The sequence below is a fragment of the Schistocerca piceifrons genome, chromosome 3, assembly GCF_021461385.2.
Source record: "Schistocerca piceifrons isolate TAMUIC-IGC-003096 chromosome 3, iqSchPice1.1, whole genome shotgun sequence".
Taxonomy (NCBI): domain Eukaryota; kingdom Metazoa; phylum Arthropoda; class Insecta; order Orthoptera; family Acrididae; genus Schistocerca; species Schistocerca piceifrons.
This window is the reverse complement of record NC_060140.1, coordinates 742,780,408-743,068,765: the sequence shown is the minus strand read 5'-3', so window position 1 is coordinate 743,068,765 and position 288,358 is coordinate 742,780,408. Positions and strand designations below refer to the sequence as shown.

The window sequence follows — 288,358 nt, the reverse complement described above, 5'->3', positions numbered from 1 at the left end:
GGCTGTTCGAGCTATATGTGGTGTAAGTTTGAGAACCTCTTGTCGACCCCTATTCAAAAATCTGGAAATTCTGACATTGCCCTCACAGTATATATTTTCTTTAATGTCATTTGTTGTTAGCAATATTAGCCTATTCTCAAGAGTTAGCAGCTTTCACTCAGTTAATACTAGGCAGAAATCAAATCTGCATGTAGAATTCCTTGACACTTGTGCAGAAAGGAGTGCAGTATTCTGCTGCATCCATTTTCAATAAGCTATCACAAGAACTCAAAAATCTTAGCAGTAGCCCAAACTCTTTTAAGTCTAAACTGAAGAGTTTCCTCATGGCTCACTCCTTCTATTCTGTCGAGGAGCTCCTGGAAGAGCTAAAAAATTAAGCAAATTCCAGTGTTACATTGTTGATTTTCTTCATTTAAACTTACGACTTGTCACCTGAATATGTTTTTTTATATTTCATTTTATCTGTTTCTAATATCGTGTTATAATTTCATGTATTGACTCGTTCCATGACCATGGAGATTTCTCCTTAATTTGGTCCCACGGAACAATAAATAAATAAATTAAATAAAAATAAATCGATAATCTGCCGTATTTTCGCCCATGCTTGTAAGAGATGATCCCTACAGTCTTGAACAGTGCATGGTTATTTATTTACGTGACCATTATGGCACTCCAACCCCAGTTCTCGATACCAGTAATATCGTACTACTTTTCTACGAAGTAACAGACATATTTTTGTGACAATATTCACATTTAGTTTTATTAATGTATAGGTACTCCGATGTATCGATATATTACAGTGATATGGTTCTTGTGTGTATTCATTTCTGTGAGACTGTCATAATCTTTGACTTACTTGTAACCGTTTTGGCGCGAATGCGCACAGAGCAGTCTGTTTCACTTTGCAGAAGTTAAGTTGTTATTTCGCTTTGTAAAAGAACAGTCAAGTCTTGTGTTTAGTTAAAGTGGAAATTAAATATATGAAGATTGATACAAAACTGTTTTCTTGATGATGTGACAATTAAGAAGTATATGTGAATTTACAAGAAGTTTAATAAAAATTTGGATCGTGAACCCCAAGTCAAAAATTATTCCTACCATACCATTGTTCTGATCAGCGATTGTTTGATCATTAAGAATTTCCTGAAAAACGCATTTGTTAGGTCTTCAAATATTGCTAAAATACAGATCTGGAACTTCTAGCAGTCAAATTGGAATCACCCTAGCATCAACAAGATGAGCCATAACAACTTCGACGAAATCTACGTGGGAATCCATTCAAGATAAGTCCCAAAATTAATGACTTTTTTAGAGTGAGTTCATTGTTTCCATTCTGACGATACCATCCACAGTCAATAACTGCGTGAGCAACATTATTAATCTGATTTCTAACCTACTTTGCAAGTGGTGGTATTGTTAGAACAGCTTCCCACTTCTTGATGTATTCACAATATACATAAATGACCTTGTGGATGACATCGGAAGTTCACTGAGGCTTTTTCCAGATGATGCTGTGGTGTATCGAGAGGTTGTAACAATGGAAAATTGTACTGAAATGCAGGAGGATCTGCAGCGAATTGACGCATGGTGCAGGGAATGGCAATTGAATCTCAATGTAGACAAGTGTAATGTGCTGCGAATACATAGAAAGATAGATCCCTTATCATTTAGCTACAAAATAGCAGGTCAGCAACTGGAAAAAGTTAATTCCATAAATTATCTGGGAGTACACATTAGGAGTGATTTAAAATGGAATGATCATAAAAAGTTGATCGTTGGTAAAGCAGATGCCAGACTGAGTTTCATTGGGAGAATCCTAAGGAAATGCAATCCGAAAACAAAGGAAGTAGGTTACAGTACGCTTGTTCGCCCACTGCTTGAATACTGCTCAGCAGTGTGGGATCCGTACCAGATAGGGTTGATAGAGGAGAAAGAGAAGATCCAACGGAGAGCAGCGCGCTTCGTTACAGGATCATGTAGTAATCGCGAGAGCGTTACGGAGACGATAGATAAACTCCAGTAGAAGACTCTTCAGCAGAGACGCTCAGTAGCTCGGTACGGGTTTTTGTTAATGTTTCGAGAACATACCTTCACCGAAGAGTCAAGCAGTATATTGCTCCCTCCTACGTATATCTCGCGAAGAGCCCATGAGGATAAAATCAGAGAGATTAGAGCCCACACAGAAGCATACCGACAATCCTCCTTTCCACGAACAATACGAGACTGGAATAGAAGGGAAAACCGATAGAGGTACTCAAGGTACCCTCCGCCACACACAGTCAGGTGGCTTGCGGAGTATGGATGTAGATGTAAACCTGGTACAGACAGCTAGAATAGTCGTTGCCTCTCACACCCTTCAAATCTTTAGGGCAAATGGCGTTTTCATTCCGGGCATGGTTGCCTCACTTCTCGCCTACGGCGTGACACGGGTTTGGTCTCTCACTAACCTATATATTTCGTTGTGAATGCAACGTAGTCGCGCTTGGTTCAACCGTAACAGACAGCGTTAGCTGCTGTCACGGTTGGGCTACAAAGGCGATACTTCGGTGATTAACCAGCGATTCGCCACGTGACGCCTTCGGGAGACTGGCCCGCGATGGAGCCGTTTGAAAGGATGGGCAGCGTGCAGCGGAACGCCTGGTTTTCCGCGGAGTGGACAGACAGGTCGCTCGTGAGTCACGGGGCCGCATGCCGTCTGCGCCGGAATGGCCTGCAGGCAGTGGCGGCGACGGCGCATGCGCCAGCGTCCCGCGCGGCCACAACGGCGTGCTAGTGGACCAGCGACCAAAACTACGAACCAGAGGCGCGCTTCTTGCCGGCTTTGTGTGCCGTTCCGTTGCTAATCAGATCATTCTCCCCACTTCTTTGTCTTGCTAGCGCCGAAGATGCGCCGCAGTCCACTCCAATACTAGTCACCTCCGAAAAGGTTCCACTAGTTCTCTCGCTACTTGTGACGTACAGTCCTTCAAACGTCCCTTCGTAGCGGCAACGTTCGTGTATACGGTTTGCCTCTCACGATTATTCTGCGGTACCTGTTAGCATTACTGACAATACGGAATTAAGAGCTTTCGTATCTCAAGCGATCTCTCAAATTCCAAAATGAACCAAGCGAAACAAATTACAGCTCAGCCATCGATATTAATAGTTTGCAAAATTCTGTACGCCCATAATACCTAAACCTCCGAATATACGAAACACTCCAAGGATTCTGAATAAACACCTCAAACATTTGGACGAAATACAAAGCGCTGTAACCTGGCTCCTCACGGCATAAAACATGCTGCTCAGTCAAGATGTTGTAACTGACGACTATGGACCGATAATGATTAGGTGTCATCTAAAACACTTTTATTCTGTTAAATGACAGCGTACTGTGAGGTTTCCTAGTACAGGAACAAAATAAGTAACCCCAATAAAAGATTAATGACGCTAACAGGTCACTAACTTTGCAAGGAAAGGCTTTTATTAGCAGCTAGTAATCAACGCTAACTAAATATGGCGGTTTACCCGTCACCGCAAGCTCGACAGAGGGCGTGTAGTAAGAAAATGGTGGGAATTATGATCTTGGAATGGTAATTTATTTTAACCTATACGGTAAATGCCGATAATGTAACCGCTAAACACTATTTCACCTTAGACTAAGCCTTCTCTCTATACTTCAACAGCCGGCCGGTGTGGCCGAGCGGTTCTAGGCGCTACAGTCTCGCGCGACCGCTACGGTCGCAGGTTCGAATCCTGCCTCGGGCATGGATGTGTGTGGTGTCCTTCGGTTAGTTAGGTTTAAGTAGTCCTAAGTTCTAGAGAACTGATGACCTCGGCAGTTAAGTCCCATAGTGCTCAGAGCCATTTTATACGTCAACATTATAAACATGAGCGTTGCATGTTTGTCGACACAAAGCTACGTAACGCGCAAAACAATAATTAGAAGCCTATACACGGTGTTGCAAAACACAGTCTGTTTTATGCGTCAAGGGAGGGCACACTTCAGTTTTAGTACTGCTTAGTAACCGCTTAAGGGCTGCATGTCTGAACACTCACCACTTCGTCTATATTGGTGAAGTCTACGTAAACTTTTCAAGTACACTTTTTACTAGGTTGTGCGTCAAGTCTTCATCGCATGCTGTTCACGGATGGACTGTAAGAAGAATAACTGCAGACATTATTCTCCCCGATCTCACCGACGCCGTCGAAGAATATTTTCACTGAACAATATCTTTAGTTCCGTCCCGAAAACTTGATGTTCGTATTTTATTAGCAGCTTTGTGCGATATATTGGTGACTTACAGTTTAAATTATTCAAACGAGTGCAAAAATTCCAAATAAAATAGCCAAAAGTTACATAATGATGCCCCCCCCCTTGCATTTTTTCTTGTTTACATACGATGTGTGTACATACTATACACCAAAATATTCGCGAGGTACTTGTTTATTAATATAGGCTTTCCAAATATATGTGATTTTTTGTTGTTATAACGAATAGAGAGCTAAACATTTCGTATAAACATAGACGTCTGGCTAAGCTACAGCTCAGTTTCTTACCATGGCCATTGTTTCGCATTCAAATTCGTTGTTTTCACCAAGCGTCATCCAGATTTTCACTTTTCAATCTAACCTAGACGTCACGCTGCGTTACTAATCAGTCTTGGCACCACAACGAAGATGATAAAAAAAGGAGGCAGAGGGCATTATCACTCTCTAGACGATAAAATAATGGAGCAGCTCAAAGTAGGCTCACGGATTAAAGGGTTTTCAGAGTCATCAATGTCAATCGCTCTTAGCCACCATTGTATAAAACAAAACCTGCTTCGGTTCCAAATCGAGTGAAGAACGATTTAAGCAAGCCGCAAAATATTGTACAGTTTGTTGGAGCATAGTGCTGTTAATGGTAATCGTGATCTGCAGTGTTAAAGACAGCAGTTGTTGAAACCTCTTACATTAACTATTGTGTGACTACTTCTGGAATGTGAATATATATACACCAGGCGTTGGGTGAACAGTACGGCAAGAGTGCCGATACGGAACTGTAAACAAGGCGAAGTTGCACGGCCTTTGCTAGATGTTTTGCCGCTCCAAGCGAGAATTCAAATGACGCCTCCTCTTTTGCACTACAACCGGTCTCATGATATCACCCCCCCCCCCTCCATTTAATTGTTTAATTGTTCGACGAAGGGCTGCGGGCACACGCAGGAAATAATTCTTACTCATTCTGATGTTATTTTAACACAGGTAACAGTTCGACTAAAATTATAGTGCAAACTGTAACGGAATGATTAAAATATACGCAGAATTCGATTCTACGGTATTATCGCACCCGGTTACTTTTTTGAAATTTGACTAATCAATCAAAAACTTTGTCAGATTTTTGGATGAACTCATTTTTAACTTTATCATGAAACAGAAGATCAGTGTTATTAATAACATCCGTTTCATTGTTCTAGAGTACGGATTCTGCTAAGAGTTTTTGTTCTAACAGCGCACGATGCCTAGTCCCTATACGCTTTAAAGCTGAAAATATCCTTTCGCACCGTCAGCCAAGAGCAATAAGCAGCAAGGAGATTTCAGCGAGCAGCTGTCGTTAATTATACCGAGAAAATATCTTGCAAGCACAAGGCACACAATTTCTACACTATGTCCCGGCGGTAAACAAGTCGTTACTCTCTCTTCCTGGTTGTTGTTTGCGTACACCTCAAATTTTAAGAAAACTACGACTAATTTGTTTGAGAAAAGAGTTCTTTTCTCGTACAGAGGGTACAGCCTCCCAGACACACATATACACACACACACACACACACACACACACACACACACACACACACACACCCCCCAACTGATATTTATGTATGTTTATGATAAACTGTACTTAATCTTTTACTCATTTGATTTATTTTGAAAGGTAATTACAAGAGCTAGCTTGTAAATACGTAATCGATTGGCCACAGGAAATAATAGTAGAGCTCAAAATGTTCAAATGTGTGTGAAATCTTATGGTACCAAACTGCTAAGGTCATCAGTCCCTAAGCTTACACACTACTTAACCTAAATTATCCTAAGGACAAACACACACACACATGCCCGAGAGAGGACTCGAACCTCCGCCGGGACCAGCCGCAGAGACTATGACTGCAGCGCCTGAGACCGCTCGGCTAAGCCCGCGCGGCATAGTAGAACTGAAAATATCAACAGAACCACTGAGGACAACTATCGCTTGACAAATGGTCTGCAGAGGCGAAAACAAAAAGGGGGACTGAACGTGGTATGGCATCAACACGCAAACACGATCACAAACCAGCGCTCGACAGACATGAATTAAGGTCATGTTTGTTTCTGTTTCGCACCCAGTTCTGAGACATCGTGGGATCACAAATTTAGTATTGGAGGGCAGCTTGGAGGGTAAAAATCGAAGAGGGAAACCAAGAGATGAATACACGAAGCAGATTCAGAAGGATGCAGGTTGCAGTAGGTACTGGGAGATGAAGAAGCTTGCACGGGATAGAGTAGCATGCTGAGCTGCATCAAACCAGTCTCAGGACTGAAGACCACAACACAACCCAGTAGTGGCTGCTTTAGTTTTGAGATTGATAAAGACGATGTGTGTCGTTTCGTCAAAGTAAATTCCACCTGCTTTTGAAAACAATTAGCTGTTTTAAGTTTTCTCCTCATTTGCTCATTTTTCGCTGCTCCATTTGAAATTAATTTTTTCCGCCCTTTGCCGCGCCTAAAATTGTTGTCCTAGGCGCTATCTAGTCTTGCCTAGAGGTAGAAGCGGCCCCGCGCAGCATTTGTTGCAGACGGCAGGTAAGAAGCAGCTGGCGTGGGCAGCCGGAGAGCGGCTCGCCTTGGCCTCCGCGCGGCGCACTCACCTTGCCGGTGGCCTTCTTGTAGCGCAGCGTCGCCTGCCGGATGAGATCCCTGACGAGCATGTCGCCGTCCCCGCAGGGCACCACCACCCGCACAGGCCCGAAGATCACAGTCACCTTCATGCCACCACACACTGCGTTTTACTCCAGCACAGAATCACACAGCACACGCGTCGCGTCGCGCACGAGCAGAACGGGCCGCACGAGCACACGGGTTGGCTGGCCGCATGACGGCGGCGTCGCCGAGCGCTCACTGCTGGAAGACCGGAGAGGAGCGCTGGAGGCTCCTGGACTGCCGTCGCTCCGCCCTCAGCCGCGCCGCCGACAAAAGCCGGAAAAACCTGTTTTCCAGCGGCCCCAAGGTGCGGCGCTGGCGCCCGCCGCGGCGCGCCCTGCCACCTGGCGGTGGCCGGCCGAGCTAGTGGCGCGTTATCTGGCGGCGCACCTCCGAAGTACTGGGAGCACAGGCCGGGCGGGTTGCGTGAACACGCCAAAATCAAAATTCGCTCGCACGCTAGTTTACTTTTTACTTATCTGCGTGTTCTACAGATCATAATTGCAATCTCCGCTATGATACGGCACGAGTCATTTAGTTTACAGCTTTTCTTTTTCTGATTTTGCGGCCTCATTGGACCAATTCAGTCAAACATTTTCTGCTCTTCTTCTACAATAGGTCTTTTTTTACCGAATTGCCCAGTATCTTTTCAGTCGTTCTAACCTTTTTTGTCGTTCCTCAGCTGTAAATACCCTTTTTATTTTTTGTCGTTTGTCTGCTTTTCATATAAATCTTATTTCTATGTTTTTTAGTTTCATTAAATTCTGTGCTTTATTTTGCAAATCGTCCAGGGTTCATTCTAGGTCTTTCATATCCTGCTGATTTCTTATTTAACCATTCTACTTCTTGCTTCATGTTCCAAAGTTTCTCTATAATTTTTGATAATCTGGATTCTGGTTTCCCCATAATGTGACCACACGAAGACAGCCTTTTCCCGTATATACCACTTCATTTGCCACAATACCAAAAGAAACTTAAAACTGGAGTAGTGTTCATTGACCTGTCAGCAGCTTACGACACAGTGTGGCGCGAGGGCGTATTATTGAAATTTTTGAGAGCTATACCTTGCAGAACTCTAGGCAACCTCTAAAGTAACATGTTAAGCAATAGGCGGTTTAAAGTACATCAAGGAGAAGAGAAAAGCAGATGGCATGTACTCAATAACAGATTACCTCAGGGTTCTGTTCTTGATCCAGTGTTATTCAACCTCTACACAGCTGCCTGCCGAATTTGACCCGCCGAAAATTTCAATATGCAGATGACCTGGCAATTTCATATCAGAGTGAAGACCTTTGCGAATGTGAAGAACACCTAAGGGAGCAGCCTTCCTAAACTTTATGAGTATTTTGAGACTAAGACCAAATGTTTCTACAACCGAGGTAAGCCTGTTCCACCTCTCTAATCGCCTTTCATCAGCAAAGATCAGTCCACAGTTCGGCTCTCTTGGCACAGTCAGATACAACGAAAGCCCAAAATACCTGGGAGTCACTCTGGACAGAACTTCAACATACAAAAAACACCTTTCCAACTTGGTCCAGAAGATACAAACACGAGTTTACCTTGTGAGAAAGCTGGCTGGCAGTACATGGGTAGCAACCACATCAGTCCTCCGAGGAGTATCCCTTGCACTGGTATACTCTGCAGCAGTATACTGTGCACCAGTTTGGCTCCGAAGCACCCACGTAGCGAAAGTAGACGTCCAATTGAACTCAGTTATGAGAGTAATTAGTGGTGCAGTCCGGTCTACACCTACTTGCTGGCTACCAGTGCTTTCAAACATCTGTCCACCAGACCTCCGTCGAAAGGCTGCTCTTTACAACCTCTGTCAGCAAGTTTCTGAAAACAACTCGATCCCTCTTCATGACGATTTGCTATCACTGCCCAGGAAACGCCTCGAATCTAGAAGACCAGCATATGAAATGGGAGTCCATATTATATCCACAGGATTCGACCAGGATTCAGAGTGAAAAAACGTGAGTAACAAGCTACAAGAACCCGAAACCACGAACTTGTAGACAATCCAACAGTTCCAGTTCCAGGCTTCCACCAACCAAGGGAGGTGTGGGTGCAGTTATACAGATATCAGACTGAAGAGGGTAGGTGCAAATACAACGTGCACAAGTGGGGCTTTGCAAGTGACAGTGTGTGTGGTTGTAGTGACACACAATGAGCCATATTGTGAATGACTGTCCAATCAGACGCTTCCCTGGTGGCACTGAGAAGCTCCATCAAGCATCCCACGAGGCACTCCGCTGGATCGAGTCCATCAACATCCGAGTGTAGTCCGAGCCGTTTTAAAACTTGTGTACTATATATAATTTCACATGTTCGTTTTTATATATATTTCTTTGTTTTGCTAAATGTGTATTACTGTTCTGATGCAGACGATAATAATAATAATTTGCCACAATCCGCCATTGTCCATCTTTATGATATTTCTTATGTATGCATGTTCTAGCAATCTTCTGTGGGGTTGCTAGTCCCCCATCGGGCGCCTCCCTAGGTGGCGGATAGGGGAACACTCAACAGATATGGCGGGTACCGGGGAAATAAAATACCTGGGGTGGATGACCAAAACTAGCGTGGCTAGGACAAGTCACTGAGACATAGAGAAGACAATGTTCTTAGAGCTAGACCCCCAAATACAAGGTCTCTGGTCCCCCAGGCTGGGGGTTGTGCAGACGGCTACCTCCCCTCTCATGGAAAACAAGATCTGATCACGATACTCTGCACGTGCCTCGGAAACAGGACTGTCTTAATTGGAACAGAACTCGGAAACGAAAACCAGACTTAAGATTTGGAACATGCAATATAAGAAGTTTGTTCAGGCCGGGAAGCATGCAAACTCTAGTCAGCCAACTAGAAAAATACACGCTACAAATTGTAGCACTGCAGGAAATCAGATGGTCAGGAACAGGGTCTGTAAGGACAAGTACAGGAAGTATTCTATGTGGAGATTGTGGTGACCATTGAGAATGTGGAACAGGCTGTTAAGATAGTAGTACAGCGCTAAACTCCCTAAAAGAATTCAAATCCATAAATAACAGAATTTCATACATAACAACTGTTGGGCAAAGCATAGATGTGAGCTTTCTTAATGCGTATGCTCCTTGTGAAGACAAAGATGAACTCATCAAAGAAGAATTCTATAGTTAACTGAATCTCAGATGTGGCTCACTGCCAAACCATAGTATCAAAATAATGCTTGGGGACTTCAGTGCTAAGGTAGGAAGAGGGACAACTTCCAGGCCTGCCATTGGAAATGCCAGTTTACATAAAAAAGTAATGACAATGGTAGCGATTTTGATGATATTCGCTACAGATCACAACTTATACATATCTGGTACCATGTTCCCCCATAAAAATATTCATAAGGGGACATGGATATCACCTGTGAACCAGATAGATCGTGTATGAATCCAAAAACGTTTTGCAAATTGCATCAAGGACACCAGGTCATACAGAGGAGGATACTGTGACACTGATCATTTCCTAGTAATAGCTAAAATGACAGTAAAATTTAAGAAAGCCACAAAGACAATGACCAAAAGGGTAATCTATAGTGTAAATATGTTAAAGGAGCCAGAAAGAAAGGAGCAGTTTGTGACAGAACTAGCTGAGAAGATAACAAGGATGGAGCAAATGGAGTCTGGTCACCATAACATGAATGAAGACTGGACCAAAATCAAAACCACCCTGAATGAAGCAGCGCAAAAGTTTTGGGAAAACGGGAAAGACCTAACCGGGTATGGTTCAGAAGGAGATCTAGAAAGGAGTGGTTAGAAAACATGAACAATATACAACTAAAAGAGAACTTTACTCGAATAAGGAAAGAAACATCAACAGTTCTTAGACAGGAAAAAAGGAAATATTACAATGACATACTTAACGAGGCGGAGGAGGATCTTACTCACCACAGGACTAGACAAATGTGTCAAAACGTGAAGAAATATACCAGAATGTATGTAAAGAAAGAACAGTTGATTAAAGATGAAAAAGGAAGAATACTAGTGAATAGAAAATAGACAGCGTAAAAATGGGCAGAATATTTCTCCCAGCTCAGAATACAGTTCAGATACCAAGTTATTTTCTTTAGACATTAAAAATCTTTATACTAATGTCCCTTTACAGGTAAAGAAACATATGCTGATGCGTCTTCCCTGCATCCACAGTCTCACAAAAACGCCTTTTTTCACTCTGACATTCACCGAGCTACTTCCATTCCACTTTCAAAAGAAAAGTTCAACGACCAAATCAATTTACTCAAAACGATAGCAGTTAATAATGAGTATAAACATAGCATAGTAGATGACATCCTCAGAAAGAAAACTGTTAAAAGAGTTATTTTCTGTTCCTTTCTTGGGGTCCATCTCCTGTCAGATCCGACGTCTTCTGAGTAATAAATATAATTGCAACGTTGCCTTTCTACCAACAATAACTTGAAAAAAACTTCATTCATAATGTAAAATCGACTCGTTCCCCTTTAGAAAGTTCTGGCGTCCATAAAATTTTCTGCGATACCTGCTCTTCCAGTCAGTGCTCTTCCAGTGTCAGGAAGCGTCAGGAAGTCGTTTCTGAAAGTATTTGTATGGAGTGTAGCCATGTATGGAAGTGAAACATGGACGATAACTAGTTTGGACAAGAAGAGAATAGAAGCTTTCGAAATGTGGTGCTACAGAAGAATGCTGAAGATAAGGTGGGTAGATCACGTAACTAATGAGGAGGTATTGAATAGGATTGGGGAGAAGAGAAGTTTGTGGCACAACTTGACTAGAAGAAGGGATCGGTTGGTAGGACATGTTTTGAGGCATCCAGGGGTCACAAATTTAGCATTGGAGGGCAGCGTGGAGGGTAAAAATCGTAGAGGGAGACCAAGAGATGAATACACTAAGCAGATTCAGAAGGATGTAGGTTGCAGTAGGTACTGGGAGATGAAGAAGCTCGCACAGGATAGAGTAGCATGGAGAGCTGCATCAAACCAGTCTCAGGACGGAAGACCACAACAACAACAACAACCTGCTCTTCCTACTACTTAGGACAAACAGGACGTGCCTTTACAACCAGATATAAAGAACACCTTTTAAGAAAAAAATGGCTCTAGCCCTCAAACTTCATCTTTTACCGACCATCTTCTGATTACAGGTCACGCGCCTAAAGCTATTTCCGATAGCAACATCTTGCACACCGAAAAGAAGGGGCGTAAATTAGATATTCTTGAAGAATTAGAGATTTTTAAACGTATTTCTCGAAATGATGGCCTCATTCTCAATGAGCAGCTGCAGTTGCGTAACAAAAATTTCTGTAGCGGTATAAAGCCGTTACTTGACATTTAATTTCGGGTCTCCTCGTGCAGTTCACCGAAATGTTCTTTTCCATCTAAGCCATCGCATTATTTTTCATTTATTAAAAGATTTATTGGCTCTACTTCATGTTATATCTTATTTTACAAGCTGTGTTATTCAGCCCTTTCTCTTTTGTCTGTTCTATAATGACGTTTTTATGCTTCAAATTGTACCTCTAAGACCTGTTGTAGACAAAATGTTACTGTATCGTTCGCTGTTAAACAAAACATTGGCCTTTATATTATGTACTGAACAATAATTATTATAATTTTCGCCTGTCTCCATTTGAATATTAAGTAGCCAAGTTGTACCTGCGGCTGCGATGTCATGTTCACTTGCCGCACTTAACGCGGGCGACTCAGTACGTCGCAACCTGTGCCTGTACAGATATGAGCAGTCATTAAGACTGGCTCGCCTTCACACATTCTTTTTGAATTTTTGTGACTAAAGCCCTTCTGCCTTGTTATTTATGTTATACTTGACATGTGAGTACTGTCTCTGTCTAGTATTGTTAGTCAGTATTTACAATTTTTTTATATGTCAAAAAATTTTCTTCAATAAATTTGTAATTGTGTAATAAAACACTTTGTATGTCTAAAATCTGATGAAGGCACTCTTAGAAGTGTTGAAACTTGGTCAATAAGACTATAAAAAGTGTGACCGAGGGCTCATTTGTTTCATTTTCTGCCAGCTCCTAAATTGCGAAGACCCCATAGAACTTCTTCCTTTTGAGTCCCCACAAACTGTGGACACAGAAGTGACTACTCCCACTGAATATGAAATCATACAAATACTCAAAAAATTAAAAAACAACAAAGCGGCCGGGGAAGAGCAAATTCTTGCAGAGCTCATAAAAATGGAGGACCTGACCTTGTAAGAGCCAAGACAAACCTCATACGGAAGGTCTGGGAGCAAGAAAGTCTCCCATAAGATAGGAAAGTGGCCATCATCTGTCCATTACTGAAAACGAATGATCCCCTGGTATGTGACAATTATAGGGGAATATCTCTGCTAGATGTCAGCTATAAAGTACTACCTCTATGCCTCCTAAATAGGATACTACCACTTGCTGATGAAGCTGTAGGAGACTGCCAATGTAGGTTTAGACGCAACAGATCAAGAGTGGACCACCTATTTACCCTACGTCAAACAACGGAGAAATGCTGGGAATATAATACAGATGTGCACATGCTCTTTACTGACTTCAAAAAAGTCTATGACACGTACGCAGGGGGACTATAATCAGAGCGCTAAAGGAATTTCAGTTTCCATCTAAAATAATCCGCTTGGTGGCAATGTGTCTAGAACAAACACTCTGTAAAGTGCAGACAAGTACCGGTCTATCAGAACAGTTCGAAGTTCGAACCGGCCTCAGACAGGGAGACGCCCTCTCCCCTATATTATTCAACTTTGTGCTAGAAAAAATAGACGGGGAATTTATGAAAACTGACCCCATTGGAATACCCCTAGACAACATGTTAATGACGCGACTGGCATACGCGGATGATATAATCCTAATCAGTGGTAGTAGAGAAGAGCTCAGAAGAATGGCAGGCTCGTACTGCAAGATTGCCACTAGGGCAGGCTTGCAAGTCAGTGAATATAAGACAGAATACATGGTCCTGAGCAAGTCAGCGAGAGATGGGGACCCGCTCACGGTGGACAGTCTCCGATTCAAGAGGTCAAAAACTTCCAAATACCTTGGTAGTCTCTGCAGTGATCAGAACTGCTGTGCAACTGAAATAAATGCAAGAATTGTCGGAGGCAACAGAGCATACTTTAGCCTTCAAGATGTGCTGAAGAAAAGATCCCTGTCAAGAAGTTTTAAGATCAGGTTGTAACAAAGTAAGATTATGCCAGTGGTTATGTACGGTTGTGAAAGCCTCAGTTTTAGGAGAACAGATGAAGGGAAACTACTTGTCTTCGAACGAAAAATCCTCCGAAAAATGTATGGTCCTGCGATTGATTCACAAACAGGGGATTGGAGAATTATAAAAAACCAAGAATTAAAAAGAGTTTTACGCACAGCCTGACATTATAAAAAGAAAAGAAGAAGAAGGTTGACCTGGGCTGCACCTGTAGCAAGGATAAATGAAGGGAGGATACCCCATGATGTGTTTCTGGGAGCTGTAGCTGGAAGGAGGTACCGGGGACGACAGTGAACAAGATGGAAGGACAATATTGACAAGGACACCGAAGACGTGGGGCTAGGAGCGGGCGAATGGTGGCAGGAGGCTCGTAACCGGGAACGATGGAGGAGGAGTATGGAGCAGGCATATGGTCACTAAGGCCCAAGACACGGATAAGTAAGTAAGCAATTTTTATCTCTACTCATAGGATTTTGTCGATTTTGTACTCCTGGGTGACATAGAAAAGAGTTTCACTTCAATATGTCATCTCTGGTTGAACCACCGTCTTGCAATGTTTTAATTTAGTGTTGATTCATAGAAGTTTTTAGTGTTGTAGATCATGTTAATTTTTGAGCTTTTAACATTTTGTTACTTCTTTCTTCTCACGCAGTTTTCTCGTCCAAGTTGTATATAATAACGTCTGCTACGTATTTAAACTGTTTCACTGTTTTTGATTTCCTGTTATTTACTGTTATGTGATTGATTATTAGTGGATTTGCTACGATTATCCCAGTCTTTTCGAATGATATCTGGAGTCCAATTTTTTGTACTGTATTGTGGGTTTGTTATTTGATCTCCGGCTTCTTGAATGTTATCAGCTAGTAACGCTAAGTCAGCTGCACATCCCAAGCAATTTAAGTTTATTTGAACTTTGTCGATTCCAGTTATTTTGTTTTTAGGATTTTCCTTCTACTATTCCATAATTACGTACTCGAGTGCACAGTTTACAATTGTAATATATTTTCTGTTAGGCACCACGACCTGCAGGGTGTCACAGGGCTCCGTACTGGATCCCTTTCTTTCCCTTATTTTTGCAAACGACCTTATTATCTGTACAAAATATACTTGAGTCTGTTTAATGATAACACAACCATTCTGACTGAAACTTCCCTCCACCCCCCAATAACAGAATGAAAAACGTTTACTCACTACTTTAAGAGAGGTTCTATGACGGTCTCAATCAAATGGCCTCTCTCTCTCTTAACGTGAAGAAGACAACTTTGCACAATACAAAAAATACTAGATTATCTCACTATAAAATGCAAAGATCCAATAATAAGGGTACATTCTACCCGATTCCTTGGACAAACTCATCTTGACAGTACTCACACTAGAACTATGAACATAACTAAACTCAGCAGCATTCGCTATTCGTATGATTTCTTTTATTTGTGAAAAACAGACAATTAAAGTAGCTTGCTATCGTTATTTCTGCTCTGTTACAATGTATGTGGTTACATTGTGGGGGGTATCAACTTCAAGGAAAGTGTATTTTTCCTGTTCAAAAGAGGCTCACAAACATGAAAAGAGTTCATCTCAGACACTCCCGCAGCTATTTATTCCAACAGTTAGGGATCCTCAGCTGCCATGCTAGTGCATTCTCTCCCTGATGAATTATACAAGACATTGAACCGTACATACGGGTTGGGTTGTTTGGGGGAAGAGACCAAACAGCGAGGTCATCGGTCTCATCGGATTAGGGAAGGACGGGGAAGGAAGTCGGCCGTGACCTTTCAAAGCAACCATCCCGGCATTTGCCCGGAGCGATTTAGGGAAATCACGGAAAACCTAAATCAGGATGGCCGGACGCGGGATTTGACCGTCGTCCTCCCGAATGCGAGTCCAGTGTGCCAACCACTGCGCCACCTCGCTCGGTGAACCATGCATATCACGGACGTGACACACGAAATGAAAAAGATTTATTGGGTCGGTGCATACGTTCGTAGCGTTTTTTCATGAGTTTAATAAACACGAGAGATACAGAAAACAGAGACTTTAGTCGTCAATAACATATTATCCATCGCTATTTACAGGGTGTTTCAAAAATGACCGGTATATTTGAAACGGCAATAAAAACGAAACGAGCAGCGATAGAAATACACCGTTTGTTGCAATATGCTTGGGACAACAGTACATTTTCAGGCGGACAAACTTTCGAAATTACAGTAGTTACAATTTTCAACAACAGATGGCGCTGCAAATGATGTGAAAGATATAGAAGACAACGCAGTCTGTGGGTGCGCCATTCTGTACGTCGTCTTTCTGCTGTAAGCGTGTGCTGTTCACAACGTGCAAGTGTGCTGTAGACAACATGGTTTATTCCTTAGAACAGAGGATTTTTCTGGTGTTGGAATTCCACCGCCTAGAACACAGTGTTGTTGCAACAAGTCGAAGTTTTCAACGGAGGTTTAATGCAACCAAAGGACCGAAAAGCGATACAATAAAGGATCTGTTTGAAAAATTTCAACGGACTGGGAACGTGGCGGATGAACGTGCTGGAAAGGTAGGGCGACTGCGTACGGCAACCACAGAGGGCAACGCGCAGCTAGTGCAGCAGGTGATCCAACAGCGGCCTCGGGTTTCCGTTCGCCGTGTTGCAGCTGCGGTCCAAATGACGCCAACGTCCACGTATCGTCTCATGCGCCAGAGTTTACACCTCTATCCATACAAAATTCAAACGTGGCAACCCCTCAGCGCCGCTACCATTGCTGCACGAGAGACATTCGCTAACGATATAGTGCACAGGATTGATGACGGCGATATGCATGTGGGCAGCATTTGGTTTACTGACGAAGCTTATTTTTACCTGGACGGCTTCGTCAATAAACAGAACTGGCGCATATGGGGAACCGAAAAGCCCCACGTTGCAGTCCCATCGTCCCTGCATCCTCAAAAAGTACTGGTCTGGGCCGCCATTTCTTCCAAAGGAATCATTGGCCCATTTTTCAGATCCGAAACGATTACTGCATCACGCTATCTGGACATTCTTCGTGAATTTGTGGCGGTACAAACTGCCTTAGACGACACTGCGAACACCTCGTGGTTTATGCAAGATGGTGCCCGGACACATCGCACGGCCGACGTCTTTAATTTCCTGAATGAATATTTCGATGATCGTGTGATTGCTTTGGGCTTTCCGAAACATACAGGAGGCGGCGTGGATTGGCCTCCCTATTCGCCAGACATGAACCCCTGTGACTTCTTTCTGTGGGGACACTTGAAAGACCAGGTGTACCGCCAGAATCCAGAAACAATTGAACAGCTGAAGCAGTACATCTCATCTGCATGTGAAGCCATTCCGCCAGACACGTTGTCAAAGGTTTCGGGTAATTTCATTCAGAGACTACGCCATATTATTGCTACGCATGGTTGATATGTGGAAAATATCGTACTATAGAGTTTCCCAGACCGCAGCGCCATCTGTTGTTGAAAATTGTAACTACTGTAATTTCGAAAGTTTGTCTGCCTGAAAATGTACTGTTGTCTCAAGCATACTGCAACAAACGGTGTATTTCTATCGCTGCTCGTTTAGTTTTTATTGCCGTTTCAAATATACCGGTCATTTTTTAAACACCCTGTACAACGGGCTGCGAATGCTGTGGTAACTTTATGGCTCCCCGACTGTAGACATCACGTGATTTTGAGGCGAAGAACTCGTCGGGTCAATTTTGGAACGCATTTTGATGCGGAAAGCAAGTTCCTTGAAGATTTTGGACAGCGTAATGGGCGTAAATTTGAGGGCGCAACATCAGCTGATTGAGGTGGGTGCGGAATGACTTCCCAGCAAAATTCCTGTATGGTGTTTTTGTCGGTCTAGCAGAATGGGGGCAAGCGTTATCGTGGAGTAGCATCACGTCACGCACTCTTCCTGGTCGTTGTTCTTGTCTGCAAGACGTCTCGTTTGTGACAATATATGTCAGCAGTGATGGTTACACCTCGGGGAAGCGATTCGTAGTACACCTGCCTGTCGCTGTCCCACCAGCTGCAGAACATTACCTTTTGTGGATGAGCGCAGGTCTTTGAACGGGGAGATGCTGCTTTTTTTTTTGGGCTCAACCATTTCTTTCTTTTCCTTATGTTAGCGTAAAGACATCATTTCTCGTCACCAATAACGATACAATATGGGAATTGTCGATGTTTTTCACGAGCCAATTAATGAGAGCAAGCAGAGATGCACATATGGCCACCCATTGATTTTTGTGATTTTGGTTTAGAGAATGCGATACCCAAATACACGATTTTTGAACCTTCCTCAATGCATGCAAATGCATCATTGCACGTTGGTGGAATGACCCCATTTCATCCCATTTACCATTTCTCGAATACACTGACTTGACCATTGTGGATTAATGCGTTTAAACGATCTTCGTCAAATCATACAATGTAGGCTTTCACGACCGGTGTTGTCTTCAGTTGAAACTTCCGGGCTGAGAGGCCGTGGTCAATGTATAAAATTTCCACCTAACGTTTCGTCTCCATCTGCGGGAGACATCTTCTGAGGTCGTCCGGCTACTGCCATTGAGGCTCCAGGTACTCTCGCATTTATAAAGCGCATAGAGGGCACCACCATTCGTCACGTGATGCCGACGGTATGGCTATCTTTGGAAGGCGTCATCATTCTCGATTAAGAGTAATCAATTGTCATTCTGCTGGCGCAACGTAGACATCCATATTTTGTCTAACTTTAAAACTTCCTTTTTCTATTAAAATCGTTATGGAGTTTGTGAATCTCTATTGCTTCTCTACACATGCGCGCATGATTATGGGATGTTCGTGCTAGAACGCTTGTCTCATTAAATTTAATTCCGTGATTCTCATCTCGAAAAACATGCTCAGCTACGGCCGATTTTTCGATGTGATCTAAGCGACAGTTTCTTTTATGTTCGGCTAAGCGGGTGTTTACACTTCTTTTCGTTGTTTCAATATATACTTGTCCAAAACTGCATGGAATTTTGTATACCCCAGGTGTTGCTAGGGGGTGTCGAGCGTCTTTTGCAGTTCTTAAATATTCCTTAATCTGCTTGGTGGGTCTGAAGATTGATTCAATCCCATACTTGGCCAGAACTTTCCCGATACGGTCCGTGACTTTATTAATGAACGGTAGGAAAACTTTTCCAGTAGGTGACCGTTGTTGCTCTGGACTTCTGACTTCTTTTCTTCTTTGATGGAGGGCTCGATCAATTTCCTTGCTGGTATATCCGTTTTCATGAAGACTGACCTTAAGTGATTTAGTTCATCTTGTAAGTAAGCCGGCTCGCAGATTTTGTTGGCTCTGTCCACTAAGGTTTTCATGACACCTCTTTTTTGCGTACGATGGTGGTTAGATTCCTTGTGGAGGTATCGATCCGTGTGAGTGTTCTTTCTATATACCTTGTGGCCCAGCGTCCCATCCACCCGTTTAATTACCGACACATCCAGGAAACTGAGTCGACCGTTGCTCTCTTTCTCCTTCGTAAACTGTATCTTCGGATTAATGCTGTTCACATGCGCCAAGAAGACATCCAACTCTTCTCCACCATGAGTCCATACTACAAATGTGTCATCAACATAGCGGTACCATTTAGCAGGCTTTTTACTGGCAGTCTGCAGCGCTCGCTGTTCGAAGATCTCCATAAATAAATTGGCAACAGCTGGGCTGAGAGGGCTTCCCATCGCCACCCCGTCGATCTGTTCGTAAAACTCGTTGTTATACTGGAAATAAGTTGTCGTCAGTCAGTGTTTAAATAAAGCCACTATGTTAGTCGTAAATATATCTGCTATATATGAAATAGCTTCGTTTACAGGCACCATGGTAAACAATGACACTACATCGAAGCTCACAAGAATATCACTTGGGCTGACGTTAATCTCCCTCGGTTTTTCAATCAAATGCGCCGAGTTTTTAATGTAACTGTCCGTTCTGCCAATATGTGGTTGCAGCAAGCAGGCGAGATATCTGGCCACCTCTTGTGTTGGAGATCCTATGGCACTCACAATCGGTCTCAACGGGACCTGTGGTTTATGTACCTTTGGGAGTCCATAAAGTCTGGGTGGATATGCTTCCGTTTAGCAGAGTTGTTTTTTATCATCCGACGAAAGAAAAGATTGTTTCACCAGTTGATTGGTATTTCTCAAAATTTTGGTTGCAGGATCCTTCTGAAGCTTTTTGTACGTAGTGGGATCCAAAAGGTCACTAATCTTCTTATGATAATCTTCGGTGTTCAACAAAGCCGTAGCACTTCCTTTATCAGCTGCAAGTACAATAATGCTCTTATCCGCATTGATCTCCCTCAGTGCTCTCCTTTCCGCTTGAGACAAATTGCTGGTAGGTGGTTTCGTTTGACGTAATATTCTGGCTGTTTCGGTCCTGATTTCATCCGCAGAATGCGGTGATAACAAACGGATTCCTGCTTCCACATTCGCTGTAATGTCCTCCGTAGTAACCTTTAGTGGCGTGATTGCAAAGTTGCCTCCTTTCGATAGAACTGAATGTTCCTCTTTTGTTAATTCTCTCCCAGACATGTTAATCACAGTTCGAGAGTTGCCAGCGACTGATGTTTCACTCCTGACTTTCTGTAGGCCATCGAATCTAAGTTCAGGACCATGGAGCTCAGTGCAGAAATGGAAACTAATAGGCAGAAGAGGAAATTCGATTCACTGCTCTGTAATAGTCTATAAGCATGATTATTACTGTAAATTAAATTAGCTTTTTACGAAAATACCGTGCGTGTTTATGTTTTGTTTCTTTTTTCAAAGCCAAAAATGTGTCAGGCTTGTCGAGTTTCGCGGAGTGTCGAGTTACCGAGAGTCCAGTTTTCGGGGTTCTAATGTTGATCATATGACTCTAAAATTCTTAAAAAACTTTAAAACTCACTATTTTTCATCTAAAATTTAGAAAATTTTCCGGGCAAGACCCCCAGTATGCCTCCTCCCCCCGCCCCCCAATATTTTTTATAAATCGGCGCCCCTGGCCATATGTACAAGTTTTTTAGTCTTTACCTTCTTCAAGCCAGTGTATATTCAAAATATTAGGTAACATGTCACTTTCAGAACAAACGCAACGCCATGGCGGACGCAGATACTACAATTTACGACTTGATTCCGGATCCCTTCTTACACTCTCCTACCATAAGATCGTGGACTGTTGTTTGTTGCTGTGGCTTTCAGTCCAGAGACTGGTTCGACGTTGATCTACACGCTGCTCTATCCTGTGCAAGCCTCATCATCTCCGAATAACTACTGCAGCGCACATCCATTTGAACCTGCTTACCGTATTCACGCATTGATTACCCTTCAAAATTGTTACCTCCCATATAGCCCTCTATTACAGAACTGACGATCCCCTCATGCCTCAAGATGTGCCAAATGGTTCAAATGGCTCTGAGCATTATGGGACTTAACATCTGAGGTCATCAGTCCCCTAGGCTTAGAACTACTTAAACCTGACTAACCTAAGGACATCACACACATCCATGCCCGAGGCAGGATTCGAACCTGCGACCGTAGCAGCAGCACGGTTCCGGACTGAAGCGCCTAGAACCGCTCGGCCACAACGACCGGCGAAGATGTGTCAAGGCTCCCTTCGTTTAGTCAAGTTGTAACTAAAGTTTCTTTCCTTCTCAATTCGATTCAGTACGTCTTTACGTATTATCCGAGCTACCCATCTAGTCTCAAACATTGTTCCGTAATTTCTGGAAATTATTCTGTAAAATACCTCATTTCAAAAGCTTCAGTGCTTTTCTTCTCTAAACTGCTTATAGCCCACATCTTACTTGCGTACAAGGCTAAACTCCAGTCACATACGTCCAGGAAAGGCTGCCAAACACATTTGTAATCGATAATAAAATATGTTTCTTTTTTAGGAGCGCTTTTCTTGCGATTGCCAGTCTACATTTTACATCTTCTGTGTTTCGGTCATCAGCAGTTATTTTGTTGCCCAAATAACAAAAATTATCTCTCGCTTTAAATGTCTCATTTCCTAAAATAATTCCCTCATCCTCGCCTGATTTAATTCGACTACATTCCATTATCCTTGTCTTGCTTTTGTCGATGTTCATCTCATAACCTCTTTTCAAGTAAGTATCCATTCCATTCAACTGCTCTTCCGAGTTCTTTGCTGCCTCTGACACATTTACATTGCGTACACTAACCTCAATTTTGTTATTTCTTCTTCCTGAACTTTAATTACCTTTCCAAATTTCTCCTTCGTTACTTTTATTTCTTGCCCAATGTACAGATTGAATAACACCAGGGAAGGACTAAACCCTGCCTCCCTTTCATCTCCCTCGGCTTTTATAACTGCAGTCTGGTTTCTGTATTTTATCTCTGTTACGTTCAGAATTTCAAAGACTGTATTTCAGTCATATTTGTCAATTTCTCTAAATCTACAAATTCTATAAACGTCGGTATGTGTTCCCTAACCTGTCTTCTAAGATAAGTCACAGGTTCAGTATTGCCTCGCGTGTTCCTACCTTTTCTCAGAACCCAAAATGATCTTCCCTGAGGTAGGGTTCTACCAGTATTTTCATTCTTCCGTAAATACTTGATGTTAGTATTCTGCAACTACACTTTTTGAATTGATAATTCAGTATTATTCACACTCGTCAGCATCTGTTCTCTCTGTATTTGGAATTGTTAAATCCTTCTTGAAGCCCGAGGGTATTTCGCCTATTACGTATACTCGTATCTTGCACACCAGGTGCAATCGTTTCTCAAGGACCTCAATAATTCTCTATGGGAATGATGTCTAGTCCAACAGCCTTGCTTCGACTCACATCTTTCAGTGCTTTGGCTGTATCATACCTCCCATCTTGTCATCATTTGCTTCCTCTTCTTCTTCTATAATATTGGCTTCAAGTTCTTGGTTGGCAGATCCAAAAAGCGGTAGACAGAATGTAACATCCAGCATAAGGATGCCTTCTCATCATGATAACTTTCCCAGGCCCTCCGCCGGTAGAGGTCTGCGCCCATGACGGAAATACCATTGGCATCCGCAAGTCTTTTGTCGGCTTTCGGATAATTCTATTTAACCGATTCGGTACGTTGGAACTCTGACGGTAGGATTCCGCGAGGCCAGATGTTTTACGTAAGTGACAGGTATGATTCAGGCGTAAGGAAGCTGCCAGTACGACGGTTGCAGGATGTATGTGTAGTGGTGCATAAAAACATGGCGTCATCTGTAGCTCTTGCAGATGCCAACAGCGCATCTCCAGGATATTGCACATTCGAACAAGTACTGCAGAGGTCTGTACAGAGTAGGTAATAATACTGACGTAAACAATAATAATCTTTCTTATCGAGCGCTTATAATGCAAAAATGGATGAAAATAGTAACACTGAACTTTAACTTTTAGCCAGAAGGTAATTATTATTGCAGTTATCCGCAGATTCACCTGCGGATATTAGGAACGGTGCGTCTTTTATCCATAAAATCGATGTTAGTGCCAATATCCACTTCCATGTAGACATCTGTCCCTAGGATAGGCGTTGCAGACAGCTCATCCTGCTCGTGAAAGATAACACCTGAAGGAGAATTAATTCAGCAATTCATTATGTTGTGGTGAACGGGGTCGATCTGCTATTCTGTTATTCTGCGCACCGGATTAATCTGAGATGTACCCTTTACACTGTGGCTCCTGCAAGATGCAATTTCCACCCCCACACTACTACAGAAGTCAGACAGACGCTCCTAACGTTCTAAAGAGAAATGCCTGAAAAACTTTCAGCAATAAATATCTTCTGGAGTCGTCCGCTGTAAGGAAGTGACACAAAAATTCACAAAATTTCTTACGTAACTAGTGGGGTACTTGGGTACTGGAGTAGTACTAGTTAGTGTAAGAAAAACATGAAACTAACGAAAATTATTATTTATTTTTTTAATTTATGAGAAATCACGGTGGTTCATGGTATGGGTTCCTGTAGTCATGTCCTAGTTCATGAACCACGGGCAACGTATGAGTGGCCAAGTAAGTGGTCCCGACAGTCGGGATACCAGTTACTTTGGAATAAGGCTGGGCATCTCGGATATATTCTGAGTCGTGGTCACCTTTGTGCTCATACGGCAAAGACTACCAAATCCACCGGTTAGTCCCTCAACCGTTAGGGGTAAAACCCAATGGGACTCGGGGCAAGTAAGGCTAGCAACCTGCTTCCCTGGTACTTTAAATATGATGCTGGCAACAATCAGAGCAAAATGCCTCGGACCTTTGGAGGTGACGGAGTCCCCCCTCTAACTGACAAACCAGGGACTCCTAAGATACCACTTGGCAAACAAATGGTAATGACATGGGGAGCTATTAATATCAATGGGGGCTACTCTGGGAAGAAGGTAGAGCTGGCAGAGGCTGCAAATAAGATTGGGCTGGACGTTTTAGCTGTCAGTGAGATTCGGGTAAGGGGTGAGAAAGGAGAGGAAGTGGGAGAATACGAGGTCTACTTGTCAGGAGTCAAAGCAGGAATAGCACAATGGGGTGTAGGGCTTTACATCAGGAAAGAAATGGAACCCAGCGTAGTTGCAATAAGGTATGTAAACGAACGCCTGATGTGGATAGATTTGACAGTGTCTAGCAAGAAAATTAGGATTGTGTCAGTATATTCGCATTGTGAAGGGACAGATCAAGATAAGATGGATAGTTTTTATGAGGCACTCAGTGATGTAGTTGTTAGAGTAAAGGACAAGGACAGTGTTCTGCTCATGGGTGATTTTAATGCCAGGATTGGAAATCGAACAGAAGAGTATGAAAAGGTTATGGGTAAATTTGGAGAGGATATGGAGGCCAACAGGAACGGGAAACAACTCTTGGATTTCTGTGCCAGTATGGGCTTAGTAACCACAAACTCCTTTTTTAAACATAAGAACATTCACCGATATACTTGGGAAGGCAGGGGAACCAGATCTGTCATTGACTATATAATAACAGATCAGGAATTCAGGAAGGCTGTGAGGGACACACATGTATTCAGGGGATTCTTTGATGACACTGATCATTATTTAATCTGCAGTGAAATTGGGATTGCGAGGCCGAAAGTGCAGGAGGTCAGGTCCATATGTAGGAGGATAAGAGTGGAGAAACTTCAGGATAAGGTAATCAGGCACAAGTACATAACAGCGATCTCAGAAAGGTACCAGTTAGTTGAATGTAGTCAATTACAGTCATTGGAAAAGGAATGGACAAGGTACAGGGACATAGTATTAGAAGTGGCTAAAGAATGTCTTTGAACAGTAGTGTGTAAAAGCAGGATGAAGCAAACAGCTTGGCGGAATGACACAGTCAAGGCAGCCTGTAAAAGGAAATAGAAGGCGTATCAAAAATGGCTACATACTAGAACTCAGGTGAACAGAGAAAGTTATGTTGAAGAAAGAAACAAAGCCAAACAGATAATTGTAGCATCCAAGATGAAATCTTGGGAAGACTTTGGAAACAGGTTGGAGACTATGGGTGAAGCTGCAGGAAAACCATTCTGGAGTGTAATTAGCAGTCTTCGAAAGGGAGGTAAGAAGGAAATGACAAGTATTTTGGACAGGTCAGGAAAACTGCTGGTGAATCCTGTGGATGCCTTGGGCAGATGGAGGGAATATTTTGAAGACTTGCTCATTGTAGGTGAAAATACAATCAATAATGTTTCAGATTTCGAGGTAGAATGGGATAGGAATGATGATGGAAGTAGGATCACATTTGAGGAAGTGGAGAAAATGGTCAATAGATTGCAGTGCAATAAAGCAGCTGGGGTGGATGAAATTAAGTCGGAACTCATCAAATACAGTGGAATGTCAGGTCTTAAATGGCTACACAGGATAATTGAAATGGCCTGGGAGTCGGGACAGGTTCCATCAGACTGGACAAAAGCAGTAATCACACCAATCTTTAAACATGGAAACAGAAAAGATTGTAACAACTACAGAGGTATCTCTTTAATCAGCGTTGTGGGTAAAATCTTCTCAGGTATTGTTGAAAGGAAAGTGCGAGTGCTAGTTGAGGACAAATTGGATGAAAATCAGAGTGGGTTTAGGCCTATTAGAGGTTGTCAGGACCAGATCTTTAGCTTACGGCAAATAATGGAGAAGTGTTACGAGTGGAACAGGGAATTGTATCTATGCTTTATAGATCTAGAAAAGGAATATGACCGGGTTCCTAGGAGGAAGTTATTGTCTGTTCTACGAGATTATGGAATAGTAGGCAAACTTTTGCAAGCAATTAAAGGTCTTTACATGGATAGTCAGGCAGCAGTTAGAGTTGACGGTAAATTGAGTTCATGGTTCAGAGTAGTTTCAGGACTAAGACAAGGCTGCAACCTGTCTCCACTGTTGTTCATATTATTTATGGATCATATGTTGAAAACAATAGACTGGCTGGGTGAGATTAAGATATGTGAACACAAAATAAGTAGTCTTGCATATGTGGATGACTTAGTTGTGATGGCAGATTCGATTGAAAGTTCGCAAAGTAATATTTCAGAGCTAGATCAGAAATGTAAGGACTATGGTATGAAGATTAGCATCTCCAAAACGAAAGTAATGTCACTGGGAAAGAAATATAAACGGATTGAGTGCCAAATAGGAAGAACAAAGTTAGAACAGGTGGACGGTTTCAAGTACTTAGGATGCATATTCTCACAGGGTGGCAACATAGTGAAAGAACTGGAAGCGAGGTGTAGCAAAGCTAATGCAGTGAGCGCTCAGCTACGATCTACTCTCTTTTGCAAGAAGGAAGTCAGTACCAAGACTAAGTTATCTGTGCACCGTTCAATCTTTCGACCAACTTTGTTGTATGGGAGCGAAAGCTGGGTGGAGTCAGGTTACCTTATCAACAAGGTTGAGGTTACGGATATGAAAGTAGCTAGAATGATTGCAGGTACTAGTAGATGGGAACAATGGCAGGAGGGTGTCCACAATGAGGAAATCAAAGAAAAACTGGGAATGAACTCTATAGATGTAGCAGTCAGGGCGAACAGGCTTAGATGGTGGGGTCATGTTACACGCATGGGAGAAGCAAGGTTACCCAAGAGACTCATGGGTTCAGCAGTAGAGGGTAGGAGGAGTCGGGGCAGACCAAGGAGAAGGTACCTGGATTCGTTTAAGAACGATTTTGAAGTAATAGGCTTAACATCAGAAGAGGCACCAATGTTAGCACTGAATAGGGGATCGTGGAGGGATTTTATGAGGGGACTATGCTCCAGACTGAACGCTGAAAGGCATAATCGGTCTTAAATGATGATGATGAGAAATCACAATGGCACTTTTAGTTATGAATTGAACAAGTTATATACTGGTTCTTTTTGGAATGTGAAGTTACCTCTCAAGGATAGGACTCGCTAATGAAATTTCTGTACAAAGTTTAAGAGTGTTATAGACTTGGCAGAATGGCTGAGAGGCGCGCCTACTCAACTGGAATAATTATCCTTTAGAATGTTGCTAGGTACGGTCGAGGCTGTCGCGTGTGAAATGCAGTGAATTGTACTGTTGTGGAGGAAAAATGGGGCTCACAATAGCTGTAGCGCACAATACCGTAAGCTGCGATGACTGCTGTCTGCGCCGCTCGCTGCTGACAAATAAGATAACTTTTGTTCTATCTGGATTGACCTTCACCAATCAAACTCTCCCTACGCCTAGATGAAGTCAAGGATTCCTATTCGCCCCTAGTCTAACTATTGGCGTGGGACACTGGTCAGATAACCAATTCACCGTGATGCCATTCAAAAATTCGCTCGCAGGCGTTTAACTATAACTCTGTCCGTTCACACCACACAATAAGTGTGTCGGCCAACACAGTGAACAATGCTTAATCGCAAGGACTCAATATAGAGTCGCACTTCGATTCACTCTCGACAGAGGTGCTCTCCCAGTGAAGTACTGAGGAGAGACTTGTTCCTCGCTCCAAGAGCGAGAACGGAACGGCGCCTCTCCACATCAGAGTATATCTTTCGGTCTCTTCCATTACTCCTTCAGCTCAAGGCGTCAGAAATATCGTCTACCAATCAGCATTGCTCTTCTAAAATGGGAGAATGACGTTTCATTTAAGATGACCAATCCAGAAATATGTAGTATCAGCGTTTGGGGTTTGCTGACTCCCTGAGAAAATCTCTGAAACTGCATGCTATGTGCAAAGAATGCGTAGGTTGGATGCTCCCACACAATGTAGTGGAATTTGCTTTTAAGCCAAACACGGGGTCGTTCCCCCTTTTACTCGGGCACACGCTGTGTGCTCCATGGGCGGCCGAGGTTGACTTGTCCTCTGAAGGGACCGGCCTCCCGGTGTGTGGTCCGCCTCTCTCGAACTGAAAGCTCCCGTGACTGTTGTGTCTGGAATGTATGTGTGTACTCCAGCCTCGAGTATTTCAACCCCGTTGCGCACTTGTTATTTGCATATCGTTTACATGAATTCATACAACATTGACTTTATCTTATCGACTTCGGGTTCGAATGAAGCGTCTTGATGTGCGGAATACGATTGTGAGGGTGGAATATGTAAGCAATGAAAGTCAAGAGACCATGATGTCTTACAATGTGTGAACGGTATTGCCATTGGCAAGTCGCTTGTATGAGAGGCGAAATAGGTGAATTACCAGTCTCCCTCTAGTGACGTCACTGTTCTAGAACCAGAAAACGTAGCGACTTATAGAATCAAAATGGACTTAATAAGACACTTAATGAGCGTACATGACTTTCGATTCTGCAGGAGACCTACGCTAATACCCCTTGTTTTTCTATTGTTTTTCTTTAGCCTGTGGCAACCATCGTATAACCAAAGGATTCCACAGCAATTTCACTTCAGAAAAAAATAGTATATTTGTATAAATTTTTGCCTCCCCTCCTCCTCCATCCAACAATTCAAATTAGTTGTACTACGTATCTTATTCACACAATGCACCACTGCCATAAATACGTTGAATGAAGGTGGTATTTTTCTTCTTAGGCTGTAATATGTATTAGGCTTCTTCTTAATTATATGATTTGTCTCGGCCTATATAGACATGTTGGAGTGTTTACTTGTAAAAAGCATGGGAAATACACTCTCTGATCAAAAGTAACAGGACACCTCAATGTAATGTCGAGTTGGGCATCAGATATCACGCCAGGTGTATCCACCGGTATAAAACGAGGCAGGGAATGATGTGTTGTCAGTAGATAAACAGTAACAACAGAATGGGTCGGTCAGGAGATAGCTCAGTCAGTGAGAAATAAATCCATCAGGGACACTTCACTCCTTCTAAAGCTGCCCATCTCAATCATTTATGATGTGACTGTGAAGTGGAAATGGAAAGGAACAACCACTGGTAAACTAAGAAGACAGATGGATTTCAGTAGTAGAACAAAGACATTTCTGGAACAAATAATTTATTCAAAATGGCGGCTGGGTCTTCCCTAACCCCTATGACATCACCCATCCCCTCCATCTAATTTCCCCCTCCCCTCCTATCCTCCTATGATGTCAACCCTGGAGATGGCAGGAAAAGATCAGTTGGGCTGCCCTAAGTTGTGGAAATGGTGGGAAACGATAATTCTTTGATAGAAGGGGACTCAGGGTATTTTATGTATTTATGTATTTATTTATAGCTCAATTGGGCTACTTCCAGTAACCTAACACAGAGACACGTATCCTCCCCTTGATGTGGAGGGACTGACTGAGCTAGTTCACACTACAATCACCAGAGGGCGCTGTTGACCTCACCCCTCCTCCCCCATTCGCCATTCGCCCTGCTCCTATGATATCACTCACTTCCACCACCACTTTTACCCTGGAAATGGCAGGAAAAGGTCAGCCTCTGTCCAGCTGCCAGAGAGGAAGGTTAGGTTAGTGCACTTTATTTTTGGTGGGAAACTGATGTAAAGATCGTTCCTAATTACACATCCATATGCATAGTGCTACACAACAAGTGTTTAAAATCGCAATACGGCTGAGAAACGATGATGTCGCGCAACTGGTGTTGTCCTGCTGGAAAAAGAAATTCACAATACCACTCGAAACTAGATGGAGGGGATTCTAAATAAACAGCAACTCCACACTGGATGCTTACTTCACCTACAAATTGGAATAAACCTCTCTATTCCACCTGTGAACTGGCGGCAAAAAGACTCAGTCTAGAACGATAACTGAAACAACTCCATAAACTGGTATATGTATAGGACCTGGGGAGAAACTAGGAATAGAGTGATATAAAAAAAAATTGGCTGCAGATACCTGCTACTGATAATACCACTGTTCTAAAAACGACTGCACGAAGAGTAACAGCACTTTGTCTGTAAATTACAGCCACATGCTGGATGATATATAAAAATAAATACGAAAAAGCTTTGTAAATTAATGGATGGTAACGTAGCGGATTTTAAAAGCGACTGCACACTATGCTGGTCATAGTGTGTTTAACGCACAGTGTGGCACTGCGCAAGGTACTAAGTTGTTGGGTGGGGACACATCATGTGGGGATGGCGGTGGGCCTTGTTCGATGCTCTGCCGCAGACTGCAGCCTGTAGCAGAGATGCCACGCACGCCGCCAACCATCGCGATACCTGACAACCGCCAGAGGACACATCTACGTGATTACTCTGCTATTCACAATAAAGTGCCTGGCAGAGGGTTCAATGCACCACCTTCAAGCTGTCTCTCTACCGTTCCACTCTCGAACGGCACGCGGGAAAAGCGAGCACTTAAATTTTCCTGTGCGAGCAATGATTTCTCTTACTTTATCGTGATGATCATTTTTCCCTATGTTGGTGGGTGCCAACAGAATGTTTTCGCAATCAGAGGAGAAAACTGGTGATTGAAATTTCATGAGAAGATCCCGTCGCAACGAAAAACGCCTTTGTTTAAAAGATTGCCACTCCAATTCACGTATCATGTCTGTGGTACTATCTCCCCTATTTCGCGATAATACAGAACGAGCAGCCATTTTTTGAACTTTTTCAATATCATTCGTCAGTCCTACCTGATACGGATCCGACACCACACAGAAATACTCCAGAATAGGGCGGACAGGTGTGGTGTAAGCAGTCTCTTTAGTAGATCTGTTGCACCTTCTAAGTGTTCTGCCAATGAATCGCAGTCTTTAGTTTGCTCTACCCACATTATCTATGTGATCGTTCCAATTTAGGTTATTTGTAATTGTAACCCCTAAGTATTTAATTGAATTTACAGCCTTCAGATTTGTGTGACTTATCGTGTAATCGAAATTTAGCGAACTTCTTTTGGTATTCATATGAATAACTTCACACTTTTCTTTATTCAGGGTCAATTGCAACTTTTCGCACCACACAGATATCTCAATCATTATAAATCATTTTGCAACTGGTTTTGGTCATCTGATGACTTTACAAGATGGTAAACGACAGCATCATTTGCAAATAATCTAAGAGGGCTACTCAGATTATCTCCTATGTCGTTAATATAGATGAGGAACAATAGAGGGCCTATAACACTTCCTTGGGGAACCCTGGATATTACTTCCGTTTTACTCGATGAAAAAAAAAAAAGGTTCAAATGGCTCTGAGCACTACGGGACTTAACATCTGTGGTCATCAGTCCCCTAGAACCTAGAACTACTTAAACCTAACTAACCTATGGACATCACACACATCCCTGCCCGAGGCAGGATTCGAACCTGCGACCGTAGCGGTCACACGGTTCCAGACTGAAGCGCCTAGAACCGCGCGGCCACACCGGCCGGCTTACTCGATGACTTCCCGTCAATTACTACGAACTGTGATCTTTCTGACAGGAAATCACGAATCCAGTCGCACAACTGAGGCGATATTCCATAGCCACGCAGTTTGGTTAGAAGACGCTTGTGAGGAACGGTGTCGAAAGCCTTCTGGAAATCTAAAAATATGGAATCAATTTGACATCCCCTGTCGATAGCATTTATTACTTCATGAGTATAAAGAGCTACTTGTGTTTCACAAGGAACCATAGTGTGGCACTCCAAGCAGATGCCATGTGAGACGGCATGCGGAGTCCTGTTTTGATTTCACAAGAGTGACTTGTCCTGTTCTCTGAGATTCAAACACAAATATGCACTCAGCCTCACTTGTAAAGATGGACGGAGCTAACATGAGCTGTCGCCGGTCTATAACAATAGCATACTTCCTCAACACCTGTTTGTCTATTGTATGTGGCGAGCGGTCCTCTCCATTCATAAATAATGGACGCTGTCGATCAGTTTCATAGACAAAGTCATTCCTGAGATACAGCTCTTTAATCTCCCCAATTTCAATACTTTCAACAGCAATCTCCAAAAATATGGCTATTTCGAGAGTATTTTGCCATTAATGCAAAAGGCTTTCTAAGCACCTGCAGCAGAGAGAGAGAGAGAGAGAGAGAGAGAGAGAGAGAGAGAGTGAGAGAGAGAGAGAGAGAGAGAGAGTGGTGATACCTATCAAAACCAAACAGTTCTTCGTAACAAAAATTCCTCTCTAGAATATCTCATGGGCCGTTCTGGCCTCAGGAGACATTTCTGAATGCTGAGGGAAACGCTTTCTGCGAACCAACACATGCCGGTCTTGTCAAAAATAGCAAAATACCTGTCTACTATCCACTCCTTAATAAATGCATATCCTGCCCTGTATTCATAATGACTGAGGAAACACATGCTTTCAAATCGTGGAAATATCGCGAAAATCCTGTACAGCAGTATGTCATAGACTATATTTCCTCTAAGTATCGTCTCACTGGGTACAAAAAATCTATTTTTATCTGTTACATCCTGCAACGAAAAACGCCTGGTTACCGCTCGAACTCGCGAATCAAAACCATGGCCGCTGCCATCCTCCGTCACTGTGCATAGCCGCCTCCCACTCTGCCGGCACCAACAGGCAGCAGCCCTGACTTATTTCCCTAAGTTAAAGCCCGAAATGTACATTGTGTCCGGCCGCTGTGGCCGAGCAGTTCTAGGCGCTTCAGTCCGGTGCCACGCTGCTGCTACGGTCGCAGGTTCGAATCTTGCCTCGGGCAGGGATGTGTGTGATATCCTTAGGTTAGTTAGGCTTAAGTAGTTCTAAATCTAGGGGACTGATGACCTCAGATGTTAAGTCCCACAGTGCTTAGAGCCATTTGAACCATTGTTTTGGTACATTGTGTAATAGGAACACTCGTATATTTATTTAAACGAATACCTTGCAGGGGGAGAGCTTCCTATTCTGTGGCTGCAAGATTTACAATAATCACTATCAGGCCACGTGTTTCAAATGACAATGGAATTTGCGTGGCAGTCAAACTGATGAGAAAAATACGAAAGAAAACGAAGTCTAATAACAACAATAGACCGTCCTAATCGAGAGGGGAAGAAAAAGAAAATACCCTCGTGGTAATAATAATCACGAAGCATACCTCACTATCCAGGAGAAGGTGCGTCCAGCTGCGTGTGTGCTTCTATGAAATGGAACGGGACTGTCGTACACTGCGCGAGTGGTTTTCGGCGCTGCCCGCTGCTGAATGGGGTGCCTTATAATGGACCACGAGTCCAGTAGAAAGACCTGATGGATGGTGAGAGAGGACAGAGAGAGAGAGAGAGAGAGAGAGAGACAGAGAGAGAGAGACAGAGAGAGAGAGAAAGAGACAGAGAGAGATATTTGTCTCACTCTGACGTCAAAGATCACACCACCTTGCAATCGAACAACGGATTTCTGGAATTTTCGCTCACAGTCTGAATCTCGTTGATGCCTGAAAATACTCCTTCAGGACTTCCCATCAACTGCCCTACCTGACGCAGAGGCTACTGCGGGATAGTGCTACTACACGTAACCAAAGTCTTCGCCTCAGTATGGCACAGGGGGTTACTCTACAAGTTACACACACAGGGGTTCCCCGGGAGCATACTTAAGGAAATTAAAAGCTATCTCACGGACAGAACTTTCTCCGTTAAAGTAGAAACAGCCACCTCCACCAAAAGGCGCATTCGTGCTGTGGTGCGGCAGCGATCGGTTCTGGGGCCCGTATTGTACAGTCTGTACACTGCGGACACATCAATGACCCCCCTGGTGCACACCGCACAATATGCAGACGACACAGCCTTCTGCACACGTAATGCAATCAAGGACCTAGTCATCCGTAGGCTACAAAGGGTTTTAGATGACACAGAAACTTGGGCCCGTCGCTGGCGCATCACCATCAACTCCGAAAAGACGCAGGCTATGCTGATCACCCGGAGGCTCGGAAGGCGTGGACCCCCTCAACGCCCCCCCTCCCCCTCCACCTTCACCTAAACGAAACCCAACTCCCCTGGCGCAGAACCGCCATGTATCTTGGCGTAAACTTGGACTCTCGTCATACGTGGAAGCCCCACATAGATGAGGTCCACAGGAAGGTCTGTGCCAGAATGTCCAGCCTATACTCAATCCTTAACGCAACCGAGCTTCCTTCCCTGCTCTGTAGGATTGAAAGTATATCAGGCCCTCATACGGCCAGTAATGGAGTATGCATACCCTGTCTGCAGATATGCGGCGAAGCAGCATCTGGACAGGCTCCAGAAGCTGCAGAACCGCGCCCTCAGGAGGTCACTGCATCTACCTCTGGGATTGCCCAGTGACGATCTGCACGCCGCAGTTGAAATCCCCTTGCTGAAAGAGCGTTTCCAAGAACTGGCAAGAGCCTCCTATGTGAGCTCCTCCAGATCTGAAAAAATACCTCATCCACTCCCTAGGTCGGTATGACATGTCCCGCGCGCGACAAGTACGAAAGCCAAAAGACGATTTTCGATGACTAACAAGTGAGTCGAAGGGAAAATCCCTATCTCCAATTCCTAATCCTGATCCCCCCTAAAATCAATAACCTCGCCAACCTCAGTCAAGTACTAGGCACATACAGAACATTCATCACATTACACAGACATCAAAAAAACATAGAAAAGAATCACACACAAGCAAACACGCGGAGTAAAAGCCAAACTTCCTTAAAGGGGGGAAAGTAACAGATGAGAGCGACGACCTGACTGGATGTCCATTCAAAAGAAGGCCCTGTGACTGGCTGCCTGCGGAATGTGGTGAGGCTCTATAAGCCCCCATCCTCACTCTGCTCCCGTCCGCTGTGGTGTGCGTGTGTGTCTTTAATGAAACAAAGCAGCAACAACTCCAAGTAGCCTAGATTTGTACAAGACAAGATATCATGTAAGTAAATACTTTTTTACGTAGACATCTGGTTATAGTATGGAAAGCGGAAAAATTCCACGTATTAAATTCTGTAGCGAATTTCTCCTCAGTAGCTCCGTAGCATTTTGCTCGTTGCAGCACAGCTCCACGACTTTACTCTGGAGTGTGAGGAGACACAGGAAGAAGAGGAGCCTCGATGATGGCAGACTCTTTGGCCTATTCCTGTTGAGGTGTAGCCTCCTGTGGAAAACTCACAGCCAGGACTGCCTTATAAGTACAAAAGATTCTGTAATTTGTTCTTGTAGTAATAGCAGCAGCAGTAGCGATACTTTGACGCTCAAAATTTTATTTCATGGTTGTCCTTGTTACAGTGCACATGCCAGGAATGCAGGCTGAGCTACAGGTAATGCTGAAGGCTGTAAAACAACAACAGCAACAGCATCAGCAACATGCTGTGGAACACCCCCCCCCCTCCCCCGCAGAGAATTATCAGTGGCAACAGTCGCGTAAGCGTAGGGAAAAAAAAGTCTCTGCAGCAGCTGTGTAATATTTCTGTCTCTCTTTCTCTCTCTGCGTATGTGTAATTTAACATAAGAAATTATGTTTCGTCTTGTTACAGAAACCATTCTACAGGCGCTTAACTTTATCGACAGGCAGCTGGAGACTGTTCACCAGCAGCAACAGGTGCTGGAACAGCCTACAGCAGACAATGAGACATCGGAGCAACCTTGCAAGCAGAAATTTAAAAAAAATCTATAGTGCTAAAATACATTTCGTTTGTCTCCGCAGTGTAGGAGAGAGGAGGTCTTTCTCTAATATATCGGTATATTATTACAGCCCCCGATCTCGGTATAGTTGACCAGTGGCTGTAGGGTAGCTCAGACATTGAGATGTCGAGATTAGAGACGTGGTGAATCCGAGTTCGAGCTGCCGCTACCTGGGCCCATGCAGTGCCTGATGATTCGGTGTAGATGATCACCTCCTGCTCCCAGAATGACAACATTAGCGGCGCTGCTGGCTCATGTAAATTGTTATGTTCACACGTTTTCTCTCCGTGTGGCATCTGTGTTTTTTTAGTCAGTGTATCTTTCTTCCTTCCTCTACAACCGACACGTCTACATGTTTAATTAATGTAGTTGTTCATTCTACAGCTAGTCAGCGGGCAGTATCCGGCGGCGGGCTGTCTCGGCACTCGGACCCTGTGCGGGTGCCAGGTGCAAGGCCTGCCTACACGCCGCCGGCCAGAGAAACAGCGGCGCCGCAACCTGCATCCGCAAGGGGCAACATATCCGCAGAATGGCTGTTCATTCTGGCCAAGCGAGGGCGCTGGAGTTCCGCACCGGCGTCCTACGTCACCACGCCGCCACCACCACTGCCACCACCACCACCATCGCCTTCGGTTAGTTGTAGTAGTCTGAGGTGTGAGGTTGATCTATTATTCTGTTATTCTGCGCAACGGATTAATTTGAGATGTACCCTTTACCCTGTGGCTCCTGAAAGATGCAATTTCCACCTCCACACTACTACAGAAGTCAGGCAGACGCTCCTAACGTTCTAAAGAGAAATGCCTGAAAAACTTTCAGCAATAAATATCTTCTGGAGTCGTCCGCTGTAAGGAAATAACACAAAAATTCATAAAATTTCTAACGTAACTAGTGGGATTCTTGGGTACTGGAGTAGTGCTAGTTAGTGTAAGAAAAACATGAAACTAACGAAAATTATTATTTATTTTGCAAAAATTCTGAGAAATCACAATGACACTTTTAGTTATGAATTGAACAAGTTATATCCTGGTTCTTTTCGGAATGTGAAGTTACCTTTCAAGGATAGGATTCGCTAATGAAATTTCTATACAAAGTTTAAGATGCTTGTTGCCTTGGTCGAATGGCTGAGAGGCGCGCCTACTCAACTTGAATAATTATCCTTTAGAATGTTGCTAGGTATGGTCGAGGTTGTCGCGTGTGAAATGCAGTGAAGTGTACTGTTGTGGAGGAAATATGGGGCTTGCAATAGCTGTAGCGCACAATACCGTAAGCTGCGATGACTGCTGTCTGCGCCGCTCGCTGCTGACAAATAAGATAACTTTCGTTCTATCTGGATTGACCTTCACCAATCAAACTCTCCCTACGCCTAGACGAAGTCAAGGATTCCTATTCGCCCCTAGTCTAACTATTGGCGTGGGACACTGGTCAGATAACCAATTCACCGTGATGCCATTCAAAAATTCGCTCACAGGCGTTTAACTATAACTCTGTCCATTCACATCGCACAATAATTGTGTCGGCCAACACAGTGGACAACGCTTAATCGCAAGGACTCAATATAGAGTCGCCCTTTGATTCGATCTCGACAGAGGTGCTCTCCCAGTGAAGTACTGAGGAGAGACTTGTTCCCCGCTCTTTCGAATATACGTACGAGCGCGCACGCTCTCGTTACGTGTTCTCGCTCCAAGAGCGACAACGGAACGGCGCCTCTCCACGCCAGACGTGAAGGGGTATATCTTTCGGTCTCTTCCATTATTCCTTCAGCTCAAGGCGTCAGAAATATCGTCTGCCAATCAGCATTGCTCTTCTAAAACGGGAGAATGACGTTTCGTTTAAGGCGACCAATCTGGAAACCTATAGCTTTGGCGTTTGGCGTTTGCTGTCTCCCTGTGAAAATCTCTGAAACTGCGTGCTAGGTGTAAAAAATGCGTAGGCTGGCTGCTCCCACACAATGTAGTGGAATTTGCTTTGAAGCTGAACACGGGGTTGTTCCCCCCCTTTCAATCAGGCCCACGCTGTCCGCTATGGGCGGTCACCGGCCGACATGGGCTGGGTCGTCCTCTGAAGGGCCTGGCGTCCCATTGTGCGGTTTCTCTCCTGCACTAAAACCCTCTGTGACCGTCATGTCTGGAATGTATGTGTGCACGCCAGCCTCGAGTATTTCAACCACGGCACGCTCACTTGTCAACTGCATATCGTTTACATGAATTCATACAATGTTGACTTTATGTTATCGAGTTTGGGTTCGAATCACACGTCTTGATGTGCGGAACGTGATTGTGAGGGCGGAACATGTAAGCAATGAAGGTCAGGAGACTGTGACGTCTTACAGTAGTAGTAGTAGTGGTAGTTGTAATAGTAATAGTGATAGTGATATGGCTAGTAGCAGACCCCTCCCCCATCCTACTACAGGATATCAGATCACATACATCATGCCAGAACTAGAATATGCAGTGATCGAGGATGCGTTTGATGGGGTATCTTGTTTACAAGGATCGAGAATCCGGCAGAGTGGTACAGCGACGTTACAAGTTTCCTGTCGGTGTGCCATCCTGTCATGCAGAGAGAGTTCACCAAATTCGTAAATGATCCGCGAAATCACTCTGTGAAATGCAGCGCACTACTGCGCTGCGGGCTATCTCATCCCCCTCCCCCTCCCCAAAGAGAAGGCTCTGCAGAAGCGAAAATTACTGTCCATCTTCGGGGGAAAGACGATGTGATTGATACGTGGGGGAGGCGCTGGCGCCAGTCGCTTTCTCCGTTCGATTCACCCGGATTGATTGTTTCCCTCTGGCGTTGCTTATCTTTGCCTCGTTGGCCGGTGGTGATCGATTGTTTCCCTCTGGCGTTGCTTGTCTTTGGTTCGTTGGCCGGTGGTGGTGCTGGTGGGCTGGGTTTTGGCTTCGGAACGGCTGGTACGTGTCGCTGCTCAGAGAGTGAAACTTGTGTTTGCGTGGAGTTAGCTGGATTTGACCGGTGTATGTGGCTCGGAGTGCAGTAGCGGGCCTGTTACTGCAAATTCTTGAGGCGTGACTGGGCCATGGTCTTCTACACAGGACGCTGAGCAACGTGGTATTCATTTTGGTTAGTGGAGTTAAACTATGTACCATGCAGCTGTCTATTGAAGAAGTAGACATTCAAGCTTTCTAGTTTTGCCGTAGGGCCTACCCGTGTTATCACTAGCTTCTACCTTTTCTTATGAGTGTCAATATTGTAATGGAACTGCAAGGTACTGGTGTAATAATATTATGCTTTGTCTTATCGTTGACCTTTTAAAACTAGTCTGTTTGTGCTGGGGCAATATTACATATTTTGAAATTTGAGGTCTACAGTTAATTCTTTTAGCCATTTTTAATTTGCCTTTGTCTTGATGTGATCTATCTTTGCAGAACTTTATCTTACTATATTCTGGGGCTGTTAACATTGTTTCTTTTGGCTGTGGCTCTGTGTTTGTGCTTTTCTGTTGCTGCACTGCAGCGGGCACCTAGTCCATGTCTAAATTGATGTCCGGAGTACGACGCCTTGGCCGACCAGTACCAGAGGGCACGGGAGGTTCTTTTGGCCACGGGGAAAATTGCAACCGATACGGCGGCCACTGAGTTATTCGGGTTGCAGTGAGTGGGGATCTTGCATTAAGTTAAGTTTCCTCTGCATTGGGACGCCAAGGCGTCTGTTCCGTATGCTATATTGCTTGTATATTTACCTTCAAAACCATAAAGGAAGGAGACTAGTGTTCTGAATTATACCTTACGTGCAACGGGAGTTAAACTTACGTACATGTTAAAGAGAACTACTTGATGGGTAGCGGAAATTGGAAATTATGTGAATTGTTCTATTGCGCTTGCCCAGATGACCTATTTAAAAGAAACTTATTTCACCTGTATTATTCAAGGGCCCTTTCTTAAATGAAACTGATTTTACCTTTTATTATTGAAGTGCTTTCAGTCAGTATAGAAGTTATAAAAAGTTCTTGTTTGCACCTAATTCAATTAGAAAGGTATTGTGTAATGTATTTTTCTGACTTGTGAATAAGAGACACTTGTAGAAAATTTTTGGTAAATACTGTGCCCTTTGGGTTAAACTGTTGATCAGTAATAAATTAGTTGTATCTTGCAAGTCCTCTGTACTTGTTATTATTTCACTTGTCAGCGGTCAACTCATAAACACCACGTTGCAGTGATATTGTGGAACACCTCGATCACTGAGTGGTTCCACGACCCTCCTTGAGTGGTATTTTGTCTGGGATTTGGAGATGGCTGGTAGAGGATCCGGCAACGGCCTTGCCACAGTGGGTACACCTGTTCGCGTCAGATCACAGAAGTTAAGCGCTGTCAAGTGGCTGACCATCTGGGCCGCCAAGCGCTGTTGCCATTTTTCGGGGTGCGGTCAGATTGTCCCGATGGGCCACTTGTGGCTCCAAGACAGAATGCTGCTAATGGTAGAGGATCCAGTAAAGCATGCAGTCGTGTTCTACATGTCGACATCCATTCACATCTCCACGACCCAATAAATGGAGGGTCCAGCTATATCGAGCACTGAAGGATATAGCAGGCATACATGAGTGTATTAATGTCAAGAATAAAACAGACGACGCCTGCTTCGCTTGGTCAATACTCGCTTGTGAAAGAAATTATAATGTTCATCTGGAGCGTCCAGGGGGATACTGTGTTCGTGATATTAATAGATGTTACAACTTTGTGTTGAGTTCCTCGTTAAACTTTAGGACATATCCAAATTCTAGAGGGAGAATGAGGGTATTTCTATTAACATTTTTGGCTTGAAAAAAGACAAGCCAGATGACAATTGTAAAATCACCCACAAAGTCGTTTGGCCGCCTAGATCGGCAAAAGTTGCATGTTAAAATGCTGCTACTCTCAGTGAGGATGAAAATCAGCACCACGTGTGGGTCAACGACATCTCCCGACTCCTTTCCTTCCAGTTGAGTAAATATGAAAATGAACAGCATGTTTGCTACATGTGCCTCAATGTCTTTTCCTCAAGTGAGCATTTAGCATAACAACAAGTTGGTTGCTCGGCCAATAAACCGGTACATGTTGAGATGCCAGCAGAGGAAAACAAATTCTTAAAGCTTAAGAATCACCACCACCACGATTGAAGTCCCTTTGTAGTGTACGCTGACTTTGAGCGCTTCCTCGCTCCTGTCACACAGTGTGAAGGTGATCCCTATACCTCACATACAACCTTCACCGAGAAACACAAACCGTATGTATCATGCCAGGTGCTACATTACTTTAATTCCAGTTTCAATCATCACAAATCATTCATCAGCCAGATGATGCTTGCTCACTGAGCTCGAGAAACTTTCGTGAGAGATCGATAAGCTTTACAGCAACATCTCCCCATAGCCCACGCAGTGGTTAGATACTGGACTCGCATTCGAGAGGACGACGGTTCAATCCCGCGTCCGGCCATCCTGATTTAGGTTTTCCGTGATTTCCCTAAATCGTTCCAGGCAAATGCCGGGATGGTTCCTATCAAAGGGCACGGCCGTCTTCCTTCACCGTCCTTCCCTAATCCTATAAGACCGATAACCTCGCTGTCTGTTCTCCTTCCCCAAAACAACCAACCAACCAACCCATAGCCCAGCCAAAGGAGAATGATGGTTTGCACAAGAAGGCTGTTGACTGTTATATTCGTGGGTTGCCGTTAGATTGCAAAGTGGAAACTCCCTGTAAGGTTCATTGTCACCTAACGTAGAAATTCCACAGTGTGGCTCACAATGCATGTAACCTGAAGTATCAATTACCGCGACATGTACCTGTTTTCTTCCATAATCTGAGTGAGTATGATGCTAACTTTCTTGTTGAGCACTTTGCTGATTTCGGTGAAAAGAATGATCAGGTCATTGTCGTACCTGAGAGCCTCGAGAAATATATGTTATTTTACAAACAAGTAATGCCTCAAATAATGTCTCTTCCTCAACTTGCTACGCTTTATACAGACACCATTCCAGAAACTTGTTGAAACTATGTGTCAAGGCGACATGAACGTCACCTGAGCTGCATTTCCCGATGACGCAAAATTTCATCTTGTGATTAGAAATGGCGTTTTCCCATCTGGACAGTATGGCAAAAGTCGACGAAACAAGAGCACCCGACATATATGTATTCTCCAGTAATTTCATGGGCGAAACCGCAACGGATGCAGAGTATGGGTATGTTGTGAATGCCTCGCAGGAATTTAATATCCCAACTTTGGGCGAATATGCTAAACTGTGCATGGACACAGACAGACTTGCTTGCAGATGTTTCTCAAAACTTCTGGAAACTTCTGGAAATTAATGAACAATTCAATTTTTGGCAAAACTATGGGGAATTTATGAATTCACCACAATATTTCAATTAGAGCTGCGTAGGAAGGGCGTTATGGGTCAAGGGAATGCACCGCCAGACCATATTTCAAACGCGTCACCATATACAATAAGAACTTTTTCGCTGTGGATATATGAAGGATGCAGGAGAGTTCGCGAAACCTAACTATGTAGGGATCTGCATATTAGACCTGTACAAACTTCACATGTACCATTTCCATTATGAGTTTGCAAAAACTCATTTCGCTAGTCCGAAATTACTTTAAACAAATACAGATAGCTTTACCTACTGGATGAAGAACTGCGATCCATATGAAGTAATTAGGTACCACGGCAATGAATTCTACACGTCCTCATACAACGCCATAATCCTTACGGTACCGTTCCACGGAACAAGAAGGTTATTGGGCAAATGAATGAGGAGGTGAATGGATTGCTGATCGTGTAGTTTGTAGGTCTGCGAGCAAAAATGTATGTGTATCGCACGTTGGGAGGTGCCACCCAGAGATGGACTAAGGATGTACATTGTGATGGGTCAGGGGCCCTCACAGTTGAAGATTACTTGTCGTGCCTATATGATTGTGTTCATGGTGCCCCACCATAACCACAGAATATCGTGCAGCAAACTAGTATTCAATCACCAGGACATGAGGTGCACACTGTGCTGCAATGTAAAATCGGGTTGTTGCCTTATTACGATTAATGGATCATTTGTGAGGACGGGACTGAAATCCTCCAATTACATGGGTGGAGATAACTATAGGGAGTGAATCGGTGTGTGTACGATGAATGAATGTAAGTGGAATAGTGTGACATGCTTATCATAGTGTAAATAGTAGAAGTAGATTGCACACAGTGTGTGCTGTAGAGTAAACAGTTTTTTCAGGCACATCGCACATATAAATATGTCACGTGGAACACATTGCCTGCACGCCGTGTGTGCCTTGTATACAGTTTTGGTGTTTTTACATAGAAAAAATGATCAGACAATAAAAATTATAAAAAATTATGAAAATACTGTATAAAAAAGCTAACTTTCGTAAACTGTCTGACAGTATGTCATACATAAATGTGTACCAGATACACATGTAAATAGTCTAGTTTTGAAGTTTCGCCTGCTACTAGCCATCGCAGCCCTATTAGTTTTTAGTATTTCTTCTTCCCAGTCCAATGCGACTTGTAGATATTTCGGATACATCCAGTGCTACTACTTTAAGACTGTCCCTCGATAAATAGTCCATTGCAAAAAAAAAAAAAAATCCCATGTTGCTCAAAACTGCTAGGACTGTAGGCTATAGGTATTATTAGTAATAGTACTAGCTTAAGGAAAAAAAGTACCCCTGCTTGAATGTAAAATATGAATGTATCTGTTTTCTAAAAGAACCAAATTTTAACTGTTTTGAAAGGTATAAATATGTATTTTCCTAAAAAAAGAACTAAATTGTACCTCATGAAACAAATTCTGCCTGTGGATTGTGTAAGTAGGCTGTTTAGGTTTTTTTTATTGGTAACGCCACCTCTGTATAAAAATCACTGGCTGTGCTGTGTGCAGTCTGTGTCTAGTTTGCATTGTTGTCTGCCATTGTAGTGTTGGGCAGCGGCAGCTGGATGTGAACAGCGCATAGCGTTGCGCAGTTGGAGGTGAGCCGCCAGCAGTGGTGGATGTGGGGAGAGAGATGGCGGAGTTTTGAAAAAATATATATATATATATATATATATATATATATATATATATATATATATGATATTAAGGTAAATACATTGTTTGTTCTCTATTAATATCTTTCATTTGCTAACTATCCCTATCAGTAGTTAGTGCCTTCCGTAGTTTGAATCTTTTATTTAGCTGGCAGTAGTGGCGCTCGCTGTTTTGCAGTAGTTCGAGTAACGAAGATTTTTGGTGAGGTAAGTGATTTGTGAAAAGGTATAGGTTAATGTTAGTCAGGGCCATTCTTTTGTAGGGATTTTTGAAAGCCAGATTGCGTTGCGCTAAAAATATTGTGTGTCAGGTTAAGCACAGTCCTGTATAATTTTTCTAAGGGGACGTTTCATATGTCGACCCTTAGCCGAGGATATCTCACTGGAATCTTCTGATTTTTTTCTTGTAGTTTGTGTAATTAGTGTAGCTATTGTTTATTGCTAGTGCGTAATTGTAGAGAGAATCTCCTTTGTAGTTGCAGTCTTTCATTGTTGTACAGTAAAACAGTTGTGGCATGCATGTAGATTTGCACCAAGTATTTCGCAGCTGCGCTTGCAATTAACTAGATATTATTTTCAGTGCTATGTTAATGTGTTCCCCTATTTTTCCTCTTCAAATTGTGTTTTTCTGTGTCGTCGTGTGAAATATTGTGACAATAATGGCGTGTGAAAAACGTAATACTAGGCTCCAAAGTAAACTGAGAAATGACAGTGAAGACGAAAGCAGTGTGTTAGCGCCACAGTGTAATGAATTAACTAATGTTCAAAGTAGTAATTTGGTAATTGTGCATAGGGTCATGGAGCGGGCGCCAAATAATGGCGTAGACAGTGAAACAATTAGGGAACAGGGAAGCATTATCGATCGATCGGTCGGCAACAGCCCGCCTCAGGAATTGGGAATGACAGGACACAATCTTGCAAATACTGCAGATTCAGGTTTTGGGTCCTCACCGTTTTCTCAAATAAGTCAATACACATTTTCTGCTTGTCATAATGTGAATGTTGCCGGTGCAAATTCACTGCCAAAAAGCACTGAGGAACATGTTTCAGACACCAGTGCATTGTTATTACAGTTAATGCAACAAATGGGACAAAGGCTACAAAAATTAGACACAATGGAACAAAATCTTCAAAAGTTAGACACAATGGAACAAAATCAGAGACAAACACAGCAAAAGTTAGACACAATGGAACAAAATCTTCAAAAGTTAGACACGATGGAACAGAATCAGAGACAAACACAGCATAAGCTTCTAAAGTTAGACACAGTGGAACAAAATCTTAAAAAGTTAGACACAGTGGAACAAAATCTTAAAAAGTTAGACACAATGGAACAAAATCTTCAAAAGTTAGACACCACGCTTGAACAAACATGTGAAGATTTAACTACTGAGTTACATAACATCGAATCGAAATGTCAAAAAGTCTGTAATGACGTAAAGACACAAATTTGTGAGCATTTCCAACCTATTTTTTTGCGTCATGAAAATGCATTACAGAATCACGAAGCAGCCATAAAAGAACTGCAAACTATTGTTCATGAAAATCACGACACCTTGCAAGCTAAAATTGACTCAGTTGCATCTACCGATTCGGTTACGCAACTTGCAAAAACTCAAGAAAACTTAAAGGACACAGTAGATACGATTTCAACACAAATGGACACTCTGAAACTTGGTTCAGAGAAACACACTGAGGAAATAAGTACACTATCGGAGAAAGTAGCCGAACTTTCGGATCAGTTCACTAACTTATCTGCAAAAGTAGATGATGATCTGAATGACACAAGACCTGTAGCCATCACTGACACAGAAGAGTATGAACAAATTAAGAAATTCAAACAAAATCAGAATCAAATTAATACGCAATACAAAAGAGAAATCCGGGAAGTACAAGATCAGTTGCCACAAGTAATACAAAAATTTCATATTTCAGAGGACACTCGCACTCCAACACGGGAAGAGGAACTTAGAAATACGGATAAGCCACAAAATAATAACACAGGGCATTTCGGAAATTATGAAAGAAATTGGCAAGGTACACCGAATTTTGAGATGGAACCGCCGACACGACGTAACAATGACCGATATGCTACTCGCCGACACGATGATTTTGACTATAAGCTGTTCATTACTACACGTAAATTCAAAACGTTTAAGAATTCTGCCAACGACATTCATCCACAAGCGTGGCTCCATCAATTCTCTCATTGTTTTCCTCCCAACTGGTCATTGGAGCAGAGGTTGGAATTTATGTGTGGCTACTTCGAGAATGAACCAGCTATAAGAATGCGATCGGTCATTCACGATTGTCACAGTGAAGGAGATTTTTATCATGCCTTCCTCTCAGCATATTGGTCTCAAGCTACACAAGACCGAGTAAAACATAGCATCATAATGATGAAACATTTCGAACAATCTGAATTTTCCAGTCTTGTGAAATATTTTGAAGACATGTTGCATAAGAATCAGTACCTGTCAAACCCATACAGCCCCTCAGAACTCATCCGCATTTGCTTAATGAAATTGCCTGAACATTTAAGAAATATTATTTTGGCAGGACGTTGCAAAGACGACATTGAAGCTTTTCAGGGTCTCCTACAAGAATTAGAAATTGACACAGACAGTCGCCGGATGCGAAAACAAGTAAACAATCACTACAGGTCACATACGTCACAATTCCGTGACGACAGAAACAATAACTGGACACGACAAGGCTATTCTTACAACGCAAATCGTGACCAAAACAGACACCACCCATATGACAACCACTGGCAGAGTAATAATAGTTACAGAGAAAGATCGCATTTCCGTAGTTATGAATATGACAGAGATTACCTTAGAAACAGACAATATGGGAACCAAAACAATTATTATCAAGGGAGACAGAATAACTTCAGACGCAACAGTTCAGCGCGCAGGTACGATTCAGGAAGAAATTCTCCACCACATGACCGACAAGAAAGAAATTATGAAATCTACCGACATGACGACAGACGAGATAATCATAACGACAGACCTGAATTTCATCAGAACTGGCGGGATTCAAACAGAGCAGGGCACTTTCGACAACGTGAATTTGTAGAAGCTAGGTCTCCTAATCCCAATAACGATGCGCGCCAACAAAGGAACAGACAATGACTCGCACCGCAGGCAGTCGCGTGCGCCGGCTGACTCAGAGAAAAATAACATAGACACTAACCTTGAAAAAAAAATTCCAGTATTCTTTACCGACGTATACCATATGACAATTGCATTCAAGTTCAAACTCTGAGTACTATGAAGAGTGAAGGATTTCACCACACTTCACATATAAAACCGCTTATTGAGAGATAATCTACTTTTTAACTTAGTCTTTGCCATAAAATTTTTCACTTCGCATTTCTAGTATGCTTTATCAGACTTAGAATCTGTTAACATGCAACAATGTTTGAAGTTAAATATCCAGTCAAGAACCAAGAGAACTTATTTAAACAGAAATTACGAATGCATTGTTATAGTGAACAGACGTCACAGTGTTATTGTGTGTGTACATTCTTGCTTGTTAGTTGCACGATTATGGAACGACTATAAGGCTTACATACTTAGAACATTTACCAGTGCTGCTAATGAGATTTTAATGCAACATTTTGGTTTACTTGAAAATATATTCTGGATTTAAAGTACTTTCAGTGAGATACCAGATGACACAGTGGTTAGTTTATGTGACAGCTACACGATTTTATCACGACGCTACTAATGAGTGACAATTTACAATGTTGCTTTTGCAGTGTTTCTGTTTTGTATCTGCTCAGTTTTCTGTTTTATTCTGGAGAGTAAAACATGTTTTAGTAGTAACTTTTGTTGTATAGCTACAAGGAGACTGCCTTTTCCATAGCACAACAATACGTTACTGCACAGTACTTTCTTCATCATGGCAATAAGCGTAATAACTAAGATATCTATACGCAAAGCATTTCACTTTTGTTTATCATGAGGTAAGTACATTGACTTCTGCAGAACTTAGCTTTCGGAGGACAATAACTACGACACTTCCACAGAGATTATCTTACAGCAAGACGCACATTTAGCGCTACAGGACACGTATTTGAGTGATTAATTTTGCACTTAAATCATTTATTTTTAAAGATATTTGAAGTACAATGATACAAAGGTTTTCCGTGACACATTTCATTCCGTTGCTGTAATCTGTAACACCTGAGGGTATTATTCATTAATCCTCAGGGGGGCACACGCCTACTTTGTGTACCATGTGTTTGGCAAGCACAAGGAGCCCTAGCTAATATGGTATTTGCTTATACAACTTTACACATCGGTACCATATTTCTCTAACACACAAATTACACAGCTATCTGACCATTTAACTGAGAGATAAACTTTTTTTTACTACGTCAGTGACACATGTTTACGCAATTACAGAGTTGGATTCCTTCACACTTACGAAATTGTATTTTTGTCTGTATTTCGTGAATTGTTCATATTTTTTCGGAACGATTGTGATCTATAAGAGCTTTGAATGATGTATTTGGTAAGGGAGCATGATTTTAAAGTACATTTGAGGTAGATGACACTCTTGAAATGAGCAGAGAATTTTTTTTAGGTTTTGACATTATTGCAAAACGCTACGACATTTTTGAGATTTGACTGAGGTGTTATGATGTTATTATTATGACGATGATGTGTATTATGCTGTTGAGGTATGTTTATGATCAATGAGATGATGCTATATGAGGAATTTGATTATGCTACGTATTTATTATAATGAAATATTGAAGAATGTCTACGAATACGTATATGTGTACTAAGGTAAGAAATAATGAGTAGTGGTTAGGGACGCTGATTTGTGAAAAAGGTTGTCGGAAACCAAAAATCGTACTTTAAGAGTTATGAAATGTGTGTAAATGCATGAATGTATCACAATGCCGACGGAAACGTTTTGAACACTGTTATATTCATAGGATTTTGTTTCTACACATTTGCAACGCAAATTCTCGACCGGTGAAATTTTTTATATGAGACTGTCACTGTAATCCAGACTGGTGTCGTAAATATTTCGGTAAGAAAGTTAAGTGACCACCTGCACGTAATGCGTCGTGGGCACCCAGCTGGGCGACAGTGCCTGAAAAAAAAAAAAAAAAAAGCCATTAGCGTGTGCCAATTCTGCCTGTGGATTGTATCTCAGTAACCAATGCGCAGAAACAACCAAATTACATTACTGAACATTTACATGCATCTGTGTCTGTGTCTAGACGAACAGAATTGTATCTCAAGAACCGAATTGTATCTCGAGAATCAAATTGTATCTGTAAGAAATGAATAAACGAAAAAATTCGTTACCACGTGTCTTTGTTGTTGTTATTTATAGAAAAACTATTCCACATATATACATAAAGGATGTGTAGGGGACAAGTAACATTACTTTTTAACATAAGCCCTATTATGGAGGTGAAGTTTAAGATAGAGGACAACGAAATATATGCAATGGTTTTATTGGACTATGTCTATCATGCTTCACATGTTTCGTTGTGGGAGTAGGTGGCGTGTGACTTTCTCTGCCTCCAAAGATGTCAAGCAAACATGTCTAAAATTATATCTCCTGCGCTGGAGGAGACACACAGATGTGGTATCTGGGTAAAGTTACATACTGGCAAAAAATGAAAAAAGTACACACAGATTATGAGATAAAAATTAATTTATTTCTCATCCAGCTTAATGGTAATTTTACATTTTCATAAGGAGACCCAACACTATTTTCACACAGAGTCTTCTTCTTGAGTCGACAGAGAGCAGGGCATTTGTAGAATTCCAGGTCTCGAACAGCAGCAAACCTGAAGATTCGACGGATCCATGTGACCTTCTCCGCGCGTTTGACGTAGGTCGTAGTATCTGCGTGGTCAAATAATAGAAGTGATGTCACCATATCTGTTTGGGGTATACCAGGAACATCCCAGTGAATTTCGTGGCAGAAATGTGTTAGCCACCTTGTACTTCTCCACATCTTAAAACACTTCACATCCTTTAAAAACCTTGTTGATGCAAGGCGGCTAAGAATACCTCTATTATACCAGCACGTTCTGTGTACGCTACAAGTGCAAAATCTTTAAATATGAACTGTCCATACTTCTCATCATGGACTTCATGAAGGTCCACAATGATGTTCACACCTTGAGATCCCATTGTGAAATGCTTCAGGTATGGCACAACACTTGTTCATTTGTACAGCTCGACGAGCAACACCAGTGAGCGGACAGTAGTTATCACACCGTCATGTAGAGCTAGAGCACATGATGCAGTGTGCTCATGGAAATTTGCCAAAGATTCAAATTGAATTCTCCCATCTATAGGCCTCGAGTTCAGACTTCTTGTTCTGTTTTGAGCAGTCTGTTACGATTATTGGTGCCAGCTCTTTAATTTCCGTGGGTTGAGAAGACTTATTTCCTCTTCATAGTAAGAAGCATGGAACCGAGCATACATGTCAAATGCTAGACCATCTCCATTTTCATTCCACTGCAAACGCAAATTATCATATGGGTAGAATTCAGAGTTCAAGTACAGTCTGACATTAGTTTTCAATTTTAATGGAATCATTTACTATATTCCCTCTTCTGTTGGTCTGGAACACAAGTAGGATGAATCTAGATGACTGGAGTTGAGCAGAGGTTTTACTAGCCCACGTTTGCCTGCCTGCAGACGGTAAAACTGGGTATTCAGAAAGCTCCCATGAACAGAAATATAATGGTACAAATATATCTGAAATCAGAACTTTTAAAAGTTTCAAACGCTGCTTATCCAATACAGTGATGTGTGGCATTTTCCATATTATTTTATTGATGATGATCTCGTTCTCCTCTTATGCTCCCCGAATGTATGAGTTACTATCCGTTGCATTCCGTGCCAGAATATGTTCCTGTTTAGCATTCAAAATAAAGCGTTGCTTGTCTTCATAGTCTCCCATAAGCAGGTTTAGAGATATACACTATTGGCCATTAAAAGTGCTACACCAAGGAGAAATGCAGATGATAAACGGGTATTCATTGGACAAATATATTATACTAGAAATGACAAGTGATTACATTTTCACGCAATTTGGGTGCATAGATCCTGAGAAATCAGTACCTAGAAAAACCACCTCTGGCCGTAATAACGGCCATGATTCGCCCGTCCATTGAGTCAAACAGAGCTTGGATGGCGTGTACAGGTACAGCTGCCCATTCAGGTTCAACACGGTGTCACAGTTCATCATGAGTAGTGACTGGCGTATTGTGATGAGCCAGTTGCTCGGCCACCATTGACCAGACATTTTCAATTGGTGAGAGATCTGGAGAATGTGCTGGCCAGGCCAGTAGTCGACAATTTCTGTATCCAGAAAGGCCAGTACAGGACCTGCAACATGCAGTCGTACATTATCCTGCTGAAATGTAGGGTTTCGCCGGGATCAAATGAAGGGTAGAGCCACGGGTCATAACACATCTGAAATGTAACGTCCACTGTTCAAAGTGCCGTCAATACGAACAAGAGGTGACCGAAACTTGTAACCAATGGCACCCCATACCAACACGCCGGGTGATACGCCAGTATGGCGATGACGAATACACGCTTCCAATGTGCGTTCACCGCGATGTCGCCAAATACGGATGCGACCATCATGATGCTGTAAACGGAACCTGGATTAATCCGAAAAAATGACTTTTTGCCATTCGTGTGCCCAGGTTCTTCGGTGAGTACACCATCGCAGGCGCTTCTGTCTGTGATGCAGCGTCAAGGGTAACCGCAGCCACGGTCTTCGAGCTGATAGTCCATGCTGCTGCAAACGTCGTCGAACTGCTCGTGCAGATGGTTGTCGTCTTGCAAACGTCCCCATCTATTGACTCAGGGATCGATACGTGGCTGCACGATCCGTTACGGCCATACGGATAAGATGACTGTCATCTCGACTGCTAGTGATACGAGGCCATTGGGATCCAGTACGGCGTTCCGTATTACCCCCCTGAACCCACCGATTCCATATGGTGCTAACAGTCATTGGATCTCTACCAACGCGAACAGCAAAGTCGCGATATGATAAACCGCAATCGCGATAGGCTACAATCCGACCTTTATTAAAGTCGGAAACGTGATGGTACGCATTTCTCCTCCTTACACGAGGCATCACAACAACGTTCCACCAGGCAACGCCGGTCAACTGCTGTTTGTGTATGAGAAATAGGTTGGAAACTTTCCTCGTGTCAGCACGTTGTAGGTGTCGCCACCGGCGACAACCTAGTGTGAATGGTCTGAAAAGCTAATCATTTGCATATCACAGCATCTTCTTCCTGTCGGTTAAATTTCGCGTCTGTAGCACGTCATCTTCGTGGTGTAGCAATTTTACTGCCCAGTAGTGTAAATGCAGCAAATCTCCTGTACTCTTCAGCTGTTCTACCGACTGGCTCGTCTATGAACCAGATCCGAGAAAGAAGCAGAGACATACATTTTAAGAGTTGATGCTATCCCTACATTGCGTGTACGGTCAATCTTGGCCCCATTAAGTTCATACCGTATCTCATGAAACAGGAATGCTGAGGCATTATGCGAAAGCTTCGATCCCACAGTAGCTTTACCAACCCTTTTCGTGAATGATCCATTAAGATATATTAAACTCCTCTATGGGAGGGTTTAAGCGTCTTGGTGTTGGATGACAATCCTAATCTCATATTTCTTGTTAAATGTGGTTGAAGCATAAGGTTTATGTGAGAAGTATTCTTGATGTATGGTACACTCGTCATATACCACTGGGCTAGTTATATCGAACGACGTCATTGCATGGTTTCACACTTACTGATTTAAGAAACTCGTAGTTTGCACGTGTGACCTTGCGGTTCTGTTGTAACGTGTCACGCTGAGTGTCGTGCACATCAGTTTTATATCTTATCCCCATAATTGCTTTATGACAGCTGGCACACCTCAAGTCTCAGCTGGTTGAAGATCGCTGCCACTTCCAGTCTCACGGTAATGTGAGAGGTTGGGGGAGAGTCTACTGCAAGTCCAGACCAGTTGAAGCTCACTGCTGGTCTCTGCATGTTCAAGATCACTGGTGGTTCTGCTATGGATGTAGTCATTCAAAGATTTCCTCACTACAAAAGTCGACAGTTTGATTATCCTGGTCCACAATATGTAGCTCCAGATAGTCGAATGTCTGGACTGTTGCTGGAAGGTGTACAGTGTTGGTAGGAGTCTCAGTAATTTTATACCCAGTTCCAACTAATGGGAAGAATCCATAATTATATGAATCAATCTATGGTTGAGATAGGAGTTTGTTACAATGTTACACAGGAAATATATCTACCGACTGATCAGATCTGTAAAATTTACTACGATCCTTCCTCCAAACCTGTCCTTTTGTGACACCCAGTAGTCATCCTACTGAACCTTCCTGGTTAAATACAATCATTGCATTCGCAGTCTCATTTCAGATCTACTTGTTTTGATGTTTGCACATAGCACAATTTCTTTTCTAGACAGTTTTCTGAATTTCGTTTAAATGATCAGTCTCATATACAGCACACAATTTCTTTTCTACCGTTAATTTCCAAATGAACTTTACTGTTAGCCTCTGTGATATTCGGATTGCTGTTGTGTATCAACAGCCCAATCAATGCAATACTCCACTCTCCATTGCTTAAATCAGTCGTTGGAAAGTAATTTGCGCGTTATTCAGATGATCGTTCTTTTAAAGTCAAAATATACGACATTGCATCTGAACATCAACTGATGAATAGATGCTTAATGCAAATATCGTTGTAGCTCTTCTGGTGGTTGCAAGTCTCTAAATGATTCGAAATAGTAGACGTTATTTGTATTTTTCTTAATATACGCCACCCAGTGGGTTCCAAGTCCTCCAGCATCATCTAAATTCACAATTCTACATTCTCTGGATTTCCACATAGTCTTCGGCAATATGCTCCCCACAGACACACCACTGAATCCTGGGATACCTTTTTCGCAATAAATTTGTATTCGGAGTAGGTATTAAAATCGATGGAGAAGAAATAAAAACTTTAAGGTTCGCCGATGACATTGTAATTCTGTCAGAGACTGCATAGGACTTGGAAGAGCAGTTGAACGGAATGGACAGTGTCTTGAAAGGAGGATATAAGATGAACATCAACAAAAGCAAAACGAGGATAATGGAATGTAGTCGAGTTAACTCGGGTGATGCTGAGGGAATTAGATTAGCAAATGAGACACTTAAAGTAGTAAACGAGTTTTGGTGTTTGGAGAGCAAAATAATTGATGATGGTCGAAGTAGACAGGATATAAAATGTAGACTCGCAATGGCAAGGAAAGCGTTTCTGAAGAAGAGAAATTTGTTAACATCGAGTATAGATTTAAGTGCAAGGAAGTCGTTTCTGAAAGTATTTGTGTGGAAGTGAAAATGGACGATAAATAGTTTGGACAAGAAGAGAATAGAAGTTTTCGAAATGTGGTGCTACAGAAGACTGCTGAAGATTAGATGGGTAGATGACATTACTAATGAGGAGGTATGGAACAGAATTGGGGAGAAGAGGAATTTGTGCCACAACTTGACTAGAAGAAGGGATCGGTTGGTAGGACATGTTCTGAGACATCGAGGGATCACCAATTTAGTATTGGAGGGCAGCGTGGAGGGTAAAAATGGTAGAGGGAGACCAAGAGATGAATACACTAAGCAGATTCAGAAGGATGTAGGTTGCAGAAGGTACTGGGAGATGAAGAAGCTTGCGCAGGATAGAGTAGCATGGAGAGCTCCCCAATTCTATTCAATACCTCCTCATTAGTTATGTGATCTACCCACCTAATCTTCAGCATTCTTCTGTAGCACCACATTTCGAAAGCTTCTATTCTCTTTTTGTCTAAACTATTAATCGTACACGTTACACTTCCATACATGGCTACACTCCATACAAATACTTTCAGAAACGAATTCCTGACATTTAAATCTATACTAGATGTTAACAAATTTCTCTTCTTCAGAAATGCTTTCCTTGCCATTGCCAGTCTACATTTTATATCCTCTCTACTTCGACCATCATCAGTTATTTTGCTCCCCAAATAGCAAAACTCCTTTACCACTTTAAGTGTCTCATTTCCTAATCTAATTCCCTCAGCATCACCTGACTTAATTCGACTACATTCAATTACCCTCGTTTTGCTTTTGTTGATGTTCATTTTATACCCTCCTTTCAAGACATTGTCCATTCCGTTCAACTGCTCTTCCAAGTCCTTTGCTGTCTCTGACAGAATTACAATGTCATCGGCGAACCTCAAAGTTTTTATTTCTTCTCCACGGATTTTAATACCTACTCCGAATTTTTCTTTTGTTTCCTTTATTGCTTGCTCAATATAAAGATTGAATAACATCGGGGATAGGCTACAACCCTGTCTCACTCCCTTCCCAACCACTGCTTCCCTTTCATACCCCTCGACTCTTATAACTGCCATCTGCTTTCTGTACAAATTGTAAATAGCCTTTCGCTCCCTGTATTTTACCCCTGCCACTTTCAGAATTTGAAAGAGAGTTTGAGAGGTATGACTTCTCAAATGCTGTCTTGTGTTTTGTGATATGTGCCAAATCATCCAAATTAAATTTCTGTTTATGTGGATCCAGCATTTTAATACGATAGTACACTGTATCCATGAGTCCATTGTCATGAACACTCATTAGTCTAATTTTTATTAGAAGTTACGCCTATACCTACCGTTATTCATTTTTCGTGTTTTATCAATAACGAGAAACCTGCACTGTGATTCTGGCAATCTCCACATATCTTTACAGTTTCATTGATTGACACATCAATTCCTGCATGCGGTTGCTCAGTGTGCTTTAAATTCAGATTGTCTTGTCCGAATGGTATAATGAGGTTTTGCATTATGCTCTAACAATTGTTTCAGGATTATGGAATATGTGTGAGTCAAATACAATACGTCAACACTTGTATGACGACCAAAACAGAAATACTGTAGAATTTGATCCTGGTATTCCACAACAACATCATCGAATATGAAACAGTGTTTGATTTTACTTTTTCTGGTGCAGGGATTTCACTGCTTTGACTGAGTTTCGTGTGTGTTACACCGTAGACATCTTTTAGTATCTTTTGCAGCAGCTGGTACTTGGTCTAAAACAAAGTTTTTGAAAATACACATACACGCTCAAACTGGACTCCATCCCGGTGTGTTAACAGAAACATCAGAACATTTGTCTTGCGGCAACTGGATGGACGTACAATTATCACTTGTATATTATTAGGGAGGAGTATCCAATTTTTCTTATTCTTCTGGTCTTCTTCCGCACAGAACCAGTCGCTTACAAAAAAAATTATGATGCTCCACCCACTTTGTTATGATGCCAACTATGATAGGCATTGGCGTGCAACGGATTTTTGTAGAAAAAACATATTTAATAAAAAATGTAGCTACTATAACGCAATAAGCACGTTACTGACTGAGCTAAAGTAGCTACATTATAACGAGAAGGTTATGAAGTAAGAAAAATAAAACGTTTATAATAATATATGTTATTTACTCTTCAGTAACCATACATAGGGTGCAGTACATCAGCAAAATCCAGTGATTCTGTTTTCACACTAGTACAGTATGCAGCCTATAACAGTCTCTTGTATGCACAAAATTCAGCGTGTATTTCCCTCAAACTGATGGGTATTCCTTTAGCTTCTTCTTTTGGTTTCGTGTTGATACAATGTTCTAAATCGTCTACATGCATGCTGTATGTATGGAGATAGTTCACGACGTCTTTATATGCACTTTGAATATAAGGCAACCACCTATTCAGTCTTTCCAACACAGTGGATAGCACCATCTGTAGGTCGAACTAGTTTGTGTGGTCGAGTGCTGTAAATAAATGGACTGTCCATCCGATCCCAGCATGAGCGCAGCGCTTTTGCACGGTGATGTGGATAGCATCGGGCAGGCACAGAAAATCTCTGGGGGAGAGCGAAACGGATCAAATACTGTGGTCATCTGCTGACTGATGTAGGGTTCTGCATTACACAGTTTATCCAACTCCGACTCCATAAACCTCAATTCAACACCACTCAGCGCATTTTCAACATGCCAGTCACTGTCCACTGATGTTTCTATACCAATATTTAAGCTAAATCACCTCTCCATTACTTTGCAAGTACCGTACACTAGATTGAGAATGCAGACAGATGACAGTGCAGTACGTCCATTCTGTCATATACACCAAAGTACACCAGACAGCGCCCTATTCCGACACTATTAGATTAGCTACATATTTCCAGCACATCGATCATAATGCAGAATTTACAATTACGAACGACCATCTTTCCCTGCGTGGATGGGCGTCACAGAGTATTCTCGCATCCGTTGGATGAAGTAGGAGATTGACAGATCCCTCCCACATTATCCTTCACCAATCCTTCCTACAACACGGTTGGCAATTTCATCTGCACCTGACCAGAAGTATGAGGGTCCTGCGCCTACTACATTCCACGTCTCGTGAAGGAACAGGGCGAGCTGTATCCGTAACTGCTGTTCAGGAAAGACTGTTCTGCACAAGTCTTACACAAGGCGCTCATCTAGGTTCACAAGATCTCTCCTATGTCGAGGAGGGTAGCACTCCTTATCTGTGTAATGTAGACATGAGAATATTGCAGTGATATAGCAGACGGTTAGGGAGAAACGTGTATACATGATGGAGCTCCAGGCAGATAGATTTTGAAACATTTCACGTAAATCAAAAGTGCTATTAATTATGTAGCATTATTCCACTGCCTGGGGTCAGTATCAGGAAGGTACCGGCATGAGAGAAATGATCATGGAGCATAAACACACACTCCTATGGCTACAAGGTTCTGAACCTAAAAACGCTATATTGTTAAAGCCGTATGGTTTCCAAAGTATTAGTCGTGCGGAATGCGATGCTCTTAATACTCTAACGCAGGATATATTTGTCTAACATCAGACATACAGCTACCTGCAAGTTTCCTACTCCAATCATTACGGTGACAAACTTTAAAATGATAAAACTACTTCCTTGTGCACTATTCTAGGAAGACATCGTCAGTGTATATCCGCCTCTCGATTTGCTTATAGACCAACTAGAACGAAGTCAGGAGACTGCTGTTCTGTCTCTTAGGAGGGAATTAATGGATTTTATAGTCTTTTAAAGTAGAAAACGTATATTCCTTCATTCACACTTTTCGCGTCAGTCGTACTTATCATTAGTAGTAGTAGCGATTTTCACGGATGCGGCTGTCTCGCCAAGAAATAGAGCGAGGAGAAAACGACATAAATACATTGAGTTGGCACCCATGCACTGCTGCACGAAAATGCACATGAAGAAGCAGCTTCTTACGAAGGAGTAAGCACCACAATCAGTAGCCAAAGGAGATGTAACAGTCTTATTGCTGTTTACAGTAGCATCACCACGGCTCTGGTAACATTCATCTTGCACAAACAAGTCCTGGTCTGATGTTAGGTCGTTTTGCTCACTTGTAGGATACACAAGTCTCTCGAGTACACCCTCCTCATAGGTAAAAAAGTGGGTTACTATACTTTCAAATACCTAATTTCAACTACTTTTCAAGGTCAAACAACTACCCACTTTCCCCATACGAAATAAAGGCACATGGATTATTGTATATAGGAAATATATTAGGATTTTTGGTAGGTCAGCGAATAAGACAAGCAAATATTCTAGTACAAAAATTTATTAACTTTTGCATCAACATTTGCATACAGAAAACAACTCTTTCCGTATTCTTTTTAGGTGTAGTTTTAATAATGTCCAATTTAACTTTTAACTTATGACTTAAATCCACATCTGAATCATCTATTTCTTTCTTCAGGCAGTAATTTGACAAGTACAGAGAAGGTGTGTTCTCGAATTCCAGTATGTATCTAATTTTTTACCTGTAAACCACCACTTTTCTGGCTTTAACAATTAGTTCTGTCCCTTCCGGCAGTTCTTCTAGACGAGAGCATTCGGAGATTTTAATTTTTCTTCTTATTTCCTGCGTAACACTGTTATTCTAACACCCCACATCTTCCCAGGTGTAGGCTGCCAGTTCTTCTGCTGCGCCGTCTTGTGGAATTTCGGTATAGAGCTTTAAGTTACAACTGCAAACGTGTTGCCATTAAAGCTTGTTATGCCGTTGGTTTTAAGCTCTGCAGACGGTTATTATGTTGCTAAGTATTTGACATCAAACTCACCATATTTCGATATATTGTAAGCATTTTTTTTAAGCAGATCCAAGGAGGAGTGTAGTTTGATAAACAGAATTTTCGTCTGTCCCTTATCATAGTAACCGTGCTCCAACACGCAGTTTTCCGCCAGTACTCCAACATATAGCTACTTACCACTGCTCTTTACAGTATTATTCCCCAGTCGTAGCCAGATTTTTCCACGCATTGTGCTTAAAGTCATATGAAAACCTGGCCTGCACATCCACAATTTTCCATTTGCACCTTGTTTTCTTCCTTTTTAGCAGTTGCTTTCTCCGTGTACTCCAGTTTTCTTTTCTTTACTTCGATGTCCTGCATATCCAGTTTTCTTTTCAGTGCTTTTAACACATTAACTGCACCTAAAGGTGTAATTTCTTTAATGGGGAATGGTTTAAGTCTGTTCGACACATTGGTTCTTTTTCTTACGACTTGTGGTGTAACGCTGCCTGTGTCAACCAATACTAATTCTGCAATATCTATATCGGATGTTCTACACTGAGAAAAATACGTTTCTTTTGCTTTAACACAACAATTCTGTATAATACTTATATAGTCTTTATTGGCGTCAGTGTTAAGGATAGACAGTTAAAACAGTACGTAGACAGAACATATCTGATGAGTATTTCCTGGTCTTGAGTATCTGGAAGACTTACTTGTACATCTGTCAATTTTCGGGTATTCTTACTACCCCAGTACACAAACTGCAGAACGTTATTAATCACAACAGCTGTTCTGTAACTTATCTGTTAATTGGCGCTACATGGACGCAACTGGCACAGAGTAAAGAGGAGCACTGTGTAAATACGGTCTGTTGGTGTCTAATACACGTGAACATTCTTGCTCAGGATCGAATACACGATCCATTCTGTAGGTGTACACGGTAGCCTCCAGCCTGGAAATGCCATGCTACTTAGCGAAGAAATACCTAAACGTTTCTCGTAGTCGCATGTCAGGACACTTTATAAAATCTATAATGTGGTTACCAACATCTTTGTTTACTCCAAGACTTGTTGTCCGATATATAAATTTATTATTTCTCTCCATTCTACAGTTGGAGATTAACCAAGCTAGACAGTCTATTCCAACCGTCTCATCGTTGTCAACAATGACATTGCTGTTTCCCTGCGCTTCCTTACCGATTTTTTCTCGCGTCCCCCTGTCACACTGTCGTTCCCGTGTAGGAGAAAAGACAGCTTCTCCTTGACACCATGTCTTGCAGTGACGAAATTGGAGAATTTACTACTTAGATCATAGTTAAATGAGCCACACATCTCGTTGTTAACTTTAGAGACCGTCCTCTTTCCAATTGTCTTTGACAGTTCACTTGATCACAGGTTTTAACCAGCATAGTGTTATCGTAAAACGGTTCTGATCAGTTGCGGCTGTCAAGCTTCTTTTATACTCTAAAGATCCAAAATGGTGGCACTTCAGGTTACGTGATTATCGGTCACGCACTCTACATTACTCCTAGCCGATTTGCGCTATTTTATTTGCAAGATGTGCTTACACCTATTACAGGTTCTCACGATTTGTTTTGTAAACGTCAATGCAATATAGCATTATACTGGTAAAATGGGTTTTACCATAATGCACCAAATAGCAACGTCCTCTTGAATTATAGCTTGCTGTTGTCAAACATAAAATGCTTGTGTTTTTTTCCGACATGTGAGCAAATGGCGTGAAGGGCTGCATTCTTTAATGATATTTCACTTGTCTGAAATGTTTGTAATACACACGTCCATGACGGTTTGCTTACAGACACTGATTTGGACGTGAGGGACGCTCTGAAACCATGTAATTTGTCCATCAAGCTGAAACAAATCGCTTAACATAGATGTTTTTTCTTCGGAGTTTAAATCCTCGGTTTTTTTTGTTTTTTGTTTACCATGATGGCGGTTTCGAAATAAAGAGGATATTCTTCAGTGACTGGCGTTTTTTGCAGCAAAATACTGGAAGTTATTTTTTTTATGTTACGCAGGGTAGACATGTATAGGGGGTATGAAGCCTAACCTCTGCTGTTTGGTCATCTGTAATCGACGACGGTGGTCTATTTTTTTTTTTCACTTCCTTGGATTCCGCAAAATAACGAGAATTAGTTGGGAGAGAGAGAGAGAGAGAGAGGCGAACAATATCCTGCAGTCGAACACAAAAACGATACCTACTTTGGTCAAAAAACTAAAGGAAAATGGACTGCACCTATTTTCGTGGAAAGAGGACATTTATTATCATCGCGATTGTGTTTCCTTTCTAATAGATGCTCGCTAATAAGAGATGCATTGACGTTAAATAAAAGTGTTCTCCACAGGAGAACAGTTGGCTGGCCGAAGCACTGTGGCGGACCTACTGTGGGTTGTCACCCGTCGCAGTTGTGCTCTGACCAGGCAGTGGCGTGGGGGTGTTGTCGGGAGGGGATGATGCGGTGGCTGCATTTTAGACAAACAAGCATGTTACACTTGGGGTGGCCGTCTTTTATCTCACATTGTTTAGTTGGTGTTACATCCTTTTGTCTGGGTAAAAGACCAATGCGTGGACCATCACCTCTGGGCAGGCTGGGTGCAGCCAGCGACCACGGGGGGCAGGCGGTTTGTCGCTGTGAAATGCATTGCATACAGCAGCTGCTTGAAAAAGCGTGTGTCCCTACTGTAGCTGGAGGGCGGGACGAAGGGAGGGGGAGGCAAGAGTGGGGGTAGGAGTGCCTACAATTTCGTTAGTTTCTGGTCGTACATAAAGGAGAATGCACATTCAACTGCCGTGCCTCTCTCCTGTTGCAATCCTTAGGGATGACGATGTTCCACAGTACGTATGTTGCATTACGATCCCTTGACACAAGTGCCGTTTTCCTTTATGGCAAATTCTATGTGTAAATTTAACAATGAAACATTTTCCATTAGTTGTGGCAGTTTGTATTGGCTTCGATTACCTGGGCTGCAGGGCGGTTGTCGAGCAATGCAGGGGGAGGCGTCTGTAGCGAACTCTGACGTCAAACAGCAGTAGATACAGTCCTCAGCTGTATGCTGACAGGTAATACACTTATTAAACTCCTCTTTGTCTAACACCAGTATCTCGTAAGTTGAACACAATTGCCGCCAAAAATATAGTGCATTCCACTACTTCATTTTTCACACCCACCTGTAGATGGAGGGTAGAGTCTGAATACAACTGCCACTATTTTCAAGTGGTATTGTGAATTTTTTTCCCCTAACACGATAACGCCAGCTCTATGGTATCAACAATTTTTGAGCTGTATTGCGACTTTAGGCACTCCTTGTGTAGCGGTATGCATGTAGTTGTGTAATTATTTTTAATTATGTAATTAGGACCGATCTTTACTTCAGTTTCCCAATCCAAATAAATAAAATACACTAAATATATACTAAGATGGTATCTGTTCTTACGGACATGTTCGAAAGAACAGATACCACGCTGACCGTGCAGCTTGTTAGAATGAAATTACAATGAAATGAACGGGGACAGATGAAAATGTGTACCCCGACCGGGACTCGAAACCGGTATGGATAGAGCGTCTGCCATGTAAGCAAGAGATCCCAGGTTCGAGTCCCGGCCGGGGCACACATTTTCCTCTGTCCCCGTTGACGTGTCAACGCCTGTAAGCAGCTAAGGATGTTCATTTCATTGTAATTTCAAACTACACTAACCTAACGTTCCTCTCCTGTATCTGGACAGTTTTTATGTCCTTGTGAGGTGCATTTGGGCTGGCTGTCCAGAAGGAACAGGGTTTGAGTCTCAGAAAGGGCGCCACCATTTTGAATTTCTCGCAAATTCCCGGGTAGGAGATGGGTCGGGACGACAGCACAGCCCTGGGACAATGCATTTCCCACCAAAATTCGAAATCCCACCAAAATTCAGAATTCCCACCAAAATTCGAAATTCCTGCCAACAAGCTAGGTAGTGTGGTGGACGGGGGGTGCCATGTGCCGGCTGAGGAAAACACATAACATCATCTTGGGGTGGGGGTGGGCTTGGAGTTGGGTGGGGGTGTAGGCTGGGGTGAGGGATGTTTAATTGATCAATTTAATTAATTTGCATACAATTTGATATCAGTTTCGCTGTGAGGAGTCTCCTATGAGTTATGAGTTTTATCCATCAATGCATTGTTGATGAGAGTTGCACCGCGCGGAGTGGCCTCGCGGTTTGAGGCACCGTATCACGGACCGCGCGGGCCCTCCCGCCGGAGGTTCGAGTCCTCCCTCTTGTTGTTAGCATAAGTAGTTTAAGTTAGTTTAAGTAGTGTGTAAGACTAGGGACCGATGACCTCAGCAGTTTTGTCCCATAGGACTTCACACACATTTGAACATTTTTGATGAGAGTTGCAAAAATGGCTGACGCCATCCGATGACAATTGTGTGACGTATACTTCCCAAAAAACACTCTACAACTGACCACCGAATAATTTAGAGACTCGAAAGGTTGTGTCGCGGGCAAATAAGTGAACACACAATATTTACTGGCCAAAAGCCAAAACTGTCATATTTAAATATCTGAAGGAAGTCGTAACTACAGGTACTATCTGAAGAATACGAACATATGCTAATTCGGATAGCTCCACCAACCGACTTTCACTACTTTCCAACAACAATATTCGCAGGAGCACGGCAGTTAGCAAAAAGCTGTGTTACTGACAATTTCCCAGAGAATTTGCAGACTTATAAGGGCGGCTCCAAAACAGCAGGTAATGGCAGCACGGATAGCTCATTCCAGTGTCCAAGCTCTGCTGACAAAAGAAACTGATTTCGCTTCATAATGAGACTTCTAGTTTTTCTGCAGATGCTACAGGCGTACTTGCAGCTTTTCATTACTTATAGAAGCACGCACTGAAAATTATTTTGTTTACAAGAGACTCCAAAAGTTTGCTCCGAGATATGCCGAACCTAGTCCATAGCAATAAAACTAATCCGCTGGTATTGACTACTACGAAAGCCACGGAGTGAACCAACAGTTGCCGGGAGAAGAATAAACTAACGTGGATAATGGGAGCCGCTAATATTAAATATAATGAAGTAGTCGATGATTTAGGGTAAACTGTAGACTTGAACATTTTCAGATGCTCCCATCACACCTAAAGACTACATTCACTAGAAAAGCAAGGCGCTAATGGGAAGACTAACATTAAGTACCTAAGTGAGGCTCATTTACACATACACCCCACAAGTCACCTTCCAGGTGTGCTGCTGGGGACATTCCATGTTCCACTTGCGAGTGGTACGTGGGAAGAATGACTGTCGAAAAACCTGCAGATAAGCTCTGATTTCTCCAATTTTTCGTCGTGGTCAGTTCAAAAGACATTTGAGAAGAAAGAATACGTTGGAGCACTCTGCTTCGAAACTACGCTCTCGAAATTTCAACAGTAAATCTCCTTGAGATGCACAAAGCCTCTCCTGTAGCGCTGCAACTTTTTTGTAAGCAACTTTTTTCGTGGATGAATTACATTGTCTTTTCTTGCAACGAATCTCAGCTTGGCATATGCTTTTACTACAATTAGTTTTATATGGTCATTTCTCCTTAGATCGCTCCAAATTGTTACACCTAGTAGTTTGTGGTTTGCCAGCAGCGACAGCGAACAGTAATGAATCTCTTCGCCTATTTATGCGCAAAATGCTATACTTATTTACATCAATGGCCAGTGCCAGTCCCTACTACACAGATCCTCTGCAGATCTTCCTGCATTTTGCTACCCTTCAGGCTTTGCAACTATCCTGTAGACAACAACGCAGTTTGCCAACAGCCTCATGCCGCATCCCACATTACTCACTTGGACAATAATATTAAAAACTAAAACAGTTCCTAATGTTCTACAAAATAATGTTTATTTACTCACGAGTAAGCTTTCGGCTTTTTATGACATCTTCGGATGACAACTGAATGTCGCAAACACAGATAAACAAGATGTGTGGCTTACACAGATATCATTTGTTGCGAATATACAAAAATGACATTCGTTGTATTTACATGAGACTCCCAAAACTGGATTTCACAATACCGTTTCTGGATGCTCCACATTTGGTGCTGGAAATTCGTTTCTAGCTGCCGGTTTTCGATTTCTACAATCGATTTTTCACTCCCATGTAAACGCACAACGGATTATAAAACTTGCTTGGGTCGTCAGGTTACGTCTCGAGTTCAAAATCTTCAGCTAATATGCACAGAGTGACTTATTACGCAGTGAAGGAGAAGCAGTATATTAGGCTGGACATGAACCTGTCAATCACTAATATCTACCTGAAGAAAGGTAGGGATGACTCGATCAGAAGCTGGAACAGCTGTTTTCCAGACGCCGTTTTAACTGTGCTAGCAAATTCGCTTCAGAACTTAACATATAAACACGACTACGAAAATCGGTTTCCGAAATTAGGTTTTCGGGTTTTGGAAGGGCATGTCGCGTGTAAACGCAGTGATAGTGTCTTTACATACGAAAACTCACATTTTTGTCACATAGTTATAATTATATTAACTAAAAATTGAGGAGATATATTTAACAACTGATGAGAAATAACATAACTTTGGAGTTCGAGTCTAGTATTTGTAACGAAAGATTAATTTAACTAAGGAGAAAAAGGAAACTGAGTGTGTCTACTTCACGCTAAGCTGGCTTTCTTTATCATGGTTTTGTTGATTTCCAGTAGGATCATCTTTCTGCTTTTCTTAACAGAATGTAAAGCTTTGTATTCTACATCATATGAATGGATTCAGGCTAAAAAATAGATAGTTAAGGTTGATAAGTGACACATATCTGTAGACTATGAATTCAACTAAATACTTAGGGATTATAGTTACAAATAATTTAAATTGTAACGATCACATAGATAATATTGTAGGGAAAGCGAATAAAAGACTGCGATTTGATCGGAAGAACATTTATAAAATGCAATAGATCTACTAAAGAGGCTTCCTACACTACGCTTGCCCGTCTTCGTCTGGAGTATAGCTGCGTGAAAAGGGATCCACATCAGATAGGATTGACGGAGGATAACGAAAAAATTAATAAAGGAGGGCAGCTTGTTTTTTATTATCGCGCAATTCGGGTGAAAGTCACTGAAACAAACACCTTTTTCGTTAAGGCAGGATCTTCTCATAAAATTTCAATCACCAGCTTTCTTCTCCGACCGCGAAAATACTCTTATTTTGTTGGCGCCCACATGCACAGCGAAAAATTATCATCATAATAAAACAAGATACATCAGATCTTGCACGGAAAGATTTAAGTGTAAGTTTTTCTTGCGTTCTAGAGTGGAACTGTAAAGAAATAGCTTGAAGGTGGTTCGATGAACGCTCTGCCAGGCACTTGATTGTGAATTGCAGAGTAATCATATGAATGTAGATGTAATCTCCAACTTCGTTTACGTTCAAATAGCCCACGTAGCTGCCAGAGCTCTGCCTGACTATCCAATAGGTACTTTCTCACACTTCGTGTATGTGATTTTACACACACCACTCCATGGCAAGGGTTTCAATTAATCTTTACTACTGAATAAAAATTGTGCTATGCTATTGATATTACAAAATGCAAGGTTGTCTGAAATATTGCCAATATATCGAATTTTGCGCCAGACTTCGGTAAGTACAGACTGTTTGTTGTTGTCCAGCGTACTGAAGTTGTGAAATTTCACGCATTTTCGTTTTTCGTAGTATTTTTTATGTAAATGCAAAATAAGTGTCTTCACTTGCGGGAATTAAGGTCCAAGAAATATATAGAGGAGGCTCTCACCTCGACTGTAAACTGAATTTTCTTGTCACAAGTTTAAATGTTGTAGGAATGTGTTTAATTACCTAGTGGTATCGATCCACAAACGCAGTACATCATACCATACACATATATGAACCATTACTTAATTTTGCAGTTCAGGGATTCTTTCTGTAAGTAAATTTGTTCTAAATTCTCCATGAAAATTTCAGATAATGTAGGAGTGAGAGGTGAACCCATAGATAGGCAGGCCATCTGACTGACTATAATACTTGTTTTGAAACTGGAAGTAATTCTGATTTACACACATTTGAGTAGCATCGATTGTGTCATGTAATTCTACAGGATTTACTTCGGATTTGTGTAAAAGATCTGTTAGTATGTTTGTAAATGCATAAGTAGCGTTTTCCTATGTAAACACTCTACGTCATTTTTGTATCTCCTGCATAAATAATATCTGTGTAAGTTGCACATCATGTTTATATGTGTTTATGATATTCAGTTGTCACCTAAAGAAGGCCTAAGACGCCGAAAGCAGGTTCGTGACCAAACAAACATAATTCTGCAGAACATTAGAAGTGTTGTCGTTATTAATATTTATGTATACTGTAAACAGTAATGGACCTAAAACACTTCCTCAGGCTATCCCGAAATAACCCTTACAACTGCCGATTTGGTGCCGTAAAGTAAGAGATTAAGGACAAATGCAAATGAATATTCCGTCGGAGCCCTGGTTGTGAATAGTTAAACCGTCTGAGATTTAATCATGAACAATTAGAACTCATCTTCACCGAATACACATTGGAAATGGTCCTTGCTAAAAGCGCCATGCAATAACAACTGAAAATACATTAGGGTTTGCTGAAAAGTAATTCCTACGAATTATTTATTCTGTTCTCAGTATCGGTTAAGATATTACTACATGCCATGTATATTATTCGCTCGACTTCCCCCTCTGGTATCAACAAACTGGTTGTCTCGTAGTAAAGTGTTCGTCGCCAGGGTGACTATGTTGAGTATTAAATATGTAGATATGAAAAATAGAGATGTACAATGGTAATAAAGTTTATTTTATTTAAACTCTCCCAGAGTTTTCACATGAAAATTTCGGAAGCATTATTTTTCAGCACACCCTCAGAAATAATTTTCTTCGCTTGTAAGTGGTACGCAAAGAAGCTATCGGGATTCTTGCAACAGTTGATCAGACTCTGTAAATCATTACCCATTAATATGGTATCTCTCCATCATCAAAGCATATATTAATTTTAAAACACTGTAACGAAGTGTGTAGTACAGTCCTTGCAGGCGCATGAACAGACTTCCTCTCATTCACGACATTCAGGTAACCAATGGGATGTGCACCGATCATCCTCACTCTGTTTCATTTTCCGTTCTTTATTCTCCACCGTAGCTAGCTGTTAGGCTATGTAACTGGATTTGTTTCTTTACACTGTATAATTAAAAAAGTAAGTTATGACTATAATCTTTAACTCTGTTGTGCAGTATTGATAAAACACATCCTGTATAATCCATTTAGATCTTTAGAGCCTTGATTTATGTAGCAGGAGCAAAATAAATAAGTAAAACGGAAGCTGAACATGTGCATCCCATCTTCTTGCAAGCACATAAATTCCGTGGACAAACAAGAATACACTACTCTCCGCTCTCTTCAGCAGCGTTGAAGGTCTAACACGGACATTCTGGTGGTATTGTTAAGCCCACGAACTTGCTAATTCTACTCCCTTACAAGTCGTATTACTGCATAGTAACATAGACTCCAAGCAAGTTTAATTACTTTGTCGCCAAGACGGATTTTGAACAATTACATCGTCATCTTCGTAACTTGCTTATATAGATTAACGCCGGGGGGGGGGGGGGGGGGGAGGGAGGAAAAACAGATCTGGTTCATCCTCACTCCAGTTCAATGACCTTTGTTGTGATATACCGGAAGGGCTAAATGTGGTTTTCAGGTTGTTTTGAATTTGCCAGTCTACCTCCCATTTATGTCTCTGAAATACAAAAAAAAAAAAGAAAAAAAATGGTTTAAATGGCTCTGAGCACTATGGGACTTAACTTCTGAGGTCATCATTCCCCTAGAACTTAGAACTACTTAAACCTAACTATCCTAAGGTCATCACACACATCCAAGCCTGAGGCAGGATTCGAACCTGCGACCGTAGCGGTCGCGCGGTTTCAGACTGTAGCGCCTAGAACCGCTCGGCCATCTCGGCTGGCTCTGAAATACAGCACACAAACAGTAACTCAAAACAGAGTTTACAGGTTTCCTGAGCAGTTGGCACACGTTACTCGCTGCCAGTCACAGGGTAAATACGACGAGTCGACAGTAATGATATCTCTCCACAGGAAAAAATATAGTAATAGATATATAAAGGTGTCCATCACATACTGACATTGGAAATGGAATTAACTGCAGTTAAGGAGGTAAATGTTATCTGCGGACTGTTATCCTACTCAAAAACTAAAATCCGTCCGAACAGGCCTTGCAAACCCCAACGGTACAGACCGACCGCCGTGTCATCCTTATCCCACGGGCGTCGCTGGATGCGAATATGAAGGGACATGTGGTCAGCACACCGCTCTCCCAGCCGTTGTCAGTTTTCGTGATCGCAGGCCCTAGTTCACCATCAAATAGCTCCTCAATTGGCCTCACAAGTGCAGAGTTCACGCCGCTTGCCAACATTGCTCGGTTGACGGACGGTCACCATTCCAACGCCAGCCAAGTCTGACAATGCTTAACTTCAGTGATCTGATGGGAACGGTGTTACCGCTGCGGCAAGGCTGTTGGCCAGTTATTCCTACTAAGTGTGACTGAATACAAAGCTTTTGTGCCCGAATATCTTTATCTTGGGGTATCATACTAAATCAGATAGAAATAAGTGTCCTGTAGCGATGGTTTAGAAACATGTATCTAATTAAAATGTACAAGATGTACTTATCATTTTGAGCTTGACAGTAAGCGAAATATTAGCAAATACATCATTTGACTGATTTGTTTGTCAAAACACACACAAAACTTTAGTTGCATTGTTAGTTTCAGAGACCATGCATTTGCTACCAAAGATTATATTGTCAGTTGATTTGAACCTGTGTCACAACAAACAGAAATTATTTGGTTACTAAATTCTCGTCGTCTTCTTTTTTCTTTTTTCCCATTACACGTGTTTGAGAACGTTTAAGAAGTTTATAAGAGATGTACTGATTTACTTCCATTTTCCCACGTAAATATTTGTTGCTTTTTTTCCGGAGTTGTAAATAACTTTCTGATTTTTCGTCGCCGAGTTCTCATTTTCGCCTGTGAATTTACTCCCTGTTTCAGGTAGACGGCTTGCAACAGCTGAACGCCTGTTCCTGTGGCATGATCTTATGTTTTCGTGATTACTTTTGTAGCATTCCCTACCAAGTGTCCTTTATAATAAACAGACGTTAAGAAAATGTGAAACGATATTTCCGAATTGTGTACCTCCGCTCCTATTGTAGCTTCTAACTGGTCAAAAAAACTAACTTTACTTTGTGTTGCCTTTTGAAAAATGTTTCCCAGGAAGAATATGGAAGCTGCTTCGGTGTAATGTTCTTTCATTTTCTTGTTAGGTATTTTTTAATATTTGGCTTTCATGCAGATGTCATTTTATACTGTATTATGTCCGTGTTAGAATAATAATTATAGCCATTTGCGCATTGTCATAATAACACCAATTTCTCTCTTTGGTTCTTACATGTGTATATATACCCATGGTTTTGGTCACAGAGTAGGGCTACATATGGATAGAATGTTCAGATGCACAAAAAAGAACTATTGTAGCCTATATACATTACCTCCAATGTCGCGCTATGGTCAGGGGTAAGGTAGATTTCGCCTTTTAGGATTCGAATGTCATTATATTGCTAGTACAGACAGATCATGTATCATGAATTCTGTCCACATGATACGTAGGCATGTTATAAGTGCTATTCGATATCAAGAGTGAATTTGGCATCAAGCTTTGAGAAGGAAAAAGGAAGGGCATTCACTTGTTTGCCAAAATATAACAGCTCAGATGATTCTTTTTATTGTTACAGCAAAAGAAGTAACACCCACTCAATTTTTTGTTTTGCACTGTACTCGATCTTATTGTGTAGTCTCTCTTGTAATACATTACTAGCTGACAAACCCGGCGTTGCTCGGCTAGTAGTTTTGCCGAAAAATAAACTGCGTCTGTAGTGCAATATCGAAAAAAAATTCATTTCTGTGTATTCGTGAACACACTATTGAAATTATGAAACAGTTGTACAGAGAAATGTGCAAAATGCAGGAATGTATAAGTACAGTATCCATATTAAGAACCATATTACGCAAAATACGAATTCATTGTAATGTTTATTTAACTGAGAATTTGATTATAAACAATATTTCTAGTACACTTTGAGCAACTGCTTATCGCACCTAGAACGTGTTTTTGTAAACATTTCTATGGCTACGCATCTTCATGGTTCTATAGACTACCATTGTTTTCGCCTACAGCCGCTTGCGCTTTGCAGTTGAAAACTGTCAAAAGCGCTGTCAGCTGTCGGGGACGGATTTCCTTAAGCTGACTCGGCTATAAGAGTGTCTTAGTAATAAAAAATAAGTGCATGAAAACTCTGTGCATTTTTTCACGCATCTCAGTGTTTCTGACGTCATATATCATGAACTATCTGTTGTAATAATGATATATTTGTGTAGGTACATTCAGGGGCGTGTGTGAAAACTCTCTGCCAAATATTTTGTGAGTATATTTGGTAGCAAAGAAGTAGTAAATTTAAATGTCATGCATGATCCGGCAGATTTTCACGCATCTCAGTGTTTACGAAGTTATGTCTCCTAATGTATGTATCATACAATGACATAATTTTGTAGATACAGTCAGTGGCATATGCGAATACTGTCTGCAAAATGTGTTGCGAAAAGATTTAGTAGTAAAAAAGCAGTAAATTTAAACGTCAAGCATATTGCTGTCAGTTTTTCACGCACCTCCGTGTTTATAACATCATATCTACTGAATTATGTGTGGTATCACTACATAATTTTTTTAGGTGCATTTAGCGGCATATGTGAATACCATCTGAGAAACTTATTGCGAATAGTGTTAGTATCAAAGAAGTAATAAGTTTAAACGTCATGCACGATGCGCCAGTTTTCCACGCATCTCACTGAAAATCATTTCTCCCGAACTGTGGCACGTAGGTGGTTCTTACTCCCGCAGTGATCGTTGCCCGACAGTAATTGATATGTGCACCATGCTTCGTTGATATCGTCCCATTCGTAGAGGATATGTGGAACGTGCATATATATATATATATATATATATATATATATATATATATATATATATATATATATATATATTTTTTCCACGGTGGAATTGTGGGATGGCTTGTTGTCACGCCATCGTGAAAGTGTCCCGAAAAACTTGCAAATTGGAGCTACGATATGTAGCGAATTAGAGATTTATCACATTGTGAAATTTGTTGAGGAAAGAAAACCTTCCATTTTTACCTTGTGGCACAATAGTTTTAATCATAGTCAATCCTTAGGAAAACTAAAATACTAATCGCACTTTGGCACTAACTGTACAGTTTTCAAGAGTGGATACTTAAAATAAACTTAATGATTTAGTGAGATCTATATAATCTGGAGGTGATGACTCAAACTGTTATGTATAAATCGTATCTGCTAGTGATTATTGATCGAAATGTGTATACATTCTACAGATAGACTGACAGCACACGTTCACACTACTGAATTTACCTGCCACTTGTCTCATAGATATGTGAACGTGCAGCAACATAATTTTACTCTCTGATATTATTCGTTTATTACACTGTGTCCCGATGTATTTGAAAACATAAAGCATCTCTTGCTAGTATGATAACCAAACAGCGTAAAACGATACGCAGTTCTAAGATCTGTATGGATTTATCTTCTTATTATTTTATTGTACAGCTTACTCTTTTATCAAAAACCGTCTAACCTTTTACTTTCTTCATGTCTTCATGAAGTGTGACGTGAAGGTGCAGAATCAAGTAAAGCGAAGAGTGAATTATTATGACACTGCGCAATCAAATGAAGCGAAGTTGAAGAATTGATTCATCAGACAATTAATTGAGGTGAAGGATGAAGTATTAACCTGTTACATAAACAATTACAGCGAAGAATGAAATATTATACCAAGGCACAAACTATTAAATCGAAGAGTTTCGTATTATTTGCGATAAAATTCCGGTATCAATAATGCACATTCTTTCTGTCTATTGCTATGCGCTTAGTGGTATACAATTATCCGAAACTTTGATGTCTGTGACACAAGATCTGTGTTGTACCTCACATGTTGTAGTGACCAACAGCATTGCTCAAATAAAGAATGCTGCTGATTTGATTGACTCCACTGTGTACAGTTGTTCCTCTTCATGACTTAAGCTGTGGAGTGCAACCGCATACAGTATTTAATTTTTTATTTTGGTCAAGTAAATCGCAAATGTGAAATGCTGTGTAAAATAGGGACTCAAAATAAGTAAATAAAACATCTCTAAAAATGATGAGAAACTCAGGACAATTACTACTGTATTATGTTGTTAGAGATACAGATTACTTTAACGTAGAATTGAGCGACAAAATGGGCGCTATAGACGTAAATTAAATTTGAAGTTGTTATTGCTGTAACGATTCTTGTCTGGTACTTTCTCAGGATTTTTAATGCATTTCATAGAAACAATAAAAAGTGATTTCTGGAGGTACGTTCCGTCTACACAACTAATTGCAGGCAGTTTGTTTATTGCCACACGCGTTTCGCTTCTTTTATTTGGGAAGATTCTTCAGTGGCCTGCAATACACGTTTCTTCTTATACATACAATAAACGTATTATGTGGTAGATACAGTATGCAGCTATGTTACATTTTGTCGTGTTTTTTGTAAGTAACACCGAACGATAAGCCCACGTTACGAAATTTGTGCTACAAAAGTTGATTCTAACCTAAAAAAACAAGAGCAAAACACGACAAAATGTAACATAAAAGCATATTGTATCTACCACAAAGTACATTTATTGTATGTATAAAACGAAACATATTACAGGCTACTGAAAATGCTTCCCAAATAAAAGAAGCAAAACGCATATGGCAATAAACAAACTGCCTACAATTAGTTGCATAGATGGAACATACCTCCACGAATTTAATGCAGCTAAGGAAAGCCAGAAAACAGAAAAAATGTCAATAAAAGAGTATGTTACGCTGTGACCTTCCCTTCTCTCTTTGCTCCGTTTCTTTCGCTGATCTTTCCTCTTGTTTCCTCCTTCTTCGTACCGCGGCTGTATCTCAGGATTTTCAATGCAGAAATGTAGTGAGAACGGGGCACACATGTGTCGTGGTTCACGATATCGTAGAGCTGTGAGGGAGCGTCACCCGTGCCTCTGGTTTGAGAAGACTGACGACTCAAGCACGAACATTTCTCGAAAGAAAAACAGGTATGTGTTCTCTTTTCTTTTAAAACTATAAATAGCAGCGTAGCTAGTACTATCTATCGTTCTACTAAACTGAACGAGAGCGGCACCGTTTATAAAGTCTCAACCTCGAAAGAAGTTTATTAATACCAATTAGCTAAAATAATAAAAAAACTCATCCAATCCAGAAGTCACTCACAGAGTAATTAGTTTCTGATGTGTGTGTAGCAGTCATTAGTACTTAAGTAACGTATCAACAAGCTGACTATACAATGATTAATATTTGTCGTATTCCGACAGTAAATTGCTTCTCGCTGCTTTAAGCATCAAGACGATTGCTATGCCACTCATATAAGTCTTGATAGTTATTGTCAAGCTAATGTCCGTAAATTGCGGTTAATGTTACTGAATTACACACGCGACGATAACGCCCGATATCCAGCAGCGTATCTTAAACCCCGCGACGATATTTGAGAATTCGCGCGCGATTTGTTTGCACCAAAGTCGGGCCGTGGTTCCCTAGAATAATTTTTAAATCGACTGCGGGTTGTAAATTAACAATTCTATGCCCATTCATGAAAGTTACAGCAGATCCGCACTCGACGACTACTTGATCGCGCCCACGAGCAACACGGAAGTTTTTTTGCTCTTAAAAAGAGAAAACATATCATGCATAATGCAACAAGGTTATTTGCTATGTCAAAACATATTTATATCTATCTCGTTAAAACTCATTACCTATTAAATATTGTACATAATTAAATTCTTTACTCTGTAAATAATCAATAAAGTTTAGAAATGAATGACATGTATAAAAAAACATTCATGTTGATATGACGTCATTGGTCACTACTGGTTTGGGCTCCCCTACACTCACGTGACGAAAAGTAGATCCGACTATATAGGACATATTCATGTAATGTTACAACGCTTGGTTTTGGTTCTACAAACATGCTAAAGAGAATCATTTCTGCCTTCAATTTAATTAATATACTACATGTTTCTTCGAGTTTTGGCATGTGATCCTTCTTTACAATGAATCAACAATACAACGTAATAGCAGCCTCCATCAAACACAGTGCATTACATTCTGAATAATCTTGTCTGAATCTTCCGTAAATATGGATTATGGTGCAATATATTCAGATGACCGTTTTCTGCAAACATTTGGGCGTTTGAAGATTTATAGCTGTTTCACTCTTTGGCAGCCGAGCCTCAGTGAAGGAACAGGATTTGTTCCATCATCCTAACGTCACGTATGCCCACAACGATTGGTGCTACTACCGCATTTGCAACAAGCAGTTACTTCCCATGTCAAACATGCAACTGCTAACGGCCGCACTTAGTGACTCACGCACATGTGTCACATGTACGGCGCGTTTCCCAGTCCTCATGCCGCACACGTCCCCTGCTTCCGGTAGCGTCATAGATGTACTGTGCCAGTTGGCGGCACACGTGACGCGTTGTTTTCTTCTCTTTGTTGTTTTTAGTCTCTGAACTGCCTCATTGAAAACGGACATACCAGTGGAGAAGACTTGTAGTCAAGTCTGCACACGTGGAAATGTAGGATGGCTTATCTTCAGTGCCAGCAAATGACTTGATTATGGTTATGAAAACTATGTTATATGAGAGTCAAACAATTCTTTCTTGATATTTTACAACGCTATACTTCACTCTGGAACATTTTTTTCAATTTAAGCATCCATCTAAATGATAATGTATCGTCGCATCCACAGACTATGTAAGAAATCTGGAATAAAGGTATAAGAGAAACGAAAATTATTGCATCTTGAAGCTATGTTGTGTTACTACGGTATTTTTTTCGTGTTCTAAACATGAAGAAATATTTTTTGCCGAAAATGTTCAGTTAATACAAATATTGAATCTGGTATAGGGGAGAGTGTTGCACACTTTGGCACACTTTTTAGACTCAAGCCCAGTAACAGAAGTTTAATATATTTTCTTATTCAATTTCGAAACGATAATATACAGTTCATGTGTGCTGCAGTCTTTTATTGACATTTCAAAAATTATTCTGTAAATGTAAGGTTTTTCCAAATTTGGAAAACTACTTCAAGCTACAGAATGGTCATGTACCTAGGAACCAATATTCTGTCCACATTTAAAAGTGTTACAGTTGTGAAAACCTTGTCATTACTGCATTTAATGGTCCATGAGTTACATTATTGCTATACTACGCGCAAAAATCAGTACGTGAAATCAAATTAAGAACAAACGTTATCAAGAACCAGTTACGAGTTAAAAGCATTTTGAAGTGAAAGCTACTGGCAACTAACATAAATTTCCATTTTCGAGGCAAGAGAAATCGCTGAGACATTAAAGAAACTCAGTTCATTTGCAAATATCACGTGTTCCATGATAAAAGGCCTTCTTTAGCAAGCAATATGATGATGCAAAGTGCAAGATGGCCTAACCGTCCACACATTATGCAACTAGATTTATAAATATACAGAATTTTAGCCACCATAGAACTGAAGAATTAACAATATCCTCAAATAGCTATAATATACTATATGGCACTGTATACAATTCGTAATTTTTACAAACGTTGCATAACCTCATGTCTCACAACAACAAAAACGGTAGAAAATGCCGGAAACAGTTTATGGTAGTGTTCAGGCAGCGTTCCCTTATTTGACGCTAAAAACTGTGACTGGATTGAAACACTGACCGGGAAACATAATATGCTCCTGGCTACATTGGCCTCCAAGCACAACACTCTATCCTGCTAAGTAAACGAAAAGCAGTTGACTTACGATACCATACAGAAAATATCTGATCTGTCTTGAGAGATCGGTAAGTGATACCGGCTTATTATTAAACAGTAATGAGTGCGCTACTGAACTGCTTTGATTTCGGTGAAAGAACAATAAACTAACACAGTGTTCTCGGTACGTGTACATAACCTGCAAGTTTCGTTCTCATCCATCTCTCAAACGTTGGACATTCAGTTCGCAAGAGCCACGAAACTAAAACTGAACATAACAAAAAGTGACTGATCATTTACTGTTTCCTAGATAGATCTGCGCGTTCATGAAGATTCTCAATCAAGTTCAGAACAGAAAAAACCTGTTTGTTACACATGTATTTGCGAAAATGGCTTATTATAAACCAATTCATGACCCGACTGACCAATTTTGTAAAGTTACGTGACTTCGATAATGAAAAACGAAGTTAAATGAGTGGCTCACACGTAAATAGTTCAGCTTAATGAATGGCTGACACTGTATGAGTAACTGAACAGCAACGAATCTGAAAATTACTCTTAAGCTCCTATCAAAATTTCTGAGTGATTAGTGATCAACTTATAGTCGACCCTCTGTGCAATGATGATCGAGGGCCCTTTCAGTAATTGCAGTAGTCAAATATGAATAGAGAGTACCTGATTGCGATACGTCTCATAATCGTTGGAATCATGTGCAGTTCGCCGGCCGGTGTGGTCGAGCGGTTCTAGGCGCTTCAGTCTGGAACCGCACGACCGCTACGGTCGCAGGTTCGAATCCTGCCTCGGGCATGGAGGTGTGTGATGTCCTTAGGTTAGTTAGGTTTAACTAGTTCTAAGTTCTAGCGGACTGATGACCTCAGCTGTCAAGTCCCATAGTGCTCAGAGCCATTTGAACCATTTTATGTGCAGTTCTAAGGACCTGTTAAGTAACATTGGACGTATCGAGGTAACGCCATTTGTGTTTTAGTTTGTTAGACATGAATATATACACTTTATAGAATCAGCCACAGCATTTCTTTATTCAGCGACCGTCGTTAACACCTACCCTCACAACTGGAATTAAGTCTAAAGAACGTGGTATTTATTAATATAAACAGTGCGGAACTATCCGGGAACTGAAATACTTCATGGATTTTGTCAAGTGCATCGACTATACAGATAAAAGGTAATACCTTGCAACACGTTAACACGAAATGGCAGGAGACAAAGCACACGCCAAAATGTACGTAATTATCAAATAAATGACTTAGGGGAGTGAAAATGAGAAACGGTATACGCAATTAGATTGTACATTCGTTTCCAGCATCAAGTAAGCTACTTGGCTTTCGAAAAACACGTGCACATGAAATTAAAGTACTTCCAATTGCGAAGACTAGTATGTAAGCACAACTTCAAGAAAAATGCATCATGAGCTGAATTGATGGGGAGAGTGATTGAGTTAATTCCATAACGTGTCACACACACGTTTCTGTAACCATCTCCAAGTCTAATGAATTCACGACGACACAGAAGTTTTGTGAGACCACGCACATGGATATCAGTTCACCTTCGTAAATCAAACAGAGTTTGGCAAGCGAAATTAGTGAAAAGTTAACCGAAGGATATGAACACCACACGGGATGATATGCCTGTAAAATCTTCGCTGTCAGCAGCCGCTCGAATAATCGCGAACAAGTGTTTCAAAAGCTATCCGCAAGCATGGACTCTTAACCGCCGGTGTGCTAATTAGCTGAACGCGCCTGCAAACGTCAGAAGAGACGACACTTCCGCCACAACTACTCAAACAGACAATAAAAGAATCTATACTACTGGCCATTAAAATTGCTACACCACGAAGATGACGTGATACAGACGCGAAATTTAACCGACAGGAAGGAGATACTGTGATATGCAAATTATCAGATTTTTAGAACATTCACACAAGGTTGGCGCCGGTGGCGACACCTATAACGTGGTGACAGAGAAAAGTTTCCAACCGATTTCTGATACACAAACAGCAGTTGACCGGCGTTGCCTGGTGAAACGTTGTTGTGATGCCTCGTGTAAGGAGGAGAAATCCGTACCATCACGTTTCCGACTTTGATAAAGGTCGGATTGCAGTCTATCGCGATTGCGGTTTACCATATCGCGACATTGCTGCTCGCGTTGGTCGAGATCCAATGACTATTAGCAGAATAGGGAATCGGTGGGTTCGGGAGGGTAATACGGAACGCCGTGCTGGATCCCAGCGGCTTCATGTCACTAGCAGTCGAGATGACAGGCATATTATCCGCATGGCTGTAAAGGATCGTGCAGCCACGTCTCGATCCCTGAGTCAACAGATGGGGACGATTGCAAGACAACAACCATCTGCACGAACAGTTCGACGTTTGCAGCAGCATGGACTATCAGCTCGGAGACCATGGCTGCGGTTACCCTTGACGCTGCATCACAGACAGGAGCGGCTGCGATGGTGTACTCAACGACGAACCTGGGTGCACGAATGGCAATACGTCATTTTTTCGGTGAATGTAGGTTCTGTTTACAGCATCACGATGGTCGCATCCGTGTTTGGCGACATCGCGGTGAACGCATGTTGGAAGCGTGTATTCGTCATCGCCATACTGGCGTATCACCCGGTGTGCCATTGGTTACACGTCTCGGTCACCTCTCGTTCGCAATGACGACACTTTGAACAGTGGACGTTACATTTCGGATTTGTTACGACCCGTGGCTCTACCTTTCATTCGATCCCTGCGAAACCCTACATTTCAGCAGGATAATGCACTGCTCTTGATGAACTGTGGTATCGTGTTGAAGCTGCATGGGCAGCTGTACCTGTACACGGCATCCAAGCTCTGTATGACTCAATGCCTAGGCGTATCAAGGCCGTTATTACGACCACAGGTGGTTGTTCTGGGTGCTGATATCTCAGGATATATGCACCCAAATTGCAGTGAAAATGTAATCACATGTCAGTTCTAGTATAATATATTTGCCCAATGAATACCCGTGTATCATCTGTATTTCTTCTTGGTATAGCAATTTTAATGGCCAGTAGTGTATACTGTATAAAGGAATGCTGGTTATAGAGCATCTTTAAAGAGTACCACGAAAGGTAAGTTCGAGATATACTGAAAGAAAGGTCCTGAAAACTGAAAGTAGTCGTTTAACAGGCAACTTTGATTGTTGACAATGTATTGAAACCATTGACAGAAATTTTGAAATTTATTCGTTGACTGTGTTAGAATGGTTTTAATCAATCAGTGTACGAAAATGACATTCTATTTTGTCTGTATCAGTATTGTGTGCGAGGTCCAAGAGGTATACAATAAAAGCCATGAGATGCCGCCGAGGCGTGGACCACTCGCCGGCCGCCTCTAACTTTCAAGACGATGGCTCTCGCAAATCCGACCTCTTCCTGCTTCCGCGCCTCGTCCGTCAGTGCATCGTATTCGTCTGCCGATAGTTATGCCCGCCACCAAAGACAACGATGTCAACCAAGGACTACGTTGTTCCCGCCTGGTGCTGGCGGACATGGAAGTCCTTCCGCCAGCAGGCAGAAGAGGTGATGTGCCGTGGACACTCTCGCAGTTCCGATTTTGTCATCAGACGATACAGTTTAGTGCCTGCAGACAGCTCAGTGCAGCACGGTACCCGCAGTTACACTATACGACGAGTTCTGTTCTGAGAACAACAGTTCTGGCTTGCCAAGGGGGGGAAGAAAGCGAGTGTGTTCTCCGTGAGCAAACTAGACGGAGTCATTCCAGACGTGAAACGGGTCCTTCCGGATGCCACGAAGAGCACAGGGTGCAGCCAGCTGCAAGTGGTGGCTCATGTCGGTTAGAATGACGTGTGTCACTTTGGATCAGAAGAGATGCTCTCTGGTTTCGAGCGGCTATCAGAAGTAGTAAAGGCTGCCTGCGAGATGAAAGCAGAGCACACCATTTGCAGTATAGTCGGCAGGACCGATTGCAGACCTCTGGTACAGAGCCGAGTGGAGGGTCTTAATCAAAGGCTCAGGCGGTTCTGCGACCGTGTAGGCTGCAGATGCCTCTACTTGCGCCATAGGGTGGTGGGGTTTCGGGTTCTGCTAAATAGTTCAGGAGTCATTCTTCAGGCTTTCCCGGCGAGGTGTCGTCATGTTGAACAATCGGGTTTCTGCCGGCTATTCGCGTCTTTCTTGCACGATATTCCGAAAACCTCGCGCGTACTTCGTGGTTATTATCCGTTGTCAATCATGCTGTAAGAAGTTCTGAATAAATATCAAGTCATACTAGACTTTTAGAATTTTATCTTCCGATTGCAGTCATTTAAGCCCTCCTGTGATGTAGGACGTTCTGTTATCGTGGCGTGCCGTGTCAGGCTTTCCGTTCGAGGTTATACCGGCCAGGAGCCGTTGCAATGTTATTTTCAGACCGCTGGCGTTCAAATTGCGGCTCGAGACCCGATAAAACATTCTTAGGTACTAGGTCTGTTGTCTGAGGTACCATTTCACGTGCATCCATGGTTACATATGTTGGGGTGTTTTCTCTAACTGCATCTTCATACGTGTGTCCCTTGGGGTCTTGACGTTCGCTTCATTGTGTCTTCAGAAGATCGAGTATCGGGTTCATGAGATTCTCTGTGATCTTTGATGACGCTATACCAGTACCTCGATGTTTGTGTTAGAATGTTGGCATCATTATAGTTCACAGAATGACTGAGTTCTAAACAATGCTCGGCAATCAGTGACTTGGTGTCTGTCTCACTTTGGTGTCCCTTTGGTGCTCATTGCATCTAATGTCAACGGCCCTGGTCATCTAGTCGATGTATGCCATATCTCATTCACAAGGTATGTGGTAAACGTCCAGTTTCTGTAGACCCAGTTGATCCTTCACACTCCTTAGAAGAACCTTCAGCTTGGAGGGTGGATGGAACACGCTCTTGATGTTATATTGGGGAGAATTCTGCTGATTTTGGCATATATCGGCCCGATATGTGGCAATATGCAACCTTCTTCGTTTCTTCTTGTACCTTTTCAGGAACCTCTGCGACCGGGGGAAACAGGATGTAATGCCTTTTGAACATCTTGAGAAGAGTATCCATTTTTGTAGAACGCATGTTGTAAGTGTTCTGTCTCCATTGTCAGATTATGAGGATCTGCCTAAGTTAGTGCCCGGTGAACCAAAGTTCACGTTTAATTAGACTACATTCCCTTATCATTGTTTTGATTTTGTTGATGTTAACCTTATACCCTCCTTTCAAGACACTATCCTTTGCTGTCTCTGACAGTATTACAAACCTCAAAGTTTTTATTTCTTCTCCATGGATTTTAATTCCTACTCCAAATTTTTCTCTTGTTTCCTTTACAGATTTAATAACATCGGAGATAGGTTACAACCCTGTCTCACTCCTTTCTCAACCACTGCTTCCCTTTCGTGCCAATCGGTTCTTACAACTGCCATCTGGTTTCTCTACAAATTGTAAATAGCCTTTCGCTCCCTGTATTTTACCCCTGCCACTTTCAGATTTTGAAACAGGGTATTCCAGACAACTTTGTCAAAAGCTTTCTCTAAGTCTACAAATGCGAGAAACGTAGATTTGGCTTTCATAACCTATATTCTAAGATAAGTCGTAGGCTCAGTATTGCCTCACGTGTTCCAACATTTCTACGGAATCAAAACTGATCTTCCATTCCTCTGTAAAGAATTCGTGTTAGTATCTTGCAACAGTGACTTATTAAAATGGTAATTCGGTAGTTTTCACATATGTCAATACCTGCTTTCTTTGGGATTGGAATAATTCCATTCTTCTTGAAGTCTGAAGGTATTTCACCTGTCTCGTACATTTTGCTTACCAAATGGAAGAGTTCTGCCATGGCTGGCTCAAACAAGGCTATCAGTAATTCTAATGGAATGTTGTCTGATGTCAGGGCCTTGTTTCGACTTAGCTCTTTCAGTGATCTGTCAAATTCTTCAAGCAGTATCATATCTCCCATTTCATCTTCATTTACATCCTCTTCCATTTGTATTATACTGCACTCACGTACATCGCACTTATATAAGCCCTCTATATACTCCTTCCGCCTTTCTGCTTTCCCTTCTCTGCTTAGACTGATTTTCCATCTGAGTTCTTGATATTCATACAGGTGGTTCTCTTTTCTCCAAAGGTCTCTTTAATTTTCCTGTAGGCAGTATCTATCTTATCCCTAGTGATATATGCCTCTACGTCCTTACATTTGTCCTCTAGCCATCCCTGCTTGGCCATTTTGCACTTTCTGTCGATTTCATTTTTGAGACGTTTGTATTCCGTTTCGCCTGCTTCATTTACTGCATTTTTATATTCTCTCCTTTCATCAATTAAATTCTATATATCTTCTGATACCCAAGTATTTCTACTAGCCCTCGTCTGTTTATCTACTTGATCCTCTGCTGCCTTCACTATTTCATTTCTCAAAGCTACCCATTCTTCTTCTACTGTATTCCTTTCCCCTGTTCTTGTCACCCGTTCCATGATGCCCTCACTGAAACTCTCTACAACCTCTGTTTCTTTCAATGTATCCAGATCTCATCTTCTTAAATTTCTACCTTTTTGCAGTTTCTTCAGTTTTAATCTAAAGATCATAACCATTAAATTGCGGCGAAAGTCCACATTTGTCCCTGGAAATGTCTTACAGTTTAAAACCTGGTTCCTAAAGCTCTATCTTACCATTATATAATCTATCTGAAACCCTCCAGTGTCTCCCGACCTCTTCTAAGTGTGTAACCTTCTTTCATGATTCTTAAACCAAGTGTTAGCTATTATTAAGTTATGCTCTGTGCAAAATTCTACCAGGCGGCCTCCTCTTTCATTACCTACCGCCAGTCCATGTCCATCTACTACTTTTCCTTCTTTTCCTTTACCTACTATCGAATTCCGTTCCCCCTGACTATTAAATTCTCGTCCATCTTAATTATCTGAATAATTTCTTTTATCGCATCGTATATTTCTTCACTCTCGTCATCATCTGTGGAACTAGTTGGTATATAAACTTTTACTACTGCGGTAGGCGTGGGCTCGTGTCTATCTAGGCTACAACAATGCTTTCACTATGTTGTTCGTAGTAGCTTATCCGTGGTCCTATTTTTTATTCGTTATTAAACCTACTCCTGGATTACAAATATTTGATTTTGTATTTATAGCCCCGTATTCACCTGACCAGAAGTCTTGTTCCTCCTCTCACTAATCTTCACTAAATCTCACTATATCTAACTTTAACTTATCCATTTCTCTATTTAAATTTTCTAACCTGCCTGCTCGATTAAGGGATCTGACATTCCACGCCACGATCTGTAGCACGCCAGTTTTGTTTCTCCTCATAACAACGTCCTCCTGTAGTCCCAGCCAGAGATCCGAAAAGACTATTTTACCTCAAGAAAATTTTACCCAAGAGGACACCACCATCATTTAACCATTAGCAAAGCAGCATGCCCTCGGTAGAAATTATGGCTGTAATTTCCCCTTGCTTTCAGCAGTTCGTAGTACCAGCACAATAAGGACGTTTTGGTTGACGTTATATGGCCAGATCAGCCACCATCCAGATTACTGCCCCTGTAACTATTGAAAAGGCTGCTGCCCCTATTCAGGAACCACACTTTTGTGTCACTGTCAACAGACATCAATCTGTTGTGGTAGCACCTACAGTACGGCTAACTGTATCACTGTGGAATGCAAGCCTCCCTATCAACGGCAAGGTCCATGGTTCATGGTTCATGTACCAATTCAAAATTTAATTATTTATACAATACCAGTTTCTTGCTAACTGTTTATTACAGCCTCAAGATTAACCTAAGTGACGCTTTCTGCGCAAGGGACAATAACTATAGGAAACAGGAGGTTGGTGAACATTTTTCAGATCTTATGCATTCCAGTCAGACGGTTGGAAGCAACTAGGCACCTCATGTTTACTGCAACCTTAGTACAAATGACATCAGTGACACATCATCTGTGGTAAAACAGAAGAGGTACAAAGGTGCGAAATTTTCGAGGGAAGGGATTTATCATACACAACGTAAATCCCTCTCGCTGTTTGTCTCTCTCTATCTCTCGTTCTCTGTCTTTTTCACTTTCGATGTTAAAATTCTTCTTGGAAAGAACAGAAATGTAAGAATATTGTAAGCAAACATTCAGCACGCATAAGAAGAAACAGAAGTGGTGAAAAATGATTAGTATGTGTAAATGTTCCAGTTAAAACTGATTCCCACACATTTACACAGACTAACAAAAAAAATCTCTAAACCCAAATAAATCCCATTTCAGTTTTAGGAGAATTTCAACTCGATTATCTATTTATAGCCAAAAGGAACATGAAGGAAATTATAAATTTTAAAGTGATCAGATTATTATATCTCTAAGTTTCGTAAGACAATCTAAAGTGTTGATTAGGATTAATTACAGCTATAATTTGCTGAAGTGGCAGAGTCAACTCTAGGATTGGCCAAGGATAAAAAGAAGACATGGTGGATAAAAAAGTGTGAAGAAAAATGGAGATAATTAAGCAGAGAAGAACACATAGAGCAATTCAGAAAACAAAGAAAAGATATATCCAAAGTAACCACATAAGTGAAAAATAACCTTTGGATATCTCAGCTTCTAGAAAAACAAGAAAATTTCACCCACAGCAAATTTTTTTCGAACTTTTAAATACATATCAAGCACCATGTATTTGTTTGAAAAATGAAAATAGCAAAATAAAATTTAATAACAAGGTAAATGATGAAATATTGACTAAAATTTTTGACAGGCTATTTAATAAACAGTTCAGTTTCAATATTTAAATTAGAATTTCCAGCAGTGCCATAAAGTCATGAGGATGACTTTCTATCAATAGAGTTGGAAATTCATGAACCCATCTAAAGACGAATAAAAAACAAAAACATAACTGGTTAAGGTATTGTTACAGCAGAATTATTTTCATGTTCACAACCAAAAATTGTAAGTGACGTGCAGTTACCATTTACAAACGTTTAGGAAGCGGAAGAGATTGGAGTAGAGTGAGAAAGACCAGTAATCCAATTGCTACATAAAAAGGCAGACAAAAATTTTAAAAAATTATAAAGTAGTGTCATTTCTGCCAGTGGAATACATAATACTGTCAGTGAGATTCTCACAAGGAGAGGATTTTTAAAGTGAAGTCGATAGTTCAAGACATAATGTTAACCATCAAACATATAATTGTACAACTACTGACTAAAAGAGGGTATTTGATTCTATAGACAGAAAAACCAAAGATAAAACCATTAGACAATCTGATGTTAGAGTAAAATTGGCAAGCATAATTCATGAAACTCTAACAAGTACAATTTCTAAAATTAAATTTATTGTAGAATTATTTCATCCATTTGAAATAAAAAATGATGTTAGGCAAAGGAACAACTTATAACTTTTACTGTTGAATTGCAGTTTAGAAAAATTGCAAGGTTCTGGAATTTAGAGGTAAAAGATGTCAAAACTTAAACAATAATTCTGTAAAGAAGTCAAGTGGAATTAAGATAACCAATCTGGATTTTGCACACACTTTTGCAATACTTTCAGAAAATGTGACAGAAGCAGTGACGCAAACAAATCTTCTAGAAAAAATGGCAAATAGAAATGTTCTGAAAATTTCAGTTGAAAAAAATTCATGACAACTTTAAAAATGTTCCAAAATATATAGAAAAACAATCAGGTAAAATGCAGTCAGTTACAAAATATAAATATCTTGGAAGACCACACAGCAGACTACATATGTAGAAAAATTTGCAATAGATGTAAAATTTAATAAATTGGAAGAGGTTATAGTCTGACAAAAGAATGTGCAACGGAAATGCATATCTAGAAAAACAAGATTTAACATTATACCCCCAGTGGTGAGATCAGAATGTTTGTATGCATATGAAAGCTTAATGATTAGCTATAGCTGTATAGAACAGAGGTATTTGAAGACAGATTATTAGAATTATAATGGGTGTGATAAAAACTGCAGATAGTTGAAAAACGAAATTTCAAAAAAAAAAAAAATAAAGAAAATGGAACATATCAGAAGTAATGACAAAGTGAGTGAAGATTCTTCTTCTTTGGACAAAGTGCACTGAAATAAAATTACGATTGTGACTGAAGGCAGTTGCTATTTATTGTATGGAAGTATTACAATCAAAGAAGAAACACTGAATGCAATGGATAAAATTAAGTTCCTTGGACAACTACAGTGAATGAAAGAGAAGAAGCCAACAAGACAAATACTCCTGTATTTCTGGAAAAAAAAATCGACAGTTATATGGATCACAGAAATAAGAAAAGAACTGAAAAGAAACGTCAAAGAATAAGAAATGACATGAAGAAAATACAAAAATTTCTTTCAGTCATAATTTGCATAGATGGAACACATCTCCAAGACCATATTAATAATAATGTAGAAGTTTTCCATATCAAATCACCCACGAAATCACAAACTTTAAACCCTCAAACACACGACACAAAGACTGAGGAAAATCCCACTTTGCAGATAAAACTGTGAAAAATAATTGCAAATAATACAGCTTGTAGCCAAAAGCAGTGGGTGTGATAACCCATAAAACATAGAGTCTAATAACAAATTCGAAACACAGCTAAAGTAAAATTAAAACATATGGAGAACACAAGCATGATAAAACTCCACTGCCAAACAGACATTACACTACACACAAACACACAGAACATAAACACTTATGACATAATAACAAAAATAAGTGGTACACATTAACATACACATGCAAAAAATTCATACAATAATAACTATATTGAAGAAACAAAGATTACACATAACATGCAGAACAAGAAACACATTCCAGTCACGTTTTCTGACACCAATACAGAAATCAGACAGATACTAAGGGTCTGGTCTATATCAGTTAGAATGTCAAGACTGTAAATCAGTGTACCTGGGGCCGAAAGGCAGAAATTTAAAACCTTTATATCAGGAACACATAAGAAACTGGATGTTGTTAATGCAGTAACTAAATTCCACTCTTAATTTAGCCCAAACATCCATGGTAACAGATAAATATTTCGCTGCTGCAGTTCCTTCATACTGTTCATTGCACACCACAACTGTTAAGTAAACACTTGCTGCGGCAGGGTGCACTATAACAAATATGTGGCAACATAATATGAAATAAAAAATAACATTAATTAGGAGTATCTTACATATGGTACCTAATACAGTGAAATCTAAATAACTTTTCTGTCTCTTGGTAGTTTATAATATTGCTACTATAACTGACAGTAACAATGCAGCCACTTTTGGTTGTGCTGTTACTTCGTAAACAGCGACTGCCAAGTCGGAATGTAGTCTTCAGAGGCTGCACTAAGTTGGCTGCAGGCACTGAATTTAACTGTTTATTGCTAGGTGGGAACTGTCCGATTTTCCGCGGCACATCGTGTTCTGCACATGTGGGCGGAAGAATTGCCATGTCAGCCAGTACAAGGCTGTATAAGTGGGGCCCACTGCTGACAACACTCTCTTTGGCAAGTGTCCTGATTATCAGCGAAGTACACCGCGCTGTCGGAAGTGGCACAGAAGTAGGAAGAGATCTACATTTGCGAGCGAAATCTGGAGGCTGCTGCACACAGTTTAAAGGCGCCAGGCGAGTTGGCATGGCTGTATGGTGGCGGTCTCTCATGGTATTACTTGTTTATCTATCGCTTGGTTCACAACACAGGGGGTATAAAACTAGCCATTTTATCTTTGCTGAACACCTGCTAAAGCATAGCCCTAAATGACCTAACAAAGTGCAGGATAGGGAAATTATTAGAATGAACAATCAGAACAGGAATCTTTTAACATTACAAGACAATTTTCATTTGCAATGAGCCCTAGTAATGAACAAGAAAGATTTAAATAACTATATTAATACAAGTAAACTCATTGATCACGTTAGCCACGAAAACAATAACAAAACAATTTGTAGAATGTAACCAGATTAAATAATAACCAACTCAGTCTCCCCACCACTGACACTTCCATTGAAAAATTGTGCTTTTTTCACTCAGTGTTCACCCTTTGAATATAGCATCCTGGACCATAGAGATTAACAAATGCATCTACACAAACGAATACCACAGTACATACAGGCACCAAAGGAAACAAAAGACGACCGAAAACATGCAGTGACAATTGGCAAAACTATGAACAGTAAACACATACAACAAACAACAAACGTTCTAAAAAAATACACACTGTGAATGTGAAATGTTTAGATGCAATGTACCTGATAACGCCGAAAATCGGTCATCTTGGTGTCTGCAGGACAATGAGATAAAATCCCAAGATTCCTAAAGAATTGCATGTAGAATCAAATAGAAATTTAACCTTATGAACCTTACACTCCGAGAAGACATCTTTCACCTGACGATACGAGAGTAACGAAAAAACTGTGGTATATCTGGAAACATGTTTAGTATATACATAAAACGAACATCTTTCCTCAAAAACCTTAAAAAAGTTTCGGTAATTGAAGTTTGATTCCTGTACCACAAACAGAACACAACATTAACCAGATCTAAAATCGAAGTTAATGAAAGTGGAATAATAACCTATATTAACTGGAAGACAATATCGCCGAACACTGTGATTGCTGGAGAGCATCTTCCCTGAAAAACCATTTTAAAAATCCGTCACGTGATTAAATTTCGATTAATGTAGCACAAGTGGAACATGTCGTCAACTAAGCCTAAAATAAAATGCAATAAAAGTACAATAATAAAACCAGCATTAACTAGACAACAAAGCCTATTATATTTTTCTATTGTTTAAGTGTACTGGATAATTAATGTACTATTTTTATTATTATTGTTATCATTGGTGATATATGCAGAGATTACGAAGTCACTTAATAAGAATCATTGTCACAGAAGAGAGGTGGAGCACAGGTGAAGTATGATAATGTCATACATTTGCACTGGCCTGCTCCTACATGTAGGCAACCTGATAGTCAAAGATACAATTTTATGTGAAGTCGTTGTTACCCTCATATTCATATTCCCTGGTGTTGGTACATAACAATCTGCCCCTTGTTAAGTAGAGGACACATTGAATGCAGACAGGCACAACAAAAAGTCTCATATACATTTGAGCTTTTTGTCAGAAGGTCTACTTCTAATGTAAAAAATACACACACATTCAAACAAGCACAGCACACACGCAAACGCACACACACACACACACACACACACACACACACACACACACACACAGAGGGAGAGAGAGAGAGAGAGAGAGAGAGAGAGAGAACGACCACTGTGTATAGGTTTTTTGATCGTCTTTTGTTTACTTTGTATTGACTGTAAGTGTTCTGTTATTTGTTTGTTACGTAGATGCATGGGTTATTCTCTGTGGTCCAGGACGCGCTTCTCAAATGTAACCAAGAGGGTATTTTGGAACATTCCATTTAAGAAAATGTTTCATTTCATGCTGTTGTGTTCTGTTGTGTGTATTTCCTATGACTAATGTGATTAATAACAGGAGTAAATAATGTGCTGTTTCATGGAAATAAAGCATTTCCTGACCCAAGTTAATATAACGCATCTTGTTCTTCTATTTGTAAGGAATGTTCCTGAAAGTCTGTCCATTTCCTTTTTTTACTCGCTCTGTAACAGACATACATAACGGCACTACTGCCCAGTTGCAGATAAATAGTCAACAGTGACGAATTCTGAAATTCAAAACAAAGGCGAGTATTATAGCTTTTTTAACCATGCTTCGTACCTATTAATATTTACCATTTCTGTTGTATTCTAATTTGCTTAAAAAACGTCTTATTCATCAGCAAGAGATTTTATGTTATCACACTTGTGATTAAAGCAGCATATGTAACACACTTATGAATTGGATATAGAGTTAGTGAAAATTAATAAAATTCACCCTCTTTGAACAATTATATTTATAAATACCTTATTTATATTAAAGTGGGTGACTTATTTTAGATAATGTCTAGAAGGAAAGTGTACCATCAGTTCCTGAGAGATGCTGGAAACATTACTGTCAATAATTGATGTAATGCATGTTATTATTCTACAAGAATGATTTTTTAGTTAAAGAATTTCTTTATAATCTATCAAATGTCTTAGGGTGCGTATATTAATAGCTTAATACCTCACTGAATTGCTATTCTCACTAGTTCACTAGTGTTTATATAAAATATAAGTAATACTAATGTCGTAAGTAACTGTTACATGCTACATTTATCATCCATTCCATAGTACCTTTGTTTTGCAGAATATTGTCAGCTCTTTAACATTGAAACAGACTGCTCATTATTAATAGTTATTTCAGCAATGAGTTTCTATATTCTGTAATTAAGTGCAATACTCAGCTTTTGTAAAAACATATAATTTTTTAATTTTGTGTATAGAAAAGAATACCTACATATACCCGAAGTGAAGCCAAGATTTAACATTGTATGACATTATCATTGACCTCTTCTCAGTATATAAAAATACTTTCATCATACCTGTTTTTTATTTGTGAATATTTTGTTGGATATGAAGTCAATTAGTAAAATATTAAGTCATTAATAACATTGGTTGTCAAAGCTCTTAAAAGAAATGTGGTGAGACCTATTAAATTCTGATATTTGTTATTTAGTATAAGCAATGTTGCTTCTTAAGTAGCTGTTCAGAAAAATAGAGTTATTTGCTAATTGGATTAATGATGCTGAGACTGATGACTCACTGGACTCACATTCAGGAGGACGATGTTTCAATCCTGCGTCCAGCCATTCTGATTCAGGATTTCTGTGATTTCCCTAAATCGCTCCAGGCAAATGCCAGGATGGTTCCTTTGAAAGCGCATGGCCAACTTCCTTCCCTATCCTTCCCTAATCCGATGAGACCGATGGCCTTGCTGTTTGGTCTCTTCCCCCAAAACAACCCAACCCAACCCAGACTGATTACTGATATTGCATATCATAACAAAAATATGGAAAGAGAAGGAATAGTAAAACATAGCAGTCTTTGCAGCCACCTGTTATTCTTCTTGTAAAGAATCTGGATGGTGGCACATGTTTAAAAAATATGTAGTAAGTTCTGAACTGGTGTGTATCACACTTGTGGGTAAGGGTTTTTCTATTATGAAGCAAGAACATACCTTAGATGTTCACAAATTTATTTTTTAAAGCTTATAATTTTTGGAGGTCAAGTGGAATTAGGTTTCACCCCAATTACATATATAAAAGCCTATTTAATAAAATGCTTCTAGATTGTGGATCTCATCATATTTTTGAATATTGAACCAACACTTCAAGGTTTAACCATATTATGTGGCTCACAATCCAGAGGTGTTTTATGGTATATGACTACAGCCATGTGGCACATCAAGAAGTGATCTGACATAATGCATTGATTTGTAAGAATTTATAAACTTTTGTTGATGTACCATAGCAATCTTTTTGGTATGCTGGTATGTGGTATTTACTAGTTATTTTGAAATAATTTTTATTTCACTTCTGTTGACAAGTACTATGTAAATTGACACATGCAAAGTAAGAGATATGATAAGTGAAATGTCAATAAGAGATATCTTGTGAAATCAGCTGTTTGCACTTCTATGACCCAGCTGATGATTGAAGATGGTACTCCAAAACAAATTATGTGGTGAAAAACCCTGATGACAATGTTTCTTGGAAGGCAGTTGGTATGCAGTTCTTGTTCAGATCTGCTACAGTCCATTGTCATATATGAACTCCTACTCACACCTGACCAATTTTGTTTGTGTACTTAAATCTTTGCAACTACATATTACATTTTAACCACATCCATCCAAATAATTTAACTGATGATAAATGAAAAAGTTAGGAACACTTTACAGTCAATAAAGAGAAACGCATCTGGTGAAAAAAACGCATTTTTGTAGTTGCAATGTTAGAAGAAAAATACCCTCAAGAATTGTAAAGCAACTACAGACACCATGGCAACACAAATATAGAAGTCAATGACAGCTTGTCAAACATTTCCAGTTGGGCTCTATTACCAGTTTAAGAAGATTCGTTTCAATCTGTATAAAACAGTTTAAACTATCAGATTCAATAACCATTGTAAACGTAATGATCTTATGCCAAAATACATTAATGTAAAGATCAAAAACAGTTCGAAAATAGCAAAAGTTGCCAGACAGTTCACTAAAAATGCCTGGATGAAACACGAAATTAAGACTCTACAGACAAAGAAACAGACACAAAACCAAGAATTATATGACCATAAGTACAAACCAACATATTCTTAACAAACTGTTTCGGATCTTAAAGCATATCAAAATGTAAATAACTTAATTACAGATCACTGATGATGCTTTACCTCAATAAAGTGACACGTGTCTGGAGAAAAAAAGAACACGAATTTGCAAAGACAGAACACAGATACCCTCAAGAACAGTAGAATCAGAAAGACAGAACGACAGATTAAAGAATTATTTGAATAAATACAGATTCCAAATGAACCACTGTCTACTTTCTGAAGTGAAGCAGAATTCACGAAAGTGGTGCTCGTTGCTCTTGACAAAGATGACAATGTCACAGGTATATTTTTAGGTCTTTCTAAGGCTTTTGGTGTTGTTGATTATAACATTCTATTCAATAATCTTGAAGCATTAGAAATAAGAGATCTAGCTAATGATTGTTCTGATTATAGCTGATTATAGAAGATTCCAAATGAACCACTGTCTACTTTCTGAAGTGAAGCAGAATTCACGAAAGTGGTGCTCGTTGCTCTTGACAAAGATGACAATGTCACAGGTATATTTTTAGGTCTTTCTAAGGCTTTTGGTGTTGTTGATTATAACATTCTATTCAATAATCTTGAAGCATTAGAAATAAGAGATCTAGCTAATGATTGTTCTGATTATAGCTTGCAGGTAGGGTACAAAGAGTAGAATTAACACAGACTTCGAATAAATTCAAACTTCAGAACCAAAATGCTTGACACTTGAGGGTAGCATTTTAGGGCCAGTGCTGTTCCCGATCTACAACAATGACTTCCCTGTAGTGTCAGTCATAGGGAGAAATTTTCCTTGCTGATGGCACCAATATTATAATCACTGAGGAAAAATGGGAACTCCTGGCTTAGGAAGCAAATGAAAACCTCAAGGAAGTATACAACTGGTCAATATGCAGTCATATTAAAAATAAATAAAACAAAGTCCATGAATTTCAGTTCAAAGAGACGAAAATACAATATTAGGTTAAATGTAGATGGCACCTCTACAGACTGTCTCACAATCACATAATTTCTGTGAATGAATACTGATTCTCAGTTGAAATGGTGTGAACACAAAAATACACTTGCAAACAAAATGTCATCAGTATCTTGTACTCCTAAAGTCCTGTCATCAATGTTTAACAGCCACTGTCTTTTAGTTATGTACTATTCATGTGTACACTCAGTTATTAGGTATAGGACTCTTTCGTACAGAACAAGTGCACAAAATATGAACACATTTTCCAAAATACAGAAAAGAGTAATAAGCAAAAATAATAGTGGAGCTCAAATAAACACTGAGGATTTTAACTACACCATGTGAGTACATTTGTCAATCAGTTGCACACATCAAAAATAACATTGGTAATAATTATTGAACAGCTCTGTCTGTGGCCATGGTAAAAAATCTATACTGAATTTACATTTACCAAGAAAGAATAAACATAAAACTCAAAACATGGTTTCTACCAAGAAATAAAACTGTACAATATATTGCACAAGGAGATTAAAGAAATTACTAAAACAAACTTACTTACATTGGATATATTACTTAGATAACACCGACTAGTGGTTAGGTAAAATATGTAATACAGGTAAGTATTAACAACGTTAATGAAACACCTGCCGTTTCACATAAAAGTTTCACACTCTTTTGCTTCTTTTTTTTTCTTGAAAATCTTGCTCCGAAAGTAATGCAGTGTATAATATTAACACCTTATGCTGTTTCTGTGCTGAAAACTTATTCATTATAGAGCGATACTGACTCAGTTTTCCAGGTTAACAAATTGGAAACCAAAAATCCTCTCTATGTTCCCTGCGTCATCCCGTAGTTTATGTAGCGTTGCATTATGAAACAATGTATACATAGTGTGTGTACTGTGAGTAGTTGCTGGGAGTGAGACATCTTCATCCAGTCATCCCGTTTAATGTTTTCCATGGTTTCTCAAAATTTCTTCAGGCAGATACTGGTGTGGTTATTGCTATAAGTCCACAGTTGACTACCTGTCTCATTCTTGTCAAACTAAAACTGTAATAAGTATGTACTGCCTGTATATATCAATTATATTACCTTCGTCGTTATTGAATTGTAGGATCAAGCCATATCCAATATATTTGTAAAAATTACTTTTTTTTTTTTTTTTTTTAGTCATCGATCTTGTGACTGGTTTGATGTGGCCTGCCACGAATTCCTCTCCTGTACCAAACTTTTCATCTCAGAGTAACACTTGCAACTTACATCCTCAATTATTTGCTGCATGTATTCTAATCTCTGTTTTCCTCCACAGTTTTTAATCTCTGTAGCTCCTTCTAGCACCATGGAAGTTACTGTATGATGTCTTAACAGGTGTCCTTCCATCTTGTCGCTTATTCTTATCGGTGTTTTCTGTATACTCTCATCTGCGTCGATTCTCTGGAGAACCCCTTCTTTGCCTACCTTATCAGTCTACTTAATTTTCGACAATATTCTGTTACACCACATCTCAAATGCTTCGATTCTCATCTTTGCTGGTACTTCCTACAGTCAATGTTTCATTACCACACAACGCTGTGCTCCAAACGTAGTCTCAGAAATTTCTTTCTCAAATTAAGGTCTATGATTGATACTAGTAGATTTCTCCTGGCCAGGAATGTCCTTTTTGCAAGTGCTAGACGGCTTTTCATTTCCTCCTTGCTCTGGCTGTCAAGAGTTGTTTTGCTGTCTAGGTAGCAGAATTCCTTAACTTCATCTACTTCATGGTAACCAATCCTGACGTTAAGTTTCTCGCTGTTCTCATTTCTGGTACTTCTCATTACTTTCGTCTTTCTTCGATTTACTCTCAATCCATATTCTATACTCATTAGAGTATTCATTCTATTCAGCAGATCCTGTAATTCTTCTTCAATTTCACTGAGGATAGAATGATAGATTATTGATGCTCTTTCACCTTGAATTTTAATTCCACTCTTGAACTTTCCTTTTATTTTTGTAATTGCTTCTTCGATCGAACAGAAGGGGCAAAAGACTACATCGTTGTCATACACTCTCTTTAATCCAAGTACTTCATTCTCCATCTATCACTCTGACTGTTCCTTCTTGGTTCTTGCGCCTACCCTATAACTTAACGCCATTTTTCTCAGAATTTCGAACATCTTTCACAATTTTATGTTGACAAACGCTTTTTCCAGGTTGACAGATCCTAGGAACATGTCTTGATTTTTCTTCAGTCTTGGTTCCATTGTTAACTGCATTGTCAGATTGCCCCTGAGGTGCCTTTAACTTTCCTAAAGCCAAACTGATCGTTATGTAACATTTCCTCCCTTTTCTTAACCACCCGTGGTCTAGGGTAGCATCCTTGATTACCAGCCAAAACGTCCTCGGTCCAGTGTTCTAACCCCACCATCACATAAACTTTGAATAAAAATCATCAGTAGTAGCGACCAAATACTTCTGTGAAAAGAAGTCATACTCATTGTGCCAACGGCTCATCAAAGAGGGCGGAGGAGCGATAAGAGGTTCAGGGCCCTCTCGTGATCTTGGGGTGGGAAACTGCCCTAAAGACGTAAGAATCAGCAATGATCAAGGCATGACGATGGAGAAAGCAATGGAAGCCATTGCATAAAAGACATATATGGTGTATTCATAGGACATGTGGCCTGTAAAAGAAATTACCTACTGATGAACAAAGCTACTACTGCTAGTTCTACTACCACCTTGAGTACCACCACAAAGCTTTTCCGTTACCAGCAGACACAATGTTAGATGTGTGTTTCGTCCGACAGAGAAACTAAGCAATTTCGTAGGTCTCCACGAAGACTTTCCTCGGTCTCAGGAAATAATGTGTCTAAGAGATTCCTTGTTAGGGTGGAGTGGAGTATATTGGCCAGACTTATCATACAATGCCGTACTGATGTGATGAACGCCAATCTTCATACACTTCTGGGCTGACCAGATAAATCTGCAATAACAGAGCATTGCCTTAGTACAGGGCACCACGTGATATTAGGAAAGACAAAGATTATACTCTCAGTTTTATCTTTCTGGATCTATGTGCTAAAGTAGCCAATAGACACTTTCGTGCATGATAACCTAATACTGAGGCACTCAAGATTCCATTTAAGTACAACTCGGAACTTGCCGCCATTGGATATAGAGAGAATATGAGTTTCTGACAACAGTTAGACGGCAGTATAGAGGATGTTCCATCTGACAACAATTCTCGTTGGACTTCCTTCCACACCGACAGTTGATGGCAGCACATATGACCTGGAGCGTGTGCAGAAGGCCACAGGTCGGATTCCGGTAGGGGGCGCTGAAGACGCTACTGTCATCCATCTGCGAGTACATGTGCGACTTTCAAACGAGGTCTCTACAGAGAACACTGGCAGCTGCTACCTACTGGTAGTAAAGCCACCACCTGACAATGTTGAGCAGTTTTCATGTGAAGGTCTTCGTAGATGGGATAAGTTTCTAGTTACTCAATGGCTCACAATGATTTCTTAGTCAGGGGAAAATTGTGTGATCTGGGTGGAGGAAGCTATGCATGGAATGCACTGACACAAGTCCCGAAAAAACCAAAAGGTTTCGTAGAAGTGGTGAAATCGATAAACCGAAAAGACTCTAGGCCTTTTTTAAATTGTAATTACATCCTTTGTTCATTGAGAAATACGTAATGGCAGGAGGCTTTTTTCAGTGAAAAAACGACACCCAGCTGGTGCAAATCAGAGATGTTAAGCTGCTGCTTGAAGGTAAAGGTACTATGGATTATGTTCCAACATACACTTATGGGAAGTAATCAAACTACTATTCACATAAAAACAAAAAAATTATGTATGTCTAGTCGTAATGGAAGGACAGATTGGACGTAGTCAATTGTGATTTCAACACACTGAGGAGTATATCCAAGCGTAAGTGGTGATAGATTCATTTCGTAAACAGCTGCACAATATAGCAATGCAAATGTTCAACTGGACGGCTATAGTGTACAAACAGGATGGGAAATACGGCTCTAACAATACGTCCCCTCATTGGCACCCCTAAGCATAGCCTTGCATTTTCGTTGTTGTTCTATCGATAGTGATGTTGATTACAGCGCAGCAACCAGCATCGGTGATGTCTTTCCAAGAATTATGTACACGGGTGTGACATTCATTATCACATAGTGCGGGACGCCTGTCCTTCATAACACTTGTTTGAGAGAATCTTGGCAGGATGCAGCACCTTCCAGAAGCGCTGATTCGAAGACTTTGTCAGGTAATTTCCCAAGACTGAGGAGAATCGAGACATATAGCCTTTAGTGAGTGTAGGCATATCATAATTTTTTCAGGCGCTGTACAGATATAAGATAACTGCACTGTAGCTGTAAAATGTGTATATATTGTAGTGTAATGTTACTGTGGCTTATGTTATGACATGACCAGAGAAAATGAGTGTGTGTCTTATCGTGAGGGATGTATAAATTCAATGCATTGATAATCGCAACGGTATGAGAGAGATTTTTATGTGGAAAATTATGTGTGCCATAGATGCTGAGATTCGTTCCAGAACCACGCCCATCAAAAGGAGACATTACCCATACATCGATTGGTGCCACACTGCAGCAGCAATCGCAATATTTAATTATAGTTACACTGGTTAATATATTCCTGGTTCCTAATATTCTTGTGAGTCTTGTATGTATTTGATGATCTGTAGACAACTTTTGTGGGGTTTATCTACGGAAAGCTATGGTGATGTATTCTTTATTCACGTGTTCAAAGACAAGTTGAAGCAGACTATCCATCCCTGGCGTAATGCTGTCCCTCATCCGACGTAGTGGTATTAGGAGCTCTCTAGACCAGTAGCTGTAGGACACCGAAAATTACAGCCACGCTACACACACATCTCCTGGCGATACGTCAGCATCACTGGGCAGGTAAACACACGAGCGCAGCTGACGCATCGCGTGTCCTGTAAGAATCACTAGGAACAATGCACCCTGAGTTATTCTGGGAAGCATTGGAACAGATTTCAATACCACTGCACCTGCAGATCTGCGTCATTGTGCCAGCAACAGTGCCTAGGTGAACATGTATTTCGATAGGAATTTCTTAGGTGTCAGGTATGAAAGGGATGCCACCACCTCATGCTTGCGGGACCCAAACAGACACCTGTGCGTGGCTCAACAACTGATGTCCACGTCGTCACTTTGTGGGGCCGCCAGTGCACCCCAACTACTGGGCGCGCATGCAGAGTTGGTGGAGTCAGTGTTGGATGTCAGGATGTGTTTTTTACTAGCGATCTTTTGTTTAAACTATATTCCATCGATTTCACAGAGCAATAGGATGCTGATAATTTAAAAAATCTACCCCATACATGTGAAGAATATCGATTTAATTAATTCGCATAATTTCTTTTTATTTTAACATGGTGTTAGTGGTACAATAGTTAAGAGGAGGGTGTACATGAGTTGGTGACATGGAGCAGAACAACAAGTTAAGTGCAGAACACTAGGATAATTTGCACAATTTTTATGTAAAACGCGATACAATAGTTTAAGGGGGTGGGTGACAAAGAAGAATGCGCCAGAAATGGCGTTCAAAAGCATGTGAAATTTGAAAAGTGTACCATAAAATGGTGGGAGGACATAACTAATTACAATAGTTTAACATGTTTCCAAACAGCAGAGAATGATGAGAAAGAGAAATCCAACCCCATAAACTGAATTTTTTATAAATAAACAATATACCCTTAAATTTCCTGTTATGAGATCCTTACTCTCGACCAATTTCCATATATTCTGAACACTGCCTTGAATCCCCTAAATTGTTTAAATAAACAATATTCCACATATTTTCTAAATTGTTTAAACGATATTCCATATACTACGATCGCATTCCCTCCAAATGACCGATCAACTGAGTTTTTTTCCTGCCAATTTCCAGGGGGGAGGGTGGGAGGAGAGGGGGTTAACCACAAGGGGAGAGGTTAATTAATTGATCAATTTAATTAAGTAGTCAGTCAAACTGATAAGAGTGAGAGGGGCTATTCCAATAACCCAGACCTGAAAGTGTACCTGTAGCAGTGAGGGAGGAGGTTTCCTGAGGCAGGAGGAGAGTGGGGGGAGGTGGAATAATGGGTAAGTGCCTGTCAATCAAAAGGAAGGATCCTTTTAGCAGAACAATAGGTTAAGGACCTGTCAGTCAAAGGAGAACAATAGGTTAACGACCTGTCAATCAAAGGAGAACAATAGGTTTGCCCCTGAGTGCATACCTGCCCCTGATGTAGGCAACTCGCACTAACAAAATGTGCTTACTCTCCCTTTGGTCGACTACTGCCACCATCCACACGAAAAATGGAATTTTTGCCTTTAAGAGACACAGTGGCTAGTTCTTCCTTGATACTTAAGAAGCTATGTATGTCTGGTGAAATGGAGGATTGTTTGTACTGTAGAATTCGCTAATATAAGTACATGATTTTTCCTATTCATCCTGTTCGTTGTACAGTGTACGTTGAAAGGATTCCCTTTACTTTTCTCTATGCAGCGTTTTTGACTAGTGCCCACAGATTGAAATGTTTCTGGAAAACACCACAATTAAAGTAATCTCCATCTGCATATCAATGAAAATATTTATTTAACACACCATTTAAAAAAGCAGCATCTTTATCTCTAAGAAGGTCTTCAAAAGATCCAGTATTTGTGATGAAACTTTGTAAGTTTTGTTTCACGTTTCTAGTGTAAACTTAGTATTCTGTACATAAAACGAACTGAAACAAATCCAACACCAAATTCATAAATAGTAGCTTAATCTGCATGCACAATATCACAGAGATTAGATAATCTAAGTATATATTCAGTATATTTAACTTATAACCCCCAACAGTAATTAGGACGTTTCTGAATAGAAGTTTATATTTATTTCTGACTAGAGTTTTATATTTTTAAACTTTTCAGATGCAGTGCTTTTAAAGACTGTAGTTACACCTGAATGCATACCTAAAAAATGAAATGTTTTCCACTTATCATTTGAAATTCCATATACTTGATATGATTAAATGACATTTGGATATTTTCAAACGCTCTCTCTCTTCCTATTTCTCTTTCTCGCTTTCTCCCTCCCCCCTCTCTCTCTCCATCCCTCTCTCTCTCTCTCTCTCTCCCTCCCTCCCTCCCTCCCTCTCTCTCTCTCTCTCTCTCTCTCTCTCTCTCTCTCCCCCTCCCTCCCTCTCTCTCTCTGGTACTGGCCTCCATAATAAATACAACCTTCTCCTATTGCGTTTGAAACATACCACCCTGCACAGTAAAACACAGATACACACAAAATTTTAAGTTTTGTCTGGAACTATGAGTGACATTTTCTTAGAAACAGGTTAAAATTTCTCCAGTCCTCCAATTCCCTCGATTGGCATAGAGCTACCGGAACTGGTAAGCCCCTCCGTTTAATTTTCAACTGGGAAACCCCTATGTCTCACTACCAGCTCGTGCAGTACTGACTGGAAAGAACCGAGACTCCACAATCGGCCGCATCTAAAATAGCCCGCTCTAATCCTTGGAATGAAGATTAGTGCCAAAAGAAAGTGTGTTCGGTGGCGTAATTCAGGTTTGAGTATCTTCAAATTCTCTGATTGTAGATTTACTCAGTTATTCGATGTTAAGTCGCCAGTATAAGGAAACACTGTGAATTCTACATAATTTCGTGAAAAATCACTCCTGTAGCGTTATTAATCACAGCTAACACGTTACAAACAAAAAACATTAAGAAAAATTATCTACAAATGGCGATACCAGATAAAAATTTCCTTCATTCGAGGACTCAGTAACGACTGCCATTCTCATTGAAAAACTATTATTTAAAGATAGCATTGCCCACAGTAACATTCATGAGTCAAATTATTCTGATTAAGAGACCAATTTAAAAAAGTGTGCCTCACACAATGCCAGTTCTTTTTATCGGTAATTATTATTCATAATTATTTTATTGAACTGGATTTGGAAGAAGACTCTTAAAAATTACAGCTTTTCCACTGAAATATAGAATAGCAGTAATAATTTTCTGATGCATGACATTAATTTATATTTTGTCTGTAGACATCCTGTGTGGTTGAAATCTTCTCGTGAATTGTTTATGAGACTGTTAAAGAGTTAATCTTTCATTATCAACTAAGATATCACCGTTGACTTGAAACAGATTGCCTTTCCTGAGCCAGTTTAACAACCTCTATCGTTTGCACAAGAATAATCATTCAGATATATGATGTAAAGAAAATAATGCAATTCGACCTATGCAAATCACTACATATCTGCTGTGGTATCTCAGCGAAATGGATCAGACCACTACAAAGTTATGAAACATTTGAATTGTTTTGTCTTTAAATAAATGTTGATAGGAGGTGAAATCACAAATCTGAGAACTAGACCTGTCTGTTGTTAAAGAGGAGTGGGAGTTTTATTCAACTGTGGATTGCTTTAACAGGGCTAGTGGCAGTTTGAGAACAAAAATCGTAATTCATCTATGCAGAGGCACTTACATACCTAATGGCTCGGAGCACTATGGGACTTAACATCTATGGTCATCAGTCCCCTAGAACTTAGAACTACTTAAACCTAACTAACCTAAGGACATCACACAACAGCCAGTCATCACGAGGCAGAGAAAATCCCTGACCCGGGAATCGAACCCGGGAACCCCGGCGCGTGAAGCGAGAACGCTACCGCACGACCACGAGCTGCGGACTTACGTACCTATCTTTGTAGTTCGACATGAATGGTACAGGTAGCCATAGTTATAACTGGAACAATTTTACCATTTCCTGAAGTCTTTTAGGAAAATCGGGATGGAGAGTAAAGTCACCTTCCACCTAAATTCCAAGCCAGTCTGTTTTAAACTGCGTAACTTCATTTGCATTATAGCTAGTGTACAGCACTGTTTAATCCATACATTCTAGCAAAGAAATTATTTAGTAACTCATATACAAAAAGGAAAGGATATTAGTAACTTTTCATGGCAGAGATCTGGTGTAAAGTTTTCCATAAAAAATTAACATTATACAGCAAACAGGTATTGTGAAGTGACAGAGATATTTTATTATTAATTAACTGTGTTCCATTTTCTGTTTTTTTTTAATAAAATCCCTACTCATGTTATCTAAGGAACCCTTCACTGCACGGCATTTATTGCTTAACAAGAACTTGACTCAATTTTTAAATAAGTTTGTTTTACATCTCTTTAATTTCTGTAAGCAATTCATTGTATAATTTCTTACATTGGGAAAAAATACTGATTTGAGTTTTATGTACATTCTTTTTACGTAATGTAAGTTTACTCAAGGCTTCTTTCCGTGATCATGATCAGAACTGTTTGTCCAGTTATTATCAAAGTTATTCTTTATTTACGTAGGTGATTGGTAAATTGACTCATACAGTGTGGTTAAAATTCCCAAGATGTTGAACAGATCTTTACAATGAGTCTGATCACAATTTTTTTGTTATTGAACTATCTACGTTTTCTGTAGTTTGAAAAACTACAAATTTTTTGCATTTATTCCCGAGAAAGAGTTCCACAACTAAGAAGTGAGAGTAGATGTGAATTATACGTAATTGAAGGTGTAGGGTAGATCTAGATGGGGATTTTCCAGGTAGAACATTGGAGGGCATAAATACCAATGATCTACATTTTATTGCAAGACATAGACACATCCAAACGCATGTGTACACAACTGTAGTCAGTGATGAACAGACTCAAAGAATTTCACTGAGGCGGAACCGTAGTGCTGGCTAAAGAATTTCTTTGCTGGACTGCACGACTGCTGCTAGGTGAGCACAAAGGCCTTTAAGGGGGTGACACACTGATGACACGCAGTTTGCAAATGTCAGTATGCGTTCACACGACTTTAACAGAGAATTAGTATTCATTCCTAGAAATTTTGTGATTGGTAATTAGGGTGTCTGATATCAAATAAATAAAAAAAATTATGATCAAGATTGAACTGTTATCTCTATGTTGCACGCAAATGAAATGTTACAGAAACATTAAATAAATTTAAATTATGAGCCAAAAATGTTCACGTTTGTAGGTCTCAGTCTGTTATTGATCTTGTAGATGCAGTCGGTCTATTGATCATTAGATACACCGAATAACAGGATGCAGCCAGAAAGCTTAAATCCAGGAACGTAAAAACATCATTTTATGTGCACAACACAATTGGAAACGTTTTTCCCAATGGCAAAGACAGTACCCCAACTTGGTGAAAGAGTGGAATATATATAATTACTTGTAATTGTGGCAGATTCTATATACGAGGGTCAGTCTGGGAGGACCATATGTACCCGCTTGAAGGAGCATCGCACAAGTTGGAAATTTACGAAAGGAGACTCTACTTTTGCAGACCAATTGCTTAAAGAACGCCATAGTTACAAGTTGAAACATGAATTATTACATCACATTCATAGAGGAAGAAAGATGAACTGTCTTGAAATGAGAATGAAATGAAGTGTTATGTGGCTGGGGCCTCCCATCGGGTAGACCGGTCGCCTGGTGCAAGTCTTCTTAGTTGTTTTTAGTTGACGGCACTTCGGCGTGTCGAGGGGGATGAAGACAACACAACACCTAGTTCCTGAGTGCAGAAAATCTCCGACCCAGGCGGGAATCGAACCCGGGCCCCTTTGCATGGCGTCCCATCTCGCTGACCACTCAGCTATCGAGGTAGACTATCTTGAAGTAATGGAAGCTAATAAAGACATGTCCATCAACCCAAGCTTAGTACTGAAATATCAGCATTAGTCAGAATAATTTCCTAGTTAATTTGAACCATTTCAAGTTACTAGTTTTACTGAAGCTCAGTTCATTTAGCTACCAACAATTATTTCCTATTTCAGTCACATTTTTGACATCTAAACAGATGTAATTACTAAAATAACCTACAGAAATCCCTAAAGTAGTCTGGTAGCTGACGTCCAGAAACTGGTAGGAACATTAGCACTTAATTAGTTTTCAGGTAGTTAACGCTTTTATGTATGTTACTGTTTATTTAGCTATTTTTGCAGTTTCGTCATCAAGAAGGCTTATTTCAGTCTAAACTCTTATTGTAACATGAAGTTCAGACTAAAACCAGTATTTCTGCATCACTCAATTAATTTGAGATGTAAAACTATCATTGCAAATGATCGAAATTACGTATTTACCAAAGTGAAACTTTAGTAGTTATTTTCGAAAAATTATATGTGCACTGGGCCTGGAGCCATTCTTACCTCAGTCTGTTTCCAGATTTTGAGCGTGGAACCCTTGTCAGTCAAAACAGTAATAATGTAACGGTACAATTAGATGTTGTTGTGAATAAGAACACGGTCAGTGAAGAAGGGCAGTTGATAACGATTGCTGCTTAACTGTAAAATAAAAGTGCCACACGTATAGTTCATCGGAGTGAGACTGTTGTAGGTTAGTTAAGGTGTACTGCACAGTCACTGTTGTCGTATAATTAGAAGGTGCAGTATGTGCATTCCTGGTAAATGAGGCTTAAGTACGTAATTAAGATACACATACTGAAAGATACAGACAAGTCATACCTGATTCAGTGAGGGGCGTCTGACGTTTATGGAAGAAAAATCAAATGTGGTATGCGTGGACCACATTATTGGATGTAAATAGTGCTGTACCCACCCATGTTTACAGCTAATTGTTCCCACTGATCGCTGCGACCCAGGAACTACAAGCTTATGTATGACTAGGTACGTTACCAGGTGCTTCACTCGCCTGCTTAATATCACTATTATATATGTCTGTAGTTTAGGACCTATTAAAGAGAAGATTAATTTGTTCAGCCACAATTTTGGAATATGTCACGAAAGTTTATAGTTCAATAATTTTCTTGTGTACAAATGTTGCAATTTATCTATAGTACATTAGTTAATGTATCACATATTTTACCTTAGTTAAATAAGCTTAAATCGCATTGGCAGTGAATTAATTCGTCTTGTTTTATTCCTAATTCTAACATTAACATTATTCATCTCCGGAAATGGAGATGCTCTGTAGACGCACTAGTTCGAAATCTATGATTCAACAAAGTTTCACTGCACCGCATACTTATCTTTGTATCTGATGATGACATAACAGCTGAAAACCTGTTCGTGCAACAATTAATAAATATTGTAGACTATTACACCAGCGTTGTGTGAGTTTAATTCATAATATATAAAACATCTACTAAGAATTGACGGAACAGTCAATATAATAACACAATGAATGACGGCAGTGCATACGAAAGTGTATCCAAAACAAATTAGAATTTCTTTTCTACAGATAGAGGAACAGTGTCAGGTTTTAATTCTGCGGTGAAATCGGCGGAAAAAGGTCCCTGACAGGTGGCAGCGTTGCTGCCAGCTTTCATCTGTAGAGAGCAGACAGCTGCAGGCGAAAGCAAGTCATCTACAGGGTGTTCGAGAACTCCTGTCACAAACTTCTAGGTCTTGTAGAGGGGAGTGAGTGCATAATATTTCGAATAGGAAACTGTGTCTGGAAACGTATCATTTCTTTGCTACAGCCGTTTAAAAACATGTTTGCTAGGTAGGTCTGCAACAGGGTAGAAATGGTAGGGGGATGCTTACGTCGGATCGGCTGACGTCATTTGAAGCCTGTCCTACCTCTGTGGCCTGCTTCAAGCCTTCTTCACGTGTCTCTGAGTGTTAGAGGAACATGGCTGAGTACACGTTTGCCAAATACACCGCCATGATAGTTCTGAATGACGAAGCTCACAGGAATGGATGAGCTGCTCGTCGCCTTTATCAAGATCGTTCTCCATAGCGGCCGACTCCATCTCACACCCGTTTCGCCACAACCACCCAACGGCTTCGAGAAAGGATACCTTCACCGTCATCAGGCGTGACTATGGTGCTCCAAGGAGACGCCGCACACCCGAGTTGGAAGAGGCCGTACTGCATCACTCTGGAGAGAACCCGTTAGTAAGTACGCAAGCAGTTTTTTCGCTATTAATGAGTGGAACTGTAACACAAGAGATGTAATTGGTCACTCTTAATCAATTACTTATAAAATTGGTTGCGTTATCAATGAGTTTTCAGATGGTTGTAGCACGGAAACGGTACGTTTCCTGACATGGGTTCCAGTTCAGAATATTATCTGTTTACTCTCCGCTCCTGTAACGGGAATTTCCGAACACACTATATAGGGCTGCAGAAACAAGGAGTCGTCGGCAAAGAGACGTACGCAAAATCGCATTACTTGATTGGTTGAGGCAGATGCTTCGAAGCAACTGTGCCACGCCCAGTGCAATGTCGTCTTCTTTCACTGACCATCCTGTAGGTGCTTCTCCTACACACTGTTCTGAATCAGCTGGTCAGCTTTCATCCAAACGGAATCGACATGCAGGTACAAATGCTTCTTTTCGTAAATGCTTTTTCACGCGTTCAGCGATTTTGTAGATCCAGATGTGAATGACTGGCATGCTGACATCACGTTCCTGTTAATAGTTGATACGGTGGTGTTAAAGGTGTGATTCGTAGATAAAGCGACAACTCTGCCAAGGGAAGCAACAGACAAGTGCCATTGTGAAAACAACGTTTGTTTGTTTTTCGACATGAAGCCAATTAAGTGAAACAGCGTATCCATAAACAGTTACTCCAGTCTGATTGATTCTTCTGATGGGTGACCACCTGATGAAAAACAGTGTCTGGCAGAGAAACACCTAGCAGAAGAATGCATCACCAGCGCCCTCCATATGCAGTAAAGGAATTACCATAACTTTTGTGGCCCCCTCGTACATATTCTGACGGCCAAATGGATTGGTCCAGCATCATCAGAAAAGGATTTAAATGCTGAAAAGTGAAGTTCTTTTGTAAACTGGATCTGTGGTCACTCATTATTAAGACTTTTGTATACTTCCAACGACACGAGAAAAGTACACGAATATTTTTGCACTGGAATACTTTTATACAGCTCTGAAAAACGAGTTACATTTCCGATGAAAAAGAGTATGTTCAAGTAAGTTTCTGAGTTCCATTAATGAATCTGAACTTACAAACAGTAACAATTCTCATTCTCCTAAAATCTCGAATTAATCTATAAAAAAGTTACTTACGAGGGGCGTTTGAAAAGTCCGTGCAAAGTCCGAGAGATGTTACCACCGGCGCGTATCGAGGTCATGATTAGTTAACAGCATCTTTGGAAAGAACGCACACAAAGTTTCAGCGATATTGGTCTATTTATTTGTGTCTGGCATTCATGTGAATCAAAGAAGTCGAGTGATTGTCAAAAAATGGACGAAAAGGAATTTCGTGTGGTGGTTAAACTTTACTTTATGAAAGGCAAACCGCCTCAGAAGACTAAAGAGAAGCTTGATAAACATTACGATGACTCTGCACCTTCGATTAGAACAGTTTATAAATGGTTTCAAAATTTTCGGAGTGGCCATATGGACACAAGTGATGTTGAACGTTCTGGGCGCCCTGTGGAGGTTACGACTCCAGAAATGATTGATAAAATTCATGATATGGTGATGGATGACAGAAGAGTTAAAGTGCGTGAGATTGCTAGTGCTGTGGGCATCTCGAATGAATGGGTACATAATATTTTGCATAAACATTTGGACATGATAAAGCTATCAGCAAGATGGGTTTTACGATTGCTCACGTTTGACCAAAAACGGAATCGTGTGAAGTGTTGCGTGGATGGTTTGCAGCTGTTCAGGAAGAATCCGCAGGACTTTAAGCGTATTTTCGTCACTATGGATGAAACATTACATTACTATACTCCTGAGAGCAAACAAAAATCTAAACAATGCGTTGTCAAGGGAGAATCTGCACCAAAAAAGGCGAAGACCATTCCTTCGGCCGGAAGGTTAAGGCGACTGTCTTTTGGGATTCGCAAGGGATAACCCTCATCGACTATCTGGAAAAGGCTAAAACTACTAGAGGTGCATATTAATCATTATTGGACCGTTTGAAAACCGAGCTCCAAGAAAAGTGTCGGCGATTGGACCGCAAAAAAGTCCTTTTACATCACGACAGTGCACCAGCACACACCTCAACAGTTGTGGTCGCAAAATTATTGGAAATAGAATTCCAACTAGTTTCACATCCCCCCTATTCTCCAGACTTGGCTCCCTCGGACTACTATTTGTTCCCCAATTTGAAGAAATGGCTGGAGAGACAAAGATTTCATTCAAACGAGGAGGTGATTGCAGCAACTAATAACTATTTTGCAGACTTGGACAATTCCTGTTATTCGGAGGGGATCAAAAAATTAGACAGCGTTGAACGAAGTGTATAAGTCTAAAAGGAGACTTAGTAGAAAAATAAACAGAAGTTTGCCCCAAACACGTCGTAGTTTTTATTATTGTACGGACTTTTCAAACGTCCCTCGCATGTCTACTTATTGCGACAAAGGATGGTACATAGTTTTGGCTCTGAGCACTATGGGACTTAACATCTTAGGTCATCAGTCCCCTAGAACTTAGCACTACTTAAACCTAATTAACCTAAGGACATCACACACATCCATGCCCGAGGCAGGATTCGAACCTGCGACCATAGCAGTCCCGCGGTTCCGGACTGTAGCGCCTAGAACCGCACGGCCACCACGGCCGGCGGTACATAGTTTAATTTCCTATAATTCATATTTTAATATTATGCATGGCAGTTATGGGTATCCTTTGGGGTTGACTCATATAACATAGTCTGCTGCTTACAAGCGCAGGATCTTCAGGTACTGGTAAGATGGCTCCCCCGTCTTCTCCCCAAGGAAGAAGGTATACGATATACGCTATCCGTACCTACAGTCTGACTGAACTGCAACCGGGCACACACCAGTACCCCGCGGGTGGCGCAGCTGCAGGTGTCGTCCGCAATGGGCACAGGCGTCTGGAAGCCAGCTACAAGGGTTGGAAGCAAACAGCGACAACAACAACAACAACAACTCGACTTGTTACCGCTGAGTATTCAGGACGTCACTTCTGCAGGCACTACTCTCTCCGTCACAATAGAAGGTGCAGCCAGTGTGGCACTATTTCCTTCTGCAAGTCACGTCCCTGAGAATAGTCCATGCTGTATACATCCGCCTCCGCAATACTTCGGGCAGTGCACGGCCTCCAAGAAGCTAGTCATTGTCGGAAATTACGCAGGGCAATTGCGCCAACCACTTCGCAGTTCCTCGTTCGGAGTACCTCCCGACCAACGCCGGCCGCCCTCCACCAACTTGAGGAATCCTCTCGGCAGACACCTTGTCGCAGACCTCACTGATAGTTCTCCATCACGCATTTTCAGGGAAGTTACTAGCCCGATGATATCTCCCTCAGTAACTCCCTACTTGCTAAGTGCCAGGCCTACCTTTAACCCACGTAGACAATACAGTTGCTTCATAGTGTTATTTCTTCCTATATCTGTACCTTGAATAAACGTGTTATTATTAGCAACCACACTATGGGAGTAAGGGAGCTCCGGTCAGCTTATCGCGAGTTTTTATTGTGATATTTCACGAGGACACGCTGAAACACTTGATAGTATATGCACACTCTCCACTGATATCATTCACAGTGCGATGTATTTTCCTTAGACACCGTTGCACTTGTTCCGTGTCAAGGCATCGCGTTCTACATCTACACCCACACTCCGCAAGCCACCTGACGGTGTGTGGCGGAGGGTACCTTGAGTACCTCTATCGGTTCTCCCTTCTATTCCAGTCTCGTATTGTTCGTGGAAAGAAGGATTGTCGGTATGCTTCTGTGTGGGCTTAATCTCTCTGATTTTACCCTCATGGTCTCTTCGCGAGATATACGTAGGAGGGAGCAATATACTGCTTGACTCCTCGGTGAAGGTATCTTCTCGAAACTTCAACAAAAGCCCGTACCGAGCTACTGAGCGTCTCTCCTGCAGAGTCTTCCACTGAAGTTTATCTATCATCTCCGTAACGCTTTCGCGATTACTAAATGATCCTGTAACGAAGCGCGCTGCTCTCCGTTGGATCTTCTCTATCTCTTCTATCAACCCTATCTTGTATGGATCCCACACTGCTGAGCAGTATTCAAGCAGTGGGCGAACACGCGTACTATATTCTACTTCCTTTGTTTTCGGATTGCATTTCCTTAGGATTCTTCCAATGAATCTCAGTCTGGCGTCTGCTTTACCGACGATCAACTTTATATGATCATTCCATTTTAAATCACTCCTAACGCCTACTCCCAGATAATGTATGGCATTAACTGCTTCCAGTTGCTGACCTCGTATATTGTAGCTAAATGATAAGGGATCTTTCTTTCTATGTATTCGCAGCACATTACACTTGTCTACATTGAGATTCAATTGCCATTCCCTGCACCATGCGTCAATTCGCTGCAGATCCTCCTGCATTTCAGTACAATTTTCCATTGTTACAACCTCTCGATATACCACAGCATCATCGGCAAAAAGCCTCAGTGAACTTCCGGTGTTATCCACAATGTCATTTATGTATATTGTGAATAGCAACGGTCCTACGACACTCCCCTGCGGCACACCTGAAATTACTCTTACTTCGGAAGACTTCTCTCCATTGAGAATGACATGCTGCGTTATGTTATATAGGAACTCTTCAATCCAATCACACAATTTTTCTGGTAACAGCTACGCGTGGCCAACAGCAGTAGTGTCGTGGTCAAGTACTTCATGACTGCTGTATTATCTGTATGTACCGAACCACAGCACACAATAACAAATAACAATTTTTCACTAGCAGTCCAAAACATATCTGTATCATCTGCTGTATTCGTTGTATAGAGGGCGAACATTAATAAAACCGATAAACTGCAGGGACGGATTCCTGAGTGGGAATGGAGGACCAAAGGTCCTACGAACATGGGTCTGGAAACGGACGATGGGTGTGCAACGACCACAAATCGTCCCTGAATACAGTACCGAGCTGCATCGCATTCACGTCATAACAAATGTCCCAAGTGGCCTCCGTGGAATGCGGTTGTCATCCAGGATACACGTAATCGTACTTTAGGTTACACCATGTCACCTCCTTGAAGTAATTCTTATAGATTTAACAGAATATTCATGAATGTCAGTGTAATCCCATAGCTATAAATCTCCACCAAAAATGAGCAGGTAATACGTCTGTTACATACAAGTGTGCGCACAAATTGTTTCGTCATGTTGCATACATTCAGTTATCATCTCACATGCACACTGTAAGCGGAACTAATTTACATTACCTTGGCTAACATTTTTGAGACAATATGTGAAGCAACATTATCTGAGAATGAGATTTTCACTCTGCGTTGATATGAAACTTCCTGGCAGATTAAAACTGTGTGCCGGACCGAGACTCGAACTCGGGACGTTTGCCTTTCGCGGGCAAGTGCTCTACAATCTGAGCTACCCATGCACGACTCACGCCCCGCCCTCACAGCTTTACTTCTGCCATTACCTCGTCTCCTACCTTCGAAACATTATCTGAAATGTTCATTCTTCATTAGAAGAATCAGTAAAGCTGGATGTAACTAGGAACTAAATTCTCGATAATCTGTTTCCAAATGCAGTACGGAAGAAAACTGCTTAGTAACAACTCCCACATTTTATACTTCATAACAAATGCTACAATAAATTGAACTTAACGTCCTTCATATAAGAAGAGTAAATCGAGTGTGAAAACTACTTGCTGTACACAAAACCAGCTCTGAAAACGAGTGCCTCAAAGACATAAGTAAATATTCATATCATTACTCACTTCTCCGCTAACATCTCAAGCCCACCGACTTAGATATATAAAACTGGTATTAATAGGCGCCAGAGAAACTGTTCCGAATGTATTAATACCAATCAAATCAATTGTTTGCAGTAAATAAAAGAATAAACGGCATGTAAGACCAGTTGTATATGTATTTAGCAATGTCACTTAAAGGGTTAAATGACGGAACAATTACAAACTAGTCAATGAAACACAAACTCATACTGGTAATCACCCACATCGAGTGAATTAGGATCCAGAGAGCATCAGAGGAAACAAATAAGATGGTGTTAGAGTTCTGTGTCCCGTCAACAAACTAGTATTTAGGAATGTAGCACCAGTTCAGATGGACTAAGAAAGGAGTCATCCCCTTGTAAAAGGTCCATGATTAAAGAATTTGTTGCTAGCGCACTCGGGCAGATGTAATTTCTATGGACTGCTCACGCGCTGCCTGCGGTATGTAAGCTATAAGAGAATCTTAGAGCAGAGAGCAATGTTTTCAGCAGTAGGAACTGTGTAGCAGTAGGAGTAAGTAGTAGCTAGCAGTCTGGTGTATCGTGTTGGCTTGTCCGGTCGTGGTGGAGCGATGGCGGAAGTTGGTTGGTTGGTTGTTTGGGGAAGGAGACCAGACAGCGTGGTCATCGGTCTCATCGGATTAGGGAAGGAAGTCGGCCGTGCCCTTTCAGAGGAACCATCCCGGCATTTGCCTGGAATGATTTAGGGAAATCACGGAAAACCTAAATCAGGATGGCCGGACGCGGGATCGATGGCGGAGCCTGAGCGTTGTAGTATAAGGTAAAAGCAGCGTCGCGCATATATAGTATTGTTATATCCCATGTAAATGTTTTAAAAAAATCTCTTGATAATAATCCTTCTCATAAAAAGTAGCTTTTGACAATTATTCATTTCAATTTAAAGAATTTACTAATTTCTCCAATCCTTGGTCATCCCGATTACTGAAAAGAAAAATCGGTTGTTTCTTTTTATACATGACAAATCTATCGGCCAGCATTGCACTCGGCTGTGCCAGAAAAATTTCTTATAGGAGCAGATATATATGCGTTATCCGGCGACCTTATTGAGGTAAGAATTTTTAATTTATTCGGTATGATCTTTCAGGGCCATGACGCAGCACTGCTGACGTCCAAAATTTACCAGTTTAAATTCACAGTCAATTATTGGAAGGTTATAAGTGAGTCACAATTTTTTATTGAGAGATTAGTCACATTTTATTACTGATAGGTTATGCAATTTATTTATTGGGAGGTTACGCTAAATGTCAATGTTATAGTTATATTTTTTACTGTTGGGAGGTTTCGGAACTTTTCTGTTGGGAGGTTACACTAAATGTGAATGCTTTACTTATTTTAACTGTTGGGAGGTTATCATATAATTTATCTGTTGAGAGGTTATAACCTTGTTGTAGGAACTGTCTCAGATCTAGCTTGGAGTTACAGTATTTTAGAAATTCACGAGAAACCTAAATCTTAATGGTCAATTGGACTTTCGAATCCTCTCCCTCATATTAGTCCAGGATCCTAATCTCTGTATCATCTAACCTGGTAGGCAAAGCTAAACACACACACACACACACACACACACACACACACACACACACACACACACACTCCCACACACATTGTGAAGTTTTTAAATGGATAGAAAATGTTTTATGCACAATGCTGTTAAGAAGGAGAGGGCAACGTGAAAAATGAATAACGTACTTGATGGAAAGAAATGTTGGGAATATGACCATGTGGTTAAAAGGTGTCTACATGAGTCTGATACATAATGAAGGAATGCTGAGACAGTAGTTTGTACAGGAGAATCCAAGTAACAATGACAGTGTTGCACGCATTATTTTGATTCTTGATGTGGGGGGGGGGGTATGTTCTGCTATAGGACACTTTTACTTCTCTGGAGATAGTGTCTACCTACGGTCACTACATAGTACAGAAAGTGGAACCGGGGTCCTTTCAGGATGTGTGTGACGGTGGTGTCTTCAGCATAATACGAGGAAATATATAATTACATTGACTTACCTCACGTAGCGGTTAACAGCACCTCCCGACGGTTCGTCAGTGAGACACTGCTTACATGAACTTCACAAATCTGTTCCGGCAGGAACAGGATCGGCTAAACAGTAAGATGTAAATAATATACAAAAGGGCCATTCCGAACCTAAAGCCTTCCATTTTTTTTATGGGAACTTAACCGATACAGAAAGCACAATAACATAGTTGAAGATAGTAAGATTTCAGCTACATCCTGTCATTTTTCGACATAGTCGCCACCATTCGTTGCACTCGTACACTTTTGCCAAAGACGAACAAGGCCTGCGTGCTGCGGTCGTAAAAACCTGAACCAGCTGAGGTTAGCCACTGTCTTACAGCTACACCGACAGTATCTGCGTCTGGGAAATACTGGCTGCGTAGTCGTTCATAGACCTAAAGAGATGGAAGATTGAGATTCTGAATCAGGACTGTAAAATGGATGTAATGGGTAGGACAATGCAGTTAAATTCGGCAATTAGTTCCACGGTAGCAAAACTGTTGTGGGGCCTGGAGTTATAGTGCTGAAAGCGGAAGTTCGTGAGCGGGATCGCCTGGGTGTTGACTTGTCGTGCACAGCCTTTCCACCACTAGCGAAACGCAGTGCCCACCGCCCCACACTCTTTGTGTCTAGTGTATCATCTCAGTGTACCTCTGGCAATCGTCAAAGGATTTCGGCTCGAGCAATTTGTTCAACAGTGAGGTATTCAATGACACAAATCTGTTTTGTATGCATCTCGGTGTCAGACTTCATTCTGAAACATTCTCCTGCAGCTGCCACCTGTCACAGGACGACGAAACAACCAGGGCTTTACGGGAAGGATCCAAAACTCAGTACTGCACCAACATAATGTGGCCCAGACATACAGTCGACAGAAAAGAAATAGAGGGCATTAGTTTCGGAATGACCTTCGCAGCTTTTCCAAACACTGTAGACTTCAGACAATACAACAAACAACAGTTTCTGATAAACACATTCAGCACAATTTAATATACACTCAATTTACAAAACATCGAATAAAATATATCTAATTGACTCAATTGTCTGAAAGTGTAACTCTCATAAACTCTTTGAAGTGAATCGCAACTTACGATACTGCGTATAGTAGGAGGTGTTAAGTGGAGTGTGGCAGAAAATGCGTGTTTGCGCACGTGAGGGGGCCTGCCTGTGCCGAAAACACGTGCGTCGCTCTGTCTTCACCGTGACGTACCTTCTCTGACTAGCATTTACAATAAACACTTTGTACACCTGAGGTTCGTATGCGTCCGGAGCCTCCGACCGCTCTGACCAATAACGCAGTCCGCGTTCTGGATTTCTTCGTGTGCGTGTCTTCGTCATTGAAAAGGAACTAATGGGATAGACAGTCCATAATGAGATGTGCTAGGATTGCATCAGATAACTTCTACCCTCGTTTGATTTTGAATTTTTACAGAATACGATAATTTTCATCTCTCCTCTGTTATTCAGTCGGGTAGCGTCGCCCAGATGGTGCGTCCCAAGGACTGTCGTTGTGCCTCGAGCACCCTCACAGCGGGGTCCGAAGTATTACATGATGGCAAACTTCTGTCTTCATCTACAAGTCCATTGAATAATCGGATCTGTACGGATTCTTTTGATACGCAGTCCTAAAACACCTGAGAAGTTCAAGAAAACCAATATCCGCAATCTACTCATTCTTCAAATTCTTTCCTAACATGACAATAACTGATTCACCTACCACGACGTCCATTCTTTCCATCTTAATTCCTTCCGATCCATCCTCCTCGCATCGTGATTTACCCCTTTCGCTCCCCTTTCCATGTCTATCATTTTCATAGACGTGACCCAATCTCTAATCAGACATACTTACTTCAAATTCTCGTATGTTCCTAACGACAACGCTCGACAATAGGGTAAATCTTTGAAGTTGCCGTAGTCATCTTGAAAATTTGTTAATATTTACATCCTGTTTACTTACTCTTGAAATATAGATTGAATACGTTCGTAGGGAACGATCTGTCGTTGGCGAATAGGAAATTTTCTGCATTTAAGATCGCTTGGTATTTCAGTTTTATTTAACAATAACCGGTTTCGACAGCATCCTACTGTCATCACTGAATCTTCGGAAAATTCTTAGTAACATGCATACAGGCCACCAGTACAATGAGAACACTTTCCATTCATAGGAAGCGACACCAAGCTGACTTGTCAAATACATAAAAGCGAACGTATAAAACATCCATTGCACCAACTGTATGACCATGAGTGAAGGTGAACAAATAGAAACTGCAGTCGTAGGACGAGCACATCACAGTAAAAACTCAAAGGAAACTCTGGTGTTTCACAAGTTCAACATGGTCACGCATTGAAACAATAATCCAGGAAGTGTAGAATGAATTTCCTTTATTTCCGCTGATGATCACAAAACTTTTGGTCTTTAGACAGCCGGTTTCAGTCAGCAATGAGCATCTTCGAATCTGCACAAACTATGGGAAATGAAATACAACTAGTGATCAGATTATGCCATAATGAAAAATTATTACTTTCATAGATAATAATAATGTCGTGCGACGAGGGCCTCCCGTCGGGTAGACCGCTCGCCTGGTGCAAGTCTTTCAATGTGACGCCACTTCGGCTACTTGCGCGTCGATGGGGATGAAATGATGATGATTAGGACAACACAACACCCAGTCCCTGAGCGGAGAAAATCTCCGCCCCAGCCGGGAATCGAACCCGGGCCCTTAGGATTGACAGTCTGTCGCGCTGACCACTTACTTTTTTAAAATTCTTTGTTGATCTCATTTTGTTCGTTGTACATGATCGGGGCGGACGTCTCGTGACACCCGTTCAGGTTGTTCGTTGATCCGTTTACTCAGTTTTTTTTTTATTACAGAGGGTAACTAAAGCCTCTGACCGAACACGCTGAGCTACCGTGCCGGCTAACCACTCAGCTACCGGGGGTGGACACTTTCATATATGTGAAAACATGTGGTTAAAATATGACGAGGCATGCCTGTTTTATAACATGTCCTAATATAATAAAGCCAAAGTGACATCGTCACAATTAGCTTAACATCGTCGGCCATATTTAAAATGTGGTGTAAACTAGACCACTGTTCTAGCAGTTATATTGTCTCTATCGCTACTGTTGAAACAAACTCCAGTACAGTGACCACAACATATGTTTGTGCTGTAAGCTTACTAGGTATCTCTACTGTAAGTTGGTTCGTTGGTTTAAGGATGGGGGTGGTGGCGGGGGGGGGGGGGGGGGGGAAGAGACCAAACTCCTAGGCCGTTGGTCCCTACTGTAAGTCTACACACATTTGTCAATTATAAAATTGTACACTACGCAGTAAATGAAGGGTATAATAGGTAAAGCTACAGTGGGCTTGCCAGATGTATACGTTATTACAGTGATAAAGAGTAATAATTAAAAACGAGAATAAAGTTACATTTAAAATTGTTAAAAGGAAATAGTTAAGTGATAATATATGCTTCTCAGACGTTCTTTTGGTTATTTTAGATAAAAATACACAAGAATAAGCTGAAGCTAATAAAATAACATAAAGGTGATAGTATAACTAGGGATAGAAGCAGAAAGGATGAAAACAAAAGACTATAGTGAGCAATCAGCGACATCTGTTGGTGTAGCCGCCAGAATGTAGTATAAGCGAGAAATTTTGTGATCATTGGCAGAAATAAAAGAAATTCATTCTAAACTGCGATGTTCGTGAGCCACGACTCTATTTCTATTTGCTGACTTCCACTCCTGGGCAGACAATTGGTACAATGGATATTTTATATGTTCTTTTTTATATTTCTGACAAGCCAACGTGGTGTCGTTTCCTATGAATGGAAAGTGTTCACCTTGTATTGGTGACATGTATGCGTGTTAATAAGAATTTTCCGAAGATACGATGAAGACACAAAGATTCTGTCGAAAGCAGTCATGGCGAAATAAAATAAATAAACCAAACACTCTTGGCTGCAGACGATTTTCTATTTACAAAACATAATTTTTTGGGAATTCCGCCTCGAACGAAACAAAACTGCTTCCTTTTCAGTTTCCTCGTACATGTGTCGATCCTGTTACATCAGAATCTGAGTATTTATTTTTATTTTACTATGAAAGCTAAATTGCATTGAATACACTTCACTGCCATTTTCCATAAAGAACACGTACTATAACAGCACATTTGGTTCCTCATGTTCCTGTCTGACTGACATAGGGCCGGGTGTACTTTTATACAGTTTGTCATCTACGAGTAATAATTCTTTTCCTTTGAAGCTGCATGTGAACGGGAAACTCAGGGCTCAGTGATATTAAGAAACCGTCAACAACCAGAAGGTTTGCTTGATCAATGCTGCACTTTTTTAGACGTGATCCTATTGAGATATTTTTCCGACTTAAGAACTTAGCCGGCCAGTTACCGGCAGACGTACATTATAACGCAGACTCTGAACCCCTGTGCAAAATGACATTTTTTACACTAATAAATTACTAGAGGTAAAACAAGAGATACGTGACAAAAATATTCTTACCACAGACTCGTATGGAACCACAAATACTTGGATTTGTTGTCTTGCACTTAACCACAGATACACCAAGCTACACAGCTAATAAATCTATTAAGTACTCTATCACTAGTATTTGCGTTTTTAATTACATTGTTCCTGATTGTTAAATGGACTACTCTTTCACACTTCATGTTACTGTTATTTACTTGCAATTTCTGCACGACTGATGTGACAATGAAATCTATTTTAAGACTCGCGTTTTTGCTGTCTGTGAGCTAAAAACACGCATTATTTAGTATGAAATTCTGTCGTAATTACTGAGATTATGGTTAAAACTAGCTAACTGAAGAGTTGTCGTTTGGTAACTGAGCTCATATTCGTTCTTCCTTTTCAGTCATTGTTCAGCTCTCCATCTGAGTCTTACAAGTGAACTCCTTCATTTCTGCATAACAATTTACTCCTGCATATTTCTAGCTTGTTTTAAACATGCTGATCAGGGCTTTCTTCGACCCATCTTTCGTTGTAATGTCAGTTCTGTGATATTTTGAGACAGTCGATTATGGCGAATTATATGACTTATGCAGTGAAGTCGTTTTCATTGGATAGTTCTGATGAATGGTCGATCATCACTAATTCTTTGAGAAGCCCCTGCTTGGTCGTTAAGCGTGTTTCAAATGGTTTAAAAGATTTTATTTCAGTTTCGCCTATCGCTCACATTTTAAAGCTCTAAAGAGTTGAGCTACAGTTGAAGCATTTAACAAGGCTTGTGAGCATCTCAGTGCTTATGCAGGTTCAGCAATGCAGTCTTCTTTTATTAATTAATATTACTTTTGTTACTCTAAGAATTATTTTATGTATTTTTTGCTTCGTCTGTTACCTTACTGCCCAAATCTTCGTATATTCTTGCATGTTCTGTTTTATTTCCTCCAATTTTAAAATTTACTTTTTAAGATTCCTTGAAGCACATTACTATATCTGCCTTCTTTCTATTAATTTCGGCTATTAGCTAGTTTTTCATTTCGGTTTTGTATCTAAATACAGCAGCCAAATCTTTTAAAACTGTTTGGAGGTTTCTTTCGTCTGGGACACTTGGTCACCCAGTTACATTTCGAACGTACCTGTCCCATCTCCTTTATCGTCGGTATATAACAGATATCTAACAGGCATCGCACTCACGAGCACCAACAGGTAGGTATTTTTCTAGTCTGGTGGCGACATAACGCTAGCACGCACAGAGCTGCACTCATCATGGTCAAGAGAAGGAGGTGTCAGGTGTTGCTTCGCGCTTGCAACAGTGGCAAGTGGGAGAACTCCCGGGTTGGTATTCCTGCTGTGCCGGTTACCTCAGAAAACTCGCGTTGCACACATGACATAGATTTTTAGACAAAAATCCAACAGCGTTACCACTGTGGTAGTCACCGGCTGCAGTTCTGTTCCAGTTTATGTGGGATTGCTGCTTATCTTGCAGATAAGAATGACTATCGCTGGTCTTTTGCAAATGGATTTTATTTTGTTCCTTAACCAGACGTGTTTCGCCTAATTCTTTCAGGCATCTACTCGTGCTTTTGGTCTCCCCTATCTACTATATAACATGTATAGCTAGTTATTCTAGCTTTAAATGCGAACAGTTTAGGTTAAGTTATACCATGACAAACAGATAACAATTAAAACTAGAAGTTGACTATTACCGGTCGCCTTTTGACAATAGTGTCACTAACTAACGAATTATTGGTATATAGGGAAGGAAAGGCAATCTGTAGTGTGCATATACATATTTAAGAATGTAGGTTGCTCTTAAAAACAGAGATGATACTGTTGTAAATATTGTCATTTTTGTCATTTACGATCGACTCATGTCATTTTCTTTGGCGTTGTATGGTGCTGATACTTATGTTATTAACATTTTGTATCCCACTTTTTTTAGTGCCATGTTACCCTTGAATCTAATCTCAAATGCCTGCTAGTCTGACCTATGTAGAAACAGTCGCAACACAATATACAATTTTGTATTCAGCCATATGCTGCAGTGGGTTTCTAGTGTTGCTGAGAGATATTTTCTGCCCAGTCTTCATGATATGAGACAAGAGGTCTATTATAAGGTGAGAAGAAATATCTTCAGGTGCCCTGTAGTTAAGAAGTCTTTGTTTTTTCTCCATTTTTCTTGTTAATCTGAGACGAATGCCTCCTGAAATATATTACGCACACAATTCTTTCAATAATACCTTGAAAACGATGCATTCTGAACTTCCATACACATTAGATTTACTCTCTGTTTTGATGGGAGGTACTTGGGCCCAAAGCTTGTCCAGACATTTTTCACACATATTTCGTGTGCTCTTTAGCAAAGCAGGGCGATCGGTTCTGACCTTCATCAGATATCGCAGTACACAGGTAAACCTTCTGTTACTTCGTAAGATTACCATAATTTTTAATTGTCCTTTATTGTCCAGGATTATTAGACGGCGAATATGATTATAATTTACAGTTCTCCTGTGAGCTTGTAAGGAGAACAAGAGGAATTGTATTTAATGCATCCGAAGATGCTCTGCTGTAGCAACAAGCTACGCTTGTGTCTGTATTTCAGTACTGTGACTGCGCCAATGTGCCTGAAGATGAAGCAATAAAATGCTCGAAAACTGTTGAAAATAAAGCAAACAAGCGTACCTGAATGGAAGGCAGCTATGAAAAGAGCATTTGTGCTTCAAACCATAATTTTAGCACTAGTAAATAACATACTACGTAATTTGAACTCCTGTGTTTAGATACTTTTCAAATGTTGTTACGTGCGTTAATATCACGACCGAATAGGCACTTTCCTCGTCTAAGAATGTCATCAAGATAAACGTAAAGCTGCACAAGGCAGTAGCTTATACCCTCATCAGGCGCTGAGTTTGTTAACGAGATAAACGTTTTACGAAACGTCAGAAGTACATGTTGATCTTAACATTTATTTGTATCACACATTATAGTGTCTGGTTACTATCGGTAGGCGATTTATAAAGTATTCTTAGTTTGTTGGCTGAGTGAGTTTAAGCGCCTGCAGCAAATGTAACTTTGGGTTATCGATGTAGTATTTAATAAAGACAGTTTTGAGCGACATCTTGCAGCGACAATGAGAGAAATCGATGTGGTATGACACCTGGACTGCATAGCCATTGGCTGACTGGTTTGTTTACACGGTGAAACCCCCGTGTTCGGAGCGTGCTGGTCAAGAAGTTCACGCGACAGCCGCTCGATGGCGCTAGCGGTTGCTGAGCGCCTATGAGGACGCAAACCTTTCCTCTACAAGACAGGAATTAGCAGATAAATGCGGTGATGGTACATATGAAGACTTTTCCTGCACTCTTTACTGACACCATGTTATCTGTGTGATAACTGGTGGGAGATGGGAAAGTAGGCGAATCAGAAGAAACATGTACTTTGTCAAAGATGTGGGAAACACGCTCTCAGTGATCAAAATAGCACACAGCATGAGAAATTACAAATTTTCAGATTTGATTAAAATTATTACGAGGATTACGCTTCGTCATCATAAAACACTAGATCAGCTAAAATAGTGATGTCGTCCTGAAGAGAAAAATTGCAAAGTGGGTCGAAATGTCAGCATTTTAGTTATTTTAGTTTTTTATAATGATGTGACCTAATACACAAAATGATTTTATTCAAATTGACACTGGCCGTGGATGCTACAATCTAATATTTTTAAAGATTATAATCGTGTCCTCAATCTAGAGACAAACTAACTGACTAGGAAACGTGAGGTTTACACCAGTGGATCGTTGGTTTCTACTTGCGAGGAATAGCATCTACTGTGTCACGAAGGAGCGAGAAGGGCAATTTTGATGGGGTAACTGTAACATGATGGTGTTCCTAGAGCATCACTTAAAATTTGGTTTTTCGCTGGCGTGACGAAAACCAAGTGACATGAGCAAGAGAAACGCATAGAAAATTCTTACAGCAGGAAGTTTCAGGTACGTAGGAACGCGCACTTTCATAGTGTTCATACATTCTGCTTACTGATATTACAGTAGATGCAATCCATTTCCAAATAAGTTATGTACATTTCGTGAATTGGTATGCTATATAGACTATATGCTTTTCCACGACATAATCAGCAGTCGTAAAATAAAATTTAATTTTGACGGTACTTAGACATTTCATCTTCATGAAGTACATGTCCAAGAACTGTATCCTCTCCTTCCGTTTCAGTTTCCATCGCTCAAATTTTTTTTTTTTTTTTCTGATAACACGAAACTTGGTGTCAAAACTGAAGCTGGTGTACAAAATATATATGCCTTACATTGCACAAAAGTGATGGAAAGCTCTCCCTAATTTAAACAACAAAAAATAAAAGAATTTTTGTATGTAGCATTATTCTATCTAAGCATCATCCAGTTCAGCACGTCGACACGCATACGAAGAATATCCAGAGCGACATAAATTCTAGTCTTCAGAGCACCAGACCCACTTCGACCCACAAAGTTCATCACATTGTATCACATTTCATAACATCATATCACATTACATCACATAACACCACATTACCAAGTCCACTATCACCTCTCTTTACAGCTTCATGACTAGCTCGGACAGTATCTGTGAGTAGTTGTGCTCGACGCTCAGAGATGGCAGCACTACCGACCGTTCGCCAGCTCCTAGGGAGACGGTGGCCAAGACCTGCGGACAAAATAAAATTTCCCCACTCAGTTTATACATTGCTACTGTAAGGCACATACTCTAATTAGCACACTGTCTCATAGCAGATACCTCCACGCACCAACCAAATTATCGACCACGGGTAAGATGGGGTAAAGTGGCCACTCTAAAAGAAACAACTTTTACAAAATAATTGTTACTTACAGAAGCTTACACATTTTGAATCTTCATGTTGTAAGGTATCAAACGAAATATGTTTCAGTGAAGAAGATGATAACAATAATACTAACTACATGCATTTTACCGACGGCTTACATAGCGTCCATTTTTCCCTATGAAGGGGAAAACGTGGCAGTGCCATCGCAACGACATCCCATGTGTGTCGTTTGATTTCCGAACAAATTTTGTGGGCATTTTGATGTAGTAGCATCTTAAACAATACCAAGCGGCTGCAGCAGACCTATTTCAATCGCATTTTTTTGTATTAGGCCAAATACATTGGAGCAGAGACGATTTTACGAATACAAATTAATTCGAAACCACCACAAAGGGACAGAATGACGAATTATAGCTTTCTATATAAAAAGGTTCAGAAGTTAGCCTGACCTGCAGTATTAGACGTGATGTATGGCAGTAACTAACTGTTACGCGACACTCGTCTCTGACAGTGTTCCAGCAGTAGTGGACACCAAAAGATCCTGAGGAAGACCCCAGCAGAGGGGTCGAAACTTCAAACATTTTAGAAGAAACATGACGCGGCCTAATAACCCAGAAGATTTTAACTTCAGTGACAACGGCCACGAAAGCCTGCAGACTTACATAACTAACTGTTGTTGGGGTGAACACCTTGGCCACTTTTCCCGATCCGTCATCACATCGGCATCAGTCATTCAGAGAGGAAACTACCAAGCCGAAAGAAACAACACGAACTGTATTTCTAGGCCAGAAGACGTTGTTCAATCATTGATATGGCAAAGATAACACTCTTTGTATAAATGAGGTGGCAAAAATAATACAAATGAGTTACTTAACATCAGACAACTGAAAGTCAGAAAACGTTTACTAAAACTAACAGAACAAGCTTCTTTGTAAAATTCACTGATAACAGTGATAGTGTAGCTGTATTACAACTAGTGAGACTACTTCTCTTTAGGCAGCAGCTGATTAGAGGGTAAAAAAAAAATAATGGGCACTTCTTCCGCCCAGCTTCCCATATCAACATACAGAATACCCACTGTGAACACTTCCCATATTCCACTATCCCACACATCTTTCAAACCTGAAGCCAATAACCACATCGTTTCCCCTGCGCTTATCGATCCTGATTTATTGTTGTGACTATACCATCCCTAAACCCACAATCTCCATGTCCTCTCCCGCCAAAACAGGCCCCCAGTCCCAGACAATGAAATTCACCCTTTCATTTCTCCCTCCTGTCAAATCTAATTCATTCCTCCCAATACCTCCCCATGTCTGGCATAGACATGACGTCAATTAAACCATGTAAGAACTAGACATGCAGAAATTAAATCCGTGATGCACAATTGGGGTACCACTGATAACTTAATGTGTGACTGTGAAACTGCTGAACAAACATTGCTACATATAGTACAAGATTGCTCTTGCGTAGATTCTGTGGAAAATGGAGGGACTTTATCAAGGCCAGCCCAGCTGGTGTTGAGTGGCTGACTCGTTTGGATTCAACTTTATAGTGGATTAAATATACTGGTGTTTTTTGTCTTTATATTATTATTTGTGGCTGTCTTGTTTGGATTTAACTTTATAGTTGATGAAATATACTGGCCTTTGTTGTATTTGTATTAGTATTTGTGCTGTATCTTTGTCATATTCGAATATATTGTACATATATTTTTTATGTACCTTACGTATTTTAATCATCTCATTGTTTGAACTTGCACTTGAACGGCCACACAATGAATTAAAAAAATAAAGCTTGTCTGGCAATACTTGCTATAGATTCATTCGAGACATCTGTTTATGTGTATCACATTTAGCAATATTTATCTAGTCTGTCGCAGCTTGATAATTAGTTTGTAGTTATCAGATGTCACTACAAACTGCGTTTCGAACAAGTTATAAATTGATCATCCAATTTATGACTTGGGGTGTTAACTAAATTTCTCAATATCTGGATAGTTATTCAATGCCCTGGGGCTCAGCCAACTTCTAAGTTGACTGCTATTTTAATTTTTATTATACCACTTTCAAAGGTGCCAATATCTCACTCTACCGAAATATTCCTAATTCAATAGTTTTTTCTTCTTCTAAACTTCCCATATTAGGCACCCATCTTTTTCCTTGGTGTGATACGATCTGCTTTACGTTTTTGGCTAGGAAATGTTCTAACTTAATTGGCAGTCTTTGTGGATCCGGTTTCTGCAGATATTCATTTGTTATTTATTTGTTGTCTTCCAATTTTTCTCGCACGCTACCTTTTTAAAGTTCTTTTTAAAGTTTTAATTTCCTTTGGTTTCTCTAAACTCTTTCATTTATGCGTTTTGAATATGTTTTTGGTGTTTCTTAGTTGAAATATATATTTCATTCTCATACATCATTCTTGGAAGACTAACGACGTTATAAAATTGTATCCTACTATTTTTGCGTTTTAGTTTTTAGTTGCCTTTTGATTGTTCCATATATCACGCCAAGCAAGCTCACTTTAGTCTGTACGTCGTTATTATGATCATAAGATTTGTCACAATAAAAGTAACTGAAATGCTTTACTTGGTCTTTTTTAACAATATTTTTAATTCAGATAAGATTTCTGTCTAAAAAAATTATTCTTGAAGTCTTGTGAATTGATATATTGACATTTTGTTCCATAAATATTTTGGTTTCTGATCAATTCTAAATATCTGTTTATTTCTTCGTTTTTATTTCAGGTGCCTCAGCAGACTACAATGTGTGAATCACGTGTTGTAGAGTCACCACTCCGAAATGCGAGTATGCTTAAGTTTTCCATTTTCTTCTTTCTTGTATCGAGCAGCTGGAATCTAAATTTGAACAACCATTCTAGAATTTCTGCCCATAGTGTAGACTACGTTCCTTGGTTTTTGTTACATTGTGGTTCTCATCACTCCGAAATGCGAGTATGCTCAAGTTTTCCATTTTTTCTTTCTTGTATCGAGCAGCTGGAATCTAAATTTGAACAACCATTCTAGAATTTCTGCCCATAGTGTAGACTATGTTCCTCGGTTTTTGTTACCTTGTGGTTCTCACCTTTCTATGTTTCTTTCCGGTTACCGTCCGTCTATCAAAATCGCAATGTGTTCGTACCATCGCCCTTTGGACACGGCAATAAGTTTTCCATCTGAGGTCTTCTTTTGTTACCCTACGCCTCAGACGCAGTTCAAGTACTGAGTTGTACATTGCTCATTGTTGCTTTTAATTCTGGTACACTAGTGTTTCTTTGAGTGAGGTTTTTGGCTCGTAAGCTAAACCATGAAGGACATAAAGAGTGAAAATCTTCATTTATAAACGTAGGCGTATTTTTGGTGTCGAAGACTTCCGTTAATTTTCTGCGTGCGAACAATGTCTAGTGTACTAGCCTTGTTATTTCACATGACTACATCTATGTCTGTACGCCGCCCCAACTCAATGTTCAGCAAGTCTGGTTGTTATGCGGAAGATTCGAGTTCGGTTGCCGGTACTACCAGGATCTTTCCTTGGTGGAATGCTCGCACTCAGCCTTGTAATGCCATTTGAGCAGTTCCAAGCTCAAGAAAACCGACAACAGTCGGGAGAATGGTGTGCTGACATCATCTACCTCCACACCGCATCCAATGACGCCATTGACAGACGATAATACGACGTTCGGTCGGACCCGATTTGTCCCTGCGGGCCTGAACGCGGAGCTTTACTTGCTTACATTCACATGTAAGCGTACAGGATGTAGGTGTAGGACCATTGTGCGCTCTTCGAATCGGTACTCAGTTTCGCAGCTAGTACGTGGGCACACGGACTGAAGCAGGCCACCAATACAGCATCAGTCAGACGAGGGCAGAGAAATGTTCTACTTAGGCTCTCAGGAGCCCTTGGCACCACCTTAGTGGATGCTCTGTGTGTGTTGCTCGGAATATGCCCGATAGGTATCACAATCAAATACAGAGGTGCAAGGTACTGGTTAAAGATGGAAGTCTAGGTAAGGTACACATCATATCCGGTGTACTGATAAAACAGACATGTCCCCTTAAAAGTTTGCGTTTGGGTACATGGTAGGGTTCAAAAAAATGGTTCAAATGGCTCTGAGCACTATGGGACTTAACATCTGTGGTCATCAGTCCCCTAGAACTTAGAACTACTGAAACCGAACTAACCTAAGGACATCACACACATCCATGCCCGAGGCAGGATTCGAACCTGCGACCGTAGCGGTCAAGCAGTTTCAGACTGAAGCGCCTAGAACCGCACGGCCACACCGGCCGGCTACATGGTAGGGTGAGTGAGGTGTAAGCGATAAGGGACCCGGACTGTACGATTTCCTCCCCGACATAAGGGGACGGTTGAAAATGAAACATATCGATCCCAGCAGCGGTATGGTACATTTCTTACCTCAACATGGTCCTTACCCCACGCACTTAAACTGCATGACTCTGAGACAGACACCTAAACGCACATGCGTGGAAGAAGGTTCCCAAAACACACTGTCTTCTTCTGCGGGCAATATGCGAACTATATACATGCACATCTGTTAGACTACACAGAAACAGAAACACATATATACACAGCAATAAGAGACAAAGAACAATAGGCACAATTAAGTTCTTTAACAGACTGTAATTAAAAAGAACGTATGAAGAGTGCCTGTGGAGACGGCATAACAGACATGTTTACATGCAGCGTAACAACAATCTCCAGACGGTAGACAGCGATACTGACAGTGACAGCGACAACGGTGACACTGAAGAAGAACAGGAGGAGAAAAATGATGAGAAGTAATAGTAAAATAAGACACCTGGAATTATGAATCAGACACAACACGCCAAAATGCACTGACAAATCGCACATATCAGTCAAATAATAGATAAGTATTACGAATAATGGAGTAAATGAAGTGTAAGGTACTGGCAATCTAGCCAAGAAAGCACCCAGTTATGTACATGGATGGATACCAAATGTTAATGCATGGGACACGCAATACCATTTCTCTGCTGCTAGCTACAAACTATTTTGTTGTGACTGGGTTTCAATAGCTCGAAGAAACCATTCCGAAGTATTCACCGCCGTTGACAATTGGTGATGTAATTAGCAAATCTCTCCTCTATCAGATCATCTTTTTACATTGTTCTTACACCAACAAAATTTTGTTTATCTTTCTATCTAAAATTATTTTTTAATTATTTACTCTGCGTCAAATGTTTCAGATAAAAACAAAACAAAAAACTACAAAAAAGATGACAAAAGAGAACTGTAATGTGCAGGATGTGTTTTAAAATACTAGTTTAACAAGTCTCCAGATTTGCAGTAAATAAATATATAGAACATCTAATAAATAACAGGACCTGACACAGGGGAAAGTAAACAGTAATACTAGCCAGAATAGACATGTCGTCTGTGAGATGACCGCCAATGTTTGGTTATGAGCCGCCACTTACTTGAGAATGAAATAGTGTCCTAGACATTACACGTGTATTTGAAAAGTATGTGGCGCTTATATGATGGAGAATGTGCAACATGCATGAAGCTGATGTGGGCGACATATGTTCCAGTATGGTTCTGGACTGGATACGTCGGGTAGGGCAGATACGCTGGCTTCAAAAATTATCTCAGTATTGATATGTACGGATATGTCGAGATTTACGGGATGATCCGGCGGCGTTTGAACCAATTCATGACTCACTGCATAGACGAGTGCAGTATTCATCCAAATCTGTGCTGAGATCATTTGAACAACAATACACACACCCATGCCCGAGGGAGGACTCGAACCTCCGACGGGAGGGGGGGGGGGGGTGAATGCATATTGCACTTTTTTGCTAAATTATGTTGTGGGTGAAATTTGAGTTCAATTAGGTGGGGATGCAATAGAAAAGATTGCATTTAGATTTATACTAACTAGGACAATATTTAATGATAAAGTCATTTTTGTGTCTATTAACGTATATTTTCACCTGTGTCAGTTTTAGTTGTAGATCTGATTCACTCCGTGCATTGTACAGCACGTGAAGGATGGGACTTGGTAACAGCATTATCGAGCTATTGTCCATTTCATTCGCGTAACGAATGTGCGGAAATTGACTATCGATATGATTCTGTGCCGTCCCTAATTTCTCTTCTCTTATTGTCGATCCCTACGTAAGATATCCGATACTGGTAGCAGAATTTTCCCACCGCCTTCCTCGAGTTCAGGCTCACTGAACGTATCCGACAGGGTTTTCCTGAGAATAACCTCGCTTTTTCTTTCAGAAATGCCGACGTTTAATGCTAATGTTGCTTCCTTCCTTCAAAGACTCCCACGTGAGTTCCCCGAGCACCTACGTTACATTTTCGTGTGGGCTGTACCGACGTGACAACGGGCCTTTGAATTCTTCTATGTCTGCTATCATACCTTCTTGATAAGGACTCCGAACAATGAAGCAGTAATCGAGAACTGGTATGCATTTTTTATTTACAGTTACACTGCATTTTAACAGAACTCTTTCAACAAATCTAAATCTTCAGTAGGTCTACCCTACAAGTAACTCTGTGTGGCTACTCCACATCATAACCCTTCTTATTATTACCGCTAAATAGTTCAGCTACAGATCTGCTAACGAAATATACAACTAAATGTTTTTCAGACACTACATGCTCCTTTCATTTTGTTGAGGGCGTTATTCTACTATTGCCCCCAGCTGGAGTGTTCTACGATTAATTACTCGAATTGGTAATTTCTCTCCAAGTGTTTCTGGATCCCCTTACCATCGTCTAACTATAAAGAAAATTAGTACAAATGCGTGGGCTCTAATAACAACATTATAAATTTAGTCGTCCCCGTAAATGACCATACTTTCCTGTAGATAATGAACAATCAAAGAGTGCTGATGGTCCTATCGGATAAATGGATTAAGTTCATTGTGAGTATTAGTAGCCCTGTTACGCCTACTTTAGTTTCTGTTGAACATGTCAGATTACCTATACCGACAAGTCAAGAGAGAAATACAAATTGGTTCTCATAACTGCGCCGGAACTACCCACCTCTGGCAGGGGCATTATCGACGTGGTGAAGCGTGTAAAGAAGCGTTGCTTCTGCGTGTCTTCGTACAGTAGTACTCTCTCCGTATCGACGAGGGAACTGGGAAAAGCAGAGGCCAGTGGGTCAGTGCGAGCCCCAGTCGATACGATCAGCGTACGACGTCTAACAATCGATACTGGCCACTCGCCTGCACTAGCACCTACCACCGTTTTTTCTCGAAGTTCGGGGCTTTATTGCGAAAAACTTACAAAAAAATTATGATTCACAGTATTGCCCATCGCTGGTCACTACATTCTCCCATCTTTCAGATAGCAAACGCATCCCGTGGCGGAAGAACTAGGCGTCTTTTGTGGGGATCCATGAATCGATTCAATTTTGCACTTGTTCATATGATCGGAAGTGTTGGTCATCCAGACTGTATGCCACTGATCGAAAAAGGTGGTAGTCAGAGAGAGCAACGTATGGAGAATACGGCGGGAGGGATAGGACTTCTCTTTTTAACGTTACCATGTATATTTTGACGGGTTTTGCGACATGGGGTCGAGCACTGACCTGCTGCAAAATTACCTTTACGTGTCTATCGCTGTATTGTGGCCGTTTGTGTTTCAGTGCTGGGCTCGAACGCTGCAGTCGCTTTCGATAATGATGTCCTGTGACTGTCTTCGTCTGTTTCAGTAGTTACGAAAACTTTGTCTTCCCCCGCCATGTCGGTCTTCGACATCAAAATCTCCGTTCTTAAGGCGTTGAAAACATTCTCTGCACGTTCTTCCACTAATAGTTCCCTCACCATTGGTCTTACCCAGCATTTTAAGAGCCACAGCCGCAAATAATGGTGAGAAATGGGTACGAAAGTTAACGTACTTTTCGAGAATAACCTGATGATGCAATCACGAAACGACTAATATTTTTATGGCACTATGTTTACAGATGCCTAAGCTTACTGTATTACACCTACGACCAACCACTTGAACTCCACTTGCCGCTACTGCCGTCTATTGCAAAACGGTAGAGGCAAAGTTGTAGACCTAATGTTTTCCTTCACTGGAACGGCAGAAATTACACTGGCAGAGCGAAATTGTCAATTCTATGCTAACTTCTGTAGGAGCTTGTTCCTGTCGTATTGTGTAGGAGTGGGAACGAATAGCCGAATCTTCAATGTCTCTCACATTCAGAATCCAAAGTAGAAAACTAACTCCAGGATTATTGGGCTCGTGTAGAAATACGATATAAGGGGAATTAACCGTATTCGAATCTGTTTTTACACATGCAGAGTACCTTTTTTTTATTTTACCGTAAAGACAAGAATGCGATAAAAAAGTCCCAGTGGACAGCAAGATGTATTAGAAGCACGTTTCGTTTTAAAATACTTTGTAAACTTATGCACTCGTTATTGTCATAGCCGTTATGTCTCAGATTACGTATCAAATTTATCAAGCTGCCATGAACTTAAATTGCCCTGAATGGAAATAAGTTTTACAGGAGGCTGTTTATCATCTTTTTCTTAAGTCATCCCATTCACTCTCATCTTCCCTCTTTACACAGAGCGTAATTCTGTAATTATACAGGGTGTAAATTTTAAGTTGACCAACCAGAATAACTCGAAAAATAAGCTTCACACGAAAAAATGTGTCGAATCCAAAGTTGATTATTTTCCAGGGGAACATCTGGTGGTGCTAAACTTAGCCCGCCAACCCAGCCCCCTGGGGTGGGGTGGGAGGCAACTTCAAAATTTCAAATGAGAACCCCCATTTTTATTGCAGAATCAGATTCTACATAAAAAACTACGTACATTTTGTCTTAAGCATTTGTTTTGATTCTTGATAGTTGGCGCTGTAATTCAAGAAAATCGATGTTCTCATTTTTGCGTGGAAAATGGATACGGATAATTAAAAAATACTTATTTACTTCGTTAATTTTGATTCGAAAAAACTGCAATTCCTCCCGCTCAAACCTCATCCTATGGGGAGAGAGGGAGAGCTTTAGTTTCAGTGAATCAAAATTTATAAAGTAAATAAGCTGCCAGAGATACTGGAACTAACGCACATGGCGTTTTCGCATGTCACTGCCTGATACTGGCCGAATTAGGAGCAGCACCTCATAAAAGGAGAAAATGCGGCGCCTGGGTAGCTTCGTGGATCCTGTTGTTGATCGACTCTTTATCAACGTAGCAGATGACAATTCCATAACTGAGACGTATTTCTCGGATTCGGACAAGAAAGGAACTGAGAGACTACCTGACGACTGACTGTAATTAATACCTTCATCGCCTTCACAGCTTGGCTTCCGATCCACGTGAAACGAAATCCCATGAGATTCAAGCAAACGCGAAAGAATACATGGTGTAACGTTTGCATCAGGTTTATTCTTATGATGAACAGAGTATAGGTGTTGGAATATTTTTGCTCAGACAGTCTACACGCGATGCATCGTGTCAACTGTTTCTGCGAGTTCCATCCATTGGCGTAAAATCACAGTAAATCTTACCGAGTTCAGTATTTATTCTAGTAAAAACTAAGGTTACAAAGCAGCTGATTAGAACATATACTCTGTCAGTCATTGCGAAGTGCGTGGCAGAGGGTACTTATTCCTACGCTTTTTACTGTTCTTTTCACGAATGGATGTGAGAAGAACAACTGCTTATTTGCCTCTGTGTGAAATGATTTTCCTTAACTTTACCTACTATCTCTGTGTGACAGACACTTAGAGCATTGAAGAATATTTGTAGTCTCTACCCTGAAAGACGCTTCTTCAGCTTTTCTAAGCGGATTCTCCCGAGACACTGTTAAACTTGTCAGTGCTCTAAAACCAATGATTAACTTCCTGTAGCCGGCCGAAGTGGCCGAGTGGTTCTAGGCGCTTCAGTCTGGAACCGCGCGACCACTGCGGTCACAGGTTCGAATCCTGCCTCGGGCATGGATGTATGTAATGTCCTTAGGTTAGTTAGGTTCAAGTAGTTAAAGGTTCTAGGGGACTGATGACCTCAGATGTTAAGTCCCATAGTGCTCAGAGCCATTTGAACCAACTCCCTGTAACTACTAAACGTTGTGGTATTTTAGCTCCAGGAACGGAATGCAAGCATTCTCATTGGTCAGTTTCATTTCCTTCTCCAGCCAATAACACGCCTTCGGGGACTGTTGCTTTCTCGCAAGACTTCTCGGAAGTTTATTTTCAACATCTGTTGAAAAATAGCTGTCGTCATCGGAAATTCACTCAGCCTTACGCTTCTATGCCCCAACAGCATCCTACTTTAGGTGGATTAGGGAAAGGGGATCCTTCAGCTCCAGTCTGTACAAATCTCAAATCCACGGGATTGTGGTTGCTGTATCTTGAGCCATAACAGCCCCATGGCGCGGCTGGCGCTGGTATGTTACACAGTGTGTTTGGCCTCTATTTTTCTGAATTGAATAGTTTCATTGTTTTGAAGACTACTGATGACCAATGTGCATCTCATAAAACTTCCACCTTCCAAATTTGGATGACATTGTAATCAACCTTGGCCGAAAATATACGATTTCCACAAAAAGGCGCAATGACCCACGTATTTCATAGTTTTCTTGAAGAAAATTTCCGAGAGGGACTACATGACTGTATCAACTATGGACGCTGTTACCTAAGTAAAGTATAGTATTAAAACACTGAAAAACTTGATTCCATGTGCTTTAAGGAAGGTTTAGGGCTTAACGTCCTGTCCGTGACGAGAATATTATAGGCGACAAATTATAATTTGGAAAGAAAACTGGCCTGCCTTCCCAACGGATTTCATTCTTAAGCGATTTAGGAAACTCAACAGAAACCTAACTCTGGATGACCAGGCAGGCGTATGAACTGCTGTCTTGGCTACTACGAGCCCAATGTCTTTACAGAGCCTCGAATCGCTTGTTATGTATATTTTACTTGCATTCATTGTTTTAAGGTGATTCTCATTTGGTTTATCGTCAACTTATTGCGAATATCGAAGCGTATAATGACGTTCCCTCCGGTATTTCCTCACTGAATCGGCTGAGTACGTATCAGTTACAACGCTAGACGCTGGATTACACCCCTGTTTAAGCGACTGTGTTGAAGAAAAGTACTAAGAATATCGACATAGCGCAGTTAACTCTGCGATTCACTTGTCAGATAGTATCTGGATATCAGCCTAGTATGCTTTTTGGCTTAGAAAAGATAAGTTGTACGCCTATTTCCCCACAAGTCGGCAACCCACACGACCGCACTGCCTTGCGGTATCGTGCGCAGAAGGCGCATTAAAGAGCACGCGGGGCGTAACCTTCCTTCCAATCCGTACCCACGGACATTTCATCCAGTGGCATAGCCGTAGTCACTCATTGCATTTTTTTACTAGCTTTAAGGGGTAAATGCATAGTAAAAAACAAAAGGCATTCTTAGAAACGGAGCACTAGACTGTACGTGAAAAGAGTAGGAGATGGAAATAGTCTTGACTACATAGAAGTAACGTAGCCAAGATCCGCCGTTAGTGATTTAAAAGGAAGTATAATTAGGGCCCAACGTCGCGTTTACCACGATATCATTAGACACAAAGCACAAGTTCGTGTTGGGGAAGTATGGTGAAGAATAATGGACGGTCAAAAAGTTTCAGTTCGAAGGCTGTAAAGTAAGATCGACGTGAGCACTGAGGCAATCATCCCAAGACGCAACAAACTGAACATACCAGATTGGTAAAACGCCGTGTCCTGCTGTGTGAAGAAGTCCTTAACTACCTGCTGCACATCCTCATCCGACAGGAATCGTCGCCATTCAAGGCTTTTTTTTTTAGGGACCGACGGCGTGATAATTGCGTGGGGATAAATCAGGACTACGGTGTGGGACCTCGAGGGTCTCCCGCTTGAGTTGGCGTAACTTCTACGATACGACATTTGTGATATGAGGACGTGCGTTATCATGAAGCGGGAGCACCCCTTGTCGCAGTTTTCCCGGACGTTTCGCCCTAATTGCACGCCGTAATTTCTCCAGCGTTGCACAGCACTGTTCGCCTGTGGGGGGTTGGGGGGGGGGGGGGGGAACACCAGGTTCTTTGAAATCAATAAGTAATGGATCCCGTTATCAAAGATCAGGACGGGCATCACCTTTCCAACAGATGGCCGGCTCTTCTGGGGATGAGGGGACTATGGAGACACCACTGCATCGTCGACGTTTTCGACTCTGTTTCTCACTAGTGGCACCATCTCCTGCAGCCTGCAACAATGAGCTCACGGAACGTCTGTCATGTTTGGACACATTTTGTAATAACGTCTCCATAGTTCACGTTTCCGCAATTACGGCATGCGCGTCTGAAAGACTCGAGTGATACACTAATCCCTTGCCTACATGCTTATATACGAGAATAGGAGACGTGCAACGTTGCATATACGCTCCAGCAAAGCTTACTAACGTAAAATTTTTGATCGTCTCTTATAAATCAGCGGCGTTCTTTCAAGTAGAACTTTCTCTACATTTACCTTGAGCAGTTTAGGGAAACCACTGAAGAAATTAAATCTTGATAATTGAACGGGTTTTGAACAGCCGTCCTCTTGAACACAAGTGCAATTCCTTACCACTGCGTCACCTCACTTGGTTTAAATGATTTAAGGTAAAAGAGGAAAGCTTAAATCAGGATGGCTGAATGGGCTTTGAGTCTCACTTCTCCTTAGTAAGACAAGAAGAACGGAAAGAAGGGATATATCTAAAGTCACGTCGACGCCGAATTCAGTAGAGGTGGAAAACATGCTTCAACGTTTATGGAGAAAACCGGAAATTTGAAGTTGGATGACCAAAAAGGGGCGTGAACCCTGTTCCTCCCGAATTTGATTCTTGCGTCTTAATAACAATTTCTGCTTCCTCCGTAACACTGGAGTAGGCTACAGGTAATTCGATGATACCAATAAAATCATTTAAATGAAGTAGCGGTTGTCTTCCATTGTATAATGAATGTTTGTCACGTCTTTGGATAGCGCTGTACTTACAAAAGTATTAGCAGATGGTCAGTGCAGTCTATACCAAATAACGGCACTGTTGATAATGACAGGTCCGTCTTACTGGGAAGTTCAAAATGGTTCAAATGGCTCTGAGCACTATGGGACTTCACATCTACGGTCATCAGTCCCCTAGAACTTAGAACTACTTAAACCTAACTAACCTAAGGACATCACACAACACCCAGTCATCACGAGGCAAAGAAAATCCCTGACCTCGCCGGGAATCGAACCCAGGAACCCGGGGGTGGGAAGCGAGAGCGCTACCGCACGACCACGAGCTGCGGACTACTGGGAAGTTAAACATGGTGCTTTTCGAGGGGAGTGAGCTTTGTGTCTGTACTGGATACAATACTGTCTGTTCTCACATTACCATAACTAACAACAGAATCACACGACTCCTATACAGACACCCAACGTGGTCATTTAGCAGTAAACAGTTAGACGTACTGTTTTAGAGCACGGAAAAATAATTTTAGGATAGTATAGCAATAGTAGTGGTTGGGTAGGGCGTGAGACAGGGTTGCAGCCTATCCCCGATGTTATTCAATCTGTATATTGAGCAAGCAGTAAAGGAAAAAAAGAAAAATATGGAGTAGGAATTAAAATCCATGGAGAAGAAATAAAAACTTTGAGGTTTTCCGATGACATTGTAATTCTGTCAGAGACAGCAAAGGACTTGGAAGAACAGTTGAACGGAATGGACAAGGGCTTTAAAGGAGGATATAAGATGAACCTCAACAAAAGCAAAACGAGGATAATGGAATGTAGTCGAATTATGTCGGGTGATGCTAAGGGAATTAGATTAGGTAATGAGACACTTAAAATAGTAGATGAGTTTTGCTATTTGAGGAGCAAAACAACTGATGGTGGTCGAAATAGAAAGAATATAAAATGTAGACTGGCAATGGCAAGGAAAGCCTTTCTGAAGAAGAGAAATTTATTAACATCGAGTATAGATTTAAGTGTCAGGAAGTCGTTTCTGAAAGTATTTGTGTGGAGTGTAGCCATGTATGGAAGTGAAACATGGACGATAAATAGTTTGGACAAGAAGAGAGTAGAAGCTTTCGAAATGTGGTGCTACAGAAGACTGCTGAAGATTAGATGGTAGATCACATAACTAATGAGGAGCTATTGAATAGAGTTGAGGAGAAGTGAAATTTGTGGCATAACTTGACTAGAAGAAGGGATCGGTTGGTAGGACATGTTCTGAGGCATCATGGGATCTCCAATTTAGTTTTGGAGGGCAGCGTGGAGGGTAAAAATGGTAGAGGGAGACCAAGAGATGAATACACTAAGCAGATTCAAAAGGATGTAGGTTGCAGTAGGTACTGGGAGATGAAGAAGCTTGCACAGGATAGAGTAGCATGGAGAGCTGCATCAAACCAGTCTCTGGACTGAAGACCACAACAACAGCAATAATCATGATGCTTAAAATTCACTGCATATGAAAAAGTAAGGAAATGTTCATTTGAATTGGAACATACAATTCATAGTGAGAATGTTCTGCTACATAGTGTTATAAGATTGACATATTACGTGCAATAAAACGCGATACTGTCACGTAACGTAAAATAACTGTTGATTTTGTTAAAACAGTGCAACTCTGCACGTTGTACGAGCCTTTGGATGGCACAAGATCCTAAACTGAATACGGTGAGATAAGAAGCTAAATGACATAAACAACTTACAGCTTACAGCAACGACTCAATCTCACAGCAGTTCCTCTAAAGTGGCGGTAGACCCTCTCCTCAACCCATGCATTACGATGTTGCATAAAATTTTGCCGCGCCGTATTCAAAACATCAAGACAGAGGCCTTGTTCGTGAAATACGCAACCTGTTGGGAGTTTGGCAGTGCAGTACTGGCCTGGATAATCCCATAAGAGAACCCAACTCTGTGTTCAAAATCATTTCTTGACCACACTGCCTGTAATCTTCGTTTATGAAAGGGATGTAACTACGGCTCTACCACCACCCACCACACTGTGTTCCTCAAAGTGCGTACTTCACGGGCAAGTTGACGAATGCCTAGTGATGAATCTCCTACCACAAGGTTTAGCACTATCTTTGCGAATTCTATGTGCGAACAATTCTTTGTCGTCAAACTTGACCACTTCTACTGGCCTAATGACTCCGCTATTCGTACTTTTCCATCCTAAGTGATCATTGTCTACAATGTGGGTAGTGTCTGTTGCTAAACTCTCCAGCGCTACACCCCGCTACAGTGTATGCACTGCCGACAAAAAAAGTGAAGTACGCGAAATGGAAAAAGCTAAATGAAACTTCACGGATGGAGTGGGTATATGATATTATTTCACTGACTACAAAATCGAGTCAAATTTACAAAGGACTCCGCAGTATGATGATGTATCTCAACTGGCGTGGAAGCACACACTGATTCGGTTGTACAAGGTGCATTCAAGTTCTAAGGCCTCCGATTTTTTTTCTCCGGACTGGAAAGAGATAGAAACATGCGCATTGTTTTAAAATGAGGCCGCATTCATTGTCAATACGTCACAGAGATGGCAGCACCGTACGGCAGATGGAATTTTACCGCCAGCGGCGAGAATGAGAACTGTCTTAAATACTTAAAATGGCTACGTTTTCCTTACTTGAACAGCGTGCAATCATTCGTTTTCTGAATTTGCGTGATGTGAAACCAATTGAAATTCATCGACAGTTGAAGGAGACATGTGGTGATGGAGTTATGGATGTGTCGAAAGGCGTTCGTGGGTGTGACAGTTTAATGAAGGCAGAACATCGTGTGACAACAAACCGAAACAACCTCGGGCTCGCACAAGCCGGTCTGACGACATGATTGAGAAGGTGGAGAGAATTGTTTTGGGGGATCACCGAATGACTGTTGAACAGATCGCCTCCAGAGTTGGCATTTCTGTGGGTTCTGTGCACACAATCCTGTATGACGACCTGAAAATGCGAAAAGTGTCATCCAGGTGGGTGCCACGAATGCTGACGGACGACCACATGGCTGCCCCTGTGTGGCATGTTGCCAAGCAATGTTGACACGCAATGACAGCATAAATGGGACTTTCTTTCCGTCGGTTGTGACAATAGATGAGACGTGGATACCATTTTTCAATCCAGAAACAAAGCGCCAGTCAGCTCAATGGAAGCACACAGATTCACCGCCACCAAAAAAATTTCGGGTAACCACCAGTGCTGAAAAAATGATGGTGTCCTTGTTCTGGGACAGCGACGGCTTAATCCTTACCCATTGCGTTCCAGAGGGCACTACGGTAACAGATGCATCCTACGAAAATGTTTTGAAGAACAAATTCCTTCCTGCACTGCAACAAAAACGCCGGGGAAGGGCTGCGCGTGTGCTGTTTCACCAAGACAACGCACCCGCACATCGAACTAACGTTACGCAACAGTTTCTTCGTGATAACAACTTTGAAGTGATTCCTCATGCTCCCTACTCACCTGACCTGGCTCCTAGTGACTTTTCGCTTTTTCCAACAATGAAAGACACTCTACGTGGCCGCACATTCACCAGCCGTGTTGCTATTGCCTCAGCGATTTTCCAGTGGTCAAAACAGACTCCTAAAGAAGCCTTCGCCGCTGCCATGGAATCATGGCGTCAGCGTTGTGAAAAATGTGTACGTCTGCAGGGCGATTACGTCGAGAAGTAACGACAGTTTCATCGATTTCGGGTGAGCAGTTAATTAGAAAAAAAATCGTAGGCCTTAGAACTTGAATGCACCTCGTAAATGGCTATCATAAATCCGACGTGTCTTCCCCTGAGCAAGCGGGCCCACAATTATTGTAACTGTACCTTGATATTCTGGATATTTGCGCAGGGTCACAGTTGACGTCCGAGCTGTCCGAGCTGGGCCCACAAATGTTCCTATCGGGGACAAAACTGTGGATTTTTCCTGACTAAAGGACTACCTCAACATCACGCAGACAGTTCGTAGAGGCGCACTGCGTGAGCTAACTAACATTCTCCTATTGAAAAATGGCACCACGGTACTGTAGCGTGAGAGGTAACACGAGGACGCGGAATGTCCGTGACGTCACGTTGTGGCGTGAGAGTTCCCTCAGTCACTGCCAGCCGCGACTTGATGTCACAACCAATGGCTCATGCACCAGGGCGCCAGCATTAACATCGCTATGCCTCTCCAGAGAACTGGAAGAACTGATCATCTTCCCAAGTCGCCGCCATACTTGACGACGATAGTCATCCGGGATAGTGCAGAACACTGTGTGACGCCATTCGTCAGCAGCTCATGCTCAGCTGTCAGCTGTTTGTTTGTGGTGTTAACGGCAGCCTACGCATGCGACGGTAATTCCCTAGACCGGCTGCTGCTAGACTCCGAATAATCGTATGGGATGACACAAAATGTTGCAAGGGTCCATTGCTTGTTCTCAGAGGGCAGGCTCATAAAGGGTTATGTTGTGCTTGGTGTACAGTACGGCAATCTTCCCTTGTGGTCCTCAGATGTGATTAATTGGAACCTTTACGAAGCGTCTGGTCCTCACGTACCCATACAATCCAGCATCGGGCCGTTGTCACATCCGAATGCTACAAAACTTTGGATAATTCTCGATTCGACCAGGTGGCCAAATCGAGACTAAAGTGATATCTGTTTCAACCTCATGTGAGTTGCTGGTAAGCCTGTCTAATACACGTATGCGACGCGTATCTTTCACTGAGATCTCTCGGCATCTGACGCTTATACAGTGTGTTTCACAGTTCACATTGTACACTTCTAGAGGTTGTGGAGGGGACAAAGTAGATCAAGAACCCATATCCAGAAACGTCATCCGACGACGCTACAGAGCGCCAAAGTCATAGGCGCCAGAGCCTGTTAATATAAGTATACACAGGGTGAGTCCGTGAAGATGCGTTAGCACACTAGACTCGCATTCGGGAGGACGACAGTTCAATCCCCCGTTCAATCCCGAGTCCGGCCATCCTGATTTAGGTTTTCCGTGATTTCCCTAAATCACTCCAGGCAAATGCCGGGATGGTTCCTTTGAAAGGGCACGGCCGACTTCCTTTCTCGTCCCTCCCTAATCCGATGAGACCGATGACCTCGCTGTCTGGACTCCTCCCTCAAAACAACCCAACCCATAAAGATCTTGCAAACTTTCAAGGTTGATGGAGACGGAAAAATGTATCTATTTGAAGTAAGGGTCCCTGTTTCGGAAATGAACAGGTCGAAAGTTACAAGTGAAAATCATTCTCATATCTCTGACAGTGGAACACATGTAGCGGTAATGTTGTTGCTAAGACTATAGGTTAGGCAACTTTCAGAGGGGGTCGTATGGACCAGGACAAAAAAAAAATCTAGCGGCTCTAAAATGCATACTTCAACAGCTCTGAGCACTCGTTCAATAGAAGAGATGTGTTTCACACTAGCGAAGATAAACATGTGCTCACAGCTCCTGACGTACGCATTTTAGAGTCCCTGTTTACTAGACCTTTTCTTCTGATCTCGGTCCATACTTCCCTTCTGAAAGCTGCATGCATTACATTCTTAGCAAAAACAGTACCGGTACATTTATTCCACTATATAGATATCAGAATGATTTCGCATGTAACTTTCGCCTCGTTCGTTTCCGAACCGGGTACCCTTACAGCAAACTGATACATTTATCTGCTTCCACCCTCCTTGAAATTTTGTAACAACTTCACGGAATCACCCTTTATGTACAAAAGTTAACGGCATCGGCTTCTATGGCTCTGGCGTTCTGTAGCGTTGTTGGATGACGTTTCCGGACGTCGGTTCCCATGTAAAACTTGATCTACTGAGTTTCGTCTACAACCTCTAGAAGTGTGTAACATGAATTGTGAATCACCCAGTGAATCCTGTCAGGCGGGATAGCGACACTAAACACGAACAACACTAACGCACGCTGTTCGCCTTTCTACCAGACACAGAGAGTTGCAACTCTAATCATTCACATACCTGCCATTGGCAGTGTACGTGTGCGGAGTTACACTGACATGTGACCATGTGTTCTGGGTGTTTCACTTCCTTCATCAGACAGTGTATTTAAGTGCACACCTGCACGTTGCTGATACAAGAAAAGTTGTATTCCTACATAGGTGTTCTTGGAGGCAAACATTAGCGAATTCTTGCATCAGCATGCGACGTTGCTTGTAACTAAGCTGCGTCTTGCAAATGTAAAAAGAACGTGTGTTACATTGTGAAGCGGAAAAACACACGTGCTATTCAATAGACATCAAGTCAGACAATAATGTGGCTGCGTTGCAGAGTATGTACATTTTCATCAGGATTTAAGACCAATTCGTGATTTAATTTTTTACGACTGATGCCGAATTGTTGATGGAGTAAGTTAAGCGTAACTCTGATTGTGTAAAATCTTCTCAGGCTTCAGACGTGTGAAGATTGTTACAGTTCCATGTGCTTTCGGTCGAGAGACGCTTAGTTATTGTCAAGTGGTTGCCGACTGCCACATGTATGTGTTTTTAATGCATTTCATTCTCTAGTGCTAAACGTAGAACGCGTTGGTTCAATTCTGACCCGCCGTCTTTTGAACCAAATACCAGGCGAGGTTTCATTAGGGCACAGGGAGTCGCAGTTGGGAATAAATGGGAGGGAATTTCCAGTACTGGAATCTGCCGTACAAGAAAATCAAACCTCCTTAAGACCTTGGTTAGCAACGGGGAAGGGAATAGTTTTTAATTCTGATTCTGGGACAACAATGTCCAGACAAAAATATGAAAGTCTAGTTTATGTGTGCTTCTGTTTGTTTATGTGTATACACCAACCACTTGCCCCCTATGACCAATGGACCTGTGTCCCAGCTATGGCAACCCTTGTCCGTAAAAATAAGTACAGGTTGTAACGGTCTGCACCTGCACGCAGCTTTGGCCTTTTAGCGAAAAAATGCCTTGTGCGGTGATGGACTGAGCACCAGTGACGTCACATCCAGAACAACAGCTACACGAGGTCGACGCCAGTCAGTTTTTATTGTCAATGGCTGACGACAGTTGGCCGATAGAAATACAGGCTGTACCAAGAGTCCCATAACCCCTCCCCATCTAACTGTGTACTAATCGCTTTTTCTTGTTACAGTTGATGTTGATTTGTGAGAAGAATGGCTGATAAACGCAATTATACCTTGGGACAACGAGTCGTCATGAGTACTTGGGTTTATGAACGACCTCACTCTGGGAAAACACAGAGAGATTCGAAATGATTTCACCGTTAGATTTAATATGATGGCGCCGTCGAAACCAACAACATTACGTTGGGGGAAGAAAATGCTTGAAGCTGGTTCAGAAAAAGACAGGCCACGCTCTGGAAGAGCGAGATGGAGAGCAGACACATATGCGGAAGTTGCAGCGTCAGTGGAACTTTTGCCGAAAAAGTTGCTACGCAAGCGATCACTGGAAATGAAAATCTCATTAAAGTTTTTACGGCTACATAAGCGAACAGAGTTATACTTAAAACCATTCAGGTCCTCGTTTGGGAATGAACTGAGAGATCAAGCCATGAAAAATCGACGTGAGGCTTGATCTCGGTTATTGGAGGTGTTCAACCCAATTCCCAAACGTACCATGAAAATTAGGGATTGCACACAGATCACCTGCAGTAAACAGTGGTAATCTGATGGTACACACTCCTCTTATCAGATCCGTGCTGTTGAAAGAACATTTAGCACGGATGTAAACAGCGTAGAGGAAGTGTAATAAGATTTTTGGAGCAGCCTATTCAAATGACCATTCGACGCGGATGGAGTTGTGGAAGAGTTTCTTCTACATCTACATAAACACTCCGCAAGCCACCGTGAGGTGCACGGTGGGGGATATCTTGTTTCACTAATCGTCATTTACCTTCTCGTTCAAGTTGCAGATGGTGGAGGAAGAAACGACTATCTACTTGACTCCATCCGTGCCGTAATTTCTCTTATCTGCCCTTGGCGGTCCTTAAACGAAATATGCATTGGCGGCAGCAGAATAGTTCTGCTGTCAGCCACAAATGTCGGTTCTCTAAATTTTCTCGACGGCCGCGGTGGCCGAGCGGTTCTAGGCGTTTCAGTTCGGAACCGTGCGAATGATACGATCGCAGGTTCGAATCCTATCTCGGTCATGGATGTGTGTGATGTCCTTAGGTTAGTTAGGTTTAAGTTGTTCTAAGTTCTAGGGACTCATGGCCTCAGATGTTAAGTCCCATAGTGCTCAGAGCCATTTGAACCATGTTTGAAATTTTCTCAGTAGTGTTTCGCGAAAGGAACGTCGTCTTCCCTCCAGGCATTCCCATTTGAGTTCACGGAACATTTCCGTAATACTCGCGTGTTGACTGAACCTACCGGTAACAAATCTACCAACACGCCACTGAATTGCTTCAACGTTTTCCTCAAACCGACACGGCGGGGAACCCAAACACTCGAGGAGTACTCGAGAACGGACCGCACTAGTGCTGTGTACGCGGTCTCGCTTATAGGTGAACTTCACTTTCCTAGAATTCTCATGATAAACCAAAGTCTACATTTATCCTTCCCTTAAAACGACCTTAGATGCTCGCTCCATTACACATCGGTTTGCAACGCTACGCCCAGATATTTGATCGAACTGAGTGTGACATGCAGCACAGTACTAATTCTGTAGTGGAATCTTAGAGGATTGTTTTTCCTACTCACGTGCGTTAACTTACAGTTGTTTTCTATATTTACAGCAAGCTGCCATTCATCACAACAAACAGAAATTCTCTCTAATCCATCTTGTATACTCCTACAGTCACTCACTGCAGCATCATCATCTAACAGCCGCAAATTGCTGCTCACACAGTTCGTCAGATCATTGATGCACACAGAGAACAAGAACGGTCCTATCTTACTTTCCTGGTGCACTCCTGACGATAATACTGTGTCTGATGAATATCACCGCGAGACCATGTACTCACACAGTTACTTTTACTGCTCGGATGACGAGTTGAAAGCAGCTATTGTTGTTGTGGACCTCAGTCCGAAGGCTGGTTTGATGCAGCTCTCCATGCTACTCTATCCTGTGCAAGCCTCTTCATGTCCGGAAAACTACTGCAACCTACATACTTTTGAATCTGCTTACTGTATTCATCTCAGTGTCTCCCTCTACGATTTTTACCCCCAACGCTTCCCTTCAATACTGAGTTGGTGATCCTTTGATGTCTAAGAATGAGTCCTGTCAACCGATCCGTTCTGCTTAGTCAGGTTGTGTCACAGATTTCTCTTCTCATCAATTCTATTCAGTACCTCCTCATTAGCTACGTGGTCTACCCATCTAATCTTCAGCATCCTTCTGTAGCATCACATTTCGAAAGCTTATATTCTCTTCTTGCCTAAACTGTTTATTGACCATGTTTCACTTCCATGCATGGCAACATTGCATACAAATCCTTTCAGAAAAGACTTTATGACAATGAAATCTGTATTCGATGTTAACAAATTTCTCTTCTTAAGAAACACTTTTCTTGACATTTCCAGTCTACATTTTGTATCTTCCATACTTTGACCATCATCCGTTATTTTACTACCCAAGCAGCAATAGTAAAGTACTACTTTAACTGTCTCGTTTCCTAGCCTAATTCCCTCCACTTCCCCTGATTTAATTCGACTACGATCCATTATCCTTTTTTCTTTTGTTGGCATATATCTTATATCCACATTTCAAGACACCGTCCATTCCGTTCAACTGCTCCTCCAAATCCTTTTCTGTCTCTGGTAGAATTAAAATGTCGTCGGAAAAACCTCAAAGTCTTATTTCTTCTCCCTTAACTTTAATTCCTTCTCCAATTTTTTCATTGGTTTCTTTTACTGCCTGCCCAGCGTACAGATTGAATAACATCAGGTATAGGCTACATCTCTAACTCACTGCCTTCTCAATCATTGCTTCCTTTTCATGCCCTTCGACTCTTTTAACTACAAACTGCCGTCTGGTTTCTGTAAAGGTGTAAATAGCTTTTCGCTCCTTGTATTTCACCCCTGATACCTTCAGAATTTCAAAGAGTGTAGTCACAACATTTACGTAGGTCTGCAACTGCTACGAACGTAGGTTTGGCTTTCCTTACGCTATCTTCTATCTTTTAAGATAAGTCGTAGGGTCAGTATTGCCTCGCGTGTTCATACATTTCTCCGGAATCCAAACTGATTTTCGCCGAGATCGGCTTCTACTAGTTTTTCTATTCTTCTGTAAACAATTCGTGTTAGTATTTTGCAGCCACGACTTAACTGATAGTTCGGTAATATTCACACCTCTCAGCACTTGTTTTCCTTGGAATTGGAAGTACTACATTCTTCTTGATGTCTGAGGGTATTTCGTCAGTCTCATACATCTTGCACATAAGATGGAGGAGTTTTGACATAGACTACTGGCCATTAAAATTGCTACAACAAGACGAAATGCAGATGATAAACGGGTATTCATTGGACAAATATATTGTATTAGAACTGACATGTGATTACATTTTCACCCAATTTGGGTGGATAGATCGTGAGAAATCAGTACCCAGAACAACCACCTCTTGCCGTAATAACGGCCTTAATACGCCTGGGCATTGAGTCAAACAGAGCTTGGAGGGGGTGTACAGGTACAGCTGCCCATGTAGCTTCAACACGATACCACAGTTGATCAAGAGCAGTGACTGGCGTATTGTGACGAGCCAGTTGCTCGGCCACCATTGACCAGACGTTTTCAGTTGGTGAGAGATCTGGAGAATGTGCTGGCCAGGGCAGCAGTGGAACATTTCTGTATCCAGAAAGGCCCATACAGGACCTGCAACATGCGGTCGTGCATTATCCTGCTGAAATGTAGGGTTTCGCAGGGATCAAATCAAGGGTACAGCCACGGGTCGTAGCACATCTCAAATGTAACGTCCACTGTTCAAAGCGCCGTCAATGCGAACAAGAGGTGACCGAGACGTGTAGCCAATTGCGCTCGCATACCATCGCGCCGGGTGATACGCCAGTATGGCGATGACGAATACACGCTTCCAATGTGCGTTCACCGCGATGTCGCCAAACACGGATGCGACCATCATGATACTTTAAACAGAACCTGGATTAATCCGAAAAAAGGACGTTTTGCCATTCGCGCACCCAGGTTCGTCGTTGGGTACACCATCGCAGGCGCTCCTGTCTGTGATGCAGCGTCAAGGGTAACCGCTGCCATGGTCTCCGAGCTGATAGTCCATACTGCTGGAAACATCGTCGAACTGTTGGTGCAGATGGTTTTTGTCTTGCAAACGTCCCCATCTGTTGACTCAGGGATCGAGACGTGGCTGCACGACCCGTTACAGCCACGCGGTTAAGACGCCTGTCATGTCGACTGCTAGTGATACGAGGCCGTTGGGATCCAGCACAGCGTTCCGTATTACCCTCCTGAACACACCGATTCCATGTTCTGCTAAGAGTCAGTGGATCTCTACCAACGCGAGCAGCAATGTCGCGATACGATAATCCGCAATCACGATAGGCTACAATCCGACCGTTATCAAAGTCGGAAACGTGATGGTACACATTTCTCTTCCTTAGAAGAGGCATCACAACAACGTTTCACCAGGCAACGCCGGTCAACTGGTGTTTGTGTATGAGAAATCGGTTGGAAACTTTCCTCATGTCAGCATGTTGTAGGTGTCGCCACCGGCGCCAACCTTGTGTGAATGCTCTGAAAAGCTAATCATTTGCATATCACAGCATCTTCTTCCTGTCGGTTAAATTTCGCGTCTGTAGCACGTCATTTTTGTGGTGTAGCAATTTTAATGGCCTGTAGTGTATATAGAGAGTGCGTTAGGTAGTGGAGGAGCAGTGAGGAAGCGCTGTGGGTGAGTACCTGGTGCTGGCCGCCGGCGTGTCCGCGGATCAGCGGCAGGATGGGGTCCGCGACGGCGCTCACCAGGCACGGGTCCTCGTCGCGCGGCAGCCGCCACGACGTCGCCGCCACTTTCTTCGGCCTGCCACACACACACGCCAACGTCACAAACTGCTCCGTACCCACAACAGTGCCCATTTAGAAATATTGAGTGCCACAAGCAGTCACGATCGAAGTCATAGCGTGCAGGTAGAGCAGTTGTAGCGAGGGGGCAAAGAAGCAAGCAGTTATTCGCTGAACTTGGGACTTGCACATATTCGAAAACCTCCTACAGACTGTTAGTGAGCAACAGGAGCCATCGGTATATTCTTTCAAAATTGACCATTGCATTTCATATCCCAGGGATTGCTACACCCACTTTTTTGTATGAGCTGGTCTACACCGAGGTGACGAAAGTCATGGGATACCTACTAATATCATTTTGGCCGACATCCTTTTGCTCGATGGCATTGGCTCAACAAGCCGTTGGAAGTCCCCTGCACAAATACTGAGCTATGTTGCCCTTTAGTCGTCCATAATTGGGGAAATGTTGCCGGTGCAGGATTTTGTGCGCGAACTGACCTCTCGATTATGTCCCATAAATGTTCTGTTGGGTGGTCGTGGTGGCCACATCATTCGCTTCAACAGTCCATAATGTTCTTGAAACCAATAGTGAACAATTGGGGCTTGATGAAATGGCCCACTGCCATCCATAGAAATTCCATCATTCTTTGTGAATATGTCGTTCACGAATGGCTGCAAATGGTCTTAGCTGATTCAGTTGAACCGGAGGACCTGTCCATTTCATGCAAATACAGTCCACGCTGTTATTGAGCCCCACCAGCTTGCACAGTGCCTCGTTGACAACTTGGGTCCATGGCCTCGTGGGGCGCTGCAGTCATAGACTGGGCGGCTTGTCCTGGTGGAGGTTCGAATCCTCCCTCAGGCATGGGTGTGTGTGTTTGTCCTTAGGATAATTTAGGTTAAGTAGTGTGTAAGCTAAGGGACTGATGACCTTAGCAGTTAAGTCCCATAAGATTTCACACACATCTGAACATTTTTTTTGCTTCGTAGCGTCTGCTCCACACTCGTCACTACCATCAGTTCTTATCAACTGAAATTGGGGCTTATCTGACCTGGCTACAGTTTTCCAGTCGTCTAGAGTCCAACTGATATGGTCACGAACCCAGGAGAGGCGCTATAGGTGATGTCGCGCTGTTAGCAAAGGAACTAGAGTCGGCCATTTGCTGTTATATCCTATTAAAGACGAATGTCACAGCACCGTCGTAACGGATATGTGCGCCCTACTTCCCACATTGATTTTAGCGATTATAGCGCGCAGTGATTGTGTGTTAGACACTGCGGTGTCTCTGTTAAGAGGTAATGCCTGAAATTTGGTATTGTAGGACACTCTTGACACTGTGAATCTCGGAATATTGAATTCCCTAATGACTTCCGAAATGGAATGTCCTATGCATCTACCTCCAACTACCATGCCACGTTCATAGTTTGTTGATTCCCATCGAGTGGACATAATAACATCGGAAAACTTTTCACATGTATTACCTGACTACAGACAACAGCTCCACCAATGGAATGCCTCTTTGTACCTTACGTGCACAATACTACCACCATCTCTATAAGTACATATCGCTATCCCATGACCTTGGTCACCTGAGTGTATTCTACCGAACAAGACACAAATAGCACCAATAACAATGTATGTCTTCTGAAACACCTCATAGAAGATAGTAAATGTGATGAGGAAGACACGGTCAGAATTTGTATAGGTAAGAGAAAAAAATTATTATAAGACATGAACCTGACTGAGGTTTTTCTGATTTTCCCTCAGTTCACGGGGTACATTCCAAGTCTGATATCACAAAATCCCAGTGACAATTAGGAAAAGTTATTAATAGAACAGAGAAGATAAGAAATGAAGATCCCAACTGAAATTTCTCAAATGAATGGAGAGACAACAGAATTATGTACGGCAGAGCATTAGCATTAGCCCGCTCTCTTCCTGCCAGGGAGTTGGTGAAAGATGGGCAGAAGCTATCGCACCGCCTAGAGCTAGGCGTTCTGGCAGTCTTTAGATTCTCAGTAGGCACGCCAACACATGAGTTCCAAACAACAGTGAAGTGCTGCTCGTCAGGTGTAGAGAGCACGTGGTGTGTTGCGTGCAACGCACCTGCCCCTGCGCGCGACCCTGGCGGCGGGCTGGTCCAGCTGCTCGACGCTGCGGAACAGGCTGAACAGCAGCTCCGTGTTGGCGACGCTCACCACGCGCCGCTTGTCGCGCTCCTCCGGCGGCGTCGCCGGCCGCAGGCCTGCACAACAAACCACAGACTTCAAGTCCCCTGTAGACACTGCAGCGAATGGAGGCGAACACGACCGAACGGCCAATCGCAGGCAGTTCGCTACCACTCACTTGTACCTGTGAACAAGCTTCTACAGTTAAACCAGGTAAAGGTGGTCACACTGATCTCCGGTATTAGTTTGACGGCTTTGTGTTCGTGTCTCCTATCTGTTGTTTACAGTATCGACTCATTCAGAAGTAACTACAACATTCATTCATCGATCACCACAATGAAAAATGATATGCACTTGGGTAACATTCCCTTCAGTATTGTACAGGAAGTGCATCATCCAGCAGAATTCATTTTCAATAGGCAGCTTACAGAACTAGGGACTTAGATTCAGAAATGCGACACTGAAAGTCGTAGGTGAGTTTTGCTATATTTGTGATCTCTCCAAGGTCTTCAATTGTGTAAATCCTGACACTCTCCTACAACTCAGGTTCATGGAACTGATGGCTTTACACGAAGTCGGTCTGAATCATACTTAACTAACAGAATGTAAAAGGCTGTGCTGAATAATTCAGACAGCATCGGAAAGGTAGAAAATTTTCTGATGGGGGTAAAATCTCAAAGGACGTCCCATAGAGTTAAATTCTGAGTCCACTGCTATTCTTCATACATGTGAATGACCTTCCACTTAACATTTAACGAGCAAAACTGGTACTATTTCAGGATGATACTAGTTTTATAACACACTGAAGAGCCAAAGAAACACCTGCCTAATATCGTGTAGAGCCCCCGCGAGCACGTAGAAGTGCCGCAACATGGCGTGGCATGGAATCGACTAATGTCTGAAGTAATGCTGGAGGGAACTGACATCATGAATACTGCAAGACTGTCCATAAATCCGTAAGAGTACGAGAGGGTGGAAATGTCTTCTGAACAGTACGTTGCAAGGCATCCCAGATATGTTCAATAATGTTCATGACTGTGGAGTCTGATGGCCAATGGAAGTGTTTAGACTCAGAACAGTGTTCCTGGAGCCACTCTGTAGCAATTCCGCACGTGAGAAGTGTCGCATTGCCCTGCTGGAATTGCCCAAGTCTGCCGGAATGCACAATGGACACGAATGGATGCATTTGATCAGACAGGATGCTTACGTACATGTCACTTGTCAGAGACGTATCGCTCCAACTGAACACGTCCCACACCATTGCAGAGCCTCAACCAGCTTGGACAGTCCGCTACTGACTGCAGGGTCCATGCATTCACGAGGTTGTCTCCATACCAGTACGCGTCCGTCCGCTCGATACAATTTGAAACAAGACTCGTCTGACCAGACAACATGTTTCCAGTCATCAGCATTCAAGTGTCAGTGTTGACGGCCAAGGCGAGGCAGTTCTCTTTGTGTCATGCACTCATCAAGGGTACACGAGTGGTCCTTCGGCTCCGAAAGCCCATATCGATGATGTTTCGTTGAATGGTTTCTCACTCTGACGCTTGTTGACGGCCCAGCATTGAAATCTGCAGAAATTTGCAGAAGGGTTGCACTTGTCACGCTGAACGATTCTCTTCAGTCGTCGTTGGTCCCGTTCTTGCAGGATCTTTGTCCGGCCACAGCGATGTCGGAGATTTAATGTTTTATCGAGTTCCTGATATTCACGGTACATTCGTGAAATGGTCGTACGAGGAAATCCCCACTTCATCGCTAGCTCGGAGATATGTCCCATCGCTCGTGCGCCGACTACAACAGCACGTTCAAACTCACTTAAATCTTGATAACCTGCCATTGTAGCCTCAGTAATCGATCTAACAACTGCGCCAGGAACTTGTTTTATATAGGCGCTGCCGACCACAGCGCCGTATTCTACCTGTTTACATATCTCTGTACTTGAAAACGCATGTCTGTACTAGTTGCTTTGGTGCTTCAGTGTAAATACCATTAGAGAGAAAGAAACAGAACAGTCATTAAGTTATATGTTCCAAAGAATTATTAAGTGGTACTCAGAAAAGAGACTGTCCCTAAATTTTAGGCCGGCCGGTGTGCCCGTGCGGTTCTAAGCGCGTCAGTTTGGAACCGCGTGACCGATACGGTCGCAGGTTCGAATCCTGCCTCGGGCATGGATGTGTGTGATGTCCTTAGGTTAGTTAGGTTTAAGTAGTTCTAAGTTCTAGGGGACCGATGACCTCAGCAGTTAAGTCCCATAGTGCTCAGAGCCATTTGAACCATTTGAACCTAAATTTTGAAAATAAAAACACATTACATTCCATTCCGTACAACAAAGAGAGTCATACTAAGACTTGATGTAGGACATGAACAGCAGCCGTAAGTAGCGTAGAGTCCTCCAAATTTTTGGGTGTATATGTTGATGAAAACTTGAAGTGGAAGAATAATGAAACTTCCTGGCTGATTAAAACTGTGCGCCGGACCGAGAGTCAATCTCTAGAAAGAGAATGATAAAGGTCCGAGCCACACGGGATTAGCCGAGCGGTCTGAGGCACTGAAGTCATGGATTGTGCGGCTGGTCTCGATGGAGGTTCGAGTCCTCCCTCGGGCATGGGTGTATGTGTTTGTCCTTAGGATAATTTAGGTTAAGTAGTGTGTAAGCTTAGGGAGTGATGACCGTAGCAGTTAAGTCCCATAAGATTTCACACACATTTGAACATTTGAAAGGTCCCGAGATCGAGTCTCGGTCCGGTAGACAGTTTTAATCTGCCAGGAAGTTTCATATCAGCGCACACTCCGCTGCAGCGTGAAAATTTCATTCTGGAAGAAGAGTACTACTGATCTTCACAAGCAATTAAGTTGAGCTACTTTTCCTCTTAGTATAATGGCTAATCTTGGAAACAAAAGTATCAGCCTCCTGACATATTTTGCATAGTTCCATTCAGTAATATCGTATGGAATAATTTTCTGTAATAACTCATCACTAAGAAAGAAAGTACTGATTGCACAAAAGCGAGGAATAAGACTGATATGTGATGTTCACCCACGGACGTCAAGGAGTTATACATTTTAACTGTGCCGTTACATACATATTTTCGCAAGTGAAATTCATCATAAATAATCCATCACAATCTGAGAAGAACGGTGACGAAGGTGCCCTTTATTGCCCATTGTTAAGGCTGTCAGTGGCTCAGAGTGGACTTCAACATCCAGCAATAAAAAATATTGATCAATATCCCAATAATACAAAAGTCTGACCGATAGCAAAGCAAGTTTTAAATCCAATTTAAAATCAGTCTCCTCGGCAATTCCCTCTATTCCGCTGATGAACTTCTACTTGAAAACTGATTACCAGTTTTTAAGTAAGTGTTTAAGTTAACCTTTTTAAGTTAACCTTTTTAAGTTAACCTTGTTTTTAAGTGTAGTTGCATGAGTAGGAATAAAATGATAACATGTTCAGTAATGTTGACACTAATCACGTATACATATTCTGTAAACTGACTCGTTCTACACCATTTCGCTAAAATAAACGTCCAAATGATCTATGGAACGTATTACTGACTACTAACTTTGAGCAACGAAAGAACTGATGATTGTGGAAGTAGTGTCGTAATAAAATGTAGACTGGCAATGGCAAGAAAATCGTTGCTGAAGAAGATAAATTTGTTAACATCGAAAGTAAATCTTTAATCTTAGGAATTCTCTTCTGAACGTACTTGTCTGCAATGTGTCTTGTACGGAAATGAAATGTGGACGATAAACAGTTCAGATAAGAACAGAATAGAAGATTTAGAAACTTGGTGCTGTAGAAGAATGCTGAAGCTTACCCGGGATACAGAATAACAAATTGAAAGATACTAAACCTACTTGGAAAAAAAGAAACTTATGGCACAGTTGACTAAATGAAGGGCTCCGGTGACAGGACACATCGTGAGGCATAAAGGAATTTGGGCAGATAAAAATTACAGGAGGAGACCAAGCCTTCAGTACAGTAAACAGGTTGAAATGGATGTAGGTGGCGGTAGTTATGCAGACATGAAGAGGCTTGCACAGGATATTCTAATGTGAGAGTTGCATAAACCAGCCTTCGGCCTCTAGACTACCGTAACAACAAGCAACAGAACTGAAAAAATTTGAGGGATAAACTGGCAGTATTCAAATATGAGGTGAAATGCTTCCTTGTAGCATACTCTCTCTATTCTGTGCAGGTCTTCCTCATAGTAATACAGAACTTTCCTCTGTAATGTATTATTTATTCGTATACCCTCGCATTTTTCTTGTGTTTTACTAATTCTTACTATTTTCTTTATACATTTTCTAATCAGTATTCTGTAGATACGTATCGCCTAGTTTCATGACCTTTGGCTTCCATAGTAATCTGAAAGTTACCTATTCGTTTTTATCTACTATGTAGGGTGATTCTGTGATGATGTTACAGACTTCCATGGATGATGGAGAATGTTAAATGCATCAATTTGAGGTGAGGGGCTCTGGTCTGGTCACAACCGAGTCAAAAGTAATCTTTCTCATGCCTCCGACAGTGGAATATGTGAATTGTACTGATGTTGTTTATATTGTAGGGTATGCAACTTTCAGAGATGGTAGTAGAGATTAAAACAAGAAAAAAACTGTGTAGTAGACATCGGTTCTAAAATGTACACCTTAACAGCAATGAGCGCTTGCTCATCTTCCCTACCTCTATTAAACAAGTGTTTGTGTAGTGAGAATTTACTATTCCGACTGCTCATTGTGAAATTCACGAATGTCTACATTGATTTGAGAAATAATCTGGGCTTGCAAATCAGTTTCACCGTTTTGGTAACAATATATAGAAGACACCGCCTAACTCGCCCGGCTAGCCGCGCGGTCTCACACGCTGCTTCCTGAGCGGGAAGGCTTGCCGGTCCCCGGAGCGAACCTTCCCGGCGGATTAGTGTCGAGGTCCGGTGTGCCGGCCAGCGCGTGGATGGATTTTATGGCGGTTTTCCATCTGCCTCGGCGAATGCGGAGCTGGTTCCCCTCATTCCGCCTCAGTTACACTATGTCGTCGATTGCTGTGCAAATGCTGTCTCCACGTATGTATACACCATAATTACTCTACCACGCAAACATTGCGGCGTACACTCGTCTGGTATGAGACGTTCCCAGGGGTGGGGGGGCTCCACCAGGGGCTGAACCGCACAGTAACCCTGGGTTCGTTGTGGGGCGGCGGTGGGGTGGGTAGACTGCTGTGGCCTCTCCGTCATTTCTAGGTCCCGGGTTCAATACGCAATACACAAACCGCCTAAAATTCCATGGCAAATACTGCGGAAATGGAAAGTGCTACTGATGTACAGTTTTCACAGAATGAATCGGTAGTCAGGGGCTCATATTGTTAGCAAATCAACAGATTGTAATAATATTTATAAAGTGTATTTTTTGTGCAAACATACAGTTTTTTAATATAACAATACCTATTGACAATAACAAACTAAAAGTGTGGTAAATTAGAATGTAAGTAATTAGAATGTAAGTGGTGTATGATGCAGGATTCTAGTGCGAGTCGTTTACGAGATATCGTATTTTGATTAGTTTCCACACCGACACTTTTTTGTGCTATTCAACCTACGAAATTGCTAGGAACGATGTTGTTATGTTTGCTTTCAGTGTGCTTGTGTGTCCCTTGAGTGCACTGCGACTTCCTAGTTAATTAGTGTGAGAGAGTCCAGGTAGTAGGTCGCGAGTGGACAATAGGATTTACCGATGCAGAAAAGCAGACATACTCACGGCGTATGGAGAACGTATGAAGGATGCAGTTCGTTCAGAATAACACAAGCTCATCACTACTTCTGTGATTCTGAACCGTAACGAGATAACTGGCCCTCACAGGTAGTGTTCAAAATGATCACCGGCTGCGGCAAAACAGACCTCCAGTCTGCTATGGAAGACTGCTGCACAAGTGCCAGTGTCTCAGCGCAGACGTCCAAGCAGGCTGCAGTAATACGGCGTTGCGGGAACTGGTATGTCCTTGCAGCCGGTGTCTTTCAGCTTTCCCCAAAGAAAAAAGTTTACAGGCGTCAAATTCGGGAAACGGGCCGACCGAGGTACGGATCCTCTGTGTCCAATACAACAATTTACATCAATTCATGAAGACATGCTGCAGTACTAAGTGCACTATGGGCTGGACAGCCATCGTGTTGGTACCATAAGTTCCTCCTATCTGCAGAGGAACGTCACCTAGCATCCGTGGAATATGGCCTGTTGGAAGGCGGAGATGTCTGTGCGCGTTCAGTGTTCCGTCTTTGAAAAAAAGGCCTATGAGCTGATGGTTTACTACTGCACACCACTCGTTTACTCTCGATGGACGCTGACATTCCCCCAGACGAAGCCAACGGTGATTGTCAACAGACCAGTACTGCATGTTTAGGAGGTTTACCTGGCCATGTCTGGTAAATGTGGCTTCGTCACTAAACAAGATGACATAATACTTTTGGAGTATCCTGCCTTAATGGCCATGTAGAGAAGGTGACACGATTTTCATAATCGGTTCCATGCAGCTGTTGATGGAGAGAGATGTGACAGGCATGGAACCTATGTCGACGGAGAATGGGCAGAACACTTGCCTGAGCCATGTCACTTCCTCGTGCGACTGTGCGAGGGCTAACGTACGGTTCAACTGCAACAGCTGCAAGAACGTTAATTTGTCCCTCTTCTGTCGCCACTTGTTTCCTTTTTTTACGTTGTCTTGGTGTTACACTACCATTTTCACGTAACTGGTTGAAAAGCTTGATAAATAATTGCCGATATGGTTGACGTCTATTGGGATATCTTGTCGTTTTCACCATACAACGAACTGCATTCTTCCTACACTCTACATACATCATGTGCATGTCGGCTTTTTCGGCTCTCGTCCACTCACGAGCTAGTACCTGGACAGTCACATGCTGACTATCAAGTCGCAGTGCACTCAAGGAACACGCAAGCACGCTGTAAGCAGACATCACAATGTCGTACCGAGCAACTACGCAGATACGCGCATACAACTGTCGTTGTGGAAATTTTTCAAAAAACGACTCGCAATAGAAACCTGCAACAAACGCCACTGACATTCTAATTTACCTTACTTGTAGTTTTTTAATGTCAATAGGCATTGTTGCATTTAAAAAGTGCATGTTTACACAAAAAATACATTTTCTGATTATTATTACAATAAAAATATGAGCTCTTGACTACCAATCCATTCAGCAAAAACCGCACTTGAGTATCACTTCACAATTCCGCAGTATTTGTGGTGCAAGTTTTAGGTGATCCACTCTGTATAAATGAACTTTCTTTCTGAATTATTTTCCTCTAAGCCAAGTCATTTCTTTGTTACTCCTATGTGATACAGTGCCATGTCGCTACACCGCCATATCGCTTCAACTTGTTGACGCTAATTACAGTGCCGGCCACTGTGGCCAAGCAGTTCTAGGCGCTTCAGTCCGGAACCACGCGCCTGCTACGGTCGCAGGTTCGAATCCTGCCTTCGCCATGGATGTGTGTGATGTCCTTAGGTTAGTTAGGTTTAAGTAGTTCTAAGTCTAGGGGACTGATGACCTCAGCTGTTAAGTCCCATAGTGCTTGGAGCCATTTGAACCATCTAATCACAGCCTGTAAAAATCTGTTGAATCAAAGGCCATTTACTGAATTAAGTCTGAAATTCCAAAATGTTAACAATAAGTAGATTTTCTTTGCATGGAATTACGTATGAAACTTAGAAAGGGAAGTCAACTACTGCTGTTACAGCGGTCGGTACTTACTAAATGTGCTCCGGAGTGATCTAGCGTCTTACTTAGATATTAGAACGAAACCGTATTCATCTTCATGCTTCAGTTCTTCTTTAATGCTTGGAATCAATGACTACATGCTTGAGCGAACATCCTCACGTCCACTCCCGGACGCTATAAGCTGTAAGCAAACGGTTATTCAATTCTTGGTCAGTTTCTTGCTGAGTCAGTATTTAAGCTATGCAAAACCCACTTTCAGCTGCGCTTAACTTTTGTAAATGTGTGTGTGGGGGGGGGGGGAGGGGTTGGTGGGTGGTGCAAATGGCTCTTAGCACTCTCTGAGGTCATCAGTCTCCTAGAACTTAGAACTACTTAAACCTAACTAACCTAAGTACATCACACACGTCCAAGCCCGAGGCAGGATTCGAACCTGCGAACGTAACGATCGCGCGGTTCCAGACTAAAGCGCCTAGAACCGCTCGGCCACACCGGCCGGCTTGGTGGGTGGGCGGGTGGGTGTATTCAGTTCAACATTACGGGACAGAATGCATTTCCGATTTCATTCTGGGGCTAGAAGGTTCATACCTAATGCGTAGCTTAAAAGTTCAGAATTTTTTTCATTGCTCATTGGACTAGTTTAGTTCTCACAACACACACAACTTACAAATTAAATAACCATATAAATAAACTGGAGGGAACGGAAGAGAACAGTAGAGATTGAGCATGGCCTGCCAACACTGTGAATGATGAGTTCTACAGCTCCAACCACTTTGCACGAGACACCTTATGATGTGTGGTGGAGGGTATTTTGTGTTTTATTGTCACTTCTCCCTTTTCCTGTTCCTATTGTGAATTATGCATGGAAAGAATGATTGTTGGTAAAACTCCATATGAGCTCGAAACTGTAATTTTACTGTTGCCGACATATTACTAACAACAGGTTCTCTAACTGCGTTGAAATTTTAATTTATCTTTCATGTCGATCTCTGAGTTACATATTCATTTTTACGATGACTAGTTTCGACCTTCTTCACATGCAATGTTAGTATCCCTAATCGCTTCAGCGTTCCATCTTTGACAAGCTAGTCTAAATGGTGTCACGAAATCAGCTGAGTACAAAATACTTGCAATTCTCACGTTCATTTACATATATTTACGTATACAGTGCGGTTAGACACTGTCTGAAAAGCTTATAAGAGTGTTGCAGGGTATGTTGCACAGAGAAATAATTGTTAAGAAAAAAATTCGATATGTTGCGGCCTTTAAGAGTTAAGCAGCATCGAAGTTAGCCAATCAGGCAAGTTCAAGCGGCCCGCCAGATGCAATTAGAATTTAAAAAAAGTGTATGAAATCTTATGGGACTTAACTGCTAAGGTCATCAGTCCCTAAGATTACACACTACTTAACCTAAATTATCATAAGGACAAACACACACACTCATGCCCGATGGAGGACTCGATCCTCCGTCGGTACCAGCCGCATAGTCCATGACTGCAGCGCCTCAGTCCACTTGGCTAATCCCGCGAGGCAACTAGCATCAGTTGTTCTTATAGCATAGATAATACCACAAAAGACTGCTCAGTCTTTGGCTTGGGTTCGAACCTTATTACCGTCCTATGTCCAATTTTTCTATCGCTTTCTTTTTCGGTTTTAGGGAACCAAATGAAGAACGCGTGTCGTGACACCGTCTCTGGCGAGCAGCTTGAATTTGCGCGCGCAGCTGCCTGATCGGCTAGCTTCAGTGCTAATTAACTCGGAAACGGCGCTACAAATCGAATTTTTTTCATATTTATTTTTCTGCACAATACACTTACATGCTTTTCAGAGAGTTTCTGATCACCCTGTACAGGTCGACTTTCAGTATTTAGTTGCTGGTGAACCTTTCGGGATGTGAGATCCTGGTCCAAGATGCTCTTCTGTTCCTGACATTTCGTCCAGGACTGCGCTGGACTTCCTCAGAGCCGACAAGACTCAGCGGAGGAGCGCCTCTGAGGAAGTCCAGCGCAGTCCTGGACGAAACGTCAGGAACAGAAGAGTTTCTTGGACCACGACCTCATATTCCGAAAGGTTTACCAGCAGCTATGTCATCTGGTCGTAAAAGCCTTCATTCTGTTTCAGTATTTACCTTGTGTCCGAGTAAAACCAAGTTTGTCGGTTAAATACGCTTTGGAAACTTAAGTCCAAAAACTTCGCATAAAATTCAAATGTAGTCTTCGTGTTGATTGTATCAAAACCCGTGCGTGCATCGTGATATATTATGTATTTGCGTACGCCGCGAAAAAACGTATTTTGTGCTGTAGCGTCAGTTGTAATCAACATTTGGGCTTTATACAATTTTAGCACTAGTACCCTCGTTCAGAGAATCGTATACTCCAAATTTCAGTATATATATATATATATCAATGTGAATAAACGTATACTTTTGAGAATTTTCGTAAGTTACGAGTGTTGTGCATAACGTATTTCGTAGGAAATTGACGTTTGTGATTTACAGTTTATGTAGCACATATTACAAATAATGTATCGTGTCACATTAAGTTTTCCCTATCACATACGAAAAACAAACTTTCCTTTCCCACCCCCTCTCTCTCTCCCACTCTCTTTCTCCCTCCAACGTGTTTCACTTCATTCTTCCTCCTTACCACTTTTACCCATCTCATTTCCAACTCATTCTCCATTCCTCTAATTTGCATTCACTATTCAATCATATTCCCCTAGTCCTCCCTTCCCACAACTATTCACCATTTACATTTTCAAATTACTCATTTCCATTACTGTTCCTCCACTTCACGTACACATCAAATCAACACGTAGTTAACACAATTAAACTATGTTATACAAATATAACGAATCACAGAGGAAGAGAAAATTTTTAGATCAAGGGAAAGGTGATGCTAACGGTTAATTTGGCACCATTACTCACATAAATATATACAGACACATGTTTATCGAGTGGGATGCAAACAAACAGTAGTTGTGCATCATAGCATCGTTTTTATCATCGAGTGATGTACAGTTCTGCAAAGCAATGCGGGATCATGTGGAAAACAATAAAGTCAAACGAGGGAATAGCTCAAAAACTTGTGTGCAGATGGCGTTTGCTGATGAGAGCGAAAGTAGGACACAAAGTACCATAAGTAAAACCATCATCTTTTGTAAAGAACTGTTTTATATCTAAAAGCAAGCGATATTGTAAATATAGACGATTGGTGATGTTTTATGTAAGACGAAACGACTCTGGTGACAAAAATACGCATTTTCTTGTAGTCGCAAACACGGATTTAAAATACTTTCAATAAATATAAAGCAACTGCGGATAGTATAGCCATACAAATGAAGTCTCTAATTTTACCTTCACGGGCTTTTCGCCGTGGAAAGAAGCAGTATATTAGTTGACTCTACTAGAAACATGCGTTTATAAAATCTGTTCCTGTGATCACTTGCGTGACTTTAGGCGAACACGTCACTATCTCAGCTCGTTGTCCTGGTCATTGCCTAAAGCACCAGATTCTTTTCGTGTTGGACGTTTGATTCGCCTTGGTCTCGCGCTTCATCGCAGTGATTGTCACCAAGTTTAATCAAAATGAAAGACAACAGGGGACAACACAACTCTGCTTAATAAGTGTCGACTGCAGACTCGACTACAAAGATATACAATACTGTTTCACACAGATACATGATTATACTTCCAACAAAGCTCACACATTTAATATGTCAGAAAGCACTGAAATCAGTGGATAATTATTGGTTAAGGAACCGGCAAATACCGCTCAGTCAATAAAGAAGTATAATACACAAGAAATCATGGTATACATACATGAATATAGAAATTAAACATTAAAAAATTGAGGGCGAACGAGAGAGATTCTGTCAAGTGATAATACACGGCAGTAGAATGTCGAGGATAGCATTAGCGGTGGCACAGAATTTTCTGTGATTCGGATGCGATCGTAGTTGCGAGTTACCACCGCATTTCTGTGATGTGATCACTGAACATCAAAAGCGTGAAAAGTTATGCTCTACAAAACCAACATTTCATGTAGTGTCTGCCAATGGAGTTGGACGACCGTCTCAGGTTATTAAGCAAATGTCTGACGAAACGTGCTGCTCTTCTTCCGACTTTTCTGTTTCCTTTTTCATTTCTACGCTGACGAGAAATACCGAAGTAGCCGTCAAACGAAGGTAGACACCTCCTTCGTGGATGGATATACTTCCTGAGCCTGTCGTCACATGCTCTTCCTATGATTAGTTTTACGTGCTCGTTACAGGTCGTATCACTCCGCATCTATACTCCAAATAGTTAATGGATATTTACTTCGAGTGATTGTTTTGCAATCCTAAAATTATGCAAAAACGAGTCGTTCCACCTATTTATCAGCCACACGTTACTACATTTGTTTGTGCTGGCGATAAATCTCCAATTCCTGCGTTAAATGGCGATACTCTGCAAGTCTTCTTCCAATTCACTACAATTTTCTAGCTTTGTGATTTCTTTATATACAACAACATCATCCACGAATAGCTGCGTGGGGCTCCCTAAGTCTCCTAGGTCACTTACACACATTATGATCACAAGTGGTCCTATAGAGTCGTTGGGGTAAGCAGGACGTTATTACGTCTGAAGATTTCAGTCCTTTGAAAATGACATTATGTATTCTGTTTGCTAGAAACTCTTCAAAGCAGTCACAGATGTTCCATACGCTCATATTTTGTTCACGATGTGACAGCGAGGAACTGTATCGAACGCATATTAGCTGTCAAGGAACAGGGCGTCGTCATGGTATTTCAATGCCTTTCGGGTCTTGTCGATAAACACAGCAGACTGGGTTTCACGGGATCCTTGTTTGCAAAATCGTATTGAGTCTTACAGAGGAGAGTTTTGGTCTTCAGAAAGGTCATAATATGAGAGGGTAACTGCTTTCTTTAAACTAATAATCATTGTGCAGGTACAGTGGCAAGAAACGATTCTAGAACTTAAGCGTTAGCTACTAGACGCACCTGCCAGTATTCTTTTAAAAAAGCTGTGCAGTTAAAATCATAATGCTAGAACCGGGTCCTTTTGCAGTTTTTTAACGATCGGAGTAAACTGACGTTTCTTTGACGCTCTGTATCTTGGCATTTGTCTGGAGTAATATGACGTTTAACTAGGGAAAATTGTAGGCAGTTTGACGATGTACGAGAAGGATCATAGTGCTTTTGTCATAGAATCAAAGAGATAAAATTTATAGAGGAACAATGATCAAGTGCTAGTAGGACTGAGGCACATATATATAAAAAAAAAGAAGCTATTGAAAAACTACACGAAATCGCTTCCAAAACTGGACAACAGATCTCTTACGAAAAGACACAGTTTATGGGCACAAAGGAACTCTCACCTCTGAACACAAAGTAAGGCACGATTTACAAAACGGCAGACTTCAAGTACCTCGGTGAAACACTACAAATGAGCGGACACAACAGAGACTCAAGCGAAGAAAGGAAAACTAAACTGGACGAGGCAAACAGAGAAGTGTGGAATCATTACAACAAGAAGTCTGTCTCACAAAAAGCCAAATTACGCCACTACGACACGGTGGTGCTCCCCGAAGCACTCTATGCAGCAGAGACCGCACTAATCCTAGGGCATACATGTATAGCCGGCCGCTGTCACCGGGCGGTTCTAGGCCCTTCAGTCCGGAACCTCGCTGCTGCTACGGTCGCAGGTTCGAATCCTGCCTCGGGCATGGATATGTGTCATGTCCTTAGGTTAGTTAGGTTTAAGTAGTTCTAAGTCTAGGGGACTGATGACCTCAGATGTGAAGTCCCATAGTGCTTAGAGCCATTTGAACCATACACGTATCAGACAACTAGAAAAAGTAGAACGGAAAATACTTAGGAAAATATTTGGCGCAACTAACAACAGTGGAATATGCATCAAAAAACTTACAGAGGAACTATACAAACATACGGAGACAATGACAGAAAAGATTAGAAAACGCAGACTACACTTCTATGTACATCTATACAGAATGCCATCACACAGACTGACCGAACAGATCTTTGACTGGGTAACCACTAGAAGGAACAAATGGGTGGCAGAGGTAAAAAACGATCTGAACCAACTCAACATCACACCAGACACAATAAACGAAAGAATAAAATTCAGAAACATCATTAAGAAAAGTAAACTACATGAGATACGCTGTGACAAACGAACAGGCGTAAAATGGACCGAATAACGCAAACAAGATCACAGCCGGAAGATGAAAGAAATATGGGTAACCAAAAAGGCAACCAAGATGAAGCCGGAGACACGAAACCGACAAGAAGCATTGACAGAGGACCGGAAACAGAAACACAGCAAAGAGGACCGGAAACTGAAACACAGTGAGCGATTGAGGGATGGGAAGTTCGGGCAGAAAGGAAGGCAGCAAAAGGAATTGACCATGTAGTTTAGTGTAACTGCGCTCTTTAAGGACAAAACACCAATAGGATGAATCACCTAAACTTTCTCTGCAATAAAGTGCTATTTATGTGCGGTTTTCAGAGAACAGATTGGTAGTCAGGGGATCGTATTGTTAGCCAATAAACAGATTGTAATAATACTTAGAAGATGCATTTTATGTGAAAACATGTACTTTTTTAAAATGAAGCAATGCCTACTGACATAAAGAAGCTGAAAATAGGATACATTAGAATGTCAGTGGCGTTTATTACAGGTTTCTACTCTGAGTCGTCTAAGAGATATCGTATTTTGAAAAGTTTCCACACCGACACAGATTTGTGCCATTCAGCCTGCCTAGTTGCTAGGAACGATGGTGTTATGTTTGTTTACAGTGTAATTGTTTTTTCCTGGAGTGCTTTGCGACTTGTTAGTCAGTTGGTGTGAGACAGTCAAAACAGTAGGTCGAGAATGGACGATGCGATTCACTTACTGCAGAAAAAGCCGACTTGCTCATAGTGTATGGAGAATGCGGAAATAATGCATTTCGTTCTTGTACGTCGGATGCGGCAGGATATCTCGAAACACGTCAACCATCTCAGCAGTTATTTATCAAGCTCTTCAACAGGTTACTTGAAAGTGGCAGTGTAACACCTAGACAACGTAACAGAAGGGAACAAGTGACGACAGAAGAAGAGAAGGAAATTAATGTTCTTGCTACTGTTGCACTTGATCCGCACGTTAGCTCCAGCGCAATTGAGGGAGAAAGTGGAATGAGTCAGGCAAGTGTCCTACGGATTCTATATTGAGACGGGTTTCATCTCTGTCACTTCACTTTCCATCAAGAGCTACATGGAAACGATTTGGGAATCGTGTTAACTTCTGTACATGGGCTTTAAGACAGGGCATTCCAGATATACCATGTATCTTGTTTAGTGAGAAACTACATTTACCTATCGTGATCAGGTAATCAGCCGAATCATGCAATACTGGTCTGTTGACAGTCCCCATTGGATTCGTCAGGTGGAACGTCAGCGTCCATGGAGTGTAAATGTGAGGTGTGGGATAGTGAAACAACAGCTCGTAGGCCCATAGAAGGAACACTGGGCGCGCACAAGTACCGCAGCCTGTTAACAGACTATCTTCCAACGATGCTAAATGACGTTCCTCTATAGACTAGGAGGATCTTGTGGTAACATCACGATGGCCGTTCAGCCCATAGCGCACGAAGTACTACAACAAGTCTTCAAGAATTGTTTCCAAATCGTTCGATTGGAGGCTGAGGACCCGTATCTTGGCCGCACCGTTCCCCGGATATGACTCCGGCAGACCTTTTTCTGTGGGGAAAGCTGAAAGACGCTGTCTGCAAGGACATACCAACTATACCCGATGATATGCAAAGACATATTACTGCGGCCTTCTCGGACATCTCCGCTGAAATGCTAGCACTTGTGTAGCGGTCCTTCATACCAGACTCGAGGTGTGTATTGCTGCTGTCGGTGGTCATTTTGAACATAACCTGTGATGGTCAATTATCTCGTTCCTGCGCAGAATCTACATAGCTAGTGTACCCACTTGTGTTGTTCTTTAGTCTTTGCTACCACAGATATTATACGAGTGGCTATGTGGGATTTTTTCAAAATACGATACCTCATAAACGACTCGCACTAAAATCCTACAACAAACACCACTAGTCCATTGTGTGAAAACCGCACATCAGTAGCACTTTATATTTCCGCTATACTTGCGGTGAAAGTTTTAGGTGATTCACCCTGTACATATAGTTCATCCATCCTGGGAACCCAGAATCTCAAAATGTTCAAATGTGTGTGAAGTCCTAAAGGACCAAACTGTTTAGGTCATCGGTCCCTAGACTTACACACTACTTAAGCTAACTTATGCTAAGAACAACACACACGCCCATGCCCGAGGGAGGTTCAAATGGCTCTGAGCACTGTAGGACTTAACATCTGTGGTCATCAGTCCCCTAGAACTTAGAACTACTTAAACCCAACTAACCTAAGGACATCACACATATCCATGCCCGAGGCAGGATTCGAACCTGCGACCGTAGCGGTCGCGCGGTTCCAGACTGAAGCGCCTAGAACCGCTTGGCCACTCCGGCCGGCTGCCCGAGGGAGGATTCGAACCTCCGGTGGGAGTGGCCGCGCAATCAGTAACATGATACGCCTCTAACCGCGCGGCCACTCCGCGATGCCCAGAATCTCAATTATTTTTATCTGTTTTCGCTATAGAGACTGGGAAGATATCGATCCCGGGAGTTCCAAAACCGAATCGAAATCTCTACAGTAGTTTCTTAGACTAGCCTTGACATACAAAAAGAAACGAGTATGGAACTTCAGTTACTACATGTAGACACAGAATATTTAATAAAATGTTTTTTATTTAGTCACTAAAACATGACTAAAACTTACATTTTATGTTGCATGCAGTAATGTTCGACTGTTATGCTTTTGATGGATGATGAATGGGTCGGATGGGGTGGCCGAGTGGTTCTAGTCGCTACAGTCTGGAACCGCGCGACCGCTACGGTCGCAGGTTCGAATCCTGCCCCGGGCATGGATGTGTGTGATGTCCTTAGGTTATTTAGGTTTAAATAGTTCTAAGTTCTAGGGTACTGATGACCTCAGAATTAAGTCCCATAGTGCTCAGAGCCATTTGAACCATTTTTGATGATGAATGCAATGTATGTTAAGACGGCAAAAAGATGTTTTTATCTGTAATAATTACAATTTAGCAATTTTGAGATTTTCTTTTTTTTTACTTTGCTTGTACTGTGAAACCTTGGTTCTTCCCAAATTTCACGATTCTACGTCAATGGAAGTACCCTATAGATCTTTATGATCTCAGAGGCGGGAAAGAGATTAAGGTCTTTAAAGATCATAAAGACGTGGGTACGACATTCTTGAAACGCATTTAGAAATTTCTTGAAGATAAATACAGAGATTTCGAAATGTTGTTGAAGACAAATACAGAGACTCCAAAATACTTTTACAGATGGCTGAGGGATGCATTTCGCAATACTGCGACAGTTTCAGACTGCCAGTTTCTGCTTCCTTCAGATTATCAATCACGATTCGCGCTCTTAATTTACTGTAAATTCTTCAAAGAAAGGGCAATGAGTTGCTCAACTATGAAGTATCGTAATAAATATGACCAATAATGAAAAAATAACCACTTCATCGTCAGGCTGTGATGACAGACTTACAATTTGAAATAATGAAATCCTTTTAACCTATAGTTTCCCAGTAATCGTTTGAGAACAATTTTTTTAATTCAAGTGAAACGTTTTCCCATAAAGCATCCAGCAACTTTGCTTCGTCTACATTCAGTATGTTCTTGCAACACCGCAGCAGAGAACTCAACTTTCATCTTTCTATTTTCCTTGAATCAATCCTATATGTAGATGCTGTAACACGAGCTAAACATGCAGATCATGTGAATTTTTCCTGATTTATTTCTTTTATTTGGACCATCTCAGCCAGCCTCTGATACTTGTTGAATCACTCACTCACACACACGCACACCACTCACACACACCGCTTATTTGCACACAGTATTTACGTTGATTATATATATATATATATATAAGGCCTTTACATTTGCTGTTCCTATGACATGGAGTGAGCCAAGGAATCATTCCAATAATTGCTACTTTAAACCACCAGATGATTTAAATTCTATTCCAACAGAAGTATTTTTTGATGTACAATCTGATTTACATGAACCAGATTATGATGAATTCCATTGTAACACAGAAAGTCTAGAGCCCAAATGGTTTACTCAGACCGAGCTTAACGATTTGGTTAGCGATCTGGGCTTAACGAAAGAAAAAGCTGTATTGCTTGGCTCTAGATTAAAATAAAAGAACTTATTGGCAGTTGGACCCAGCATATACATGTATAGAAAGAGAGAGCAGCAATTTTCCAAGTTTTTTTAACAAGAAGGTGATTTAGTGTACTGCTCAGATATTCCCGGTCTGATGAATGAGTTTGGCACTAAATACAAAAAGGAAGACTGTTTATTGATTTATCCAAAACTAATTTAAAGGCTGTTTTATTACACAATGGTAACTTGTATGCATCTATACCTATTGGACATTCTATACAAATGAAAGAAAGCTATGAAAACCTAGAAATAGTACTAAATAAAATAGGTTATTCTGCTCATGGTTGGATGATATGTGGCGATCTAAAAGTAACATGCATGCTCCTTGGTCAGTAACGCGGCTTTAGCAAATTTCCACTTTTCTTGTGTGAATGGGACAGTAGGGCTAGGGATCAAACTGGAGCAGAAAGAACTGGCCTGTGAGGAAGTCTTTAAAACCTGGTGAGAAGAACATCCTACGCAAAAACCTTGTAGATAAAAAAACGTACTCCTACCACCTCCACATATAAAGATAGGCCTAGTAAAACAGTCTGTAAAGGCTTTGCCTAAAGTTGGACCATGTTTTAAGTGTCTATGGAAAAGTTTCCACACCTTTCAGAAGCTAAACCAAAAGAAGGTGTCTTTCTCAGACATGACATTAGAAAATTGATGTTTGATGTTAACTTTGAATCCACAATGACCTTAAATGAGAAAGAAGCTTGGATATCATTCAAGCAAATCGTAACAAAGTTCTTAGGACCTGAAAAAGACCCAGAATATGTTTCTATTATAGCTACAATATTAACGAAGTTTAAAACTTTAGGATGTTTAATGAACCTGAAAGTTCACTTTTGGAACAGTTACGTTGATTACTTCCAGGAAAATATGGGAGATGTAAGTGAGGAGCATGGAGAGCGTTTTCACCAGGACATTAAAGTGATGGAAAAACACTACCAAGGCCGCTGGCAAATCAACATGATGGGGAACTACTGTTGGTCATGTCACCGAGAAGTTCAGCAAGTGACTCGTCGTAGAAAAAGCTACACAAGAAGCTTCAAAGAATAGAAAACAGAAAGAAAATACAAACCAGTTCTAGCTGACAAGTGATACCTGTATTAACACATATCATTGTTTTAAGTAGCTTACTGTAAATACAAACCATGCTTATGTTATAACAAAGAGTTTATTAATTTCCCCGTTTACCATGTAGTATAGGATTTTTATACTATATAGTAAAAAGCATATTGGTCAAAAACTGTGGGTGATACAAAAAAACTAAGGCTAGATTTGAATTCAGCTCACAAAAATCTATAAAGATCAGCTATCAAAATAAAAAAAAATTTTCAAACTCTTATACTCTCTGGTTATCAGCACTCAGATTGGTATATTCTGCAGCAGATTACTGTACACCTGTCTGGCTTAACAGTCCACACGTAAAACGACAGACGTAGAACTTAATGAGGCCATGCGCATTCGCGCTACTGAGTGAATATCAGAAGATTGCTAGTAACACCGACCTTCCAATAATGGAGCGGAAAAGACTAAAATCAAGATGTACCACGCTCATCTCAGCCAGGGCTCTCATGCAAACTGAATTCAATACCATCGACGAATGGAAACTCTGCTGGTGAAAAAAAAAAAACTGTTCCCCACAATGCCTAAAGCTGCCTTGAATCCAGAAGAAACTCCCTGGATTCGACAACCTCAGACAGTTTGGACTACCTTGAACCGCATCCAGATGGCCCATGGATGATGTGCAGACAGTCTCTACAAGTGGGGTAAATCTTCATCAGCATCGTGTGACTCTGGTGAGGAAAGACGGACAGTTGCTCATGTTGTGTCGACATGTCCCGTACATGCCTACAAGCGTCCTTTCGAAGATTTCCTGACAGCAACAAGTGATGTTATAAAATACATGAAAGACCTGGATATCCATATATAACTGGTGTCATTTGTGTTAGTTTACGCTGGAGAGCTGTGCTGAAATTTTGACACGCAGTTTTTTGTAATCTTTGTATATGTATTGTCATATGATAAATAAATAATGATAAATATAATATATAAATAAATATGTGACATATAAAGAGGAAAATTCGTGACCAAAAATCTCAAAACATACTTGACAGATTTGTTTAAAATTTTGCTTGATACTCTAAGTAACATTAGATGGACAATTAGATATGTATTGTAATATATATAACATATAAACACGTATCTAATACATAAAGCTGGTAAACTGTTACCAAAAATCTCAAAAAGTAGTTATTGATTTACTTCAAATTTTCATAAGCTACTCTAACAAACGTTTGAACGAATATATGTATATAACAGTGAAATGTTGTTAGCATAAATCTCAAAAAGCCCGTGACTGGTGTACTTCAAATTTTAAACGATGCTGTATTAAACATTCAGACTAAAGGTCCTGAATTTTCAGTAACTGTAAATGAGGCTCAAGGTCAGAGAGAGAGAGGGGAGAAACGAGATGAACAGGGGGGGGGGGGGGTGAGAGGAAATTGACACACAGTGCGGAAAGGAACAGATGGACAGAGGGGGCAAAAGGAGATGGAGAAAGAGAGGAGGAGGGTAAGATAGAACATAGAAAGAGGGGGGGAAGGCGATGATGGATAGAGAGGAGATAGAAAGGAGGACGTGGACAGAGGGAAGAGGGGGGAGGGGAGAAGATGGACAGACAGGGAAGAGAAGGAGATTAGGACGTGCTTTCGCTTTTGCTTCTTTTCCATTTAACCAGACTGAGTCTCAGCAGTGCTTTACGAAGTACAGCTAGAACATTCTAAAATATCTTGTTTCTGCACCTACATTGCTTTTCATCGTAATGACTGCTCTACCCCTCAGCGATATTTATTTGATTAATTTCTGACCTTGGTCGTCGATAATTTCGAAACAAACATCCTGATTCAAACTAGAGCTACCAAAATGGAGAGGTCAGAGCCATGGTACTAAATACGCTCTCTAAAAACCACAGTTTCATCTCGGGTCTAAATTACACGCTCCACATACTGCGAGTTAAACAATGGTCTGTCGGTGCATTCGTCGGCTTGCAAAATTGCGACTCCTAGGACCACACATGGCCTTTTGGGAAGCACCCGACTCTAAACGTCCAGTTCATACAGCTATTTTCACAGTGATCGCTGGGAATCTGGTTGAAATTGTACTGCATCCACTGACAACAGCAATTTCTATTAGATTTGAAATCAGTTCACATTGATAAGGCAGGGCTCTCATCTGCGGTCCATTTCGGTTATGATCTTCTTACTATTACTGTTGCTACACTGTATTAAGTGACTGCGAATGGCACACTCTTTCTTGCAGACATCTTAGATGGTGCGCATTGATACATCAATAAAACGGGTAGCTTCATTCACGTCTCCACGTTGATCCTATCGGTCATCCTTCCACTTACTATGCCGATTCTATACAGCCAAATGATACATACACCCTACATCACTACCATGTCTCAACGTCAGAGGTGGAGGGTGTCACTGTAGCTTGGTACCAGTTCAACACCATATAAAATTTTTTGAAAGAAATATGTTTCCTACATAGGCCATTATTAATTTTCTATTCATTTTTATTTTGTATACTATGTCGTTTCGGCTGTGTTGCCATTCTCAAGTAATTGCATACATACCAGAAAAATCGTAGTTAAAACACAAATTAAAAAGCAATCTGCAACTGCAGTAAAGTAAGGTAAAAATTAAAGTTCTGCATTGTGGCGCTGGATGGACCAAGAGGGCCCAGCCAGCATCAACGAGGTATACAGGCCATGTGGCATAGATCACAGACACTACAGATCTTACAGTCTCCAATGGGGAACGATATACCATTTCAGACCAGTTTAATACATTGTAGCTGTGTATTTAAATGTACTCACACTCTCGATAATACATGACAAGGTGAAGGACTTGATTGGTTACCTTTTCTTTGGCATACTGATTACCCACCTGCCCCTGGACGTAACAGAGTGTTTGCGAGTGTGTTTGGCAAGGCAACTAGTGTGACGTCACAAGTTCGTTGCGGGGCCTGTATTTCCCGTGGGCCCCGGCTCGACCAGCAGACGTGTCATCCTCTGCCAGTGGAGCCATGGGATGCGGTATGGAGGGGCATCTGGCAAGCACACCGCTCTCCCAGTCTTTGACGGTTTTCCTGACCTTGGAACCGCTACTAATCGATCGAGTAGCTCATCAGTTGGCCTCACGAGGTTGACTGCACCCCATACCAGTCGTCCCAGCAAGAAAAAAGTGCTGACCACTCACAGTTACGGAAGCGGACTATTTGTTGTAGTAAGCAGAATAAACTTGGACTGAAAACAGACTATAAAGAGCACTTACAATATACAATCTGCTAACAACGTAAGATCCACGTTACAGTCATTTTGATGGGCAGTTGGTGGTCGGTTTCACACACAGTAAAGTAAATCAACATTAAAACTCTCTGTAAGTACAAGAGAAAATAGTAAGCAGCCAATAGTTGAGAACGTCATACATCATATACTATCAATAACAAGGTTAATGTTTGTCAAGGTGTTCTAATTTATGGGGTCATGTCACTAAAATATCTGGAGAAATTGGCGACATTTAAATTTAGGTAGGTGTCAAATGTGGTGATATTTGTTGGTATAACTGCCTGTATATGCACTTTTATAATATGTTCATATTTTATTCACGGCAGCTTATAAGATCTAGGAGATTTTGTTGCCTTTAGTAAGAAGCACTTAGCGGACGATATGAAAAGTGCCAAAAGGTTCGATTCCACAACCAGGCATTGCATGCTACGGTATGCATTGTTCATAAAATGTAATGCCTTTTGTATCAACGGTACTTGAGGTTATTTCCTTTCAAAGTGAAAGGCATACCCCGCGCGTAGTTTTCGTGCAGCTTACACGCTTGGTACACCTGTCTGCATGCGTCATGATGCATGTTACAGCTTCTTTTGTAATAAAGCCCTAGAAAATGATGTATTAATATAAATTTTATCTAGTATATTTACCGAAGATTTTACGCATATAAGATCATTGTACAAACAAGGCTTTGGCCTAGAATGCGGTCTTCGCATCACGGATAATGATAGTGTCTTTCACCTTATTTTTATTCTCCAGAGTGTGTGCGAATAAAACATAATAAGAAAATAATATTTCAGATTTTAGCATTGACTTTCTGTGTGGGAAGCAGCAATTTTCGGTATTGTATTACCTCAAAACATGGATAGAAATTTTGTACCTTGTAAAGAAAATACATTGTTATTTACGGGAGTGCTGGCTAGTCGTCATCTCTTGGCTTTGTTTGTTTAATTTAGATGCTACGTTATTTTCAAAACGTAATTGTTAACATTTCTTGCAATGTAAAATTGATTGTTTTCCATGTTATACAAATGTTATCAACAAATGACAGTGGGTACGGCAGCTCCGTAGCAAACTAATAGACGGAAATATGCGGATGTGCATATGTATGAGAGCGACACCTATCGGCGTGTCCTGTACTCCACTAGGATTGGATTGGATTTTTTAGGGGGAGAAGACCAGACAGCGAGGTCATCGGTCTCATCGGATTAGGGAAGAACGGGGAAGGAAGCCAGCCATGCCCTTTCAAAGGAACCATCCCGGCATTTGCCTGGAGCGATTTAGGGAAACCACGGAAAACCTAAATCAGGATGCGACTCCACTAGGATTCTTGCTTGTCAATTTGGTTGTGTCGTTCGGGTGTAACACTAGACACATAAGCCGTCTTATCAATGACAGTATTTGTTGCTCACAGTTTGAGTTTCTTGTAGAAAGATATTCGTGCCTTTTGGCACCGTGCTGTATTACTACGTAGTTATGATTAATAAGGTATGTCTATAATCACATAAGTACTTGTAATATGGATATGTATACTGTATGTAAATATTTCTATCCAACATGTACTTTGTAAATTTTAGGCGTGTTGTCTGAGAACGGGAAAGTCAACACGAAACCGGTAATCAGTGCAACAATAAATTGTATATTCCTGCAACTGAGAGGGACAAACTAAAAATTTATCAAATTTTTCCCAATACTGTGGACTGGTTTACCACATTAAATGGCTTGAATGATGCAGCCATACAGTCTGGAATCGCGCGACCACTACGGTCGCAGGTTCAAATCCTGCCTCGGGCATGGATGTGTGTGATGTCCTTAGGTTAGTTAGGTTTAAGTAGTTCTAAGTTCTAGGGGACTGATGACCTCAGATGTTAAGTCCCATAGTGCTCAGAGCCATTTTCGATCCAGCCATGATATTTGGTACAGCACAAACAGTAGCACACAACTACTCCAAGTACTGTTGTCAGGTAGCACTGAGCTGTGAGCAGCGACATCTCGCGTCAGGCAAGTCAAATATACATCTGTATGGATAGGTAAGCACAAGCATGGTCTGCCTTATCTAAGATTATTATCATAAATGTTAGGAAGAGAAGAGTACTTTTTCTTTACTCTATGGTTCAAATGGCTCTGAGCACTATGGGACTTAACTTCTAAGGTCATCAGCCCCCTAGAACTTAGAACTACTTAAACCTAACTAACCTAAGGACATCACACACATCCATGCCCGAGGCAGGATTCGAACCACGGCCGTAGCGGTCACGCGGTTCCAGACTGTAGCGCCTAGAACCGCACGGCTACCTCGGCCGGCTTTACTCTATGTTCAGCCTCCAGTGCTCCAAAGCGAGCAGTGTGATCTTTTAAGTGGGTAACTAATTTTTTGTCCGGCGAGCTTAGCTGACAATGGCCGACCGGAGTGGCCAAGTGGTTCTAAGTGCTTCAGTCTGGAACAGCGCGACCGCTACGGTCGCAGGTTCGAATCCTGCCTCGGGCATGTATGTGTGTGATGTCCTTAGGTTAGTCAGGTTTATGTAGTTCCAAGTCTAGGGGACTGATGGCCTCAGAAGTTGAGTCCTATAGTGCTCAGAGCCATTTAGCTGACAATGTTCGACGGGTCTGAAAACATGACAGTATGACGTAACGATTCACGGCGTATTAGCTGAATATGACTGCAGCTGTCAGGCAGCGCGATCTCTCGCGCTGAGGCGTCAGTTTACGCACCATCGCTTCTCCCGAGGTGCTGTCCACTTTCCACGCTTGGGGCGCCGGCGTGTCCTTCACCGGCTGTTGCCACGCGACGACAGGACTTGCGCCCTCTCAGGGTCAACAGTCGACCGCCGCAGCTTCGACCTCTCACCACCTCTTCCCCCCCCCCCCCCCCCCCCCCTGCACTCCTAGAACAACCAGGACGACGACACGCCCCATCACCTACAAGTAGGCGGTCGATAAGGAGGCAGTCGCCGCACCTGCATTATTCACGACGCTGTCGGTTCTCGTTGAGGTCGACTGTCGAGCCACACCTCTCGGTGACGTCACAGGTTCTCGGCGAAGGCGCACCCGCTCCGTCAGTTACGCGCGCAGTGCACACTCTTGAATTTAGCACAGTCCTGAATATGTAATTTATTCTCGCATGCATCAAAAAGACTTACCCTTGCCGTCTTGCAAGGAAGGCAAAGACGCCACGAATATAATCGGGTGCATTAATATCTGCGACTGGGAGTATGATAAGGGGCTCGAACCGAGTGGAACAGAATGGTTTGCTGTGACCCAGATAACGGCGTGAAAAGCCAAAAAAGCGTGCCGTCCTCATTTCCAGGTGCTGAGTTTATTGACGTGGCAGAGCGTTTGCGTTAGTCTGCTAAATCATATTTGCGAATAATATTGTGAAGCATGTCTTTCGTGCCGTTGCTACATATGATTTGGGCTCTTTCGTGATCGATAAATCCCCCGATGTCAAACTTTGTCAGGTCGCACAGGCATATTTGCTGAAATATTTTGTGTAAGGGAACAATCGTATCTAGCAGCTCGGGATCGAGTTAGTTTGTTTATTGGTGTACAGTTTATCTACGGCCGGCCGCTGTGGCCGAGCGGTTCTAGGCTCTTCAGTCCTGAACCGTGCTGCTGCTGCTACATTCGCAGGTTCGAGTCCTGCCTCGGGCACGGATGTGTGTGACGTCCTTAGGTTAGTTAGGTTTAAGTAGTTCTTAGTCTAGGGGACTGATGACCTCAGATGTTAAGTCCCATAGAGCTTAGAGCCATTTGAAACATTTTGAGTTCATTTACACAACAATATTTGACATGCCATCTTAACAAAAAGATACAAAAATAATTAATTCATAAATACAACCATATTATTAAAGACAGCTTTTGGTGACAAATGTCTGATAAGTGGGGTACAGTTTTTTTGTAGACAGGGTGAATCATCTGAAACTTGCATCGCAGATATTGCAGGCATGGAAAGTGCTATTGATGCGTGGTTTTCACAGAATGGATTGGTAGTCAGGGACTCATATGGTTAGCTAATAAACAGACTGTAATAATAGTTAAAATGTGTATTTTTGTGCAAACATACTCTTTTAAATGGAACAGTGTCGATTGATATTAAGAACTACCTGTAGGGTAAATGAGAATTTAGTGAGGATTCTAGAGCGAGCCTTTTAAGAGATACCATATACTGTAAAGTTTCCGCACCGACACATTTTTGTGCTATTCAGCCTGCGTAGTTGCTAGGAACGATGTTGTTATGTTTGCTTACAGAGTGTCTGTGTGTTCCATGAGTGCACTGCTACTTGTTAGTCAGTTAGCGTGAGACAGTCCAAGCAGTAGGTCGTGAGTGGACGATGCGATTTACTAACTGCAGAAAAAGCCGACTTGCTCATGGTGTATGGAGAATGTGGAAATAATGCATTTCGTTCTTGTACGTCGTATGCGGCAGGATATCTCGAAACACGCCAACCATCTCGGCAGCTATTTATCAAACTCTTCAGCCAGTTACTTGAAAGTGGCAGTGTAACACATAGAAAACGTAACAGAAGGAAACAACTGACGTCAGGAGAGAAGGAAATTAATGTTCTTGCTACTGTTGCACTTGATCCGCACGTTAGCTCCAGTGCAATCGCAGGAGAAAGTGTAATGAGTCAGACAAGTGTCCTACGGATTCTCCATTGACACAGGTTTCATCTCTATCATGTCACTTTCCATCAAGAGCTACATGGAAACGACTATTGGAATCGTGTTAACTTCTATATATGGGCTTTGAGACAGGGTATTCCAGATGTATCACGTATCTTGTTTATTGGTGAAGCTACATTTACCAATCATGACCAGATAATCCGCTGAAACATACAGTACTTGTCTGTTGGCAGCCACCGTTGGCTTCGCCAGGTCGAATGAAGACGCAGCGTCTATGGATGTAAAAGTGTTCTGAGGGATAGTGAATCAAGAGCTCATAAGATCATTTCTCGTTGACAGAACAGTGAATGAGCACAAATATCGCATCTCTATGAGACCATCTCCCGGAGACGCAGAAGATGTTCGTTTACAGACTAGGAAGAACCTGTGGCACCAACATGATGTCTACCCAGCCCATAATGCACGAAGAACTACAGCATGTCTTCACGAAATGTTTCCAAGTAGTTGGATTGGACACAGGGAACTTGTATCTTGGCTGCCCCGTTCGCCAGATTTGGCACCTGTAGATCTGCTGGCGCTGTCTGCAAGGAATACTAACTGCATCCGATGATATGTAACGACATGTTGCTGTAGTATGCTCCACTGAAATGCTAGCAACCGTGCAGCACTCATTCCATATCAGACTGGAAGCGTGTATTGCCGCTGCCGGTGGTCATTTTGAACGCAACCTGTGAAGGTCAGTTGTCTCGGTACTGCTCAGAATCCACATAACTAGCGTATATACTTTTGTTGTTGTTTAGTTTGTGCTACCACAGGTATTGTACGAGTGTCGGTGTGGGAACTTATCAGTATACGGTATGTCGTAAATGACTCACACTAGAACCCTGCAACAAGCTGCACTGACATTCTCATTTACCGTTAAGCATAGTCCGTTAACGTCAATAGGCCAGTTTTCTTCTTTAGGGTCAGCATCGTAATATATGTCTGATTACGACATGATTGTTACAGTAGATACACCAAATAGCTGCTTTTAATAAGTAATCTTTATTTTCGTTTACGACAGTCTGTTTCGGCTTAATCGCCATTTTCAAGTACCTACCACTACAATTTCGGTGAGAACAGGTATGGATGCCAATGTCATTCATATTAAAGTAGCTGTCTTGTACTCACGTCTACATTGATGTAACGTCCATATTGCGTCGTTAGTGGACTGTTGTGTAACTGTCACTGCTTTAACAAGATCGTAAATGTTGTTAAGATTTTGAAATTAAATGTTAATTACTACGTGACAGCAGTTTGACAGTTCCACTATTACGACGCTATACGTTTACACATTTTGTGCAGACGAACAGCGATATTATTTTATTAACTAAAAGGTTGTTGCATACGTTACTTCCGTTTTATCCATTTTCGTGTTCTATAAGTTCAATAAAATTTTTAAGGTAGCACTTGTGTCTAAATTCTGTATGTTCGTTTAATATTTCTTGTGGGTACTTTCTCGTGTACATATAAATTTATAATTCCTCAAGAATGTTCACTGCAAAACCTTTTGGTATTCTGTGCAGACTCTCTAGTGCATTTTCGATCGTATCAGCAGTGTGATTTTGATTTTTCGAGTGTAGAAAGAAGCTCGACTGATTATATTCGCTCTCTCTAGTGTGTTCTTTATATCTCACTTTAAAATTTCTTCCAGTTCGGTCAGTGTAAAAGCTGTTACAGCTGCCACAAGTGATTTTATATATGCCTGGATTTTCATATTTCGACGTTCTAGTCAATAAGATTACGCTCCTCCACCACTAGAACATCGAAATATCATAACCGAAGTATGTATAAAATCACATGTGGCAGGTATAATAGCTTTTACATTGGCCAAACTGGAAGAAATTTTAAAGTGAGATATAAAGAACACAGTAGAGAGAGCGAATATAATCAGTCGAGCTTCTTTCTACACTTGAAAAATTAAAATCACACTGCTGATACGACCGAAAATGCACTACAGATTCTGCACAGAATACCAAAAGATTTTTCAATGAGCATTCTTGAAGAATTAGAAATTTATATGCACACGAGAAAATACCCACAAGAAATATTAAACGAACATACAAAATTTAGACACAAATACTACCTTAAAAATTTTATTGAACTTTTAGATCACGAAAATGGATAAATCGGAAGTAACATATGCAACAACCATAGATAATCGTAACAAATTTTAGTTAATAAAATAATCTTCGTTAACATATAGCGTCGTAATAGTGGAACTGTCAGACTGCTGTCACGTAGTAATTAACATTTGATTTCAACTCCTTAACAGTATTTACGATCTTGTTAAAGCAGTGACAGTTACACTACAGTCCACTAACGACGCAATATGGTCGTTACATCAATGTAGACGTGAGTACAAGACAACTACTTTAATATGAATGACATTGGCATCCATACCTGTTCTCACCGAAACTGTAATTGTAGGTACTTGAATATGGCGATTAAGCCGAAACAGACTGTCGTAAATGAAAATAAATATTACTTTATTATAAGCAGCTATTTGATGTATCTATTGTAACAACGTCAATAGGCTTTATTCCATTAAATAGTGTACGTTTGCACAAAACATACACTTTCTAAGTACAATTAATATCTGTTGATTGGCTATTAGTACGAGCCCCTGACTAACATCCCATTCTGTGAAAACTGCACATCAATACGACTTTCCATTTACGCAGTATCTGTGGTGCAAGCTTAAGGTATTCACTGGGTATACACATATATACGTTGACCTCTGTGCACGAGCGCTCAAAGCTGTGACTGCCATGCAAAGGACTTGGATTCCGTTCCAGGTTTGCCAGTGATTTTTCCTTGGTTGAAGAACTGGATGGTGGTGTACTCAGCCTCTTAAGGCCAAGTAGGGAGCTTCTTCAATGGAAAGTAGCGGCCAGCAGGCCTGGAGAACCGACAACGGCCGGCTGAACGGTGTGCCGAGCTCATGTCCCACCCAGCACAACGGATCCAAACGCCGCGATCTGGCGGAGAGAGACACGGAGCCTATCAGTCTGCACCTGACCACTAAGCCAGTTTTCATACAAATATCTTTAAACAAGTGAACTAACAACCTAAAGAAATTTTTGCGATAGCCGACCGCAGTGGCCGAGCGGTTCTAGGCGCTTCAGTCAGGAACCGCACGACTGCTACGGTCACAGGTTTGTATCCTGCCTCGGGCATGGATGTGTGTGATGTCCTTAGGTTAGTTAGGTTTAAGTAGTTATAAGTTCCAGGGGACTGATGACCTCAGATGTTAAGTCCTATAGTGCTCAGAGCATTTTGAACCAAATCTTGTGATAAACGACATTCCGATTAAGGACACGATGATTGACTGTAGTTTTGTTTATTTTTGACACAATCATAACCGCTTTCGGCCCTCAACGGCCATCTTCAGGCTCTATGGGTGGCATCTGGTGAACAAATGTTTGACGACACATGAACATTTTATCACCAAATGCCGCGAATGGCGTTTGATGAAGGTGGCCGTTGAGGGCTGAAACCGCTTATGATTGTGTCATAAGAATTGCTTGTGTCAAAAATATACGAAATTTTCTCAAGAAATACAGGGACACTATTCATATTGTTTCATTAGTTAATTGCTTCAATAGACATACACACACACACACACACACACACACACACACACACACACACACACACACGCACGCATATGCACAGAAACAGACTTTGCACAAACTTTTTTACGAAATGCAGTGAGTTGTGAAGAAGTGCGATGCAATATTCGTTCGAAAATTTCTTTTATTCTACATGTTTGAAAGTTTTACAGTGTGTAGATACATCCCTTAGGAACAATATTTTCATTTCTCCACATAATTTCCATCCCTCTGAACTGCCTTACGCCATCTTGGAACCAGCGCCTGTATACCCGCACGGTAAAATTCTGGACCAACCTGTTGGAGCCACTGTTTGGCAGTGTGCGCAAGGGAGTCATCATCTTCAAACCCTCTTCCACGAGGACAGTCTTTCAGTTTCCCAAAGAGATGATAGTCACATTGAGCCAGGTTAGGACTGTAAGGCGGGTGTTTCAGTGTTGTCCTTTCGAGTTTTGTGATCGCTTCCATGGTTTTTTGACTGACATTTGGCCGTGCATTGTCGTGCAACAGCATAACATCCTCTTTTGCCGATGTGGTCGAACACGACTCAGTCGAACTTGAAGTTTCTTCAGTGTCGTCACATATGCATCAGAATTTATGGTGGTTCCACTTGGCATGATGTCCACAAGCAAGAGTCCTGCGGAATCGAAAAACCCCGTAGCCATAACTTTTCCAGCAGAAGGTGTGGTTTTGAATTTTTTTTTTCTTGGGTGAATCTGCATGATGCCACTCCAGTGATTGTCCTTCGTCCCCGGTGAAAAATGATGGAGTCATGTTTCCTCATCTGTCACAATTCTTCCAAGAAATTCATCTCCACCATTCTCGTACTGTTCCAAAAGTTCGCTGCATGCCGTTGTTCTTGTTTCTTTGTGAGCCACTGTCAACATCCTGGGAACCCACCTGCCACAAACCTTTTTTAACGCCAACACTTTCAGTATTCTGCAAACACTTCCTTCCCCTACCCCAACGTAGCGTGACAATTAGTTCACTGTGATGCATCTGTCAGCAGTCACCAATTCGTTAACTCTCTGCACATTGTCTGGAGTGTGTGCAGTACGAGGCCTGCCGCTGCGTGGACAATCCTCAATCTTGCCGTGCCCGCTTTCATCACGAAACCTGCTTGCCCACCAACTAACTGTACCGCGATCGACAGCAGCATCTCCATACACCTTTTCAACCTCTTGTGGATGTTTCCCACTGTCTCGTTTTCACAGCACAGGAATTCTATGACAGCATGTTGCTTCTGACGAACGTCAAGTGTAGCAGCCATTTTGAAGACATGCTGTGATGGCGCCACTCACGGGAACAGGTTGAACTAAGTTTGAAAACAAGGGGGCAGGATGTATCTACACACTGTAAAGCTTTCACACATGCCGAATGCAAACTGTATTTTTACAAAAATAGTGTGCATTTCTTTTGGAGTGACCCTCGTAAAAATAAAATGCGTCCCTTGCACAGAAATAACATTAATCGGATGTACGAGTGCAGGTATGCCACAGGGATGACGGCGTACGGAAGTCTGGTCTGTCCGTGAGTCTTGCGCTCGCTTAAAGCGGGGAGTCCGGGTGAGAGTCCGCGCCCCGCACAAATTGCGTTGTCGTCTTTCCATTATATAGCTGGAAGCAAATACATTTCATGACACACATGTTTGGTTGACACTGATCATGACCATACTCTTCCACTGTATGATGTACTTCATGTTTTCTCACGTGTGTGTCTAAAAAACTGTCAGTATCCAACCACATGTAGTCCGACGTTGAGTGTCAGACATGTAACATTGCTGAGAGAGGGACAGACGGATTTTTGTATCTACACAGCTAAAGCAGTAAGGTCTCTATCTGGCAGTGAAACAATGATTATTTGGTCAAAAATGCCCTTATTGATCGCCATAGTCCCCTTTCATGTATAATTTTGTTCAGAGAGAGGTTTCCATTGCCGTACGCAGCCATGGAAGGTCTTCCTAAAACATCGATAAGATTGTCATGTCGGCGTAGTTGTGCACAAAATTTGTCCCATCCACAAGTAACTTTACATATGAAAAACTGACTACCAAATCGGTTGAAAATTGTACATATTGTGCGCCTTTCTCGGCAGGTACAGTGTCCCGTTGTTGTTGTGGCCTTCAGTCCGAAGCCTGGTTTACTGCAGCTCTCCACGCAACCCTACCCTGTGCACGCCTCTCATCTCTGCATAACAGCTGCTAAATGTATTCACCCCATGGTCCCCTCTACATGTTTTACTGCACACACTGCCCTTCCCAACCCCACCCCCCTCCCCGCCCCCTCTCAACAAATTAACGACTCACTGATGCCTCAAGATGGGTTAAAAAGTTTCGATGGTTATGGAATAGTCTTGGATACTTAACTTACGTATTTTGTTTTAGTTGAGCGAGTGGTGTAGCTCTTAAAATAAATATCCTTCCCTCTTTCAAACTTACCTAGTAACCACATCTAGCATTATCAGCACAGTTACTGTGGTACACTAATTATTAAATGACGTAACCGACACGTTAAAATTTGTCTTTTATCTATTTGTTTCTAAAAAGACGTACAACGATATATCGCCACAAAATATCTTCTAAGACTGCCGTAAGACTGATTTAAAAGCGATGCAAGCCTAACGGAGTCCTTACTGACGCGGTACGGCTACCGCCATTGCTGCTTATATAACATCCAATAATTACAAAAGCTTTTTGCGTATTGTTTTAATTGTACATAATTTTAATTCCATTTGAAATCTACGTGCTTTCTTGAAACTGAAAAAAAATTAGTTTCACAAATAGAGGCAACAAGTTTGACCAAATAAGCATATTTAAATAAATCGAAATTTCTTGAAATAGTAGATGTTAACAGTTGATTGACAACATTATTTAATTACTTTGTAATTACAGAATGACTTCTGCCACTAATGTTATTTCGGTGTGTTTCGTTGACTTCTGTCATTACTAATACTGCTTTTTCGTATCTTGTTCTGATAAATTATATTCTCAGTATGCATTTACATCTGGTCTAACATACTTTGAGTTTACAGCACAACGTTTCCGTAAGTCAAAGGAACAGGAGAGGAGCGGAGAAGGGGAAAAGACCGGTGGGCGCGTTGACAGAGAGGGGCACATAATGAAGGCGAAGGGACGTGAATCTGGAGGAGGTGAAAGGACAAAGGGGGCGGAAACTGTTGGGGAAGGTGTGGTTTGGCTTTTTGGTTTTTGTTTTGTTTTATGGCGCAAAAACAACTAGGGTCATAATGTGCCCATGACAGAACTGCAGAACACGAAGACGAAAAAGAAATCAAGAGTGACTACACGTTAAGTCCAATCGATGGAAGGAAAGATAGCTAAAGACAGGGACTTCCTCTTGGAGAAAGGTCCATAAAATACGCCATAGAGACAACGGAGGTCCTGAACTAAAGATTAAATGTTCTTCGCTGTATTGCTACCACTGATAAAAAGTAAAAGGTTGTCGACAGACCTCGCGTCGTTCGCTAAAACGGCGGATAACTCATATGGAAATCATAAGTTAGAACGTAAGTGGTTAAAAATAGGGCATTCGGTCAGGAAATGGCGAACTGTCAAAGGTTGATGTCAATTAGGGCAAAGTGGTTAAGGATCACCACTTAAAAAGCGGAAATGGCTAAAACGACAGTGCCCAATACGTAATCCAGCTAGAATGATCTCATCGCGGCGAGAGGGCCGAAGGGAGGTCGGCAAAGCCGCTGGGAGAGATTCCATTCTCTGGAGCTTGTTCCCATGAAGGGAAGACCAGTGGTGATGCCAAAGTGGCACCACCTGCTGACAGACGGTAACACGGAGATCATCGGAAGGAATGGAAGAACTAGCGGGCCGAGGTAGGAGAACTGCAGCTTTGGCAGCAGTGTCAGCGGCCTCGTTTCCCGTCAGACCGGCGTGACCAACAACTGCATCAAAAGCGAGCAAATGGAAGCTTTTTGGACGCTGTGCACTAAGGGATTGACTGTGTACAACACGCAGAGGCACAGAGTCGGAGAAAATGACACTACTGAAAAGCCTGTGTGGCCAGATGTACTGCATGTCCTGATACAGGACGAAGAGCTCCGCTGTAAATCTGAGCAGTGTTCCGGAAGCCGATACTGAAAATCATCGGTGTCAATGATGAATGCACACTTGACACCACAGTCTGTCCGGCAGCCATCAGTGTACGCAAAGGTACTATCGTGAAGTTCCGTGCGAAGATCGAGAAACTTACGGCTAGAGAGCGAGTTTGGAGTAGTGTCCTTAGGAAGTGAACGAAGTCCAAGGCGAACACTGGCCGCCACACGAAGCCAAGGTGGTGAAGCGTCCAGACCTATCGGGAAAGAGGCAGGTAGCGTGAAGTTAAGCAGCAGGAGCAATAGCCGAAAGTGAACTCCAGGAGGTAACAGAGAAGAGGGACGCGCCCCATACTGACAGTCTAAGGAGTCATCCAAGAAGGAGGAATAAGATGAATGGCCAGGCATGGCAGAGAATCAGCTTGCGTATCCCCTTAGGAGAACATCGCATTAGTATGACAGCGGTAGTTCGGCAGCTTCTGCATAGAGGCTCTCAACTGGGCTAGTGTAAAAGACGCCAGTGGCCAAATGGATGCCACAATGGTGGATTGTATTTAGACGGCGTAAGATGGAGGGGTGTGCATATGAATAAACGAGACACCCTAGCCTAGTTTCGAATGGACAGGGGATCGGTACAATTTGAGGAGGATGGTCCTATCCACTCCCCAGAAAGTACCGCTGAGGGCAAGTAGGACATTGTGGGTCTGGAGACAGTAGCTTACTATCGGTTGAGGCTGGGACGATTTCAGGAACAGAGGTTGTGTTGTAAAGATAACTCCAGTCCGCACAGTGCAGAAAAGAAGGTGTTGAAGCAGAGGATTCAAATGACCTAGGTTGTGAAGCAGCCATCTAAACCAAGCATGCTATTTTCGGCTGCATGTTGTGCCACAGGATGGTCCACTTCGCTCTTGGTCACAGTTTGGCAATGGCCATGCATCCTGATGGACAGCCGGTTCATAATCATTCCAAAATAAAAGCCGTGCGATGGTAGTAGAGGAACTGGTATATGACATGGCTACTTCCACAGGTGGCCCAGCCTCTGATGTGGTAGGATACATCTGTGGTAGGACTGGAATAGATAGTGTTGGGTGGGTGGAGTGGGCAGGTCTTGCACCGAGGCCCTCCACCGGGATATGATCCCTGGGAAAGGCTTTGGGATTGGCACAGGGATGTACTAGGATGTTTTGGAGATTGGGTGAGTTATGGAACACCACTTTAGGAGGGTAGGAAGGATGTTGTGTAGGATGTATCTTATCTCAGGGCATGATGAAAGATACTAAAGCACTGACGAAGGAAGTGGCTCAGTTGTTCCAGTCTGGGGAAGTACTGGGTGACAAGAGGGAATTCCCTTTGTTGCTGGTTCTTTCGGTTTTTGGAGGATGGGATGTGTGTGGGGATATGGGATTGGAAATCTGTTTGCAGACTAGATGTTGAGATAGTGCCTGTCTGTGTAGGCCTTTGTGAGACCTTCAGACTATCAGAAAAGGGAGTTTTTGTCACTGAAGATACGCTGTCCTGTGTGGCAAGATTGTATGGGAGGGATTTTTTGACATGGAAGGAATGGCAGCTGTCGAAATGCAGGTACTGTTGCTGGTTGATGTGTTTAATGTAGTCGGAAGGGTGGATGGTGCTATCAAAGAGGAGGAGATCAACGTCATGAAAGGTGGTATAGTGGGTTGAAGTGGACCAAAAAAAATGGCTCTGAGCACTATGCGAATTAACTTCTGAGGTCGTCAGTCGCCTAGAACTTAGAACTAATTAAACCTAACTAACCTAAGGACATCACACACATCCATGCCCGAGGCAGGATTCGAACCTGCGACTGCAGCGGTCGCTCGGTTCCAGACTGTAGCGCCTAGAACCGCACGGCCACTCCGGCCGGTGAAGTGGACCATGTGAATCAGATGGGAGATAAGGTGTTGTGGTTGTGAAGGAACAAGGATTGGATGACTTGGCCCTCAGTGCAGATAATGAAGATATCATCAATGAACCTGAACCACAGGAGGCGTTTGGACTTAAGAGAGGCATGCAAGGTCTCCTCCAGATGATTCATAAACAGGTTGGCCAAGGATGGTTCCATGTAGGTTCCAATGGCTGTGTCACAGACTTGCTGGTATACCTTCAAAGGAGAAATAGTTGTGTGTTAGGATAACGTTAGTAAGATGTATGAGGAATGTGGTAGTGGCATTAGTCTGAAAGACGTTGGGAAAATTAGTGTTCCACAGCGGTAACATCATGATAATGAGGATGTTGGTGTGAAGAAAGTGGCGTCAGCAGTGAGGAGTAACGATCCAGAAGATAAATGGGCAGGAATGGTGGAGAGTAGGTAAAAGAAGTGGTTGGTATTTTGATGTGGGAGACTATATTTCAGGAAATTGGTTGGAGATGTTGGTCAATGTGAGCTGTAATTTGTTCATTAGGAGCATTGACCAATTACAATGGGCATACAGGTTTGTTAGGTTTGTGGATTTTGGGGAGCACATAGAAGGTGGGTGTATAGAATGTCACAGGGATAAGAAGGGAAATGCATTCTGGGGAGAGGTTCTGGGAAGGGCCTATGGCTTTAAGCAAGGGATGGAGGTTATGTTGAACTTTTGGAATGAGATCACTCTGACAGAGTTTATAAATGGAGGAGTCAGACAGTTGGCAGAGTCATACGCCTGGTAGTCACTGCGATTCATAGTGACAGTGGTGGAACCTCTGTCTGCAAGTATGATGATTAGATTTGCATCTGTTTTGAGGCTGTGTATGGCTCGCTTTCTTCTGCTGAATGATTGATATCCCTAGGACTGAAACATCTGTGGGTCTGAGAATTTTGGTGGAAATGTTCACAATGGCGTTCTGTTTTTTCAGCTCAGGATGTAGTAGAGTGTTGGTAGGGAGTTTTGGGGGTTGAGGCAAGTTGAAAAGGACAGCGAGGCAGGATCAAAGTGCTATTGACGAGGAAGAACAGCCTGAGTAGGACAGGGTTCGGGTATTTGTGCTCCAAGTCGGCAGTAGGATTTCAGCAGACTAGATTCTTATGGAGGTTGTGTCTGGAATGCTCTTCCAAGTGCTGGAGTGCAAGCAGTTCAATTTCAGAGATGATGTACGTAGCAGGAATTGCACAGTAGCCGTATTTTTCGGAGGGAACAGAGGTTGTTTTAGGATACCTGTCCCATGGAGACGCATTATTGCACTACCTGATCTGTGAGGGACAGGGATTGGCGGAATCTGAAAAGCTGAAGATCATTCTGAAAGCAGTGGTGTGATCCAGAGTAAGGAATTTTCATGTTCGGGCTCTTTGGGGGATTCCATGGTTTAGACAACAAAGATGGAACAGGATTGTAGCCAGAGAAAAGGATACTTTTCTTAACTGGTGCAGAAAGGTGGAAGAGGAGTCTGTTGTGGCAGGGATGGCTTTGGGGAAACGGAAAAGGACTTAGGAAATGGGCAAATGAAGTTGTTAGATGATTTGAGGGGGGCTGGATAGCAGAAAATAACTCATAAAAACGAAGAGATACGTTAAAATACACACATATACACAAAGGTATGCACAAATGCGTAAAAATACACACAAAGACGCACAAATACGTAAAAGACGTACAAAAACGTGAGAAAAAAAGAATGGAACGGAGGCGGGTACCACCTCCAGCAGTTATCCAGCTTGCCAAAATCATACTGCCGCCTTGGAGCAGTGGCAAAAAGGGCCAAGAGAAGTCTACTAGTATCAAACATAGGTCTTAATTTGAGTAAGAAACTTCTGAGAACGTACGTTTGCAGCACAGCACTGTATGATAGTGACACATGGAGTATGACAAAACCTGAACAGAAGAAAGTAGGAACATTGGAGATGTGGTGCTACGGAAGATTGTTGAAAATTAGGTGGACTGATAACGTAAGGAGCGGGGAGGTTCACTGTAGAATCGGCGAGGATAGGAATATATGGAAAATACTGACAAGAAGAAAGGACAGGATAATAGGAAATCTGTTATGATGTCAGGTTATAGCTTCCAAGGTACTAGACGGAACTGTAGAGGAAGACGGAACATAGGTTGTCAGTGCCACTCTGAGATGAAAACGTTGGCACGGGAGAGGAATCTGTGATGGGCTGCATCAAACCAGTAAAAAGACTGATGATTAAAAAACAAGGACTACCAGTTAGCTGTTCATTAGGATGAGTAGCCACTGCCAAATTGCGACCAAGAGCAAAATGAACCATCCTGTGGCACAGCATGGAGCTGAACATAAGGTGCTTAATTTCAATAGCTGCTTCACAACCTGGGCTATCTGAATGCTCCCCTCCACCACCAGCTTTTCTGAACTGTGCAGATGGGAGTTATCCTTACAACACATTCTCTGCTCCTGAAATCATCCCAGCTTCGACTTATGGTAACCTACTGTTCCCACACCCTCCACCCAACGGTTTCTCCCCCTCTGTCCTATCACCTCATCCAAATTCAAGTCTCCTCACCTTCATTGTGAGCCACTCTCTGCCGACGCACACTGGTCATTTCCCCTTCTCCAATCTTTTCCTTTTCTGCTGCCCGTCTTCTGCCTCCCCCCCCCCCCCTCCTCCCTCCACCACAGTGTCCCAATACTGTGCCTGGCAATCTTGACGTGCCACCCTGTAGTCGCTGCACACTCTGCCAAGCAGCGCTGACTTCCTCCCCCCCCCCTCCCCCAAATCTGTATCCCTGTATGCTTCCCCCTGCTCCACCCTACTCCGGACTGCTGCTTCTGTTCTCTGTGACACAGCTGGACTCTGCCCAAAGTGGACGGAGATAGTGGTCAGAATCTTTTGCGAATGTGTGTGTTTTTCCTTTCTGAAGAAGGTTCCTACACAGAGTAGAATCAGTAGGCAGGTGCCTCTTCTTAGTGTGCTGATTATTCTGATGGTACGCATAGCCCAACAATAGTAAACCTCTGATAGTAACAACAATAATTAATATTCCAGTTAAAATGAATCTGTTTGCTTATTGATTACTGTGATTTAACTTTTGAATGCACATTAGCAAAGACATATTGGTGTCTGCTGCAATAGAAAGCTGCAAAATGACCAGATATCTAATAATTTGAATTTATCAAATACAGTGCTCTTTAAAACTAAAACTAAACTTCGTCTGAACAGGCCTCGGAAAGCCCAGCGGTACCAAGCGACCGCCGTGCCCTCGGCTCAAGGCGTTCACTCGATACGGATGTGGAGGGGCATGTGGTCAACACACCATCCTCCCGCCCGTTGTCAATTTTCGTGACTGGAGCCGCTAATATATATATAAGGTGTTTCAGAAGGGATGGTCAATATTTAGGGATATGACAGACATGACCATAGTCAAGTAAACATGGAGGCTAAAACGCATACCTTACGAGCTATGAGCAATTATTGATCTTCGAAATTGTGAAACAAATCTGTTCCATTGCAACCTCTTTGTTTTTCATTTTTTGGGAAGTGGTAGTATGGACCAAAACAAGAAAAAGATGTCCAGTGAACTTGTGTTCTGAAATGCGTACCTTAAAAGTTATGAGCACTTGTTCATTAGGAGAGTTTTGTTTCAAAGTAGCGAAGATGAACAAGTACTTATAGCTCTTAAGGTATGTATTTTAGAGCACATGTTTACTGGACATTTTTTTCTTGTTTTGGTCCATACTACCACTTCCAAAATATGGAAAGTGAAGAGCTTAGAGTAGAAGAGATTAGTTTCACAGCTCCAAAGATCAAGACTTGCTCATAGCTCTTAAGGGATGCGTTTTACGGCCCATTTTTACTTGGCTTTTTGTTTCGAATGATCATTCCTCTCACATCCCTGAATACTGACCATCACGTCTGAAACACGCGTGTGTGCGTGTGTGTGTATGTGTGTGTGTACTGGTCAGCTGAAGAATACGAAACAGTACCTTTCACCTGTATTTCAGTTGGCATTCCCTACGACAAGGTAGTAACCCCGATAATTCACCTACACAGTCTTAGTGGTATTCTGTTTATATTGTCGACACTTTCTGTAGTGTATTTACTTATGTGCTTCGAAACTGAGTAACACGGCAAACATTGTAGAAAGTCCGATTGTCGTTATTATAATTCCGGTTCCTAATAAGGAAACCATGGGTACTGTGCCATGTAGTCCTGACCTCTAGTGCAGTGTACGATGTTGTTGTCAAAGTGACGCTCTCTGGTTATTTTATGTTGGATGACAAACTTGTTTGGTGAATACGGTAGGCTCCATCAAGCTGGGGATAGGAACTTCCTCCACTACTAATGTTGTATGCTCGTTTTTAAGAAAATCTAGATAAAGAGGCCCTGTAAGATGATGCGACAATATAATAGCCCAGCTAACTAATTGCATACCGTTCCGTACTACACTTTTACAGAGAAGCGTTCTTGAAAATAAAAACGTATGTGTCTTCCTAGGACAACCGATGTAAGCACGAGTGTTACTGATACCGTCAAAAGTGAAATTGGCTTCATCAGTAAACAGTGATTTGCATCTAGCCAACGACAAAATTGCAGTCGCTTTCGTTCATCTCCTTCTCGAAGAGGTTGAATCCCTTGTAATTGATAAGAATGGAGGCCGTGCGTACGTAGTGTCACCCATATTCCTGCTAAGGAACTCTGATTTTCGTAGTAATACTGAGTGTAGTTTTTGAAGGACTAGCAACTGAATAATATCTTCTACATCATCCACACACTGTTCATTTGCATTTCCTGATGACTATGCTGTGCACTGCATCAGTTTCATGCACTTTGATAAACGCTGATAATTATTGCTAGCCTAGCGGTCAAAGGCGCTGCAGTCATGGACTGCGCGGCTGGTCCCGGCAGAGGTTCGAGTCCTCCCTCGGGCATGGATGTGTGTGTTTGTCCTATATAAGGATATAATCTCCTGAATGGTATAACCATAACGTTATGACCAGTGCCCACCGCGATGTTGGATGCCTCCTGGTGGCGTTGGAGGCATGCCACGCGGTAACAAAGGTATGTAAGCGGCGCAAACACGGACCGGAGATCACCCTAGCGAAGATATGGGCTGCAAATGGTGAAATCCATTGAGATAAGCGACTTTGACAAAGGGCAGATTATCATTACACAGAGCCTGTTAACGAGTATCTCGAAAACGGCGAAGCCGCTCGAATGTTCAGGTGCTCATATACGTGAGCATCTATGGGAAGAGGTAGAAGGACAGTGAAAGTAGCACTAGACGTTAAGTGATTGAACGCCCACGACTCTTCAAAAAACTTAGTATGGAGCTCCACAGCAGTCCACCCCTACGTGTTCACATGTTGACCGAATGACATCGTCAATCACGATAGAAGTGGACACGAGGCCAGCGGGATTCGACCATCGATCAATGGAAACGTGTCGGCTCTTCGGGCGAATAACATTTTTGTTACACTAGATCGCTGGTCATCGCCACAAACGCCGTCATCAAAGCGAACGACGGTTCGAAACGTGCAGCGTGCCACGGACGCAGGCTGGTGGGAGCAGAATTATGCTACGTGAGACATTCTCCTGCGCTTGCTTGGGACCTGTGGTAGTAATCGAAGACATGCTGACAGCTGCGAACCACCTTCATCCGTTCATGCTTTGTCTTCCCCGACGGTGATATCATCTTTCAGCAGTATAATTAACCGTCTCTAGGAGCCAGAACCGTGCTACAGAGGTTTGAGGAGCATTATAGGGAACTCGCGTTGATGCCTCGGCGACCAAATTAGCCTGATGTGTAAATCCTATGGAACCCATCCGGCCGCTATCACCGCGGTTATTTAGGCGAATTACGTGACCCGTGCGTAGACACCTGATGCTCCATACCTCCACAAACCTACCAACAAACTGTTGGATCCCTGATACGCAGAATCAGTGATAAATTTCGTTCCAAAGACGGACAAAGAAGCTGTTAAGCAGGTGGTAATAATGTTTGGCTCATCAGTGTAAACAGTAACTGAGGAGGCTTGAAACCGCTAAAGATAAATAATTTCTGTCATAACAAAAGGCGAGTGGATGACTTTACTTATCACAGTCGCAGTGTCTGTAATAATAATAATAGTAGTTGTTGACACAATATTTGAGCAGTCTTACAGACAGGTGTGTAATTGAAAGTGTGTCAAATTGGCATCACGTAGCGAGTTAACGGACTTTATCATGCGCTGATGTCAATACAAGACGTATGAGTCACAGTATATCGGGGATCACACAAAAAATCGGTTTTCCGAGGTAAACACATGTAAGCCAGAGACTTTTCCGAGACGTAAAGCGCATGCACAAGACTCAGCAGCTGCTCAGTCCAGGTCCCTTACAAGGAAAGAGAGTTTAACTACATTAAAATCACCATGCCAGTCACGAATTCCCATATCTTAGGTAATCACAAGTTAAGTGATAGTATTCATGGGCCTATAAATCAATAAATTAGAGAGTCGATGAAATCAATCAGTCAATTTATGCATTTAAATCAATTTTCCCCAGCCACTGAAACCAGCGACGGCTCATCTGAGACAAGGACCCCACGAATGGTGGGGTGGAGTAGTTTCCGTATTCGCCAATTTATTAATTCAGACTATTCTGAGATTGCGGAAATTTGTTGAAGTTCGGGGCCACTACTTTTAGATTCAAGGTGCAGCCACGCCAACGCTTAAGGACACTAGCGCTGGAAAACTGTCACCACCACAAAGTCGCCAATCTGAGCTCCAGTAAGCCGAATTGACCCTCATGCCAAAAGCAGCAGGGACGGTTTGACTGCTACTCCCATTCAAGTTGGCTATAGGCACCTTTTCCTGTCGGAGGAGGCACACAGCTGTGCTGTATCCGAGGCTGCAAAAATACGAAGAGACTCTCTCCCAGCCTCATCTCGTTGTACTTCTCCGCCATCTTCACGTCGTAATTAATAGTAGTGCGGTAGATTCAGTCACGGTAGGACGCTACTGCTAACTTCAGTCACGATTAAGTTGCTAATATTCTGCTTGTGCTCCGCGAGCAGCTGGTAATGGGATTCCATCGACGCAAGGCGGTTAGTTTTGATGCGTTGCCGCTGTCTGTGTGTTCGTATTACGTGAGTCCTCGTGGCTAACTACTTCTTTTCCTGATTTTCTGTTCCCAAAATTCACTTCAGTTTCACGGATCATCACTGTCTCTAGGGATTCTACGAGTTACCATTCTTTCTCTTTTGATACTCATTGTTTTTCATGCATATTTATCTCGTCCTACACCATGTCGGCAACTCGCCATACAGCCCATAATTGTGGATTGGCTAAATTCTATTCTTTATGACAAGCCTACATCACATTTATGTGTTCTTACCGCGAAAATATTTGATTTAATTTAAATTCAATGTCTGTTACTTGTCTGCCGTCCCCCCTCCCTCCCCCCTCCCCCCCCCCCTGCGGTCCCCATCATTAACTAGGTCATTTACCCAGACAACAGAACTCTTGCTGTAAGTGATGACTGAGGTCTCCACGGCCGACGGAACAGAAGCTTAGCATGTCAAATGGTTCAAATGGCTCTAAGGACTATGAGACTTAACATCTGAGGTCATCAGTACCCTAGACTTAGAACTACTTAAACCTAACTAACCTAAGGACATCACACACATCCATGCCCGAGGCAGGATTAGAACCTGCGACCGCAGTAGTAGCGCGGTTCCGACTTGAAGCGCCTAGAACCGCTCGGCCACAGCGTCCGGCTTTAGCATGTCAAATTATTTTTATCCGCTTACAGGAAAACAGCAACACGAAGTAAATCTCATTTCCATCCGATAAACCTACAGCCTTAAACCATGCCAAATGCTGAATCTACATAGCGTCTAGGATGGACGATATCGCAGAGTTGTGTTCAAACACGCATACACCGCTGCACAGGGCATATCTCATTAGAGCCAAATGTGGCGATCGACGGTTTGTTTGAGTCAGTCCTCCGCCAGTTTGAATGTGCTGCGTCACGAACCACTTCTAGCAGGACTAAACGGACACAGACGCATCATACGTGCTTCAGAAGCATAGGAGCGACTCACTATTAATGTCATGTCCGGTGCATTACCATTACTTTTGGCAACACTATGTGCATCAGGCGTTCTATAACTTAGAAGAGTTTTATGGAAACTTTCATAAAAATTTACTGTCTTTTAGGGAACCAACTGTTTTATTACGATTAGGTACTAAGCGTAATCAATAAAATTCCGAAAAATGAACAGCAGACTCCGGGAGACTGCTGGTCGTTTAACACCATGTACTGTTTGTAGGATTTTGTTTCCGTTGAATGAATATTACACTAGAAACAACAGAATGGTTGGCAGTTACATGTCACAGATTCAGACTTCAAATGACTCCTAAAAATTGAAGTTACCTTAAATGTAACGTAAAGTTTGACTTTAACTGACGCTGAAAGAAAATTCAACTTGGCGTACCTGATTTCACGGAGGGCAGCGTGCCACCTGTGAGTAAATTCATTTGGTCTTGGATGGAAGGAGATACATCTTTCCTTCTAACTTCATTTTAAATATTGAAATGTTAGCTATATTTTGTACGCGGTAATGTGTGGTCTAATCGCTCGAAATGTAAATGCCCAGTCAAAATTTATAATAAAAAAATTGAAATTATTTGCTGTCGGGAAGTTCCGTTTGAAACGTTGTGATAACTGTAATGTACAATGAAACAATAATCGCTCCATCATGAACTTAAAACGCTAGACCGTTTGATATTAAACGTTCAAGTTGTCTGAACAAAACGTTTCGCAAAAATCAATCGAGAAACGTTACAGACTGAATATAGTAGCCAGAATTAAGAACTATTATTTTAAACTGTTTTATACAAGAAGTAAAATATTGAAAGTAGTACTAACTTCATAAATTGCCTAAAATTGATTCATTTGCACTGCCGTAACGAAGGAATGACAGCCAGGACGCGTGCCCTGTGAACCGTTTCCATTGCGAGAAAGAAGATGAGAAAAGGTAAACGAAAGAAGAAAGAGAGGATGAAGTATGAATAATAATAATAATAATAATAATAATAATATGATGATGATGATGAGGAGGAGGAGGAGGAGGAGGTAAAAGTAAGAAGAGATGGAGGGAGAGAATTGGAGGGTATTAAAATAGGAATGTGACTGGACTGGTTTGGGCAACAATTCCAGGAGACGCACGTCGCTCTGATACAGAGACACCTGTTCCTTGTTTTGGGTTACTAGGTCGGGCCACTCTCGCTATACCATGTGAGGCAACGCTACGGAAGTACGGAGTATAAAAAGTATGGTTCGCGTTTATTGTTTTGTTTGTGATGACTTTGGATTTATGAAAAAATTGCTCTAAGCACTATTGGGAGTTAACATCTGAGGTCATCAGTCCCCTAGACTTAGAACTACTTAAACCTAACTAACCTAAGGACATCACACACATCCATGCCCGAGGCAGGATTCGAACCTGCGACCGTAGCAGTAGCGCGGTTCCGGACTGAAGCGCCTAGAACCGCTCGGTCACAGCTGCCGGCTTGGATTTATCGGCAATGAAAGAATGGAAAACTAATCGCAACATTGTTATAATACGAACCTGGACTGCGTGTTGTCCCGTGCTCAAAAAATGGCTGTGAGCACTATGGGACTTAACATCTATGGTCATCAGTCCCCTAGAACTTAGAACTACTTAAACCTAAATAACCTAAGGACAGCACACAACACCCAGCCATCACGAGGCAGAGAAAATCCCTGACCCCGCCGGGAATCGAACCCGGGAACCCGGGCGTGGGAAGCGAGAACGCTACCGCACGACCACGGCGTGCTCTTAACTGGTATTATATAAAAAGTAATTACTGAAATTGGTACATTTTACTTCTCTGTTAGTCAGCTTTGTTACACCGCTGTTCATTTCCTGTGTGTACCCAGTTTCTACAGAATCGTAACAGATAACTGTGTTGCGGCGGACTGCTGAGTGTGATCAAAGCAGTCCTTCGCAATGTTCCTTCCATCGCCTTCATACAGGATTCATTACACGGGACGAAACTTCGACAACTTTGTTTCGGTCAGTCACGCAATCCGCCTTATAGTCTTTCCACCTGAACGCTTTCACATACAGCAATGGACGTTCAGCCTCCTTCATAAAAACCAGTTCGAGTTTGAAAAGCTCTCGCCACCATCGACTTGAGAGCCCAACGAGACGGCGACTTATCGACCGCCGCCATAACAGGTGTTTACTGCGCCGACTGACCCCCGCGCGTGCCGGCCGCCTTCAATTATGGATCGCGCGGGGGTCGATGCCGTCCAGTCGCCAGAAAAGCCGTTCCGCCGCGGTGGGCAGCTTGGACACTCGGGCCGACACGGATCAGCATGAAACGTGGCCGGCGCGGGAAAGCATAGGACCCAGAGGCCTATGTATGGGTCAAGGGCACCGTCAGGGGCAAGGTCAACAACCTCGCAGAGTCCTACAGTGGCGTGTTTAGAAGCAGAGCTGCTAACGTGCAAACTTGGTACTTAGTGAGCCAGAGCAATTACTGGAAATTCTTGTACGGACGTAGACAATCAGTTGAGAGCTACAAGGCTTGTCCAGAAAGTAAGTTCCGATCAGTCGCGAAATGGAAACTACATTGAAAATCAGAAATGTTTTATATGCGATAGTTGCCTCCACTTTCCAGCTACTTCTCTACATAGTCGCAGCTCCAGCTAGGACATCTGTCGCACCGTTATACCAACTTTCCAATACCTCGTCATAGAAGACAGCCGCTTGTGCTTCCCGCCAATTCTCTACGCTCATCTATAGTTCGTTGTCTGTGCGAAAATGTTGTCTTCATAGCCAGTAGTTAATGCGAGCAGAGATGAAACACAGAGGGAGGCAATTACCGGCTGTAGTGCGGAGCATTTTCATTGCCTCTGCAGACTGCGACCGAGAATTGTCGCGAAGCAGGAACCGTATGACAGTTCTGTAATGTGGGCTGCATAACAAAAGGTGAAATCTCTCACCAGGACCTCATACTTGGCGGGAGACACTAATTTCTACGCACTTTCCGAATATCCCTCGTATTTAACGATCTTGCGCCTGCGAGGGGATAAAAAAAATTGCTTGAGCAAATTGATGTTCCAGGTCAGAATGGGGCACGTTTGTGCGTGAGTGTGTGTGTGTGTGTGTGTGTGTGTGTGTGAGAGAGAGAGAGAGAGAGAGAGAGAGAGAGAGAGAGAGAGAAGAGGTGGGGAGGCGAGTGACAAGAAATGGAAAAAGGAGTGTGTAGAAAGAGGAGAACGGCAGAAAAAAAGAGAGAATGATTGTAGAGAAACCCGACAGGAAACAGAGACCGAAAATTGGAAAGGAGAGGGAGAGGGGAAAAAAGAGAGAACTGAGACTACAAGGAGGAAGCCACAGAGACTGAGCAAGGCAATAACTAGTAAACCGGTTCTAGCTTGTTTGTATTTCATCCTATCCAATAAATGGCTAATTCCCCAAAACCATCAGTTGCAGAGTGTTTCCGAACGGTGGTATAAACTTTCAGGTACGATAGATAAGGGAAAATGTTATCAGTCTGAAAGAGCAAACCATGATTCAGAAACGAATTAATTAAAAGCTATGAGCGAAATTAGGAAAATTTAAAGACTTACCATTGTTAGGCTGACGATGATAAAAATTCAATTAATAGGTATTTTGGTAATTTTTCCATTTATCTACACATTTTGCAAAATTTCTTAAGCTTCTATCATGATCGTGTATAAAAACTGTTGCATCCGCATCACCAATCGAAGACTACACATTATTAGTAGACTTTTTGTCAAATGTTGTGCATCTACATAGAAAATCCGCACAAAACCGATGGAACATTCTTCCGAGGAGTAAGAGAACGGAAAAAGTCAGCATGAGACTGCTGTGCATTCTATAATTTCGTGAATGTTAGATTGTGGTTTGGAAACAGTGACTGTTTACGACATAAAAGATAAATTGAAACAGTTATCTGCCTCAGTTACCTTTATTTTCTACCAGGGCGCGTTTCGAGGGCTTACACCCTCATCTTCAGGTCGATCGGTGGATTACATAATATTTTTGTTTGCTCTGTGTATCCAGTTGTCTGCTTCGAGTTACATTTCGGTCAGAGTAAGATTTAACTTCCACTTGTTAATAAAATACAGCACTGGAATTATAAATTGTAAACAACACTGTAGTTACTTACACGGTGTTCCAGCAGAAAAAACCGTGAGCGTTGTCATAAATATACCCTCAGCGTTAGCTCCGCTGCAACATGTTGTAGTTGCCATATTATTTTAACAAGTGCCTCTTGTACCTTATTTGTAACGAAATAAAAATCGAAACAGACAACTGGCCATACTCAGCAAACAAAAAAGGAATGTAAACCACTGATCCTGCAGATGATGAAGTTGTAAGCCCTCCAAATGCGCCGGGATAGAAAAAAAATGACTGACGCAGCATTGAAAATTGTTTTAATTTATCGTTTATTCACTCTTTTAATATGAGAATTTTATGAATGTTCACGGGGAAAGTCTAACAAAATCGGCGTAGGAAAGAAACATGTCCTTCCCGAGAAATGGCAATGGGAACAAATATTGAGCCAATATCCGAAACACACTGTGAAATGAAGTTATTTATCACATCCTACATTTCACGTCACAACCATAAGAACAAGACAAAGAGATTTTACGGCGTCTGCGGAGGTAAACAGATAGAAATTGTAACCTATCATCATAAGCGTATCAAACAGGAAAGGAAGTAAATAACACGGACATAAAATAATCAAAATAATCTCCACAGTACGTCCACCCGTGGCTTCTTATGTGTTTACAAGAACATCTGGAACCGGTAGCCTCTCCGCGGCAGAGGACACCGACGCGTGTCAGTGCATTGGCTTTCGACCCGGCGCTGGTGGTATGAAATGTGATGTTTTGATCACTAGTATCTGGCCGACAAAGAGAAGATAGGTCGTGGTACGGTGTTCATGTAACTACATTTTACATCAACTCACTCTCCAGCATCTCTTGGAAAGAGCGCTTGCGAAAAGGATATGTGCCAGCAACGGATTGCAGCCGCTCCCGTCCTCAGAAACACAGGTACGACATTATAGTTGTAACTTCCTGGCAGACCAAAACCGTGCGCCGGACCGAGACGCGAACGGGACCTTTGCCCTTCGCGGGCAAGTGTGTTACCAAACGAGCTACCCAAGCACGACTCACGCCCCGTCCCCACAGCTTTACTTCCGCCAGTACCTCGTCTCCTACTTTCCAAACTTCACAGAAGCTCTCCTGCGAACCTTGCAGAACTAGCACTCCTGGAAGAAAGGATATTGCGGAGACATGGCTTAACCACAACCTGAGGGATGTTTCCAGAATGAGATTTTCACTCTGCAGCGGAGTGTGCACTGATATGAAACTTCCTGGTAGACCAAAACCGTGCGCCGGACCGAGACCCGAACTCGGGACCTTTGCCCTTCGCGGCCAAGAGCTCTACCAACTGAGCTACGCAAGCACGACTCACGACCCGTCCCACAGAGCACTTGCTCCCTAAGGGCAAAGGTCCCGAGTTCGAGTCTCAGTCCGGCACACGGTTTTGGTCTGCCAGGAAGTTTCATATCAGCGCACACTCCGCTGCAGAGTGAAAATCTCATTCTGGAAACATTATAGCTATTACAACATTTAGTTACCAGCCTTCATAACACCCCTACAAAACAGATACTCTTGTGATACTTCGGACACAGACGACGCGTATGTGGACTCAAACCGAAAGAAAATATGAAGTTTAAATTAACAAGTATAGAGACACAATTCTTTTTGCGACGTATTTTCACGTGGACAGTTAACTTTTCTTTTATGATTGAAAGAAACTTCCATGGTGTGTAAGCTTGGAATATTGATAAGTCTGGAAATATCTTCCTTTTTGTCTTGCTACATTCTCTAGTCACTTTGTTCGTTATCCGTTCTCCTCCTAGCCTTTATTTGTGCAGATGTGTATAAATCTGTACGTTATCATTTTGGAGAATTACAAGTACGATGAAATAGACAGACTGCATTGTGCGTCCTCTCTTCTGTGAAACTAATGATATATTTGTATTTTAAAACCTCACACTTTGGAAGTGTCGGTGAGTTTGTTTCATGATCAGAGTTGTCCCGCTTTGATGTGATCTGTTTAGCTGCCATTACGGCTATCTCATCGAGATAACTAACTATTGGGTTGGTGCATAAGTTCGTAGCGTTTTTCCGTAGGTTTCATAAACGCAACAGATACACACAGGAGGCTTTAGTCATCAATAATATATTCTCTTTCGCTACTTACAACAGTCTGTCAACGCTAGGGTAAATTTTCGAGCCGGTCGCTGTGGTCTCGCGGTTCTAGGCGCTCAGTCTGGAACCGCGCGACTGCTACGGTCGCAGGTTCGAATCCTGCCTCGGGCATGGATGTGTGTGATGTCCTTAGGTTAGTTAGGTTTAAGTAGTTCTAAGTTCTAGGGGACTGAAGACCACAGATGTTAAGTCCCATAGTGCTCAGAGCCATTTGAACCATTTTTAACTTTTCGATTCCACTACTGTAGAAATTAATAGTTTTTAGGTGATGAACTCACCGAGCCCTTTCCGGATTGCATTTTCATCCGAAAAGGAAGTTTCTTGAAGATTGTTCGACAGAGAGTGAAAAATTGAAAATCGGAGGGTGCAAGATCAAGTAAATTAGGTGAGTGAGGAATGACTTTCCAACCCAATCCCTGTTTTTGTCAGTCTAGGAGAAAGTGGGCGGGCGTTGTCATAGAGTAGCATCACTTCACGCAGTCTTCATGGTTGTTGTTCTTGGACTGCGTCTGCAAGACGTCTCAGTTGTTGACAAAATATGTGAGCAGTGACGGTTACACGTCGGGGACGTAATCCGTAGTACAGAATCTTTTATGGATGCACTCAGGTCTTTGTACGGGAGTTGCTGCATTGTTTGGGCTCAGCATTCCTTCCTTTTCCTTATGATAGCGTAAAGACAGCATTTCTCGTCACCAGTAATGATATAGGATTGGAATGGACAGTGTTGTTCACGAGTCAATTGGTGAAGAGCAAATAGAGAAGCACATATGGCCACCCTCCCCATTGCATGCAAATGTCACACAGTGGTGGAATGATTAAAATCGAAGTTCATCACATTTGCCAGTTCTTGACTACACTGATATGGATGATTGTGGATTAAAACGTTTAAATGATCTTCATCGAAACCAGAAAGTCTTCCTGAACGTGGAGAGTTACTAATGTCAAAACGATCCTCCTCAAATCGAGAAAACCATTTTCTTGACATGCTCTGTCCAATAGCACTATCTTCATACACGGCGCAAATGTTTCTGGCTGCCTCGTGACTCTCAACACTCTATTGAACTCAAGCAGGAGAATACATTCGAAATGTTCTGATTTTTCCACTTGTTACTCCACTTTCTAGGGTCTGCATCTCCACGCACCGTCTCCAAGTGACAAAATGACAATATGTAAGCTCAAATAGCAAGAGTGAACGACAAATAAAAATGACAATTGATAAATAAACCCATAGCAACCGGAATACCAACATGTAAAACAAAAACGATACGAACTTACACACCAATCTCATATTAATTATAGTAATTATGTAGAACCTTCTAGTTTTTTAAAACGCGAAGTCTGATGCAACAGTGTGAACAAGATTGGTGCACTTCAAATATATGCTGTAATTAAGGAAGCAAGCAACTTCTAAGACACAGTATTTCGCGTTTTTCATTTGACACTTTATCTAGGTCGTAAATGTTGCAGTTGTTGTATGGTTTAGCGCAGAAACGTTAGTGCGTAAGTCATTTGAAACATTGGTGGAAGAGAGCGAACAGAAAGTCAATTTTTGGTGAGCATGGAGCATAGGCATAGGTGTTTTGTCGTCACGCCATCTGCAGCAGTGACTGAGATCAGCAAACACTTAGCGACTTACTGTTTCTTCCCAGGCACACGTACGCGTTCGGAACTTGCAGTTCAGAGAGAACAAAACGTAATGCACTGGCTTCTTTCAGCACATTGTTTACGTGGTTTTCTGAACTCTCCGCAGATTTCTACGCCTATACTATGCAAGTAAGCTGTTTATGTGTTTGTATGTTGGCAGCGCTATGTAGCGCTTTGCATTAATAACCGTGACAGCGCTGTGTGCACTCTATAAGAGACTTTGTGGCTGGTCGGACTTGCAGTTGCAAGTTAACAGTCAGCGGTGATGGAAGTTGGAGGTGAATAGTCAGCAGTAATGGAAGTTGGGAGTGAGTAGTCAGCGGTGATGGGGGTTAGAGGTTAATAATTAGCAGTGTTGGAGGTTTTGCAGTATTAGGACGAGCGGATGGTCTGAATGTGTATCCGTCAATGAGATTTATTACTGATGATTATATAATTTTTGAACTGGTTGTCACTTGATTAAGGTAAAATTTCGTGAATACATTGTTTGCTCTGAAACAAAATCTTTCCTTTACTAACCACATGCCTATTAGTAGTTAGAGCCTTTAGTAGTTAGAACCTTTTATTTAGCTAGCAGTATTGGTGCTTTCGGCATTGCTGTAGTTCGTGTAATGAAGATTTTTGTAAGGCAAGTGACTTATGATATGCATGGGTTATTGTTAGGATTTCTACTAATTCATGGTCATTATCTTGAGTTAATTTTAAAGCAGCCAGATCGCGTTACCGTTGAGTGTTGTGAGTAATTAATGAATAGGAAAAGTATGAGCTTTGATAGTAAGGGCAAATTCAGTAGGTCAGTGTTGTAATGATAAATAAGAAGTAGAGAGACTGTAAGTTACAGTACGTATAGTTTCACTCAGCAGTTTAAGAACATTGAATAAGCATTCAGCAGTTTAAGTAAAAATTTTTAAAAAGAAATTTCAACTATGGGATGGGAATCGCAAGGTTCCACTGACAAGTCAGGGTTGTACTGCGCAAATGAGGCAGCTGCTCGGATTGCATAGTGTATTTTGAGTGCACATAGTTTTTCTTTAGGCTAGGGATAGTTTGATATCCTCTATGAACGCTCCGAAGTCAATAAGAAGAGAGCAAAATCAGGTCGTGTACAGAGTAGAGACACTTCTAGCATCAAAATTTTAAGGCGAAACATTCGTAACAAAGTCCCTCAATTTCTCATCCTTCAGGAAAGCTATCGTGCTCAAATGATACTCTGTACTAAGAAGTTGATGAAACGCTAAGCAGGAAGCTATGAAATAATTAACGAGGCATGGAACGTATGTCGAATAAACGGGCTGAACTTCATGAGAGGGGGGGGGGGGGGACAGCGTTGACAATCGACAAATATGTTATGTCTGTCGAGGTCGGTATTGAGCATGACTGCGAACTTATATGGACGCGAGTAACCGATCTAATTGAATTAAAATTGATCATCGGATTTTTTACTGCCCACCCGATTCCGTTGTAATATTCAAACAATGTCTGCACTCAATAGCGCGGAAATACCCCGAATATTGACTTTAAGTTTGAAACGACTTTAGCCTACAGGGTATTGATTGGGAAGTCTATGGATTCGTCGCAGATGGTACAGAAAGATAGACTTGCGAAGTAGTCCTGAACGCTTTCTCCGAAAACTGCCTCGAGCAACTTGTGCAATAACCCACACGCAATGAATATATTTTAGACCTCGTAGCTACAAACAGACTTCAACTTGTTGATAGTGTCAGTATAAAAAAAAACGAATCAGCCATCACGACGTCATCATAGCTACGATGGTTGCTAAAGTTCATAAAGTCATCAAGAAGGCTAAGAGAGTTTTATGCCGCAAAGAGCAGGTAAGCAGTTGTTAGCTTCCATCTTGGACAAGGAATGGACGTCACTTAGTACCAGTGCGATGGACGTACAGGAGTTATGGGCAAAGTTTAAAGCGATCGTAAATCGCCCTCTGGAGATGTATTTGTCAACAAGTGGAGTAAGGGCAGTAAAGATCCACCTTGGCTCAATATAATAATTCGGAAAATCCTGATAAAACAATGCTTGTTGCGCTCTAGGTTCAAGAAAGATCTACGCTCGAAGTGTAGTACTTCCACCGTCAAACGTTAGCAAAAAATCTTGTCGAGAATCCGAGAAAATACTGCTCCCACATAAAATCGCTAAACGGTTCGAAGGCTTCTGTTCAGTCACTAGTGGATCAGTCTGGTAGGGCAACAGAAGACAGGAAAATAAAAGAGGACATTTTAAATTTCCCGTTTAAAAATCATTCGCGCTGGAGGCCATCGTTTGGCCGCCGCACTGATTCCCTTATTAAAAATATGTAAATAGATATCCCATGTGTTGAAAAGTAGCTCAAGGAGTTGAAAACACCTACTTCGCCAGGCCTAAATGGAATCCCAGTTCGGTTTTACAGGCACTGGAACCTTACTGAGGTTGCATTTATCGCCAATCTCTCTTTCAGCGGAAAGTCCTAAGGGATTAGAAAGAGCACATGTTATTCCAATATATAAGAAGAGCAAGAGAACAGACCTGCAAAATTAGAGACCAATTTCTTTAACGTCGCTTTCCTGAAGAGTTCTTGAGCATATTTTATGTTCAAAAATAATAAATTTCTTTGAGAGAGAAAAGCTTCCATCCGCAAATCAATACGGGTTTAGAAAGCATCACTTACCCTTTTCTCGCAAGATATCTTAGAAACCATAGATGTAGGGCAACAGGTAGATCCAATGACCTAAATTTCCGGAAAGCATTTAACACGGTGCCCCACTGCAGACTGTTAACGAGAGTTCGAGCACACGAATAGGTTCAGGTGGTTCAGATGGCTCTGAACACTATGGGGCTTAACATCTATGGTCATCAGTCCCCTAGAACTTAGAACTACTTAAACCTAACTAACCTAAGGACGTCACACAACACCCAGTCATCACGAGGCAGAGAAAATCCCTGACCCCGCCGGGAATCGAACCCGGGAACCCGGGCGTGGGAAGCGAGAACGCTACTGCACGACCACGAGCTGCGGACACGAGTAGGTTCTCAGATGTATGAGTAGGTATAAGACTTGAGCAATACAACACAGCACGTTGAGCTGAACAGCGAGTGTTCATCAGAGATACGCGTACCGTGAGGAGCTCTCCTGGGAAGTGTGATAGGACCGTTTGGTGCATGTGTGATTAAGTGTTTTAGCAAAATAAAGTTTGTATGTTTTGTGCAACTGACAGTAACTGATTTTGGCCCCTTTCCACAACTATAACCTGATACACTCTGTCCTGCGAAACCAGATTTCAGTCTCTGCTGTCCTGCGACTAAAGAAGCCAGCAGTGCCTCTGCTGTCTTGCAACTAAAGGAGCCTCACTGGAGGGTTTGCATTCTGTTACATTAGTCCGTAAGTGACACTGGTAAATGTATACATGCCGTTGATATTTAACACTGTTTATTACTCTATGTAGTGCAAACAACTGATTTTATTGGTATTAATAGGTTCTCAGTAGGTTGTCTGATAAGTATGAACACAATTTTTTTGTTTGTAAGTCGGTAAGCTTGAGACATTGGTGAACCAGTGAGTGATGGAACGAATATTTGCGATGGATTTTCAGGCACTAGTCTTCAGAGCTGCTATTGTGATCAGCTGGAATTTGTCACCTACGGATTTACTCTTTTAATCTCTTCTAATGCAAATGAGGGCAAATTCAGTTCACAGGAAAATTTCCTACATTATAAAACATGAAGTCAGTACCAGAGTCGTTACAGGTACTTTTTTTCCTCAAGATACATGTAAACAAGTAGATCGTCGTGAAGTCAGTTTCTATCTTTATCCAATTTATGATGTGAAATGCTCCTTGTAATGAAGAATGAACATTACAAACAATATGTTCTCACAAGTTATCTCGTAAATATTAATCTCCGAATTAAATAAATTATTTCCACTGCCAGTGAAGGTGTAGCTGATTACTGAAAATATGCATCATGACAGACACGGACTGTGCACACAATTAATTGAAGGGGTCGGAGAGATATAGTCATAAGCCACATCGAACTAGTTTTGAGATACAGCGAGTTTAAAGTTCCACAAAGGTCTGAAAATGTGTAATACAAGATAGGAACCTTATTTCTACTGCAAACACTTGCTTAATACTTGCAAAGCATGTTGTTAAATAGTCAACTCTCTGCATGCTATAAAATATTAATTTTAGAATGATTCTAATTAAGATGTAGTCAACGGTGGCTTATGACTATATCTCCCAAAAAATTGTTTAAAACATAAAGTATGAGTTTGTAAGGATTTATTTTAATTACTCTTACACAGCAAGCAGAATATATAATTTTTACACATTAATATATACGTATCAGGTATCTGAGATATATAAATTACTTTTTCATTGACACAGTTAAATCAAGGAAGTTCCTCTACCTCATCATTGTTCACGTTATTTCCAGTACATGAGAGAAAGAAGTCTTGATTTGCTGCAGGTATGTATGGCATAAGAGACAGCACATCATCATTTTTTTTCTCGTTAAATGGTAGTGGCTTTCTGTACTTTATTGGCAGCTGATATGGATCTGGTTCAACTAGCCTTCCTTTCTTTTTGACACGAATGTCCACTGACATGAAAGCTCCTACGTCTGAATAAGAGTGCTTTACTCTTAGCTTGAAGGGATCTTCAGACTAACTTAAATTGAGTAGCTTCACTGAAATGGTGGGGATCTCCAGACGTGGATTCTATACGTTTTGAGATTAACGTCTTCAGGCTTTCCAAACTTCTGAAGTCTTCTCTTTCTATTTAAGTTATAATGAAATGTTTTGGTCTCGCAGATTTTATAACTTCTGCCCATTCATCTGGAGTGTACAATATTGGACGTCTGTTTCTTGCATACCGTTCAATGCGACCAAAATCACGATAGCAAGGTAGCATGGTGTGACCTACCACAGGGAAGTAATGCTGGACAGAATCAAATCTTTTGGTAGCAACAAGGGACCTTTCCAAAGCAATAACAGTCCAATTCTTTGCCTGACCCTTGCAGTCGTCTGTGATTACGTGGAGATGTTTTGTCTGAGGATTAGTTATCTCCAAGTACTTCAATAAGCAGCTCCCAACCTTATCTGAACCCAGTCCTCCATCTTTCTCGCTCCACAGAAACACATAAACCTTATTTGACTCAGTCGTGGATACCATAGTTGTATGTCCATATTTTCCTCTTGTAAAATGCTGGGCGAACTGTTAGTTTAGGTGTGTGGAACGTTTGCTGCATGTCCATTGCTATCACATGATGCTGTTTCGAATTTTCTTTAGCCACAGCAGTTAAAGACGCAATCATATTTTGTCACCTGTCTGCTTTTTTGAGATGCAGATCATATTGTTGTTTCTTTTCTGTGACTTCTTCTGCACATAATTCTGGGTTATTTATTGCAATTAGAAATCCATCACATTTTGAATAGGTGTCACCTTTTGGTAGTTTGACGCCTATGTTAAATTCAGATACGAAAATTTCTCTGAATTTACTTTCAGATACTGCAGGAACCTGGTTTTTCTTGCAGTATTCTGAGTATTTATCTCGAAATAAGGAAGCAATTGTGAGCTCACAATCTAAATACACTTTATTGGGGTTCTGTTGCCTACTGTAATGACTGTTATACTTCGGTATGGTGTTGAGAAATTCTCTAACACTTTGTACAGCTTCATCTTGAAATTTATGTGGGTAGTTTCCATGTTTTCCTGAAAGTAAAAAAAGATGAGCTTATATCCTCTTCCTAATAGAAATATTTGTATAGTACTCAGTTTGAGTACATCCCTAACTTAAAGCACAGAGTAACATACAAACCTCTTCCATCTTCTTTTGGCACTGCAAATCCAGGCTTCATTTGATGTTGTAAATTCCTCACTCTTCGTGCATGTATCTGTTAGCCATGAACCCTTAATAAAGTTTCCTTGCAGATCATGACTTCTATTCCGCATACCCTCACATTATGAGAAAATGTAGCATCCCAGGATGATATTTTCTTGGAAGTCTTTTTTGGATAGCTTTGAAAGAAATTATGACAAATATAACAAAATGAAATAAACATACAAAATATTAAACCATTTGTGTTTAAATAGTGAACAAACCTCCGCTTTTTCGGCTCCATTTTCATACAGCTCATCAGGTAAGTATTCTGGGCATTAAAGTTTCCTATATCCCAAAATGAAAAATGTTTTCTTCCTCTCCAAGCGGTTTCGTGAAGTATTTATTTAAACAAGTACAGGGACTTCCTATAGTAGCAGCCTGAACAGTCTTGTGGGCTTCTAAAGACTTATACTGCTGACCAGCATTTCGTCGACGTTTTCCTTTATTTTCTTCCACTGATCAATATTTCGCTTTATTTTCCGTGAAGACTCTGGTTTTTCGGTGATTCTTCATTTATTCTACTTATTTCAAGCTATAATATGAAGAGCAAAATAGTCTAAGAATTTGCGTGAGATATAGTCATAAGCCACACAAAACATTAAATTTCGCTAAAATCGCATTTATGAGAAAATATTTTTTACACATCTATTGCCTTTGAAACTACATTATTGCACCATTAAGCAGTAATATAAATGTGCCCATCGAGTTTCATCATTAACACACAGGATGGCTGTCAAATGCGTTGGCAATGTTGAGAGAAACAAAGTCACAAGCCACAGGAAATTAATCACCAGAAATAAACCGTTTTATATACTTACCGAAACATCATCTGAGTTGGAACTGGTGGTCGATGGATGCCAAGATTCATCACTGTCAGGATCCAACGGGTAAAGCTCTTCACTTCGACTAATGTCTGTGTCAAATATGTGTTGAAGCCCCGAAGACACTTCAAACGTTCCTGACCCATGAGCCATTTTGCTGTGGCTTGTGACTATGTATCTTCTGAAACTACCACCAGATGGCACAGCATAGAACTGCACTCCGTCATAGCCTGCCATATGTTGCAGTAACACGGAACTTTTTCAACACATTGTGAAGAAGACATTGTTAAGAATGCCGCAACATGAAAAACTCAATTTCGTGAAAGTTGTGGCTTATGACTATATCTCTCCGAGCCCTTCAATTGTAACAGCTGTATTGCACTACTGGCCATTAAAATTGCTGCACCAAGAAGAAATCCAGATGATAAACGGGTATTCATTGGACAAATATATTATACTAGAGCTGACATGTGATTACATTTTCACGCAATTTGGGTGCATAGATCCTGAGAAATCAGTACCCAGGACAACCACCTCTGACCATAATAACGACCTTGATACGCCTGGGCATTGAGTCAAACAGAGCCTGGATGGCGCGCACAGGTACAGCTGCCCATGCAGCTTCAACACGATACCACAGTTCATAAAGAGTAGTGACTGGCGTATTGTGACGAGCCAGTTGCTCGCCAACCATTGACCAGACGTTTTCAATTGGTGAGAGATCTGGAGAATGTGCTGGCCAGGGCAGCAGTCGAACATTTTCTGTAGCCAGAAAGGCCCGTACAGGACCTGCAACATGCGGTCGTGCATTATCCTGCTGACATGTAGGGTTTCGCAGGGATCGAATGAAGGGTAGAGCCACGGGTCGTAACACATCTGAAATGTAACGTTCACTGTTCAAAGTGCCGTCAATGCGAACAAGAGGTGACCGAGACGTGTAACCAATGGCACCCCATACCATCACGCTGGGTGATACGCTAGTATGGCGATGACGAATGTTCACCGCGATGTCGCCAAACTCGGATGCAACCATCGTGATGCTGTAAACAGAACCTGGATTCATCCGAAAAAATGACGTTTTGCCATTCGTGCACCCAGGTTCGTCGTTGAGTACACCATCGCATGCGCTCCTGTCTGTGATGCAGCGTCAAGGGTAACCACAGCCACGGTCTCCGAGCTTATAGTCCATGCTGCTGCAAAAGTCGTCGAACTGTTTGTGCAGATGGTTGTTGTCCTGGAAACGTCCCCATCTGTTGACTTAGGGATCGAGACGTGGCTGCACGATCCGTTACAGCCATGCTGATAAAATGACTGTCATCTCGACTGCTAGTGATACGAGGCCGTTGGGATCCAGTTCCGTATTACCCTCCTGAACCCACCGATTCCATATTTTGCTAACAGTCATTGGATCTCGACAAACGCGAGCAGCAATGTCGCGATACGATAAACCACAATCACGATAGGCTACAATCCGACCTTTATGAAAGTCGGAAACCTGATGGTACGCATTTCTCCTCCTTACACGAGGCATCACAACAACGTTTCATCAGGCATCGCCGGTCAGCTACTGTTTGTGTATGAGAAATCGGTTGGAAACTTTCCTCATGTCAGCACGTTGTAGGTGTCGCCATCTTGTGTGAATGCTCTGAAAAGCTAATCATTTGCTTATCACAGCATCTTCTTCCTGTCGGTTAAATTTCGCTTCTGTGGCACATCATCTTCGTGGTGTAGCAATTTCAATGGCCAGTAGTGTATCTACTCGTATTTAGTTGAATTTTATAGTTAGAGGGATCATACCGATATCTGTGAATATTTCTTTTATGTCTACCATAAAAATGGAGAGAATGTATACAGGGGGCGTACAAGTATATCGTGCTTGCCAGATTTCGTACTCCTCCCCCGCCCCATCACCTATGATGTCACGCAGTGCTGCCAGATTTCTGACAAAGACTAGTTTCCTTATGTATAAAATGCGCCTAAATTCAAATTTTTGTGAGAAATTCGAAATTAGCTTCAGTGTGCTACAGGGCTTTCCCCCCTTTTTACAAGGTCACCGTGGAAGTAGGTAACTTTTGCTAAGTAAATAACTTTAGGTGCCTGACATGGGATACAGGCATAGCTCCATGACATCAGAATCCAAGATGGCTGTTTTGGAATATGGACATAGCCTGCACTGTTGCCAGATTTCCTGGGTCTCCTCCCCCCTCCCCCCGAGATTAAGAATATTTGTTTCACCTGTAGGTCAAAGCCAGTGGTTCTGGAGACAAAGGGCAAGGTCACGTCTCCCCCTAACCCTGCACCACTTCTAGGACAATAGGTGTTTGTTTCCCCTGCAGGAACTAACCTCTCTTTTAGACAAAGGGTGCCAGTCTTCTGAACTATTTAACATGTCCTCCCCAAACTGTTATTCATTCATGACACCTGTTCCAAGTATAAAACTCAATAAGCGTTTTGGGGTTGAAGCTCTTTCCTTGTACATGCTTCCTTCTTAATAAGTAATAAGGAAATGTGGTTCTCCTTTAAACAAACAGTCTCTCTTGTTTCAATACCCAATCATATTTCGGAGAAGTTTCTCCATTTTCAGTGACTTTATTTGTTCTGTTAAATATCATATAAACAATTTATGTACTTTGATACATAACAGTTTTTGAGGTTATAGTAGTTACATTAATCAAAGTACTGATAGAAATATTAACACTCCGTCTTCAGGCCACAAGTGGCCCATAGGGACTATCCGACCTCCGTGTCATCCTCAGTTGAGGATGCGGATAAGAGGGGCGTGTGGTCAGCACACCGCTCTCACGGTCGTTATGACGGTATTCTTGACCGAAGCCGCTACTAATCGGTCGAGTAGCTCCTCAATTGGCATCACGAGGCTGAGTGGACCCCGAAAAATGGCAACAGCGCATGGCGGCCTGAATGGTCACCCATCCAAGTGCCGATCACGCCCGACAGCGCTTAACTTCGGTGATCCCACGGGAATCGGTGTAGCCATTGCGGCAAGGCCGTTGCGATAGAAATATTAACAGGAAAAATAAATGTTTAATAGTAGGATATTCAAGAAAGCTACTTGGTGCTCACCTGACGTTACTCAGTAGCTACCCAAGTTTAAGTCCTGCTATCCAAAGCTTAACAATTCTCCCAACCGGTTGACATCATAGTTTAACAATTACGTCTGGAGCTGACTTGTTTTAAATTACATTCCAATCTGGATGCTTCTACCACCTCACAGTCAAATACACCATCAGCCAGAAATCGCGCCACCGTCAGTCGGCCACGCTGAGCTGTACAGGGCCAGATCAGGCAACAAGCACCGACTCCCACTCATCCTGGAGTCGCGCCATCATCCACCGGTGACAACCCTGCGTTCAGAGATGCCACACTCATACTGTTAATTCAACTGCCAATGCAAACTGGAGGATAGAAGTTCTGATCACCACCAGTGGTATGCCGTTTGTGATAGCACCTCAGTCACAGCCCGCGTGACCCGAGTTAAAACAGTGATAAAAACAAAAAAATGCAAGAAGCGCACACATACTTGAACCCATAATGAAAAATGAGAGGGAAATTCACCCAAGCTGAAAATAACCTCTACGCCACACATGCGTTCTACAGGGAACTTGAAAATCAAGAGAAGCACTTTAGTCGTCCTGAGCTGGTAACTTGTGTAGTGGCTCTGAAGTCAAAAAAATAGGTTCAGGTAGCACGCTTGCAAAATTCAGCACAAAAAATGTGTGGAATGGATGGTGGCTTTTTCACCTGCAGTAACGTAGCCAGCCACCACATGAAACATAATAGCAGCTAGGACCTTTCCCCTTTTTTAAAATTTGATACTAGCAATTTCGCACTTGTATTAATTAACTAGAAAGCTAATGACATGTCAACAGCAATCTTAAGACTAAGCAAATATGGGAAATATTAGTAACACTATACTTTGGGAACTGTTATCATGACCTAAACCTGTACAATGTTTCCCTTGTGCCTCAAGCAGACACTGTAATTGGTAGGAACGTTAAAACCACTCCATTTCCTTAAAATTTACATATTTCTGCTACCATCATTGTTGATAACATATCTAAAACAGAAGTAATTTGAAATAACTTGAAAAAATGGCTCTGAGCACTATGGGACTTAACATCTGAGGTATCCAGTCCCCTAGAGCTTAGGACTACTTAAACCTAACTAACCTAAGGACATCACTCACATCCATGCCCGAGGCAGGATTCGAACCTGCGACCGTAGAGGTCGCGCGGTTCCAGACTGAAGCGCTTAGAACCGCTCGGCCACTCTGGCCGGTTGAAAGTACTTGAAATCGTAAAAGAATCAGTCATCAGTATTGATGGTGCAGGGTGACAATGTTGAACTATATGAAATAAAATCGTCATAACTTTTGAACGGTTTTCGTTAGGACGTTCAGACTGCACGGTTGGCCGCGGGGCATTATGGGAACTAGCATGCGCATGCACGTTGTCGGACATTTTCACGTGAAAATGTCACGGTACAGCGTGTCTCAGCGTATAACGCCTGTGAAGGCCTACTATGCGAGCCGTAACAGCCTAACTGCGTCTCAAAGGACGTTTGCGACCGAGTTAAAGATGAAGACAACATGTCCAAGAGTGCTAAAATCAAGATTTGATTCGAAAGTTTGAAAAACGGATAATGTTCGTAATGACAGTGTTGGCAATGCCGGTCGTCCAAAAAGGGTGAAAACGCCTGAAAACATCGAGAAGACACGCGGCGTGTTTCAAACTAGCCTCAGGAAAGCTATCAGACGAGCTGCACAACAGGTGGGAATCAACCAGGATACACCGACAAATTGTTGTTGAAGACCTGAAATTCTTCCCATACAAAATTCAAACCCGTCAGCCATTAAGCGCCAGGGCCATGGAATAACGGTTGTGTTTTGCCAACACTATTGTCCACAGAACTGACGAACAGGACTTCGATGTGAATATTGTTTGGTTTAGCGACGAAGGCCACTTTCATTTGGATGAGTTCGTCTGGGGGACTGAGAATCTGCTTTTAGCCATCGAGAAGTCTCTTCACCCTCAACGGGTGACTGTGTGGTGTGGAATGTCCAATCACGGAATAATCGGTGCGATATTCCTTGATGGCACGGTGACTACCGAATGGTAAGTGAAGGTTTTGGAACACGATTTCATCCCCGTTATTCAAAGTGACCCCGATTTCGACAAGATGTGGTTCATGTAAGACGGAGCTCGTCCCCATCAAAGCAGGAGGGCGCTTGATGTCCTGGAAAAGCAGTTTGGGGAGCGCATTCTGGCTCTGAAGTATCCAGAGGCCTCTGGCATGGACCTCGATTGGCCACAATATTTCCCCAGATCTGAACACATGCGTCACATTTTTATGGGACTAAATTAAAGACAACGTGTGCAGTAATAACTTCAAAACCATTGATGAGCTGAAAACAGCTATTCGTCTGCGCCACATTTTGCTCAGAATGCAGGCATACCGAACATGTCAAAACCTAAATCGGAATATCTGTAGTGACGTTTACATGTTAAATGAAGTGCGTGCACACCGTAGTTTGTAATTAATTTAAGTTTTTTTAATAGTTCAATAATAGTCACCATGTCTATCGTTTAAAACTAATGGAATTCAAAAAAACAAAGAACAGAAGTTTACGAGAGTATCTATGAAATTAGAAGACGTATCCCGTCTGCAATATTCATTTCTGAAAAGATTTTTTTTACTATAATGAAGTACATTTTTATTAAAGTTAGGAAACATCCTAGCACGAATTTATGTTCTGTATTTTACGAATAATCCAATAAAATGTAATATATATTTTTTATAATTATGCGTCTCTTTTCATTCTGAATGAGACTGCTATGTAATGAATTTCATGTATTATGTAATGTAATTTTATTCTACGAGTTATTCAAAGTTATTTAATGCCCTCTTATCAATAAAAACTCATTGTAATTCTTAAAATTTATGTTTTTAACAATTACGTCATTGTAGCAAAACCTATGTAAGGCGCATGTGGAGCCACTGTCGTACACCCAGTTTTGCTTTAAGTTTCGGCGCGGCACGTGTGTAATCGATTCTAAAAGGCACACACTGTGCCAACTTTGTAAAGTTGTACTCTGAAATAAACAAAACTGAAGCTCAAAACAAAGCACGTCACGAATTAATGTGGGCATCACAGCTCACTTGGTAAGTATTTGTACCTCAAGGACGTCGATTTATTCTTGTCTTCTACAGCAACTGCTCCGAGATCAACTCTTCGAAGCTGATAACAAAGGTCAAGTATTTAATCCCAGCCAAAGAACAGCTCTCTTTTTATTTGGGAAACTTCTCACAGATAGCGTCAAACACGCGAACTTATACGTACCAGGCATTTAGCAACCTTTCAGAGTGAAACACACTTAGACTCTTGATAAGTCCAATAGTAGCTATCAAAAAACTGGGAAATATATGTGACGGGAAAATATATTTTCTACGAGAATGTTGATCAACATCCTACTTATACACCACATTCCAAGACGAAAAACTGAGCTCTCATCACCAGCAGAACCCCTCACCATCTACTGGACGCAATATGTAGCCAAAGTCTCACCAGCAACAGCCATTTAACGGGAATGACTTGAGAAAGTGCTAGCTGGCAGCAAAGGGGGTGAGTGTCATCGTGCACCGCCATCACCGCAGGGCCACGTTCGTTACTGAGATCGGTCACCGCCAGGTCGCGCAAATTAAACTCCGACCACGAGTTACTCCTGCGCTGCCGTTAGCCGAGTTCGATTTGTGGAATATTTGCGTGACCGTAACACATCGGCAGCGGGTCATAATTCAAACTGAAGCCGCCAGAGGTACGAGGATGCTGGAGTGGAGGCGGTGGGGCGGGGCACAGGGCAACTCACGGCTGCAGAGAGACTCTGCGACAATCCGCAAACATCTTTTTTTTCCAGAATGAGATTCTCACTCTGCAGCGGAGTGTGCGCTGATATGAAACTTACTGGCAGATTAAAACTGTGTGCCGGACCGAGACTCGAACTCGGGTTCCTTTGCCTTTCGGGGGTAAGTGCTCTACCATCTGAGCTAACCAAGCACGACTTACGCCCCGTCCTCACAGCTTTACTTCTGCCAGTACCTCGTCTCCTACTTTCCAAACTTTACAGAAGCTCTCCTGCGAACCTTGCAGAACTAGAACACCTGAAAGAAAGGATATTGCGGAGACATGGCTTAGCCACATGTGGCGTAGCGCCGTATACCGATCCTGCCTTGGAGGCGGTTACGTGGGAGATGTGTCTCAGAGCTGGATAGTGACAGATGGTGACGCGAGACTGGACGCGCACGTATTTTATGTACCAGCCGATAGAGGACAGTATTGGATAGGAGACTGATTAAGTTTCGACTGTGCCCATTAGAGTGCACTAAAGTAATAGAATGTTTTTCATAAACGGTTCTAGTATTTTCATAAAGTGTTATGCCTTTTTGTGTATGTAAAATGTTATAAATGTGTTTTAGCACTATGAAGGATCGTGAGTGTGGTTTAAGGTTAATATGAAGATAATTGTTTAACGAGCTATGTAGTAGGATTTAGTGTGGGAACATTTCGAAGAAGTATGGATATGAACAAAGGGAATTTTTGTAGAATAGATTTGTAAAATAAGTTTATGGTAAAGGGAAAGTTAATTCAGGTATAAATAATAATAGTAAATAAGTTTATGCATAAGCAAAACTTCAGCATTTAGACAATTACGTCGGTAAAAAGTGCAGTCGTTAGGTTTACTATTTTGCATTGGTTATTTATGAAAAGCGCGGGCTGACGCCTTAGAACGTTGTTTTGCTATTGACTGTTGAGTAAACTGACCAATGGTAAAGCACTATTCTTCGCGCGCCTTTCTCTGCTGGTAGAGAAGACTTAGAGTATTTTAGGGAGGAGTCGAAGCCTTGCCATGAAACAGTTCTGAAGTGTGTAGTAGTAGTTCCGATGGAAATAAGTGGCCGGATCTAGCAGTGTTTCATACATCAAAAGTGTGGTAAAGTGTGGGCATAATTATTCGGATGGGCGAGTAGAAATTTCGGAATTTTTAAGGGAATTTTGTGACGCGAAGAGACATAAATTCCGCGTGGCGTATTGAGCGTGACGGTGGCTAAAAACTGTGACTGCATTAGGTACAGACGGACTTAACATTTGGCGAGCATTCTCAATCAAAAACAATCCGTATTTTTGTAGCTAATACGTTTTCGGGAAACGCAACACCATAAACTTGCTTACGTGAGTGAAAGGGATTGTGAGTGACTGTGTTAAGACTAGCACGGGCTTGGCAGTGATATTTGTTCACCTAAGTTTCAGAATATATTAATTAAGCACAAAATTTCCAACCTTTCCTTTCGTGTGAAAACTTTCTCCCGAAACGTAGATTAGTGACTTTAATTGCAGCCTGGTTCACGTCGAAGTACAGTAGGTTTCACTCGGCTTCCCTACTGATGATATGCTGAGACAATGTTCACAAGTAGGTGCAGTTACGTCGTAAAGGGACGGAAAGAACCGCACCGCCGTACACAACCTGGGGGACGTTTCCAGAATGAGATTTTCACTCTGCAGCGGAGTGTGCGCTGATATGAAACTTCCTGGCAGATTAAAACTGTGTGCCGGACCGAAAATCGATCTCGGGACCCTTGCCTTTCGCGGGCATGTGCTCTATCATCTGAGCTACCCAAGCACAACTTTTCATCTTTTTTTCCTTTGCGTCAGGCGGTACATGTGTCCGTCGCCTCGCTCACGTCGAATTCCGCTCCATCGGTGGTTTGGTCGCTCTGCTCTCTGCTTCACTGAGGACGCAGTCCCGTTGCCCGTGGCCCAGGTGCGACAGCCACGTCGACGCACGCTACCCCAGCAGCGGACTCTTCGACAGCGGCCGCGCGTCGGCCTCCAGTGGCGGCTGCCAATCGCGCCACGCCGACCGCTCCCCGCTATGACGGAAAGCGCCACAATTGCGGGCTTTCAAATAATAAATGATGAAAGGATGTGCCCCCTCAACTACGTTCCCACTGACTCACAGTTGCAATATTAAAAGTTTTGCTGGTTTCGTTGTCTAGGGGCTGGGATACGCAGTTGCCGCATTACAGGCCAACTACTGCTGAGTCAACAGTATACGACAAGAATACACACATGAATCGAATGGTCGAAAGTTTCTATCACTCGGCAATTGCGAATTACGAATGTAACATAGAAGTTTATAAATGAAAGATTACAATTAAATAAAATTTGCAGGTATTGCACTACTGGCCATTAGAGTTGCTACACACGAGGATGACGTGCTACAGACGCGGAATTTAACCGACAGGAAGAAGATGCTGTTATATGTAAATGATTAGCTTTTCAGGGCATTCACACAACTTTGGCGCCGGTGGCGACACCTACAACGTGCGCATATGAGGAAAGTTTCCAACCGATTTCTCATACACAAACAGCAGTTGGCCGGCGTTGCCCGGTGAACCGTTGTTGTGATGCCTCGTGTAAAGAGGAGAAATGCGTACCATCACGTTTCCGACTTTTATAAAGGTCGGATTGTAGCCTATCGTTATTGCGGTTTATCGTATCGCGACATTGCTGCTCGCGTTGGTCGAGATCCCATGACTGTTAGCAGAATATGGAATCGGTGGGTTCAGGAGGGAAATACGAAACGCCGTGCTGGATCCCAACGGCCTTGTATTACTAGCAGTCGAGATGACAGACATCTTATCCGCATGGCTGTAACGGATCGTGCAGCCACGTCTCGATCCCTGAGTCAACAGACGGGGACGTTTGCAAGACAACAACCATCTGCATAAACAGTTCGACGACGTTTGCAGCAGCATGGACTATCAGCTCGGAACTACGACTGCGGTTACCCTTGACGCTGCATCACAGACAGGAGCGCCTGCGATGTTGTACTCAACGACGAACCTGGGTGCACGAAGGGCAAAACGTCATTTTTTCGGATGAATACAGGTTCTATTTACAGCATCATCGACATCGCGGTGAACGAACGTTGGAAGCGTGTATTCGTCATCGCCATACTGGCGTACCACCTGGCGTGATGGTATGGGGTGCTATTGGTTACACGTCTCGGTCACCTCTTGTTCGCATTGACGGCACTTTGAACAGTGGACGTTACATTTCAGATGTATTACGACTTGTGGCACTACCCTTCATTTGATCGCTGCGGAACCCTACATTTCAGCAGGATAATGCACGACCGCATGTTGCAGGTCCTGTACGGGCCTTTCTGGATACCGAAAATGTTCGACTGCTGCCCCCGCCAGCACATTCTCCATACCTCTCACCAACTGAAAATGTCTGGTCAATGGTGGCCGAGCAACTGGCTTGTCACAATACGCCAGTCACTACTCTTGATGAACTGTGGTATCGCGTTGAAGCTGCATGGGCAGTTGTACCTGTACACGCCATCCAAACTCTGTTTGACTCAATGCCCAGCAGTATCAAGGCCGTTATTACGGCCAGAGGTGGTTGTTCTGGGTGCTGATTTCTCAGTATCTATGCACCCAAATCGCGTGAAAATGTAATCACATATCAGTTCTAGTATAATATATTTGTCCAACAAATACCCGTTTATCATCTGCAATTCTTCTTGGTGTAGCAATTTTAATGGCCAGTAGTGTATCTTAATGACTTTAAATGATGACTACGATAGTAGAAGTACTTTTGAGAATGCGGTATATTTCTGCAAAACACGTATTGGTGTCGATGGTCCAGCAGTTAAATAAAATATAAGTTGAATAACAGGGAAACAATAGATTCCTACAGCACGTAATTAGTTATGAACAACAACATAGCTCGCGAGATATTCATGTTTAAACGTACACTACGTCTTCACAGTAGAAGCTACGGAAAACTCACAAGTGCACAAATCGGCTCTCCAAAGTATTTCTATCCGCCGCGACCACGTGCAAACCGCTCCACACTCTCCAAGTATCCCACGCGACCGCGCCTCCGTCGCGCCGATACGTCCAGCACTCCCGTGTCCTGCGCCGTCCGCCCCAGAACTCCTCACCTGAACTCGAAACGATGCACTTCTCCTACCTCCATACGTCTCTCTTAGAAACGAGCGCTGTGATTGGCTAGAGCGCTCCCTCCCTGTCTTCAAGCCAATGCACATTCACAAACGTAATGAAAAATATTCGAAATACTGGATTTACGTTTACCCCCATGAACCATGGACCTTGCCGTTGGTGGGGAGGCTTGCGTGCCTCAGAGATACAGATGGCCGTACCGTAGGTGCAACCACAACGGAGGGGTATCTGTTGAGAGGCCAGACAAACGTGTGGTTACTAAAGAGGGACAGCAGCCTTTTCAGTAGTTGCAGGGCCAACAGTCTGGATGATTGACTGATCTGGCCTTGCAACACTAACCAAAACGGCCTTGCTGTGTTGGTACTGCGAACGGCTGAAAGCAAGGGGAAACTACAGCCGTAATTTTTCCCGAGGGCATGCAGGTTTACTGTATGGTTGATGATGATGGCGTCCTCTTTGGTAAAATATTCCAGAGGTAAAATAGTCCCCCATTCGGATCTCCAGGCGGGGACTACTCAAGAGGACGAACCACCTGTATTCCTCCACGCTTGATGTCTTCCCGACGCCGACGTCGTCTCTCAGCAGTATAATTGTCCGTGTCTTGGAGCCAGAACCGTGCTACATTGGTTTGAGGAGCATTATAGTGAACCCACGTCGATGTCTCGGAGACCAAATTCGTCTGATGTAAATCTGATCGAGCACGTCTGGGTCGCTATCGGACGCCATCACCGCGTACGCAAATAGCGGCCCAAGATTAATACGGATTACGTAACCTGTGCGTAGACATCTAACGCCCCATACCTTCACAAACCTACCAACAAACTGTCGGATCCCTGATCAGTGATGCATTTCGTTTCGAAGGGGGGCAAACAGCTTTTAAGTAGGTGGTCATAATGTTTTGGCTCATTGGGGTATAAAGTGTCTCGTATCAACAGACGTTTACAATTATTCACCTGTTGCACATAACTACTAAAAGTAACTGGTTCTCCTTTCTTCCCTTAACATGCGTAGCAACGGCAATACTGCCCTATAGCTGTTACTAAAACTTAACCGTGCAGAAACTTATATAAAATAAGGCGATTAGTTTCGCTATTACCGCAAACTGAAAACGAGCAGCGTCGTCCCAAAATCACGTGACTATCCCGGTGTGATGTCTAGAGCAAGCGCCGTAAACTACGCTCACTCCATGGATATTAATGCTATATGTAGCGGCAGCATTGGACTCGCACCTTTCTTTACCCGTACGGGCAGCGGACCGGCTTTTGCGTGCTAGTGAGGTGTTGTGAGGCGAGTTAGACTGGGATGAGGCGTACCGTGAACCTGATGCCAATTTAAAATATAATTTATTTCATGACACTTTTGTAAATGCATTTGAAAACTGCTTCCCCAAGAAAATAGTTAAATATACTCGTAAGAAACCATGTAACAAACCATGGCTTACTAAAGGTATAAAAATATCTTGTAACCAGAAAAGGGAAATGTATCTGACAGCAAGAAAGAGTAGTGACCCAGAAACTATCAAACATTATAAAAACTACTGTGCTAGATTAAGAAAAGTTATTAAAAATCCAGAAGTATGTGTATCATGTCTGAAATCAGCAACTCTGATAATAAAATTAAAACAATTTGTAATATTATTAAAAGAGAAACAGGTCAACCAAGAGCACAGGAAGACAGTATTACCATCAAATTGAATGAAAACTTTACGAACAAAAAGTCAGAAGTTGAAAATATTTTTAATAATCATTTTCTAAATGCTCTGGATATAGTAGGATCCGGGTATTCATTAGAAGATGCTAGGCTGTTAATGGAAGAGGCCATACCTATGCAATTTGATACAATTGAAATCTCACCCACTTCTCCCTCTGAAATTAGGAAAATCATAAACTTGCTTAAAAGCAAAAACTCACATGGAATTGATGGCATTTCCAGCAAAATACTAAAAGCTTGTTCTCAACAGATAAGTAAGATTCTCAGCCACCTGTGTAGTAGCTCTCTCGAACAGAGCATTTTCCTGATAGACTGAAGTATGCTATTGTTATACCTTTGCATAAAAAAGGGGATAGATCTGATGTCAACAATTACCGTCCAATCTCCCTTCTAACAGCTTTATCCAAAATTTTTGAGAAAGTAATGTATTCAAGAGTAGCTTCACATTTCTGTAAAAATGAAGCACTAACAAAATGTCAGTTTGGTTTCCAGAAACGTTTTTCAACAGAAAATGCCATATATGCTTTCACCAATCAAATTTTGAATGATCTCAATAACGGAACACCACCCATTGGGATTTTTTGTGATCTCTCAAAGGCTTTTGATTGTGTAAATCATGAAATTCTGCTAGACAAGCTCAAGTTTTGTGGCATGAGTGGGACAGTGCACAAATGGTTTAATTCGTACCTAACTGGAAAAGTGCAGAAAGTTGAAATAAGCAGTTCTCATAATATGCAAAGATCAGCACATTCCTCAAACTGGGGAACTATCAAGAATGGGGTTCCACAAGGGTCGGTCTTGGATCCTTTGTTGTTCTTAATATATATTAATGACTTGCCATTCTATATTCATGAAGAGGCAAAGTTAGTTGTCTTTTCTGATGATACAAGTATAGTAATCACACCTGACAAACAAGAATTAACTGATGAAATTGTCAATAATATCTCTCAGAAAATTACTAAGTGGTTCCTTGTAAACGGACTCTCACTGAAGTTTGATAAAACACAACACATACAGTTCTGTGCAGTAAATGGTATGACACCATTAATAAACATAGACCTTAATCAGAAGCATATAGCTAAGGTAGAATATTCAAAATTTTTAGGTGTGTCCATTGATGAGAGATTAAATTGGAAGATACACATTGATGGTCTGCTGAAACGTCTGAGTTCAGCTACTTATGCAATAAGGGTCTTTGCAAATTTTGGTGAGAAAAATCTTAGTAAATTAGCTTACTACGCCTATTTTCACTCATTGCTTGCATATGCCATCATATTTTGGGGTAATTCATCACTGAGGGATAAAGTATTTATTGCACAAAAGCGTGTAATCAGAATAATAGCTGGAGTCCACCCAAGATCATCCTGCAGACATTTATTTAAGGATCTAGGGATATTCACAGTAGCTTCTCAGTATATATACTCTCTTATGAAATTTGTTATTAACAACCAAACCCAATTCAAAAGTAATAGCAGTGTGCATAACTACAATACTAGGAGAAAGGATGATCTTCACTATTCAAGATTAAATCTAACTTTGGCACAGAAAGGGGTGAATTATACTGGCACTAAATAAAGAAAAAAAAAAGAAAAAAAGAAAAAATATAAAAAAATTTAAAAAAACAAAAAAAATTGTTATATTAACTTAATTATGTTGTTAAATTAACTTAATTATGTCATGTATTGGAAAATTTGAGTTGTTCCACATCATTACGAAATATCGTATTCATGATCCATGGAACTAGTATTAATCTAATCTAATCTAGGTGCGTGAGACGTTACCTGCGCCGTCATCGTCCTTGCAGCAGAGCGGCGGCAGCACGGGGTAGACGGCTCCCGGGGACAGGCCTCCCGCCGCGTTGGGCTGCTGCCAGAACGACTGCGGCAGCGCGCGCAGCTTCATCGGCAGCGGCTCTGCGAACACCGCCGCTGTACTGTCGGGGGCCCCCACCAGCACCAGCTGCAACTCACACTCACACCAACTACAACTACGCGCCAAGCGCGACACCATCCAGACACTGACAGTTTCGCATTGGGCCACTGTGCCACTTCCACAAACTCTCCTCACTGGACGAGCCTGTGGTCGCCGAAGATACACGTTGTTTACCAAGGAGAAACGCCAAACAGCCGTATGGTGTGAGAAGTTATTTTACTTAGACAACCAGTTTCGCCATCTCAATAATGCCATTCAGGCCCCTGCATATTAAAAACGAGTATACATTTTGTGTATATCGAAGTATATCACAGCTGACTTTACAGAAAATGAATCGCATTAATAAAAGTCCTTAAATTCTACAAAATGCAAATTGCAGCTTTAAGACAATTACCTGTGCACATACAGAACAACAAAGCAGAATGTGTACACATACAGGTTAGCACTGAAACTACTTTACATCACAGAGCTATAACAGAATATTCCAAACATAACAAAAAATCCAAAATAGACAACATGCAATCAGAAGCGCAAACTTATTAAGCTTGTCTAGTTTTTTTCCTTCATCAACTTTTTATCTTTCTGTTTCTTATTTTATTTATTTTTGTACTTTTTATTTATTTTTATTTTTTTATATATTTTTAAAACACAAACTGTGGGGTCTTACCCACTCGTTGCTTATAGGGTGCCTAGAGGATGTTGCGTTCTCGGAACAAATAGACAAATAACATTAGTAGTTTTATTTCTAGAAAGCAACTGACAATACTTAACTTTGGAGATTTACAAATAGTAATCGCAAACGAGGGGCTACTTGCAATATAATTCAGAGTCCTTGATATGTGAATTGTTCAGGCAAGTTGACACACGTCACTGATAACTAATGTCCGCGATCCGGTGCCGATCTGAGTGGCTGAGGCTCTTATTTTTTTTCTTTATTGTATTTCAGTTCCCCATCAGGGCGTGCTGGCAGCAGCATATGCACTGCTCTTCAGCCGAAAGACATAAAACGTACAATAGAAGACATTTAAAAATAACATAAAGGAGAAAACATGGTGTACATAGATATAAAAAGGGGGGGAACATTATGGAAGACAATAGACAAAAAGGGGCGACTGTAAAATGGAGCTAAAAACTGTAAAAAAGTAGCGCACAAGAAAACACTGGGACAATTAAAAGAACACAAGGCGAAGTATGACTGGAGCACAAAAGTGTCGACGGATGGCGTAGCACATAACAATCACTGACAGTAACACTATGTACAAGTCCAACACATAATGAATCACACCTCTCGATGCAGAGGAGAACAGCACCAAACACAACACTGATGTAGCACACTGATGAAGATGAGCAGAACACAGGATCTTCCAGGGGCATGGAGATGAGGGAGAAGGGAGGGAAGGGGGGGTGATGGGTGGGGGCGCGTCGAAGAGGACTGGGAGGGAAGGACATGGGGGGGACACAGTTGAGCAGGGGGTGCAGGGACTCAAGGGGGGAAAGGTGGAAAATCCGCTCTGGGAGAAGGTGGGGAGGGGAAAAGGAGGGCCCTGGGGAGGCAAGGGAGCAAGGCCAGGTTACAGTTGGAAGGAAGGGTATATGTCACAGTGATGTTCAACATCCGGGAGAGGGAGGTGGTGGAAATTTCCCTGATGAATGAGATGGAGAGTGTGGAGATGGAAAGAGGGAGGGATACAGCGATACAGGCGCGGCAACAGGCGGGGGTTGAGAGGAAGCAGGAAACCAGAGGGTGGGGGGGGATCAAGCCTGCAGACAGTGTAAAGGATGCGGAGATGTTGGAGGAAAAGGAGGAGGTGGGGGGAAGGGGACGAGGTCGTACAGGAGCCGTGTGGGGGAAGGAAGGTGGATACGGAAGGCAAGGCAGAGCTCATGGCGTTTGAGGATTTCGAGGGCCTTGTAAAAACACGTGGCTGTGGAGATCCAGGCAACGCTGGCATAACAGAGGATAGGATGGATGAGGGATTTGTAGGTGTGGAGGATGGTGGAAGGATGCAATCCCCATGACCGGCCAGACAGGAGTTTCAGTAGGGCCGAGGCTAGCAGGAGCGTCGCTTATATTTGCTTCTTCTACATGTCGCTCTTGGCACGGCGCAGTCCAATGCCGTGCACCATTGGCTGCCGTTTCCTCCTCACAACCTTCTCTGCTCTTGCGTTCCACATCTTCGTTCCGGCGCTTGTGGTTATGCCAGAACACAAACAACCTACATAACTCCTCTAGGTGAGAAACACCCCACTTCTTAGGAAGACTTACCCTCATTCAAAGTAAAACGTCGCGACATAAGCTACGAAGTACACAACAGTGTGCATATCCACCACTATAATCACTACTCGTGATATACCTCTGTGATTCCAAAATACACTCCTGGAAATTGAAATAAGAACACCGTGAATTCATTGTTCCAGGAAGGGGAAACTTTATTGACACATTCCTGGGGTCAGATACATCACATGATAACACTGACAGAACCACAGGCACATAGACACAGGCAACAGAGCATGCACAATGTCGGCACTAGTACAGTGTATATCCACCTTTCGCAGCAATGCAGGCTGCTATTCTCCCATGGAGACGATCGTAGAGATGCTGGATGTAGTCCTGTGGAACGGCTTGCCATGCCATTTCCACCTGTCGCCTCAATTGGACCAGCGTTCGTGCTGGACGTGCAGACCGCGTCAGACGACGCTTCATCCAGTCCCAAACATGCTCAATGGGGGACAGATCCGGAGATCTTGCTGGCCAGGGTAGTTGACTTACACCTTCTAGAGCACATTGGGTGGCACGGGATACATGCGGACGTGCATTGTCCTGTTGGAACAGCAAGTTCCCTTGCCGGTCTAGGAATGGTAGAACGATGGGTTCGATGACGGTTTGGATGTACCGTGCACTATTCAGTGTCCCCTCGACGATCACCAGTGGTGTACGGCCAGTGTAGGAGATCGCTCCCCACACCATGATGCCGGGTGTTGGCCCTGTGTGCCTCGGTCGTGAGCAGTCCTTATTGTGGCGCACACCTGCACGGCGCCAAACACGCATACGACCATCATTGGCACCAAGGCAGAAGCGACTCTCATCGCTGAAGACGACACGTCTCCATTCGTCCCTCCATTCACGCCTGTCGCGACACCACTGGAGGCGGGCTGCGCGATGTTGGGGCGTGAGCGGAAGACGGCCTAACGGTGTGCGGGACCGTAGCCCAGCTTTATGGAGACGGTTGCGAATGGTCCTCGCCGATACCCCAGGAGCAACAGTGTCCCTAATTTGCTGGGAAGTGGCGGTGCGGTCCCCTACGGCACTGCTTAGGATCCTACGGTCTTGGCGTGCATCCGTGCGTCGCTGCGGTCCGGTCACAGGTCGACGGGCACGTGCACCTTCCGCCCACCACTGGCGACAACATCGATGTACTGTGGAGACCTCACGCCCCACGTGTTGAGCAATTCGGCGGTACGTCCACCCGGCCTCCCGCATGCCCACTATACGCCCTCGCTCAAAGTCCGTCAACTGCACATACGGTTCACGTCCACGCTGTCGCGGCATGCTACCAGTGTTAAAGACTGCGATGGAGCTCCGTATGCCACGGCAAACTGGCTGACACTGACGGCGGCGGTGCACAAATGCTGCGCAGCTAGCGCCATTCGACGGCCAACACCGCGGTTCCTGGTGTGTCCGCTGTGCCGTGCGTGTGATCATTGCTTGTACAGCCCTCTCGCAGTGTCCGGAGCAAGTATGGTGGGTCTGACACACCGGTGTCAATGTGTTCTTTTTTCCATTTCCAGGAGTGTAGTTTCAATGCTAACTAGTATGTACACATATTCTGCTTTGTTGTGCTGTATGTGCACAGGTACTTTTCTTAATGCTGCAATTTGCATTTTTTAGGTTTTAAGGACTTTTATTATTATTCTTCATTTTCTGCAAAGTCAGCTGTGGTACACCTCGATATATGCTACATATATATACTCGTTTTTAATATGCAGGAGATAGAAGATGGCATTACTGAGATGCCGAAACTGGTCGTCTAAATAAAATAACTTCCCAAAACACACGGCTGTTTGGCGTTTCCCCTTGGTAAATGTATGACTGTCCACTGTCCCGATTCCACAATGGATCAACAGAGACTGATAATAAATTGTTTCCGTGACTGGTAGGGATTCTGATATCACAATATCATCTCCACCTAAGTCAAGAACTGTATTTGTAATACTTGACTTCACAATAGAGACGAATGTACACTCATACTTGACTTCATGCAATGTAAGCACCACACAGCATATTTCAATTGTAATAAACAAGGACATAAAGCTCGACATACGTTGGAGCCAATAGAAACAGAACAGACACAGAGCTGTCTAGCTCGTGACACATAGCATAAAAGCTGAGACACCACCAATTCACCTCATTACTTCAGCAAGTTGTATTGCACGACTCATCGATGTTGGGGAAAATGGAAGCATACGTGCTCGCCTGGAGGAAAGAACACTTTGCTGAAAAGCAAAACAACATCTGGTTATTAGTCGATTATCTACAACCACATTAAGAAAATCCCTGTTCATTCCTACAAGCCCTGGCAAAGCTATATAATGCCTCCTATATACTGGATTCTAGCGTGAGATGTGGAAAATCACCAAAACTACTCCTTCTCTTAAAATCGAACCTCATTTAACCTATCTATTAGCCTTTAGCAACTTACAAAAACCCACCCTAATCAAGCACATCCATCAACACTGAGAAACTCACCTACTCCTTTTAACAGCCCGTATAATGTCCGTCCAAAATGGTCCATTGCCTGCTACGGTTGCAGGTTCGAATCCTGCCTTGGGCACGGATGTGTGTGATGTCCTTAGGTTAGTTAGGTTTAAGTAGTTCTAAGTCTAGGGGACTGATGACCTCAGATATTAAGTCCCATAGTGCTTAGAGCCATTTGAACCTTTTTTTTCGGTCCATTGCCGATAAACTCCTCAATCTCATCCATGCTCTTTCCCTACATCTCACAAACACCGTTCCACCAGTGTTGTCTCCCTCGACCTTGACAAATTCTTTGACCGATTATGGCATTCTGCTGAGCTTTGTGGATTAGAGACATCTCCACGTCCAATCAATTACATCCATCTTATAGCTTCCCCCACCTGACACATTTCCTTTATATTGTCACCAACAGCCATATTCAGCCTTGCATCTCATATTTATCCACTGGAGTTCCCCAAGGGTTGGTCTTATCCCATTCCTCTATCTTCCTTACACATTTCAAGTCCCCAGCCACCAGCTCAATGCATATGTTCCAGCATAACGAGGAAAAAGTCTTCATTGTCCTCCATCGAAGCCTAACAGCATCCCAACGGACCTCCAGATCCAATTCAGTAACTTTACCTTCAGGTATAACCTCTAGTGCCTCAAAACCAATCCTATCAATATTGGGGCAGTAATCATAGGGCGCAATTCCCATCGTTTCCGTCTCTCTGACTTCCACATCACCATACTTAACCATCCTGTACATTTTACCAACACTCTAAAATATCTTACACTAACCCTCGACAGAAAACTAACGTGGCGCCCCGTGTACTAACCGTCCAAAAGAAAGCCCATAACAGATTGAAATTATTAAAACTATTAACAGGCGATATGTAGTGACTGCATACATCTACCACCCTCTACACCTACAAGCGCTTAACCTCACCCATTTCGCCTTCACCAATGTAACTTGGGTTTCTGCACCATCAAAATTTTATCATTCCTGTTAAATCCTAGAAAGGCCGCCTCGCCTTTTGTATCCGCCTTCTGTCTTCTACACATATCGTCTACCAATTGATAACCACGCCCCCCCCCCCCCCTTCTCCCTCTCCCTGAATTTCGTCCGACACTTCGTAAATAACATGTATCCCATAAATTCGGCTGTCGTAACCGATAGGTTCACCCAATCCTCTTTAATCCGAGGATACTGCCACGCGTACACATACTCTTCCTCCCCAACAACACCCTCTCTATCCCACTCCAGGGTAACTTCAACTGGCTACCTCTTCTTGACGTGGAAACGCTCCCTGTTATCTATCTATCCTACCAGCTACAACCTCAGTGCTATATTCTCTCCCTGCGGCATCAAGGGCCCGTCTCCATTGTACATTCAGTTTCCCAACCCAACACCATATTCTCTCTCCAAAACGTAACGACCTATAAACATTATCTGATCAGAAGTTTCTGGACACCTATTGGTGGAAATTAATACGGGCTGTGTCCATCCTTCATCTTTACGACGGCTTTAACTCTGCAGAGAACATATTCAACGAGGTATCTGAATTCTTCTGGAGGAATGGCAGTCCATTCTTCCTCAAAGGCCGAAAGCAGAGAAAGTAATGTTGTTGCACGCTGGGTTGTGAAGCGAAAAGTTCTAATTTATCTCAAAGGTGTTCCATTGCATTGAGGTTGGGACTCTCGGCCAGCCAGCTCTTTTCAGGAATATTATTGTCTACAAATCATTGCAGATGGCTTCTTTATGACAAGTTGCATTTTCACGGTGATATAGTCATCATCTCCGAAGGGCACCAATGATGTGTGTCGCTATGGATCGGAGGAAATCCTCTCTGGCTTCCGGCGGCTATCTGATTTGGTGAAGACTGCCAGTCTCGCTAGCGGGATGAAAGCAGAGCTCACCGTCTGCAGCATCGTCGACAGGACTGACTGCGGACCTTTGGTACAGAGCCGAGTGGAGGGTCTGAATCAGAGGCTGAGACGGTTCTGCGACCGTGTGGGCTGCAGATTCCTCGACTTGCGCCTAGGGTGGTGGGGTTTCGGGTTCCGCTGGATAGGTCAGGAGTCCACTACACGCAGCAAGCGGCTACACGGGTAGCAGGGGTTGTGTGGCGTGGACTGGGCGGGTTTTTAGGTTAGATGGCCTCGGGCAAGTACAGAAAGGGCAGCAGCCTCAAAGGGTGCGGGGCAAAGTCAGGACATGCGGGGGCCAAGCAGCAATCGGTATTGCAATTGTAAACTGTCGAAGCTGCATTGGTAAAGTACCGGGACTTCAAGCGCTGATAGAAAGTACCGAAGCTGAAATCGTTATAGGTACAGAAAGCTGGCTGAAGCCAGAGATAAATTCTGCCGAAATTTTTACAAAGGCACAGACGGTGTTTAGAAAGGATAGATTGCATGTAACCGGTGGTGGCGTGTTTGTCGCTGTTAGTAGTAGTTTATCCTGTAGTGAAGTAGAAGTGGATAGTTCCTGTGAATTATTATGGGTGGAGGTTACACTCAGCAACCGAGCTAGGTTAATAGTTGGCTCCTTTTACCGACCTCCCGACTCAGCAGCATTAGTGGCAGAACAACTGAGAGAAAATTTGGAATACAATTCACATAAATTTTCGCAGCATGTTATATTCTTAGGTGGAGATTTCAATTTACCAGATATAGACTGGGACACTCAGATGTTTAGGACGGGTGGTAGGGACAGAGCATCGAGTGACATTATACAGAGTGCACTATCCGAAAATTACCTCGAGCAATTAAACAGAGAACCGACTCGTGGAGATAACATCTTGGACCTACTGATAACAAACAGACCCGAACTTTTCGACTCTGTAAGTGCAGAACAGGGAATCAGTGATCATAAGGCCGTTGCAGCATCCCTGAATATGGATGTTAATAGGAATATAAAAAAAGGGAGGAAGGTTTATCTGTTTATCAAGAGTAATAGAAGGCTGATTTCAGACTACCTAACAGATCAAAACGAAAATTTCTGTCCCGACACTGACAATGTTGAGTGTTTATGGAAAAAGTTCAAGGCAGTCGTAAAATGCGTTTGAGACAGGTACGTGCCGAGTAAAACTGTGAGGGACGGGAAAAACCCACCGTGGCTCAACAACAAAGTTAGGAAACTACTGCGAAAGCAAAGAGATCTTCACTCCAAGTGTAAACGCAGCCAAAACCTCCCAGACAAACAGAAGCTAAACGATGTCAAACTCAGCGTAAGGAGGGCTATGCGTGAAGCGTTCAGTGAATTCGAAAGTAAAAATCTATGAACCGACTTGACAGAAAATCCTAGGAAGTTCTGGTCTTATGTTAAATCAGTAAGTGGCTCGAAACAGCATATCCAGACACTCCGGGATGATGATGGCATTGAAACAGAGGATGACACGTGTAAAGCTGAAATGCTAAACACCTTTTTCCAAAGCTGTTTCACAGAGGAAGACCGCACTGCAGTTCCTTCTCTAAATCCTCGCACAAACGAAAAAATGGCTGACATCGAAATAAGTGTCCAAGGAATAGAAAAGCAACTGGAATCACTCAACAGAGGAAAGTCCACTGGACCTGACGGGATACCAATTCCATTCTACACAGAGTACGCGAAAGAACTTGCCCCCCTTCTAACAGCCGTGTACCGCAAGTCTCTAGAGGAACGGAGGGTTCCAAATGATTGGAAGAGAGCACAGGTAGTCCCAGTCTTCAAGAAGGGTCGTCGAGCAGATGCGCAAAACTATAGACCTATATCTCTGACGTCTATGTGTTGTAGAATTTTAGAACATGTTTTTTGCTCGCGTATCATGTCGTTTTTGGAAACCCAGAATCTACTCTGTAGGAATCAACATGGATTCCGGAAACAGCGCCGGCCGAAGTGGCCGTGCGGTTAAAGGCGCTGCAGTCTGGAACCGCAAGACCGCTACGGTCGCAGGTTCGAATCCTGCCTCGGGCATGGATGTTTGTGATGTCCTTAGGTTAGTTAGTTTTAACTAGTTCTAAGTTCTAGGGGACTAATGACCTCAGTAGTTGAGTCCCATAGTGCTCAGAGCCATTTGAACCATTTTGAACCGGAAACAGCGATCGTGTGAGACCCAACTCGCTTTATTTGTTCATGAGACCCAGAAGATATTAGATACAGGCTCCCAGGTAGATGCTATTTTCCTTGACTTCCGGAAGGCGTTCGATACAGTTCCGCACTGTCGCCTGATAAACAAAGTAAGAGCCTACGGAATATCAGACCAGCTGTGTGGCTGGATTGAAGAGTTTTTAGCAAACAGAACACAGAATGTTGCTATCAATGGGGAGACGTCTACATACGTTAAAGTAACCTCTGGTGTGCCACAGGGGAGTGTTATGGGACCATTGCTTTTCACAATATATATAAATCACCTAGTAGATAGTGTCGGAAGTTCCATGCGGCTTTTCGCGGATGATGCTGTAGTATACAGAGAAGTTGCAGCATTAGAAAATTGTAGCGAAATGCAGGAAGATCTGCAACGGATAGGCACTTGGTGCAGGGAGTGGCAACTGACCCTTAACATAGACAAATGTAATGTATTGCGAATACATAGAAAGAAGGATCCTTTATTGTATGATTATATGATAGCGGAACAAACACTGGTAGCAGTTACTTCTGTAAAATATCTGGGAGTATGCGTGCGGAACGATTTCAAGTGGAATGATCATATAAAATTAATTGTTGGTAAGGCGGGTACCAGGTTGAGATTCATTGGGAGAGTGCTTAGAAAATGTAGTCCATCAACAAAGGAGGTGGCTTACAAAACACTCGTTCGACCTATACTTGAGTATTGCTCATCAGTGTGGGATCCGTACCAGATCGGTCTGACGGAGGAGATAGAGAAGATCCAAAGAAGAGCGGCGCGTTTCGTCACAGGGTTATTTGGTAACCGTGATAGCGTTACGGAGATGTTTAATAAACTCAAGTGGCAGACTCTGCAAGAGAGGCGCTCTGCATCGCGGTGTAGCTTGCTCGCCAGGTTTCGAGAGGGTGCGTTTCTGGATGAGGTATCGAATATATTGCTTCCCCCTACTTATACATGCCGAGGAGATCATGAATGTAAAATTAGAGAGATTCGAGCGCGCACGGAGGCTTTCAGACAGTCTTTCTTCCCGCGAACCATACGCGACTGGAACAGAAAAGGGAGGTAATGACAGTGGCACGTAAAGTGACCACCGCCACGCATCGTTGGGTGGCTTGCGGAGTATAAATGTAGATGTAGATGAACAGTATGCTGTAAAATGTATTCACATCGTTTCGCATTTAGCGTTTACTTATGCGCAATAAAAAAGCAACACCCTAACCGCGGAAAACACCCCCATATCATAACACCACCTTCTCCATACTTCACTGTTGGCACTATGTATTATGGCAGGTAACATTCTCTAGGCGTTCGACAAAACCAGACCCTTCCATTGGACTGTCATGAGGCATAGCTTGATTCGTCACTCCAAATCACTCGTTTCCAGTCATCCATTGAGCAGTGGCGTAACTCCTTACACTATTTGAAGCGTCACTAAGCGCTAACTAGGTTCAAATGGTTCAAATGGCTCTGAGCACTATGAGACTTCACATCTGAGGTCATCAGCCCCCTAGACTTAGAACTACTTAAACCTAACTAACCTAAGGACATCACACACATCCATGCCAGAGGCAGGATTCGAACCTGCGATCGTAGCGGTCTCGCTGTTCCAGACTGTAGGCGCCTAGAACCGCTCGGCCACTTCGGCCGGCGATATCTTTAGGTTAGTTAGGTGTAAGTAGTTCTAAGTCTAGGGGACTGATGACCTCAGATGTTAAGTTCCACAGTGCTCAGAGTCATATATACATTATAAATCAAAAAATGGACCCTCTAATTCAGTTATTTTCACATGACGAAGTTCTACCGCACACTGATGAATTATCCGTTTTAGATCATGGGATCATATCGCGCTCTAGACGTACACTGACAGCCGCGTGCGTCAAAGCGCCGCTTGCAGGACTCTTTAAGTCGCGCCAGCCCCGGATGGAATCCGCCGGCGCATTAACGACGAGGGCCGGCGAGCCGGTCAGCCTGAACGCGGTTTTTGAGGAGTTTCCTACATCCGCGTAGGTGAATACCGGGCTGGTACCCAAGACACATCCCAATTAGACCATTCGCAAACGCTTAGGGAAAATGTTCGCACTCTTTCATACACATAACACTACACATAGACAGCTGTGGTACACATATTCCATTCTGGGGGGAGACGGTTTGGCGACAGACTGGCGTCTAGCCACTCTTAAAATTAACCGAGCCAAATCCATACATAACCATGTCAACATCGCATAGATGTGGGACAAAGCCACAAGAAAAAGCATAATCAAATCGATCTTTTATAGCTATCTGTGGGCGAATTGTATACTCAGTACAGCGGAAATACAGCAAAAGTTGCAAATTTCACTTTGATTTACTCGACGACCCAGTTTCGGGCCGGGACCCGTTTTCATATCACCCAGATAGTCAAAATGGTATTTCCCAAAATACACTCCTGGAAATGGAAAAAAGAACACATTGACACCGGTGTGTCAGACCCACCATACTTGCTCCGGACACTGCGAGAGGGCTGTACAAGCAATGATCACACGCACGGCACAGCGGACACACCAGGAACCGCGGTGTTGGCCGTCGAATGGCGCTAGCTTGCAGCATTTGTGCACCGCCGCCGTCAGTGTCAGCCAGTTTGCCGTGGCATACGGAGCTCCATCGCAGTCTTTAACACTGGTAGCATGCCGCGACAGCGTGGACGTGAACCGTATGTGCAGTTGACGGACTTTGAGCGAGGGCGTATAGTGGGCATGTGGGAGGCCGGGTGGACGTACCGCCGAATTGCTCGACACGTGGGGCGTGAGGTCTCCACAGTACATCGATGTTGTCGCCAGTGGTCGGCGGAAGGTGCACGTGCCCGTCGACCTGGGACCGGACCGCAGCGACGCACGGATGCACGCCAAGACCGTAGGATCCTACGCAGTGCCGTAGGGGACCGCACCGCCACTTCCCAGCAAATTAGGGACCCTGTTGCTCCTGGGGTATCGGCGAGGATCATTCGCAACCGTCTCCATGAAGCTGGGCTACGGTCCCGCACACCGTTAGGCCGTCTTCCGCTCACGCCCCAACATCGTGCAGCCCGCCTCCAGTGGTGTCGCGACAGGCGTGAATGGAGGGACGAATGGAGACGTGTCGTCTTCAGCGATGAGAGTCGCTTCTGCCTTGGTGCCAATGATGGTCGTATGCGTGTTTGGCACCGTGCAGGTGAGCGCCACAATCAGGACTGCATACGACCGAGGCACACAGGGCCAACACCCGGCATCATGGTGTGGGGAGCGATCTCCTACACTGGCCGTACACCACTGGTGATCGTCGAGGGGACACTGAATAGTGCACGGTACATCCAAACCGTCATCGAACCCATCGTTCTACCATTCCTAGACCGGCAAGGGAACTTGCTGTTCCAACAGGACAATGCACGTCCGCATGTATCCCGTGCCACCCAACGTGCTCTAGAAGGTGTAAGTCAACTATCCTGGCCAGCAAGATCTCCGGATCTGTCCCCCATTGAGCATGTTTGGGACTGGATGAAGCGTCGTCTGACGCGGTCTGCACGTCCAGCACGAACGCTGGTCCAACTGAGGCGCCAGGTGGAAATGGCATGGCAAGCCGTTCCACAGGACTACATCCAGCATCTCTACGATCGTCTCCATGGGAGAATAGCAGCCTGCATTGCTGCGAAAGGTGGATATACACTGTACTAGTGCCGACATTGTGCATGCTCTGTTGCCTGTGTCTATGTGCCTGTGGTTCTGTCAGTGTGATCATGTGATGTATCTGACCCCAGGAATGTGTCAATAAAGTTTCCCCTTCCTGGGACAATGAATTCACGGTGTTCTTATTTCAATTTCCAGGAGTGTATAAGAACCATATCAACATAACACAGATATACATATAACAAAGCGAAAATTAACAGTTATAGAACAAACAGATAACTGCAAATGAAGGGTTACCTGTTCATTTGCACTTTGTTATATGTATACGTTTGTTATCTTGACATGGTTCTTATATTTAGGGAAATATCATTTTGACTATCTGGATGATTTGCAAATGGGTCCCGACCCGAAACTGGTCGTCGAGTAAATAAAAATGAATTTGCAACTGTGACTGTTTTTCCTCCGTACTGATTAACACAAGCTGCTGCCCTCCAATTGCTCCAGCATGCTCGAAGTTTGTGAATTGTAAAGTATCGGCATTATTGTTACAGCTTTAACGCAGTCTATTGTCACAACTACAAGCTGGAAGCAGCCTTTTGGTGTGTGAGGCGGAGGGTACTCTGTGTATTCTGTCACTTACACCCCCCCTCCCTCTTCCCCTTTACTGTTTCCCTCGTGAATAATGATTTTGATAAACAGCAATTTGAATATATGAGAATGCCGGATTTCTCGGCTAATCTCGATGATAAAACCTTCTCAAGTTAACTGCCGAGTCAATGCGTCATTCTCTGGCAACATTTCAGCAAGTTTCTTACTTGCCATCATAAGGCGAAGAGCCGGCCGCTATGACAGAGCGGTTTTAGGCGCTTCAATCCGGAACCGCGCTGCTGCTACGGCCGCAGGGTCGAATCCTGCCTCGGGCATGGATGTGTGTGATGCCCTTAGGTTAGTTAGGTTTAAGTAGTTCCAAGTCTAAGGGACTGATGACGTCAGATGTTAAGTTCCATTGTGCTTAGAGCCATTTGAACCATCAGGCGAAGGTGGCAAGTTGCCGGAGAACGACGCATTGACTCGGTTCTCATTCCGAAAAGATTTTATCAACAATTTGAATACTCCTAGTTGCCTTTCGTAGTGATAAATCGCCACGCGGGATTAGCCGAGCGGTCTGAGGCGCTGCAGTCATGGACTGTGCGGCTGATCACGGCGGCGGTTCGAGTTGTCCCTCGGGCATTGGTGTTAGTGTTTGTCCTTAGGATAATTTAGGTTAAGTAGTGTGTAAGCTTAGGGACTGATGACCTTAGCAGTTAAGTCCCATAAGATTTCACACACATTTGAACATTTTGAAGTGATAAATCATCTATCATGTGTGGTCTACAAGCAAATATAACAAGTCCGTAACACTTACCAAATTAGTTTTGACTTGGTACCTCGAGTTACTTGACCCGCAAGTTTGCAGTACGTAGCCATGGCCGTGAAGAACGTTTCTACCCTGAGCCGCTACAACCTTGACGCCGTTTTCGCTGAACAGTCGATAGATTACGAGATATCGCGCAACAGACCGCCCACTATGCAGCCGGCCCTGTATGGCACACGGCACAATACGACATTAAAAAAAAGCTCACTCTTGCCGCCCTGCAGTCGTAGCCCGCTAAGTCAAGACGACCAGCTTATTCGCTGCTCCACAACACAGCGGTAGCAAAATGAGGCCATGAAAACGGCACATTTCCGGAAGGATGTGTGCTTTCTCGAAAAGAAAAACCTGGTAATGTATATACTGTTCGTTTTGCCTAGCTAGCAAACGATCTTTTTACGTACTTTTCCCCATACTGAATTTTGCCGAATATGCGTGTCAGCAAATTCGTGTTTGTGAAATGCGGTTCTAGATGTCACCCTGTCTTGAACGATTTCTTCACGAATATCAGTTTATTTTAGGTCTTCATGAACTTCTGCTTGCCAGTTCATGTAGCTTTTTATCGATAAGATTGTTCAGAACTTTCTTTATAAACAGGACCTCCTGTGATTTCTTCTTCTTCTTCTTATTATTATTATTTTGAGCTATTCCTCATTACAGAGGCTTATCTTCAACATAATAATTTACTCGGAAATTATAATACAAAGAATAAACGTTCTTAAACTATATTTTCAAAATATTCCTCCAGGTGTTTCGATCTTGTGTGTCCTCTTCCTCCACGCCCATTCTCCTCATTGTGTGCTGTACATTCTGGAGCCAGGTGGTGATAGGTCGTCCTCTTCTTCTTCTCCCCTCCGGTTCCCATTCCAGTGTCAATTTTGGTATTCTGGTTTTCTCCATTCGTCGTACATGCCCGTACCACTGTAATTTCTTCCTATCCATTACGTCATATATTCTTTCTTTTATTTTCATTCTCCTTATTACTTCGGTGTTTCTTATCTTTTCTTTCCTGGAGATTCTTGCCGATCTTCTCCAAAAGTCCATCTCTAGAGCTTCTAATTTTTTAATGTGCTTCAGGTTAATTGTCCAGGTCTCCGTTCCATACAGAACCATACTATCTAATATGGATTTGTATGTTTTTAGTTCTGTTCATTACATTCCTGCTCCATAAGACTGAGTTAAGTATCCCAATGACCTTCCGACCGCTACTAATTCTTTTATTGATTTCTGACTCTGATTTCCCCTCGATTTCTAAAATGGATCCCAAATAACAGAAAGTGTTTATCTTTTTGATTTTCTTTCCTTCAATGTATAGCTCATCTGAATCCTTAGTCAAGTATTCTGTTTTTTGGTAATTAATCTTCAAACCCCAAGTTTTGTATGCTACTGCTAGTTGATTGCACATACAGTTAGCATTCTCCCCATCTTGTGCTACGACTAGTGTTACAAACACATTAATGAGAATTTTTACGAAAGTAATTAAAAACAAACTGGAAAAAATTTTAGGACCCAAGAAGAACAATGTGGATTCAAGGCTGGGAGATCATGTATAGACCATATTTTCACATTGCGACAGATTTTGGAGAAACATAGGGAAAAATCAAAAAATATAGGATTAATTTTCATAGATTTAGAAAAAAGCGTATGATACTGTTCCAAGAAAATTACTTTGGAGAGCACAACATATGGCAAACATCAACCTTTCCTTGATTAAAATAATACAACAGATATATAAAGATAACATTTGCCTGTGCTTTCTTAGTCATCCATTTTGGCTTAAGATTTTTCTAATAATTTTTCTTTTTAAGATTCCGTACCTCGGTCGGTAAAAACGTAATCCTTATAATATAACTTTGTTATCAGTCTGCCTGTCCATCTGCCCGTCTGTTAAGACTCTTTTACTCAGGAACGTGGACAGGTATCAAGTTAGAAGTAATGTCATATACTGAAGGCTACAATCCCTTGGAAGTGTAAATAATTTTAGCTTCTAAGTTAGTGCCATCAAATGATAGGGCCATACGTGTCACACATTTGAAACATGCAAACTCACTCATCAGAACCTAATGCTGAAGACGGTATAGAGTTGTCGGGCGTGGTGTCTTAGCGGTAAAGTGCATGCCTGCAAACCGAGAGGTCGTGGGGTGGAATCTCGGTCGGATCAGGGATCTTTCACTCTTCGTTTTAACGTATCCTTCATCTCTCAACAATGTGACGAGTCGCCAGAAACAACCCGTAGTTCGGTTTCCAAGTTAACTGTAGGTCCCCTTTCCTCGTTTGAGTAACTGGGGTAGGTTAGGTTCAAAATGGCTCTGAGCATTATGGGACTCAACTGCTGTGATCATAAGTCCCCTAGAACCTAGAACTACTTAAACCTAACCAACCTAAGGACATCACACACATCCATGCCCGAGGCAGGATTCGAACCTGCGACCGCAGCAGTCGCGCGGTTCCAGACTGTAGCGCCTAGAACCGCTCGGCCACTCCGGCCGGCGGTAGGTTAGGGACACGCAAGTCGCCGTAGTGGTGTCCAATAGAAAAGCTTGCACCAGGACATTGAACCACACGAAATTATTGTTATCATCTGTATACATAATTAAGTTTGTCATGGCGACATCTGTTAATGTGAAAGATGCCGAGATATACTTTGGTTTGAAGTTCAGCTTAAACTGTAGGTCCCCCTGTAATCGGGTGGGTAAGACAGGTAAAAAGTCGGAGGAAGGCAACGGCATACCATCTCCAGTAGGGTTATGTCCAGTAAATACAGTGGGGCTCAAACCAATCTTCGCATTAACAACAGCTTTATCCATTTTTATAAGTAGAATAATCATATTCCAATTGCGAATTTACCTTTCGAAAGATGACCATCTTCGTGGATACCGGTCGCTGCTCATCTTTTCGTTTGAGTGTCGTAACTAATCCAAGTTGGAGAGATGAATGGTAAAGTTAGTCTAGCTATGTTTACAAGTCCTCAGTGTGCTTTACTATAGTTGCACACCTCTGCGTCTCATGATGCATAATGTTCGACACACTTCACCGCTGTTACTCTGTCACTCAGGACCACCACTGTGTAGCAGTCCCGAAATAATGAGTTCGTCGTAAAGAAAACTACGATTACTATACAACCACCTTCAAATGACATTGAATCATCCTTTCATAAATTGTTATGCTGTACATCATCAGGCCATCAATATTGCTAATAAGTAAGCTAAATTTACGCGTAAGGCAGGACACATCGTTCACTAGTCGTGCTGTAAATCAGAGCACGGACATATTGTTCCATTCACTGGCAGCTGACAGTACTGCTGCCAGCTTTCAGTTTGGGAAGTGCGAAAGACTGCCACAACACTGACTGCTGACCATAGTTGCCTAGAACTGCGCCAATACTGAGACGTTGCTTTAGAAGCATAAATGAAATCGTGTTACCTGATTATAAGTGAGACGCCAAGCCACTCCACCACCCCTCTTATTTTCACGGACGAAGGGATTACAGTTAATTTAACACACCAGAGCTCTAACCCTGATGCGTACGTCCATGGTTCTAACTTGTTCTTGGTAGTCGACATAAACGTTTTCTGTGTTTGGTACCGCGTCATAGTGTAAAAACTACTGCTGCTGGAGAAAAACCAACGTTTCGGCCTCTGCAACCGTGGCCGAAATGGTTTTTCTCCAGCAGCAGTAGTTTTTACATTATGACGCGGTACCAAACCCAGAAAACGTTTATGTCGACTGACTCTGGCCGCGGAAGCCTACGTAATTATATTGTTCTTGGTAATTTTTCCGAACCTACATCTCCAAGCAGGCGCCATCGGAGTGAGGGGCAGCGCCAGTAGCCAACAGTTTCTTCCTGACCAGCACAACGAAATCATTGTGAGCCAATCAGCAGGCTCCATTACCCATCGCGTTGTCCATAATTATTAGCCCTTATCTTCATTTCTAGCTATTAACGTCATGCTCAGTTACAACAGGGTGGATTTTTTTCTGAATGACAACAATTTGATGCGCTGGCTTTTTTGGCTTGGATTAAAATATCCTTTTTTTATTTTTCGCTACCACAGTTTCGAGAGTGTAGCCATTTTCCAGTGCCTGAAATACAGGGTGTTTCAAAATGATTATACGGGTCTTAAGGCTTTTTTACACTTTATTACATTCAGCTTACTGTTGCAAATAGTACATCAAATGAAAGAGCAATTCAAAGAAGTTTTCTTACAAGTGCTGAATGAGAGAGCTATTGGTCATACATAGAGTCGACTGGCGAGTTCTTCCCAAACCTCGATCAGTGTGTCTAAAGCAACTGTTGCAACAATGCTTTTATCAAGTCGGTTAGATCGGATGGTAATGGAGCAATATGTATACGATCCTATACGAATACCCAATGGTACACTATGTGATCAAAAGTATCCGGACACCTGGCTGAAAATGACTTACAAGTTTGTGGCGGTAATGCTGGAATTCAGTATGTTGTTGGCCCACCCTTAGCTTTGATGACAGCTTCCACTCTCGCAGGCATATGTTCAGTCAGGTGCCGGAAGGTTTCTTGGGGAATGGCAGCACATTCCTCACGGAGTGCTGTGCGAAGAGGTATCGATGTCGGTATGTGAAGCCTGGCACGAAGTCGGCGTTCCAAAATATCACAAAGGTGTTCTATAGGATCCAGGTCAGGACTCTGTGGAGGACAGTCCATTACAGAGATGTTATTGTCGTGTAACCACTCCGCCACAGGCCGTGCGCTATGAACTGGAGCTCGATCGTGTAGAAAGGAGCAATAGCCATCCCCGAATTGGTCTTCAACAGTGGGAAGCAATAAAGTGCTTAAAACATTAATGTAGGCCTATGCTGTGATAGTGTTGCGCAAAACAACAAATGGTGCAAGCCCCCTCCATGAGAAACACGACCACACTATAATACCGCCGCCTCCAATTTTACTGTTGACACTACACACGCTGGCAGATGACATTCACCGGGTATTCACCATACCCAAACCATGTCATCGGATCGCCACATTGTGTACCTTGATTCGTCACGCCACACAACGTTTTTTCCAGTATTCAATCGTCCAGTGTTTACGCTCCTTTCACCAAGCGAGGCGTCATTTGGCATTCACCGGCGTGATGTGTGGCTTATGAACAGCCGCTCGCCAATGAAATCCAAGTTTTCTCACCTCCTGCCTAACTGTCATAGTACTTGCAGTGGATCATGAAGCAGTTTGGAATTCCTGTGTGATGGTTTGGATAGATGTCTGCTTAGCATACATTACGACCCTCTTCAACTGTTGGCGGTCTGTCAGTCAACAGACGAGGTCAGCCTGTACGTTTTTGTGCTGTACGTATCCCTTCACGTTTCCACTTCACTATCACATCGGAAACAATGAACTTATGGATGTTTAGGAATGTAGAAATCTCGCATACAGACGAATGACACAAGTGACACCCAGCCACCCGACCACGTTCGGAAGTCCGTGAGTTCCGCGGAGCGCCCGATTCTGCTCTCTCGAGATGTCTAATGACTACTGAGGTCGCTGATATGGAGTACGTTGCAGTAGGTGACAACACAATGCGCCTAAAATGGAAAACGTATGTTTTTAGGAGTGTCCGGATACGTTTGATCACATAGATTAAAAATAACATGGCGTCAGATCGTGTGTGAATATGGAGGTCATGCAAAACAAGCTTTGTCACCCTGACTCTTGGGGCCAATCCAGCGCTCGGATACAATGTCCTTTAAAAAATCGCATACTGAGTTATGCTAGTGCTGTGACGCACCATCTTGCAGCCAAATAAAGTTTTGGGGTTCAGCTTCTTCCAGATGAGGAAAGAACCGTAGCTCTAGTGCATCAAGATAAGAAACTCCAGTTACAGTTTCTTCACCGGGATATGACACGAAAAACATTCAATTTAGGGGAATTTCGTTGCAACTGTAGCATTTTGTGAGGATTTTTTGACCTGCACATACGCGTATTACGTGTGTTCGCATTTCCACTTAGGTGAAATTTCGATTCGTCACTAAAGTTGTCACGATTCAGAAAATCTTCATCGTAATGCAGCAGCATTGCGTTTGCAAAGTTTGCACGTAAACCATAGTCTGTAGGCTTTAGAACTTGTAACATATGCAAACGATGTTGTTGTTGTTGTTGTGGTCTTCAGTCCTGAGACTGGTTTGATGCAGCTCTCCATGCTACTCTATCCTGTGCAAGCATTTTCATCTCCCAGTACCTACTGCAACCTACATCCTTCTGAATCTGCTTAGTGTATTCATCTCTTGGTCTCCCTCTACGATTTTTACCCTCCACGCTGCCCTCCAATACTAAATTGGTGATCCCTTGATGCCTCAGAACATGTCCTACCAACCGATCCCTTCTTCTGGTCAAGTTGTACCACAAACTTCTCTTCTCCCCAATCCTATTCAATACTTCCTCATTAGTTATGTGATCTACCCATCTAATCTTCAGCATTCTTCTGTAGCACCACATTTCGAAAGCTTCTATTCTCTTCTTGTCCAAACTATTTATCGTCCAAGTTTCACTTCCATAAATGGCTACACTCCATACGAATACTTTCAGAAATGACTTCCTGACACTTAAATCAATACTGGATGTTAACAAATTTCTCTTCTTCAGAAACGCTTTCCTTGCCATTGCCAGCCTACATTTTATATCCTCTCTACTTCGACCATCATCAGTTATTTTGCTCCCCAAATAGCAAAACTCCTTTACTACTTTAAGTATCTCATTTCCTAATCTAATTCCCTCAGCATCACCCGACTTAATTAGACTACATTCCATTATCCTTGTTTTGCTTTTGTTGATGTTCATCTTATACCCTCCTTTCAAGACACTGTCCATTCCATTCAACTGGTCTTCCAAGTCCTTTGCTGTCTCTGACAGAATTACAATGTCATCGGCGAACCTCAAAGTTTTTATTTCTTCTCCATGAATTTTAATACCTACTCCGAATTTTTCTTTTGTTTCCTTTACTGCTTGCTCAATATACAGATTGAACAACATCGGGGAGAGGCTACAACCCTGTCTTACTCCCTTCCCAACCACTGCTTCCCTTTCATGTCCCTCGACTCTTATAACTGCCATCTGGTTTCTGTACAAATTGTAAATAGCCTTTCGCTCTCTGTATTTTACCCCTGCCACCTTTAGAATTTGAAAGAGAGTATTCCAGTCAACATTGTCAAAAGCTTTCTCTAAGTCTACAAATGCTAGAAACGTAGGTTTGCCTTTCCTTAATCTTTCTTCTAAGATAAGTCGTAAGGTCAGTATTGCCTCACGTGTTCCAGTGTTTCTACGGAATCCAAACTGATCTTCCCCGAGGTTGGCTTCTACTAGTTTTTCCATTCGTCTGTAAAGAATTCGTGTTAGTATTTTGCAGCTGTGACTTATTAAGCTGATAGTTCGGTAATTTTCACATCTGTCAACACCTGCTTTCTTTGGGATTGGAATTATTATATTCTTCTTGAAGTCTGAGGGTATTTCGCCTGTTTCATACATCTTGCTCACCAGATGGTAGAGTTTTGTCAGGACTGGCTCTCCCACGGCCGTCAGTAGTTCCAATGGAATATTGTCTACTCCGGGGGCCTTGTTTCGACTCAGGTCTTTCAGTGCTCTGTCAAACTCTTCACGCAGTATCATATTTCCCATTTCATCTTCATCTACATCTCTTCCATTTCCATAATATTGTCCTCAAGTACATCGCCCTTGTATAGACCCTCTATATACTCCTTCCACCTTTCTGCTTTCCCTTCTTTGCTTAGAACTGGGTTTCCATCTGAGCTCTTGATATTCATACAAGTCGTTCTCTTATCTCCAAAGGTCTCTGTAATTTTCCTGTAGGCGGTATCTATCTTACCCCTAGTGAGATAGGCCTCTACATCCTTACATTTGTCCTCTAGCCATCCCTGCTTAGCCATTTTGCACTTCCTGTCGATCTCATTTTTGAGACGTTTGTATTCCTTTTTGCCTGTTTCACTTACTGCATTTTTATATTTTCTCCTTTCATCAATTAAATTCAGTATTTCTTCTGTTACCCAAGGATTTCTACTAGCCCTCGTCTTTTTACCTACTTGATCCTCTGCTGCCTTCACTACTTCATCCCTCAAAGCTACCCATTCTTCTTCTACTGTATTTATTTCCCCCATTCCTGTCAATTGCTCCCTTACGCTCTCCCTGAATCTCTGTACAACCTCTGGTTCTTTTAGTTTATCCAGGTCCCATCTCCTTAAATTCCCACCTTTTTGCAGTTTCTTCAGTTTTAATCTACAGGTCATAACCAATAGATTGTGGTCAGAGTCCACATCTGCCCCTGGAAATGTCTTACAATTTAAAACCTGGTTCCTAAATCTCTGTCTAACCATTATATAATCTATCTGATACCTTTTAGTATCTCCAGGGTTCTTCCATGTATACAACCTTCTTTCATGATTCTTAAACCAAGTGTTAGTTATGATTATGTTGTGCTCTGTGCAAAATTCTACGAGGCGGCTAAGGACGTAGTTATGAGCTTCTCCTTAAAAGTCTGTACACAGACACCAATGGAATTGCTAATTCCTCACCAACCTTCCGAACAGATATCTGGGGACAACAAGGAATTAAAGGCATTAGCTGACAATGAGCATTGATTTATATCAATGGGGAAAGTTGAAACTTTGTGCCAAACCAGGATTCGAACCCGGGTCTCCTGCTTACGAGGCAAATGCTCCGACCACTACGCCATCTGGACACAATGGTCAGTGCGGCTGCACAGAGTACCCTCGTATGCCTCCCGACAAAGCCAAATTCTCAACTTATACCACACGCCACTGATGTAGCGCCCCTGCTCGTTAGTCTCATTTCTCGCGGCACCTCGCCGCTTCTCGTTAAGTGTTCGAGCACGGTGTGCACGTGCGCTGAAGGGATCATCGGCGGTCAGATGGCGTAGTACTCAGCACACCCGGATTCGACTCCTGGTTCTGCACAAATTTTCAACTTCCGCCTTTGATGTAAATCAGTACCCAGTGACAGCGAATGTATTTAATTCAAAAATGGTTCAAATGGCTCTAAGCACTATGGGACTTAACATCTGAGGTCATCAGTCCCCTAGACTTAGAACTACTTAAACCTAGCTAACCTAAGGACATCACACACATCCATGCCCACGGCAGGATTCGAACCTGCAACCGTAGCAGCAGGGCAGTTCTGGACTGATGCGCTTAGAACCGCTCGGCCATAGCGGCCGGCTGCATTTAATTCCCTTATGTCTCGGTTTATAGTGGCTGCAGGATCAAAATGGTCTCCGAAAGAGCAGACACCACATATTTGAATTCTTGGAGCTGGAGGTTCTCACTCGTTGAACACGTCATTCAGTCACTCTTGATTTTTCAATACACTTCCATTTGCGTACAGGTATACAGACAAAACGGTTTGAGTTGCTCTTTGATTTGATGTATTATTTGTAATTGTAAGCTGAATGTAATAAATGCTATAAAGACTTAAAACAGGTATATTCGTTTTCGAACAACTTGTACATACTAGTCGTATCATAGTCGTATACTGAAGATTAGATTCTTCACCGACAAAATAAATATTAAACACTAGGTAATAATAACAAACGTACAAAGAGTACTTACACTCTCTGATGAACAGGTGTCCAGACACCCATAAGGAGTGCGGAACTGACCATAATATATCACGAGTATAAAAGGAGAGAATATCGTGTTGTCAGTAGAGAAGCAGTAAGAGCAATAATATGATTAATATTCTAAAGAACATAGTTCTTATTATAGGAAACAGCGATCTATAATTACACTACTGGCCATTAAAATTGCTACACCACGAAAATGACGTGCTACAGACGCCAAATATAACCGACAGGAAGAAGATGCTGTGATATGCAAATGATTAGCTTTTCAGAGCAGTCACACAAGGTTGGCGCCGGTGGCGACACCTACAACGTGCTGACATGAGGAAAGTTTCCAACCGATTCTCATACACAAACACCAGTTGACCGGCGTTACTTGGTGAAACGTTGTGATGCCTCGTGTAAGGAGGAGAAATGCGTACCATCACGTTTCCGACTTTGATAAAGGTCGGATTGTAGCCTATCGCGATTGCGGTTTATCGTATCGCGACATTGCTGCTCGCGTTGGTCGACATCCAACGACTGTTAGCAGAATATGGAATCGGTGGGTCCAGGAGGGTAATACGGAACACCGTGCTGGATCCCAACGGCCTCGTATCACTAGCAATCGAGATGACAGGCATCATATCCGAATGGCTGTAACGGATCGTGCAGCCACGTCTCGATCCCTGAGTCAACAGACGGGGACGTTTGCAAGACAACAACCATCTGCACGAACAGTTCGACGACGTTTGCAGCAGCATGGACTATCAGCTCGGAGACCATGGCTGCAGTTACCCTTGACGCTGTATCACAGACAGGAGCGCCTGCAATGATGTGCTCAACGACGAACCTGGGTGCACGAATGGCCAAACGTCATTTTTTCGGATTAATCCAGGTTCTGTTTACAGCCTCATGATGGTCGCATCCGTGTTTGGTAACATCGCGGTGAACGCACATTGGAAGCGTGTATCACCAGGCGTGATGGTATGGGGTGCCATTGGTTCCATGCCTCGGTCACCTCTTGTTCGCACTGACGGCACTTTGAACAGTGGACGTTACATTTCAGATGTGTTACGACCCGTCGTTCTACCCTTCATTCGATCCCTGCGAAACCCTACATTTCAGCAGGATAATGCACGGCCGCATGTTGCAGGTCCTGTACGGGCCTTTCTGGATACAGAAAATGTTCGACTGCTGCCTGGCCAGCACATTCTCCATATCTCTCACCAATTGAAAACGTCTGGTCAATGGTGGCCGAGCAACTGGCTCGTCACAATACGCCAGTCACTAATCTTGATGAACTGTGGTATCGTGTTGAAGCTGCATGGGCAGCTGTACCTGTACACGCCATCCAAGCTCTGTTTGACTCAATGCCCAGGCGTATCAAGGCCGTTATTACGGCCAGAGGTGGTTGTTCTGGGTACTGATTTCTCAGGATCTATACACCCAAATTGCGTGAAAATGTAATCACATGTCAGTTCTAGTATAATATATTTGTCCAATGAATACCCGTTTATCATCTGCATTTCTTCTTGGTGTAGCAATTTTAATGGCCATTAGTGTATTATAAATAAACTGGAAGCAGTCTTGATCGCATAATTTTTTTTTAATGTGGTGACCGATTTCGATCTTATTATAATATCATCTTCAGACCTACAATGAACAAGAATCCTTATAAACCTATAAAGGACGAAATCGTATATTGATAAAACAGTAGCTAACGCTGATATACCATAGATGTCTGCCGGAGGCGGTGGCGCGTGGCAACCCTCTTGCTTGTGGCTCGTAGTGTACTGCAACGTGAAGGACGCCAGCTGCTGATGAAATAGTTGAAGCCCCTCCCACCGTCTCCGGTACAACATCATGGATAGCCAATCACGTAAGTTGCATTTCTGTCGCTTAAGAAAGTAACGTGGTAGTTACTATTAAGTCATTATTACCATGTATAGAACTTATAGATGGTAATAATGAGCAGCTACGTATAAGCCACACATATTTGTATTCAATGTCGAACGACGCTTGAGGTGAGGTACAGAGCGACGCTACTGGGCAGCGGACGATTAGGAACGAGCGATTTGAAGTGATGAATCACGCTGAACCCTGTGGCAGTCCGGTGAAAGGGTTTGGATTTGGCGAATGCGTGAGGAACGTTAACTACCAACATGCGTAGTTCCAAAAGTAAAGCACAGAATTCACGGTATGACGGTATGGCAGCGTTTTTCGTGGTTAGGTTGTGGTATCCTTATTGCCCTTAAGAAAATGCTAAATGCGGAAGGAAATGGAGAGAATTTAGAGCACTATGTACTGCCTGCGGTAGAGGAAACTTCGAAGATGACGAATGTTTGTCAGCATGACAATGGACACTGTCATAAACCAGCATCGGTGAAGTAACAGTTTAGGGGCAACAACATTCCTGAAATTGAATGTCCAGTCCAGAGCCCCTACCTGAACCCAACGGAACACCTTAGGCATGAGTCAGAACGTCGATTTCGCTCCAGACCCCAGCGTCCAGCATCACTATCTCCTCTGGTTTCAGCTCTTGAGGAAGAATGGTCTGGCAGCCCACCACAGACATTCGGACACCTCATTGAAAGTGTCTCCAGCAGAGTTCAAGGCATCATGAAGGCGACGGATGGACACAGCCCATATTAGTGTCCACTAGTAAATGTTCGGATACGTTTGATCAGACAATGTACGGAGTGTAACCTGTGTGGTGGACCTATTTGTATTACACTACTGGCCATTAAAATTGCTACACCAAGAAGAAATGCAAATGATGCCTGTCATCTCGACTGCTAGTGATACGAGGCCGTTGGGATCCAGCACGGCGTTCCTTATTACCCTCCTGAACCCACCGATTCTATATTTTGCTAACAATCATTGGATCTCGACCAACGCGAGCAGCAATGTCGCGATACGATAAACCGCAATCGCGGTAGGCTACAATCCGACCTTTATCAAAGTCAGAAAGGTGATGGTACGCATTTCTCCTCCTTACACGAGGCATCACAACAACGTTCACCAGGCAAGACGGCCAACTGGTGTTTGTGTATGAGAAATCGGTTGGAAACTTTCCTCATGTCAGCACGTTGTAGGTATCGCCACCGGCGCCAACCTTGTGTGAATGCTCTGAAAAGCTAATCATTTGCATATCACAGCATCTTCTTCCTGCCGGTTAAATTTCGCGTCTGTAGCACGTCATCTTCGTGGTGTAGCAATTTTAATGGCCAGTAGTGTACAATCCACCGGGGGCCTAAAGTGGAATGATCACATAAAAGTAGTTGTAGTGAAAGCAAAACCACATTGTGATCCACTGGAAAAATCATAAGGAAATGTAACTCATTCGCGCAAGGAGTGACCTGGAAAGCATTTGTCCTAGAGATTCTTGTGCATTGGTCGTCAGGTTGCATTATTAGAAGAGACAGAGAATATCCAACTAAGGGGGCACTTTTCGTCACTGGATCGTTCAGTAAGCGCGAGAGCGCTACGGAGATTCGCAACGACTCCTCAGCCTCATTCTTCACGAGAGCAGCTGTGTACCGAGGCAAGGTTGAAATACCGAGAGCGTGCGCTCCAAGAAGAATCGGACGACACATTTCTTGCTCTCACATACGTCACCCGAAATTATCAATACTAGAAAATAGGAGATATTTACATTGTCGTTCTTTTCACGCGCCATTCGGGAAGAGAGAAAATGATTGTGCTGCCAGAAGTGAGTGTAAATTTACACAATGACCGAGAAGTCCGCGCGTCCCTCTCGACTTCGTAGAACTGGAAAAATATATAAGTGTTTCTTTGGTATCCCTGTTTGAAGCTGGCGAAAAATATTGTTGTCACTGTTCAAAAACTGGTTCAAATGGCTCTGAGTACTATGGGACTTAACATCAGAGGTCATCAGTCGCCTAGAAGTTAGGAATACTTAAACCTAACCAACCTAATAACATTACACACATCCATGCCCGAGGCAGGATTCGAACCTGCGACCGTAGCGGTCGCGCGGTCCCGGACCGAATTGCCAAGAACCGCTCGGTCACAGCAGCCGGCCTTGTCACTGTTACTTTGTCTTACTTCAGTACGACATATTTTTAGTTGCGAAGCCCTGACTGACGTGAGCGCAGACAGTTTACACTGCTGAATAGCGTTCAGTAACGTGTGTGTGTGTGTGTGCGCGCGCGCGCGCGCGCTTGTGTGTGTGTGTGTGTGTGTGTGTGTGTGTGTGTGTGTGTGTGTGTGTTGGCGCATGAAAAGGACAATGATAGTTTTAATGCGTCCGTTTAGAGTTCTTTCAGGTAGTATTCGAGTAGGCATGGCGGTTATAGCTGAAACAGCCGGTTTTCGGTAATATCGGTTTCTTTCCACGCCAGTTTAACCTGCCCGTTAAAACCGCTCAAAATAACCGGTGTCTGGAATAACCAATTTTCGGTTTTTTGTTCCTATTATTTCCTGTACTAAACGTAGAAATCGAACAAAGGTTGAAAAATTTTGACTCTCTCGGTTTCAAGATACACAGAATCATTGTATTATTAAATAGGGAAATAGAAAGAAACTTCGTCCGTCCAACTTTCGCTGCCATTCTCGAAAAGTGGTAAGTGTTTGAATACTAAAAAAAAATCACCAGTAATCTCGAACTGATTCTAATTTTTTGAAACTCTGCTCAAAAATCATGTTGTAATCAGGGATCGTATCAGTATTTGGGCATTACAAGCGAGGCTGAAGAAGTCTGTTTTTCGTATTTATTTGTCGTTTTCAAGGGATATAAGCAGATGAAGACGTATTATGTCGACACCGGCAACAGACCAGCTCTTTATATTTTTATTGTGCATTATGAATGAATAATTGTTAAGTTTCAATTTATTAATGTTACCTTAATCTCCCTCCTGTTTTATTACTTCCTAGAAATGACTGACAAATCTTTAATCTCTTAAAGCAAATAAAGCATTGCACTTTATTGTTATGTAGTTCGTAAAAACATTTCCAGCCTAGGATTGGTGCCATTTTGCAATACAATGGATGTCCGGCGGCGACAGCGAGGAACTACCGGATGAATCAGGTGCGGCCATGTCTTGCGCACTGCCCGTACACACGTACCTTCAGCCACGATATATGGCAGCAAGTACATTATTGTATAAGCAATGATGTACCAATTTTTGATCGTTTCCGTCGGCATTGTTATTGAAATAGCACTGATCGCTTTTCCCATTTCCTACAATAACGTCAGTATTTCAAAATAACGCAAATTTTACGGATGAAAATTACTTATTTTTTATGAAAGGTTACGAAAAATTTTAGTAGTGTTGCCATGGCTAATTGATTTTCATTCAGTTGTTGTTGTTGTTGTTGTTGTGGTCTTCAGTCCTGAGACTGGTTTGATACAGCTCTCCATGCTACTCTATCCTGTGCAAGCTTTTTCATCTCCCAGTACCTACTGCAACCTACATCCTTCTGAATCTGCTTAGTGTATTCATCTCTTGGTCTCCCTCTACGATTTTTACCCTCCACGCTGCCCTCCAATACTAAATTGGTGATCCCTTGATGCCTCAGAACATGTCCTACCAACCGATCCCTTCTTCTGGTCAAGTTGAGCCACAAACTTCTCTTCTCCCCAACCCTATTCACTACTTCCACATTAGTTATGTGATCTACCCATCTAATCTTCAGCATTCTTCTGTAGCACCATATTTCGAAAGCTTCTATTCTCTTCTTGTCCAAACTATTTATCGTCCATGTTTCACTTCTATACATGGCTACACTCCATACGAATACTTTCAGAAATGACTTCCTGACACTTAAATCAATACTGGATGTTAACAAATTTCTCTTCTTCAGAAACGCTTTCCTTGCCATTGCCAGCCTACATTTTATATCCTCTCTACTTCGACCATCATCAGTTATTTTGCTCCCCAAATAGCAAAACTCCTTTACTACTTTAAGTATCTCATTTCCTAATCTAATTCCCTCGGCATCACCCGACTTAATTAGACTACATTCCATTATCCTTGTTTTGCTTTTGTTGATGTTCATCTTATATCCTCCTTTCAAGACACTGTCCATTCCATTCAACTGCTCTTCCAAGTCCTTTGCTGTCTCTGACAGAATTACAATGTCATCGGCGAACCTCAAAGTTTTTATTTCTTCTCCATGAATTTTAATACCTACTCCGAATTTTTCTTTTGTTTCCTTTACTGCTTGCTCAATATACAGATTGAACAACATCGGGGAGAGGCTACAACCCTGTCTTACTCCCTTCCCAACCACTGATTCCCTTTCATGTCCCTCGACTCTTATAACTGCCATCTGGTTTCTGTACAAATTGTAAATAGCCTTTCGCTCTCTGTATTTTACCCCTGCCACCTTTAGAATTTGAAAGAGAGTATTCCAGTCAACATTGTCAAAAGCTTTCTCTAAGTCTACAAATGCTAGAAACGTAGGTTTGCCTTTCCTTAATCTTTCTTCTAAGATAAGTCGTAAGGTCAGTATTGCCTCACGTGTTCCAGTGTTTCTACGGAATCCAAACTGATCTTCCCCGAGGTTGGCTTCTACTAGTTTTTCCATTCGTCTGTAAAGAATTCGTGTTAGTATTTTGCAGCTGTGACTTATTAAGCTGATAGTTCGGTAATTTTCACATCTGTCAACACCTGCTTTCTTTGGGATTGGAATTATTATATTCTTCTTGAAGTCTGAGGGTATTTCGCCTGTTTCATACATCTTGCTCACCAGATGGTAGAGTTTTGTCAGGACTGGCTCTCCCACGGCAGTCAGTAGTTCCAGTGGAATATTGTCTACTCCGGGGGCCTTGTTCCGACTCAGGTCTTTCAGTGCTCTGTCAAACTCTTCACGCAGTATCATATCTCCCATTTCATCTTCATCTACATCCTCTTCCATTTTCATAATATTGTCCTCAAGTACATCGCCCTTGTATAGACCCTCTATATACTCCTTCCACCTTTCTGCTTTCCCTTCTTTGTTTAGAACTGGGTTTCCATCTGAGCTCTTGATATTCATACAAGTCGTTCTCTTATCTCCAAAGGTCTCTTTAATTTTCCTGTACGCGGTATCTATCTTACCACTAGTGAGATAGGCCTCTACATCCTTACATTTGTCCTCTAGCCATCCCTGCTTAGCCATTTTGCACTTCCTGTCGATCTCATTTTTGAGACGTTTGTATTCCTTTTTGCCTGTTTCACTTACTGCATTTTTATATTTTCTCCTTTCATCAATTAAATTCAATATTCCTTCTGTTACCCAAGGATTTCTACTAGCCCTCGTCTTTTTACCTACTTGATCCTCTGCTGCCTTCACTACTTCATCCCTCAAAGCTACCCATTCTTCTTCTACTGCATTTATTTTCCCCATTCCTGTCAATTGCTCCCTTATGCTCTCCCTGAATCTCTGTACAACCTCTGGTTCTTTTAGTTTATCCAGGTCCCATCTCCTTAAATTCCCACCTTTTTGCAGTTTCTTCAGTTTTAATCTACAGGTCATAACCAATAGATTGTGGTCAGAGTCCACATCTGCCCCTGGAAATGTCTTACAATTTAAAACCTGGTTCCTAAATCTCTGTCTTACCATTATATAATCTATCTGATACCTTTTAGTATCTCCAGGGTTCTTCCATGTATACAACCTTCTTTCATGATTCTTAAACCAAGTGTTAGTTATGATTATGTTGTGCTCTGTGCAAAATTCGACCAGGCGGCTTCCTCTTTCATTTCTGTCCCCCAATCCATATTCACCTACTATGTTTCCTTCTCTCCCTTTTCCTACACTCGAATTCCAGTCACCCATGACTATTAAATTTTCGTCTCCCTTCACAATCTGAATAATTTCTTTTATTTCATCATACATTTCTTCAATTTCTTCGTCATCTGCAGAGCTAGTTGGCATATAAACTTGTACTACTGTAGTACGCGTGGGCTTTGTATCTATCTTGGCCACAATAATGCGTTCACTATGCTGTTTGTAGTAGCTTACCTGCATTCCTATTTTCCTATTCATTATTAAACCTACTCCTGCATTACTCCTATTTGACTTTGTGTTTATAACCCTGTAGTCACCTGACCAGAAGTCTTGTTCCTCCTGCCACCGAACTTCACTAATTCCCACTATATCTAACTTCAACCTATCCATTTCCCTTTTTAAATTTTCTAACCTACCTGCCCGATTAAGGGATCGGACATTCCACGCTCCGATCCGTAGAACGCCAGTTTTCTTTCTCCTGATAACGACATCCTCTTGAGTAGTCCCCGCCCGGAGATCCGAATGGGGGACTATTTTACCTCCGGAATATTTTACCCAAGAGGACGCCATCATCATGTAATCATACAGTAAAGCTGCATGCCCTCGGGAAAAATTACGGCTGTAGTTTCCCCTTGCTTTCAGCCGTATTCAGTTATTAGTAAAAAATAAAAAGCATCTGATATAACCCAGACCAAACAAATACTGAAACATACAGGTTAATCGGAACTAAAATACTGGTATCAATTTTAAGTGGTAGGTTTTCTCGTCCCTATATCAAAGACAGATTGTGTAGTGGGCATAAGAAAACGTGAGAGGAAAAGTGTGCCGCCAACGCGTCGTTCAAACTAGGGCTGTCGATGTTGTTAAAAATATCGGGAATCTGATATATCGATATTTTAAAAAAGTAGCTTTATCAGCCGTCAGTACACCGGTAAAATTATCGATATATCGACGGAAAGAACATCGACGTACTGCCCAAAATAATATCGGCTGCACGTTGTAAATATACTGCCTGTTTTAGAGCTGTATATTTAAATAGTGATTTACTGCTTTGTATTCTGTACATCTACACGTTATCAGCCTGCTTATCCCCCTTAGAGCAAGGATTGAAAGGAAAACGATGCTCGTTCACGCTTGGCGATAACCACTTTGCTAACAATGGTAAATGCACGGAAGTGGCACAACAAAAGTTGTCGGATGGGTCCGTCGTTCGGTTTCGTCACATATGGGATTTGTCTGTAACACTTCATGTCGACTTCCCTGTTTTTTTTTTCCTTTTTCATTTCTGTAAACGCCAGCGACCTAGCAGTTGTAGTGTGGAAATTGCATGGTGAAGTTACAAACGTTGCAGTTGCTGCTGGAGCATCGAGCGCCTTCACACGTCTGCGCCCACAGCAAAGACCACTCTTGCCATTTAGAATTTTGTTCATCAGTTTCAGCAATTGTTTTTGAAGAATGCCGATTTTAAGAGATATCACACTAGTTGCTTTAAAAATTGTTTTTTAATGCAACCGCTATGGTATTTCTTCACATGGATGTCTTGTTATTCCATTTACAGCGCGACCTCGCAGTGCAATCGGACTTCTTCTTGCCATCTATACTCATCTCACGCAGTTATGAAGAAAGACTGGACGTGATTAAAGCTCAAAAAATAGTAGGACCCCTTCACAAAGTGAAAGTAAAATTATTTTCTGCTTCAATTTCAAAAGATCAACTTAAGTATTTATTGAAAATTGCGAAAAAAAATGTAAAATAAAAATATCGGCACTCGATGTTGCCATTTCGATATTGGTATGTCGATATATCGGTGAAAATAATATGTCAGATATCTATCAATATTTTATGGAAAAATATCAATATATTCATATTTTGAAACTTCCTGGCAGATTAAAACTGTGTGCCCGACCGAGACTCGAACTCGGGACCTTTGCCTTTCGCGGGCAAGTGCTCTACCATCTTTTTTTTTTTTTTTTTGTCAGGTGTACCGAGTGCCGGTAAAGCTGGCGCCCTTTTTTTTGTTTTTGTATTCTTTATTATTGAACAAACGGAGAGTACATATATATATACACAAAGCAAAAGTTCTTCAAGGTACCAGTTAAACATATACAAATGAGTGTTAGGTAAACAAATTATTAGAATAACATGAAATACAACAAATTAGAACATATCCTGTTTTCCTTTTTTTTTGTTTTTTTTTGTTTTGTTTTTGTTTAAAAATTTGTATTGAACAAACTAAAAGTACATATATATTCACTATGCAAAAGTTCTACAAGGTACCATTTAAAAATATACAAATGACTGTTAGTTAAAAAAAAAAAATTTAATGCAACAAAATATAACATATTCTGTCTTTTTCCTAAAAAAAAAAAAATTATGTTTGTTTTTGGTCGATGCATGAGAACGTGGATAAGGGTGTTGCATCATGTGACAGGTAGGCATGGTACACCACAACTTTGAGGGGGGTCAAGGAAGACGCTGCGGAGATAACCGGCAAAAGTTTGTCGGTAAGATGGTTTTCGGGTGAGGGTGCTATGCGCGGTCACAACTTTGTACCAGAAGTCAAGGACTGTATGCGGACCACTCCGAAAGAGATATTCTAAAGCCTGTCCTCGAAACCAGATTAGGGCATGGTCCTTAGCAAGAGGGTAGTGAAATGTCTGGGGCAACAACAGGAAATCCGGGGTTACCGTCGTTGGCGGGGCACGGAGGTAAAAGCCCACGATTCGTTGGATGAGGAGCCATACGTTTTGTTTCAGGGGGCACGTAAGACGGTGCTCGTCGGTGTCTGCGAGCTTACAGTCAGGGCAGAGTGGGAAGGTGGCCAGTCCTATGCGATAAAGTCGACTATTAGTCGGGAATTTTCCATAGACTAAAACATACCAGAGTGCAGACACAGACGACGGTAAAAAGGGTGCATGCACACACCCCCAAACCGTGCGCCAGTGAATGTCAGGATGCTGTAGCACCATGGGGTCGCAAGGGTTGGACAGCATAAACAAACGATAATAATCTTTTGTACGGGGAGGACGGGTGACTGGAAGATCGGCCCGAACGTAGCTGAGTTCTATGAAACAATTCGCGACGTAGTACAATAATGGAGAAATAGGTGCCACATTGATCGGTGGATCGAGAGAAGCTGGTCGGAGGATATCTAAGAGACTGCGTGTTAAGGACGGGACCGGCCCCTGCCAGTGCCGCAACAGAGTGTGGACAAAGAGTGCAGAAGATCGTGCCCGCACGTTGACGAGTCCGAGGCCACCTTTTGCAGGAGGCAGTGTTAGAGTGTTGTAGCGGACTTTGAAAAGTGCCCCTGCTGACACGAAATATCCAAAGGCTGATTGGATGCGGCGGCCAAGGAGTAACGGCATTGGGAGGATCTGGGCGACGTGTACCAGTTTAGGGGCGACATAGATGTTGACATAGGACACACGTTGGAGTTGGTTTAAGTTACGGTGCACTTGACCGCGAACATGGTGCCGAATCGACTGCAAAAGCCGCCGGTAAGCCAGGGCCACTGTGCGGTGTGTGGAGCTCGTAAATTCGATACCCAAGTAACGAAGGGTGGCACTAACTGGGAGTGGGGTCGGCACCATAGCCGGGAGGCCGCGCCCAATGTGCATCATAGTCGATTTACTGACATTAAGAATGCTACCAGAAAGACGTCCATACTGGTGGATCCATTGGATGGCGTCATTGAGTTCCGTGGAGGAGCAGGTGAGAAAGAGGAGATCGTCCGCATAAGCCCTACAGTGAAAGGTGTGGTCACGCAAAGTGAGGCCCTGCAGTCTAGAGGTAAGTCCAGTGATGAGGGGCTCAAGTGCAATGGCATATAGTAAAGTAGACATAGGGCATCCTTGACGCACAGAGCGGCGTATAGGAATCGGTCCTACAAGCCTGCCATTGACTTGTACCATCGAGACCGCGGGAAGGAGTAACCGGCGAATGGCATCGACAAAAAGCAAAGGGAACCCCATACGTGTCGCCACCATGAGGAGGAATGGGTGTCGAACGCGATCAAAGGCACTCGTGAAATCGACGGATACCAGTGCTGCACGAAGGCGACAAACTGACGCCAGTGCAATGAAGTCACGGCATTCTCCTAGGGCTGTTTGTAAGGTGGCCCCACAACCACGTGCAGTCTGCTCAGGTGAAAGGACCGTAGGTAAGACGGAGCGTATGCGCGCTGCTAAGAGGCGTGCATAGATTTTATAGTCTGCATTCAGTAGTGTAAGGGGGCGATATGCAGAGACATGAGACCCTCCCTTCGGTTTAGGCACAGGTAGAAGAATGCCAGTGACGAATTCAGGTGGAATTGGGAAGGACGGAGTAAAGAGTTCCTGAATCATTTCCGTCCAGCGAGGAAGCATTAACGTGGTGAACGCCCGGTAAAATTCCACTGGGAGTCCATCTGGTCCGGGTGATTTGTTCTTGGCCCCTTTGGCCATCTGAGCTACCGAAGCACGACGCACAGCCGGTCCTCACGGCTGTACTTCTGCCAATATCTCGTCTCCTACCTTCCAAACTTTACAGAAGCTCTCCTGCGAACCTTGCATAATTAGCACTCCTGAAAGAAAGGATACTGCGGAGACAGCCACAGCCTGGGGGATGTTTCCAGAATGAGATTTTCACTCTGCAGCGGAGTGTGCGCTGATATGAAACTTCCTCGCAGATTAAAACTGTCTCTGCAGTATCCTTTCTTTCAGGAGTGCTAGTTCTGCAAGGTTCGCAGGAGAGCTTCTGTAAAGTTTGGAAGGTAGGAGACGAGATACTGGCAGAAGTAAAGCTGTGAGTACCGGGCGTGAGTCGTGCCTCGGTAGCTCAGATAGTGCCTGCACGGTAGCTCAGCGTGTTCGGTCAGAGGGTTAGCTGCCTTCTGTAATAAAAAAACTGAGTTCACCGATCAACAACGAACTGACATGGGTGTCTTACGACGTCCGCCCTGAGCAGATACAACGAACGAAAGAGAACAAAATGAGATTTAAAAAGAAAAAAGAGAGAGAGAGAGAATGGTAGAGCACTTGCCCGCGAAAGGCAAAGGTCCCGAGTTCGAGTCTCGGTCGGGCACACAGTTTTAATCTTCCAGGAAGTTTCATATCAGTGCACACTCCGCTGCAGAGTGAAAATCTCATTCTGGAAACATCCCCCAGGCTGTGGCTGTCTCCGCAGTATCCTTTCTTTCAGGAGTGCTAATTCTGCAAGGTTCGCAGGAGAGCTTCTGTAAAGTTTGGAAGGTAGGAGACGAGATATTGGCAGAAGTACAGCTGTGAGGACCGGGTGTGCGTCGTGCTTCGGTAGCTCAGATGGTAGAGCACTTGCCCGCGAAAGGCAAAGGTCCCGAGTTCGAGTCTCGGTGGGGCACACAGTTTTAATCTGTCAGGAAGTTTCATATCAGCGCACACTCCGCTGCAGAGTGAAAATCTCATTCTGGAGATATCCATATTTTATCAACAGCCCTAGTTAACACAACTAGAGCCGGCCGGAGTGGCCGAGCGGTTCTAGGCGCTACAGCCTGGAACCGAGCGACCGCTACGATCGCAGGTTCGAATCCTGCCTCGGGCATGGATGTGTGTGATGTCCTTAGGTTAGGTAGGTTTAAGTAGTTCTAAGTTCTAGGGGACTGATGACCTCAGAAGTTAAGTCCCATAGTGCTCAGAGCCATTTTTGAACACACCTAGCAGTCTCCAGTGAAGTCCATTTGCAGAAGAGCAGCTCAACTTCAAGTACAGCGGGCAACAATGCAGAATCACTTTAAGGAAGCTTTCAGAGTGAAAGGATTTAGAGCGATGTTTGTGAATGAATTATTTGACAAGAACGTGGAGCAGCGAGCTGCTGCCTGCCTTACTTTGTTGGGGATGCCGTGTTTTGCTCAAAAGTGTGGGATCCGCCGCACCTCAAACAGCAGGAATGTGGTTTCCTAGTCTAATAAAAATCCCCGTTGTGTGAAAGACTTGGAAACAATCCATCACACGATTCGGGCCGAGGGGTCATCAAGACGACAATTTTTGAAGAGTCAGTGAATGTAAATTGCTATTAGGACGTGTTGCAAACTTGGTTAATACGTCAGGTCGAAGCCTTGAGAAACATAGATCGTGTGTGGTTACAACAGGACTGACTTCCAGCACAGTCTGCTCTTAAGGTGCGTGAGTTTCTCTAAGAACAACCTGGATGCCGGAGGACTGCATGTTGTTCAGCAACACCTCCAGCCTCATTCAAACGGAACTACGCCAGACCACTCATTATGGGGTACAATCAAATTTCATGTGGCTCAACGTCGGTACAAGACTAATTAGGGATTACACGATAGGGTTGAGGAAACCTTACACCTATGATGTTCCGCAAGATTTCAAGGACGACAACAGAGACCGTACACCTCTGTTTACGGCCTGATGGTGCACGTACAGATCCAGTAGATACATAGTTTTTACGTCTAACTGCTGTATTAGGTTGGCGCATAAGTACGTAGCGTTTTTGTTTTTCATGTCGGTATTCCTGATGCTATTGGTTTATTTACCAAATGTCATTTTTTTATTTGTGGTTTAGTGTTGCTATTTGATTAATGATATTTTGTTATTTTGTAATTTGGAGATAGTGAGTGGAGCCGTGGACGCTAAAAAATGGAGTGGCAAGAGGAGAAATCGGAGATTTCCGACATATGCTTCTGTCTGAGATCAATGGAGGGGAGACATCATCGGAGGGAGCCACAAACATTTGCGCCGGGTAAGGGGATAACGCCACTGGACAGAGCACGGCAAGAAAGTGGTTTTCCCTTTTTAAGGAGGATCATTTTAACATTAGTGAATCTCCACGTTCAGGAAGACCATTGTGCGACATTTGCATGCAATGGGGAGGGTTCAGAAATCGGATGTATAGGTCCCACCTGCTGTAAGCCAAAATCACAAAAGACCTGGTGGCCATACCTGCTTCTCTGCCGGCTCATCATCACCTGGCTCGTGAAGAACACCGAGCATTCCTGTCCGCATCGTTACTGTGAAGAGAAATAGGGCCTTTATGCTAACATCCTCACCCCATGAACCATGGACCTTGGCGGTGGTGGGGAGGCTTGCGTGCTTCAGCGATCAGATAGTCGTACCGTAGGTGCAACCACAACGGAGGGGTATCTGTTAAGAGGCCAGACAAACGTGTGGTTCCTGAAGGGGGGCAGCATCCTTTTCAGTAGTTGCAGGGGCAACCATCTGGATGATTGACTAATCTGACCTTGTAACACTTACCAAAACGGCCTTGCTGTGCTGGTACTGCGAACGGCTGAAAGCAAGGGGGAACTATAACCGTAATTTTTCCCGAGAGCATACAGCTTTACTGTATGGTTAAATGATAATGGCGTCCTCTTGGGTAAAATATTCCGGAGGTAAAATAGTCCGCCATTCGGATCTCCGGGCGGGGACTACTCAGGACAAAGCCGTTATCAGGAGAAAGAAAACGCTTTCAACGAATCGGAGCGGACAGGTAAGTTACAAAATTTGAAAATGGAAATGGATAGGTTGAAGTTAGATTTGGTGCGAGTTACTGAAGTTCGGTGGCAGGAGGAACAAGACTTCTGATCAGGTGAATACAGGGTTATAAATACAAAATCAAGTAGATGTAATGCAGGAATAGGTTTAATAATGAATAAAAAATAGGAGCGCGAGTCAGCAACTACAAACAGCACAGTGAACGCATTATTGTAGCCAAGATAGACACGAAGCCCACGCCTACCACAGTAGTACAAGTTTATATGCCAACTAGCTCCACAGATCATGAAGAGATCAAAGAAATGTAAGATGGGATAAGAGAATTTATTCAGATTGTGAAGGGAGACAAAAATTTAATAGGCACGGGGGACTGGAATTTGATAGTAGGAAAAGAAGGAGAAGGAAAAGTAGTAGGTGAATATAAACCGGGGGTAAGGAATGAAAGAGGAAGCCGCCTGGTAGAATTTTGCACACAGAATAACTTAATCGTAGCTAACACTTGGTTTAAGAATCACGAAAGGAGGTTGTATAAGTGGAAGAGGCCCGAGACACTGGAAGTTTTCAGATAGATTATATAATGGTAAGACAGAGATTTAGGAACCAGGTTTTAAATTGTAAGACATTTCCAGGGGCAGATGTGAACTCTGACCACAATCTATTGGTTATGAACTGTAGACTAAAACAGGAGAAACTGCAAAAAGGTGGAAATTTAGAGAGATGGGACCTGGATAAACTGGCTAAACCAGAGGTTGTACAGAGTTTCAGGGAGAGCATGGACGATTAACAGGAACAGCAAAAGAAATACGATAGAAAAAAATGGGTATCTTTGACAGATGAAATAGTGAAGGTAGTAGAGGATCAAGTAAGTAAAAAGACAACGGCTAGTAGAAATGCTTGAGTAACAGAAGTGATATTGAATTTAATTGATGAAAGGAAAAAAAATACAAAAATGCATTAAATGAAGCAGGAAAAAAGGAATACAAACGTCTCAAAAATGAAATCGACAGGAAGTGCAAAATGACTAAGCAGGGATGGCTAGAGGACAAATGTAAAGAGGTAGAGGCATATATCACTAGGGGTATGATAGAGACTGCCTCGCGGTGGCCGAGCGGTTCTAGGCGCATCAATCCGGATCCGTGCGACTGCTAAGGTCGCAGGTTCGAATCCTGCCTCGGGCATGGATGTGTGTGATGTCCTTAGGTTAGTTAGGTTTAAGTAGTTCTAAGTTCTAGGGGCTGATGACCTCAGATGTTAAGTCCCTAGTGCTCAGAGCCATTTGAACCATAGACCCGTCCTAAGCAAAGAAGGAGAAGCAGAAAGGACGAAGGAGTATATAAAGGGTCTATACAACGGCGGTGTACTTGTGGGCAACATAAATGAAGATGAAACGGGAGACATGACACTGCGTGAAGAATTTGACAGAGCACTGAAAGATTTAAGTCGAAACAAGGCCCTGGGAGTACACACTATCTCATTAGAGCTACTGGTAGCCTTGGGAGAGCCAGCCCAGACAAAACTCTACCATCTGGTGAGCAAGATGTACGAGACAGGCGAAATACCCTCAGACTTCAAGAAGAATATAATAATTCCAATCCCAAAAAAAGCAGGTGTTTACAGGTGTGAAAGACACCGAATTATTAGCTTAATATGTCACGGATGCAAAATACTGACACGAATTCTTTACAGACGAATGGAAAAAACTCGTAGAAGCAGAGCTTGGGAAGATCAGTTCGCATTCCGTAGAAATGTTGGGACACGTGAGGCAATACTGACACTACGACTTACCTTAGTAGACAGATTAAGGAAAGGCAAACCTACGTTTGTAGCATTTGCAGACTTAGAGAAAGCTTATGACAATGCTGACTAGAATAATCTGTTTCAAATTCTTAAGATGGCAGGGGTAAAATACGGAGAGCGAAAGGCTATTTATAATTTGTACGGAAACCAGATGGCAGTTATAAGAGCTGACGGGCATGAAAGGGAAGCTGTGGTTGGGAACGGAGTGAGATATGGTTGTAGCTTATCCTCGATGTTATTCAATCTGTGTATTGAGCAAGGTGTAAAGGAAACTAAACGAAAATTCGGAGTAGGAATTAACATCCACGGGGAAGAAATAAAAACTTTGAGGTTTGCCGATGACATCGTAATTCTGTCAGAGACAGCAAAGTACCCGAAGAGCAGTTGAACGGAATGGACAGTGTCTTGAAAGGAGGATGTAAGACGAACATCAACAAAAGCAAAACGAGGATAATGGAATGTAGTCTAATTAAGTCGGGTGATGCCGAGGGAATTAGATTAGGAAATGAGGCACTTAAAGTAGTAAAGGAGTTTTGCTATTTGGGGAGCAAAATAACTGATGATGGTCGAAGTAGAGAGGATATAAAATGTAGGCTGGCAATGGCAAGGAAAGCGTTTCTGAAGAAGAGAAATTTGTTAACATCCAGTATTGATTTAAGTGTCAGGAAGTCATTTCTGAAAGTATTCGTATGGAGTGTAGCCATGTATGGAAGTGAAACGTGGACGATAAATAGTTTGGACAAGAAGAGAATAGAAGCTTTCGAAATGTGGTGCTACAGAAGAATGCTGAAGATTAGATGGGTAGATCACATAACTAATGAGGAGGTATTGAATAGAATTGGGGAGAAGAGGAGTTTGTGGCACAACTTGACTAGAAGAAGGGATCGGTTGGTAGGGCATGTGTTGAGGCATCAAGGGAACACTAATTTAATACTGGAGGGCAGCGTGGAAGGTAAAAATCGTAGAGGGTGACCAAGAGATGAATACACTAATCAGATTCAGAAGGATGTAGGTTGTAGTAGGTACTGGGAGATGAAGCAGCTTGCGCAGGATAGAGTAGCGTGGAGAGCTGCATCAAACCAGACTCTAGACTGAAGACAACAACAACAACAACAACAACAACATGCTAACATAAGGATAAAAGAGTAATGGTTGAGCCCAAATAAAGCAGCAACTTCCTGTGCAAAGATCTGCGCGAGGCAACAAAAGCTAATGTTACAAATCTGTTGAAACAGCAACAGCCTGGTGTAGTACGATTGCTTTCCGAGGTGTAACTGTCACTGCCGTAATTTATTGTCAACGAGATGCAAGAACAGTAGCCAGAGGACTGTGTGAAGTGATGTTACTCCTCATTGACACCCGCCCTCATTTTGCTAGACTGACAGAAAACACTTTACAGGAGTTCAGTTGGGAAGTCATTCCGCACCCACCTTATTCATTTGATCTTGCGCTCTCAGATTTTCGCTTTTTCCGCTTTCTATCAAACAACTTTCAAACAGCCTCCTTTCTGGATGAAAATGCGCCCCGAACAAGGGTCTAAGGGGTCTTCACCTCAAAACTGCGTGATTTGCACAGTCGTGGAATCAGAAAGTTACCCTAACGTTGGCAGACTGTTGTAAATAGTGAAGGAAAATGTGTTATTGATACTAAAGACGAGGATTCCATGCACATCCACGTTTTTTATAGGATCATTCTACCTAGCTCAAGCGTAATACTTATCCATGTCATTACTTTCTGATGCCAGATATGTAAGCTTTTCCCCTGCATATTTGCGTATTGTGATCTTTTCAGGGATGAAAACATGGATAATGCGTAGATAAGGCATTTTTAGTTTAATTATGCATATAACATTCATCATTTTTAATTTAATTGCATATTTTAATGATTTGGAGCAGGCACCTCACTTTTTTATTTTTATGATCCTTATATTTGCTTCAGGAATAAGAACTGAAGGAAAAACCGGGGAGGAGGAATAACAGGAATAGAAATTTAAGATTCTCACAAGAGGAAGACTTTCCAGAATTTTACAGACAGCCCTCTGCAGAGCGCGTGTCATAAACAGATGTTTTTGTCCACGACAACCACCTGCAAGCCTTCGATCTCGCGAGAACGGAAATTTAGCCTTTTAAGTCAGGTATCGCTACTGAAGCAACAGTAACTCAGCTGCATAGCGGTGTTGAGGAATTTTAACAAACCTCACTAGCAAAACTTCTAAAACTGAAATTGTTCCCTTAAATTGTCTTCGCAGTCTGTGTGGGAATCTCATAAATTTGTGTAATTATGTTCGCGTGCTTCTAATATACCTCCAACGAAAAGTTCCAGAAGTGTACTCCTTACGTAGTGGATAAAAGTATTTCATTAGATCAGATGCAGATGTTGTATTCTGTGATTGTTGTAGTAAACAGTTATCCTATTCTTTATGGAAAATATTCTTTGGTGCTTGTCATTTGTAAAACATTACAAAATTGATTTTAAACAATTAATTAAACAAGAATGCCAGTTTTAAAAATCATATCCACATAACTGAGAGATCTTTTAAATTATCAGATAAAACGTACTAAACAGCATTCACATCTGTGTCACATGTTGCAAGAATGCGAAAAGCGAAAGTATCTGCAATACAAATAATCCAGTCACTTATTACTGCTGCGATTCCTAAGACACCGAAAAATAATTTTTAGGTGGATTTGTGCGACGCCTTTGTAGGAGCAAATATGCCATTTGAGATACTCAGAAACTCAACTCTTAAGGACTTTTTGGAGAAGCATACATCAAAAGATGTCCCTGGTCCCTTGACAATGAGTAAAAATTTTGTCCCGGAATCTTATCATCGGGTAGGCATACGTAAAGTATTTGCCAAAATAAATGAAAACTATTATCACACATGTTAAATTACTTCTTGTTTTGCTAACCAGGCACTGTATAAAATTCTAGAGGACCTGGGAACTTCAGCCATATGGACTTCCGTAGATAAAACAATGGATCCTGCGGAGCGCTATGTTGCTAACCTAGTTGTAGGAACATTAACTCAGGATGGGCCTGGTCAACCCCATCTAGTGTGCTGTCAAGTCCGGCAACAAGCAAGTAACTCTACAATTTGCTAGATTCTTTTTTTTTTTCCTCTATAAAAATCTTATGGGACTTGACTGTTGAGGTCATCAGTCCCTAAGCTTACACGCTACTTAACCTAAATTATCCTAAGGACAAACACACACACCCATGCCCGAGGGAGGACTCGAACCTCCGCCGGGACCAGCCGCACAGTCCATGACTGCAGCGCCCTAGACCGCTCGGCGCTAGATTCTTTGATGATGGACTGTGTAAGTGCTAATAAGAAATTGTAACCGAACAACAGTTATATAATTATTTTATTCTCCTTTAAGTTTTTTTTATAAACCATTGGCTGAGAATATGATTCTTACATTTTAGGTATTCCGTAGCCAAATAATATAAATAAAAGCAAAAGGACTTTTGCGATCAAGTGATGCTGCTCCCTACATGCTGAAGGCCGGGAAAGCTATTAAAATATTCTGCTCAAATGTAAAACACATTAACGTCTTGCTCATAGGCTCTTTCGTGTTGCAGAATCAATGCGCTCCAATTATGGCTAGCTGCAATGTTTTACTCTGATAATTTTGATGCCATTAAATTGTTATGAAACAAAATTGATACGTAGTTAATTGCAACAAAGTTGCTGCTTCAATATTTAATTCTAAAGTAAATATTTCCTTCATTTCAGGCAGTAAACAGGTTCTCGCCGGATGATACCGTATGTGTCATAGACGAACGACCAACATTTAAGTACAGAAAAGGGCAGCAGGATATAATTAATATTAAGAGGGGTAAGACGTCAGACTTGGAGCAGGAGAGGCGCCACAGGACATCTTAATTTCCACTGTCTATATTTTTGCAAATAAATTCATAAAACTTTGTCAGCATGACCAGGAATGATCCAGAATTCACACTCATAGTAGTGGAAGTTCAAAAGCATAACAAAATAAATTTTTTTGCATGTGAAATTTCATCATTTTTTCACTTACCATTGGTTGCATTTGTTGCTATATGTACACTTTTCTTCATAAGTAAGAGATTCTTCGATGAATTATAGGTGTATAAGAGTCTTGAATTTATTTAATAAATGAAAATATGAATGAGCTGTTACGTTTTAAACTTCATGTTTAGAAAAAACCCAAGTTTTATAGTTATTTATTTCAATTTTACCATAGTTTCCAATAGAATCGGAAAATTCTAGAGTTCCATACACCTGTAAGTATGGTTTGCATTCTGTGCAAAATTTATCGAAGAATCTCTCTTACTTATGGAGAAAAGTATACCTATAGCAACAAATCCTCCCATGGGACACCGGCTTATAGTAGGCACTTAGCGTGCTTCCGTGAAGTCGAGAGCTGTGCCGGCTGTAGCGTAGCTACTGGCAGGGTCACCCAAGTCGGATTAGTTTCGACTGAGGAGCCAGACGAAGTGTGTCCCACAGCATAGGGCACGGAAGGCTCTAGAGGTCCTCCAGGTTGGGGGTTGGGTGTGGAGCTAACAACCCCGCCTCGTAAATATTTTATACTGTTACTGAAGCTCATAAGAGCTCTAATGTGTGCCCTATGCTCCACATCGGAGTAAAAGGAATTAAGTCAAGTAAGTCATAGCAACAAATGCAACCAATAGTAAGCGAAAAAAGGATGAAATATCACATGTAAAAAAATTTATTTTGTTATGTTTCTGAACTTCCACTGCTATGATTGTGAATCCTGAATCCTTCCTGGTCATGCTGATAAAGTTTTATGAATTTATTTGTAAAACTATAAACAGTGGAAATTAAGATGTCCTGTGGTGCGTCTCCCGTTCCATGGCGGCCTGTTAGACGTCCTAGTCCCCTTAAGACAAACTTCTCTAAATTGCCATCTAAAGTAACAAAATTAGAAGCTACGTGTCTGCCGCTGGTAGAATAACTGTCCACTGCTGAGGAACGACAGAGATACCTGAGTCATGGCCAAGGGAAAGTGGGAGTAGACGCAAAGAAGAAATTGGACTGTGTCATAAACAAGAACCCAGACTACGTATTCTTTTGTTAATTGAAGAAGGTATTTTGTAGTGAAAGCATGAATGAGAATCTTGAAACTGTCACAGATACTTCTTCAAATTTGCACCTACATCTTCTTGTAATGTGGAGAGGCCATTTTCTGCCTACAAAAATATTTTGAATGATAAAAGCAGGAACCTCACAGAAAATACTTTAGAAATGTTGTCCTTGTTAATCCTGCAAAAAGGGGAGTGAACTAATAAATTACGAAGAAACATGATAGTGTATATTTTAATGCTTTCTCACTTGATCGTGCATATATAGTAGTTTAATAATGCACGAACGCATGCATTTTATTGGGATTTTATAGTGCATGGAATTCTCGTTTTTATTGATGACTAAAGTCTCTGTTATGTGTATCCGTTGTATTACTTCAACTTATACAGGGTGGTCCATTGATCGTGACCGGGCCAAATATCTCACGAAATAAGCGTCAAACGAAAAAACTACAAAGAACGAAACTTGGCTAGCTTTAAGGGGGAAACCAGATGGCGCTATGGTTGGCCCGCTAGATGGCGCTACCATAGGTCAAACGGATATCAACTGCGTTTTTTTAACTAGGAACCCCCATTTTTATTACATATTCGTGTAGTACGTAAAGAAATATGAATGTTTTAGTTGGACCATTTTTTTTCGCTTTGTGATAGATGGCACTGTAATAGTCACAAACACATGGCTCACAATTTCAGACGAACACCTGATAACAGGTAGGTTTTTTAAATTAAAATGCAGAACGTAGGTATGTTTTAACATTTTATTTCGGTTGTTCCAATGTGATATATATACCTTTGTGAATTCATCATTTCTGAGAACGCATGCTGTTACAGCGTGATTACCTGTAAATACCACATTAATGCAATAAATGCTGAAAATGATGTCCGTCAATCTCAATGCATCTGGGAATACGTGAACGACATTCCTCTCAACAGCGAGTAGTTCGCCTTCCGTAATGTTCGCACACGCATTGACAATGCGCTGACGCATGTTGTCAGGCGTTGTCGATGGATCACGATAGCAAATATCCTTCAACTTTCCCCACAGAAAGAAATCCGAAGACATCAGATCCGGTGGACGTGCTTCAACGACCAGTCCACCTTCCATGAAATATGCTATTCAATATCGCTTCAACCGCACGCGAGATATGTGCCGGACATCCATCATGTTGGAAGTACATCGGCATCCTGTCATACAGTGAAACATCTTGTAGTAATATCGGTAGAACATTACGTAGGAAATCAGCATACATTGCACCATTTAGATTGCCATCGATAAAATGGGGGCCAAACATCCCTCCTCCCATAATGCCGCACCATACATTAACCCGACGAGGTTGCACTTGTCGCAGCCAGAGGGGATTTTCCGTTGCCCAAAAGTGCATATTATGCCGGTTTACGTTACCGCTGTTGGTGAATGACACTTCGTCGCTAAATAGAACGCATGCAAAAAATCTGTCACCGTCCCGTAATTTCTCTCGTGCCCAGTGGCAGAACTGTACACGACGTTCAAAGTCGTCGCCGTGCAATTTCTGGTGCATAGAAAAATGGTACGGGTGCAATCGATGTTGATGTAGCATTCTCAACACCGACGTTTTTGTGATTCCCAATTCTCGCGCAGTTCGTCTGCTACTGATGTGCGGATTAGCCGCGACAGTAGCTAAAACACCTACTTGGGGATCATCGTTTGTTGCAGGTCGTGGTTGACGTTTCACATGTGGCTGAACACTTCCTGCTTCCTTACAGAAGGTAACTGTCCGGGAAACGGTCGGGACACTTGGATGATGTCGTCGAGGATACCGAGCAGTATACATAGCACACGCCCGTTGGGCATTTTGATCACAATAGCCATACATCAACACGATATCGACCTTTTCCGCAATTGGTAAACGGTCCATTTTAACACGGGTAATGTATCACGAAGCAAATACCGTCCGCACTGGCGGAATATTTTTTTTTCTTTATTGTCATTTTGCACCTCATACAAGGTGGCTGACAGCGGCAACTTTACTCCGCTCTTCAGCCACAAGCAGTTCAATAAGAGAAAAACCCAATGAAGACACAAAAGTAACATAATGGTGGTTAAAAAACAGTAGACACAGTAATTGAAAAACATGAAGCCGTTCACACTCGACGAAAAACAAGAAAACTGTCGGCACTGTCCACAAACTCTGATGATTTTGACGACACACGTGAACGAAGGAGCGTAGGCGGCGAAAACACAGAATCACAAACACGACGGCACACACACGAAAACCTGATGGTGATGATTTCCGGCGCGCTAATGTTTACTTAACGTGTGCGAGTCCGGGGACCTGCCAAGAGGGGAAAAAGGTGGTGGGGGAGGGAGAGGGGAGAGGGGAGAGCAGAGATGCCAATGTAAGAGGAGACAGTGGGAGGAATGAAGGTATGGGGGTAGGGGAAGCCCGGGGTGAGGAGGGGGGAGGAAGGGAGGAGGGCGGGAAGAGGGAGAGAAGGGAGAGAGGGTGCCCATAGGAACAAACGCAGGATTAGGGAGGGAGTATCAAATTTGGTAGGAGGGGTAGATGGAGGGGAGGAGGGCATCATCAGGGAGAGGGAGCTGGTGGAAGCCACTCTGGGAGAGGGAAAGGACAGTAGAGAGATGGAGAGCAGGTGGGACGTGGAAATACAGGCGCAGGAGCCGACGAGGATGGGAGAGACAAGCGGGTGAGGGGGATCTATTTTGCGGGAGGTGTAGAGGATCTGTATTCGTTCAAGGAAAAGGAGGAGGTGTGGGAACGGAATAAGGTCGTACAGGATCTGCGTGGTGTAGGGGAGACGGATGCAATAGGCGAGGCGAAGAGCATGGCGTTCGAGGATTTGAAGAGATTTGTAAAAGGTAGGAAGGGGGGAGATCCAGGCACGGTGGGTGTAGCAGAGGATAGGGCAGATGAGGGATTTATAGGTGTGGAGGATGGTGGAGGGGTCCAGACCCCACGGACGGCCAGAAAGGAGCTTGAGGAGATGGAGTCGGGAGCGTGCCTTGGCTTGGATTGTCCGGAGATGAAGGGTCCAGGAGAGGCGACGGTCAAGGGTGACGCCAAGGTACTTAAGGGTATGGGTGAGGGCTATAGGACGGCCATAGATGTTGACATAGAAATCGAGGAGGCGGAAGGAAGGGGTTGTTTTGCCTACAATGATCGCCTGGGTTTTTGAAGGATTGACCTTGAGCAACCACTGGTTGCACCAAGTGGTGAACCGGTCGCGCGGAATGTTACGTGATACCACGTACTTATACGTTCGTGACTATTACAGCGCCATCTATCACAAAGCGAAAAAAGTGGTCCAACTAAAACATTCATATTTCTTTACGTACTACACGAATGTGTAATAAAAATGGGGGTTCCTATTTTAAAAAACGCAGTTGATATCCGCGCCAACCATAGCGCCTTCAAGCTAGACGAGTTTCGTTCTTCGTACTTTTATCGTTTGATGTTTATTTAGTGAGATGTTTGGCCCGGTCACTATCAATGGGCCACCATGTATAAAAACGCTACGATGTTATAGACCAACCCATTATTATTTACATTGATGTTTGGTCATTTCTGGGACATGAGACTCACCTCTCCTGGCGCGCGGCCGGTGCTGCGCCGCCAGCTCGGGGTCCGCGGTGGGCGTGGCCGGCGACGGGGCGTGTCCCGCAGCGGCCTTCTTCTTCTTGCTACCGCTGGGCGCCGGTGACGGGGCGGGGGACGGCGACGAGGACAGCGGCACTGGCAGCAGCGCGGGCAGCGGGGAGGGGCGGCCGCCCGCCAACGCCCCTAGCCCTGCCCCCGGCGCCGCCTCGGCTTCCGTCCCCGCATCCTCCCCGCCGTCACTGCATTCGCTTCCCGCCTCCGGGTCCAGGCGCAGCGGCAGCAACCGCAGCTCCGGCGACGACGGTTTCCGCTTGCCGCTCATCGCCGGACGGTCATACCTCCCCTCACAGGCACTGAGCACCGTTACAAACAACAGTTAGAGACAGACCTGATAATAACACCACAACCACCACCACTACTACTACTGCTACTACTACTACTACTGCGAGGGGTTCAATAAATAACGCAACACATTTTTCTTCTCTGCCTATTTCGAGCCGGTCGGAGTAGCCGGGCGGTTCTAGGCGCTACAGTCTCGAACCGCGCGACCGCTACGGTCGCAGGTTCGAATCCTGCCTCGGGCATGGATGTGTGTGATGTCCTTAGGTTAATTAGGTTTAAGTAGTTCTAAGTTCTAGGGGACTGATGACCTCAGAAGTTAAGTCCCATAGAGCTCAGAGCCATTTGAAACTTTTGAACCTATTTCGATTGAAAAACTGCGGAATTTGTTGTGAAAAACCTTTGAACCTTCGCGCTTCAACCTCTATAGTTTCATGAAGTTCCGATAGGTGGCGGCACTATACATAGCCTTCAAAATGGCGTCCGTAACAGAGGTGCGATCCAAGGAGAGAGGTGTCATTGAGTTTCTTTCGGCGGAAAACCAGAGCATCGCAGATTCTCAGACGCGCTTGCAGAACGCCTACGGAGACCTGGCAGTGAACAAAAGCTGGGTGAGTCGTTGGGCGAGGCGACTGTCATCATCGCACCAAGGCCAAGCAAACCTCTCCGATCTACCGTGTGCCGGCTGGCCACACACAGCGGTCATTCCTGCGATGTTGGAACGTACGAACACTCTTATTCGAATGAGCGACAGATGACAAACAAACACCTGGACGTCTCTGTTGGTAGCGTTGACACGCTCATCGAAGCTGTGTCCCTGCTGGGTTCCTCGCCACCTAATAAAGGACCATAAAGAGCAACGAAAGACCACCTGTGCGTAACTGCTTGCGCGTTACGAGGCTAATAGTGACAATTTTTTTTGCCGAACATAATCACAGGTGATGAAACACGGCTTCATGACTTTTCAGCGCAAATGAAACGGCCCTCCATGGAGCGGCGCATCATCTTTCGTCTGAAGAGTCATGGCGACGGTCTTCTGTCACACTGAAGGGGCTATTCTGATGCCCTTCTTCATGGTGCAACAATCAACTTCAGCGTCTTTGGCGCCACAAAATGCAAACGAATTTGTCCTTCTCGATGACAACGCAAGGTCTCACACAAGTCAACGCACCAGAGAGGAGCTCACAAAACTTCATTGGACTGTTCCTCCTCACCCAGCCTATAACCAGGATCTCGCAGCTTCCGACGTGTGTGTGGCCCAAAGAAGGGCACTTTCTGCGAGAAGCAGTACGTGAATGATGGGGAGGTTAATGACCCGGCAAGTCGTTGGCTCCGACGTCGACCAGTAGAGTACTACAGTACCATGCAGGCACACCGGCCCTCCCAGTAAGGAGGCGTAAGGCCGTCGCATTGAACGTAGATTACGTTGAAAAGTACAGCTTTTTGGACAACAGACTGAGAAATAATATCCTGAATAAAACCTACGTCCTTCCTAAAAAAAAAAAGGTGTTGCATTACTTACTGAATGCCCTTTTTAGAATATACATTAAATCTTTAGCTGTACTGTCGAGCCGGCCGGGATGGCCGAGAAGTTCTAGGCGCTACAGTCTGGAACCGCGCTACCACTACGGTCGCAGGTTCGAATCCTGCCTCGGGCACGGATGTGTGTGATGTCCTTAGTTTAGTTAGGTTTAAGTAGTTCCAAGTTCTAGGGGACAGATGACCTCAGAAGATAAGTCCCATAGTGCTCAGAGCCATTTGAACTATTTTGTACTGTCGACGAGATAGACTCGAACTTCGAGAACAGTGTACACCAAACTCCCAATCATCCGAAACAATATGGACCCGAGAATGCACGGGTAAGTGAAGAATATGAGTAATCCAAAATACACAGTTTTTTACCCGAAACTGCTATTTGTCATCTTTACAAAGCTTTTTACATGTCACAGTTGTAAGCCAACTGCATTAATTACCCGTGACTCTGCAAAAACTCACAATGTACTTGTAAAATTACGCTTAAATCACATTCTATTTCTTACCACTCGCTATCAGTTCACTTTCTATATGTACATGTACAAACATATTCCGCAAGCCACAGTAAGCTGCGTGGTAGAAGGTACCTTGTATAACAGTTATTCATTCGGCTTCCTGTTCCACTCGCAAATGGAGCGAGGCAAAAACGACATCTAAATGTTTCCCTCATGGTTTCATGGCTCTAAGCACTGTGGGACTTAACATCTGAGGTCATCAGTCCCCTAGACTTAGAACTACTTAAACCTAACTAACCTAAGGACGAAATAAATCTCGGGCGAACAGCCTGGTATGAGTGTGCATAGGACACAACGTTTCGGCAATCGACCACGTTGCCAGGTATATATAGGACAATCTCTCTCCTCCTGGCGCCGGCTCACCGCCGGTCAGTACATCAGCGCACCTGATGATGGCAACGTGGTCGACTGCCGAAATATTGTGTCCTATGCACACTCATACCAGGCTGTTCACCCGAGATTTATTTCGTCATAGAATACGCCTGGAGAAATTGAAGAATCACATTACTTAAGGACATCACACACATCCATGCCCGAGGTAGGATTCGAACCTGCGACCGTAGCAGCAGCGCGGTTCCGGACTGAAGCGCCTAGGACCGTTCGGCCACAGCGGCCGTAAATGTTTTCCTACGAAGTTTGATTTTTCTTGTCTTCGTCGTCCTTACATGTGATATTCAGGGTGTAATAGTTATAAGTGCAGATATTGCTATTGTTGGCAGGACGGTATACTGACTAACATTACATCACTATTTACATCATTTGCAGAATAATAGTTAGACCTAGAACAAGTCATGGAGTACCTCCAAGTATATGTGGCAAGAGCAAGCCATCAATGCTTCACCCCCCCCCCCCCCCCCCTGGGAAGTAAGTCAGGTGTTGAAGAGTGTGTACATAGCTGCAAAACGCTCAGTCAACACTGCAGGCGTAATCCACTTAGTAGTGCAGTTACGACCGCACTGAATACGAGGGCTGTTCGGAAAGTAAAGAACGATAGGTCGCGAAATGGAAACCACAGTGAAAATCAAAACGGTTTTATTTGCAACAGTTAGGTACAACTTCCAGCTACTTATCTCCATAGTCGCCGATCCGACTTAGACGTTTGTCGTAGCGTTGTACCAACTTTCCAATACACCCGTTATAGAAGCCGCCAGTGCTTTCCGCCAATTCTCTACGCTGGCCTACAGCTCGTTGTCTGTGCCAAAATGTTGTCTTCATAGCCAGCGGATCATGTGAGCAGAGATGAAACTTAGAGGGCGACAATTACGGGTTGTTTTGTGGATAATCTAACATTTGCAATTGAAAACGATGCTGGAGCATCTTCAATGCCCCTGCAGAATGCGGCTGAGAATTGTCTTGAAGAAGGAACCGCACGACAGTTACGTAATGTTGGATGCATAGCTTCAGGCGAAATTTCTCACCAGGCCCTCAAACTTGGCGGGAGACACTATTGTTCTAGGTATCTTTATGTTCTCCCTGTGTGCTCAGAACTAAAAAGAACGACGCAACGCGATCGACGGGCATACTAGAGGCACTGCCCAATACATCTGTGCAAAACTTCATCGGATTTTCACTGTGGTTTCCATTTCGCGACCGATCGTTTCTTACTTTCCGAATAACCCTCGTACATCAGTTCATACAGCATGTGACGTGTTTGTAGGAAGAATGTTCGACGCAGAGGAAAATATGAAAAAGAATGCTGTCTTCCCTCCAGGGCTTCCAACTTGAGTTCACGCATTTCCGTAATACTTGTTTGTTGATCGAAACTATCGATAACAAATCTAGCAGCACGCCTTTGAACTGCTTCAGTGTCTTCTTTTAATGCGACCTGGGATCGAAAACACTGTAGCAATGCTCAACAGTGGGTCACCCTTTATCCTCCTACAGTCATTTACAGACACTTTCCGGCACACTACAGCATCATCATCAAACATTATTAGATTTCTGCTCACTCTGTCCATCACACAGTTTATGTATGTAGAGAGGAAGAGAAATGCTGTCACACTTTCCTTTTTTTTCTAATGGACACTCGCCATCCAGTACAACTTACTGGGTTCTAAGACTTAAAACGTCGCATATGTGAGAACCCATTTCGTATGTTCGGAACTTCGTTAACAGTCTGTAGTGGGACATCGTGTCAAACATTTTCCAGAATAGAAAAGGACAAGCTGAGGTTCGCATAAGCGATTCTTTCTAAATCGCTATTGACTTGTGGATAGATGTCTTTTTCTCTTGGAAACTGCCAAGAAATAATCATCCACTTCTTTCTGTTTTTCATTCCCTTTCCTCCTGAGGTCTATTCACATTTACCAGAGAGCCAAAACATCAGTATAGTCAAACGAATTTTGTTCTGCTTACTCTAACAACTATTCTTTCCTGAGCACTCTCACTTTTATACACTGATGGAAAAAAATCCTAACACCAAGAAGGACTTACGCGATATAAATGAAAGTTGAGAGGCGTCTTTCTACATCTGAAAGGTTATATCTATTCAAATTTAGTGCCTGTTGCATAAGAGTGGAGATAATAGCGCTATTATTAGGATGCAAATCAGTTTTCCTTTAAATACACACTGTAACTGTCGTGTGCGTCAGTTATCTTTGTGTTTGAACGTAGTCAGTTGATGTTAGTCAAGATTGCTTTTAAGGCGACGAAAGCGCTATTATGAACACCTCACTGAGTTTGAGCGATGTCGTGTAATAGGGCTACGAGAAGCTGGATGTTACTTCTGAGATACTGCAGAAAAATTTTACAGGAATGTAGCCACTGTACATGACTGCTGGCAGCGGTCGTCACGGGAATATACAGTCACAAGAAGACCGGGTGTAAGTAGGCTGTTTAGGTTTTTATGTTGGTAACATCACGTAGCGCTCTGTATGAAAATCACTGACTGTGCTGCATGCAGTCTGTGGCTGATTTGCATTGTTGGAATTTGCTATTGTAGTGTTGGGCAGTTGGATGTTAACAGCGCGTAGCGTTGCGCAGTTGGAGTTGAGCCGCCAGCAGTGGTGGATGTGGGCAGAGAGATGGCGGAGTTTCGAGAGCGGATGATCTGGACGTGTGTCCATCAGAGAGAGTAAATTTGTAAGACTGGATGTCATGAACTGATATACAGGGTGTTACAAAAAGGTACGGCCAAACTTTCAGGAACATTCCTCACACACAAAGAAAGAAAATACGTTATGTGGACATGCGTCCGGAAATGCTTACTTTCCATGTTAAAGCTCATTTTATTACTTCTCTTCAAATCACATCAATCATGGAATGGAAACACACAGCAACAGAACGTACCAGCGTGACTTCAAACACTTTGTTACAGGAAATGTTCAAAATGTCCTCCGTTAGCGAGGATACATGCATCCACCCTCCGTCGCATGGAATCCCTGATGCGCTGATGCAGCCCTGGAGAATGGCGTATTGTATCACAGCCGTCCACAATACGAGCACGAAGAGTCTCTACATTTGGTACCGGGGTTGCGTAGACAAGAGCTTTCAAATGCGCCCATAAATGAAAGTCAAGAGGGTTGAGGTCAGGAGAGCGTGGAGGCCATGGAATTGGTCCGCCTCTACCAATCCATCGGTCACCGAATCTGTTGTTGAGAAGCGTACGAACACTTCGGCTGAAATGTGCAGGAGCTCCATCGTGCATGAACCACATGTTGTGTCGTACTTGTAAAGGCACACGTTCTAGCAGTACAGGTAGAGTATCCCGTATGAAATCGTGATAACGTGCTCCATTGAGCGTAGGTGGAAGAACATGGGGCCCAATCAAGACATCACCAACAATGCCTGCCCAAACGTTCAAAGGAAATCTGTGTTGATAACGTGATTGCACAATTGCGTGCGGATTCTTGTCAGCCCACACATGTTGATTGTGAAAATTTACAATTTGATCACGTTGGAATGAAGCCTCATCCGTAAAGAGAACATTTGCACTGAAATGAGGATTGACACATTGTTGGATGAACCATTCGCAGAAGTGTACCCGTGGAGGCCAATCAGCTGCTGATAGTGCCTGCACACGCTGTACATGCTACGGAAACAACTGGTTCTCCCGTAGCACTCTCCATACAGTGACGTGGTCAACGTTACCTTGTACAGCAGCAACTTCTCTGACGCTGACATTAGGGTTACCGTCAACTGCACGAAGAATTGCCTCGTCCATTGCAGGTGTTCTCGTCGTTCCAGGTCATCCCCAATCGCGAGTCATAGGCCGGAATGTTCCGTGCTCCCTAAGACGCCGATCAATTGCTTCGAACGTCTTCCTGTCGGGACACCTTCGTTATGGAAATCTTTCTCGGTACAAACGTACCGCGCCACGGCTATTGCCCCGTGCTAATCCATACATCAAATGGGCATGTGCGAACTCCGCTTTTGTAAACATTGCACTGACTACAAAACCACGTTCGTGATGAACACTAACCTGTTGATGCTACGTACTGATGTGCTTGATGCTAGTACTGTAGAGCAATGAGTCGCACGTCAGCACAAGCACCGAAGTCAACATTACCTTCCTTCAATTGGGCCAACTGGCGGTGAATCGAGGAAGTACAGTACATACTGACGAAACTAAAATGAGCTCTAACATGGAAATTAAGCGTTTCCGGACACATGTCCACATAACATCTTTTCTTTATTTGTGTCTGAGGAATGTTTCCTGAAAGTTTGGCCGTACCTTTTTGTAACATCCTGTATATACTATGACTTTTGAACACTATTAAGGTAAATACATTGTTTGTTCTCTATCAAAATCTTTCATTTGCTAACTATGTATGAAAAAGATTTGGGCAAAAATGAGTATTGTACAATGATAAATATTTAGTTTGAAAGAGGATACGAACAAAACAGTAGGGTTTAGGGACAACAGGGTTAGATAGGATTTTTTTGCAGGAAAGATCTATGGAATGAAGTTTTGGGTTGGACTGCAGTACCAAATGTTACACTGAAAACGAACCCTGTCCTTTCCTATTGTGTTATTCTGCTATGTGTTTGTGTACCCTTGTGTATTTGTGTTTTTCCTGTGTTTATGTGTTTATCTGATAAGAGTTATGTTGTAGAATTTTTCTAATAATGTGTTATTTACTTTGTAAAGATGTTTAGACATTATTAATGCTGTTCTGTTTTAATGATCATGTGTCTAATTAATGTTTCGAAAACTATTCTCATTATTTTATTTATTTATTTATGTCATAATTCCTGTAACACTGATGTATATGTTTATTTCTATTCTGTTGTAAAGCCTGTACTACTACAAATGTTATCTGTATTTTTTTTCTTTAATGATGTATTTTGTGTCTTTGTAATTGTATTTTTCTGTTGTAAATTTATAATTGTATAGACAGCAGTTCTTCAAATTAAGTTTCATTTCACTGCACACGTTTCTGTTGGTCATAGTATATGTGCAATAGGCGAGAAGTTGGGACTGTTCGTGTTTGCACGTGTGTTAATAATTCAGCAGGGGACTGGATAACAGCATTGCTGGTTCTTAAGGACAATTCCAAAAACTTTGTGAGTGCACAAGTGGTAGTTTATGGACTTGCTATATTGTCCGCAAGACTCTTCGATGGTGATTGTGCATCTGCACAGTCGCAACAGATGGCTGCTGGCCGTCTTTACAAGGCCTACAGTGGGTCTGCATCGTTGATGCTCCACCAATACCATTATTTCTACAAGGACTGCGGTGGGTCTGCACCTCTGGTGGCCCACCAATACCATAATCTCTACCAGGACTACAGTGGTCTGCTCTGTGATGACCTACCTACCAATATTCTTCAAAACTTCGACTGACTCTGCTGTGGGTTTGCTCTGTTGTGACCTATTACCTGTCTGCATGTCAAGAGTCAGCATTGTCTTTCTGTTGGAAGGACAACACTACTTCTTCAAGACTGCATTGAAATCCACTACTTCCGTGGGCATTGTCTTTTACTGTTCAGCCTTTGAGAAAAAAAAACTGCAATTTTACTGTGATGAATGATCAGGAGTGTCTTTATGGACTGTGAGAAAATTTTAGTTTTTGACCAACAATGTATCAATAAGTGTGTGCATTTGATTTCTTTGTTATTGTAATTATGAAAAATTCCTTCAAATCTGTATTGGTCACTGCCCAAAACAATTTGTAAATTTTTTTTGTGGGGAGCATGGGGGCTATGTAAGTAGGCTGTTTAGGTTTTTATGTTGGTAACGTCGCGTAGCGCTCTGTATGGAAATCACTGACTGTGCTGCGTGCAGTCTGTGGCTGGTTTGCATTGTTGGAATTTGCTATTGTAGTGTTGGGCAGTTTGCTGTTAACAGCATGTAGCGTTGCGCAGTTGGAGGTGAGCCGCCAGCAGTGATGGATGTGGGGAGAGAGATGGCTGAGTTTTGAGAGCGGATGATCTGGACGTGTGTCCATCAGAGAGAATAAATTTGTAAGACTGGATTTCATGAACTGATATATATATTATGACTTTTGAATACTATTAAGGTAAATACATTATTTGTTCTCTATCAAAATCTTTCATTTGCTAACTATGCCTATCAGTAGTTAGTGCCTTCAGTGGTTAGAATCTTTTCTTCAGCTGGCAGTATTGGCGCACGCTGTATTGCAGTAATTTGAGTAACGAAGATTTTTGTGAGGTAAGTGATTCATGAAAGGTATAGGTTATTGTCAGTCAGGGCCATTCTTTTGTAGGGATTATTGAAAGTCAGATTGCGTTGCGCTAAAAATATTGTGTGTCAGTTTAAGCACAGTCATTTATAATTTTTCTAAGGGGAGGTTTCACGGGCTCCGGTCGTCCACGTGGCACTACCCAAAGAGAAGACGGCTCTGGCGCATCGTAGTGCACCTGCAGCAGCAATTTGAGTAGTAGTTGGCACCACCGTGACACAACAACCTGTTACAAATCAGGTACTTCAAGGAGAGCTCCGAGTCAAGACGTCCTGTAGCGTGCATTCGACTGACCACAGACCACCACCATTTGCGAATTCAGTGATTTCAAGCGAGAGCTCATTGGAGGGCATGGTGTGTTTCCTGATGAGCGCTGGATCTGCCTCGGTGCCAGTGATGGCTGTGTGTCGGTTAGGAAGAGGCCAGCTGAGGACCTGCAACGGACCTGCCTGCGTGCTAGACACGATGGACCTACACAAGGAGTTATGGTTTGGGGTGTGATTTCGGATGACAGCAAGAGCACTCTCGTAGTTATCCCATGCACCCTGACTGCAAATTTGTATGTCACTATGGTGATTCAACCTGTTGTGCTGTCGTTCATGAACAGCCTCGCCCATATTCCGCTGTTGTAGCCAACATGCTCTACGGATCGTGCCACAGGGGAGTGTTATGGGACCATTGCTTTTCACAATATATATAAATGACCTAGTAGATAGTGTCGGAAGTTGCATGCGGCTTTTCGCGGATGATGCTGTAGTATACAGAGAAGTTGCAGCATTAGAAAATTGCAGCGAAATGCAGGAAGATCTGCAGCGGATAGGCACTTGGTGCAGGGAGTGGCAACTGACCCTTAACATAGACAAATGTAATGCATTGCGAATACATAGAAAGAAGGATCTTTTGTTGTATGATTATATGACAGCGGAACAAACACTGGTAGCAGTTACTTGTGTAAAATATCTGGGAGTATGCGTACGTAACGGTTTGAAGTGGAATGATCATATAAAATTAATTGTCGGTAATGCGGGTGCCAGGTTGATATTCAATGGGAGAGTCCTTAGAAAATGTAGTCCATCAACAAAGGAGGTGGCTTACAAAACACTCGTTCGACCTATACTTGAGTATTGCTCATCAGTGTGGGATCCGTACCAGGTCGGGTTGACAGAGGAGATAGAGAATATCCAAAGATGAAAGGTGCGTTTCGTCACAGGGTTATTTGGTAAGCGTGATAGCGTTATGGAGATGTTTAGCAAACTCAAGTGGCAGACTCTGCAATAGAGGCGCTCTGCATCGCGGTGTAGCTTGCTGTCCGGGTTTCGAGAGGGTGCGTTTCTGGATGAGGTATCGAATATATTGCTTCCCCCTACTTATACCTCCCGAGGAAATCACGAATGTAAAATTAGAGAGATTCGAGCGCGCACGGAGGCTTTCCGGCAGTCGTTCTTCCCGCGAACCATACGCGAGTGGAACAGGAAAGGGAGGTAATGCAGTGGCACGTAAAGTGCCCTCCGTCACACACCCTTGGGTGGCTTGCGGAGTATAAATGTAGATGTAGATCACAATATCTGCCTCCAATCGAGCATATGTGGGACGTTATTGGACGAGAAGTCCAGCGTCGTCTACAAGCAGCATTAACCATTCGCGTGCTGATCAAGGAACATCAACAGGCAGGAAATTCCATCCCACAAACTGATATCCGACATGCGTACAACACAATGCACACACGTTTGCATGCTAGCGTCAACATTCTTTCGGTTGTACCGATTACTAATGTATCTGCATTTCGCAATTTGCAATGGCTATTCTCGCACTTACCCTGTGATCTTGCACCGTTAATCGCTTAAATATGTTATCTAGACAAATGTATTCACAAAATTTCATTGCTTTATATTAATTATTTGAGAGTTCGTAGCCATTCCTCTCACGATTTGGACCCTTTCAGCCTGTCTTGCTTTGTCGAACACATTCTCCACGAGCACTGAAAAAACACATTCAGTAGCGTTTCCACTGATTTCTTAAGCACCTTTTTACAATTCGTATGTCTGTAACATCTTCGATGCCGCTGGAGTTCACGCACAAACAAACGAAAAAGGAGAGGACGACATGACGCGGATCTCTTCTGTTGCACGGAAGTAGGGTATGTCTAATCTTGTAATCACTTTCACGTGTACAGGAATAGACGCAGGGAACTACACGATCGCCCGCGACGCCATTCACCTGTCAGACACACCTGAAGCCGTTCCCAGGCACACGAGCGCTGCGTAGCAGCAACGCTGATGTCGATCCCTGTCCGATCTGTGCCACACTTTTGAATGGAGTGCGATCCGCAGGACGCTTGTCATAATGTGTTCGTCGTTTCTCGCCTCCCAGTTTTTTGTTTCACACCTGCTTTACCTTGTTTTCAGTTGCAGTATTAGTGGGAGACATGATGGATTAGTAGTGATGCTGCTAGCAACTTATAAACCCATCTTCGTCCTTACTTAAAAAATCATTAAAAGTATGTAAAAAAATTGTAAAGCAGAGATTAGTTTCCGTGTTATAAGATGATGTTTGCAGGTGTTTGTACACTGCTGGCCATTAAAATTGCTACACCAAGAAGAAATGCAGATGATAAACGGGTATTCATTGGACAAATATATTATACTAGAACTGACATGTGATTACATTAGCACGCAATTTGAGTGCACAGATCCTGAGAAATCAGTACCCAGGACAACCATCTCTGGCCGTAATAACGGACTTGATATGCCTGGGCATTGAGTCAGAGCTTGGATGGCGTGTACAGGTACAGCTCCCCATGCAGCTCCAATACGATACCACAGTTCATCAAGAGTAGTGACTGGCGTATTGTGACGAGCCAGTTGCTCGGCCACCACTGACCAGACGTTTTCAATTGGTGAGAGATCTGGCGAATGTGCTGGCCAGGGCTGCAGTCGGTACGAGTTTTCCCATATGTTACAGTGGCGGAAGAGATCGTAATTACCTCACTGGGATGCAAGTTATTAATTTTAAGGCTACACACACCCAGTCTTTTATGAATGGTCCATGTCACAGTAATTAGTATTATTTATTCTGGTTGGATGTTAATTAATGCGTGTGAGGACTGTAGTACATTGGTATGGATGTGGAGAGATGAAGACCGCTACGGTCGCAGGTTCGAATCCTGTCTCGGGCATGGATGTTTGTGATGTCCTTAGGTTAGTTAGGTTTAACTAGTTCTAAGTTCTAGGGGACTAATGACCTCAGAAGTTGAGTCCCATAGTGCTCAGAGCCATTTGAACCATTGTGGAGAGATGTGAGTTTGTGACTGCAGGGGCGGCCAGGCATTCGGCTTGTGAGCTGTGTCCTGGCACGAGTGCTATAGCGCTCAGCCTCACTGCTCATTTCCCCCACCACCACGGCACGCTGTCTGAGCAAGAGGAGGGAGGAGAGGGGGAAATTGCGTACGCACCACAATTAAATGGCAGTGCAGTCGTAGTGCATATGATCTGGTTTTATATCCATACTACTCAGCAACACACATCACAAAACAAATTTTCAGCATCATTTAATTACTTTTGGCACACTGAAGATGTTATATAATTTTTATCTGGTACAAACTGTCGGCATAAGAACAGTCGAAAAGAATTTAACATTTTTGTACTCAGTTTGCCACGTCCTTGATTTATTTAGTTTCATAATCGAAAAAGGGTCTTTCACAAACGTATGTTGATGGAAATATGATAGCCCTTTTCCAGTCTCATTATGGATACAAGGAAACTCTACCTGAGGAGAGCAATTTAGATGTCTTGGACAGTTTAAACTTAGAAGGATTTGCTTTTAAACTGGGAATTACCTTGCAGATGAATCAATTGCATTGTAACGTGCACAGGGGCGCTTTCTACTGAAACGGTAAATGGCCTCGTAAACAGCTCGTTAACAGATGTAGGATTGTCAGTGTCCTCAAATAGGTTAGAAAACTATCTTTGTAAATCTTTCAGGGCCACAATGAACTATTCTGGCCTGACATTTTATTTAACACCAGTGAAGTTAGAGAACTTGACTGTGTTTGTCAGAATGTGTCCCTTCTACAGCGATTTTCTTTTTCAGTGTGTCTCTGTGAGATCAGAAAGACGTTGTTTCTCACCCTGCAATGTCTTACTTTGGGCAGTGGGCAGTCAAGTCCACTCAAAATACGGTGTCTGCAATCCATTCTGGATGTTCTCATTTTCGTTCCTGCACTCCTTCGTCTTACATAAATTCAACAATAGCGAGTTTTGTATCGAAAAATCGTTCCAGGCATCCTCCTTGACTCAACTAACGTACTTTGCAGTCTGCATACTCGTCATTCAGTACTATCAGTAAGTGTTGCAACTGCCAGTGAAGCACTGTGTAAGACTTCAGAAATTTTGCTATTCATACCACCAATTTCTTCATGTGGCGCAGGTCTGCAAATTTAGCACAAAGTGCTTCTCAATGTACAGAACAATGTATCCAGTCTGTTGAGCATAGTATTTTTTTGCTCTTTCATTGTCAACTTTAGTTGACAGCTCAGGCAGCCCTGGTTGCAATATTTTTCTCTTTCATTGTGAACTTAAGTTTAGTCTTTAGTTTCCTTTTGCGTGGTACTGTAATGTCGTTTGATAGCAAATTTAGAGAGCCTATTACTGATGCGACTATATAATATAGACTGAGAATTCTC

At 42.3% G+C, this 288,358-nt stretch overlaps 1 protein-coding gene across 1 annotated transcript; it reads right to left on the bottom strand.

Annotated features, from left to right (window-relative positions):
* Positions 1-124,112: 124,112 nt before the first annotated feature.
* On the bottom strand, positions 124,113-274,969 carry LOC124789028. The gene is made up of 7 exons (XM_047256315.1): positions 274,888-274,969; positions 274,633-274,836; positions 227,826-227,848; positions 225,321-225,498; positions 151,421-151,598; positions 149,212-149,332; positions 124,113-124,263 (listed from the first exon to the last, which is right to left on the bottom strand). The coding sequence occupies exons 1-7, from the start codon at positions 274,967-274,969 to the stop codon at positions 124,153-124,155; spliced, it is 897 nt and encodes a 298-aa protein (XP_047112271.1). The 3' UTR covers positions 124,113-124,152.
* Between the last annotated feature and the right edge of the window lie 13,389 nt (positions 274,970-288,358).

Bases quoted from the DNA above. Each gene is read 5' to 3' on its own strand.
- LOC124789028 (XM_047256315.1), bottom strand. From the start codon at position 274,969: ATGAGCGGCAAGCGGAAACCGTCGTCGCCGGAGCTGCGGTTGCTGCCG. The intron at 274,837-274,887 runs GTGACGGCGGGG...CGCCGGGGGCAG, and splicing joins GGAGGCGGGAAGCGAATGCA to GGCTAGGGGCGTTGGCGGGC. The intron at 149,333-151,420 runs GTGCGTTGCACG...TGTGTGTGGCAG, and splicing joins AGGGTCGCGCGCAGGGGCAG to GCCGAAGAAAGTGGCGGCGA.